At 42.3% G+C, this 286958-nt stretch overlaps 8 protein-coding genes and 3 long non-coding RNA genes across 44 annotated transcripts; 5 read left to right on the top strand and 6 right to left on the bottom strand.

The window, feature by feature from the left end:
* The first annotated feature begins 14660 nt into the window (after positions 1–14660).
* On the top strand, positions 14661–17118 carry LOC119715042 (ankyrin repeat domain-containing protein 42-like). 2 transcript variants are annotated; one of them, XM_038177581.2, is made up of 4 exons: positions 14661–15183; positions 15537–15642; positions 16264–16439; positions 16841–17118. In XM_038177581.2, exons 1-4 carry the CDS (start codon positions 15105–15107, stop codon positions 16969–16971), a joined length of 492 nt encoding a protein of 163 aa, XP_038033509.2. In that variant the 5' UTR covers positions 14661–15104; the 3' UTR covers positions 16972–17118. The 2 variants fall into 2 exon arrangements, 1 of the variants encoding a protein (XP_038033509.2); XR_011806575.1 differs by having other exon boundaries at positions 15000–15224; positions 16841–16984.
* A 1374-nt stretch (positions 17119–18492) lies between these two features.
* CCDC89 (coiled-coil domain containing 89) lies at positions 18493–21051 on the bottom strand. 5 transcript variants are annotated; one of them, XM_072032855.1, is made up of 3 exons: positions 20919–21051; positions 20353–20455; positions 18493–19712 (listed from the first exon to the last, which is right to left on the bottom strand). In XM_072032855.1, exon 3 carries the CDS (start codon positions 19703–19705, stop codon positions 18641–18643), a length of 1065 nt encoding a protein of 354 aa, XP_071888956.1. In that variant the 5' UTR covers positions 19706–19712; positions 20353–20455; positions 20919–21051; the 3' UTR covers positions 18493–18640. The 5 variants fall into 5 exon arrangements, with proteins under 5 accessions (XP_071888956.1, XP_071888953.1, XP_071888952.1 ...); XM_072032852.1 differs by having other exon boundaries at positions 18493–19716; XM_072032851.1 differs by having other exon boundaries at positions 18493–19716; positions 20344–20455.
* Positions 21052–21134: 83 nt separating this feature from the next.
* LOC140001382 (uncharacterized) lies at positions 21135–23066 on the top strand. Its single transcript, XR_011806576.1, has 2 exons — positions 21135–21274; positions 22816–23066. It is a non-coding gene; the product is annotated as an uncharacterized lncRNA (long non-coding RNA).
* Positions 23067–23733: 667 nt separating this feature from the next.
* On the bottom strand, positions 23734–80131 carry SYTL2 (synaptotagmin like 2). 19 transcript variants are annotated; one of them, XM_013108683.5, is made up of 21 exons: positions 79935–80124; positions 71477–71628; positions 66704–67125; positions 56019–56167; positions 52511–52646; positions 46743–46815; positions 46063–46162; positions 44181–45059; positions 43372–43443; positions 37634–37735; positions 36587–36640; positions 35358–35405; positions 33975–34069; positions 30591–30710; positions 29350–29519; positions 28874–28976; positions 28295–28465; positions 27952–28030; positions 26933–27032; positions 25957–26162; positions 23734–24952 (listed from the first exon to the last, which is right to left on the bottom strand). In XM_013108683.5, the coding sequence occupies exons 3-21, from the start codon at positions 66802–66804 to the stop codon at positions 24807–24809; spliced, it is 2904 nt and encodes a 967-aa protein (XP_012964137.4). In that variant the 5' UTR covers positions 66805–67125; positions 71477–71628; positions 79935–80124; the 3' UTR covers positions 23734–24806. The 19 variants fall into 19 exon arrangements, 18 of the variants coding, with proteins under 18 accessions (XP_012964137.4, XP_027322710.3, XP_071888941.1 ...); XM_027466909.3 differs by having other exon boundaries at positions 79974–80098; XM_072032840.1 differs by lacking the exon at positions 79935–80124 and adding an exon at positions 75000–75133.
* CCDC83 (coiled-coil domain containing 83) lies at positions 57805–103663 on the top strand. Of its 6 annotated transcripts, none has more exons than XM_072032847.1 (13): positions 82738–83312; positions 83925–83976; positions 85274–85396; positions 86602–86716; positions 90499–90583; positions 92462–92630; positions 93316–93483; positions 96204–96295; positions 97161–97229; positions 99175–99296; positions 100341–100426; positions 101862–102043; positions 103403–103663. In XM_072032847.1, exons 4-13 carry the CDS (start codon positions 86634–86636, stop codon positions 103586–103588), a joined length of 1242 nt encoding a protein of 413 aa, XP_071888948.1. In that variant the 5' UTR covers positions 82738–83312; positions 83925–83976; positions 85274–85396; positions 86602–86633; the 3' UTR covers positions 103589–103663. The 6 variants fall into 6 exon arrangements, with proteins under 6 accessions (XP_038033485.2, XP_071888948.1, XP_071888950.1 ...); XM_072032848.1 differs by lacking the exon at positions 82738–83312 and adding an exon at positions 83340–83395; XM_038177557.2 differs by lacking the exons at positions 82738–83312; positions 83925–83976 and adding an exon at positions 57805–58466.
* Positions 103664–109195: 5532 nt separating this feature from the next.
* On the bottom strand, positions 109196–173923 carry PICALM (phosphatidylinositol binding clathrin assembly protein). Of its 3 annotated transcripts, XM_027466931.3 has the most exons (21): positions 173499–173922; positions 145745–145887; positions 143556–143631; positions 142155–142257; positions 140009–140102; positions 139383–139494; positions 137959–138065; positions 136795–136836; positions 135991–136076; positions 134629–134752; positions 134154–134290; positions 131922–132022; positions 122314–122421; positions 121273–121404; positions 121152–121182; positions 120615–120714; positions 119150–119173; positions 116909–116968; positions 115119–115223; positions 111491–111593; positions 109196–110576 (listed from the first exon to the last, which is right to left on the bottom strand). In XM_027466931.3, the coding sequence occupies exons 1-20, from the start codon at positions 173626–173628 to the stop codon at positions 111501–111503; spliced, it is 1908 nt and encodes a 635-aa protein (XP_027322732.1). In that variant the 5' UTR covers positions 173629–173922; the 3' UTR covers positions 109196–110576; positions 111491–111500. The 3 variants fall into 3 exon arrangements, with proteins under 3 accessions (XP_027322732.1, XP_071888946.1, XP_071888947.1); XM_072032845.1 differs by lacking the exon at positions 119150–119173 and having other exon boundaries at positions 173499–173923; XM_072032846.1 differs by lacking the exon at positions 111491–111593 and having other exon boundaries at positions 173499–173920.
* Positions 150550–155453, top strand: LOC140001383 (uncharacterized). The gene is made up of 4 exons (XR_011806577.1): positions 150550–150730; positions 151410–151545; positions 154237–154415; positions 155335–155453. It is a non-coding gene; the product is annotated as an uncharacterized lncRNA (long non-coding RNA).
* Positions 173924–199654: 25731 nt separating the features above from the next.
* On the bottom strand, positions 199655–203669 carry LOC119716590 (uncharacterized). The gene is made up of 3 exons (XR_005264882.2): positions 203307–203669; positions 201849–202021; positions 199655–200462 (listed from the first exon to the last, which is right to left on the bottom strand). It is a non-coding gene; the product is annotated as an uncharacterized lncRNA (long non-coding RNA).
* Positions 203670–225285: 21616 nt separating this feature from the next.
* On the top strand, positions 225286–241587 carry EED (embryonic ectoderm development). The gene is made up of 12 exons (XM_005029748.6): positions 225286–225459; positions 228471–228623; positions 233056–233148; positions 234034–234099; positions 234823–234948; positions 235067–235148; positions 236625–236716; positions 237636–237769; positions 238868–238973; positions 239761–239919; positions 240286–240359; positions 241257–241587. Exons 1-12 carry the CDS (start codon positions 225337–225339, stop codon positions 241381–241383), a joined length of 1335 nt encoding a protein of 444 aa, XP_005029805.2. The 5' UTR covers positions 225286–225336; the 3' UTR covers positions 241384–241587.
* A 1073-nt stretch (positions 241588–242660) lies between these two features.
* CCDC81 (coiled-coil domain containing 81) lies at positions 242661–250372 on the bottom strand. Its single transcript, XM_072032856.1, has 7 exons — positions 250121–250372; positions 249580–249668; positions 248522–248640; positions 247727–247829; positions 246865–246979; positions 246360–246467; positions 242661–245761 (listed from the first exon to the last, which is right to left on the bottom strand). The coding sequence occupies exons 1-7, from the start codon at positions 250343–250345 to the stop codon at positions 245642–245644; spliced, it is 879 nt and encodes a 292-aa protein (XP_071888957.1). The 5' UTR covers positions 250346–250372; the 3' UTR covers positions 242661–245641.
* A 2818-nt stretch (positions 250373–253190) lies between these two features.
* On the bottom strand, positions 253191–261466 carry HIKESHI (heat shock protein nuclear import factor hikeshi). Of its 4 annotated transcripts, none has more exons than XM_072032859.1 (6): positions 261289–261440; positions 260669–260777; positions 260190–260427; positions 256201–256352; positions 255077–255266; positions 253191–253423 (listed from the first exon to the last, which is right to left on the bottom strand). In XM_072032859.1, exons 3-5 carry the CDS (start codon positions 260338–260340, stop codon positions 255084–255086), a joined length of 486 nt encoding a protein of 161 aa, XP_071888960.1. In that variant the 5' UTR covers positions 260341–260427; positions 260669–260777; positions 261289–261440; the 3' UTR covers positions 253191–253423; positions 255077–255083. The 4 variants fall into 4 exon arrangements, with proteins under 4 accessions (XP_071888960.1, XP_071888961.1, XP_071888958.1 ...); XM_072032860.1 differs by having other exon boundaries at positions 260646–260777; XM_072032857.1 differs by lacking the exon at positions 260669–260777 and having other exon boundaries at positions 261289–261466.
* Between the last annotated feature and the right edge of the window lie 25492 nt (positions 261467–286958).

Below are 286958 nucleotides of genomic sequence, written 5' to 3' on the forward strand. Positions count from 1 at the left end.
GGGGGTGGACCCCCTGCCCTGTCGCCGCTGACGGAGCCAACTAGGAAAGGTGCCCTCCTAGACCTGTTGCTAGAAAACAGAGAGGGTCTGGTGGGAGATGTGGTGATTGGTGGCCGCCTCGGTCATAGCGACCATGAAGTGGTTGAGTTCAAAATTTACGGTGACAGAAGGAAAAGTGCCACCAAAACCTCATCCCTAGATATGGGGAAGGCGGACTTCAGGCTGCTCAGGGAACTAGTCAGCAAGGTCCCCTGGGAAACTGCTCTTGAAGGCCTCGATGTCCACCAGTGCTGGTCATTCTTTAAGCGATGCCTCCTAGAAGCACAAGATCAGGCAATTCCTAAATATCGCAAGTCAGGCAGGCGGGGCAGGAGGCCGGCGTGGCTGACCAGGAACATTCTGATGGAGATTAGGCGGAAACAGAGAGTGTTTCGTTACTGGAAGGAGGGCCAGGTGTCCTGGAAAGAATACAGGGATGCTGTTCGTGTTTGTAGGGAGAAAATTGGTGTGGCTAAAGCACACCTAGAGTTGAAGCTGGCTGTGTCTGTGAGAGAAAATAAAAAGGGTTTTTTTAGATATGTGAATGGAAAAAGGAGAACTAAAGAATACATAGGGCCGCTCCTTGATAGGGAAGGTCTTCTCACAGACAATGACATAGGCAAAGCAGAGACGCTTAATGCCTTCTTTGCCTCTGTCTTCAATGCCGATGATGGGCTTCGGGACCCAGGGTGCCCTGAGCTGGAGGACCGGGACGGTGGGGATGACAAACTCCCAACCGACCCTGAACGTGTGCGGGATTTGCTACTCCACCTGGATCCCTACAAGTCCATGGGTCCGGATGGGATTCATCCCCGGGTGCTGAAAGAGCTGGTGGACGTCATCGCGGAACCTCTCTCAATTATTTTTCAATGATCCTGGGAATCTGGAGAGGTCCCGGTAGACTGGAAGCTGGCAAATGTTGTGCTGATTTTCAAGAAGGGTCAGAAAGAAGACCCTAGCAATTACAGGCCTGTCAGTCTCACGTCAGTGCCTGGTAAAATCATGGAGAAGATGGTTCTCGAACTTATTGAGGCGCACCTGGGGGACAAAGCAGTCATTGGTCCCAGCCAGCATGGGTTTGTGAAGGGTAGGTCCTGCCTAACTAACCTGATTTCCTTTTATGATAAGATCACCTGTATGGTGGACCAAGGGAAACCAGCTGATGTGATTTTTTTGGACTTCAGCAAGGCTTTTGACACGGTTTCCCATAGGATCCTACTGGACAAAATGTCCACCATACAGCTAAATAAAAACATCATACGATGGGTGAGCAATTGGCTAACGGGCAGGGCCCAAAGGGTTATGGTAAATGGGGCTGCGTCAGGCTGGCGGGCGGTCACCAGTGGGGTCCCTCAGGGCTCCATTTTAGGGCCGGTACTTTTCAATATTTTTATAAACGATCTGGATGAAGGAATAGAAGGTATTTTGAGCAAGTTTGCTGATGACACCAAACTTGGAGGAGTTGTGGACTCTGTTGAGGGTGGAAAGGCCTTGCAGAGGGATCTGGCTAGGTTGGAGAGCTGGGCGATCGCCAACCGCATGAAGTTCAATAAGAGCAAGTGCCGGGTCCTGCACCTGGGACGGGGAAACCCTGGCTGCACGTACAGACTGGGCGATGAGACGCTGGAGAGCAGCCTAGAAGAGAGGGATCTGGGGGTCGTGGTAGACAGCAAGTTGAATATGAGCCAGCAGTGTGCCCTGGCAGCCAGGAAGGCCAACCGTGTCCTGGGGTGCATCAAGCACGGCATCGCTAGTAGGTCGAGGGAGGTGATTGTCCCGCTCTACTCTGCGCTGGTGTGGCCTCGCCTCGAGTACTGTGTGCAGTTCTGGGCACCACAGTATAAAAAGGACATGAAACTGTTGGAGAGTGTCCAGAGGAGAGCTACGAAGATGGTGAAAGGCCTGGAGGGGAAGACGTACGAGGAACAGCTGAGGGCACTGGGCCTGTTCAGCCTGGAGAAGAGGAGGCTGAGGGGAGACCTCATCGCAGTCTACAACTTCCTCGTAAGGGGGTGTTGAGAGGCAGGAGACCTTTTCTCCATTAACACCAGTGACAGGACTCGCGGGAACGGGGTTAAGCTGAGGCAGGGGAAGTTTAGGCTTGACATCAGGAGGGGGTTCTTCACAGCGAGGGTGGTTGCACACTGGAACAGGCTCCCCAGGGAAGTGGTCACTGCACCGAGCCTGTCTGAATTTAAGAAGAGATTGGACTGTGCACTTAGTCACATGGTCTGAACTTTTGGGTAGACCTGTGCGGTGTCAAGAGTTGGACTTGATGATCCTTAAGGGTCCCTTCCAACTCAGGATATTCTATGATTCTATGCTCAAAACCCTGGGGCTGCCTCAATGTGTGGGAAGACGTCGCCATCTCGCGGTGGAGATGGTCATGCGCTGAGCACAGCTGATTTGTGGAGAAAGAAAAACAGTAGATTCTGAAGCTTTTGCAAAGGGTCTTTAATTAAAGCAAAATGCCTTAAGGATGTGGCCCAAAAAGTGTGCCTGTAGCTCCAGCACAAAGCTCCTGTTTCTCTTGTTCTGTGTGAGCCAGCACTGTATGCCATGGATTGGTCCAATCGACCCTGTGTGAGGTGTGGGAGCCCAGAGCCAGGAAAAGATGACAGCACTTTGCTGCAAATGGGTGAGATGCAGACCTCAAAGCAAGAGCATGCGAGGCAGCAGGTATTTGCGTGTCTTGTGCTCAATGCCTGAGACTGAGCAAGTTTAGTTTAGCTCCTCTCCAGCAAGAGTTGCAAGTAAATTTCCAGGACTAGGGGCAGGCACAAAAACACATTGCAGAATCTTCCCTAAAAATGGGCATGCCCATATGACTTGATCATCTAGAAACGCAGGCTTCTCTGAAACAGCATCTCACCTGTGGGGTCTTAATCAACCCACCCTCTGGCACATTGAACTGTGTCAAGAGGGGGATGTATGAGGTTTGAAACACTTCAGCTGAATACAACTGACTTGTGTGCACCTTCCTTTCCCCAGCTGCTGAACAGGGGCACGTCCATTGCTTACAGTGGTTACTTGAAAGGGGAGCTGACTGTTACATTACAGATGATGCTGGAGAGACTCCAAAGGATGTGGCCAAGAGGTAGCAATACATATCATGTAGCGCAGTCATTTATTTGCTTACTATTTATATATCAATCTCAAGTCAGCTTAGTTGTAATTACTTCTGATTTTCAGTGACGGAGGGAGGAAAAGGTCAAGTCCGTGAATTCCAGTTCTGAGTAACAAGCAAAGCAGTACTGTAGCTGTAAAAGGATTTATGTCTACCTTGTTTTTTCTGAACATGGCAAGACATAAAAGATGAAAAGTAACTGATTTGCAAAAGGAAGGTCGTAAGCCTGTATGCTCCAACTGCACGAAGTAAATGAGAACTAGAGAAAGCTGTCTGATTTTTTGCATTAATAAAAATAATGCAGTTGCTGATGAGATTCAGTTAAGAAATCCTACACAGGAAAAGATCTCTCTGATGTGGGAGTCATTGCCATAGGATTTCAGTGAGGCAGAGCTCATGCTGGGAGAATACTGCAGAAAGCAGATCAGCTGCTCGTAGTTTGTGTACCAATGCTTCCTGTAACCCTGAAACTCCCTCTTGTAAATGGGAACATGAAGAGTTTCAGAGAGTTTCCATCATATGTGGGGAGCATGGCTATGCTTTTACAGATTACGGGGATGTATCAGTGTAGGTTAACTGTTCTCTCTGCAGATTTGCCCAGCTGGCAGCTGTAGAACTTTTGACACGAAGAACTGGAGACAGTAACTCCAGTGATGAAGAGCTAGATGCAAACAATGCAAAATTTTTTGAAAGACATGGTGTGGAAGGGAGTACGGATAGCAAAGAAGATTTAATCCTGAGCAAAGCAGAGAAAAGGAACGCACGCAGTAAGCATTTTCATCACTCCTTATTCAAAAAGGTAGTCTCGAGACATTCTGTTCCTACTTGCACAGTTTCTGCTAACTGATGCGACTTTGTTGTAGGATGAGTTTGGTGACAGGGTATCTGTACTGATGAGTATTCAAACAAATTGTGGAAAATTAGGAAGCATAGTGCAGGACAGTCAGAACGTATCTGTTCCAGTGTTTTAATCTGTGTTGGTGAAACTGCATTGGATTGCTCCTTGTTTCTGGGAGCTGTCTGTTGTGTGGGTGTCAGATACATCTCAGTATCTGCTGAGCAGTGTGATTTCTGTCTTTGTGAGACTTTTCCAGACTATTGGATTTCAGCATGACTGTCTTCAGTTCTCTCTGTGCATTTTACCTACCTGGAGGTCTCTGTCTTACAGTAAGGGCCTATCGCAAGATTCAAGAACTTCAGCATCTTCTAGAAATTGCCTACGGCAACTACAGACAACTGGGAGGAATAACGGAGGAGGAGAAGAAGATGAAAAAAGAACAAAGGGATGTTGAGAAGTAAGGTTAACTTCCTCTGGTAATGTTTAACTCAGCAAGGCCCATTTTAAAGCCTTCTTTAAGGCTACCTTACACTCAAATTGCTTTGGCCATTTTGTCTTTTCCACTTACCAACTTTAGCCAGGCCAAAAAGAAAAGGACTTCAGTGATTTTCCTGGCCATTTCTGGACTTCTGTGACCAGGATCAGCCTTACAGTACAACACAAATTATTATGTGTATGTACTTCTTTTACTTGTGCAGGGCTACCTGTTCTGCCTTCAGGTTTTCCTGCAGTGTATGTGCAGTAGTCTCTACATAAATCCTGACTATGCTCTTTTTTTTTTTTTTTTTTTTTTCAAGGATGCTGAATACATGTATGCACTTTAATAAGTCTGAATAGAAGCATTAGTCTTAGCATGGCTTGCATGGAAGTGCATATACAGGAGGAGTTATTTAATGACCTGTTATATTTCTTTGTCAAGAGCAGTGTATTTCTGTGCTCATGAAGACATTAGGTCATTTTCAGACCACAAAAATAGAAATCTCAGCAAACCTCCCTTTGCATGTGAAGCACTTTACATAGTTTCTGCCTAATTCTCAGGGTCTCCATTAAATAAAAGGTTTCTGTTAGATGAGTTAGATGTTTAGATGGGCAGACTGTCTAAGTTTTAAAGAAATGCCTCTATTTCTCTTAAAGATTCAGACCTCAAACAAGAAAGCAACATCCTGTCCCTATTCTATCTGTCAAACATTTGGTTGCATTTTGTTCTTAATTCTTGTAGACAAGCATGTCCATGTCCACGTTTGGGCCACTGCAAACCAAACGTGTTACTAGAGCAACATGTTTGCAGCACTGGAAAAGTCACTGTTGGCTAACAGCAGAAATGAGAGCTCATTTTGGATACAGCAGCTACTGAAAAGCTGGCAGTGCCTGTTAGAGGGCTCTTGTAAGGGATTTTGCTTTCCATGGCATGTGGGGCTAAACTAGTAAAACAGTAATTGTGAGGGTCTCTGAGGGATGTCATCTGTGGAGGCTAGAGAGCATCCCTAGATCCTGTCTGGCCTTTTGAAACCGAAATACTGCTCCTCAGGATACTGACAGACACCTGTGTATAAACCCCAAGATGCTTGTGTCATATGCTAGAAAACCTCATTATTTAAAAATATTTATCAACAGCATCATTTTACTAGATGAAAAGCAGGAATTGCCACTTGGGAAAGTTGCTCTTTCAGATTTTGCTGTTAGAGGCCTGGTGGGAGCTGCTGTGCAGGGCCAGGCTGCATAGCATGGAAACAAATGCCACCGCATGTGTGCCACACCGTGCTGGAGCTGTGCCCCACAAATCCGGAGTGTGCAAGAAGTCACCTTGTTCCCCCAGGCACTGAGTTCCCTGCAAAAGCACAGGTCATTCTTTTAGTGTCAGTAAGGCTGACACAGGCCGGTCGCTTTGGACTGTGAGTCAGGAATGTTTTGGTCTGGGCAATGCAGTAGCTCTTCTGTCAGCTTTTTTTCCTGCCCTGCTATTTGAATCCACATGGCAGACATCTCCCTTTTCCTTTTACCAGTATTCTGTCTTTGTAGCTGTGCTAACTCATGCTACAGATGAGAGCCAGCTCAACTCCACATGACTCAGCTGTTGAGGTCAATTGTTGTTATAAGAATATATCTCAATTATGTCTCAGCTAACCAGTTCCAGGAATCTCAGTTAATTTAGTAGCCACTGTGGGGGTGACTGATGAGGACTTGTGCAACTGTTTATCAGCCAGTGCTTCCGCTTTCCTTTAGTCGGTGCCATGCAGGCTGTCATTTGATCATTCCTCATCTGTGGTTAACCCAATCACTTTAGGAAGGATGTGGAGGAACCAGCCATAAATGAAGAAACTGCCCCTGGCCTGTCCAGAAAACCAGTTTTATGCCTGTTCTCTGTTTCCTGCCAACTCTTCTACCTCTTGGGTATTTCTCCCTCTTCAGAAGCTGGAGAAAGACCTGGGTTGCAGCCTGCTCAAAACCCTGGGGCTGGCTCAATGTGTGGGAAGACGTCGCCATCTCGCGGTGAAGATGGTCATGCGCTGAGCACAGCTGATTTGTGGAGAAAGAAAAACAGTAGATTCTGAAGCTTTTGCAAAGGGTCTTAAGCCAGGAGCACACTGGAACTGCAGTTTTCTGCTGTGACTAACCTGCTCCTGAAAAAAAAAAACAACACGTGGAGTAGCCAGGACATGCTTGGATGTGCTTTATGCTCCGTTTGTCTCCTTTGCTTTTGGCAGGGCTGTGAAGGAGCTGGAGGCTCAGCTGGAATTCGAGCGAGTCAGGCGGGAGAAGCTGGAGAGCCAGCTGGATGACTACCGTGCTGAGATAAGCCACCTGAGAGAGAGACTGGAGGAAACCTGCAAGCCACCTGCAGCCCTGGTGCGTGCCACCTGAACGGCCCCTTTCCCAGAGTGTGGGACAGAGACTTGTCCCACTGCTTGTGCACATCCATTCTTGCTAAGATTCCACAGCATGGTGCTAGGAAATACCAGAGTAAATGTGTCAGCAGCTTTCAGCTTGGGACACTGAGGGAAGCAGCAGCCTTTGCTGCATCCTGACAGTGTCTCTGCTCTGAAAAGATAGCAGTTTCTCCTTGTGCCCTGGCAGAGAAACATCTGTATTCTTTCAGGATAGCTCTTCTCCTTGTCATTAGATTTGTTTTCCTTCCTTTTACTCCAGACTGGCAAGTGAATGGGCAGAGTGCTGTACTGCTGTGTGCAATGACTGATTTCAGCAAGTGGTCTCGTGTCATCTTAATTACCAAGTCCACTGACAGCAAAGCAGATACTGGCATGAACGATTGGTTGACTTAGCAGGCAAAGACAGAAAACGTATAGACACATTTTTCATCACATCTGAGGACAGATCAGAAGTTCACATGCTAAGTTTGGGGACAGGAGAGCTGGCTTTTCAGGTCTCCCTCTGCCACATATAATCTCCCACAAGACAATGTGATAAGTCAATGTCCTGTTTCTCAGATCTTTGCCATACAGTCCAGCCTTTGGTGAGGCACCTGGGCTCCTGCTGCTACGGCAGGTGGGAAGCGGTGTGCAGTGACACTGCTGGGTTGTCCAAAGATAGAGCCAGTGTGAAAGGTGCACGGCCTGGCTGTTCAATGCTGTTCTTGGACCTTTGTTTACTGGCTGTTTTGGCCATTGCACTGCCTTGGCCATGCAACTGGTTGCTGGTCCTGCTATAACCAGTCTAAAAGTCAGCTGAGGAGTCACTGACAACATGGGGCACTTGGATTTAGGGCCTTCCTCTGCCAAAGAGGGGCCTGAAGATGCGTCCCCAGGGGCTGCTTCAGCCAGCACAGTGTCAGCTCTACTGAGATGGTGCCATAGTCACCCTCCCTGCTTATGGTTGTGTGGCCACTGTAACTCAATATTCACAGATCCGGAGGGAGGGAGGGAGGGAAAACAGGTGTACAGGCTGTTGGGGCAGTCATATGGGATGGGGAAGCTGGTCTGTGCTTCACATGGAACATTTACTTATTTCTTGGAGGAGAAATTGGGTTGCTGGATAAGCACTGATATCTTCAGCCAGGTTTGAATGACAGCCTGGTATTTGGAGCATCTCTACTGGGCAAGGGTCCTTTTCCAAGCGTGATGGGAAAAAATGCTTAGTGAGTGCATTGGGCAGGAAACAGGCAGCTAGAGCTCAGTTTTCCTACTGTTTAAGCCACGTGTGGGTTTAGCCTTCGCTTGAGTAGTTAAATGTGGACTGTGGGACCCTTTGGCTGTACCAAGTCTCCTACTGGATGGCCAGTACAAATGGTGCTTTTGCAGATACCATCCTTCCAGCATGGCCTGCTTACCATCTGCTGAGTCAAATGGCTTTAAAGGACACTGAGACATTTCTAAGAAATTATGAATAGCTTCCAAAAATACCTTTTGTTGTTGTTGTTGTTGTTGTTGCTTTGAGGGCTTCTGAGCCACAGAGCAGTCAGGGAATTGCTGTTGTTTTCTTGCAGCTTTCCCTTGGAACTTGCATTACACAGCTTGTTCCATCTCTGTCTACCCCATTCCATGGTTTCTTCCTCCTGCCCTCCGTTGCAGGACTGTTTCTGCACCCCTCCTGCGTACAGTTTCCCCTCTCTGTTACCTGTCCCTGTTTTCCTTGCCACCACATACACACTGTGAAGCTCCCACAGCTGTTTGCTTTCTGTTATGTCCTCAGAGCTGAGCTCTTCCCTGCTGCTGCCACCCTCTGGCTGGCCAAGTGCTTTCTCCTTTTGAAAAAAAAAAAAAAAAAAAGTCACTTTCTGCTTCCACAGCACACTGTAGGATGTTACCCATTCTACTCACCTGGCAGGTTTAAAAATCTGAGATAACTACGACATAGTGCCCTCATTCCTGCGGTGGAGGAGTGGCTGTAGGTAGTTTGCTACCAGTAGCAGTCTGGGAAAGCCCCACTGGCCGTTAATGGTGATCAATCAGATTGACACGTGATTACGTGTCAATAGCTGAGGCAGGAGGCAACTTCTACTGAGGCAGATTTTCAAAAACTGCTGTGACTGCTGTAACCAAGGGACCTTCACATTTTGCCTTGCTGTGACTGCTATCTCATGCCCTGCCACTATATTCTACCCCGGCTTCAGCACAAATACAGTATTCTGTGGTTATTAAAGCCATGGATTTCTAAAGCCTGTCTTGGGAGGTAGCAAGTTTCAGTGATGGCTGTTTAATGGCTGTAGCATCCTTTGTTTCAGAAAACTGAAACTATCTCCAATCCTCACAAAGAGAAAAAGAAAGTAAAGAAGAAACCAGCCTGCAACTCTGGCAGAGTGTTTGTTTGTGAGACCGCGCTGAGGACTGAACATCAGACAAGGGGCTGGAAGACCTGAGGAGGTAGTGGCAATATTTTACACCGTGCAAAGTGTTTGCGAAGCCCAGTTCCACAGATGTGCTGTGGTTCACTGAATTTCATTGAACTACTCTCCTAGTTTTCTGGCATAGAATATACTGTTAGATCACTGCAGCAGCATAAAAAACAAACCAAAACAACAAAAATAAAAAAAAAATAAAATAATAAAAAAACCCTACACTGTCAGACTTCTGTTCCTGTCCAGGTAGTAGTTAACAGTTTTACAAACTGTAGCATTTGAGAGAAAACTGCAGCCATGTCATGGGACCTCAGTCAGACGCAGCAGCCATGTCATGAGAGAAAACTGCAGCCATGTCATGGGACCTCAGTCAGACGCAGCAACATGGTCCTGAAGCAGTGTCTGGGGCAAGTACTTGCTGAACTGCGGGGCCAGGTGCCAGGCCCCTCACTTTCCACCTTCAAGCCATTCCTAAATAAGCCCTGAAGCTATTCCTTTGTGAGGTGCCAGATAAACTGCAGCGGTGGGCCCCCGACTCTAAATCAAGGCTGAGGATGTCACTAGGTTACAGGGCATGTTGTGGTTAGAAATAGCAATCCTGACATCCCTGCCTAAAAAAACATTTAATGGCTTTACATATAATACAGATTTTTTTCTCTTATCTGCATGCTATTGTGAAGTTATTTTCCTTTGGAGCTCCCACCATGCATTAACATTTTGGCTGTCTCTGTTCCAATAAATCTTTGTATGATAGACGGTAATTTGCTAGTGCCTCGCCATTTGCCGAGGCGATCGGCTCCGGGGCAGACGCGTTCTGCAGCGGAGCGGGGGATCGGGCCAGGCAGGGCTCATTTTCCGGCATCGAGCCGACTTCAGGGAGCCGCCAGGAGCCGGCAGCCCTCGTGAGGGAGGCTGACGAGGCGAAGGCGGAGCCAGCAGCGACCCCTCCCCGGCCGTTCAAAAGCAGCCCCTAGGGAGCGCGGCGAACAGGGCGGGCAAACAGGGCGTGGCGCGGCAGAGGGGAGTGGCAGGGCGGAGAGCAACCCCCTGCCCACACGAACACCTCTTCACGACGATCGGGGGGGGAGGCGCTTTTGGTTTCTTTCCTTTGTTTCTCACTTCTCTAGCTTGTTAGTAATGAGCAATAAATCTTACTATCTATCTTCTTATGCTGAGTCTGGTTTGCCCGTTACACTAATTATTGCGTGATTTTCTCGTCCTTATCTCAATCCTTGAGCCCCTTTCACATATTTTCTCCCCATTCCTCTTTGAGGAGGGGGAGTGAGAGAGCGGCTGTGGTGGAGCTCGGCTGCCCACTCGAGCGGAACCACGACACAGACAAAATCTGTCCAGGTGCTTGCTTCCTTGCAGCTGTTGCCTCAGGAGAGGAACACTAGCTTTGCTTCTTCTCTCCTGCTGTTAGCACTGTAGAGCCCACCCTACTGAGAGACACAGGTGCTACTGGCATTCCTGTATTTCACAAAAATTAAGGTGTAGTGTAACTGCAAACAGTGGTGTTGCAACTAGCAGGAAAGCATTTACTAAACTTGATTCAAGACCTTGTGCTGTAGGGTTCCTTCTTCTCCCTAGCCTTAGCTGTACAATCCTGCTGCTGCCTCTAGGGAACTGTAGTGCGCATCTGCCTCTTCTGTAGCTGGTTCTCTCACTGTCCCAGCAGCAAAGCCTGCCTTTGTTTGTTTTGTTTCTTCCCCTTGAATTAGTTTGACTCACCTGAACTGAGTCAGAGGCCTAGAGAAGGCCAGAGCCAGCACAAACATGGTGCAAGCACCAAGCTGGACTTGGATCTCTCTCTTTTGGCAGTACTGAACTGTTGGATTCGTTTAATCCTTCTCACGGAACTAAACTTGGGAGCAGAATTTGGGCTGCAGAGAAAACATTATTGGTGAAAACACGCAGAAAAAGAGAGCAGCAGGGCTGCATCCTCCTAGGATCAGCTGGCCTGTAGATTAACCCACTGACACTGAAATTACTGAACACGGCAACCCCAGGACAACACTCGTGGAGTTGCTTTTAAGAGGAAAGATGCTGTTTGTTTTGTTTAGTTTGTTGTCGAAGAGCTGCCTCTTTTCTCTGCAACTGCAGAAAGATATTTTTTCTTCTTAAGGAATACTTAAAACTGGGTCCTCTGGAGTCAAAGCTAATGGGTGTGATTGGAAGAGCCATGCCTATTCACAAGGAGCCAGAAGAAATGCCAGGCAGGAGCCCCACGGAAGGTGGCTCTACGGCTAAATCCAACAGGCACATCACAGCTGAGATGATCAAAGCCTTGACTAAGGAACAGGTTGGTTAAAAAAAAAAAAGAGAAGCTGTGCTGTTAACAGACATGTAACACTCTCGGTTCATTAAATATTTGCTCTGTCGTTCAAAGAGTGTGTGGACTTTGTGGTTACTATTTTTGAGTGTCTGAATCATCCCCACATAGAAGTTTAATTAGGGACATGCCCAGATGGCGAACTGAATGGCTGTTTTCCTTCGACTTGGAGGTATCACTGGGGCATATCTTGGGCTTCTCGGTCCAAACAACTGCACGTGTGGCTAAGAAGTTCTTATGAGTTCTTGGCCATTTGCCGAGGCGATCGGCTCCGGGGCAGACGCGTTCTGCAGCGGAGCGGGGGATCGGGCCAGGCAGGGCTCATTTTCCGGCATCGAGCCGACTTCAGGGAGCCGCCAGGAGCCGGCAGCCCTCGTGAGGGAGGCTGACGAGGCGAAGGCGGAGCCAGCAGCGACCCCTCCCCGGCCGTTCAAAAGCAGCCCCTAGGGAGCGCGGCGACCAGGGCGGGCAAACAGGGCGTGGCCCGTCAGAGGGGAGTGGCAGGGCGGAGAGCAACCCCCTGCCCACACGAACACCTCTTAACGACAGCCGTTAGCTAGGTGATAATGGTCTCCACAAGGCACGGAGCGCTCTGCAGGAGGTCGGTACACACCCAGACCGACTGCCCGTTAAAGAATGCAGCGGTTCAGGTCACCGGATGCAGGGAGTGTCAGAGCCTGCTGCTGCCATCGGCGGGAGGCAGAGACGCTGCGTGCGTCAGGTGCCAGCAGGTGGATGACCTGATCCGCATGGTGGCGGAGCTCAAGGAGGAGGTGGAGAGGCTGAGGGCCATCAGGGAGTGTGAGCGGGAGATAGACTGGTGGAGTAACTCCCTGCAGGGCCTCAAGGAGAGGTACCGGGGTGAGACACCCCAAATGGGGGTGGACCCCCTGCCCTGTCGCCGCTGACGGAGCCAACTAGGAAAGGTGCCCTCCTAGACCTGTTGCTAGAAAACAGAGAGGGTCTGGTGGGAGATGTGGTGATTGGTGGCCGCCTCGGTCATAGCGACCATGAAGTGGTTGAGTTCAAAATTTACGGTGACAGAAGGAAAAGTGCCACCAAAACCTCATCCCTAGATATGGGGAAAGCGGACTTCAGGCTGCTCAGGGAACTAGTCAGCAAGGTCCCCTGGGAAGCTGCTCTTGAAGGCCTCGATGTCCACCAGTGCTGGTCATTCTTTAAGCGATGCCTCCTAGAAGCACAAGATCAGGCAATTCCTAAATATCGCAAGTCAGGCAGGCGGGGCAGGAGGCCGGCGTGGCTGACCAGGAACATTCTGATGGAGATTAGGCAGAAACAGAGAGTGTTTCGCTACTGGAAGGAGGGCCAGGTGTCCTGGAAAGAATACAGGGATGCTGTTCGTGTTTGTAGGGAGAAAATTGGTGTGGCTAAAGCACACCTAGAGTTGAAGCTGGCTGTGTCTGTGAGAGAAAATAAAAAGGGTTTTTTTAGATATGTGAATGGAAAAAGGAGAACTAAAGAATACATAGGGCCGCTCCTTGATAGGGAAGGTCTCCTCACAGACGATGACATAGGCAAAGCAGAGACGCTTAACGCCTTCTTTGCCTCTGTCTTCAATGCCGATGATGGGCTTCGGGACCCAGGGTGCCCTGAGCTGGAGGACCGGGACGGTGGGGATGACAAACTCCCAACCGACCCTGAACGTGTGCGGGATTTGCTACTCCGCCTGGATCCCTACAAGTCCATGGGTCCGGATGGGATTCATCCCCGGGTGCTGAAAGAGCTGGTGGACGTCATCGCGGAACCTCTCTCAATTATTTTTCAACGATCCTGGGAATCTGGAGAGGTCCCGGTAGACTGGAAGCTGGCAAATGTTGTGCCGATTTTCAAGAAGGGTCAGAAAGAAGACCCTAGCAATTACAGGCCTGTCAGTCTCACGTCAGTGCCTGGTAAAATCATGGAGAAGATGGTTCTTGAACTTATTGAGGCGTACCTGGGGGACAAAGCAGTCATTGGTCCCAGCCAGCATGGGTTTGTGAAGGGTAGGTCCTGCCTAACTAACCTGATTTCCTTTTATGATAAGATCACCCGTATGGTGGACCAAGGGAAACCAGCTGATGTGATTTTTTTGGACTTCAGCAAGGTTTTTAACACGGTTTCCCATAGGATCCTACTGGACAAAATGTCCACCATACAGCTAAATAAAAACATCATACGATGGGTGAGCAATTGGCTAACGGGCAGGGCCCAAAGGGTTATGGTGAATGGGGCTGCGTCAGGCTGGCGGGCGGTCGCTAGTGGGGTCCCTCAAGGCTCCATTTTAGGGCCGATACTTTTCAATATTTTTATAAATGATCTGGATATAGGAATAGAAGGTATTTTGAGCAAGTTTGCTGATGACACCAAACTTGGAGGAGTTGTGGACTCTGTTGAGGGTGGAAAGGCCTTGCAGAGGGATCTGGATAGGTTGGAGAGCTGGGCGATCACCAACCGCATGAAGTTCAATAAGAGCAAGTGCCGGGTCCTGCACCTGGGACGGGGAAACCCTGGCTGCACGTACAGACTGGGCGATGAGACGCTGGAGAGCAGCCTAGAAGAGAGGGATCTGGGGGTCGTGGTAGACAGCAAGCTGAATATGAGCCAGCAGTGTGCCCTGGCAGCCAGGAGGGCCAACCGTGTCCTGGGGTGCATCAAGCACGGCATCGCTAGTAGGTCGAGGGAGGTGATTGTCCCGCTATACTCTGCGCTGGTGCGGCCTCACCTCGAGTACTGTGTGCAGTTCTGGGCACCACAGTATAAAAAGGACACGAAACTGTTGGAGAGTGTCCAGAGGAGGGCTACGAAGATGGTGAAAGGCCTGGAGGGGAAGACGTACAAGGAACGGCTGAGGGCACTGGGCCTGTTCAGCCTGGAGAAGAGGAGGCTGAGGGGAGACCTCATTGCAGTCTACAACTTCCTCGTAAGGGGGTGTCGAGAGGCAGGAGACCTTTTCTCCATTAACACCAGTGACAGGACCCGCGGGAACGGGGTTAAGCTGAGGCAGGGGAAGTTTAGGCTGGACATCAGGAGGGGGTTCTTCACGGCGAGGGTGGTTGCACACTGGAACAGGCTCCCCAGGGAAGTGGTCACTGCACCGAGCCTGTCTGAATTTAAGAAGAGATTGGACTGTGCACTTAGTCACATGGTCTGAACTTTTGGGTAGACCTGTGCGGTGTCAAGAGTTGGACTTGATGATCCTTAAGGGTCCCTTCCAACTCAGGATATTCTATGATTCTATGCTCAAAACCCTGGGGCTGGCTCAATGTGTGGGAAGACGTCGCCATCTCGCGGTGGAGATGGTCATGCGCTGAGCACAGCTGATTTGTGGAGAAAGAAAAACAGTAGATTCTGAAGCTTTTGCAAAGGGTCTTTAATTAAAGCAAATTGCCTTAAGGATGTGGCCCAAAAAGTGTGCCTGTAGCTCCAGCACAAAGCTCCTGTTTCTCTTGTTCTGTGTGAGCCAGCACTGTATGCCATGGATTGGTCCAATCGACCCTGTGTGAGGTGTGGGAGCCCAGAGCCAGGAAAAGATGACAGCACTTTGCTGCAAATGGGTGAGATGCAGACCTCAAAGCAAGAGCATGCGAGGCAGCAGGTATTTGTGTGTCTTGTGCTCAATGCCTGAGACTGAGCAAGTTTAGTTTTGCTCCTCTCCAGCAAGAGTTGCAAGTAAATTTCCAGGACTAGGGGCAGGCACAAAAACACATTGCAGAATCTTCCCTAAAAATGGGCATGCCCATATGACTTGATCATCTAGAAACGCAGGCTTCTCTGAAACAGCATCTCACCTGTGGGGTCTTAATCAACCCACCCTCTGGCACATTGAACTGTGTCAAGAGGGGGATGTATGAGGTTTGAAACACTTCAGCTGAATACAACTGACTTGTGTGCACCTTCCTTTCCCCAGCTGCTGAACAGGGGCACGTCCATTGCTTACAGTGGTTACTTGAAAGGGGAGCTGACTGTTACATTACAGATGATGCTGGAGAGACTCCAAAGGATGTGGCCAAGAGGTAGCAATACATATCATGTAGCGCAGTCATTTATTTGCTTACTATTTATATATCAATCTCAAGTCAGCTTAGTTGTAATTACTTCTGATTTTCAGTGATGGAGGGAGGAAAAGGTCAAGTCCGTGAATTCCAGTTCTGAGTAACAAGCAAAGCAGTACTGTAGCTGTAAAAGGATTTATGTTTACCTTGTTTTTTCTGAACATGGCAAGACATAAAAGATGAAAAGTAACTGATTTGCAAAAGGAAGGTCGTAAGCCTGTATGCTCCAACTGCACGAAGTAAATGAGAACTAGAGAAAGCTGTCTGATTTTTTGCATTAATAAAAATAATGCAGTTGCTGATGAGATTCAGTTAAGAAATCCTACACAGGAAAAGATCTCTCTGATGTGGGAGTCATTGCCATAGGATTTCAGTGAGGCAGAGCTCATGCTGGGAGAATACTGCAGAAAGCAGATCAGCTGCTCGTAGTTTGTGTACCAATGCTTCCTGTAACCCTGAAACTCCCTCTTGTAAATGGGAACATGAAGAGTTTCAGAGAGTTTCCATCATATGTGGGGAGCATGGCTATGCTTTTACAGATTACGGGGATGTATCAGTGTAGGTTAACTGTTCTCTCTGCAGATTTGCCCAGCTGGCAGCTGTGGAACTTTTGACACGAAGAACTGGAGACAGTAACTCCAGTGATGAAGAACTAGATGCAAACAATGCAAAATTTTTTGAAAGACATGGTGTGGAAGGGAGTACGGATAGCAAAGAAGATTTAATCCTGAGCAAAGCAGAGAAAAGGAACGCACGCAGTAAGCATTTTCATCACTCCTTATTCAAAAAGGTAGTCTCGAGACATTCTGTTCCTACTTGCACAGTTTCTGCTAACTGATGCGACTTTGTTGTAGGATGAGTTTGGTGACAGGGTATCTGTACTGATGAGTATTCAAACAAATTGTGGAAAATTAGGAAGCATAGTGCAGGACAGTCAGAACGTATCTGTTCCAGTGTTTTAATCTGTGTTGGTGAAACTGCATTGGATTGCTCCTTGTTTCTGGGAGCTGTCTGTTGTGTGGGTGTCAGATACATCTCAGTATCTGCTGAGCAGTGTGATTTCTGTCTTTGTGAGACTTTTCCAGACTATTGGATTTCAGCATGACTGTCTTCAGTTCTCTCTGTGCATTTTACCTACCTGGAGGTCTCTGTCTTACAGTAAGGGCCTATCGCAAGATTCAAGAACTTCAGCATCTTCTAGAAATTGCCTACGGCAACTACAGACAACTGGGAGGAATAACGGAGGAGGAGAAGAAGATGAAAAAAGAACAAAGGGGTGTTGAGAAGTAAGGTTAACTTCCTCTGGTTAACTTCCTCTGGTAGTCTTTATTTAATTATTATAATTATTTCCCTTTAATTAAATTATCCTTATCTCAACCCGTGAGTTGTTCTTTGCTTTACTTCTCCCCCTCCTCATCTAAAGGAGGGGGAGTGAGAGAGCGGTTGTGGGGTTTAGCTGCCCAGCACGGTAAAACCACCACAAATGTTTAACTCAGCAAGGCCCATTTTAAAGCCTTCTTTAAGGCTACCTTAACAGGCTCCCCAGGGAAGTGGTCACTGCACCGAGCCTGTCTGAATTTAAGAAGAGATTGGACTGTGCACTTAGTCACATGGTCTGTACTTTTGGGTAGACCTGTGCGGTGTCAAGAGTTGGACTTGATGATCCTTAAGGGTCCCTTCCAACTCAGAATATTCTATGATTCTATAAGTGCTCTCACTGAATTCTGGAAAAATACTGATTCAATGCTCCGTTTCATACCTGGGACACAACATACCTTGTTCTCCAACTCAAGTCAAAGGAGGAGCTGTGGCTAGTTCCTGGCTTCCTGCCAGCCTGAACAAACTCCTTGCAAACACTGCCTCCCTCTTTGAAAAGCTCTGAGTTAAGATGGGTCTCGGTTGTACTCCTGCCACTATTCCAGCAGCAAGGAACCAGTCACAGCCTGTGCATCACAGGGCTGCCTTTTACTGCTTCCTTAACATACCTGCCTAATACATATACCCTATATACCAATATATATAATATGTATCAATATACAGATATATATTGGTATATGGGGTATATACCAATATATAATATATATCAATATATTAATATATATTTTGATATCAAATATATTGGTATATGATATCAATACCCTATATTGATGGACTTCAGACAACTAAAAGTCTGAACTGCTTCCCAAAGGATGCCAAGACTGGCTGTAGAGATTAAGATAAATTCTAAAAAACAAAACAAAACAAACAAACAAAAAAAAACCACTAAATTTATCTTCTCTGTTTACCATTTTTGATGGCAAACATCAATACTACATTCAGTTCCACAGACCCCTGCCAATGACCCCCTCCTCTCCCCATCACCCACCATGTACTCTTCCTGGCCTCCTGAGGCCATTGATCAGAGGCACTGTTACTTCTCCGCGTCTGTATATCCCATTTAAATTTAGTGAAAAAATGTAGAATCAGCTACTGCCAAGGTGCAGTTTTACACTGTTAATCCATGGGGACTTCTTTAAACTCTTTGTGGGTTTAAAAGTTTACTCTTTAAATACAGCCTAGTTGAATAGCCACCATAACTAAGAAATCTGAAGTATTTACAGGCTAACTGGTAGCAAATACAACCCTATAAATAGAAGATTGTTGATGCTCACAGAAAAACTTTACAAGCTTTTGTGAACAGTTTTAAAAACTTTTCCGTGCTAATCCTTCATGTTAAACATCTGACGTGGTTTGGTTAGTGTGACAACGCCTGCTCAGATTTAATGGTGTCGAGCTCTTACTTATGTAAAAGTATCAAAAAAATAACAGGCTACAGAACATTTTTTTTCAGAAGGATTTAAGCTGGAAAGTACATTACAGAGCGACCTGCTGGAAGATGGTTGCATGAAAAGGAACAAAAAGAAGCGCTGTGCTACACCAGAGGCACCTGCTGAGATGAGAAGAGAGCAGAAAGCTGAAGTCACACCTTAAAGTGACGGAGTTTGACGTTGAGCTCTTTCTCTTTGGCCAGTAAATCCATGCTGTGCTTTTTGTAGGCATCAAACTGCAGCGAGAGCTCGCTGTACGCTTGCTTGCTGCTCTCTAGCTCCTGCTGGAGCTCCTGGAGCATCCGATCATAGTTTGCTGCTGCGCCTTTCATAAAGCGCTTCTCTGCTCGCAGCCTGGCCCTCTCCGCGCTCTCCAGCCTCCTCCCCAGCTGCACGATCTCCTGCTGCTTGTCCTGCAGGGCTTTGCCCCTCTCCATGGCCAGGTTCAGCAGCTGCGCTTTCTCCTCGTTTGCCCTCTCCAGCTTGGCCTGCAGCTCGCTGTCCTGAGCCTTCTGCTGGTTCTCTCCGTCCTCTACCCGCGCAGCGACTTGTTGGTACTCCTCCTGGAGGCACTGCAGCTGCTGCTTCAGCAAATCAACCTCCGAGGCGTGGGCGTTCGCCTGCTGGCTCTGAGCTTCCAGCAGCTCCTTTTCACGCTCCTGGGCTCTGCGACTCTCGTAAGCACATTTCGCATGTAAGGAGTCCAACTGCTGCGAGAGATTTCGGGCCTGGGCAGCGAGCTGGAACACTTCGGCTTCCTTCTCCTGGATGGTTTGGCTGAAGAGAGCCTCGTTCTCCTGCCGCAGGCACTGATTCTCCTCCCGCAGCTGTGTGTTCTGCTTCTTGTGCTCGTTCTTGAAGTAGATCATTTTCTCGTGGTTGCTGGCCAGGTCCGTGAAGAGCCCCTCCAAGTGCCGGATGCGTTGGCTCTGCACCTTCAGTTTCACGGCGTCCTCCAGCCTCAGCTTCTCCAGCTCCATGTTGAGCTGCTCCAGGCCTTTGCAGCGCTTGCGTGCATCATCTGCTTTCTTCTTCAGCATGCAGATAAGGCAATGCTGTTCCTCCAGGCGCGCCCGCAGCAGAGCCTTCTCACTCTTCTCCTCTTCAGGGCCTTCGCAGAGCACCTCCAGGCCTTTTGTCAGATCTTCCTCGTCCCTGTCCAACTCTGGATCGCTTGCGGGGCTGCCCATCCCTGCTTCTCTCTCCTCCTGAGCCATGGAGCCACTGTCTGACACAAAGACGAAACATTTTATAGCCAGCAGTTCTCGTAGTGACATTCAGCAGGTTTAGAGTACCCCAAAACTGTGCGCCCAACACCACTGCACCACGCTGGGGGACTTTCTCTGCAAGTCCATCACACCACTGGCACAGCAGACGGGGACTTCCCAAACCAACAGCAGCCTGTGCGATCCCACAGACCCCAATTCAAAGTCAGGCAGACTGAAGAGAAGGGTGCCGGACTTTGCAAAAGCAAACAACTGTAGGCATAGTATTTATGCAAACCTCTTCATTTGCTGATTACTAGCCCTGGTAATTATTCCTCCTCAAAGCACTGTTGTAGCTCGAAGAAGTACTGTTATATTTAGGTAAAAAGCCAGTAAGTGATAAAGCTGTAAGTAATTCCTTAAGCAATCCTTTTCCTCTGCCTTTATTTTCTCCTACGGATGTGAATTTACATTACATCTGTATAATGCAGGTGCTATTATAGACACAAATAAAACATGGAGGATTAGAACAATCTTCTAATTAATAAGATTCTAATAGTATCTGGCCCATTAAATGTGACTGAATAGCCTTACCCTGAGCTTAGAGATTTAAGAATAAAAAAAGATCATTAAGGACTGGTAATATTTACTGAACGCACTGTGATATAAAGACGGTGCCTGGAGAAACGGTTCCGTGTTTGAGTTTTGATGCTGATTCGCTGGATTATTTTAGGCACTCAGGTTATAAGTCTGGCTCCTCATCTAAAAATAAAGGAAATAGTTGTTAGAGTAGCACCACCATTATTATCAGTGCCTTATCTCAGATACTACCCAGGCATATGAAAAGCTTGCCTAAAACTGAAGTACAGAGTTTGCGTTCAGACCCAGCCCTGAAGCCACACAGCACCTGGAATAGTGTGCTGATAATCTGGGTTTTGGCTGGAGATGAGGATAGGCCAGGGGCAAAAGTCCTAGAGAAGGGACTAGAGGAAGGATGACAGACAACGTAGAGCAAAAATGAAGGCAAGACAAGGACAGATTGAGAGCTTCATGGGGGTGACCCTCAGCGGGGTGCACTGTGCTGCGCTCCCCTGCTGCTGGTGCCACTTTGGCTCCTGCCAAAACACTCGGCAATACAGGAGAGAGGGAAGGACTAAAAGATTTAGGCCATCAGGTGGAAATGCACCAAAGAGAGGGGTTTAGGGGGAGAAAGGTTTTCTCTCACCAGATGTTTGTTTTCCTCAGCCCATTTGTTGACACTCCGAGTGCGTGGTTACCGTGTCCATGGCGATGCGGGGCTCGATCGCTCACGCCAAGGCTCGTGCCCTCCTCTGGGCTGCTCGGGGCAGTCCCTAAATCATGGAAATAGCTGAGAGTGTTTCTTAGCAAACAAATGCTGCTGATGTTCCCAAAGCCATTCACGTTCTGCAAAGTGAAGAGGATTTCCTCAGGCTTGAAGTCCTGTCTCGGCTTGCACCCAGAAAAGATCACAATGGCAGAACACGCGGAAGGGGCACGGGTTAGGAGAGAAGACACAGCCCTCACCCTAAACAACCTGCAATTTTATTCAGCAAGTAAAGGGTAAGGGATACAAAGCAAACAAGACATGGAGAGAACAGTACCAGGTCTTTCAAAATGGGTAAAGTCAGAGTGAAGCAGGTCTCAACACTGGCAAAGGCTTGCAGGCTTATTTGCAGAAAGGAGATGGTAGAAAAAGAAATGGGAATTTTCTGAATATAGAGCATGAAAGCAGAGCTGGGACTCTGAAACATCTGGTTTATAGGAAGTAAAGGTGGTGTCATGTAAAACACACAGGTATACTGACATAGGTGCACGTCCTGCTGCCACCCATCCAGGCTGAAATCAATTGTAAAATGAAAAAAATAAGAATAAAGGAAAGTGTTGCATTTCTCCCAAACATTTTTCTGGGCAAGGATGAATACACATGAAGACATCCTAGGAGTATAGACGCTTTGTTGTAAAGATAACTGGAATTAAGAATCAAAGCACAGCTATTCATTTATCAAACTGCCTTTTAACAACAGCGATGTCTTAATTGTATGCCTTGTTTGGGTTATGGATAACTTTAAAACCTCTGCTTCTGACAGTAAAGATAGAGGAAGTTAGTTTCCTAACATTTTTTTTTTGTAAGCAACTGCATAAAGTTTACATTTTTCAATCTGCATTTTATCAATCTGGAACATGCAACTATAATTAGGAATTACTATGAATTTGGTGTAAAGCTCTATTTTATTACAGAAACCATGTCCAGAGGAACATCCATATTGTTTGTTTGTTTTTTAAAGTGTACATTTTGCATGACTTTTATATTTCCAATCCAAAATCCCTCCTGGTTTACATGATTAGATCCAGCCCTTACCTTAATACATCAACATAATATTCTTTAGCTGGAGGTGAATTTGTAAAGTTTCTGCTCTGTAATTATATCCTATAGCATTCATAGGGTACTTGAAGTACGTTTTCCACTGATAAAGCAGCTTGGTTTGTAATTGTTCATGGCACTGAAGTTCAACTCAGTAAGACAGCTTTGGCTTTTCTTGCATGTTAGAATAAAAGTGAAACAGTAAAAAGCATGGATGCTAAAAATCCTTAAAGATCTTTAAGTTAAAGATTCGTAGCATGATGCAGACTCCATTGAGGGCTGACAGTGATAGCAGCACAACTTTAAATAGCTAGCATTGTTAAGTGTTAATATACTTTTCAGACACTTCTGTGACCATCTCCGCTGACCTCATGTAAATTTGGAAGTCTCACATTTCTGTGGTGTCAGCTATCTTTATATATTGGCCTATGATAGTCATCATTTCCACATATACTTAAAAAAAAATATTAAAAAGTTGGGGGAGGGCAAGCAAATTTTTGTACTAGAGGGCCTGTTTCAGTCATTTGGCTCTTTTTTTTTTTTTTAATCTAAACAAGCACGTAATGCTGCTGTGACATTTGCTTGCCATCATACAAATTAAATACAGGGGCAGTGCACAGGTACATCTAATGTTCATGTTCCCATAGTTTTTGGAAATTTAAACTAAGTTTTGATCTATTTAGTGTAGTGCTAAGCAGTGTCTTTAGTGAAAATAACAAAATTCTGCCTCTGTCTGCAGGATGGTGGAGGAATAGCAAGACAGAAGATACTTCACCTGACCAAAAGACAGGAGTGATACTGTCACAAACCAACCATTCTGACAGCAGTTAAGTTTTTAACTACTGAAAGCTTGTGCAGCGTGGAACACAGAAGACTACATACACTTGCCTGCAAATCTGGAGCGTCAGCCCCACCCCTTCAGTTGAAGATCCAAAACTTTTGACACAGCACTGCATTTAAGCTTCACAGGAAATAAAATTACAAATTATATATTTGTTAAATTGTAGGTCATGCTTACAGCAACCTACCTTTTAAGGTGAAAACGAAATCCTGTAGACAGTGAATACAAACAGGTGTCTCTGCCAGATGCTTACAAATCTTTTTGTATGAGTAGGGAGAGATGCACATACTTCACTTCAGAACTATCTATTTGGATTTAAATGGTGCAGCAGTGACTTTGCTTCTGTATTCTTAAATAGCCACCTCTGAGAGGGTGGTGTTTTGGAAAAGCAAAAGGGGGATCCATGCCAGCTCCCAATCTCATCCAAAACACCTGAAGCAGTAAGGGATGGAGACTGACAGCCACTTCTGGCGTTTGTAACCTCCGGACTGCCTGGCTGATAAAAGAGAACACAGGCTCCCAGCAGACTGATTAGCACCTTTTTTCCCCCACTCATGGTGTAAAATAAATACCAAGTAATGCAAGCATTTAAATTTTTATGATAAAATAAAGCAATCCAGTCGGAACTGTGAAGAGCCCTCTTTTCCTCTGTAAGCTTAGGTGCAGGACTTTACCAGCCTCTAGACCTCTGCAATTACAACAAATAAATGTACATTTATTTTCAGAAGCATTTTCTGCCTGCATTTCATTGTATTGCATACTCACACCGAGTAGCTAACACAAAACACTGATTTTTAATAAACATAAAATTCTTAATTAGCTTTAATAAGACTGCTTTTATTTAAAAAAAGTAATACATTTTGTATTGTATGCGTTTATCTTCCTTCAGTGGTACGCATTTCCACACATGACAAATTCCATTTCACATGCTGCAAAGCTACCTAAACCCAGCCCGCCATCACCCCGTGTTCTCCAAACGGTGGCGCTGAAGAACAGATAAATTACTTTTCGCAAAAATACAAGCTCATAATAGGTATAGGTACAGAAAACGAGTACACTTTACAAAAATAAATACCCAACATTCGTCCTCCATAAAACTGGCAAGTTTAGATCCTTTGGGATAGCATTTGAATGAAAACGTTTGACCTCTGTGACTTCAGCATTTAAAAAGAACATCAATATACTAGCAAGGTAATTAACAAACATAGAAGCAAACTTTATAACCCCAGCTTTCCATAGTACATCAGAATCAACAGTCCTCTACACCTTGCAGAGTAAGACATCAACAGTACCATTTCATGCAGTGCTTCTTTCATGACAGAAGCAACTTTCAGATCATAGAAATGTGTAACTACAGACAAAGGGACTTTAAAAAAAAAATCTGCACGCTCATATTCCTAGCTGGAGATCCAATATAGCATGATGAGGATTCAGCCAGAGAAACGTGCTAATGAGCATGAACAAAATGCAACCTGTTGCTACCTTACTAATAACAACATCTCACAAACAATCCAAGTATACAGAAATAATTTGCTTGCTTTTCCTTCCCCCCCCGGCAATTTAGCTTTAAGGAATCAGCAACACTTCAGTTTGGCAACACAAGCATTCAAGTATCACAGCTACCTCTACCTCTGAATTCTCTAAGTATGTTCTTACTTGAATACATTTTCAGTGAATAAGAAATAAAAGCAGCCCTTCAATTTACATAATCATCTTCGGGCTGGATTTTAGTTTGCAATATGAAGTGACATTTGACAGCACAAGAACAGAAGAGCAACAGAACAGAGACTATCAAAAGAGCTGCTGTGTGCCTCTTCCAAGTTTCACCCCCACACCTTTTAATTCCATTCCCAGGTCGTCTTTTTGACACTAGCAATTCAAAAGCCACCTTATTTTGTCAGTTTTGCAACCATTAGCATCCTCAGAGGTATCGTATCTTCTACCCATGTGTTTGGCAAGTTTATCATCTTCTCCCACAGGGCACTTTCATCTGAAGTGGAATCCATCCAGTCTACTGTAGTTCCATAGCTTCTGCCTAGAAAAATGTCAGGTTTGAAGAGAAACATTAGTAACTTAACATGCTGCAGAGCTGAGAGCTGACAATCAAATCTGCCCATCTTCTTAAACTGCTTCACCTTCTCAGGTACAGGAAACCTAAGTGCATTCAAGATCCAGTTCTATATTTTTATGCTTGAACTATTCTGTCAAATACAATTAATGACAATTTTCCCCACAAATTTCATCTTTTTCCCGTTTTTTTTTTCTTGTTATTCTTTTTGTCACTGTCCCAAAGGAAAAGATGTATGTTAATCAACACCCAAGAGGGCTTAAAAATAAAATGTCCACTGATTCTATATTGAAATACGATCTCAAGTACTTAAGTTTCAGTTTGTGATTTACTATCCTCACTTGTACTTTAGGTTATTTCGTAAACCATGCAAGTCATTTTTCCTTGCTTTTGCTTTAAAGGACTCTAAACACTTCCTCTCTCCTCAGACCAGAAAGGACAATGAAAGGGACAAAGCAGAATTCCTTGTTTTCCCCCTCATTACATCTACACATCTTCTACTGCCGTTATGCAAAAACATATTTAAATTTATACTTTTTCCTATCCAAAGTCTTCAAATCTTACCATGCATTCACAATCCATCCTTTTATCTCCACCCAATACTGTCTCTATTCCATATATTTAGTTTTTCCATGCATAAGTTTCTAAGACGTTATCAAGATTTTGGGTGCAGCAATAGCATACTCTCATATTGCAAACAGTGCCAGATACAGCATATAGACAGAAAGGTTTATCTCTAATGTTTCTTCTAACTTGATAATAATCCCTAACCCTCATATTACTTCTATTTACATTTTGGAATCTGTGACAATGAACAGATTATTTACTGAATCTACTCTTTAGTAGATAAATGGCTGAAAGGCTTTTCAGTTATCTTTGCAAAACGAGAATAAATAGAAAGGAAAATGGGAAAGAAAAAAAAAATAAATGTAGTTTGTAAATTAAGAATTCATCTGTTAATTGTCCAGTACCTGTTCCAAGGCCTATCCTGAGACCTCCCAGAAAGTGGTTGGCAAGTTTGTTGTGATCCCAGACTGTGAGTTCTATGCAGGCTTCTTTCAAATCTTCTGGCCTAAAGCCATCATAGACCATGGTATGGTTGAATACTGGGTTTGTAGTTTTTGCCACTGTTCTTGTTTTCTGGCGACTTTTTCTGCTAGTATCTGGAAGAATGGTACTTCAGAAAGAGAAAGCATTGTCAGTTTGCACTTCGACAGCATAACCTGCATTAAACAAACTCCTCAGACAAAAAAAGATTAATGTTCCTCTGCGCGTTACGAAACAACTGAGATTAAGATGCTTTAGTATCACAGAGATGAAATCAATCTTCATGTTCTCGGTCCCTTCCAACAAATGTATCCAGGACGTATCCACCCTTGTGCTTCAAAGAATGGATCGGAAGGGGAAGTCAGGTGGGGAAGAGAGGTACGACTGAGTTTGTTTGCTGGATTACCACTAATGATGCTGAAATCTTTTAGCTACTGCCAGAGATTTCCCAGCTATCTCGCTATCCTCATCACGTATTAAATCTTTTTGTAGAAAGGAAGGAGGAAGAAATACATCTATGCTTCTCACTTCTATCTCCTCCCATGATTTACTAGGCTAAAGCACGCTCTCGCACAAGCTTGTTTTGTTTAAACACAACTTACAGCAAACAAGATCTAACTTAAATTTGTCTAGCACTTCCACCAGGTAGCTAAGCAGACAAAATGAAAGGGTGGTGATTAGCAAGGAATTCCTCCCAGTACATCTTACTTGGTAGCATATAGTTAGCATCTGTAAGTTGCAAGCCCTGCAGGACAATTTGCATTACAGTAAAGGAGAATCAGAAAGTAATTAAGCGTTTTTGTTTTTAATTTAAATATAGAAAACTGAAGGTAAGATTAGAAAACACAGCAGTTGCATTATTAAGCCACCAGGTTTAATGATTTCAACTACAGTTTTTACCACTTGATAAAAGAGTTGAGCCTGTTGCCCCTCAGAGGAGGAAGGTCATGGCATTCCTTCACCCAGATGTGGACCTCACCAGTGGACAGAGTCTTCTTTCCTGTAAAAAGAAATAAAACATCCTGGCTCTGATTAAGCCTTGTAAATCCCCTTTGAAGGTATTTTCTATGTTGCAGCAGTTCCTTTCCATTTTCAGAGGTGATATTTCGCCTAGACTCTCATTATCTCACATTTTAATTGAACATCCCTCTCTACCTTTGAAGCTGCAATCTTCAGCCCATCAAAGTACTGCCAGGCCACCTCATGCATATATTCCAACCACGATTTCTCTTCTCTTACAAGTAAACAAATGCAGGCCACTGGTCTTCTCTTTCCCAGCCTTCTAGATGAAGAGATCAGTTTGTTGTCAGTCTATGCGATGCTGGCCTTTACTACCACTTACACTTTCAAATGAGCTCCTCTGTGCTCTTAATATATTTGATTCTTATTGACTGTCTGGCTGGATTAAAGACCTCGCTTGGCTTCATTGTCAGGCCAGCCAGTTATCAGTTCTCAGACAGGAGTAAATGAACAGGTCATAGAGCTAAGAAATACTGCTTTCTGGATACTTATTGTTATTTTGTACTTCTAATATTGCTTGAATTTAGTGTGTCGTCATTGTTTATTTAGCAAATCACAGCACCTGCCTGACAATTTCATAATTTCTAAAATTGTTAGAGGGAAAACAGAACCTTGTTCTGTATACAGAGTGGATTATAAATCTGAGATTATAACAATCAGGTAATTTCTTCTGTAGTAACATAAAAAGAACAGAAGATCCTAAATTGAACTTTGGATCCTCAACTGAATTAATGACCAGAATGGCCTAATCCTCTAGGAAAAAGTGTTCTATGTTAAAACAAGATGCCTGAATTTGTTGAAAAATGTTATACAGCTGCTTACCACCAATCTCCCCCCTAAACAAAAACAAAACCCCCAAAGGCCTAGCAAATTCAAACAAAGAAGCAATGAATAAATACCTCCAGTAGGCTGTGGAACATACTTGAGGGCTAGTTTCATCTCCCCTCTGTTTTCTAGTTCTAGAGCCATTGTTGAAGTCTGAAATTTAAGAAAAAAAACAAACAAGTCTCATACACTGCAGTTCACACACTGATTTTAAGGTGCAAAGTTTTTCGCAAGAACAAACTCAACTTCTACGTGAGATTTTATATATATATGTGTGTGTATATATATATATATATATATAATAAAATCAATATAAAACCCTCAAAGCACACAAGATAGGAGTAAATAAAAAATGACTTGGTTTTGCAGTTACACAGCAGAAAACACAGAACAGCTAACCCATCCCTAGTAACTTACCCTTGGCTTGAGTGGAAACCAGTTGATCTGCTTGTTGGATTTATCATTCCAGTCCCAAGTTCCTAAATCCAGCTCTACTTCACCAAGGAAGCTATTCCTCCCAAAGGTATCGTTGTGCCAGACAGAGATATTCAGGCTTTGGTTCTTCAGGAGATCCTTCTCAATTTTATACTGCCAGGAGAGAGAAACGGGGAGGAGGAACCAATAAAAAAAAGTTAAGTTAGGTTTTCATCGATGACTGAAAGTGACACAGTAAGAAAACATGTCTGGGTTTATGCAGTCATAACTACTCATTTCATTTCAAAACAAACCTCTTTATGCTTTAATATTTATTTTAAAATGTTTAAGTTCCTAAGTAGCCTGAGTTCGCTTGCAAGAATTATGTAACAATCAATGCTCTCAATGCTATATCCAGAGTAAACCACAGAGCTAACCCATCAGTGAAGGACACAGGCACTCCTATAGAGCAATCCACCTCATCTTAACACAGATGTCTCTTTTGAGATCATCCTGAAGAGTTCAAATTCCTCATACTTCATGCATGCAGTATTTCATGTCTAGTTAGTATTTGATAAATACCCGCAGTATTTCATTATAGACAGGATTAAAAGTTTTCTTTTTCACAGAGGTCTTCCGTTTGCCCAGCTTGTATTTCTCTGGAAGCAGGTAGGTCTTCACATACCTAGAATTTAAAACAGGCTGGTAAGAGGAGCAAGAAAACCCCCTTCCAACTTCTCTTCCACAATACACACACATTTACTTATGAATTAAAACAAATAGACTTAACTGAATTCTCCTTAGTCTGGGAAGTTAAAATTTAAAATAGAATTTCATACTCAAAGTCTGAGCTTCCCAGGTTAACACATGTACTGATTTATATGGCAGTTTCATGTTCAGTTCAGAGTGGAAGAACACGTAAAGCACGTTATAGCCTCCTTCAGTTATTTGGTTGTTCACCCCATCAGAAGGCAATGGTTGGAATGAAATACAGTCTTCATTTACGCATTAAAAGAGTAACTTCCACCAGAAAAAAAATATTCTGTATTTTTACTTACGGGTCTGAACGCTGTCTCTTGACATCTGCCACTGCCAAGTCTTTACACTGGCAAATAAAAATGTGGAGCTCGTTCAGCTGTTCTACATAATCAATAGCAAACTGAATGTTCCCCTTCACATCAACATTGCCAAAGTCTCCGCTATAGACGCTCATTAAGCTTCCGCTCACCTGCGTCATACAAGAGGAGAAAAACCTGCATCACACAAGGGAAGAAATTTTTTCCAGTCTTTACATTTCATCAAATACTTCCAAGATTAGGGCAGAAGTTATGCTCAGGATTCAGACAATTAAAAAAAAAATTGTGTCCCTTTAGATGCAATTATGAAATGTAACAGACAGTGTTAAACAAGCTCTTCAGCAAGCAGGTTAACAAAAAGAAAGAGCGTTATTTGTAAATCTGAAAGGTGTTAGGACAAGTTTTGAACAAAAAAAGAGATGTTTATTGCATTGAGACAGAATAAGTGAAATTACAGGATGCTATATATCTGGATATTGTGTGTGATCAGATCCTTGAAATATTACTTATATAACTCTTTAGCCAATCTTTGCAGAAAGCAGAGCCTAAAACTTTAGGACAAAATGCTTTCTGAAAATACCAACGAAGAAATCAACAATGAAGTCTTTACGTGGCTGAGTTGCTGTAAAAATAAAACATATTAGAAAATTAAACCCTGGACAGGCAGAAATAGAAGGATGAACAGGTTTTTTTGTTTTGTTTTGTTATTTATTAATTTTTTAATTTTGATTTATTTATGTATTTATTTTAAATTTCATCATTCATCCCCAAAGTTCTCCTTTCTCTAAGGGCCACGTAAACTAATGACTTCTGGTTAGCTAGATCACTGACTTCATCATACATCCCACATACCAATACCATCTCTTTCTTTCACTTATTTCTCCTGCTACCCCTTAATCCATTCCTAAGGATTTGTTCTGTATAAATTCTCTCCTACTGTCAGCTACAACTTTCATCTCTCAGGGTAAAAGCCTGTTTGTTTAGGGTTTATCAAGTATGCTGCACAGTGGAATCCCAAACACACTCCAGCATATGACTAGAAAACAAGTTTAAAAATCACTTTTTTTTTCTTCCAATTCCATGCAAGGATTCACATAACAGAGAGAGGGAAGGAGGCAGATACCAAGGAAAGAAAGAGGAGAGGAATAAGAAGGGAGCTGAAACAATACTGAAGAGATTAGCAAAAGCAAAGTGTCATTAAAACAAGGCTGTGGTTTACATACAGAGGATAAGGAGGCCATGCCAGAAGAACCGCTAAGATTGGTTAGAGAGCTGGGACTCTTCTTGATTCTGCCAAGGGAATAACTGCTTTCTGATGCTGTATCTGTCTCTCTGTCATCACTCTACAAAAACATCACAGAAAGAGAGCCTGTGTAGGTACTTTGTAGTCACAAGGAACGTTTAAAAAAAAAAAAAAAAAAGAAAAAAACAGTTTTAATAATGCAGATTGGAACTCAATGAAAACCTGAACTTAAATCCCCTCATATTACAACCTAAGTAATTAGTATTTCTTAGGTTAGGTTATGCATTTAAAGTAAAAACAAACTTGAAAGGGATTTTGTTTTATGGAAATCCTACACTGAAAAAATCAACCTTTTTTGTTTTTCTCTTTTTTTTTTCTTCTCTTAAATTTCAAATACCAATGGAAGGTGCAAAGGTAACTTTAGTCAACTTCTCTACTTTACTATGCAAGTGATAATTCTCAGGTTTTCCATTCATCCCTCTCTGTTACATAGAGAATACCATCAATACCATCAATCTCCATCTTTAAGGTAGAAGTTGGAAGTAGCATGCACAGTACAACAGCACTGGATAAAACAAATGCTTATTTTGCAAGTTAATTTGAAGTTAATTCAAAATCACAGAATTTCTAGGTTGGAAGAGACCTCAAGATCATCGAGTCCAACCTCTAACCTAACACTAACAGTCCCCACTAAACCATATCCCTAAGCTCTACATCTAAACGTCTTTTGAAGACTTCCAGGGATGGTGACTCCACCACCTCCCTGGGCAGCCCGTTCGTTCCAGTGCCTAACAACCCTTTCGGTAAAGAAATTCTTCCTAACATCTAACCTAAAACTCCCCTGGTGCAACTTAAGCCCATTCTCCCTCGTCCTGTCACCAGGCACGCGGGAGAACAGACCAACCCCCACCTCTCTACAGCCTCCTTTAAGGTATCTGTAGAGAGCAATAAGGTCGCCCCTGAGCCTCCTCTTCTCCAGGCTGAACAAGCCCAGCTCCTTCAGCCGCTCCTCATAGGACTTGTTCTCCAGGCCCCTCACCAGCTTCGTCGCCCTTCTCTGGACCCTCTCAAGCACCTCCATGTCCTTCTTGTAGCGAGGGGCCCAAAACTGAACACAGTACTCAAGGTGCAGCCTCACCAGAGCCGAGTACAGGGGGACGATCACCTCCCTAGCCCTGCTGGTCACACTGTTTCTGATACAAGCCAGGATGCCGTTGGCCTTCTTGGCCACCTGAGCACACTGCTGGCTCATATTCAGCCGACTGTCCACCACCACTCCCAGGTCCTTCTCTGCCTGGCAGCTCTCCAACCACTCATCTCCCAGCCTGTAGCTCTGCTTGGGGTTATTGCGCCCCAGGTGCAGGACCCGGCACTTGGCCTTGTTGAACTTCATGCAGTTGACCTCAGCCCATCGGTGCAGCCTATCCAGATCAAAATGTTAAAATGTTAAATAAGGATCCTGTTACTATTCAAAAGTAGAGAATCCTTTATTATTTAGAGTATCTCCTTAGTGTAGCAGGAGATGCACTATCTTCTGCTAAAAGAGATATACTTCTCCATATTGCCTTTTTAATTAAGAAGTGTTTATTATCAGAAGAAGTGACTATTTTAAAATAATGCCATAACTGAACAAGCATTTAGCAATGACTGTTAATTTTATGATTACATGGTAGCTCCAGTGCTTATTTCTAACCTGTTATTTCTATCAGGTTTATGTTATGCATTCATCAGTTCTATGCCCTTTACTGGCCCGATGTTACTCAGGTGATAACAAACCCAAAGGCAGTACCAGCATATTCAATATGTGCACACTAGTTTTATGCATATACATTTGATATTTTCATATATGTATATATTAGAAGCATGCAGGTGTGTGTGCCTGTGTGGTTCATCAAGCTCACCGCACAGGAGCTATTACAAGACAGTATTACAAGACAGTAGTATTAGGACTACTTACACACAATTTTAAAGATAAATTTGGGGGGCAGAACAAACAGATTTGGGTACTGACAATTTCTTAGACTATCAAAATGAACTATCCCCAAACTCTTTCCAGTGCAACAAATCAATTGCATCTAGTTTTTATATACTCATCAGATTGCTTCATTCAAAACTCACATGAACATGCTTAATTGGCTTCCTACAGTGGCTATAACTGGGAATTCAGATGCCCACCTACTCATTTCTGATTTCTTTGGTGTCCTAGCTCTAAGATTTTGAAATAGCAATCCTTTAACTGGTCTGTGGTGCATGCTAGTAACCTTAGAAAAGCTTCCTGTACATTTTTCTCAGCAGAAAGGGCATTGGGATGCTGTAATGTTAGAGAATCTTTAAATAAAGAGGTAAAATTCATGGACAATGAATGGTTTCAAGTTCTGCACTTAAGGTAAGATTAAATCTGTATCACCATATTTCAGCTATTTTATATTTTAGAAGGGTGTAGGTGAAGACAGGACACAGCATATTCCTGATCTTGACCCTTCAGTCATGTCTTTAGAAAAATGTAACAGCATAAGCATAATATTTTGTAACCTCAGCCACGGCAATAAGGGCTGAAGTTCATCACTGTTGATTTTAAGAAAAAAAAGAATATTTCCAGTTCTCCTGTTACCTGTGACCAATGCAGATATCTATTTTAGACATTTATATTAGGAGACTGGTGTTTGGTTTAAACACCCCTCTTTGACTGTCTGGGGAGTCACAGACCAGGTGGTTCAGACAGTTTATCACTTCTGAACTTCAGTGTCATTTTAGGGGTCTGGAATGTGGCCTCAGAGCTTATCCCAAGGCCCACATCATGCTCTTAGAAAAACGTAAATATAATAATAATAATAATAATAATAATAATAATAATAATAATAGATTTACAAAGGCTGGAAATTCTGAGACTTCACTAAGAGAATATCATACCTGAGCCTAGATCCTCAAGCAGAACTCCAAGCTAAGCCCCTCTGATCTCAGAGGGTCACCAGATGGCGCTAGCACTTACAATACAAAGTGATCCTGTAGGACTGTAGGCTCTGAACAAAATGAATGTACACATGTACGTTCAGAAGATAAAAGACCTGTTAAAGGGCAGAGTCTGCCTTTGGGAATAACAGCAAGCGTTCACTATGCTTCAGTCTCCTCGATAAAACAGTCTGTATGGCTGTGCAGTAGGAATAAAAGTTACTAGAGCTTCTGAAAGGTTAGTCAGCCACAGGTTGTAACAATCAAGATGATCACAAACACTACAAACAACTAAGTCCATGCCGTGATCCAGCAGTAGGCTGACTTGGCAGACCCTGGAAAGCAATATTTGGTAAACGCATAATGCCACAACAATCCGAAGTTTTAGCTACAATACATCAGAGGTGGAACTTGCCTCTTCCTGCAGGAACGATGGTACCGACTTGCTCAGTCCTTTGAGTTTTTCAGGATTGGAAAACAGCTGATCAGGCTGTGGAGGCACTGTGGAGACTCAAGAGCAGCAATTCAAAAGTTTCAAAAGAGTTTGGTACATCAAAAGAGTGCGATTCCGTAGCAGGGCACACGTAGAAACAAACAACTTCAGATGAAATACATGCACATGCAGTTTACACCTTGGATGCAAGGGTTTATTTTTCTCCATGGGACTCAGAGATGCTACTATTAGGAAGGATAATTTAGCTCAACATCTCCTGTAACATGGCCCACAAAACTTTGTCTGGCAGAAGAAAGTGTTCATGTTGCTTGACAGCATGTGACAACAGGGTGCTGAAAGCAAATCCTGATCAAATGTGATAGAACATTTTCGTTTTACCTTCTATCTTTTCTTCCTAGAACAAGGATAAGTGCACTCATGTACTAACCTTATTGTAAAGTTCTTGGTAAGAAGATAGTCTACAAGCCAAATTCTGTTATTTCCTAGTCCAATTAATGGCAATAAGAATATTTATGCAAATAAAGCAATGTTTAGATATGAACATGGAAGTTTCAAGTATTCCTAGTTAATTTCAAGATGTGTATTGCATTAACAGTGCAGATTCTTGCAGCACATCTCTTCAAGTTTCATAGAGTATCCCAAGTTGGAAGGAACTGACCCACAAGGATCAGCAAGTCCAACTCCTAGCTCCACACAGGACCACCCAAAAATCAGACCCTATGTCTGAGAGCGTTGTCCAAACACTTCTTGAACTCCAGCAGTTCAGAGCCGTAACTGCTGCCCTGGGGAGCCTGTCCCAGTGCCTGAACTTTGCTATACCTTTACTGAAATTCACTATCTATGTTCTTCACTGATTTCATTCTACAAAGCTTAACTGCACAAGCTAAAACAAAAAACCAGTTTGCTGTAAGAGCATGGAAAATTGAGAATCATGGGTTAACACCACTCATATTTAATACTCTACATGCTAAAGGTCTTAACACTGGATACACATTGTGAAATGCACCAACACTGAATAACTTATGACACAGAATTATTGGGTGACAAACAGCCAGCCAAAGAAGCACGTATCTGTTGCATAAAATTAAACACTGCACACAAGCTGGGGTTGTTTGCAAGGTGTTAAGTGAAGCTTTTCCAAAGCTTTTGCAGCTGAAGCTCAAATAATAGTTAACATATAAATTATTGTCAGTATGCAGTTAGGTGCAGCTTCCTCATTCAGCAGCTATCTAGTCCAGATGTATAACTTGTCAGCCATTAAATTAAAAAGGAATTTTAATGTATTAGTTTAAATATCAGTGGAGAAACCTCTCCACTGTCTGTTGGAAGAATCCTATTACTCACTTCCTGGTGCATTTTCATTCCTCTCTTGATCCTGATCAGTTTTCAGACCTGCTCAGTGCAGTATTGACAACAGTCATTCAGTAGCACAAACAGCTGTACAATTTTATAACTAACATCATTATCCTTCACATGCGGCAAGTCTTGAATTCTCTAGACCCCATACATTTTTATGTTCTGCATCATTCTCCTCTTTTGAGGAGCTGAATCATAACAAGGGGAACATGAATCTTCAGCAAAACAAAAACACAGGTGATATTTTCAAGAGAATTTGCCTTGTTCTGTCTGTACAGTTATCAATTTGGCTGGATCCATAACTTTTTCCACAACTTCACTCACTAAATTTAACTAGAAAAAGCTGCCCCTTTCAGACAAGTGTCTGCATAATCTATATTGAATGTACAACATATTTCCAAAAAGGCTGTCCATCTGAAGGTAAAATTAAGAATTATATTTAAGATTTGTTAATATATCGGACATGGCATGTATTCTCTTGTTATAGACCACTAACTCTCAAAATACTTTGAAAGCATCTAGAACACAACAAATGCAACTTTACAGAACTATTTTTTTAAACTGTAGTGCCACAATGCAGTAAACAGGAAAGAATTGTGTTATGTTCAATCACATTCAGTGTTACTTGGTGACTTTCCAGCATGTTTATCTTGACACGTCCTTGGAGCATGTTTGCTTTTGTTTTGATTAGGTTTATAATTTCTGAAGGAATATGGAAAAATTTGGCAGTAAGGCACCTGTAATGCACTAACAGATCGATGTTCATCTATTGCCTAAAGTAATTATACTTTGCTGGATTGAAATTTCCTTTTCAACTGATGTATTCTGAAAGGTGTTTTACATGAGCAAAAAATCGTCGTGCATCTTATAATGCAACAGCAGAACAGACAAATATTTAATATTTAATTACACACAGTTTTTCAACTGTGCTAGCGTTCAAAGCTCTCAGTGATTTCAGAAGCTGTTTTATAGACTGAATGACCAAAGATCAAAATAGTACACTGCTGGGTGGCACACAGTTTCTACAGATGCAACAGGTCATAAAAGAAGACTAGTGCTTGAGATAACAAATGCTTTTGTAAAGTTTTCTTATAAGTCACGATGAAGTTAGTCAAATTTGAAAGAGTAACACAATTCCTGGTTTCTAAAATCTTTCACTAGCGAACACAGAACGTTAAAAAACAATAGATTTGCATGCAAACACAGAAGATATTTACCATCTTCAGCACTAAGAGCTAATTCCTCCTTTGGAATTTTTATTTTTCCTTTATCTGTGCAGGAAAAAAGTAACACGTGGTTAGAAAGCTTGCTGTTCGGAATGATAAAACGGATGGCAGTGGTAATCACAGAATTAAGGACAAAAAAAAAAACAAACAACCAAACAACAACAAACACCAGCAGAGCCACAGGAATGGTTAAATTCAGGAGATGCTTTCAACTTGGACCATTACTTCAATTCTGCATCCAAGCAGCAGTCTCATCTTGACACAGTTTCTACCAGCGTGCTGTTACAACAAGGTTAGTGCATACCTAAAATGTGGGAACTAGTTAGAAGGGAGCAATAGCATAAGTAATATTAGAGGAGTAATTTGCCAACGATAGCCAACATCTTTCAAAATCTACACCTCCACGCTTCAGTTCTCAAACATCAACTCAGTTCATGCTTTCCCCATTAGAAATGAAATAAATATGAAAACAGTGAGGAGCAGCATGAACGGAGACAGGAATAATAACAATAATAAATCATAATCTTAGGATGCTACAGAGGGAGCTCAGGAATGAATGCCAAGTACAATCCTGTCTCATTGCATCCTCAAAGCGAGTTGGGTTATATTAACTGCTAGAATACACAAGTGAAACCACTACATTAAGTCAACTTTTTCATACTTCCACTGTCTACTAATTTGAGCCACGTAAGCAGCCAGAAATGACCAGCAATGGTAGCTCATCACTATTTGAGTGGTTCCAACCAAATATTTTCACTATTGAAAACATTTTAACAACCCAAAACCAGATCATCCCTGACAGTGCATTTTTGGAAGATGTCTGCTTGTTATACCAGTGCTGTTTCAAAAGGAGCACTAAGAACTGAAAACTAATCCATATGAGATGAGAATTCAGTTTTACAATACAAACTCCATACTGCTTAGTGAGAAGCAATGTAAGGCAAAAACACTGCTTGGCAAAGCTGTATGGAAACACAGCATAAGCATGTTTAAGCCAAACTGGGGGTCATGGTAGACACACACAAGCTTTGTGCTCACTTGAGGTGGCTGATGGAATGTCCTCTAGACTTTTGGAAGGCATTTTCCTATCTGCACTCCTTTTCAAAGCCATCAAAACAGGATTTAATTCTTCTTCTGAACCTGTTACGAGACAAAACACATGAACACTGCACACACAGACATGTTTTTTAAACAAGTCACTTAAAAAATACAACATGGATTTCCTTTGGAAATCTTCTGACCTTTAACAAAGACCATGAGTATTCACTCAAAATGCTAAGTAAATCCTAAGGATCAGAGCCAGAAACACATTGTGTTCAGTTATTCCAAAATCAGACGTGAGAACAAGACCATAGCCTGGATTTTTAAGAAACTACTAAAACTGACACCTGACCATCTTATCTTAAATTAAAATGGAAATTGGAGTAAAGCCGACCAATTTCAACATTTGAGTTTAGAATCTTTTCTCTCTAAATTTCCTAGGGTATCAATAGAAACACAGAGGTTGGTTGACCTGACCTGTGTTTGTACTGACTAATGACAGAGTTTAAGGCAAATATGGTACTTAATTGTCTAAGAACTAGGTAGGATAAACTCAGATTTAACCATTTTGTTATGAATTAGCACGAATACAAGTTAATAGCTTTGTTCCCCCCCCAAACCCTGTAAATTTGTTCATAACATTTTTTTCTGCCCACTGAAAGTCACCTTCTGTTCAATATTAAGTAACACCCACAAATAAAAAAACAAACAAACAAACAAACAAACTGTGGAAGGATTTTGATCCTTGAAATTATCATGCAATTGTCTCCATGAGCAGTTTCAGGACAGACATAGCTCCTTCAGAGTACTCTAAGACCCTCTCTCCTCCCTATCCCATTTTGCTCTCACTGCAGCCAGCCAACCAGGCCTTACAAACAGCAATAGCGTAATCATGGGTAAAAACAAGTTGTTTCATTTTTCCTCATTTGTCTTGCAGAACAGACTTCCAAGCTGATTTCCATCGGAACCTCACTTTCAAAATAAGCTCCAGAGTTTCTTAGCATATGCCAGAAACATCAGATTGCTCAGGTGAGCAAGATCTCAGAAAATTCCCAGTCTCTCATAGACACGGACTAGAGCTTCCAGCTTAACCAAGTAATGAGTCTTGGTAAATAGATTGCTTCATTTATAGGGCCATTTTCTCGTGTAACAGGCAGCAATACTAAATTAAATAGCACAGGGTATTGGTAGTGTCTTTATATGCAGCCATTCCACTGATAAGTATTTATCTTTGAAGACTAGCTGGTCAAGCTGAAGAATGAACTCAGTCAGCCACTGATTATTTTTTCCCCCTCTTTTAATCCGGGGTATTTAAAAGAAATACCAGAATTTGAGTGTTATAATGTTATTGATTTGAAAGAGATGACTCAGAGGAAGAAGAAAAGGGCAAGGCATGAAGACTGATGTGATTCATTCATGCTGCTACTCTCCCATGACCTTACCCAAATCTAGTTGATGTTTGTCAAAAAAATCCAATTAAATTTCAATTAATTAGTTCTTCATACCTTTCCAAAACAAATATCCAAAGTATTCAATTAAGCATCAGAGTTTTGTTTAATATATTTCAAGTTAGCTACTAGAAAAGCTGTAGCTTTTTTGTTTAACAACCCATCACCATTAATTTTAGAAATTAGATGGCTCACGAGTTGAACTTTCGGTTCCAGAATGGGAATCAGAGTTTTCGTCTGAAAACCTGGATCCCAAGTTTGAGCTGTAACCATCTTCTTCGTCAGTAACTTCATGCTGAAAGGCCAGGCAGAGTTGAGCTCCTCCCGGCTGGGGGGAATTGCTCTCATCTTTAAGAGGTGTGCTTGTTCTTCTCAATCGCAACAGTTCTTTTGATTCTAAATTGTTTTCAGAGGCATCTGAGGATGTACTTTCATCTGTCCTTCCTCTGGCATTTACCTTGAATGGCTTGTTCACAGCTGTATTAGTCTCTCCTTCCAGGGGAAGAAGATCTATTGGAGGCATGTTTCTTTGTTCTTTTTGATTAAGAGCCCCATTTCTTTTAAGTTTATCAGAAGCTTCAGTATCTACTGAAGCCTCAATGTTTTGTTCTGGAGTTCCACTTTTGATAGTTGTCTTCATCCCTGTGTAAGTAGTTAATGCATTATGATAAGGCTGTGACATTGTTGTGAACAGAGACTCTTTTTGTAATGGAAACATACAAAAATCCCCAGACTTCTCTTGTTTGTGTACCTCTCGTGATACCTGAGACGAAGCTTCAGATGCTTCTTGAAGGAGTCTTTCTACCGAGCTACTGAAATCTCTGAATTTTGCAATATCTGAAACTGAAGTTCTTTCTATTGTTTCTTCTATTTCTCGAGGGTGATCTCTCTCTTCTTGAGAAGGAGGACACATACTTTGACTGGTTGACATTTTACCATGCATCTTTTCATCCGTGCTCTCCAGCATAGGACCTGGTGTTTCAGAGACCCCTTTCAGTAGCTTTTGCAAGTTAACATCAAGTAGCCTGTATTCAGCCTTGGACAGCGCAGATGTTTCTGTGGTCTCACCACTCTTCTCCTGCAGTGATGCTCCATTGTGTTGGTAGGTCACACTTTTAACTTGCATCTCAGCAGTCCTCTGTAACGTCCTGTCCACACGTTTTGGTTTAGGAGGTGGTGTTTCAGAGGCCTCTTTCAGCAGCTTCTCTAAAGCTGAACTCAAGCCACTAACCTTGGGTGGGGCTACAGACTTTTCTACAGACTCACTGATTTCCTGTAGTGAATCTCCATCACACTGATAGTTGGTGTTTTTAACTTGCATCTCAGCAGTCCCATGTAATGTGTTGTCCACATCTTTTGGTTTAGGAGGTGGCGTTTCAGAGGCCTCTTTCAGCAGCTTCTCTAAAGCTGAACTCAAGCCACTGACCTTGGATGGGGCAACAGACCTCTCTATGAACTCACTGACTTCTCGTGGTGACTCTCCATCATGCAGATATGCAGTTCTTTCAACTTGCATCTCAGCAGTCCTTCGTTCTGTGTTGTACACACGTTTTGGTTTAGGAGGTGGTGTTTCAGAGGCCTCTTTCAGCAGCTTTTCTAAAGCTGAACTCAAGCCACTGACCTTGGATGGGGCTACAGACTTCTCTATGTACTCATTGATTTCCTGCAGTGACTCTCCATCATGCTGATAGGTTGTGCTTTTAACTTGCATCTCAGCAGTCCCATGTAATGTGTTGTCCACATCTTTTGGTTTAGGAGGTGGTGTTTCAGAGGCCTCTTTCAGCAGCTTCTCTAAAGCTGAACTCAAGCCACTGACCTTGGGTGGGGCTACAGACTTTTCTACGGACTCACTGATTTCCTGTAGTGAATCTCCATCACACTGATAGTTGGTGTTTTTAACTTGCATCTCAGCAGTCCCATGTAATGTGTTGTCCACATCTTTTGGTTTAGGAGGTGGGGTTTCAGAGGCCTCCTTTAGCAATTTCTCTAAAGCTGAACTCAAGCCACTGACCTTGGATGGGGCAACAGACCTCTCTATGAACTCACTGACTTCTCGTGGTGACTCTCCATCATGCAGATATGCAGTTCTTTCAACTTGCATCTCAGCTGTCCTTCGTTCTGTGTTGTACACTCGTTTTGGTTTAGGAGGTGGTGTTTCAGAGGCCTCCTTCAGCAGCTTCTCTAAAGCTGAGCTCAAACCACTGACTTTAGATGGGGCAACAGACTTCTCTATGGACTCACTGATTTCCTGCTGTGATTCTCCATCATGCTGATAGGCAGTGCTTTTAACTTGCATCTCAGCAGTCCCATTTAATGCGCTGTACACACGTTTTGGTTTAGGAGGTGGTGTTTCAGAGGCCTCCTTCTGCAGTTTCTCTAAAGCTGAACTCAAGCCACTGACTTTAGATGGGGCTACAGACTTCTCTATGGACTCACTGATTTCCTGCTGTGATTCTCCACCATGCTGATAGGTCGTGCTTTTAGCTTGCATCTCAGCAGTCCTCTGCAATGTCCTGTCCACACGCCTTGGTTTAGGAGATGGTGTTTCAGAAGCCTCCTTCATCAGTTTCTCTAAAGCTGAACTCAAACCACTGACCTTGGGTGGGGCAACAGACCTCTCTGCGGTCTCATTGACCTCTTCAGACTGACTGATATCTTGTTGGCTCATTGATTCTCCAGTACAACTAGTTTGTGATATATTATTCATTGTTTCAGATGCTTTCATCCCTACCCTTAATTCAGGAGGCTGACATACAGAGGTTTCTCTGAGCAGGTTCTGCAAACCAGCCTGCATCTTCTGAGATCCTCTGGGAGGATGTTCTTTTGTTGAAACAATACTCTTTTCTATAGGTTCTTTAACTTCATGCTTGTGAAGACCCATCTGTTCTTGGGGTTGAGAGATAACTGGTTTTTTGACTGGCTGGACAGAGTCTGTGTTTTGTGCATGTGTTACCTTCAAACCTTTTAAGGTAAGCGATCCTAGAGGCAGTTCACATATCACAGAATCTAATTTCTCTGGTTTTTCTCTCTCAGAGGCTTGTGTTTGATGTTGGATTAACACTTGGTTGCTCACATTATCTCTGCCCTTATCTTCCTTTGATTTTCTTTCATGGGTTACTGAAGTATTATTACGAACAGTATTATTTGGCAAAGAAACATCTCCCCTGTCAATGCTACTCTGTAATTTAACTCCAGCATCCCAGAAGTTTCTCAAACTCTGAAACTGTGAAGGATTTGAAATTTGATTTTTGGACTTCTCATTCATTTTTTCTTTTAAAGAAAAAACCTGGAAGTTGGGCTTCTGTTGGGAAGAAGCACCAACTTTTCCTTTAAATGTTTCTTTCCTATCTTTAATTTCTGGGGAAGTTGAAGTGGCAGAGACTCTAGGCTTTATGTTACTAGCTTTTGCCAATTTCGTGGGTTCATGAATTTCACTATCAGCTGGAAGCGTTCTTTCTGTTTTTCTAACATCACAGGCTGGTCCAAACTCAAAAGAGTTTTCACGTTCATTTTTTGAAGCCACAATTGCACATCTCATTTCAGCACTTCTTAATGTATTCTTGCTCTGATCATCCAATCCATAAGGTAGGCGTTCTGCAGTTGGCTTTATTTTGTCACTTTCTCTGAGACCTTTCAATGCACCACTACCTGATGCACTAGTATTGATACCAACTTCTTTCTCTTTGTGACTGGGGATAGTTTTATCCCTTTCCCAAAATGCTCTGATCTCTCTTATTCTTCTTTTTTCTCTTATTGCCTTCTCCAATTCATATTTCTGAGCTGGTAGCTTGTGTTCATGATGCTCCAAGACACGTGATTTTTGATTTTGTTGCTTGATTTCTTGACCTGATTCTTTATCTTTGATTCTTGTACAGTCAGACTCGGTTAGTGATTTGTCATTTTGCTCCTCACTGTCTTTCCCCTGCTTAGGTTTCCTCCTCTCTTTTATTATCTGTTTATCTTCTGAAATTGTTGTGGGTGAAATAGCATTCAGTTGTTTATCCCTTCCAGATGGTAATTCTTCTATAACTTCTGGTTTTCCATCCATGCTAGTTCTGCTGTATTCTGTAGGAAGTACTGCTGCTCCAGTTGCAGAGCCAACTTCTTCAAGCTCTCTGCCTTGTGATCTGGCTGATACAGATTTCCTATCTTCAGTACCAGAACTTCTTTTAAACCAGTCTAAGACTTTTGATACAGATTCATCGGCCACTTTCACAAATTCATCAGCATGTCTGTCAGGCTCGAAAGTCTGTTTAGAAACTCGTTCCTCAACAAGATCGGGCTTACCTTGTTGAAGAGCTGCAGAATTGGTATTTGATACGTCATGTGCTTTTGTCTCAGCAGAAAGCAAATGTTCATCTACAAACATAAACAAACTTATCAGAGTTAGGAATCAGACACAAGACTAAAAATTTTTCAATCTTGAAAAAAATCGCTCAGTTTCTGGTTTTGCGTTTGTTTGAACTCTTAGCAAAAGAAAGAGTTCTCTGTTTGTGTGGTCTTGGAAAGAACCATACTACAGACATGAGTGTGAAAAATAAATTCCTTATCACTAAGATATCCTACTGAAAAGTGATCTCTTCCTAGAAGGTTAGCCCTAATACTTTTGGGAGTGGGAGCAGGTAAGATTGGTTATTCCTATTCTAAAGGAAATGGCTCCAATGAAGTGGGAGAGAGGAAAGAAATAGCATATTTGTGTTTAGTCACATCAGCAAATCAAGTCACAACTGGATTACTACTGAGGACAATCAACTGCAGTACACCAAGAAATCTTCAGTTCCCATCCAGACACATCTATCAGGCTTTATTACAGGAATTTTATCCAAGTGCCACCATGTCACCTTTATCATCCACATTAAAGATGAATAGCCAGGCTCAAATCTGATTAATTCTTAAGAATGCCAATAGGAGATCATCTAAGAATATGTAGCATGTTAGAGAATTAGAATCCAAGTGTTTTAAAAATTCTGCAATATACAGCATGTTACTGTTATTTGTTTCTTAATCGTTAATTTTTAGATACTAACAATTTGAGCATTAATGAACATGGGCTATATGCTATTGCATTCTCTTCTTCACTCCTATTAGTCTCTTACCAGTAGAGTTTTTGAGCAACTTTGATTCACGGCTCAAGGACTGGTTGGATTTATTTTCACACGTCTCATCAACACTCAGTTCTTTATTGCTATTTGATAAGATATTGGTGGAGGTCTTCTGTGGAGTTTCAAGTTTCTTAGGAGTAATGATCTTTGTTTGGACTGTTTCATTAACCAGGAAGACTGACCCATTAGCATCACAAGGACTGGATGCAGGCTTATCTTCCTGTAAACTGTGTGTTTTCACATGTACACCTGATGAATGGGTTCCCAAAGACTTTACAGTGGAAGTTTGCTTATTCCCAAGTGAATCTGTTCCAATAGGATCATTCTCACTAGTCTTTATTTCACCAGATTCTAACAAATCAAGTTCTCCCGTTTCTTTGCTATGATGTATCCGTGGGCTTTGCAGAGATTCTCTTTTTCCTATGCTAGATGAAAACCTCACTTGTTTTAATTTTTCCAGTGAAATTTGTGTGGACTCTTCCGCTTCTTCTGTAAGAGTGTTCTTCTCAACTTCTCCTTCAAAAATAGTTGTAGTAGGAATACTACTCTTACTCTGAACATCTAACATCTGATTGACACGAACTTCTGAGTCAGTGGAACTGGAACTTGAACTGCGTTTCAGAATGCCCCTGGGAAGTATACCAGTGCCATTAACCCCCTGGGTCCGTTTGGCTGGTTTTGGAACAACGTCTTCTCTTTGTGGCACAGAATCTGTTATTTTGTGAACTAATTTTCTAGCTTTTGGGATGGGACGCTTAACTGGTCCTTTCTGTGATTCATCCGTAGGTTCTACAGAAGGCTTCTTAGGTATCTCAGTTTCATCATTCAGTACGTTTGTTTTAGGTTGGCTCTCTATTGAAGGTGACAAAATTTCTGCAAGATGTATACAGAGAAGAAATCATGAGTTTACATGACATTCATCTGCATAAACTCGGGGGTATGACATGCTCCCTACAGATCTAGAATGCAGTGATAATATTGGTTCATTAAAAACGCAGCAAAACACAGAAGGAAAATGAACATAAAGTTTGGGTTTGTGTATGACAGGAAGCTTTAACAGATGAAATTCTTCTAGTTGGTTAATATTTCTAGAGTAAGAAAAATTTGATGATACCAAAGATAGGAAGTGCACCGAATTTTTGGTTAGTATAAATCCTGCAAGGGACAAACTTTGCAGGGAAGGGGAGCTTTTGAATACATAAGCATCTCTTCAGGTTCAGAAGACAAACAGCAAGCTACAGAAAATCTATTTTCATTTGTATGTAGGACAGGCTAAAAAGCAGGAATGATCTCTCAGTGGGGATATAAAGATTATTTTTATTTCTAATGTGTAAGCCTCCCTTTTTTCTGTTAAGAAGCTTCATACAGGAGAGTAATTTCCACACATAAACCTGTAAATTAGTCTCAACTGCCTATACTGTGATATATTATCACTTATCTACTTGCAGAGAATACTGGGGAAAAGGCAGGATTTATTTTTATTCTAAAATAAACAGGACTGAGGAAAAAAAAATTAAAGACAGTTAGGCTTGACCCTTCTGTTGAGTTCATAGCACCAATTACTGGAAGGTCATGTAGATAGCAATGCCCAACTCCAGGAAGTTTTTATGTTCTCTACTAGTGATTCAGGACAAAACAGTCTTTTCAGATAGAGTGCTTAATGCTGACAAAAATGCAGGTGAAAAAAGAATCAAAACCCATTTACATGTGTGAAACAGCTGTTTTCTCAAATATATTCATGTTTTATCTTAGGTTTGAAATGAACTCAAATAGAACAGTTATCAAAATCCGTTTTATCCTACAATGAGAAGCAACAAAAGTAAAAATTTCCATATCCACCACCAAGAAATTCAGTCATGTTAAACATAATATTTACCCTTCTTTGATAGCTGAGGTAGAATGTCTGGTCTGTTTTCTGATTCTCCACTGCTCAAGTTATCACCTGATACAGTGGAATTAAATGGATTTCTCCTTTGCTAAAAAAAGGAATGAACATTATAATTGGAGTCAAGTTACTTATCAGTACAGTTTTGGCAGAATACATGATAGTGCAGTGATTTCCTCTGCCTCACTACCCTGTTGGTTGAGTCTAAAAGCATGCTTCCTAAGCTGGAGACATGACAAGACACCTAAACAGCATGAACCACGGAACTATCAGAAATGCTAGTGACAGCCTAATCCTGTTCCTCCTAAAGTCACCAACAACAGGGAGAAACCGCCACTTAAAGACATTTGACAATCCCAAATTGTTGCAAGTTACAAGAAATTCTCTCTACTTCTGTACTTTAGAGATAGTAGAAGATAGCAAGACATTTCTTTTCAGTGGCTAAAGGAGATGGAAATAATGTCAAGCACAGAAAACCAATGATTATAGCCATAAAAGCATATCAGCACTGAACTTTTACTGGTTTCCAGTATCTCCCTCCAGAATAAAAAATACTATTTTTTTTTCCAACTTATCTTTCTTCCTCAAATATCTAATTATCTTGATCATTCAAGCAAAGAAACACAAAAATATAAAGAGATAACATCTGCTGTGTTCAATACCAATCATACCTTTACTGGCGAGACTGCTGCCTTCACAGATCTTTCCTCTGTTTTGTCTAATCCTGAAGTTACTGTTTTAGAACTGCAAGGAAACAACATATAACAACTTCAGCAAACTGGATGTCATTTTAAGCCTTTTTAAAAATGCAAAACAGATATTCAGTTGCACATACTCAAATACGACCTCTTGGCACCTAGCTTTCTCTTCAGTGTTCTCATCAGATTTAGAATCAATCCTTCTCCTTCCCATATCAAGGGGATGACCTTGGTGATTTATTTCCTTGCAACAATTTCTTTGCTTGTTAAAGAATTCAGTGCAACTTCTACTTGCCAGGACAGGAACAGCGTTTTTGATATCTTTTATACTTTTGAGCAAGCTTTTTAAGTAAATATAACCATTCTCCAAAGAGTACCAGTATTACCACTATTCTTGTCCTACATTTGTACTTCTAGGACTGAAACCAAAGTGGATAAAATTGCTAAGTAAAAGAGAACTTTGCAAAGTGTCCAAGCCAGAAAAATCAGGGGAACTCCATGAGCACTATAGCAAAGATCTGACATGCCACAGACAAGAGCAGATTCCCTCAGAGGGAGGCCTTACAAGCTATTCCTTCAATTAAGATGTTATCAAACCACAGATTTTGCAAATAAATTAAGTTATTAATTGTCATCCTGACTAAGTATACCCCAAGGAAGAAGAACTTAAACAGCCAGAAGAAACCGTTCCTATATTATATCAAAAATTAGTTCGTGACTATTTGCAAAAGGATTTTTTTCCCCACAAAACAATCAGATTTTGTTTATATTTTCAGTCTAAAAGATCTCTCTGATCACGTAACTGGCGACAGTCTGCCCTGCTGGGTAGAGAGCAACATTCCCAGGTTCTCCAGGTTTCAGCACTGTTAACCTCAAAACTGAAGAAAAAATGGCTCGTGTGCACCTGGACAGCTAAGAACATCTGAAAAGTGACATCACTCCTATTGTAGAGAAACATCATTAAAAGGAATGTAATTAATGGGCAGCCTGAGCGCAAGGTATTGGTAACAAACATACAAAAACAAAAACAGTTATCTGAGCTATAACCTCCTCCATCTCTTCCTTGTTCTTCTGGTTCCACACTACCTTTAAGAAATACGCTTGTGTGCATAGTGATACAAACTTCAGGGATGCACTGAACTCATGGGTGAGCAAAATAAATTGTTCTTGTATTTCAGCACTAACCACAGCAGCCTCTCACATGCACATGCCAGCTCTAAAGATTTTTTTTTTCTAATCCCAGCTCCTAAATAAGAAAAAGTATAGTTCTCAAAGAGCTTAATACTGAAACTTTTAATTTGTTGTCAAAAACATCATTTCACATTACAGTTTTGATCCTTAGTTCTAAGGCTTTAAAAAGAAATGAAAATACGTGTATTTAAAGAGTCTTTATTCCATTAGGCTGGAGTTTGGGTTCTTGTTTTTATGAGCACTTGAGTTTGTGCTTTTGCTTTTACGAGCTCCTGTACTTTATGTCTCATCTTGACCATCTACTGACCAACAGCACAAACATGATTTTTATTATTTATTTTTTTTTAAGGTCTAGGTCATGAATGCTTCAACCCTTCCCTTATTTTAAACAAGGGCAATGCTCTTATGTACTCTGGGTGTAGGAAACTTATCAGACATTCTTCTGATTAGTTCTTTTTTTTTTTTAAACAGGTGGAGAGAGAATATTCAAAATGGTTGTGGAACATGGACAATCCCGCAATATTTCAATGCAGTGCTACTTCAGATATACCACAGAAGAATCAAAGAGTTGTTACTTTGGCGTTATATACTGAAAATCCTGAAGGGGAAAAGTGGAAAAAGTGGGCAACAAAAAACCAAGACCCTACAACTGAGTTTCTAGACACAGGGTCTAAACATGGGAATTTACCCACAACCTATACAGATGAGAAAGCCAAAGGGACCCGTGCATTTACAAGGATAATCTAAGAGTGCCTGAAGCCAAGCTAATAAATACTGCCCGGCTAAAAAAAGCTGCAGCACTGCAATTCTGCAAAACAAAGTGCTGAAAAACACAGTGCAGACCCAAACCTGTGCAGGCACTGGTAGCACTGGACAGGAACCAAGAGGCAATGAGGTCAAAGCAGGAGCAAAGGCAGAGGAAGGGGTTAGAGATTTCTGTACACTGCCTGACATGTCTGCTCAGAAGTGGCCTCACATTCAGGCAAATAATCTTCCTGAGCTCGTTCTAAAGGGTTAGGAATCTGGTGCAGAAGTTCCTGTCTGGAAGGAGTAAAGCCAGTGCAATTTAACAGCACTGCATAAATGGCCTTATCTAGGTATCTCAGCACCCCTACTATTCCAGAAAAGTTACATGGATCTTAAGACTTAAGGGTTTTATTTAATTTTTCACCTTGCAGAACTTTAGGACCCACACTTGTCACCTGTTCAGTATAGTGGACTGAGTACTTTCTACCCCGGGGAAGAAAAATCCCTACAAATTTTAATTTGAAAGAGAAAACCCCTTTAACAGTGCCCTTTTTCAAGAATCAGCATACAGACAGATGGTTATCACTGAGCAGAGGTAATATTGACAGTCTGAGTCACACTATCCAAACTCATTCCGTACAAGGTTACACCTGCAAAAGACATTTCACACAACTGGCCTGGTATGCGAGACAGGCACCTTGGGATGCAACGCCCACAAAAAAAACAAGTGGTCATAGCTTTGTTACAGGAGTTTGACATTTAGGGCCTGGGCTTGGAGCTCACCGTGCTAGTTTTAAGATTATTATTGTGGGCTGATTACATCTAATATCGCAGCACCCTGACAAAACAGCAACTGAGCTGGCCCCAGGGATGAATTTGAGCCTCAGAAGCATGCAAATGTAGATCTACTAGAACTGAGCTAACATTCAGTTAGAAGCTGTTTGCTTTAATAGGATCCAGAACAAAAGGGATCTATCACATATTTTCTGGTCCCAGTCCTGAGGTTAGCAGCTGCTTACTTTGTACAAAGTCTGCAAAGCCAGCGATGGCCTGAAGCCCATTCTTTTAAGGGGAAGGAAAGGGAGGGAAGAAAAGCAAAAACAAACCTAAAAATAAAATTCCCACAAACATACCCTTAATGTAGCACTTGAAAAACATATTAAAGGCCCAAGTGCTTGAACCACAGGTAGCATTTGAACACTAGAAGCTGGTAACTCACTTCAGGCAATACCAACATCTAAAGTAATACTTGATTTCGTTCCCTTCTTTCCAGCCATTTTGAGACTATTGTGCTGCAAGAGCAAGAGTCAACAGAAATTGTGGCTCTGCTATTCTGAAGTCTGAATCAAATACCCCTTCTTCCCACCAACAGGTAGGGCCACTGCTTTCCTAGGATCGTTCTTCCCTCTCAATTTCAGTCAGCTGCTGCCATTAGATGCAGGTACAGCCAGGTCAGACCAGGCTCTTCAAAAGTCCAGGATCAAGAGAACAGAAAGGAGGAATTATTTAGGAACGTATGGCACCTCCTGCAATTTCCCAGCTGTACCATTGCATAGACTAACCTCAGCTGCAGTGAAATAAGCCTCTATTGAAATCATAAGCACTGAATTACACATAGACTTGCCACATTGGCTTACCAAATGTGAAATGCTGGAGCAAGCAAATAATCTGAGACATCTAATTGAGTATGCATGCAAAGTGAGGGCAAGTAAGTGCCCAGCCCACATGTTACAGATCCCTTCTTCAGGTCTGCTTCCAGCTGCATCATGAAGCCTAGACTACAGGAGCTTGCTTTAGGGGGAACATCCTGAGCAGACATAAATAAGGCACACAGGTTGGCAGTCAGCACAACTGGGAGCAGAGGGCAGGAGAGGGTCCTGGATAATAGCTATCGCAATTCACGTGGGTGTGACCTGAAATAAGTCACTAAAGCACCTTAAGTTAAAGATCACAATCAAGTTGGTCACATTCTGAACAGTCTACACGCTCTTAAACCTCACTATGCTTTTTGTTTTTGTTTTTTTGAAGAAGCTGCCCTAGCAGTTTATGAAGTTTATTACTCTCTGATCAGTCACAAAATCTGTGAAGTCTTAATGGTACAAATATGAAGCTGGACTTCTTTTACAGTTTCATCTCCTTTCCCTGATGTGGAAGATGACACGCAAAATATTGTAAAAATGTACTGAACAGCAGCATGCCTTCTGCTGTTCATAAAGAAATAATTCCATAGTCTTGTGAAGGTAAAAGCCACTGTAAATAACCTACACTGGGTAAAAACTAACACTGCCAGCATTATCAGTCAACTTGGAAGGGGACGCTAAGCTCTTTCTTATGCTACACAAACTTAATTATCATTACCATACAACTCCACTTTTTGGGAAGTCTATAGACAAAGCAATTTAGTTGATATTTCAGGACAATTTCAGACACAGGTAGGGCAGATACCCCTCTGAGTTCACTGATAATGAAATGTAAAGGATAAGAAAGACCAGCAAAGCAAGCCAGAGTTGTTAAGATTTACACCAACCTTTGGTGCCATTCATCATGAACGTGTATGCCCAGTTTGCAGACCACGAAAGTGAAAGATGGAACTGCTACTAGATACTGTGCAAGTGCATAGGAGGAGAGAAGCCTTGCTGCAAAGAAAAAACAAAGGACGTACAGAGAAGGATGAAGACGACAGACAAAAAGGTGAAAGCTTACAGAACCAATCAATGGCACAGAAGTAAAACTAGAAGTAAAAGGAGTCATCCTAAAAGGAACTCTTGCTCTTACCTCACTGTGTTCACTGGAAGCATAAACGATAGCTGTATTTGTTACACCCTAGTTCTTGTTTCCTCAATAGGGTTGAGGACCTGGCTGTTTAAAGACATTGATTTCCATGTGCTAGGAGACTCCCTAACTAGGAAATCGCCATTTGTTTTCAAACGCAACCTTTTTGAAAGCTTTCCACACAGCAAATTACCATATAGGCATTCTAGAGAGGAAATGTTTCTTTCAGAAGTCAATTCAGGATATTTCTAAGCAATATGAAGCTGTTCGGAATGTTTATGGACTTGAGCTAGAGTGATTAAATACCAAATCCTCCTTAGCTCAGAAACAACTCATCCAGCTTTACTGCAACAGCTGTAGACATTAAGTCATACGCAAGCTGTCTTGCCTTACTCTGAATGGAAGACTACCTTGCAGAGAGACATTCCTTGGTAGAATCACATTTATTTGCCTCAAAATTATATATATAGTTCTCATTCTTTCCACCTGAAGTACATTTGGCCTCCTTACAAAATTGTAAGAGGTCTTAAAACACACACCAGGGAAAATTCCATCCCAAAGCAATTTTTCAATCTGATTCTTTGTATGGTCCAAGTTTAAAATTCAGGCTGAATCAATAGTCTGGTCTCCCTGAGTGAATAGATGCAGAGGTTTCTGTCCCCATATTAGTAAGGGGACTGTGGAGGACTGATCACAGCCTGCTGCTAGTCTAACCTGAAAATCCTGGTCTCACTTCTGGAGCAAGACAGAATTGTGACATGAGGAACATGCGTGGGACCATTCCACACAGCACTGGCAGCTTTCTCCTTGCAGAAGTAACCTACAGAGAGCTGCATTCGAATACAGACCATCTAACAGTGCACAACTACGATCTGTCAGCCTTCCGTACATATTGATTCCTTGGGCCACTCTGAGGAAATAGTTGAGGATCTCTGAAATAAGAGGGAAGGACAATGTTTTGGGAGGAAGTTACAGCTCAGGCATTTCACCAGTCCTGATGTACACATTCTGTGATTGAACAGACAGCTTACCTTGAACTAGACTTCAGTTCTTCTTCTTCCTGATGTTCCACGATGCCATGGAGTTCTGGTTGCACAAAGACTTCTTTATTCACATTGCTCACCCAGCTGTTCTTTGCTTTGTTTGATTTGCTCTGACTCACTTCAGCTACAACATGGAAGAAGAAGATTGTTATTTCCCACGCGTTCATACAGTATTTCACAACAAGCAAAGAGAAGTAGTTACACGGGGTCTTACATCTCTCTCAGAAGTCCACTACACTTGAATTATGTACAGAATTAGATCTGGTGCCTTCTCAAGAATATGTATTTTAATACCACTATAAATCCCACATAGTACAGTTGGCACTACGGGGGAAGGGATGCCAGCCAGAGGGACCTGGATATCCTTGAGAGGTGGACCCATGCAAACCTCATGAAGTTCAAAAAGGCCAAGTGCAAGGCACCAAACACGAATACGGGCTGGGTGGAGATTGGATTGAAAGCAGCCATGAGGAGAAGGACTTGAAGGGGTTGGTGGACGAAAAGCTTGTCATGAGCTAGCAACATGCACTCAGAAAGCCATCTGCATCCTGGACCACACCAAATACAGGTTAAGGGAGGTGATTCTCCCTGCTCTGCTGAGACCCCCCAGGGAGTCCTGCATTCAGCCCTGGGGCCTGCTGCACAAGAAGTACAGGGACCTGTTAGAGCAAGTCCAGAGGAGGGCCACGAGGATGATCAGAGGGCTGGAGCACCTCTCCTGTGAAGACAGGCTGAGGGAGCTGGAGGTGTTCAGCCTGGAGAGGAGAAGGCTCCAGGGAGACCTCACAGTGTCCTAAAGGGACCTACAGGAAAGCTGGGCAGGGACTCTTTGTCAGGAGTTGCAGTGATAGGACAAGGGGGAATGGTTTAAACTACAAGAGGGTAGGTTTAGATTAGATGTAAGGAAGAAATTCTTTACTCAGAGGGTGGTGAGGCGCTGGCACAGGCTGCCCAGAGAAGCTGTGGATGCCCCATCCCTGGAGGTGTTCAAGGCCAGGCTGGATGGGGCTTTGGGCAACCTGGTCTGGTGGGAGGTGTCCCTGCCCATGGCAGGGGGGTGGAACTGGGTGGGCTTTAAGGTCCCTTCCAACCCAAACCATTCTACAATTTTAAGTTTCCTACAACAACCCTGGTAAAGACTGACCCCATACTTCTTGCAGCTAGATAAACGTTAAAAATTCAACCTCTGTAAGCTGAAGAAACACAAACCAACTACGCCACAGGAAATTGAAAATAAAGTTGAGGTTCAGTAAATCAAGTCAAGTATTCCTTTTCTACAGCAGTAAACTGGAAACTGGTCATAATTTTAATTTAAGCAGGTGGCTAATCTTTTATGGTTTAGATATTAATAATTTTGCAGTATGAAAAATTAAGCAAGATTTCCATTCTTTTTTTTCGTCATCCATAGCTACAAGCAAAAATATCTTGGTATGTGACTGAGTCAGTGAAGCCAAGCATTGCACATAGCTCTGAATGTAACACTGTGCCTTTGTTCAAGTAATAAGATTGGGAGTAGTTAACTTTCCTTCAAGATATGGCTTTGAGTGCTTTCCTTTAAGCTATATGTAAGGGTTACTGTAAACTGTAGCTGGAGTTTTACAGCTGATTTTCATAACCTTCAGAAGTCCACACTAGGCAAAACCACAGAAAAACTCTGCACTGACCTCCTATGAATTTGTGCCTTCTGTTTCAGGCCTTTCCTTGTTAAGGTAAAGTCCCAAATCTGCCAGATAGTAATCACAGCTGACTACACTGCTGCTATCCAAACTTATCTCTAGGAATATAGGTATTGAGAAGGTGTAATAGAGCATTATTTTCTTTTGTCTAATCTGGCTAAGTTTTAGTTAAAAAAACTATAGAAAGTAGTAAACCGTAGTCCTCCACCACTATTGAGAAGCATCATACTTGCCTCATTAGCACACACAAATCCCTTAATAGAGCTTAAAATTACACATTTCAGTACAACTGAATGAATGTATGTATGTAAAATCCTTTTAGTCAAAAGGATTTGGTAGAACAACAGGAGGGCAAGAGGGGACATGTGCCTCAGAAATAAAATTGCTTCCTGTACAAAGAACAACAAAAGAGATCAGTACTCTTTAGGCTAAAAAAAAAAAAGCCAGGTGCTGGAGATATTTATAAGACAACTATAAAATCCCATATACTATTTTACCTATGCTTCTGTGAACACAGGTTGACTACTTGCTTTCTTTCCCAGGCATAACATTAATGGTGATTAGCTCAAATCCTGAAAAATCCCACTTATGTGGGAAATCTTCATTCCAAAAGGCCTCGAGACAGGACATGGTGAGTGTAAAAGAGGCACAACTTTAAAGAACTTCTTAGACAAGTTAATAAGAAAAAAAAAATCTAGAAATACCTCCTCTGATTCAAAATTTCTTTGGTGCAAGTGGCTGCAGGCTGGTCTTGGAGGCTACACATGCCGCCAGGCACTCAGAGGAAGGATGCAGGTAAGAAAAGCTTTTGGCTTAGTCCAGTGGAGCAGCTCTTATGTTCTCTTTGTTTTGTTTCTCCTGAAACACTGTACTGCATTTACTTTTGATGTTACATACATTATATCCCCAAATTTGATTGATTTCTTTTTTTTAAAAGGTTTAGAAGTACAAAATTAAATCTCTGAGGTCTCAAGCAAACCATCCAAAAATCTGGAAAATCTATACTGAAGTGGGAACACCCTCAGTCTGATTCTTCACCTGTTCTAGGGTAACTCACAGGGCCTCAAGAATGCAATCCAGGACTGCAAAAGGCTTTTAGTCCTATGCATAAAGACAAGCCTGTCCTTCCTGATAGCAGTCATCACATCCTGCTTCCTATTGGAGAGTCCAACAATGTGCCAGCAAGATGACTAAGGGACTGGAACATCTTTTTTTTAAATCAGGAAAGACTGGAAGAGCTGGGGCTTTCTAGCCTGGAGAAGAGATGGCTTAGGGGAACCTTATTGACATCTGTAAATACCTGAAGGGAAGGTATAAAGACAGAGCCAGGCTCGTCTCAGTGGTGCCCAGTGCCAGGACAATAGGCAGTGGGCACAAACTGGAGCACAGGAGGTTCTGTCTAAACATCAGGAAGCATTTCTGTGCTGGGTGGGTGATGGAGCACAGGCACAGGTTGCCCAGAGGGGCTGTGGGGTCTCCTCTTTGGAGAGAGGATCTTCAAAAGCCACCTGGACACAGCCCTGGGCAGCCTGCTCTGAGTGTCACTGCTTGAGCAGTGGCTGGACCAGGTGGACCAGAGGTGCCTTCCGACCTCAACCATTCTGTGATCACACTGAATTCTCTCTTTGTACATAGCATTGCTTGAGTGGAAAACTCCCACTGTAAAATTACATACAAAACCCCCCATTTGAATCATTTTCTGTTCATAACATTTACACACTCTTCTTGTATTTTAAATACAACAGTGTCAGAAGTTAATTAACTAAGAGATTCATCTCCGTGCCAGCCTTTCCACAACCAAACATAAGCCAGATGCTTACCAACAGCGGCAGGCTTCCTTCGCATGGAAGCTCGGATAATATCTGCTCCATGGATCTTATCTCTGTGCCTCTTTGACTTGGCTTCATAAAACCACTGTCCGCTCATGTTCTTTAGCTGAACATCGTCTTTGATTTTCTCTGGTAAATGCCTGGAGGGAAGAAAAGATTGAAAAATGACAGAGACATGCACAGACTACTTATCTGTATGAAAAGAAGGGAAATACGAAATATGATGTAGATACATGTATACAGGTTCCCACCAGTACTGAATGCAAGATAACAGGTGGGGGAAGGAAGTGGCAAAAAGTACTAAGTAATAAAATATTTTTCTGCTGCTTTGTCTTTCTGCCTTTTAAGACTCAAAACACCTCTTGCAGAAATCAGGAGATGACAAGGAGATGAAATAATCAAAGCCTGGATGGATCTGTTCCAGTGCAGTGCTCTGGAAGTGCTTAGGTGTGGGTTTTTTTGTTTATGGATTTGGATTGTTTGTTGTTGCTTTTGCTTGTTTGATTGTTTTCAAGCTGTCTCAGCATGCTATTTCCCTCTTCTAACCAGTTACTTCCCTTGTTTGATTACGAGTTATGATTATGAGAGATGACAATGAGCTGGGGAGGGAAAAGCCTCAGCCCCGCTATCCTCAGAGCATCCGTTAAAGGAGCTCTTCAAGAAGATGTTTTGCTCTGATCAACTTACAAGCTGAGCCAGCTCTGGAAAAGCCTCCAGTAACTGCAGATTGTGACTTCTGCCTCCGAAGGCCCGTTGTCCCAAGGTTAAGGCTGAGATAAGCTATCAGGGCAGCACAGGACATCTGTGCCAAAGGCGAGTTCAGGGCTGTTTTGAGGCTCAGATGCTTTGTCAAGCTGTTCATGCGGTATTGCCACCTCTACACACACCCTCCAGAAGTGTACTGGACAGACAGTTCCAGTTTTTGTTAAGTTTTATGTGAATGCAAGAAGTTACAGAGGAAGGCAGCAGGGTCACCCTGCTTTTTCAGGTCATACTTTTAACGGATTTGCAGTTTCAGAGATCATTTCCTTTCCTTGTTAGGTACATAACACGTGAGTCATTTGTCTTATATGTGGCCTGGAGACCAACCCACAGACCAGGAAAGTTGCTATGCAGATTTAGAGGGTACTTTCTCAAGAGAGGAAAAATAATAAAAATAAAATCGGGATTCACATGCTTTCTCCATTCGTGACGCTTCAGGAAATAAGCTAAAAACAAAGCTGAAGAGAAAACAATTCTGCAAGTTCTCATTAAGGCTAAACACGTGACACGTTACTATGGGATGGTGTTATCCTTTGCAGGTCTGATGGCCAAGGTCACTGCCAGCTTTGTAGTGCTGGTGTGTTTAGGTCACGAAACTTCCTGTCCACTCACCCAGCTACAATCACAGTCCTTTTACTGGATGTCACAGATCAGACTGCCAAGCACAGACAGGGATTCCGAACAGAAAAAGGGCACTGAGCCAGTCCCAACCCTGACACGAAGAGGCCCTTCTCACCTGCTGCTCAGCCCCTCCTTCAGCCTACTAGGGCAAGAAATCAGTGTTTATTTGAATGCCAAGCTATAGCAGGATTTGAATACTTGAACTTCTCTTGGAAAGCAGCTGTCAACAGTCAGTCCCTCCTCTGCAGATGTAAGAGCAGCTTCTCTGCCTTGAATCACCTACATCCCACTGAGGTTGCCAGCAGCCAAGGCCACCATTGGCTTTTTCAGTGCCAGGATTCAGCATTACTGGGCAATGTAAAATTTGGCCTTCCCTCTTGCCTATAACTGTGCTTCATCCAAGCCAGAACATGCTTTTCTCATCCACTGCAAGTCTTCCACGTTGGAAAAGGAGCCCAGCTGTAGCTTCCCCCTGTCCTCAGGCAGACGTTGCTCAGCTGTGAGGCAACTCCTCGCTGCTCAGCCTGTCTGGGTTCACAAACATCAGGAGGAATGGAGGAACTTGTACACAGATGATCGCTTCCCCCTTTCACCTTCTTTCCCAAGTGTGTTATTCACCTTCTCAGAACAGATGCTCCTTTAGGCTAGGGCCTGGCTTTTCAGCTATTTGCACAGCCCGCAGGCCAGCAGAGCCCTGACCCCAGCTGGCACTGCGGGGCTGGATGAGAACACGTTCCAAGTGAGGTTCTCGAGTGGAAAGGGACTGAGTCACAGGAGAAGCATTCAACGGCCTCCCTCTGCTTGATTCAGCCCTTCTAGCCTGGGCATTGCTCACTTTTCACCTCTGCGTGCAACCACTGGAACCAGGGTGTGGCAGGAAGCCTATACGAGCCCAGCAGATCCCTACAGAAGCAGGGTTTGCACCATTTCAGCTGGCAGGGAATGGAGGATGCTGTGCTCCCACCCCTGCTTGCTGCCCACAGAAGTCAGCATGCCTGAACTCCACCAGCTCAGCCGGCCTCCCGGACCTTGGGAGGTAACTGTGCTAGCACAGAGGTAAGCGTGGCCTCAATTTACCCTGCACTTTCTGTACAAGTTACATGTCTGGCTGGCAGAGCTTGCATTTTTAAGATGTGATGGAAGCTGACCACAACAGACTTAGGAATTTATTTCTTTTGCCTTCTCACCTGCATAGTCTGAGCACTTTTGACCTTGGTTAGACTGTCTTATCCCTCCTCTCACCAAGAAAAGCATACAGCCTCTCAGTCTCACCTTCTGGGGAATTAAAGCAACAAATACTAGCTATTCCCAGCCATTTACCAGCCACAAATAAAAAGGCAGACTTCCAATAAGAGAAATACAATTAGTTTTAGCTCTTGGCAGGAAAAAAAAAAGAGCTTTGGGAAATCTACGTTCACCAACACATCACAGACTCATTGCAAAAACAAATGCTGAGGTTACAAGTGACAATTTTTACAACACAATTTGAGTTCTCAAGCTCTGCTGTGAGCAAGCCTCAGCAGTTAAAAAAATCTGATTGTACTGTGTGTGCCTGTTTCACTGCTGCGCACAGGATTTAGGTTGTGGTTTACCTTTAAAGGAATTGTGCAGAAGCCAGACTGCAACCACGGTTTTCCACGGCTACGTAACTGGAAGCCACAGAACTGGAAGCCAAGGGCTGATCCTGCGCCAGCTCCTCTGTCAAGAGAAAGGCTGACCAACGTGGCATTACCTCGTTTTCCTCCTGGTGAGGAAAGGACTAGCTGGAACCCAGATTAGGATTCAGATTGCAGGCTCCATCTGCCAAGTTTGCAATTAGGAAAAAACGCAGTAATGACTTCACATAACGTATGCATTTGTTGTAGAGCTCCTCGGTGGTCTCTCAACGTGCCAGGTACCCTGTGCTGCAGTTTTCAGAGTGAAACAGCCTGAAGATATTATAAAGCTAGCTCCTGTCTCTACTACAGAGAGGTTAAACTCGAGAGTGAAGGTATGCAAGTCAAAAAGAATTCACTCTAACACCCTCTTTTAAAACAAGACTTGAGTTTACCCATTACTTAGCAGGCTTTTCCCACTGTGTCTTGGCAAAACATTTTTGATGGCAAGACAACAAATTCCTCTTCCCACCTGGGCATGAAGTGTGTGCAGAATTACTCTGATTTTTGCATGCAAAGCAACTGTCAGGCACTCTGCAGGCAAAGCCTACCCATCATGTATAAAATGGGTTGTCTCTCCCCACCTCTGGAACATCTGATAGCAGGCTAAACCACATGGTACCACCACTGCAAGGCAGGAAATCTGCTCTGATACAATCAGCCCGCGTCAACCCTGCTATCAGCAAATCCACACCATTTATCTTGCGCTTTGTAGGCTGGTGTGAGAGCTTACTGCCTGGTAAAGCAAAGCGATAATGACCTCGGGGGTTTTGTTTGTTTGTTTTTTTGCCATTATTGTTGTTTGTTTGTTTTTGTTTGTGTTTTTTTTTTTTTTTTTTAAATAACAATATCCAACAATACGTACCTGATATCTACGTACCATATCTAATACTGCTCAGCTAGACCTCCTCAGCATCTCTTCACTCCTTCCCCTTTTCCCTCTTGGTGGTTACAAACCACCAGAGAAATTGCAAGAGGTGACAACTCAGAAGAAATCAGGGTCTGTGTTTGGCTCTAAGCAACAGATTTGGTTACTATTAATTAGTATTTAGTTATATTATTTATTACTAGTGTCTCACACACTCTATTCTGAACTTATGATAAAAGCACCCCAGTGCCCAGTGGCAAAACAAATGTTTTTTAAAGCCTGACACCACCAACTTGTCTATAAATCCACTTCAAAAGCCTTCCTCTTACAAACGAAATACCAAATGAGTAGAGAAAAAGGAAGGAGAGAGACTTTTCAGGAATTTACCCTCACTTCTATTTGCTGCAATTATAACCAAAAACCCTAAACCAACAAAAAGAAAAGGGATTTAGGTTCTGTGTTTGGAAGCTGATCCAAACAACCCATTTTTATGCTTTTTGCAGGACCACTCATGCAGCGACAGGAGTAAAAGAATATTAGACAAGACACCCTGTCAGGCCTGGTGATTTTTTTTTTCCTTCTTCTATGAGAAGGCTAAACAGCCATAAAAGGCTTACAAGTCGAAAGGAGTAACTGTACACACCACAATCTGCACAAACATGCCACTCTGCCCATATCTCAATAAGGCACAGAGATAGAGAACTCTGGCATTTGGTAGAGAACTACACCCAGAACTTTTATAACGGCCAAGCCTGAGTGAGGAATAGGGATTTTTCTTTTTGCATAGCAGCTACATGTGTATAATTTTCAAAAAAATAAATCCTTATTTGATTGGTATAAATAATGCAATGTAATTTTAAACTGGTTGAAGGCCGCAGTAAGAAAACACAGGAAACCAGTGAGGTTAGATCACCTTTCCCCATCCCTGTGATGATACCTCATCAGCAACACCTCCTCAATTCTTGCTTTTGGGGTTTCCCTGTGTGGCAATGTTCTGGGTAATTTGAAGTAGGCAGGGACATGAGGAGAAGGCAGCCTAGTTCTGTTCATGGCACGCACGTTCTTCTGTTTTAATACAGCCAGACTTTTGGATAGGCACAAGTCTACTGGTGATACCCTGATGAAAATCTCAGCCACCTTCTTGCTGTGGGATCCTTGGAGGAGTAAATTGGCTGTAGTCAGCACAGATCCTTGTGGCTAAAGAGACAAACTTATTCTGAAGTAGGAGAGGAAAACAAATTCAGACCTGGAGCATCAGAATGGCTGAACTACACACTTGTGAGACAAGCCTGATTTTGAAGAGAAAGGAGTGAAAGCTGGCAACTCTGGAGTCACTCACTGAAATGTGTTTTGGAACCGAAACAACAATCCCAGCTTCTATGCTAAACATCTTTTTGTGAAACTTACAGGCCAGATTAACCCTGCTACGCAGCATTTCCCTCCTAAAAGGTGCCAACGCCTGGGACACCAAACTAACATCTTGTCCCTGTATTTCATTTAAATTATATATACGTTATGCACTGAACGCCAAGTCCTTTATTCTTGTATGCTTTTCTACCACATCTCCTTCAGTCAACACATTTATTCTCCTACTATCAGTAGCACTGTTAAGCTCAAAATAAGCTTCATTACACAAGTAATACACGATAAATCATGTAGATACTGACTAAGCAGACAAACAAAGACAATTTTCTCGGGCATTCCTGACTTTATACAAGCCTGACTTCATTCCATTCGGGAAATCTGTAGCAGGACTGTTGAGGTTGCAGAGCAGAGGACAGGTGTTTAAGGTCTGCCAGCCCTCGTGGTTTCTGTTAGCTTCCACCTGCCTCATTTCTCTTACAGTCTTCCACTGTTTGGTCAGCCTGTTTGCTTTCAAGGATTTGCATTGAAGCTTGCAGTGGCCTCGCCTCCCTCTTCATACACAACCCAAATAAACCTGCCAGGGAAAACAAACCTTGAACCCTTCTCAAGAAAGGAGCAGCTGTCCTGTGACAAGATATCTGTGACAAGAGCCAGCCTGGGACAGCAGTACATGATGACCTGAATCTGAGGAGGAGAGGTTGCTCTATGTACCTGTATTCTCTCACAGGATTTGTCCAAACACCACATTCTTAGTATGTCACAGGCATTAAGAACAGATGTATAAAGCCTAAAAAACAACCCTGACCAAATGACAGATGACAGGACTTACACAGCAACTGTAAATGAGCAACGAACCTGCATTATTGGAATTGATGCTGTGTTGAAGACTGGATTTCAGACCAGATACAGCATCAAGACCATTTAATCTAAAGACAAAAGTTTCAGTTTGGCACTCATTTGGTCACATCTGATGCGAAAAAAGTCACATTTTGGGTTAAAAAATGCCCACAAGGCAAGATAATTCCAGAAGAGAGGAACTTGTACTCTTTCCCCAGACAGATGCATCTTGTAGCTCCAGCAGGAACTTGCTCACGTCACTTTATTCAGGTACTTACGTACTCAAGAAAGCAGCAACTGTCGGTACTGCTTGAGAGCTTTAATAACAGCAAAAGGTCTCAGAATCATGCTCACTAATGAGTAAGGCTGTTAAAAGTAATTGGAGGTCCCTAGTAGAACCAACAGATCCAGATATATGATTTCAGTACAAATTAGAAAAATAGCATGAATTTCAATTAATAACTATTATTATCTTCCATTTTTTCTCTACTATGTCTGAGAAGTGAGAGCAAATTCTGTCTGACAATTCTGTCTCTCTGTATTTTCAGAGAAAGAGTGCACGCAACCTATCCGTTAGTATCTTACAATAGGTCAATATATGGAGGTTTTTTTTATCACTAACACTGGAATTACTCACATAATAAAAAATCTCCTTGTTGGCACAAGATTACGTCCTAAGAAATGCAATAATTAAATTCACTGCGAAGCAAGTTTGGTTTTGTTTCGTATGTTTTTAAAATCAGCTCCACGAGAACTGTAGGCTTTATTTTCTTATTAGTTGCACTTATTATTACTAGATTAGTTTGAATCAAAATCCACTGAGGCCTAGGGTGACATCAGTCCCCTGAGAGAAACCCCCGTGTTACGTTACTAGACAGGACGCCTCTGGCAGGATCCTAACACATCCTTAGATATAAATGTAGAGAAACTGAAGGCACGTACAGGTGACAGCATCGATCCAGAACCCAAGAAGGCTTTCCAAAAACCTTAGTGTGGATGATGACCAGCCTAAGATACCTCGAACATACAAGGTGTCACCCTGTCCACTCATCAGGACAGAACGGAAAGCATGTACAAACACACTGCGCTCTTGCCTCACCTGTGAGCCACATGGCTCTTCCAAATGTTATTTTTCCAATAATTTACAGATACCCAAGCTTTTATCATGAAGTAGTCCAAATATAATGTAAAGGGATTTATAAGAAAAAAGGTAGTGAGATGAACATCTTTTGCAGAGACTTAACTTTAAAAATAACCCCTAGCTATTCTTAAAACATTTGGAAAACACACCCTGGAGGCAGAGCAGCAAAAACAGGTAATTCTTTTCAGAAGACAGATGATTAGTTTTGACAGCACCTGAAAAACATCATCTCCAGGTTCTTTTGTCTCTAACCAGCTCTTTAAACTTGAACTGGTCCTCATGTTCAAAATCATCTCCACCGAGAACTGTCCCTGGAGGTCTTTAAAAGACGTTTAGACGGTTTAGTGGAGGACTTGTTAGTGTTAGGTCAGAGGTTGGACTCGGTGATCTTGGAGGTCTCTTCCAACCTAGATGATTCTGTGATTCTCTGTTAAGCACACCCTCAAAATTCGTTATACCGATCAGAAAAGCACTTCTGAAACTTTTCAGAATGAGTCCTGATGACAGTCACTGAAAGTCACTTTCACGTTCGTCTGGTTCCACCAAGGCTAACAGCTCGTGCTAATACCTTACATACCTCCCAATCTTCAAAACAAATATACAGAGAAAATCCACTTCCTTCTGACAGCCTGCAACACAAGGAGCGTTGCCTTGCAAAGCAACTGAGTAAGAGGTCTGCTAAGGCTGAACAGGAACAAAAACCAACTTCTACAAGGGTTTCCACATTCCCACTGACCTGTAGGAGAAAGCAAGGGCACGTAATGCCCAACAGAACCAGAGATCTGGAGGTTTCTTTCAGTGACAGCCAGTGCCATACCCCCTGATGCATTACAGGGCGCTCTGCAGTCACCACCCTCCTCACAAACAGCTCCTCATCAGCATTTCCCTATTGTGAACCTCCCTCATTTACACAAGGAGCAAATAACCCCAACCACAGCCCACAACAGTGCTTCCAGGAGCTTCTGGGGGAAAGGAGAAAGAAAGAAAGAAGGGGGGAAAGGAGAAGTGCAAGGCTGGCAGCGCCTCTTGGGGTAATGGAGCAAAGAGAGGCTTCTCATCCTAGGCAACAAAGAGGATGAAGAATCCACTGATTTCTTTGCATCACACCTCTTGTAGTCAGATTTCTCCATCAGCCTTTTGTCCATGAGAAGCATCAATATCTGTTTTCTTTTGGGAGAGACCTTGGCAGAGGTAAAAGGGAAGCAGGGATGCTGCTCCCCAAACCACCAGCATAACTCTGAGCACCACAGAAGAAGCTGCAGGATGGGGTGAGCATCCGTTACAGCACACGACAAGCCAGGAATTAAAGCTGACGGCCTGAAGAGGCTGCGTGGGCAACTTTGACTTTCAGCCACACAGCAGCAGGAGCTGCGAGGAGGGAAAGGGCTCATCAGGCGTTTTGTAAAATTCCACTAAGGTGGTGCTCAAAGAGGATTTTGTCATGTTACCGGTTTGTCAACACTCCAGAAAGACAGCACACAGGCTCCATAGATGGAACGGGTTATTACAACACCCTTCGAGCCTCAGAATTTCTTTCTAGAGGGGAAAAAGATCACATGAAAAGGCTTCCATTATACATACATACAAACAGCACTTTGTCAGGCTGTGATACTTGGATAACGACATTCGATCCCAGCTCTTAGAGTCCTCCAGGTGTGCAAGGCTGTAGAATTCAAACCAAAATATTACATCTCCTTGGCTGGAGAGCTAACTGACGGAGCGTTTTAACATATACCATATATAAAAAACAAGCTCCGTGTGCCACATCTACGCAGGAAAATCGGTTTCAGATGTAAGCTTCCAGAAGTTATAATATTCAGAAACCAGAGGAGACACTCAGTTGTAGAAACATGCTGATTACAGGCTACTGCAACCTGCAGGCCTTTGCATTTTCCACCACACCCTCTCAAGCTACAAGTAACAAATGGCACAAGCCAAGTTCCACAGACAAAAATAGTCGTTGACAGTGTTTTTGCAGACCACAACTAAGAGCGTCCTTTTAGATTTGCTGCTCCAGGAGGATTCCTTTTCCCAGATATTTTCAAACTCATGGCTGCAATTACTTCTGAGAGCTTTCAGACCTGGCACCGTGGTGCCATTCCAACAGTAAAGCCGGTATTTTCCTGCCTGGAATAAAGAAACGAAAATACCCCTTCTGCTACAATTAAGTCCCTTCTCTGCTTTTTGAAATAGGAGACAAGTCTATGTGGCAAAACCATCTCCCTCTCAAGTTGCATTAAAAAAAATTGGGAAAATAGGAACATTGCTAGTAAGGATTTGACCTCCAGCCTCCAGTGAAGCACATGCCTTGAGCAAAGATGCCTTTCTAACCAGAAGCTACTTGTTTCCCCTGAGAACATTAAAGGAGAAGAACAGGAGGAGGAATAAGCTAATAACTTCGCTGCGTGCAGCTGACCAAAAGCCACCAAGACTGTACAAGCATACGTAGCTTGTACACTGCTTTTGGAGCAAGTGGCTGGCTGCTGTTTCATTTCCTTTTGGGATATACCTATACAGATGCCAATCGTCAAAAAATATTTCTCTGCAGACAAGCAGCATCATGGTTAAGAGTAACTTCAAAAGATTTAATTAGGGAATACATATCTCCATCAAGAAAATCACAATGCAGAAGAATCCTAGAGAAGATTCCTGAATCGATAAAGAGAAAATCCAGCCTCAGAATAAAGCTGTGTAAACATCAGCCTGTGTTACGGCACCTTGACCGGTCAGCATGTAAGGTTCCTTCTTTGTTGTTGGGCCTTTTTGCATTTTGGGTACTGAGTCTGACTGGAGAAAAAAAGAAAATTAAAAAGACTAACTGCTAAAATCCTCATTCGTGAGCAGTTATCTGCCTGTGTTAGCTGAAACCATCATTAAGCTGCTGTTTGTACCAGCGTGGGTGACTTTCCCAAAGTCCAGCCATCGAGGCAATGCTGCTTTCAACAAATGCATCTCTATTCGTGGCAATTACCCTGCCAGTAGCTCCAGGAAAACCTCCCAGCACACAAAACACTCTGCAGTACACGCAGTACAGCTTCCCAAACAATCCATTGCTCCTTCTGTGACACCACAACACAAACAGGGAGCAATTTTCTACATGAACCATGGCCTGCAAGGACTTCTTTTGGCAACGAAGCGTAGTGTCAGTACCTCCTCTGGACTGTTACACCAACGCTCCAGGTATTTGAAGTGTAACTCCTTCACTCAGGCATTTTGCTGACTACACCTACCCTGACTTCTTTTGTTTGGGGCTCTAGTGCTCTTTTTATTTGGCAAATACCCCCACTTATTACACACTGGCTCAGGTCGCAGGTTTTGATACTTGCAAACTAAATTCTTTCCAAGGAAACCAACACAGGAGTTCTGTTCAGGTGCATACCAACTGTGTAGGACACCCCAGGATGTCCTGGGAAGACAAGTCCCTTACCTGACTCTCTCCTCTTCAGCTTTTTTTAGCTCTGCGTCCCGTTGCAGCACCTTCATTATTGCCTCTTGCTCCTCCTCTGTTAGGAAGCTCAGGTCAATCATCTTGGTGGGCGTAGGTAGGGTTAAGCCTCCAGAACGATCTTAAATCCTGCTGAGGCTAGTCTTGGAGTCCCTTTTAAGGGTATAGAAAAGTCTTTTTCAGCAGGTCCTGAGAAAACTGGACCCCGTTACAGTCTGTGATTTAAAAAGCCACAGTTTTGGTTTTGTTGCTGTGGAGTAAGCACATGCTTCCCTAGATGAGATATTTTTGGGAAGGTGCCTCATTGCTGCTTGCCATTGCAACGATGTCTTCTCAGCTCTGCTTGCTGCAGTAAGAGGTCATTGATCCAGCACATCCAGTGTTTAGGAGCAGCCTAATCATTCCTAAAAGAGAGACAAGGAAGAACAAGCTGTAAACATCAGGGAAGTTGTTTACGTATGTTTTTTTTAATTAAAAGAAACGAGTTTTTCAGTGTGATTAAACCACTTTGTGAAGTTCAAATGGTCACTTCAAGTCAAACTCGTTTCACAGGCCTCCTGAACAAGGTGGTCACAACAATATATTCCTCTTCAATATACTGACTCACGCTGAAACGCAGAACCAAGCAAAATTTACAAATAGGTGCATTTTAAGCTGTCCTTTCAGTCAGCAGAACAACTCAGAAGGAAGGAGAAAAAAAATAAAAAAAGAACACTGAGGGCTAGAAGTTGAGGGTTTGTATAAAGAGACTGCCCAAATTCCAGGAACAGAAACCAAGTAAACAAAAACCACTAACAAAGCAACAACAACACAACCAACAACACCCTAACACTTGAGCTAAAACTCCCAAGCTTGCCATGCTGGTTTCCTTATCGTTAGCACATTTCTAGGACACCATTTTTGGCAGGTCACCAACCTAAGATAGCAGAAGAACCATCCCATAAGGACAAGCCATTGAACTTTTGGACCCTACTCCACTCCTACCACGCTGTGCGCGCCTTGCCCTCCACACCTATCTTCCCACTCCGAGTCTTCAAAGACTCCTTCCTCCTTCCAGGAGATCAGAAAGGCAGCAGTCATCACAAGCCCCGGAGGAAAAATCCTGAGGAAGTCATCAGAAGGCTGCCAAACACAACATGTTGCAGCAGCGAGATGGGAGGAGGCTGGGAATGCATCAGAGGAATTTGTGTGCTCCAATTCAAGTCATAGGGAGCGTGTTCTCCAGCGACTGCAACGCCTCTTTCTGTGGGATTTTGTCTTGTCTGTAACAGAAGTGTTTATCACAAACGTTTCTCACTTCTACTCAGAACAACAAGCAGCAGTTTTAAGAGATTCATTCTTTAAATTCCTCCCAAACGGGAATTCTACGACAGATTTTTGACCAAAATACACTTTCTCTCAAAACAAACACTCCTCCTGCAGGGTCAGATACCACATTTACAAAGTCAGGATCCTTACAGCACCACTTGAAAACTTCTGGAAGCTGTTGTGAGTTGCTGGAGAACAGCTGTCATCCTGACCTGCCACCTGAGGCTCAGGAGGAATGGATGCATTTCCAGAAGATGTGTATTGAAGTTTGAATCACTTCCCTTTCCTTTGTACCAGCCCCCGCCTTGGGAAGGAAAGTCAGGGTATCTACGGATGCTACAGGCTGCAACACGGCTGAATTTACAAGATTTGACTTTTACTCACAACATCTTACTACTGAAAGTGTATAATTCTGTTAGGAATGTGATCACATGAAGGCCACCGTGCTGCAGAACATCTGTAATAAAAGCAAAATAGTTTCTACATAAACATCCTGACTATGTGGAATCAGGAATCATGCAGTAACACGGACCTCACTGCTTTGCCCAAACCAAACCATGTCCTTGAGCAGGAATTTCAAATGCTGCTTTGACTGTGCCTGCTCCTGAGTCTGTGAATGTTCAACCAAGAGGTCAGAACAAGGTATCAGCGCTGGCACCACACAAAGGGAAACATCATCTCTAAAGGCAACAGCATTTTGTACAGATGCAGAATGAAACTGTGAGTAGGTTGATGGTCATGCCCCACTTGCCCTGAAAAAGCCCCACAGCTTTCTGCCTGTGGTTGTGTTTGACTGCTATGTGAATCTTCTCCATGATTCTCATTGGGATTTTGTTCCGTGAAGTCAACGTAACAGTATCTCAAACACCCTGCCATCAGCAACTCTGGCCTTTCTGAAGCAGATTCAGAAAATAGTGATTTATCCCCTAATTAGGCAGAAGTAAGAAGTGCTCGCTACAGAGCCACAAACACGCACAACTCTGACTTTGTTCAGAACCCACAACAGGTACGGCTGTCAGCCTTGACCGTCGCGTGCAAGCTTTCCACAGCAGCTGATAAAACATTCAGCATCTGCAGGGCTGCACAAAAACCCTGCTGCCTGGCTGGCATGTGCACACCTGTCACAGGCCCAGAAACCCACGTTGCAACCACAACCTGGGCAGCTCTGACTTGGAATCACAAAGGATCTCTTTTCCTTGTCAGTCAGGCAAGCTGCTTGCAGCAAGTCCATGAAGCCTGTAAGGAAGCTGCCGCAGAAGTAGCACCTTTGTCTTCAAAGGAAGCTGATAGAGGAGAGTTACATCTATCAGTTTAACCCAAAACTCTAAAAGAAACAGCAGGGCAGCCTTTACAAACCAGGCCTGGGGGAGATCAAAGCAAGGCCCGCTGCTACGAACCCTCCCACATACCATCATTCTGCAGAGCAGTTTCCACAACTAGCTTCATGTTCCCACTTCATTTTCGGGATGTCCTTCAAACAATTCACCTCTCACCCAGTAAAGGGAATGGGATAAAGCTCCTGGACTAAACACAAGCTTCACAGTGCCATGTTTTGCTAAGTTTAACACATCGTGCCTGACTTTATCGGGTCATGATCTCCTCCCAGCTCTGCGGAGGAGAGCCCTGTATGAATTCCGTTCCACATACCCACTTGCATTCATCCTGTACGTAGATTTGCATGGCATTGCATGAGTTGGTTTTGCTCCTATACTAGGTTAGGACAAAAAGCTTCCCAAGTCTTAAACTGCAGCCCAGATCCTTTAGGTTCCTTTGCAAAGATAACAACATGATGCTTCAGTTAAGGCATGTCTGAGTAGCTGAAAAACTGGCCCCTAATCTCTCCAGATAACCAGCTGGTAAAAAAAAAAAAAAAAAAAAAAACATTATTTTTTTCCCCCCTTTTAATGTGCATCATCCATACAGCGCAAACTGTATCACATTTCACCGTGATAACAAGTCTTTAGTCACTGGAAGCAGGCCAGTCACAAACTGAAGGCAGGATGGATTTCAGTTTAAACAAGACAAAACCCTCTTTCTGTGCGGGGCGTACCTGGGCAGCCTCGGGAGAACCACTGCTTACACAGCAAGGCTGGCTTTCTGCAGAGGGCTGTAAGCACTGCTTCCAAGCACAGAGAGTAAAAAAGCAAAACAAACAAAAAAACCACACAATTGCTGGCTTTGAATGGAGTACCTGTTATAGGTCAAAGGCCAAATCTCAAATTCAATGCCTCTCTCCACTCCAAGTCATCCACCACCACCCCGAGCTTAATTCTTCTGCTTTCCTTTTTCTTCTTCTTCCCCTCTTTTTCCACAAACTTTTTCTTAAATCCCCTGTACGTGCTGAAAAGATTTGAGAGGTCTCAGCATTTTCTTCGGAGCCACTGTTATGGGAAGTTCTCCTTTGGCTGGAAAGCTTTCAGAATCAAGTTCCACATACGACTGAAACATCCCACGGCAGACTGATTAAATCATAGAAATCAACAAACACCACAGTGACTGATTTCTGGAGAAAAGCAGTCATCTTACATTGTAGACTAGCATTTATGAGTCTTGATATATTTAGCTTTTTTTCCCCCTCAAATCCAAGTGAAACCACACCAAACTGCTCCCTTTCATAAAAGTTTTCTACTCCCTGTAATAAACGGGAATCTGAAATCATGTTTTCTGTAACTCCTGCATGAAAGCTTTTGTTTTGACAATTAAAAAAAAAAAAAAAAAAAAAAAAAGGCCTGAGATGCAGTGTTTTTCTCCCCACCCTCAACTCTTAAGTTGCTCACAACTTCCAAGTGCTCTAGCCCTGGCAACCATCCAGAAATTGTCTTCTAAATGTTTCCCAGAACCTCCTGAAGTGGTTTTGTGTCTCGATGCCTTTAAGTTAGGCTTTACATTTTTCTTGTACACAAGTCATAAGAGACCGACAACCTCGTTTGCCCTGCACCGAGCCTTATTTTTTCCCCTACTTTCTCCCCAGTAGGAAAAAGGGAATCTGAATTCAAATACTGTTTATGAGCTACCATATTAAGAGGTACCACAATTATAGCCCTGTTGTTAAGTCTTTACTCTGTGCATACATATGGGATGAAATGAGGGAGAGGCAAGGAAGAAGCCGGAGTAGTTTGCCACGACTGACATTAAGTCATCGCCAGGATCAGAAACCAACCAGCGCAGCCCCAGTCAGCCATTCCATCCAAATCAACAACACTTCATTTTGCGTGCAGCAGCCTCATAACATCTTACATTTACATTGCAAAGTTGCTTTTCAAGGGCTCCTCAAGCTGCTAACGCTTTGCTTGGGAGAAGCTGTCTTGCATCCAGCACCTTCTCACACGAGGAAGGCGGTGACAGCCAACCCTACGCTTTCTGCTGCTTTTTGCACCCTGGTTTGTGCCAGCTCCTTCAGGTGAAGGCACAATTACCCCGCAGGCCTGGCTGACCAACAACTCTCACCTTCATCATCTTCACGCCATAAGAAATTCAGTTTCAAGCATCCTACTGGCTCTTAACTGTAAGCGGATTTGGTTTCCTGACTAATTCTTCTCCAACACACCAGCGCTGGCAGCTTGGGGGAGCTGGAAGTCCAGACACAAGGCAACAGGAAGCTGAGGAAGACAGATAAACAGAATCGTGCAGCCCAATTTGCATCTGCAGACAAACTCCTTATTCTCAGAAATGGGGTGACTGTATTTGTCCTCAACACACATGCTCAGGAAATAATTCATCCTTTATTTTTGGAACGAGGAAGCCCACAACACTAGGAGAAACAAGAGCTTTGCAGGACTGGCTGCCATCACCCTGGGGAGTAACATCAGGCAGTAATGGGAAAGAGTTTTTTACTTTAAGGAAAAAAAAAAAATCACACTTTCCTGAACAACTTTATTCTCCACTAACTTTTATCCAACACAGTCACAAGTAACACAGCACCATCCTGGGTTCAGGGAGTATAATTTCTCTAAATACATGATGCAAATTCCTTGGAAGGAGAACAACTCATTAAGCTAAACGCCAGCGCTGGCACAAGCACAAGTAGTTTAAGACAGTCATGAAGATACTTGTGCAGGAGGTCAGAACACTACAGAGTTAACTTTGGGTAACGGAGAAAGAAAACCTTCTAACTTTTAAAAGGGACTTAAGTTTTCATTCAAGACTTTAAAACATGGTTGGCTGTACTGGAATAAGCCTGAACTTCAGCACGCAGGAGGAGGCCTGTTGCCATTTTCATTCTTGAGGGGGCAGAAGAGAAGAGATCTCCCAGTCAGATATGCATATCTGCAGCCAATCCAACTGCTCTTTCAGGAGGTGCTATCGGAGTGTTTAAGATGATAACAGCCACATGTACAACATAGATCAGATTTCCAGCAGACCCAGAGATTAACTTAAAGGGCTGTGTTTGCCAACATGTATGTTTAGTCAGTGGGAGGCAGGGAGGCTTTTATCTAGCTGGTTGTGAAGCAGGTGGTGGCAGTGGTATGGGGAGCTTTGCAGAAATAGGGAGTATCTGCAATAAAAAATTGCCCTTACAAACACAGAAATGATTTATTTTACTCCAATAATAAACCTACATGCTCCCCTGTAGGATACTCATTACTATACAGTTAAGGGACTTATCTGCAGTTATAGTACCAGGCAACTACTCAAAATAGCACAACAGGAAGCCAAAAAAAAGACACAGCACAAACCTTGCTCACACCTTACCCTCGCTCACCAGTATCAAGATGACTCCAGTTGGTTTTAACCTGCAAACTAGCTGCAATCCTGAAGTATTCTCTCCGATGGCCTTATAATAATTATATAATAATTTTCCAGAACATTTAGCATTACTCATTGCTGGGTTTATAGCAAATACAACTGGAGTAATGCAAGCACTTGAGAGAAGCTCCACTTTTCTCCAGTAATACCTGCATTGGTGGTCCACGCTGCTCTGCCTGTGATTTACTTTTTTGGGGGTAAGATGTCAAGGCCACCATTGCGTTGATATTACACGGGCAATTGTTCTGGTTTACGTAAAATTTACTCCGAACAAAAGAGCAAAGCATTAACAACATGAATTAAAAAAAGCTAACAACTGAAAATTGGAAGAGGAAAGAACAATTTGTTTTGGTTGTGGCCTAATCCCTTTATTAAGGCATGGCAGCTTGCCACTTCTTTTCATAGGGCTCGGATATTGGCAGCAGCGCCTAGGAAAGAGAATCTCTCTACCTACCACGGCATACAGTCATTAGGCCAGTGGTTTCAAAAAGATGTGGTCTCTGGAACAGGAGGTTCATAAATTAAAGAGGAACCCAAGAGAAACACACCTAAATTGTTCTTTTCCCTGTGACCATAGTTCAGCAGATTAACCAGAGATGCCAAGCCGTTCACTGTAAACTGTCAAAGTTATAAAACTACGCAAAGAACTTGAGTTCTTTACTGAGCAGCTTCAGAATTACAGGTATTCCTGCAAGCTAACATCAACAACCTCAGTATCTCTCATTATATATTGAGGTTCTCCAATTCTGGTTGTATTTCCTTACATGTTATACCATTGACACTGGCATAATATATTGTTTGAACTAATAATTCCTTTGTAAGACATTGTGTTGTGTGTTTATCTAGCTTTATGTGCAGAAGGATGTTGTGAGAAACAGTACCAAAAGCTCTGCTGAAATCCAGAAGGATTACATCAGCAGTCTTCCCTTAGTCAGCTAGGTGAGTAACTCTGTCATAAAAAGCAATTAAGTTCATTAAGCAGGACTTTCCCCTTGAGAACCCATGCTGGCTCTGACCAACAACTGCGTTGTCTTTCAGGTGTTTTTCAACAACCCCCAAAATAATCGCCATAATTTTACCAGGCAGTGATGTGAGACTGACAGGCCTGTAACTACCCAGGTCTTCTTTCTTGCCCTTATTGAGAAATGGGACAAGGTTTGACAGCTTCCAGTTGACTGAGATTTCTCCAGATTCCCCAAAACCTTGAAAAATAATTGAGAGGGGTCTCGTGACAGCATCAGCCAGCTCTCTGAGCACCCTGGGAGGAATCTGATGGGGCTCCATAGACTTATCTGTGTCCAGCTGGAGCAGCAAATCCTGCACAAGTTCAGAGTCAGCTGGAAAGTTATTCTCACACTCAGTTGTCCAACTTGGGGCTCTGGGGGTCCCAGGGCCCACCATCAGTGCTGAAAAGAGGTAAAGAAGGGATTAAACGTCTCTGCTTTGTCTATGTCCCTGATTGTGAGGTGACCAACCTCACCAAGTAACAGAATGATGTTATTATGGGACCTCATGGGTCAGTATCTGTTGCAGCTCAGCGAGCAGGGGCTCTTTGCCTACCCTCACTCCTCATTCAAGTCGAGTTTACCAGCTGTGGAAGTCCATAGTTGCACAAGGACTGCGACCACCACTGATGCACTGATTTTTCTCCACTATGTTTCTAAAACCAGGAACTTCAGGCTGCCTCTTTTATGCATCACAGAATTGCTCTAAAGTGCTCTCAGCTGCTAAGGTCACCAGTGGTGTAGCACATCTCCTGTTCGGGAGGACACACCATAGAGCCTTGTGGTACAGCTGGAACACAAAGCTGCCAAATCATGAGGGCAACTTTTTCACCATCTTTGCCTGCCCCAAGGCAGGCTACTGACCTCACAGCTTCACCAGCGCAGCTCTGCCAGTAGCCCAGCTCAAGCCTGAGATCACGCAGAACTCTGCAACAGATGCTCTGCTCTCAGACACCATTAACCATATAAAGAAGCAGCTGCAGAAGGCCAAGTCAGCCCTGACTCACCCAAAACTCCCCATTTCATTTGTCACTCTAGCCCCCCTACTTTTCAGGCACCAGCCTTGTTACTGTAACTACGGCTTGGTTTAATTGATGACTACTGTGTGCGAACAGCCAGCAAACAAACCAAGCCCTTTGGCTGTCCTTCTCAGGAGCTGGCGGACTAACCACAAACCTCGGACACTGCTCAGGCACATTTCTAAGCTTAAAATTACCTACCTAACAACTGATGTAATCTGAAGGCTACTGAGAAAGCTTGCGTCAGTTAATCCAGTCCTCGCTGGAAGACACCCATGTGCCTAAAAACAGGCTTTTACACAGAATCCAGTTACCAGGAGAAATCAGGTGCCAGCAGAAAAAGAATGGTCTTTAGGAGTCCTGCAGCCATAGAAGCAAAAAGCGAGCTAAGGAAAGAGGTGGCAGAGAAGAAACATGTTAGAGACATTTTCAGATAAGATAGAAATGTAATTGATTAAAGAAAAGTTAGCCTACAGTCCGCAAACTGTGTACAGCCAGAATCAGGTCTCACCCCAATCACAAAAAATAACTCAAGCTTTGCAATGAAATTTTTAATAGAAGCACAGAATGGTTTGAGTGGAATAAATCTTAAAGATCATCTAGTTCCAACCTCCCTGTCACAGGTACAGATACCTTCCACTAGGGTGGAAGATTACTGGGTTTTTGCCATTTGTTTTTAAATAGATGCATAAAAAAGCTTGCTGTAGCTCCCTGTTAAGAGGAAAAAAGTCACTCATCAGCCAGCTAGAACATCATCGTGCACTGGAAATCAGCATAACATAAATATTCCACCTGCTCCCTCAATCCTTCTGGCTAAGGATTTGAAACCAGCCAGCAGCATTGTCAGCCCTCCTTAATAGAGATATTAAATTGCCGGAATAACAGGAAGTCTATCAGCCATGAAAGCTTCACTCATAAGACAGCCCAGCCCAGCAGTGCAAACAATCACGTGCAAAACCCTGTCTTTTCCCGAGCTGGTACGAGTTTCACAGAGTGCCTGCAGGCAGCCCCAAACTGAGCACTCAGGAGGATGGCTCTGGGCAGCTGGCACTGTGATACGAGAAGCCTGGAAGGGCAGAGCAGGAGCTGAACTGCTCAAGTTGCTGCACATGGGAGGTGAGGAGCAGGGAAGAACTTCTGCAGCAGCCTGCCATAGCAGTGGATGGGGCACAATGTCAAACTGCGCCGCCTGAATGGGATTTGTCACAGAAAGGCTGCTGAACAGCACATGGATGGGAAAGAGGGAGACAAAGGCTGTGATGGAAACCGTTTCACAGGTAGAGTTAGAAAAATCCAGGGTTTAGTTTTTGAGTATAAAGCCTGCCCCTGAACAACAGGATTCAGTTTTGCAGGAGTGGCTCATTCTTGAAGAGGAGAGCAATGCAAGGCATGAACTTTCTCCTGCCCGATGCCTACAGCACACTCCCAAGAAGCCCAAAACCCAAATCCAAGAGGATTCAAATTCACATCCCCTTGTTTAGGAAGATATGACAGTCTATGATTTCCTTTACTTCACTTCTAACCCTCCCTGGGGCTGCGCTACTGAGGATTAAGCTGAATGATTACTGAAGTTCTGTTGCAACCTTGCGAGCAGGAACAAGCACCCAAGTCTATTTCCCTGCAGTTGGGCCACCACGTCACAGACTGAGCTGTCCCTCCTGACTGCCATCCTCACGCTGCCAGCCCTGCCCCGTTCTGCTGGGAGATTCATTTCCAATCCAGGTCTCTCCATCTCCAGAGAAGTCCTCTATTCACTACGAAACAAGAAAAACATAATGACATTTCCACTGACAAATTATTACATGCTACAAAAAAAAAAAAAAAAAAACAACCAACAAAACCCCAAACAGCAAAACCCACAGCAGAGAAAATGGGATGAGTATTCCTAGGTGGAGCACAGGCAACCTGCAAATTCAGCAAAGACCATGGCAAATTTGTGTGGGCAGGAGCACAATAGAGGGCCAAGGGCTCACTGATTCAGGTTGTTTGTTAGGTTTCTGCCTATGACTTCAACACACACCTTTTGCTTAAGGAGCCCAAAGTGCAATCACACACCTTTCCGGACCTCACCCTTAATTCTTCATAACTGATGTCCCATTTTTAATGCTATTTCTGAAGGACATAAATTGTTTAAACTTGATAGATAAGAAAAGCATGGGGGGGGGAAGTTTTAAGATTTAAAAAGCTGATTGTTTCAGCCATTTCTAACACAGAAACCTTTGAATATTCTGATCTGCTTCTGGAGCTCCAGTTACACAGCTGAGATTACATTGTCTAACTGTAGTTCCCCCAGCCTGCACAGGAGTAAGTCACCGACAGCTTATCAGTCAGAATCAGGCTGTTGGTAACACTGGGCAATTCCACGTTGAGTTTATCGATATTCAGTTTGGTCCTTTCACAGAACAAAAGCACCTGGTAGCACGTCTAGAGCATTGTTCTGGCTACTCTGCAAATCTCCTTTGTTCTTACTTTTATTTATATACATAAATGCACACAGACAGAGAAGTAGAAACGTAAGATTTCCTTGAGTGGGGGAGAGAAAAGAAGAAAAATTTTCTTTGTAGTATAAGTCTTAAAAAGTATAAGGAATACAGCAAGGTGGAAGAAGCCTTGCTCCCCCCAAAGTTGTGCATGTATGGTATATATGCACAGAACACCAAGCAGAATTTAATTCAAAATTAGTCTGGTATTTCCCAGATAAAGAGCCATAAAATAAGAAGGGATGAAAAAGGAGTTTCATTTCCCCCTCACCACTCTCTCCCCGTTGTCACTCTGCAATAAGCAGTCAGGTTACGTGTGGCCCAGCAGCTTTACACCATGAGGTAAGAATCTAGCACAGCCAGTTGCTGTACCCAAGTGAATTTGAATGACTCCCAACCACAAGAACGAAGCATGAATAAGTCTGTTGAAACGAGCTGTCAGTCATTTCATGCCCCCAAAAGCTAAAGAACTAGAGGCTGCTCAAACAGCAAATGCCACAGCATTGGTTTGACATACAGGAAAGCATAAGTGTTTGAGCACTGGGAGACAAAACAATTTAAGGAACCTCCTTAAATTGACTTTTAGCAACCGAAATCTAACTTTAAATACGAAGAACTGCTGGACTTGGAGCACCAGAAAATTACCTTCTCCTTTTAACATTTTTTTAATTTAAGTCAGTCATATTGAATTAAGAGCACTTACTGTACAGAGAAAAATTCTTTACAATGGTGCAAAACAAGTCGCTACTGAATGAACTAAAGACTGACTTCCGCAGGCAGAACCCTCTTTTAATTAAAGAAAAATACAATTAAACATTTTTCCTGCTGAGTGACTAAGACTTACTTTTCAGTTTCCCTGCAAATAGTGTTTTATTGGTAGGATTTTGTCTGATGTTTCTCATCACCGTTGGCAAAGCAGATACCTTTCTGTCACGAGCACATTATGATAGTATAGAAAACAAGCAACTCCTTGGACTTCTCCCACTGGTTAGCTTCCTGGTTAATCTTTCTTTCTAGATGTAACAGCTAATACCTGTCTTTCTGTGAAAGCATCAGAGGGTTCCTCCAAGTGCTAAACTGGAGCAGTTCTTCCACCTGGGAATCCAGCAAGTGCTGCCTGCAGAATAAGAGCTTATTCCAGAAAATGTAACTGTTCATGGTCCCTACCTAGTACTTCAGCAAAGAGACAAATTCACGTTCCTGTCATTCATCTTTGAAGGAAAAGGAGTGTCATTTATTTTGGTCTTCATCAGCGTTGGTAAATAATGATGATCTGTTTCACTGAATTTTAAAAGCCTGACAGCGAAACCGATGCTACATTATTCTGGGCTGCAAGAGGAAGTAAGTTTCCTTCACATGGGACTGGTCCAATGCCAGGTTTGGAAAATTCCAAGACATGCTGTGTAGCCAAAGCAGAGGCCTGATGCACCCATAAAGAAGAAGCAGACTAAGCAAGATGCCTTAGCGTTGCCTTGCTTTAAACCCAAACATAAGCACATTAAAACATGGTAATGGGTAACATCATACATGCATCTTATAACACTGTAACACCACTAGCAGTATTTTATAACACAGGTATGCATAAATATACAAAAGCACGTAACTGCAAACAGAGGAACAGGGATTTGGGATATATTTGCCCAAGAAGTGCACAGGAAAATATGTTCAAATAGAATTTGCAAGATAAGAGCAAAGGATGTAGAGCAAGCAGGAAAGATGTGTGGTGAGAGCAAAACAGACCTGCAGAACAGAGAGGAGATAGGTCTGATAGAACCAGAACAAGCCTGCAAAATGAATAAGATGCCAGCAAAATCAAGGTAAGCCTTACTTCCCAAAATAATATGAACTATGTCAAAAGCAGATGAGCTCACACCCTTTTCTTCCAGGGAGGAAGCAAGGTGCGTAAGACATTAAGCAAAAAAGATGGTAATTAATGAAAATCACAAAATTCTCACTTTGATTCCAGCGCCTCCTGTCAAAGAGCTTTCAAGCACCTTACATTGACCTCAGCAACTAAAACCATCGAGACCTGTAATTACCAGCTTTAAATACAGGGCAACAGTTCCAGAGCGCTGGATATTCATCACTTCACAGTTTTAAATCTCCTCTCCTTACAGCTCTGAGAAAGCTCAGAAATAATCACAAGGGTATTTGACGATCTGCCCCCAGATTTACGCGACCTTCATCCTGCTGCGATGATCCTATAAAAGAGATCCATAACCAAGATCCTTCTACTCACGGAACCGAGTGCCTCAGATTTTAGGGCCAGGTCAATCCCTGCAAGTCCCTCTAGAGAGGGACAAGATGCAATGAACTGTTTCAAAGGGAAAGAGTTTATTATTTCCACAGAGGCCACTAGCATCCCTCCAGGAGGACCTGAGAGCCCTCTCTGAGCGAAGAAAGCCCTCTATTTAGGAAAGCGGGCTCCTACAGAGCTAGGTCCGGGGAAGTTGGCACAGTTACTCACCGCCCACGGCCACAAGGAGGTCTCAGCACACAGGGACAAGGTTTCCCTTCTCCACACCGGCCCTCAGCCACAACCCTCGCCACCCAAACCCCTCAGGCAAAGCTCTGACTCCGGACCCCACCGGGCGCCCACAAAATCCCTCCGGGCAGCCCCAACGGGGCACCCCAGCGCCTTTTTCCCGTAGTTTACCCCAAGCTCTCCGGTTAGGAGCTGCCCGGTTTCCCTCACCCCTGCCAGCAGCTGCTTTCCCCGCTTGTCTGAGGTGAGGGAGGCGGCGGCGAGAGGCGAGGCAGCCCCGGCCGGCAGCCGCCGCGCCAATGGCGGCGCCGAGTCCCCTCAGAGCAGGGCGGCTCCGCCGGCTCCGGCCCGCCCTCACGGGGCTGGGCTCGGCTTTGGGGCACCTGTGGGCACCGCAAGGGCGGCTGGAGGAAGCGGGGAGGGTGTCAGGGCTGTGGGGAAACCGTCACGGGTGTGGGGAGGGTGTTCTGGGTGCGGGGACTGCGCCGGGTGCAGGAGGTGGGAAGGAGTTTTGGGAGTGGGTTTGAGAGGGCACTGCTGAGGGTTGTGGCTGTGCAGCTGGAAAGAGGGTATTTCTCATCGAGTCCACACAAATCACATCGAGTTTGGCTCGACTGGCTGCCTGGAGGGAAAATGATCTGCATTTCACTTTATCTGGTAGTGGGTAAGCTGAGAGGCGACAAGATACGCCTGTTTGCAGTAGATATATGCAGCGATAATGAAGGTTTCAGTCATCTGTTTGTCCAGGAAGCCACTCTAAGTGGTTTTCTGTTTAATTGGTGGCACAAAATACACACGCCACCATTTGGTAGGATGATCCAGCAGGACTTTTCCTCTGAACTGAGCCTTGTTTGGCTATCGAAGTGCCAAGATGAAGCTGGAGTCCCTCTGGGATCAGGCCGACAGCACCAACTCCCTGTCTTTCAGACAGCCCTCGAGGTGCTGCTTTTGCCTTACATACGATCTTCCCAAGCCATTTGTTTTATATTTTTAATCCTGTTTGGGGACACCTGGAAAATTTCAGTCCCTGGAGTGCTGAAAGTAGAGCCTGGACTGCCAAGCCTGCAAGGTTGCTCAGGGTGTGCTCTGGCCATGCTCACAGGACCCCACTTTTCAATGACTTCCCTCTTGCGGCCACAGTTTGCATCGATTCACTCCCCAAATCCTCCGTAATCAACACTGTGTTCCTAGTCATCATAAAGCCTTGAATTTCACCTGCTACTCTAAGTTAGGTATGGTGAAAAAATTTAATGCTTATTAGAAAAAAAAAAAAAAAAGGCAGCATTTTTATCACAAGTCAGTAAATTACATGTATTTTCAATTTCAGCTGTTTTATGTGGGGCTTTCTGTCAACAAAAATAGGGAATAGAGCATGCTTTATGCATTATCTGATAATACCCTGGATTTTAAATGGGGCTTCCTTTCAGTTCACATGGATCAGAGTGAACTGGAGACCTTGTGAAAGCTTAAAACTCAGTTACTCCCTCTAATAATCTCCATTCAAGTGCCTCTTAACCACACACCCTGTTTATTTAGATAAATGCAGTGTACTAAGCTGCATTTCTTCAAACCCACGCTGAACTCCAGCTCTGCACACATCGAGAAACACAGCTTGGTACATTCACTAGAAGTGGGGGCCCTTTTGACATTCTCGGTACGTGTAATGCATTTGTCTATTGTGTTGAATATCTTTTTTTACCCCTCTGATCGCCGTCCCAAAGTGGAAAGAGGAAGGCAGTGGTGAGTCTGAGCCTTTTCAGAGCAGACACACTTGTTTCAGCCTGCAGCTGTGGGTACGCCTGGCCCCTGCCGGATGGAGCTGGAACTGATGGGTCTGGTGCACCCAGCATCCCAAGCAATCCCCCTTTAATCAAAAGGTTTTGACACAGGGTTCACGGAAAACCATAAATCAATGGGATTATATATGCAAGGGCTGTCCCAGCTCAGGCCAGTTGCATGTTTATATGTTTTCAATAAAGAGAAAACAGAAAATACCTGAATGACATGTGAGGCCCCTCAGACTGATTCCTGAGTAACCTAAAACGGTAAGAGCCTGCAACCAGTACACAGCCTTTCCCCACAGTTTTTCTGCCCTGGGGTAGTAGATCTGAAAAGTCTGCTTTTTGTATAAATGTTGAGTGGCTGTTTTTCATGTGAATTGAGCCTGAGCACTCTCAAGGTGGCAGTGAGAAGATGAAAACTAGTGCTGGAATGACATGCTCTACCAATGCTCCTTTCAATCTTAGCCAGACTTATTCTCAGCACAAAGAAAAGATATACGCATGCTTTTGATTGCAGTATAATACAAAGTGTTATGACCTCTTTAGGGAAAAACAACAACAAAACTGCGGGTATTTTTGTGCCTTGATGTTCCTATCAGATTCAGAAAGTGGATCGTTCTTCTGTTACCCCCTTCAATTCAACAAATCTTTTTCTCTAGCCATTTTCCAAAGCAGAAAGGAAGGTATCTCCTCTGAATGAAACATAAAGAAGTGCTGTGGTGTGGTTACAGAACAGCAGGTATTAGTTGAAGAGCCATAACATCCAGTGAAGCAAAGCATCTAACTGATGGAGCTTTTCTTCCTCCAGCTTCATCCAGAGAGAATCTGTCTCCTTTGCACACTCAGCTGCAAAAAAGTGAACTAATGTGAATCACACCTAACTCGGGTCATAAAATCCTAGAATCTTTAAGGTTGGAAAAGATCTCTGAGATCATCTTACCTCTGTCATCTTACTGACAGAAGGCATTGCTTTACATCTTTAAAAGCAAAGTCTTCAAAAACTTTTTTAAAACCTTAAAAAAAAAATCCTTTAAAATGTAACAATAAAATGTACACACTAAGTGTAAACTGTGAAAGGAAACAGGTAGTGTGGGTAAATTGACTGTATATGGTGCTCTCTGTGGTAAGGAAGAGATTGGCTTGATAATCATGATCATAAAATAGATGTCTTTAGCAATCAAGTGCATACAGCTAGGGCCTTAAAGTTTTGCTGTTCTTTTGCTCTGAGATGAAACAAGCACAAGGCTTGCTGCCATGAACGAGGGTGTCTTTGAACTGGAGCTGTGATGCAGCATCGCTCTGAAATACCCAGTCCAGCTGATGATGGGACGCTTCATGTGCTGCTTGATTCCTAGGAGCTGAGAAGGAGGCTTTCCTCAGGGACTGAAGACAAACTTCTTTTCCGTCCCAACACTTTCACTCCCCTGTTTTCAGCCCTGGTGCTTATTTCTAGCATCCACGCTGGCTTCTTAACCATGCCTCCCCCATCCACCGCCCTCCCTCAGCTCCAGGGGGGACGGCCAGGGGGACCATCCCCGATGGCGGGGTAGGGGCAGGAGAACGGCTGCCCTCCACTTTCAAGCCCTAAAGAAGCCCCTACAAGCCATCCTGCCCCGGGACGAGCCAGGAGAGCTTTCCTCCCGTCAGGATTTTGGCCGCTTTCTTTCCCCGTGTGCCCGCTCCCCGCCAGGGGACGCCGCCGCTCCTCAGAACTCCCTCATGACGCGGGGGCCTCCGTTGTCCCAGCAACCGCCGGTGGCGCCGCGGGGTAGGCGCTGCCCGACCGCCGCCGGGTTTGGGGACACCGGGGGGCTTGGAGGGGACTTTGGGGACCGGCAGCCGTCCGAAAAGGTGGCTGAGGCGTTGTGTGGGTGCCGCCGAGCCCCTGGGGCTGAGCGGGTGCCGGGGCTGGGGGAGCGGTGGTGGTTTGCACAGCCCCGCGGGGCGGCCGCGGGCCGTGAGGGGGTTTTGGGGTGAGGGGGGTGTGAGGGAAGGGGCTGAGGGCGCTGGGATGGTTTTGGGGGGCCGGGGAGGGGATTGTGGTAGTTGGTGGTGGGGTCTGCTGGGAATGCAGCTGTTTGGGGTAGAATCCTAGAGTCATAACGGTTGGAAAAGCCCTCCCAGATCATCTGGCCCCACCACCCCCTACCACCAATGTCACCCACTAAACCATGTCCCCAAGCTCCACATCCAACCTCTCCTTGACCACCCCCAGGGACGGTGACCCCACCCCCTCCCAATGCCTAACCGCTCTTTCTGAGAAGAAATGTCTCCTCATTTCCAACCCGAACCTCCCCTGGCACAATTTGAGGCCATTCCCTCTGGTCCAAGTCACCTGGGAGAACAGGCTGACCGCAAGCTCCCCACACCTTCCTTTCAGGTAGTTGTACAGAGCAATAAGATCTTTCCTGAGCCTCCTCCAGATACATACAGTGAGTACAAATGCCGCTGCGAGCGGTGGTGATGACTGAGTTTGTATCAGTGGTGAGCTTACATGTAGGTGGTCACTGCAATGAGCATCTGGGAGCCATGGCACTTGGGTGGCAGTGTATGGGACCTGCTTCCTTCGAAGAATGAAGTGGCAGCATTAGTTGGTGATCGAAAACACGCTGCTGACAACAGTTTGGGTCTACCAAGAGCCCTGATTTATTTGCTTGGGAGAAGAAAAATAGATCTTGCCTTCTCCAAATGGTTTCCTGCTGGTTTAAAGTCTGTGGTCCATTCTCTGTCCCCCTAAACACGTTTTCTTCTCTCTCATCTGTGTGTATTTTCTGTGGCTTGCAAAATAGAGAAAATCTGTCATTATCGTATGTTTTTCACCTTATTCTACAGCTTGGAGGCTTGCTGCTCCCTCCACAGGAAGAAGTTCATAAAAACTTTGTTTGAGCTCACCTAGGTCTTGAGTTCCAGAAACCAAACCTTTCCAAAGTACTGCTGCTCTGTTTTCAGTTTGCATCCAATTTTAAGCAAGGGATTCGATTATCCCTTTAGTAGAAGAGACAGAGATCATTTTAAAAAATAAAGTTAGGAATTTCTGCAATGATCTTCCATTTCTGAGGAAAACCCACAAAATTTATGTTCAAAGTAGAATCAATACCACCCAGTTAATTCTGCACTGGAGATGGCTGCTAGATTATTTTTTATAAGTAAATACATATCCTACACTTGTGGATCTGATCTGGAAATTTTAAAGAGCTTCGGGGGAGTTAAGCACCTAACTCCTTGTCTCAGTGAGATTTTTTCTTAGTTCACTTTGTTTCTTGAAAATCTCAGTCTGAATGTTCTAACTTGAATGTTGTAACAATTTTTAAAGGTTTCATAAAAATATTGTATTGAATAAACCAAAGCCAAATGAATCAATATCTGTAAAAGTCGCATTTGAATGTTGAAGAATTATATGGCTTCAGACTTGAGTGGCTGCTCAGATACAAAAGGATTTTTTCTTGGATAATAAATGTTAATAGTTTTTACCCCAGTTATGGTGATACTGTGATGCAGGCATGATTGTAATGAAGTTCAACAATAGAAATCTTTTACTCATATGTAGCAACCATTAAAACTTTGAGCTGGGACACTTTGGAAATTCAAGGTATTGCTGGTGGGAGTACGATTTTTCCAGGTTTCTATGAATGGAATTAGCTCTGTTTGTGACTTAAATAATCAGGTGTTGCAGAGACTGTGATGGACTGCTTTACACAATTGTCCCTAAGAGTGTGAATTTGTCTTCAGCAGCGGAACAGACAGAATCTGCACAAAATTTCCAACAGAGTAGGAATAAAATTCTTCTGGATAAAACATTATGAAGAAGATATTCCACGGTCTGGGGAGCTGCATATTGACCTAGACCCCAAGGTATGTTTTCCCTTTCTTTCACTTGTAGAGCTGCCCCTCAGTGAACATTTCTATTACAGGCCTTTCTGCTGTATACACTGCAGCAAAGCGGCTGTTCTCAGCACGCTCACTTGTTTCACCAGCAGGCATCAGCTACTCATCTAGGTTAGAAAGCAATTTTGTATGCAGCAAGCTGACCTTGCCTTGCTTCAGGGTATGGTGAATGTATTGAGAAGGCATGTGCTGGTGTATGGATTCGAGTGCATGTGTCAATAGTTGGTTTAACTTCATTCCCTTGATTTTCGATCAATTTGGCAAGCTTGCTGTGTTACTTTCCACTATTTTTTTTCCTGTTTCCTTGTGCTCATTGTAATGAGCTGGACCATCCTGCTGCATCCACCCTGCTGCGTATTTACTTCCCATAAAAAATTGTTTCAATCTTGTCTATCTGAGTGATAACAGAGAGTTCAGAACTTGAGCAGAAAAGCAGTTTAAAATAAAAACAGGTTATGTATTATGTTTCTATTCATTTGGTATAAAATTTTGTACATTATATGAACTAAACTGAATTTAACATTTGATGATGTGACTGCTAAAAGTGAGAAATCTTTGTAAGTGCCCTTTTCTTACAACTTTTTATTTTATATAATATATGCTACCAGTTCCATTACAGAACTATTCATTGTCAGTTGAATTCTGAGGCCGGTAGTTGTGACAACATACCCAGGGAATACTGCTGACACAGATATCCCTTCAGAGAGTGGTTTTGTTCCAGCTCTGACAATGAAAACTGATATCAGAGTTGCAGTGAATGGCAAATATTCATAGTGCTAGGAGAACAGAAGGAGAGGGAAAGAGATGCATATTAACAAGTGAACTTGATAAAACAAGCCTGACAAAGAAACAGAGACAAAGGACTGTAAAAGAAACAACTGCTTGTTTGATTTGCAAGAATGTAAAACAACCCACAGTGAGGGATGCAGTAAGTAACTAGTGACAGAGGCCCCTGTTCCCAAACATCTCTGTGCAGGACAGCACTTCAGGATGTCCCCAGAACAGGGACCTGAGTTCTGACACGGGCAGGATTGTTGCTGTCAACAGAGCATCTTTTTTTGTTTATGTTAGAATCGTTCAGCAGCCTTTGACATTTGTAAAATAAGACATTTTCTGGATCGTTTTTTTCTCATTTTGTTTCTTCCTTTCTGCTTGCCCTGTCCTCCTTTTAGATCTAGCTTCCAGCAGAAATACAGCAAAAAACATGGAAGAGAAGAAGAAAGAGGAGAAACCAGAAGAGCAACTTTTAGAAGAATACACTTTCCAGAAAGCCTTACTGGAATTTCAGTAGGTTTAATATATTTAACTTTTCATTTACATAGAATATATGATATGAAAGCAGACAGCAAAGAGAAGTATCCAATTCAGAACTTGAACTGATCACCATATTGGCTATGGCAATTTTGCACTGTACTTTTTTTTCTTATTTTGAGTTTTCAGGGCTATTTTAGAAATCTGCACTTTTTCAAGTGCTATACTATTCCTGTAAGAAATCTTTTAAGTGGATCAGAAATAATTTTGTGTCGTTAGGATAAAACTTAGGACAACGAGTTTTAATAAAAGCTAAAAATGTTTTTGTCTGTTAGTAGCAGATGGTTTGATCTGCATGCTCTGAGAGTGCAAGATCACATTTGATTGTATTTTCTGGAATTCCCTGGTGCTCACAGAGGTATGTAGTTACTAGCCACAACCTCAAGACCTCCGGTTTGTTCCTCTGGTGCAGCTGAGAGTGGAGCACAAAGGAAAGTGCTATGTGCAGTCGACCTTCAGAATAAAATCCTGTCTTTATGCAGAGGTTCTGAGCTGCTCCAGACTGTTCCAAAATCTCTAAAATGACCCTCACTGTAGGGAATCGTCCGAAGAAAAGCCATCACCATTTTTCAGTCCCACGTCTTGTATGAAAAGTTCTTGCCAGTAAGTTACCTGTATAGCAGGAAAAGAAAACCCTGCTACAACCAGTATCTGATGCAATGTCTTATTTCACTGAACTCAGGCTCCTCTGCTGCACCAATACATATTTCCAAGTCATGTTCTCATTGTGCTCTACCTAACGCAAGAGTTTTTTTAACAATACTGAAGAGCATTATTAAAATTAGCTTGGAGCAAGCTTTTTATCAGGAACAACCAGTCACTGCTTTCTGTTATTTACTTATGTTGATCCAAAGGAAACAGGATCAGTCATGATAGAACTATAAAATTATAACAAAACAAACCATGGACCTTATTAGTTCTCAGAGTCCCCACACAGCCAAATAACCTAGAAATTATTTTCCAAACAGTAGTTGTCAGAAGCACAGCTGAGCAAAGCACTGTCCTCAGCTTCTAACGGCGGATGTAGGTGCTTAGTGCCAGGACAGACTCCATATACATTGCACAAACTAAGTGATAAAACTGTGGACCCAAAACAGGAACCTTACTCACGTAATAGTAACTCTACCCTCAACTTCTTACCTCAGTGTTTAAAATCATGGTTTTATAGAGGATCACAGGAAAAATCTCATTGTAAGCTTACACAGGGAGGAAAAATTGATTTTGACCAACTTTTTGACTTTGAAAATAATGGAGAAGAACTTTAAAGCTTTTCTAAAATCAAGCAGAGAACAGAAAGAGGTAAGGGGAATATTCCAGGAAGTTATGTAATAGTCCAGTTGATTTGATCTCCAATCTCTTGGGAAGATGATTGAAAGGACTAAAATTAAGCTCTGTGATTTTTATCAGAGAAAGAATTTGAAAGGGAAAAACCTCAGCATACAACAATTACAATCAGTTTTTAAGGAGCAAGGAGCCCTACCTCAGTGTAGGAATGAAAAGCAGGGTGAGCAAATGGAAGAGCAACCACGTGCAGTTCTGGTGACACCTATAGGAGTTTACAGGATGTGGGGTTTTCTGTTTCAGTTTGTAACTGAAATACAAATTCAGTTTATAACAGAATACAAACTTCCACAGTGAAACAGACCAAGTTTAGCTGAATCCTATCACAAACAATATCTTCCAAAAAAATGCCAAGAAAAATATTTTGCTTAGAAATAAGCAAACTGTATTACTAGGCTGAGGGGAAAAACTGGTTTCTGGTAAAGTTATTGTTGTGCTTATTCAGATATCCAAGCAAACAACTCATTTATCTGAAGAGTCTTCCTCTGCAATGTGTTGTACTGACACATGATGTTTAGTTTCTGAAACAATAGTAGAGGAAAAAGGAAAAAAAAATAGTTTTCTTTCTGTCTTTCTCCTTCCCTCTCTCCCCCTCCTACTTTGCTCTCTCCTTACCTCTCTTTCTCTGATACTTTCCTTGTCTCTGTCATCTATAACTTCTCTGTACTGCTGTATTGTGCAAAGCAGCCTAATAATACAAGCAAATGTCCTTCACATTCTTCCTTAGGAATTTTCAAGCATAGAATATTTATTTAACTTCCACTCCCGCATTTTATTTTGCACATTGAAGAAAGAATGGCTGCTGTTAACAGTGAGTTTATTATTTTGTATTTTCAGTACTGTTCTCTAGTTTGGGATTGGATTGGAACAGCAGTCCTGTGAATTACTTACCCTAGTAACATCGTATAGATGACTGACAAAACTATTATGATACCAGAGAGGAGAGGCTTTGTTGTTTTTTTTTTTGGTAGAGGATGAAATATTTCAACTAGCATGCAGAGCTGAGAAAAATAGTACCAAAGGAATCATCAATCTAGCTGTTCTGTGGCTTCCTGAATCTGACAAATACCATGGAAATAATCTTCAGAGGAAAGTTCCAACGTGTAGTAGACAAAATAGCATATATTTGTTCTTCTCATAGGTATTTTTGACATTAACAAAGTGACATATATAATTCCACTTCATGGAAAATCTTAAAGTAGCAGAAATTAAGATCTGCATCAGTATTCAAAACACGAAAATTGTTTAATGTGGCAGGTGATTTAGGAGATCACAGTGTGTGGCTGTTCTTGGTCTTGTTCAAGCTGTCACCTTTGTCTGATAAGTAATGTATTTTTGCCGTAGCCATCACCTCCATGTCCCTCCATGTAGCCCCTCTAACTAATATCCTTGTACTTAGTGGGAAACCTGAAGCACACCTTGGAGCACACTGAGAGCAGAGCAGGCAAATCTAGTAACCTCCAACTTACATGACTCACTCCCAGAGTGATCCAATTTTAGCCAGGAAAATGTGACATTCTTTTAAATATATATATTTTGGTAGAGACAAAACAAAACTAAACAAACAAACAAAAAAGAAACAATAACAGTTGAAACAGTAAAAGATACTGTGATAATTGTACCACGTCTATTGTGCTGCATGGTGAATGAATTTCAGGAAGATGTAGGAAGATTACAGAGAACTTTGCAAAAAGACACCATTTCCAGTCCAACATTTCTCATTCTAGAAGAGAGATCATTAGAAAAAAACATTTCTTCAGCATCTGGGGCAAAGAGAATCACAAGTGGTCTATGAAAATTGTGAAAGCAGTGTGCTAGTTCTTTGGAAAAAATGTGTAGATTTACTTACAGAACTACTGCATTCCCCATTCCCTTAGCACTTCTTAGAGTTATTTAACAAGTTCTTACAGTAAACTTAAGTTCTTGGTGAAAAAAGCAGTTGAAGGCTCACCAAATCAAAATTTTGGAAGAACTGGATGCCATTTAAGGCTCCAGTTTGGGATTCACCTGGCCTATCTCTTAGTGAGCTGTCTAGGCTTCCTATATAGTGAGTGATGAGTAATAATTATTTATAGAGCACAAATTATCTTATCTTAAAAGAGATGTGGACAATAGGTTATCTGAGCCACAGTCAGAAAGGAAAGAACCTGCTTCTTCCTCTCTAGTAGCCACTCTGGTAGCCAAAGGGATGGAGTAAGCAGGGAGTCTGCTTCTCACTATCAGCACAAGATCCAAACTGACACGAAGGTCCAGATCTATATGGGAAGGCATTTCTTTCTGTGCCGTGAGTAGCCCCAAATTAATGAATCAATATCATACAAAAAATACATCCAAGTCACACTGATGTCTCATCTAGCTTAAACATTCCTTTTTCTTGCTTTTGAAAGGATTTCTCTTTCTTTATTCTTTCCCCACAGAATTGAAACCAAAGAAGCAGCAATTGATCAGGTTTTGTGTAACCTGAAACAAGTGGAAGAGAAGAACAAAGAATATCATGAAAGAGTAAGTGACTGTACATCCTTCTCCTACCATATTTCTTCCTCCCACCACATTTTATACATGGTATTTTAACTCACAGATTCAATTTTGTTTTTTTTTTTTTTTAATCCAAGTACTACATTTACTATGACTAGACATTGCAGTGAGTCTGTTGGAGTCAGTTAAACTAGAGTTAGTGAATCACTTCATAAGGTGAGAAGTTAAAAGTTGTTCTAAACGTAGGTGTTGTAAATACAACCATGCAAAAAAAAAAAAAAGAGATGCAGGAATAGAAATGCAGATTTGGGCACAGGAGTTTAGTTAAAGTGAGTTCAGTGAAGGTGATTTCCAATCTATATGAAGTACTCAGTAACTACCTACGTATTTACTATTACTCTGCCCACCTTTCACTAGGTAACTTTACTGTAATATGTTCAGATTTGCTTTCTCAAACAATCCTGCAAATATTCCTCAAGGAGGTAAAGAATACAGCTTCAGCATAAAGAAGAAGAAACAGCATTATCTGATTTTCGTTGGTAGTATTAGCAGATCTGACTACGTATACAGGTTTGCTGACCTTCTGTGGTTCACTTCCGAGGTAATGAAATTGCAGTTTCAGATTGTCACAAATTGTGAGAGTTTAATTATTCTTTCAAATTTAATTGCAATCAAAAATGAACAAAAAAAAAGAGCGTCACACTGTTGTCTAGCTTTAATTTTTGGCACTGCTTGATGAAGAGACCCTTTCTTGTTGGTTAACATTGCGTTACCGAGGATTATTTTTTAAACAAAGTTAAATAACCTTGTTAAGATAAAGGTTATAATCCCACCTGAGTGACACGTATACATAACGGTCTAAGTATGGCACCTGAGAAATGAGACCAGTGGGCTTTGAAATATATATATTTGACTATATATATAAAGTCATTTAATGAAAGGAATTAAAATCTCTCAAAAATGCTTAAACTGGATCAGGTGATCAAATAATGCTGCCTCTTGCACTTCCCAGAGCAGTTAAACATTAAACAACCAACCTCTCTATGTCCTTCCCATGCCTGGTTGTTCCTTTGCTTTAAAAAATACCCATCTGTTTGGTGTTCGTTTCAGACTTGAAGACTTCATGGTCCCTCAAGGACTTCTTCATACTTTAGACGGTACAAAGTACTTCAGGGCATTCTCGTAGTGCTATTTGGGGTCCCTTCTCTTTGGGCTGCAGCTCTTCGGGCTCCCTTCTTTGTTTCCTGCTTAATGTTTCCAAGCAGTTTACAGTTAATCCTTTTGAAAGTGGGGAATGTTTGAGACTCTCTACTGCATTATTATTGTTGCAGTTTGGTTGGTGTGGTTGTTTGCTCCTCCTTGGTGTTCTTTGGGAGCAAACATACACAGTCAGTAATTTCATTTGAGTGTCACTTACAAGGTTGATGGCAAGGGGACACAATCACAGTTGTGGAATTGGTAGGTATAACTAATTCCAGCTTTGGCAACTCTCTCTGCTGTGGTTATAGGCAAGTGACTTGATTGATGACATTTCCACATGAAGGTGGTAAATTGTCATGAAGAATGTTGAAGTGAAGAACTAAATAACTTGTGAATGGGAACAATGTTATTTACCCACCAGGAGCTTTCTTTCCAGGCAATGGAAGGCTATTCATGTGCTGCACCGAGTAGGGCAGTCATTTGTTTCTCATTTCCTTGTGGTAATGGACTTGAAGTTATTGAGAAACTTCTGAGACTTGCGGATCTCCTCTCCCCTCCGTCCTTTTCAAAACATGAAGAATAGCTGAGTGGTTTTGCAGTGTGTCCTGGCACCGGTACAGATCTGACTTTTCTTCGTTGCTTAAATTTGTAACTTTGAGAACCAATTTGAAAATATTTCAATATAAGCCCTTCCAACTCTCATAGAACAACCGTCTGAAGGAAGAACAGCAGGCACACATCAGGCATATACTCAGAAAAATAGAAGAAAAGGAGAAAGAGCAAGATGAAAAGGCGGTTGTAACTAGGGATGACGTGGAAGAGTCACTGCAAGCCATATGGCAGTACACTAAGGACAAAGAACAGCTTCTGAAAGGTACCTTGTGAGTTGCAGAAGCATGGTTTGTACTTTACATGCTTGGAATTAAATACTTCTTTGCAATTTAAATAGAGATTCAGTGTCTTTGTTACATAAAAAGCATACAGCTTTTCCTCCCTGAATTTAATTGTGGAGAACCTATAAGTAAATCTGTTATTTAAGTCAAATTAAAATTCAAAAGAAGTGGGTCTTTTATAGAAACAGACCTGGTATATTAGACTGTTTTATTCCTTCCACGTGACATGTATTACTGTGCAAGTACAGAGGCTTCATATTTTCCATTCTATTGAAATTCATGGAAGCTTTATACACTGGCTCCACTGGAAGATAAAAAAAATTAAAAATGATGGCAGCCAAAATGACTGGGTTTGGTTGTAGAAAGCTGCGGCTGCCATCCCCGTGATTCTCAATCAGAGTGAAATCACGTGTCTTTACTTGCAAAATGCCAGTGAGCACTGTTGTCTCCTTGGCAGAATAAGATCTGGCTGTTTTCAGCAATGATGGTGGCCCTTGACACTGTGTCATCATGTTGTAGTGTGCTGTAATGCAGAAGAGTCCCCTCTCTTTCCCTAATCTCACAGAAAGTGCCTTTTTAAAGAAATTGAAGAACTCATAAGAATTATGAACTATCAGCTCAAGAAATTGGTAACAAACTTGTCTTCTGGTGCCCTCATTTCACTAGACCTGCGCTCCCGAATGGAAGAAACTGACCAACGACTTTCAGCAAAGCAGAGTGAGAGGGATTACTGGTTGGAGTACAAAAACGTGGGAAGTAAAATACACGCCAACAAGATTAAGAATCTGGAAAAAAACATCCAGGAAGTCAAAGATGACCTTCACAGGGCTACAGGTCAGTTTACAGCTAGTGTAATGCACATTACTTGCATTAATTAATTAAATTATAAACTTAGTTTGAGGCCAAGTTATAGTCATTGCTGACAACTTTTCAAAACTGTGTGCCTAAGCAGGGCTGCGTAATCCTCCTATAAGACAGAACGCTATCTCCATGAAAGTCACTTTGTTAACAAAATTAATAAAGTTACAGAAATGATGAGCATTTAAAGAAATTGATAACCTTCTCTTCTGACTATTTTCTTGTAAAACACAGGCAACCTGTTTTTTAAAAATGTTGCTGTGACGGCCAGAAGTTTGGTTTTTTTTAATAGGTTTATGCGTGTTTAGATCTCCTACACACATGGCTCCCTTAGCACTCCTATTTGAAAATGTTGACTCTGCTCTCGTTGCTTCTCGTCACGCTTGAAGCACTTTGCATGTTGAAAACTTCTTTGACAGGCTCGTGGTATGAGCTCATTCTTGGAACACCATCCTTTGAATCGAGCACGCTGGTTTAAATTCAGGACTAGAGGGAGCTGTACAGCCAGTGGTTTGAACTTGGCCTCCTGGTTGCATAGTCTCATGCGTGAGGCCCTGCAAAACTGCCAGCACAGACATACACAGATCCTGGGAACCGTTTCAACACTGACACAACAGGGGAATTAATTTAAGAGCTCATGTATTCTGGTGCCGAGTGCTTTACGAACCCATTAGATCTCTTTACTACTGCACTATTTTAAAATCATGTAAATGTTTTGCTGGTATGTAACCCGTGCCGCTAACAGGAGAAGGATGTCCTGGTTTTCTCCCTTTACGACCCTCTCAGTATGCATGACTCCAGCCAAGCAGCTGGTAGTAACAGGCAGTGACACTGCTCTGACAGTCTCCCTATATTCCGTGCCAACCATTACCAGGCACCAGCTACTGCGGATACGAGCCAGCCAGCTATCTTTTTTTGTCTTGTGAAACATATTTTATCACGATTAAGATCTGCATTACACTTTCTGCGTTGCCAGATAGCCAGCCCATCAGAGATCAAGATCTGTATTCAAAGAGAGGTCGGTGTTTTGCATTGTGTGCTTTCCCTGTTCTCAATCAGTTGAAAACTTTTGCTATACAGCTGCTGGTATACGGAAAGAGAATAGGCTCTTATATAGAATGCCAGAACGATCCAATAGCAACATTCAGTCTGACCTCCTGCATAGCAGGGGCTACAGAGCCAAAAATGTGTGACTAAACAGAAGTGTGTTTGTAGAGAGGCTGTCACAGAGGTACCTACAGCAGTTGCCTAATTAACATCCTGCAAAATGATGCTGCCAGCACGGGATGTTAGCATACTTTTTACCCAGCTTCCTGAAATCAAACTTGTGGCTGGGGAGTACTGTCTATACAGAATTTACATCCAACAAATTCTCAGTGTGATGCTGCAGCAAATTGGGCTTGTTCAGCTCTCACCCTTCTAACAGGCTCAGGGAATAAGCACAGGTAGGGAGGTTCCTGTTTTTTTTAGGTACCTGACACTGGCATAGCTTTTGTGGTGTGGACATTTTAAACAAAATCACTGGAGGGTAGAGGCAGCAAAAGAAAGCCTAACATTTACATGAGGTCTGCGGAAAACAATGCTGCAGTGAGACTGAGGGTAAATATCCTCCCTAGAAAAAAACGAGCATGTCTGAACAGTTCCTCCTTTGCTTAGTCTCCCAATACATCTCAGATTGTTTTGCTGTCTGAAAGAATGAAGAGGTGATTTAATTACAGTATGTAAGCACTTCCCACTTCATTCTGCCAAGTCCAGATGGCGGATTGATTAAGGTAGGCCAGGTTCCACCATGCTAAATTAGGAACTAATGCACAACTAATGCACCTTTCTTATTTGACTGCCTTTGATTCCACAGCGGGTCCATGACCAGACACTCATTTACAGCCAGGTCAGCAGCAGACTGTCTGCAACACAAGTGCAGAGCTAGGCAGAATTTCAAGCTTCTGGAACAAGTGTGAATTGCCTTCCTTCAAAGAAATTTGCTACAATCTCATTAATTCTTTCACAAGGAGAACATACCAAGCAGCGCCGGGCTATTTAGTACAGCACAAAAACAACTGAAGGGAAGGATGAAATAATTAAACAGCAAGAGAACAGAACTTGAAGTCAAAGCCATTCAGTTAGATACAAGACATACTTTCTAAATAAGGACCACAATGAAAGCAAATAACTGAGGCAATTGCCACCTTCTCTGTTTTGTCCTGTTGTCAAGTTGGAACCCTCCTGGAAAGCTTAGATAAGTCAGAAAATTTATTAGGTCCAGTATAATGATAACTGAAAAAATGCTGCCATAAAATGATCTAATATGCTTCTATATCTAAAGCCTAAGCTTTCTAAGCACATCTCTTGCATAACTCCGGGAGCAGTGCTATTAAGAGAGTCAAAATGTAGTGGTAAGATACAAATATCTTAGCGGAGAACTACTCAGTTTAGTAGCTGTTGTAGTTACCAGCAGAAAATTGCAAGCTACTTCAGATTTCTAGTTTTTTAGTTAACTCTACTGTCCTTTGGGTTTAGGAGGACATTTTCTATGGACAAGTTAGATGCTCCATGGGACAGGATTCAGTGCATGTGGGGGGGGTGGCTGACAAGTTCCTCCTTAGGAACAACGTGTCATGTATCTAATTGGTGTCAGAAGACATTGATGTTACATAATGATGTCTGTTTTTTGTTTTTTGTTTTTTTTTTCTTTGAAGAATATTATAGAAAGGCTTTGAAAGCAGTGAAAGAAGAAAATGACAGACTAGTTGAGCTGTACACGAAGAAAAGTAAGGAACAGGCGCAAGAGGTATCCCTTCTGTCTTTTTTCAAAATACCAACTGCATCATAGCTATGATTTACGTACTCTGCATTAATCTTAACTGGAATTAAGACGTGGAACTTTTCTAACAAAGTGAGAGCAAAATAATCCGGTAGTACTCTTACTGAATATGGCTTAGCTTATTACTAATGACATAACCTTTTTTTTTTAGTATAAGACCATCAGTGAGTAGATATGGGGCATTTTAGAAGAGGAGTTGTGGGAAACAGGGGCACAGGTAGTACTTGTTCAAAAACATGTCACCTTTGCTGTCATTTTAATTTTTATGTTTACATAGAGATCAAAAAAACATGTCGTGTGAGAACCTAATCTAAAGGACTTCATGATTACAGTGATCTGCGTTGGTATCTTCCCTCCCAGTTGTTCCTTTCCTCTCACTGACATCAATAATTAAATAGCAGTGATGGCTCATTAGCACAGAGCTCTCCGTGTTTCTGTCACTTGTCATAGATCAGTGCTGCCTCAGTTGTGATTTGGCTTGTCTTTTTTTTTAATAGCAAAAGATTTGATACCTTGCAAACAGGAAAATTTGAACAGTAGTGGGAACTCAGCAGAAATTGATAGACAAAAAAGAAAATTTGCTAACTCAAATATAGGAAACTATAAAATACTGGTAAATTGCTTGTTGTATATAAAGCACACTGGGCTGGGTGATGGAGAAGAAACAGCTGGCGCTGTGGGCTAAATCTGCTCGTAATCCCTCAGGGGATGTTACAGGCTGTCTTGTGGATGTTTCTTAATTATTTCCTGCTAAAGAGCAGAAGGTTCTTTTTAGTATACAGCACTGTCAAAGTCCTGCTTTCAGAGATGGTCTTAAATTGTGTTTTCCCAGAGTGCTGTAAGATACTTAGACAAAAGCAGCATCAGAGAAATTGAAGAGAACGAGTGGCTGAAAGAAAAGGTAAGAGGATCACTTGCTCTCAGTTTATCATGGCAGCTCAGGTTTGAAATGCAGTGGCCTAAAATCATGGCTGTCTCCAGTGACCAGATTCCGAAGACTTTAATGGGAGAGATGAAAAGAGTTTTGGAGAAGGGGGCTTTGGGCATTTTTAAATGGGAGATAATAAAGAAACCCTGGAGATTAGGACACCAAAGAGAGGAAAATCAAAATTGCAGAAAGTTGTAATTGGTTCCTTGATAGCTCTTATATTGTTCTTTAATGGCAACTTAGAGTTAAATATTGGATATATGTAACTTTTTGTGTCCAGGAAAACCCTTTTTGTGAGACAAATTAATGAAATTGATTTTTCCATGGTTAAAGTTTGATATTGTGTTATTCCAGTCAATGCAGATTCTTCGTTGCAATCAAATCTAAACAAGAGACTGGAGGAAGGAAATGCCCTTCCCCATCACTGCAAGCTCACAGTTTAGAACTGAGCAGGATTTTGGGGGAAATTAATAAATGGATTTACAGTTTTTCAGTGCCAGATCAACAAACCCGACAGTTTCTCCCTTCTACCTACTAGTTTGAGGCACCACAGCTTTTGAGGCAATGAGGTAGTGGTCAGCAGAAGGGAACGAGTGTTTTAATCTGTATATGAACATGCAGGAGCTTGAATTTAATCGTCCTATCACGGAATGCATATATAAAGCTGGAGGACTCCCTTCCCTTCTTCTGTCTCACAAATTTTACACATTATTAGGCAGTGTCAACAGAGGAGATCCAATCTGGAGTAGTCTTTCGTGCTGACAGGCCCTCTTCTCAGACTTGAGGGCTGTGGGTTTCTTTCCTCTCAGCTAGAAGTTTGCAGTGTTATGCATTAGCTTCTTTTGTTATTAGTTTCCTATGGTACGAGTTAGTGCTCTGAATTATTGTGGAAAACAAAACTATTATCACTGACTTCTCCAATCCTCTGAATTCATCCATTCATTTCCTTGGCTTTTCTTACACAGATGGAATGTTTTCCTCCAGGCTGATGTTTATATGGAGCTGACAGACTCTTCCAGTATATTGTTTTAGGGAGATAAAGATTTCAGTTTTGTCCCAGTCCAAATTTTTTTTTTTCCAGTTTCGACACTGAACTGAAAAATGAGTTACCAACACAGACCTAAAATAATTACCTCAACATTTGAATGAATTTGAAGAATACAGTCACAATTTTCCAAGGTTACTGTGTCACACCAACAGGATACAAAGCTGCATCACCTTATTATGCCAAGACACATTCCCTTACTGGTTAATGACTTGCCATTTTCACCTTTTTTAACCCCTGGGAGAAACGGGAAGTAGCTTTTCACTGCATATTTGGATGATTATAGCTGGGTGAATTTGGCCTAGGTGACAACAGAAGCATTCAGGTCACTGAGTACTGTTTTCATACATGTGTTTAAAGCTATGATTTTGGGGGAGGTTTCCATCCCATAGTGCTTTCCACTTCACAGTGGAGGAGGTAAGAACTTGCTTGTTCTTCAGGAAAATGAAGAGAAACTGTGGGAACTGAGTAGCTGGTATCCTGTTGTTAATATAACTTTATTGCAATACGGGGTGACTACCAGTCCAAGAGAAAGTAAAACCTGGGGTTTAGACAATGTTGTGGCTAACCTGGACTGAAAGCATCACTAATTCCGGGTAAGAAGGTTTTATGGAATTAGAAAAGGAACACTTGCTCAGCAAGAGCCCGAATTTGTCTCTGCAAAGGTTTTTCTCTCTTAACGGTCTGGTGTGAAACTGAAAAAAATGCAAGATCCAGAGTTTCTCTCTCCCAGAACTGTTTGGCCACACGAGAAGAGTCTGCTGTCAGGGCTTTTTTCCTAGGAATACATTATTGACTATTTTACTAGGAAAGCTTTCCAATCTGTGTATAGTCCCACTAAAATTACTTTTTTTTTTTTTTTATTGCCAAAAGGTTAAAGTGTACCGAAAGGAAGTGAGAGATTTGAAAGCCTCTATTCAGCTTCTAGAAGAAGAAAATATAAATTTAGTGACAAATCTGATTGATGGCAAACTTCGGAATCTGAAAGTACCCAGGTAAAATTATGCCTTTGCAGACTCAGAAATGATTATGACTTTTAAAAACAATGCCTACTCCTGCCTCTAAAGCTATTGGGGCTCTCAAACAACAAAAACAAAGTAATTTTCTAGTTGTGGGGAGGCAGAATTTGGCTACATGGGGGACTTGTATCTTTGAAGGATGACGGTGACATGTAACGTCCTAAATACCAAAATTCAGGGAAGAAGCTGTTTGGTTTTTTTTTAGTAACCTACAAAGACCCAGCCACACTCTCTTTCTTCTGATGGAGACACAACTGGGGCCTGGAAATAATTTCTTTCTGTCGTAATTGTCTCAGACCAAGTGCTGAGTAATAGATTTTTCCTTTATTGTTAGCAAATTTTTAAAGGATGTGAGGATTAATATGCAAATATATGGGGTTTTGCAACCTCCAGTGAAACAGATGGCATGTAGTACTGAGCTGAAGTAAGGAAGAGGCCTTGGGATGTGTCTCTTTGTAGAGGTGTCTATAGTATTAGTTCCTTTTGTATTGAAATAATTGAACTTGTTTCCCAGAGAATGATTAATTTAGCTGCAAAATGTCATCACCAATGATATCAAAAGCACAGAGTAACAATGGGAATGCCTCCTCTTCTTTCCCTAGTGCCAGCTCAGTGATTTCAGCCCTATTGCACAAAAAAGTTCAGTGTCTTAAGTCAGAAGTGAACATTTTTCTCTCCTCTCCAAACTTTGGACTGCTTTTAAGAAAGAGCTGCCAGCTGCGGTTTGAATCTTGGCCTGACTGGAGACTATAACATTTGTTTTCTTTTAGTCTCATGGACATAGTTGAACTAAAGCTCTGAGAACAAAAAAGAGCAGCATAGAGCCACTAAGCTACCTGGCTGCCTCCGTTGCATTTTTGAACCATTGCACCATCCTGCCTTTGTGGTTAAGCAGCAAATGGCTTTCAGAAAAGGCACTCTCTCCCCACCCCAAAAGATTGCACAGGGTGATTTAGAGAGAAAAGTCAGACCTCTAATGTGAGTTTCACTTTTGGTGTTGTTGTTTTCTTAATTTTATAGGCATTTGTGTCTTACTCAGGCGGCTGGCTTGCAAGGTGAATTCTCCCAGGATGAAATTAAAGCAGTAGAGCCCAGAGAGTACTCAGGTAATGCACGTGGCAGCAGCTTGTAAGAACTGATCAGTCACTGAACGTTGAAAAACTTTTTATTGCTTAAGGTTTTCCTGAACTGCCTGTTTTACATGGTGAGCACTTAATTTCCCACTACAATAATGACAAACTGGAGTTTGGGTTAGGAGGAGACAACACCGTCTGTAATAGTTTGAAAATTGAAATCAGTGTTGAGGTTGTTAAATGCAGTTACCTTTATACAGCTAGCCAGGAGCGTGGTCAGTAGGATCAGCCACCTTTCACAAAGATGCTTCATATCTTAATCAGTTCTTACCTGATCCGTGTCATCATGACTTTGTTATCATATCGTGTCCCAGAGAGGACACGCTGGCTTTTACTTCACATGTGCACACACCTTGCAGTCATTCAGCACATTGAGGCACCCCAAAATTAATTTTAAATGAATCCCTAGTGACAGCAGATGAAGATGCGTGGAGCTCAGCCTGAACTGAAAATCTTGGTCAGCAGCACTGAACTCTGGGCCGAATATACCCTGGTAGGCATGCCCAGGAATAATATATCCTGTTAGGAAAGAAAGAACCACGTTGGTGTGTTTACCACTCAGAGTGGTTTGTATGGATACCTTAGTATCACATTTTCATTTGCATCTTTTTGTGAGCAGAAGGAAGAGAGAAAAAAAGAGAGACTAAATTAAATTGAAAAGGTAAGTTGCAGAAATTGAAGTTGTGAATATGTGAAAAAGTCTGTTGAAATTGTGAATCTGAGAAGTTCTGATCAGTTCCAGCCATGTATGGACCTTTGGGGAACCACCAGGCACCAGCAAACATTGACTAAGAGTTTGGAATTATATTCGTGTTTGAACAGTTCGGCTGTTACCTGTGCTGTACCTTCACCTAGTTAAGTATCTCTTGTTCCAGTAAGCTGGGATCGAGTCACTGTCCCAGACCAACATAAAACTTGACAGCCCATGTCCAGAACTGTCTACCATCACAAGAATTGTTCAACAGCAAATGTGAGCAGTGCAGGGGAGTTACAGGTAGACTAGCTGTGTCTCAGAAACTTGCATATGTGTGCATAGAGATACATACGCTGATATAGAAATAAAAGTTTTTGCTGTTTTCCTGTTTTTAGCTATTCATGGCTATGCAGGATATAAGCTGAACTAATAAAAGCTATTTTTTCCCTGTCCCATAGGCCCATCACTTCTTAATTCCAGTCAATTTCAGTCCCTGCTCTTGATCAGAAGTTGTGAGCAGAAATAAACATAGAAAACTCAGTGAGAAAAACCAACATTTGGCTTGGATTGCCAATTAAAAATCCTGCCAAGCTTTTATGGCATGGCACTGGCCAAGCCACAGTAAAGATTGCAGGCACTGCTCATACTGAGTACTAATTCTGATCTTCGTAAAGTTTTAACAGTTACATGCACATTATTATTCTCTTTTAAAAGCAAAGACAGATGGAGAGGAAAGCCTCAAAAGTGCTGCAGTGCCCTGTCAAAAGAGAAAATCCTCTCCAAAGATTCAGTCTGAAACAGAGGACGGGAAGCCTCAAGACAGCGATGAGGAGCTGCAGGAAAAATCATTGACTCCACTTCTTAACAGCTTGTATGAAGTTGAACAAGATTTCCAGGTATGAGTTCAAGTAATCGGGTCTTTCACTGACACAAATGGATTTCAGTATGGAGCGTGAACTGCCAGGAGTGTTTTTATTCCTGGTGTTGTTACAGAAAAAAAACCAAAAACAACTGGACAGGGTTTAGTCCTCAAAAGAGGTGATGGTACCTGCTCCAGGAGATCCTCGATTGCAAAAAGCTGCTTTCTGCTTCCATCCAATATCGCACACTTGAGTTATGAGAACTTGAACACGTTTGTAAATAAGACAATTACTTTTGGAAAATATATTGTTATTCCACGTCACGGATTTCTACTGCAAATTCAAGAAGTGATGTGGAAGTGATACAGACTGCAAGGCTTGCTGTGTAGAGATAAATCTCCATGTTTCCTTTCCCTTGAATATTGTATTTAAACACAATAATGATACTTTTTGCTTTTTTTAAACAAACAACTATTTCTAGAAATTTGGCATTAATTTAATAACCTGCAACTTGCGTTCAGAGAAGTCATCCGGTTGCTTTGATCAGAGACTGCCTTAGGGAACAGCTCTGTCCTGAAGAGTCATTGCATGGAAAAGCTGAACGTTTCACAAACAAACAAAATCTGTCCAGGTGCTTGCTTCCTTGCAGCTGTTGCCTCAGGAGAGGAACACTAGCTTTGCTTCTCTCCTGCTGTTAGCACTGTAGAGCCCACCCTACTGAGAGACACAGGTGCTACTGGCATTCCTGTTTTTCACAAAAATTAAGGTGTAACTGCAAACAGTGGTGTTGCAACTAGCAGGAAAGCATTTACTAAACTTGATTCAAGACCTTGTGCTGTAGGGTTCCTTCTTCTCCCTAGCCTTAGCTGTACAATCCTGCTGCTGCCTCTAGGGAACTGTAGTGCGCATCTGCCTCTTCTGTAGCTGGTTCTCTCACTGTCCCAGCAGCAAAGCCTGCCTTTGTTTGTTTTGTTTCTTCCCCTTGAATTAGTTTGACTCACCTGAACTGAGTCAGAGGCCTAGAGAAGGCCAGAGCCAGCACAAACATGGTGCAAGCACCAAGCTGGACTTGGATCTCTCTCTTTTGGCAGTACTGAACTGTTGGATTCGTTTAATCCTTCTCACGGAACTAAACTTGGGAGCAGAATTTGGGCTGCAGAGAAAACATTATTGGTGAAAACACGCAGAAAAAGAGAGCAGCAGGACTGCATCCTCCTAGGATCAGCTGGCCTGTAGATTAACCCACTAACACTGAAATTACTGAACACGGCAACCCCAGGACAACACTCGTGGAGTTGCTTTTAAGAGGAAAGATGCTGTTTGTTTTGTTTAGTTTGTTGTCGAAGAGCTGCCTCTTTTCTCTGCAACTGCAGAAAGATATTTTTTCTTCTTAAGGAATACTTAAAACTGGGTCCTCTGGAGTCAAAGCTAATGTGTGTGATCGGAAGAGCCATGCCTATTCACAAGGAGCCAGAAGAAATGCCAGGCAGGAGCCCCACGGAAGGTGGCTCTACGGCTAAATCCAACAGGCACATCACAGCTGAGATGATCAAAGCCTTGACTAAGGAACAGGTTGGTTAAAAAAAAAAAAGAGAAGCTGTGCTGTTAACAGACATGTAACACTCTCGGTTCATTAAATATTTGCTCTGTCGTTCAGAGTGTGTGGACTTTGTGGTTACTATTTTTGAGTGTCTGAATCATCCCCACATAGAAGTTTAATTAGGGACATGCCCAGATGGCGAACTGAATGGCTGTTTTCCTTCGACTTGGAGGTATCGCTGGGGCATATCTTGGGCTTCTCAGTCCAAACAACTGCACGTGTGGCTAAGAAGTTCTTATGAGAAGTTATATCTGAGGTATTATGAGCTGAGCTTTTGTGATCCCTACTTGCTGTGTGTCAAATGTGGAATTCCAGCTCAAGCTGACACTGAACGCAGGCTGCCATAAAATACTGAACTGCTACAGAACACTTAATTCTTTGCTAAATCAGAACCCAGTTTACCCAAACACAATTCAGATATTGCTGGAAATTCAATGTTTGAATGCATTTTATCTGTCTGCGTGAAAAACTCCACTGAAACATATTGCAATTACTACAAGTTAATTTTCAAATTTCAAAGGCATAATTTCAAAGCATAAAAATCATTGAAATCTTTCAATTTGTTACAGAATTGGCCAAGTATGTGGGGTAAGCCTTTATTTTTGTTCTGTGGCTGGTCTCTCTGGACATGTATCTCAGCACACTGAGTCAGGGATTTTTTTCCCATTCTCATTGCACATCGTGGACGCCCTGTCTGGAGCAGACAATGCAGTTACTTCCCCAAAGGCACACATAGGAAATGCACGGGTCTAAAACCTCTTTAGAAACTTGTGCCAGCATTAAATAGTCCAATTTAAACTCTTGAGGGGTTAATCAGGTACTTGGAAAAAAGCTTTTTTGGAATAAATAACCGACCAACCTATAGCCATGCAGTGTCTCTGTTTATCCCACACTTCAGCACAAACATTTGGCATTCTCCAGGTGAGCTCAGCCGTTCCTGCCCAGCAGGTGTCTCCCTGAGCTGGAGGTGAGAGGAGCTGGCTGCAGCTCTTTGCAGACACAGAACGGAGGAGTCTTCATCTCAAACCCAACCTCACGTTGGGTGGGCATGTGGTGAGCCACGTAGTGAGCAATTAATGGAGTTTGGCCGTGTCTCTGCTGTAACCCAGCTGAGTTACAGCACTGGCTGAGGTGGCTCCTAACACTGATGAGCCCAAAGTGGATCCTGACTCACGAGGTGCCAACGTTTTAAGCACAGCAGCAGCCCCTCCGTGGCTACGCCGCCTCTCTTTGAGCGCAAGCTGCATGAGACGGCGTGCTTGAAAGCGGGATTAGTTCTGCTCAGGGGTTAGTCTGGCTTTTTGTATAGTCACGGAATTAGAATATGGCTTTGCTGTTCGAGAAAAGCCTCGCCTTCTTCCCACCACTCCCCCGAGGGCATTTACACGCTTCTCCAGGCGTCTCCGTGCTTATGCCCATCATCCACACCACAGCGTAGGGCAACATAAACACGTACCTCAGAAAAAAAAAATGGCTTTGCAGCTCAAAATCACCATTTAGATTTTAACCGTAAGTGCCTGCGTGGGCGAGAGGGAGTTAAAAAGAAATGTGAAACATGTTAATTAGGGTGCAAGCCGCGGGGAGCCTGCACAGGCCAGAAGCAACAGCCCGTAGCAAAACCTAGTCAAGTGTCTCAAATCCCCTTGGCTTCTATGGGCTTAGCATTAGGGCAAGTGGGAGGCTTTTATGGGGGAACAGCAAGGTCCTCAGCATCTGGATTTGATAATTTGTTAGTGCCAAAAATCCTCAGAAATGAGCAAGGTGTTGTAAAACAGAGGAGCTGATCAGCACACTCTGGCAGCACGGCTACCACCTCCAACTCCTGCTTAAACAACGGGAGATGGGGTTCACTGTACCAGCTGGTGCAACACTTACACAGGACCATCCTGAAATTCCCTGCGTGCTGAAATATTTTCCTTTTACTGTGGTTACAAGCATAGGACACCAGTTGGACTATGCGATGCAACGTTTTTTTTTTTATTAAAACTGCAATTTTCTTAGCATTGTGTGCTTGGGGAGAGTTGGGACAGATGGACACATTTCTGCAAGTGAATTTGAATTTTAAAATTCAAGAGCTGTGAGCAGCACCCAGCTGCAGGTAGTCACGTGGAGATCAAAGCAGGTTTGATAGAAATGAAGTCTGTGTGCTTGAACTACCAAACATCATCCACCAAATGGCTGAAAACACGAAGTAGAGTGGTGTGTGCTGCTAAGCTGTGCTCATGGAAGTGATTTCAGATGCTTACCTCAGCGTATGGCTGGTTTGAACCCTCTCTGAGCAATTTCCCTGTCGGGGCAAGCAACTGGAGCACCGTGCTTTGCAGCCCGAGCTGCGGGGAACGTGGGTGTTCGGAGAGGCTCGCAGCCTCCCGTGCAGCCGGGTTATATAACGCGGTGATCCCTCCGCAGGTGCAGACCTGCAGGTTTGGAGAAACGAGGGCAGGAGACTTGTTCTGCAGCATTTGTTCTCGTTTGCCTGCTTTCCGAGAGAGAAGGTATTCAACGGAAAGGATTCTGCGGGCAGCAAGGAGCCAGCCAGAGTAAGGGCAGAAACTGATGGGCCGAAAAATTTCGCTGTAGTGACAGACCAGGACCAGAGAACCGAGTATCATCAGCACCTAACACCACCGATGTTTTAAAGCTGGTTGTTCCTCTGAAAAAGGCTTTCCCTTGGCTTTTGAGCCACTGTAGGGATAAAGATGTGTCTTTGTACCCCCACACATCAGAGCTCGTGCTCTGCAGACGACTGCACCGCATGTTGTTTTAGGACACAGCACAGTAACGAGATGCCAGCAGCTGTTCCCATGCTCAGCCCACAGAACAGCTCCATAAAATAACTGGGATTTGACATGCGCTGGTCTTTTCCCCACCTTTAGTGGTAAAAGAGCAACAAGAAGCTAAAATGGTATCAAGTATCGCTTCTTGGGAAAACAATACTTGGGGAATTGCTGGGGCTGGCACGGGGACGTTCAGCAGTTATCGCTGAGCAGAGCAGAGGTCTGTGCTATGGAAATAAGCCGGAGACCTCACTCTGCTCGTACGCTGCAGGAGACAGAGCAAGGGGTTTGCACCCAACCCATTTTCACTGCCACCATCAGCAGAACAGCTCAGGAAGTTGCCTTTTCCAAGGCTTTTCCGTCTTCGCCTCAGGAAACTTCATCAGCAGAGAAGCAAGAAAAGCAGCAAGCGCTTTTTACTCAGCTAATAGAGTGATTTATTATCTCGGGCAAAGCATCTCCCCCAAGTGAAATGGAAGGAGTTGTTTGCTCAGCCTTTGGACACAAAAGGGCAATGCTGCTGCCACCCTGCTCGGCGCCGGGGGAACCCCTTGAGACATCTCCCGGCACTCGCTCTGAGGGAGGCAGGACACAGGACCAGCCCCTTCCCTTCGTTCTCCTGTTTTAACACAGAAAACATCGAGAACTCACAGATTTGTCTTGTTGGGCAAGTTCAGTGAGGGAAGCCAAGGCCGTTTGTGCTCTCCTCGCTGCAGCACGCGGGAGCTGCAAGGGTCAAGCCAGAGGCCTGCCAACAGACCAAGGAGAAAGCTCTTATTTACATATGCTCTCATTAACATACTTTTTTCTTCCATATTCAGCACATTTCTAAACCACCCATCGCATTCCCTAGTCAATCTCCAGCTCCCATCAGCATTTACAATCTCTCTATCATCTCTCCCAGTGCTTTGGCACCTGATTCTCACTTTTCTGCCACAATCTCAATAACATCACAGCCTTCAAGCTAAAATTCGCTCGCATCTCTCCCAGGCTTCCTCCAGGCTCTGCAAACACGTCCTGTTCATCTACCAGAGGCAGGATTTCACCCCATACTCCCTTTTTTTGCTGAAGGGCTGTCATGTTCAGGAGGCATTTGAACAGTGCCCTCAGGAGCGTGCCTGAGCTTTTGGTTAGCTCTGAAGGGGTCAGGCGGTTGGGCTCGATGTCTCCCAAGGTCCTTCCGACTGAACGGTTCCATTTAACAGAAGCAGAATTGAGGTTGCCAGCTGAACAAGCTGCATCCGCGCTTTTAGAAAAGCTGTGAGGTTACAGCTGTTCAGGTTCTTGTTGTGGCAACAATAAAAGTCTCAGGAACCAAGTCCAACAGTTCTAATTATACAAATCTCTGATGAAAAATGTTGATTTTTCATCCTAGTTTTCTTCACAAAGTTCTAAAAAGAGCTCCAGCCCTCAAATCAAGCCCTGCTTCCTCCACTGCTTGCTAAGCACAGGAAGCTTTCTCAGACAGTTTGCTCTTCTAGATTATACAACCTTTGAACTCAGTTTTGAAGAGAATCAGGTTTTCACATTCCCCTGTTAATGAAAATGTGCAGTAATTCAAAAAGAAACATGTCTGAGCTGTGATTTTTCAATTAAGATACAACTGAGTGTTATTCCAGCAATAATGAAAGCAAACATACTTATTAGGAACAACTTAAATGGGAAAATAATCCTCAGAAAATTCTCAAGCCTTTTTTTTTTCTCCTTCCCTGAAGAGTAAAACTAAAATCAAAGTTTATTAGCAAGGCCTCCAACAAGAAGTTTTTGCCTGGACAGCATCTGTGTTCTATAATGCAACAGCTGTGAGTTACCAGCAGAGGATAACAGTCAGCCCTACAGAAGAGCCTTTTTTGGGACCAGGAGTTTGCAACCTCAGGCTCACAGCCCCCCAGAGGGGCTCTAAGGAATCAAAAAGGTCTAAATTCAACAAAACACACCGAAAATACTGCATAGAGCATCGGTCCTAAAAAGAAGGTTGGTGTTTATCAGACCCCAGCACACTGGGATATGGAGTTAGGAATAATGCCTCTGAATGATTCTTTCCCTGGTTAGCCAGGACACAAACATCCACCTTTTTTTCTTTTCCATCTAACCTCGACTCAGATATAATCCACATTTCTGATGTTCTAACTGCAAGCAAAAACTGAAAAGAAATTGTTCTTAGGTGCCATGCTCCCAGACTGAAAGCCTCATTGTAGGGAGGTGAGGATTTAAGTAAGTTGTGTACGAAACTCACCAGATCTAAGCTTGTACATTACATACTCTGAAACGGGTTCAATGGTTTTATTTGTGCTTTTAGAAAGAAATACTAAATTACTGATCATTTTAAGACGTACAGTTATACACCTTCAGGACAAGTTTCAGGTAGTTGAGAAGAAGTTCCACTTCTATCAGAACCCCATGATGAAAACCAGCATCTAAAGCAGACAGTGGCACAAGCAGCTGCTCAAACCTTCTCCAGCATTAGCTATCTTGGAGTAGATACCTAAATAATTTTGGGTGTATTTCTGTTTCTTGCCTGGTTATAAACAGCATGAGTTTACTGCCATAGTATTTTGAAAGACTAGAAGATGGGGAAACATCTTCTTAAGGAATCAGCTGTTGCTGCGACAACTCCTTACGATGAACCCAGGCCCTCTGCTACGGCACCACCGGGAAGACGTCGCACAGATCGTGGCATTCACGGCGTGGTGCACGGCCTGCAATAGAAGCTGCACGTGTGAAATACGTTTGGTATTTTATTAAGTAAACAATGCAAGTATCAGTGCACATTTGTAAGCAGCAAAAAAAGAAAAGCACCTCAGACGTTCATACCGTAACAAAATTCTGTGGAAGCTGCATTTTATTTGAAAATCCACCCATCTTTGCTAACATACATTTTAATATTTTAAACAAAAATAGAATCTGCAGAGACAATGCAGCAAGAATGCTTTAATTCATGTACAGAATTGCTTTCATATCACTGACTATCCTTCTGAAGGCCCCTCTGCACCCAGAAGTAATGATGTATTTACACAACGCACCGATCAACAGTGCTGCTTTAATTCTTCATTATCTAAATTCCCACTAGACGTACATAAGGAAGCTACCTCCCGCTTTTAACTCTTAAAAGGTACGTGATCAGAAACATGGCACTTGCCAACTGAAAAGGCTTCCCCCCCACCTCACGATACCTCAATTTTTTAGTTTTTATTTTATTTTGTACAGAAAAGAAGGAAAGTCTTAAAGTGAAAGCAATTCCTCACATTCATTTTGGAAAGGCCTTATAATGTCAAATGTAAAAATAATGACATGCCAAGCACAAAGCAATAAAGTTCCTTCCCAATGCACTAATGCTGAATTAAAAATGTAGTGCTTCTTCTAGTCAGTTAACTGTTCCCTTGCAAAATCCTAGGCACAGAATTGACTATAAGGATTAATGCATTTTACAGCTCTTCCCTAATTCCCATATATACTGAGAATTCATTAGATTCAGACCTTTAAAATATTTAGTGCTCTGTATGTCAGCTGAAAAGCATTCTGAATCAGATTCATTCTTTGTGGATAAAAATCAGACATACTGTATACATCCATACTCATTTCCATAAGGAGTTTTTTTTTTGATACAATATTAATGTTAAATTGATAATCATAAATAAATACAAACAATAATACATAAGGAATGTCTACTGCAAACTGAATATATAATTTTTTTAAAAAAAGTTAATTTCCATTACTGCTGTGCCTACATTTGTGAGGACTGAAGAAAAGGTAACTGCAGAATTAAGAGTTAGGATTTGACCCTCCCCTCCCCGGAGTCTTGTTTCGAGTTCCGGTAAAGGACACATCTCCATTCCCGACAGCATTTCCAAACACCAATCTCAATTTCCCGAATAAAGGCTTCTCTTTGTACGTTACCGATTATGGATATTATTAGAAGCTGAAAGTATTGACATGTTAGTCACCAGGACAAAAGAACAGATCTCAGTCTTTATTGATGTCAATTCTTGGCTTTGTGTTGTGTGTTGATGCTTTCCGATGGAGCTGTCCCAGGTTCCTTCATTGGTCTTCATCGTGTCACGGCATCACTTAGTGGAAGAGGAGAGTTTGACAGACTGAAGTTCAGTTTTTCCTGGAGTGGGGGCTTACTGGTGAGCACATCTTTTTGGAAACGTTCTTTCTCTTCCATCTAACCCAGTTACATAAACTGAATCTGGAAAGATGAAAAACCTTTGCATTAACATCCAGCATCCCCAGAAGCGGGATTTTACTACAAGCTTGTGTTTTTTTCAAAAGTTTCCATTCCCCATATGCCCAAGATAGCCACAGTTCTGAAGTTAGAATAGAAGTTCACCAAGAAATAAGAACAGATGAGGACATTGTCCAACTATACCAGCCTTCAGAACACCTGCTTGCATTGAGTTGTTCCGTCCAACAACACCACACCCGATTTATCCACAGGACCTCGCCACCAGCAGCACGGTGACACGGATCAGCGCGGCCGCACAGCGAGCTCAAGGCCAAGTTTGCTTTGCTCCAGAGGAAGCACCCAAGGATGAACACACCACGCCGTGCACTACCAGCCTACTCTTTGCACCGTGTGTTCTTACATTATTTTAAGTTTTCACTCATTCTTGCTCCCACCCACCCCAATAACAACAAGAACACAAGAATCCCATGGCACGTCCCTACCGAAACGCAGCCCCTGCACACTTGGAGCCCAGCACCTGGCTGAGCAGTCGGCGAAGGGCATGAGCAGACCGTCAGAAGCAGTCAGGTGCGTGCTGCTAACCCTGAGCCCTCAACATCTTCCTGCTGTTTGTGTACCTGTGAACAGGGGGCAGAACCAGGCTGGTCTCCCTAGCAAGTGCTGCATGCCCTGGCTCCCGCAGTGCAGAAGGGAACTAGCAAACTATTTCCAGTGGGCTGAAGCAAAAAAACACTGCTCTGCTTGATGGGGCCCTTGAACTGCCAAGGATACTGAGATTCCCAGCCACTTCCACAATGCTTCCAACTCGACTGGTTTTTATTAGCGTTTTCTTAAACCACTTCTAGCCATAAAGCATGGATTAGAGCTTTCATTTCTACGTCACAAAACCAGCATCTCCCCAGAATAATGGACAATACCTAAGTTGTTCTACAAGAAATCCTGGAGAGAGAGCTCTGCAAAGGGGTCCTTTCCTGAGGCTCTGTGAGGACTCTGACTGGAAGGGCTGGATGCTGCAGACAGCTAGTAGGAAAGACGACAGAGAAAGGGAAAGAAAAAGAAAAAAAGGTCTCAGAATGACAGAATATGAAAGCTGAACGTGTAATGAAAGGACAAGGGGAGGTTAAGAGGCAAACCTGGTAGAAACCAACTACTAAACCAAGGTTTTGGTCACATGGAAAACAGAAAGCCTCGGCATGGTTGGAGTAATGCGGAAACGAGCCAGAGGTGTCCCTCCAGAAAGGAAACTTGAAGGGGTATTTTCCAAACAAGCAGATAACCTTGCACCCTCCCAGTTTTCTTTGAAAGAAGATACAAAACCTGACACTGCTGGGGAACGTCAGCGCCCTGCCTGCTTCCCAGGGAAAGCTGTTGAACCGTGCCCAGCAGTCACCTGGGTATCTTTCTCCTGAAGAAATAGCTCTCAACATCTTTTCCCCTTAAAGTATGAGGCACGATGGAAAGCACCTAACAGATCATTCTTAACTTGGGGCCTAAAAGGAGAACATGGGATATATTCTTGGGAAATAGGGAAGAGTTTCTCAACTGCTGCTGTTTAAGTGCAAACCAAAGACCACAAGTCCATGCCCTGACAAAAATCCCACCGGACAGCCACGTATTTAAAGCACCCCACTACCAACTCAGCCATACAAAGTGCAGAACTGACAGGTAGGGATGCTGTCTTTTCAGCAGCCACTGCTGGAAGGAGCCAATAATCCCCAAGCTGCAATGGCAGGAGTATTTGTTATTTGTTTTCTTGATTTTTTTAAGCTCTTTTTCCCTTTCTTAGCGCTTTCCCAGTTAAAAATGGTGCTTTTTAACACTATGCTTACAGAGCTTGCCTGTTTTTGCTGTTACAAATTAACAGCCAGCTTTCTCCACTTCCAACTCCACCACTTCACTCATAACCAAGTCACAAGTGACCAGCACACACCCACACTCTGTACCCAGTGCAGAATCCCCTGTATGGAGGCGTATTTCCTTCGGAGCCCCTGAGGGTCTTCACAACTACGTGTAACAGGGAACACGCTTACAGGAACTGCTTGTAGCAGTGCCTGGAGTGTAAATTTTGCCATTGCAAAATCACATTTTTCACATAATTTTTTCAGAAACCACCTAGGGAGAAGTTCTTTTAGGATCGATATGCTCTACCAGGACTGAAACCTACCTCCTTCCTGAAAGCCTGCTACCAATGTGGCACCCTGACCCACAGGTTATGAAAGAGCCATGAGACAGGATGGGAAATGCTCAAGAAGCAGTTTCAGGGTGTCAGAAGCTCTCCTTTCCAACACGGTTCTTACCTCTGGAAAGCTGCAGCTCCCACCCACCCCAACACCACTCTCCAGGATTTGAAGCAGGCTAATGATACCAATGACAAGTCTATCAGTCCTAACTCCAGCAGGGGATGCCCACTGCAACTCCATTTCATGTCACATCCTTTCTTTTCGTGATCAAATGACTTGAAGCTGCATAATAAAAATCCCGTTAAATTGGTATGAATTGGAAATTTACCAAATTATGTCCAAAGAAATGGCCCAGTTTGAAAGCAGTGTGGAAGACTGGTAGGTTTAGAGCTCTGCCATTTGTGTAACATCAGCATGGAACCAGAAATAGAGGTGCAATTTCAAGAAGTCTGTTCACATCAAATACTTACTAGATGGCCCAGCTAAATTCAGACAAGAAAGTAACTCAGAATTATTTTAACAAGACTCTAATTATTAAAAAGGAAGCCCAAAACCAGTGTAAAATATAGTCAGACAAAGTTTTCTACATGTATTGCCTCTATCTAGAATACTGCTTATAAATATAACTAAAACCAGAATGTACCACAGCAGTTTTTTAGCAAAAGCATTTAAGAACAACAGCACTGGCCATTGGTTCCTCTAGCACTAACAGGTCTAGAGCTGGATTTCCCCTCCTTACTGCCTCGTGTTCGTGCCATTTGAAATGCAAGGCTCTGTGTGGGACCAGACCCAAAGCCTCACCTCCATCACCTTCTGCTTTACTGAAGTCAAATTTCTGAAAACTCAGCACCTGCAAGTAACACACACTGTCTGAATGAAAATCCTTCCTGGTCATTTGGTAAGTGCTGAGTCAAAGGGCGTGTTTTCAACCAAATTCATTTCTGCAGGAACCAAGCATGCTGTCAGATAAGCACAATAAACATAACTCTACACACCTCACTTGTGATTAATTCCTCCTTTTCCTGTTATGACAGCCAGCTGGGATTCAACCTAGACCAAGCCCTGCAATGTCAAATGAGGCAGGAAGGCTCAACCCACCTATTTAGACCCACCTACCTGTTTATAAGTGAATTAGGCCTGCCTAATTAGGCAGGTCAAACATTTTTTCCATGAAATACATAAAACCCCAAGCAAAAGTTGCTGAACCACTTGCCTGAAGTGACAATGAATGTACAAATCTGCTTTCAGAAGTCCAAAAGAAAGTGGATTGCAAACACCATTTCTAGATGAAGAAACCTAACAGTGGCTCTTTCACAGAAAGCCTGTAAAAAAATAAATCTACCCACATAACTCTAAAATGAGAAGAGGTTGGATACTGTCCACTGGAAGCATAAAACAGCTTTTCCTGTTAAGGATCAGACTAAGGCACTGGAGAAAATTGAGGCTTTTTTTTTTTTCTGTTGAGTCTGTTCCCTCCACACTCCAGAGGCCCCAAAACACACACCCACCCACAAGTATGAGTGCTTCACCTAAATGAAGAAATACCTGCATGTTTCTGAACCTACAAAGACAAAGCTTTGATCTTACTTTATAGTAAGATCAAAATACAATTCCAATATATTACATATTTTTTAAAAATAGAATCATGAAGTACAGCGTGAACTTTAAGAAGCATGTGACTGGCAAGTAAAAACATGCAGCATTAATACCGGAGTTCCAATCTTCCAACTAAACTTGGCTCCACCTTACTACACTTATTAAATATAAGTATTTTCAATAAATTCTCAATGATCTCACTATTTTCTGAAAATAGTATGGAATTATCCAACATTTGTTCCCCCCCACGTTCTTCCCTCTTCCCCTATTTCTTGGTCCAAGTCCAGGCAATCTTCCCAGTGACAGAAGTTTGCAAAACAAACAAGAAAAGGGAAGAATTCAGGAGCAGCAAGGATAGTCTGCTACTGTCAGTGTTTAGAGTATCCCTTCATCACATCATTTATTGCAGTTTGTTAGGTAATGGATCTATACAGAACATTACATGAGAACCTAAAAAAACAGGAACACTTAGCATCTCACTTACAGGGAAATACCAGAGTGGTTTGCAGCTATTGAATATCTTTACTATACTGTAAACAAAGGAAAACCTCAGTCATGCTTCCAGAAGAACAATGGCGTTAAGACATCACCTGCTTTGTTTTTGTAAAACAAACTTGATGCCATCACCCTGGACAGAAGACTCAATCCTCACATGAACTAACATGCTTGTGCAATGCATTTGTCCAACACGAGATACTGAAATACCTTTAAAGAAACTGACCCAGCTATAATTTGTTCCTTTTGAGTTTGGAATTTTGAATATACACACCTGTGCTCCTGGTACAGGGCCGAAAGGGTTTGGTGGTCTCATGACGGGCTGACTATATATTAAAGTTGGCTGTGTCATTACTGGAATACCTCCCATCTGTGATGGCTGAAAAAAAATCAGGACAATATTAAGTCATACGTAGCATTAACATATTTCAACTAATTAAGAAGAGAAAGGAAGATGGTAAGTGCATGAAAAGCCTTGGTCATATTTGATATGTGCAGTCATATAAAACATTTCTACATTATTCCACAAATACAGGTTACTAGTAAGAAACAGCATTGTTAAGGAATATTCACAGTAACAACAAAGCCCATTTAATCTCTTGCTGCACAGGTCTGAAACACTGAAATACTTGTTTAAACACAGCATTTGTGCTGCTTGTCTTGCCCCTAAAGCTGAAGTCTGACAACACTTCCTAGTACATGCCTCCAAAAGTGTAAGAGTGATTTTACAGAGCTGGTGGAGTTCAGGAAAAATTAAAAACTGAGATCTATGCATAAAGTTAACAGTAAGTCATTTTGTAATCAAAGTCTAAAGTGTTCCGAGAGTCTGGCTGAGTCAAATTAAGAATTTAACCTATAATAATGGTTTTAGGAGCATATTAATGCTCTTAAGAAAAACTAAAGACTAGCTTGTAAAACAGGTCAACATTTATGAGATTTCTCACAGTAAATGTCTTGAGTCAAGCATGAATGAGCCCGAGTGACTTTTGGGATGTGTCCTAAGGCCGATCAGTCATTCTGTAACAGCCCATCTCATCCATCTGCTCAGATGTTGCATGTTTTTAAATAAGTAACAGCAACTCAGAACAACAGAGCTACGACTACTATTAATTCTAGTTGCCATTTCCTACTGGCATTTAAAGCTGCTTTATGCAAGATTACTTTCTAAAGATGATACCTTCCCCAGCTGCTCAATCAGAATCACCAAGAAAATGCTTCTTGTACCTGCAGTGCGAGCTTGTGTTGACCAAGTTTGAAGGGGATGGGTAATGGAGAACACAAGACCCTCCAGAACACCATTTGTCACATTGGCTGTTTACTTACTGAAGGCATAGGAATTATAAATCATGAATCAAATTTGAATATATGATGAAGCATTACAGCTTTTTCTATTGTACAAATCAGGGAGCCACTGAGCAAAATAATTGTTCCAGGAAAACTCCCTCAGAACTGTGCTATATCAGTACAAGCACACTAATAAAGAAGAGTTAAAGCACATCATTTCAGAAGTGTTCTTCATTCCAACTTGAAAATAACACTGAACAACTTTGCAGAGCAACAAGCAGCGAAGTCAGGTCTGTATCAAAAGACTTGTGGTACACAGCAGCAAGAGCTGCAATTCTCAAGCAACACCATGACACAGTGCCACAACCTCACAGGTTTATAGCATCATCCATACAGATACCTTTTGCTGAGGTTGGGAGCACGGACCTGGGGATGGTTTCAGTTCAGTAATAAAACACTCCTGTTGCGAGTGTGGCTATACTTACATGATATATCTATTCCTACACCAACAGAGCCCAACAAGAACACAGTGTCTTAATTTAAACAAAAAACAACCAAGTAAAGTAAGAAAGGCCTGAATTTCATGTAAAAAGACACTATGCTCACGCAGAAAACCAGGTTTTTAATGATCTGGTGAAGAATAAGGGGCTGAAATTCAGTCTTCAGGGAAGTAGTTCACAAAAAAATCACCGCTACTGCAATAAGCTGTTAAACTGCAATAAGCAATGAAATCCTAACAGAGTGCCTGACTTCTGCTGGAGTTACAGCAGCTGTACTTACCATCCCATAGCCCATCATTCCTGTCGGTGTTGTGGCAGGGTATGCCATGACGGGTGGTGCCTGAAGGGACAAACAGGAGTGAAATTAGAGGAGGAGCCCAGCTGCACGCTGCTAATGCTGCAGCGCTTGGCATGTCATGAATATAGCAAAGAGCAATTGTGCACTTATTAGAAGTTGCAGTCTTGCGTTAAAATGTACCCAAACTATTGGAGATAGAGTATCTAAGCTAAAGCTTCTAGATGACCTTGATAATTTTATAATTAAATATTTGCTTTCGAACTGTTTGAATTCTGGCTGACTAAACTGCAAGCTACCATTCTCCTGGCTTTCTTCGTTTTCTCTTTAAAGAACAAAGTATGATAAACAGAAATTTTAGAGGGAAGATTCAGAATTTTTTTTTGAATCCCATGAAGTAAACGTTTATATTTCAAAATCAGAAGTAACAGTGCACAGAGGATCGTAAGAGAGAATTTTAAGGATCAAAAGGCCAAATTCCCATTGCTTTTGCAGACATTACAGGAATTCTCCTCTTTTTAGCCAAGGGATTTTCCTACCATGTTCCAGTATAAATTCAATTTTAACATCTAAGGATTGGGATGGTAACTTAACTGGCTTTTCTTGTCTCTTGCTCAGTCTCGAAGTAAATCTAGGCAACAGGGTGATTAGTTCTAAAGCTACAGTGGGATCATTCACTAAAGCAGACAGAACTCCAAAAATAATTTGATTTACGTCTATGTAGAAGATGTGAGTCTGCACCTTACATTCCCTCTCACTCACCCACTTAGTGCACTCGATTTGAATAGGTTAAAAATCCCCTTAATACTTTATAGATGTGCTTATATTACCCGTAACCCACTCGTAACTTTTGTGAAGTTACAAGAATGCTGTCAACAGGAAAAAATTGGGATGAAGCTACTGTTTATAAACAACTTGGCAACATATACAGAAAAACAGCTGACAACTCTTAGAAAGTAGAAAAATATTTTAAAGACAGCTCTTCATATCAGAACCACTTTGTTTTTTCAGTTTCATGGGCCACTTTTGAAATTAGTATAAACTCTTACAAGGACTAAAAATGTTTTGTTGTTTTTCTGGACTACAAATTGTGCTTATAAGTATTCAGATAGCTTGCTGTCTAACCTCTCCACCTCCTGTCAGCTTCTCTTAAGAAAAAGTTTAATTTCCGTGTCCTGTGCTGTGGGGAGTACTGTTCATGATGAGACAAAGACCATACACATCTCAGTGCACAGGAGATTGTTAATACAGAAAAAAGGGAATCAGCAAAATATCCATAATTCTGCACTAATTACAGCAGACAAGCGGTAACCTAACAAATAAGGCATCAGCAATGCTGCTTCTGGAGTCAGTTCTGAAGTATCAGCTGCCTGCTCACGTACAGTGGCTGGTGTCACTCGCATTTCAATCGTCACCAGGACAGATTTCCCCAATCAAGAATCATCTACACTGCCTACTACCCAGGTACTCCACACAGCAGGAAAGGCTGCCCTGAAGGGTTTTGTTTGCCTGTTTTTTTGTTTGTTTTATTGCTTCCTTTTTTTTTTTTTTTTTTTTTTTTTTTGCTTACGCACTTACAAACATGCTGACTAAATTTGTTTTGTGAGTGCTCAAGTATAGACCTACCACCTTTTATTAGTTACCCTGCAATGAAAACAGGATACAGGGAAAGACCAATATTTACATTAAAAAACCTCTGAAAGGAAAAGAAACTGCATTCCTCAGACAGCAAGCACAGGTTACTGCTTGCCCACTGTAAACTGTCAGCGTGGATGTTCTTTTTTTATAGGAGCATTGATGGCATATTGGTCTCTCCCCACTAAAAAAAAATTCAAGATCTACCATAAACGTGGATAAAGTGCCAAGTATAACAGAAGCCCGTGAGATTTCATGCAGTTATTCAAACACAAACACCTTATCTTCATTCAAAAGTCACCAAGTGCATTAAAGGCAGCACAGACACACACCCCAGCTCTCTGGCAGCAAATGGTACAGTTTAAAGCAAGGAAAAAAATCTCGGTACTTCCCATGCCATCATTCGAGTCAAGAGCCTGCAGAACACCTATGAAGTTTGTGTATGCTAGGAGAAGCTCAATTTTTTGGCACACCAAGGATTTTAAAATGAGAAATGTGTAAATAGCAAGAAGGTTATGAGATTCTGCAACAGCAGTGGTTAATATCAGCATGCCAGTTGATTGCAAAAAGGCTGTGGGTTGTTTCACTTACGTATTGTGGAAAATGCATGCCATTCTGTATTTCCCAGGGAGAACAATTACATAATGCAATAACACTGGATTAGAAGCAAATACTTACACAACGGAATATACACAGATAGCATTTTAGTTCACAAATACATTAAATGTCTACCCCAACACATTCTTGTAATTCAAGTCATTTAATGAGACAACGTACATCTGTGATACTGTCACCAGTAGGTTCGTCACTAGTTTGCATAGTCCATTTATTTGATATATGCCTTTTTTCTGAAGGCAAGAAAGCCTTATTTTCAAAAGCATATTTATTTAGCAAGCAGCAGCAACTCCACAATAAATAGACCAGCACTGGAAGACAAACTTTCTTCTAGATTATTTCTAGTTTCCTCTTTTTTTTTTTTTTTAATGTTAACAGAACAGTTTCACAGGATAAGTGTCTCAAAAGTGTCTCTAAGGAATAAAAGCCGTTAAGTTTAATGACTTATCACAAGAAGATGTACACACAGGACACAAGTTATTCAACAGATCCAAGCACACACGTAAACTTAAACCACCAGTCGTTAAAGCAGGTGAGGAGTCCCAGTTTCTTCAATCCCTACAGTAAGGCCCACAAATATTTCTGTCTACGTGACTGAGCTGGAAATGGGCACCCACTAGGGAAGATCTGGTGGATCCAGAGAGAGACTCTTTCCTAATCCACGATGTTTTATTATTATCCTGTGGCTTCAACCTCCCCCAGTCAGTTACAGCTGCAATAAATCCTCAGGGACTTTTTGCTACCTGTTCTGTCAGTTCTCCAGGTCATTCGTGAAGGGTGAGTAGGATTCACATACAAAAATGTTCATTAGCATATAAACTTGGTTTTGGACACATTAGTCAAGAAACCTTGCCCTACACGCTATCCAACCCCCTTGCCAACACTACATGCTACAATAAACACTAAAAAATAGACGTCACCAAAACTGACATGCATTAAAAACGATTGCACACATCAGGGCAGGAAAGCACTAGTTACATACATTGAGAAAGCTATAGCCTGCGTTGCTGCACAGACACCTGTGCAAGTACCCCAGGATTAATCTTCCAGCCTATTCTCACTCCCAGAGCACGCTACATGTTGTAACATTAGACATGCTTGACGTATGGATGCACCTAAGAACACACTTTCCACACTTCTACTTACCCAGACTGTAAAGTGCCCTCCCACATCACCTCAATTCACAGCTTTATGTCAGTTTAGTGAAACACGAAGCCACGAGACAGACTGGTCAAATACTAATTAATGATGAACTTGCATGTCACACTGCAACTCATTTACTAGAACTGCACAGCTGACAAAAACAAAATCCAAAACACACACCTCAAACTGACTTCTTCAATTTTCTACTGCAACTACAGGTCACTTCCAAATTTCAGTTATTTATCAGTCCACATACCTAATTACACAGAACTCTATTTTAAAATGAGCGTTTGCTTACCAACGTCGGAGCGTTCCACGCAGTTGTAGGTGCAATCTTGGGTTGCCAGTTGGAACCACCTGTTAGTTTCTTTTCACCTGGCTGAGTCCAGTTTACATCACTTCAAATAAATTTGTAAATGGTTAGAAAACAATGGATTTGCTTACAGAATTTCCTCAGGCAAGTACCATTTCCTCTTTGAAATGTGACTTTCATTCAGCAAAGGAGTTGAAGAAAGGTCTCACAACAACTTGCTTTTGGTAGGCAAAGCAAAGTAAGGTGTCTAGCTTGAGCCACTTCAGCTTTATCTAAGCTCAGTCAAGTTCCCTTGTTGACACCTTGCCTGATATTATCACTGCCATTACTACTCCACCTACAATCACCTTCAACCAGCTTTCAACAATTCATTGCATCTCATATGAGAAATGCAGCCCTATCATCCCAAGCATGCTCTGAAGGTTAACACAATATTGTTATAGAAAGATTTGAACCTGTACTTCCATAAAATATCGCTACCAAGAAAATCAAAATGTTCAACTTTTGATTAGGCATACTCACTTTTTAGCAGTTCCATTTCCAATGCCCAAATCTGTCACAAAGTAGGAAAAAAACACTACTGAAATTCCATTCACTTAGAAGAATTAAATAAGCATTTATATGCAAGTCATTCAATACTTACTGCCTACAAGGTTGGCTAAAGATGAATCCAGATCATCTGATACTAACTTGTTCGGTGGTACTTTGGCAACTGGAAGACTCTGGTTTTGGGAGGCCACTGTTGGTTTTAGGAGACCACCTAATTCATCAAAGCCTATGAATGATAAGCAAAATAAGCAATTTGAGTCACAGGCCTCCTGTGAACGTTCAGTTAAGTAGACAGCAAGTTCAACACAAAAGCTAAAATACAAACTTTAACCTAGTGATACTACAAAGTATAAGAAGTAGAAGACTACTATGCCTATGGACAAAGGAGATATTTAGTACAGGAAGGAGATTTTACTCTACTAGTTTTACTTATGTGACATCTATTTTACATGAAATGGATTCACAATGACTAAAGCAATGGAAATGTAAAACAAAATTAAGAATATCTAAAAGATTACAATCTTATCAAAATATGTATTTTTGTTTTTAAGCAGATCACTGGTTTGGCCAAAACTAATCCAATACCAAAAGAATCCAATGTCAAAAGACCAGAAAGTATTTACTTTCCAGATGCTCAAAAGAACATATGATTACAATCCAAATTAACTGTTTTGATTATTTTCAGGAAATGATCATAGAAGATAAATCATCTCCACATCCAAATATAATACATCAGTAAATAAGTGTTAAGAAATGTGTTGCACGAAAAGAAGCAACATTAACTCTACTTCTTATGACTGTGGTCTCCAAGTGCAATCTTACGTTGACAACACAAATGAAAAAGGCTGTTCACTGTGTGAAGTTTTAATGCACAAAAGCTTTAAGTGCAGGAAATAAATGTAAACATTTCATCAGAATGCATGCAGAAATAGCATGTAAGGAACAAGTTTTTTGATCGTCCAAGAAAGAGCTGGATGAAAAATGCTGTTATTGACCTTTTAAAGCCCGCTTTTTTTTTTTTTTCAGCTGGAACATTGTCACAGCAGTATGAGTAAAAACAGATTAAGAGATTTATACTTCACCAATAAATAAAATGTTAAAGGACATATGCCATCTATTTTAGTACATGTCTTACCACCAGAATCTAGGACAACATTAGAAGATTTGTTTCCAAACACAGACTCAAAGTCAACATTAAGGCCAGCTGATGGCTGTGGTTGAGCAACAGGGGACGGAGTGAACCCTGTGGGGAAAAAGAAGGAAGTTTAATGTTTTTGTGAAGTATATTTCCCATAAATTTACCTTCTTATGCAAGATAAGCCAAACAAAGACGTAGATTATTTAAGTACTGCAGAAAGATTAGGAATACCTCAAATACCCAGATTATACCCTGACATCAAGAAGCATATAGGGAAAGAGCTAAAAGCAGTTTAAAGATATTCCTAAAAAAAAAAAAAAAAGCTTCTCTCAAAATATAGGGCACATAGGCCATGGCAGACCTTCGCCCCATTGCTAAATCTCTGCCCTATTTGTAACATCTTTCCTTTTTTACAAACTACTTACAATAGATGTATTAAGAAATAATCATTGTGCTTTTGCAGGCAATGCAAGTGGCTGGATACAGAATCTGTTTCAAAATCAGCTGCCTGCAGAATGCTCTCTTCATCTTTTGTGTTAGTTGAGCTCCTCTCAGATACAACCAGAGCAAAATCCATACTATCCCAAGATGCCTGACTTGTAACCTCTCAGTTAGAGGCTCCTAATACTAACATTTTTATAACGCTTGCTTTGTTATATTTGAGAACACGTTAATTACTTCATTTGTCTCCTCTCGTGTACCTGTAAAGCAGATACAGTTTGCTTGTTAAGTGTTCTCCAAATACATATATTTTTTTCAATGCTTAGAAAGTTTATCACAGCACAAAGTATTGAGATTTTGGGGCAGTATTACATAAAGTTGATGGCTCAATAATATGAAAGTGAGTGCTGAGCTGTTTCTAAACTCACATTTCTGATGTTACATATACCACACATGCAAGCCCGTGCATACATGTGTGCCTCTACATCTCGACATTCAGGCAGTTACAGAAGTAGTTATTCCTTTTGTGTGAGAAGCACCAAGGGATGCAATGCCAGCGTGAAAACCAACTTTTCTGTTAGAGAACAGAAAATTTGATGATACAGAGAAATAAAAGGAAAGGGTGACAAATAATTTAGTAATAAAACATCTCCATGAACTGATGTGTCAGATTTCATGTTGTTTGCTGTGACAGCTCATTTCAATCTTACTGTTCTCCTGAAATAAGTGAGCTTTCACCTAACTATTAGTAACTATGTGGTGCTATCCTTGTACAGAAACTTCACAGACTAGACTGATTTGGATCACCTTTTCTTCTTATTTGTTTTAAAGGAACATACAAGTCAAAGGCATCCACTGCTAAGAAATTATACAGCTTATATTAAAAACAAACCAAAGGAAAAGTTTGACCAGCATACAGCAACACAAGGGCAGCAGTAATGTGGGAGAGGATAGAGGGTAAATAACAAACCAAAATGAGTATCTTTGTGACAAGTATACCGTCAGGTTGTAACAAGCCATTTCAGAGACTCTGAACTGCAGATAGGAATTCCTTTGATGGGATGTCCTGCAACTCTTAAAATCGTGCCTGTACCAATAAAAAATGTGACTTCAAATAGCTCTGATTTTTCTTTAAGAAAATGGGCTTAGCTGGTACAAGCTAAACCTCCTGCTCTCACGTTTTAGGATGTTTCAAGCTACGTAAAGCTAAGCAAGAAGACAAAACGTTACATGGGACTCCTTTGAGTCAGGCTCTGAGAAGATCTAATCCTACTCTTGGTAGGAACCATCAGTCCAGGGCACGTTGTCTAACCTACACACTGGGAAAGGTACAAAGGCCAGACAGAGCTCCTTTAAGAGAGTAAAACAAGACTTGACAGGAACTAATTATTCTATTTTTTGGATATGGAACAAAGGAAACAGTGACATGGAGGATTTAACCTTTCATTAAATGACTCCAGTTGGTTTCTATTTAAAGACAGTAAAACAAAACGTAACTTTATGTGCTTAAGAATTAACTCTCCCACAAAACATTCACTGAAGGTATTCCTAAACCTGGCATTGCAGCAATGTGAACACTCTTTCTGCCTGGTTTAGATGGATTATCTGTCAAAGTCCACAGCCTGGTTAACAACTGTCAGCAAGGTATTCCTGAAATAGCATCAGTGCCAAGTCACTATGCTGACACTACACAGCTGCCCAAGTGATTAGACCGTAATTTAATGCAGCAAAGACCTCTTGCATGTTTTGTTGCAAACCTTTGTTCTAGTTTAGTGCACTGCTTATGAGCAGGATATCAACCGAAGTGGCAGAAGCAGCAACATCCCAGTCTCTTTGTCTTCAAAACAGTGAGGCTGAGTTAGATGAGAAGGTATTTAAAATGTGGAAGCCTTTCATGTGGTGTGCGACACCATGGGAACTACAGGAAATCCTGAAATGGGGAGATACTCATTTCTCATACTAAATACTTAGCACGAGCTGAAAATAGATAAATCACTTGTGACAACACATCTAGCATAAGCACTACTACATGAATCAAAGTTGGAGGCAAAGTAATAACACACTTCTGTAGCCAATGATATACCTACTAGCTCTAGGCACACAACACATTCACATTTCCGTGCTCGTGGTAAGGCTGAATCCCATTACCTACCTCCAAATAGACCAGCTACAGAAGAAGGCTCATTGCGGAAATGAGAAGCATTAGGGTAAGCTTGAGGACCACAAAAAGAGTCTGATAAGGCATGGCACACAAAAGAGAGAAAGCCAGGAAAGGAGAAGAAGGAGAGTTACAGAAAGAGAACCAAGATATACTCAATTTGCTATTCAGAAGTTTAATTTCAGGTTAGCCTATAAACCCACATATAATCTAATAACATAGAAATAACACAATGAAATTAATACACACAAGACATACAAGAAACAAGTTTTCATTGTCTATAATACTAAAGGGAAGAACTGTTTCAACACCACAGCTATGTTAGGATAAACACATTTTTCTTTTCTTTTCAAGCAAATGCCATGTTTTACACCCTTGGGAAAAAAAACAAGTGTAAAAGCTTCAAGGCATTTTTTTAATATACCTGACGTATAATGATACAGCCCAACAGTGGATTCATATTTGGTTGCCACAAAGGGATTTAGTTCAGTAAATGGATTGTAATGATCTAAAGAATCAGAAAGAATTATTTTAAATCCACGTTCACATTAATGTAGCACCTTGCCTGTGCTACCACTAAAGCTGCATCTACATTTCACTGAGCAATCTGCCAGGAAGTCACACTTTGGATCGAGACATGACTTTACAGAATGAGATGCAGGAAGGGAAAGCAGGGTCACAAGGCCATCCATCTCCGGTGACTTCAGGGCTGGAGTGTGATGAATGTGACACCAAACCATCCCCAAGGCCCACCCAGCTGCTCGCTGACAGCCCTGCACTGACACAGCTTTTTGTATTGCTGCAGAACAAATGCACAGGATGTGGTGGAATAACATCCCTAGTGAAAAAGGTGTATTTCAAACAGTCATTCTCCATCCGCCTGCAGCCATACACATTGTCTTGGAAGCATGGGAAAGAGAGATTAGAGAAAGACCAGGTTATTATGCAGGAGTAACAGCTTGAAGTATTTGTAAGCTCCTGCCTTAGCCAGCTAATCTGCCCTGGGAATTCTGGACAGGAGTTTCACAGCACAAGTTCTGCTCTGGAGACTTGCTTCTCTTTCTCTCCCCCCATCAAGAAAAGACAAGACAGAAAACTAGTCAAAATATAGGTGGTATGCCTATCTCTGAAGCGATCCTTTGTTTTATCCCTGTTAACAAATGTCAGAGCTACCAAATCTCTCTTATAAGGCAGTCGGGATTCTTCTGAGATCTATTCTAGTGGGGTTCAACCTGCAAAAAGAAAGCCCTGTTGGTTCGGTAAGGCTGTCTTTAAACCAAACTTTGCTTAGGAACAGAACTAACATATAATTAACTGATTTTTACTAAGAAAGCTAAAATTCGAAACGTAATCAATTAGTAAGTACCTGCACCAACAGAAATGGCAGAGGGATTTCTAGTATGACAGCACATTGAATCACCTCTGAACTAAGTTATTCATAGCTTTTAAAAGGTGAGCTCTTAGTCAATTGCCTGGTAGGTAGAGTTTGAGCACAGTATGTACCGAAATGCCCACGGCTTTATCAGTTTTGTTAATGCCAACACAACTGGGGAAAAAACACAGGAGCTTACTTTTTTTTTCAGGGATATTTATAAAGAATATTTCAACATGAGGAACAGAAAGTAGCATTTCCTTTCAATTCTTAGACATATAATTTTACCTTAAAATTCCCAAGCACAAAAAACTGGGTTGAAAGGTACTGAAATGCAACTGCTTTAACTGTAAGTAAGTTTCTTTACATCAAAAAGAAAACCACTTAGGCAGTTAAGCAAGGATACTAACGCTATTTTCATGGCATGGCTATAAAATCAAGTTCTAACATAGCACAAAAGCCCCAAATGACCAGCTTCCAGTTCCTCTAAAGCCCCACAAATATACTTTAGAAACCAGAATACTATTAAAATTTTAGGAAACAGGTAATTAGTTTAAAACGGTACTTTACCAACAAACATTTCATGTGTGGGTGTCCTACTGGTGAAAGTAGAAACATCAGAAGACACAGACAGATGAGCAGCATCGTTAGTTTTTGTAAGGAAAGGATTTAGGTTTGGAATGGCATCATCAACATTATCAACAGTAGCAGAAAAAGGATCTGTCCAATTCCAGAGAGCAAGAGAAAGAAGAAAAGGGAGATGGATTTAGTTATATGTTACTTCCTAGGGATAGGAGAGTAAGAATTCAGAGTAGTCCAGGAAGTATAGTCTTCTCCTGGACATCTCTAAATTTGGGATGACCTAACTAGTATTACCTAATTTTCAAGTTGTCCAGAGCTATCTACTCCCTGCTTGAGAGAAAGACTACAGGTATTAGCCACTCATGTAATTTTAAAATGAATGAATACCATCTTGGTCTTATACCGTGTGCTTCTTCCATAGTTTTATATGGAGAATTAGTACGTTACTTCTCTTTAAACACAACCAGCTTTTGCCTGCCTCAGACATGCCCTCCTGATGCTTCCAAAAAATTCTCCAGAGCAGTGACTGCCTCCTACCACAACAGAGCCCAGATGGGAAGAAAGGAGTCAATTCTACGGCTGGATTCAACAAAATAAATAAAGAACGTCTCCCAGACCCCAACACTGGAGCTGTTAACCTGCACTTTTGCATCTCCTGATCTTTAAACTTTGTTTATGGATTTCTTGTTACTGGGCATCATGTAATTCTCGAGAGCTTTACCTGCACTGAGGTAGGCACACGGGGCAGAAGCCTATTCCTTACTGCCAACAGCCATTAGCTGCGAGCAACCAAAAACCTGCTCTGCTTCAAGGGACAACAGCCAGGAGCAGTGTCAAAGAGACAGCTCCTTACTAAAAACCAACAGACAGCAGTGGGAATAAGGGAAATATAGATCCGTGTGAGTGACTTCCTAGACACAGAAGGGTTTTGAGGTTTCTTCAGGATGCATACAGCATTCCAGGATCCAGCATATAAAAAGAAAAGGGAACACAGCTAGAATGAAATAACTTACTGGCAAAAAGAAGTGAGGCTTAGCTGTCTGGCTTCAAAGTACACGAATCCTTGGTGGAAAACTCAAGAACTCCCTGGTGAGATCAGCAAGAACTGCATCTAGCCCTGTGTATGACTGTTTTATCACATTACCTAGAACTGCAGCTTGCTCTTCTAGACAAAATCACATACAGAAATGTTGGAGTAATAGTTGTAAGAGATTTCTTGAGTGATTCACTGTTTTGGCACATTTTTCTTTTAAACCTAGTTAGACTACAGCTTACCCACAACTCTTGCAAATGCTACAGTGATGTGGGCAGCAGCTTTAAGCTAAGTTATTTTCTCTGCCCAAATCTGACCTTCACGATTCTTAACAATAAATCCTAAATAGCCTGGTATCATGTAGCTTTCAGTCATGTAGGTGCTAAAGAAAATGAAGTCTTTGAATCATTGAATTATTTTTTGCAGGCTTAATACACACTTTCATTTTCTGTAAGCTTGACAACTTAGTAAGACTTGACTTCTCTCCTGGAGTGCCTGGCTACATCACAAGAACAAGCACCTTCAAAGGCCTTTTTATAAATCATTGTTATCAAAAACACAGTGCCCAACAGTGAGTAAAGGATAAGCACCATAAGCTAATATTGTATTTGTTATATACACCAACAATACAAAGCCTTCAAATGTCTTACACCTGTTTTAGACAACCATATTACCACCTAAAGTACTTGTGGATGTGCCAGTCACCTGAAACTGCAGCCTTGCTTGCAGATACTTATAACTGCTGTCTGTTATGAATGCTATTTCGGAATGTGCAGAACAAACAGATCTGACAATAAAACAGATGAGATTATTCTGTAATCAATGCCTGCTTGCTTGTTCTGTTGCTGCTTCACATTGTTCTGATTCTATTGTTTCTCCTTGCAACTGGAAAAATTCCCATTAGATAGAGCAAACTGATTATTTCCACACTGATACATTTGTTGTGCTTCTTAAATTTAGGTACAAATTGGTAACTGGCAAGTATACCAGAACAAATACTGCTGGAGTGGTCTCTGGACAATCCCAATAAACATCTTTGATAAAAACTTCCTTTACTCTTTTTAGCTTTTTTTTTTAAAATATTGGTTTACAATATTTGTTTGTATCTGCTATCCACTGAAATTAAACATATACTAAATAGGGAAACTGTTAAATACCACCTTCTGTTCCCAAGTGCCAAGACTGCATAAAAACTCGTGTTTTGGCTAGGAAGACCACGCAATGCAATTTTATATTATCAGGATTTTGTCAGAAATGTAACCTGGTTTTAGACTCTCTGCTGGTCTGTCTCATTCTAGCTCTAGCTGGCGTGTTCAAGTCTCAAAACCTGCCAATGCTGTGACACAGGTGACAAAGGTAATTGAAAATTAATTAGGTTGGGGTAATTCACATCCCAGCATATTCAAATTAAAAAAAAAAATTGCTGTCTCTCCTGACAGCAACACCTAAACATTTCTAGAGCCTAATTTCATCCTTGAATACACATGGCATCTGCTTGTGTCAAGGGAACCGCTCTGCGCCTTCAGGCTATCTGAAGGCATTAGTGATTCAAGAACATTTAAAAAAAAAAAAAAAAAGTAATCTAAATTTGGCCAACTTCTGTCTTTAAGTTATCTGTCAAGAAGTATCTTACCTGACATTAAGAATGACAAAGGTTTTCCAGGGGTATCTCTCACAATTTGAAAAAAATAAAACTGAAAACATGCGATTCAGAACCTATTCTTTGGGAGTTTTTAACCTTGTTATTAGCTTTAACATTTTTTCAGGACGACAATGAAAGGCAGCAACCCAAATATAATGCCTCTGTAACAGTTTATCTTTTTATTACAAATCTAAGAGTTGCTGCATGGAAGTCACAATCTTTACCTGACTCTTGTCCATCTGCATCTGGTTCCATACTCTTCTCAAAGTCACCACATACACCAAATACAAACATCATCATGTCAGAAAATTACCTAAGGGAGGGATGCTGTGCAGTGGTTAGAGCACAGGACTGGAAATAGCTCAGGTCCCATTCTTGGCTCTGCCACTGACTGGCCGTATGACTTCAGGCAAGTCAGTTAATTGCTCAGATTTCCCCATCTGTAAAACGTGGAAAGCACTTCTTATCTACCTCACCTATGTGAAGTGAGTGTTCATGTCTGTAAAGCCACATAGATTCATTTTCTTTTAATGAAAGCTAACAAAAAAACCCTGGTGATTTCAGAGCTTTGACCTAAAACTTCAGCAGAACATCTGTAATTTAATCTTCTAAGTATTTAGAAATGTGCCATTAGTAAGCAGATTATCCATGACTATTACTGAAGACCTTACCAGGAGTAAGGCACAACATTAAACAAACAGACTTCCAGGCTCAATTTCAGGTTATTAATACCAAAAATAATAAATATAATAATAAAAAAAAACTAGATTGTGAATGACATTCATGAGGAAGGTAACTTCCTTGTCTAATTCCCACCCCTGAGATAATTAGGACAAGCTGAAACAGAAAGTACTACCAAAAGCAAACAAGATGAGCCAAAACATTTCTCTCCATTTCTAAACTTTAAGCCTAATAAGCATTGAAATTTGTAGGCATAGCTTGATATGCTCCCCACCGCATCTTTCTCAAAAGATGCTCTGCTCAGCCAAACTGAAGGACAAGTAAGCTGTGAGGTTTTTTTAAGCTAGCACATATATTACTAGTGCTTCCATCACCCAAAACTGTGTGTTATTTCCCTACAGATGAATACAAAAAGATACAAGACACAAAGCACACAACAGAAGTAAACAGGAAAGTAGAATACATATGCTGTTTGTTACGAAAATAAGTTAGTTAACTGGAAAGATGTTTCGGAAAAGCTATAGCTCAAATAGAAATTGTGATGTAAAGTTTCAGAATAGTATTTTCCAATGCCTATAAAGCTTTTTGACGTAGCACCTCCTACTTTTTTTTTCCACACCATAAAAGAAATTTGTTACAAATCAGATGCTTGTTAAAATGCTTATCTGGAAATAGCCACAGAATAAAATAGTAAGCTATGGAACTAAGTGTCATTTATATAGAAAGCTAAAAAGAAACATTCTGTAAGAGATTTTTAATCCTCCACCAGTATAACCAACAACACAAGCCACCAGCATGTGTTACCTACACAAGAAGTATTCTGTAACATTGAAAAGCAGAAAAGAGAAGAACGGCAACAGCTTTGACCATAACCTTTAAGATTAACTGATCTTGAAGTACCACTCATGATGTACTGGAACACTCCTGCCCTGCGTCCCTGGTTTAAGGGCATGCCTAAATCAGTAATATCATCTAACTTCCCAGTCAGTCCGTCATAGTAATGGGGCAGAATAACAATGTGCATATTCTGAAATAAATTGAAGAGGTTCCCTTCCACAATTTAGCTCTTCAGTTAAAAAAAAAAAGCTTCGGCTGGATCTCTTTCTTTGATTTAGCCACAGTTAATTTGCTTTTGTAGTTAAATACAAGTTTTCTGCTGCATTTCAAAGAGGTGCTTTGTTTTGTTTTCAAAAACTAGCTTTGGACTGTCTTGCTCTTTAGACACATTTGTCTCACAATTGCCTCATCTAAATTTTTCTGTTATCACTTGTAAAACTGATTTTAACTTCACACCATTTAAAACTTATTTGAAAACTTGCATATTCGAGTTCAGTACATGATACGGTTCAGTATCTGGCACGCATCTTCACAGAAATGACTTCTCACAGCTAAGCTTCTGTAGCTTGCTATGTGACCCTTGAAGACAGCAGTTATAAGACTGACTCAGCTGGAACTAAAGGAACATTTTTATTAACAACTCTTATGTCAAGACTGCTTGTGATCACCACATGCTCCTATATTACTTTAATCTGTACCTGGATCTGACTTTTCCCCTGCTCCTTTAATCCATTTCTAGCTTGTCTTTGCAAGTTCTCTTCACAAGTTTTTCCTGAAGAAACAGCCCACAGACTAGGGAAACATTTCACAGGAATCTTGCCACAGCAATTAGAACCTTAATCTGAGTCAGGATTCTTACCTCCCCAGGTACTTCCTACTTGCGGAGCAGCAGATATTGGATGTACAGATGGATGAAACGTTGGCTGCAAATCAAGCAGATCATTTGGCAGTTTTGAAGTGCTACAACGACAAATTAATACAACTGTTTGAACTGCACACCATGGTTTTCAATACAAGGCAAACACTAATCATTGCCAACAGTAAAGAAAGCTTTGTTACAAATTGGCTGTTACAACACCGATGCAACAAAGCCATAATCATAAAGCCTGCTGTATTTCATGTTTTCAGTTTTGCAGAAAAGTGTTAATATAGTAAGCAAGTTCTGTTATATCAAATGACTTTTGCCATAGCCAAGACAAAAATAAACAGCTTTTCCATCTTCCTTGCAGTCTAACACCATGGCTAAAACTCTTAAATTCAGTAATCTTCAGCAAAATAAGCTCGTGAAAACCCCACAGTGTGAGATCAGCCTGATGGAACTTACTTTAATGGGTTACACCATCAAAACGTTACACCTGAAACTCCACAATCTATCAGATCTATCTGCTCAGATCTAAACCAAACTGAGATCCAAGAACATCCTACAGAAATGAAAAGTGAAGTCTAAAATACAACTGTTGCAATGACTTCAAGAGTAAACAGGCACAATAAAAGGCATCCTCCAGCAAAGAGTTAATTTCTAAATTAAATTCCTCCTAAAAAAAATGGAGCACTGGTGTTCACCTGGGACTTTTCAGCATGTGAGATGATCCAACATCTGCACACTTGGCTATGGACTGCAGCAGAGTAACTGTGGCGTTCAAGGTTCTTTTGAAATGAGACAGGCAGAGTTTAAGGGTAGAAGGGGCATCCTAGACCTTCATCTCTTCCTGCTGACCCAATTCCTTGTGTCATTCTTACTATTTCACTTCAACAGTGATCAAAATCACATTTTGCCACCACTGTCTCTATTAAAAAGTAGCATGGGCTGGCACAGCACTGTTAAGTGAGCATGAGAGTCAAAGTCATTTTCAAGTAAAGCTTGTTCAGGTCATCAATTCAATGGAAACATTCCATCTAATAGCAAGCAACTGAACTTACAATCCAACAAACCCACTTCATGGCAGCTTCTGTTGTAAAATCTGTTCTTTGCTCATCAGTCATACTGCCAGCAACTGAATTTAGAAATATGAAGCATGTCTAGCCAGATATTTCTATATTTCAGACCTTGTAAGAAGGAAAATCAGGCACTCAAAGTTCCTATTTCAAAGCATGCTGCCATTTCAAATAGTTTGGCCTCGAAAAAGTAATTTAAAAAAAAAAAAATCAAGGAAACCTTTCAGTTACGAACACTGACAGATTCTCAAGCTCCTTATACATGATTCAGCTATTTGCTACATATGTGGTGTCAAGTAACTTCCTACAATAGCTTTCTAGTGGGACAGAAGGCTGTAGAAGTGCTGACTCCTTCTAAAGAACTGCAAAGAGCAAAAGGGGGCAAGTAGATTCTTGCATGAGTTCTAATGAAACTAAGCAATTCTTCTTCAGGTTTAGGTTCAAATCCAAAGCAAAAATATGCCTTAGGAGAGTTATTTCCTTCTTCCACACTCATAGCAGCACTGCACCTTCTGATATTATTCGATTTGACAAGTATTTAACAGAATAAAGCTCACAAACTTACTCATACCAGCAGTTCCTGCTAGTCAAAGAGCAGGATTAGCAGGCACTGAGTACTCCTGCACTATCTTTGCAAGTCCTTGCAGACAGATGTTCCAGAGACAACTCAAGACTGTAAAAACCAGCTTCTCTTTTTTCAAACCCTGTTTCAGGCTGTCCTTTTTGTGAAAATCTACCCAGAACATTTGTTACAATTCAACTTCTGAAGATTTAGAAATGCAACATATAAATCCTGTGTTATCTTTAAGACCTCCCATTCTGAACTTTTATTTGACTTTTCCCAAAATAATCTGTAAGGTTCTCTGAGGGCAGAGCATGTGCATTTTACAGTTTCAACTGTCTTGCTTGCCTGACAACAGATACAAGAGCTGTCAGCAGATGGTTCTTATCAAAAATAATTCTGCAAACAGAGGATGAAAAACATTTCTACATTGTTATTTTTAGTGACAGGTCATTTTCCCATCAACTTTACACAAAACATTTCAGTCACTAACGCGCTCTACACCCAAACAACCTTCTCCAACATACGCTCCTCCAAAGTTTAGAGGAAACCCTGGCTGCACGTCATCTCACAGTTAACATCATTGAAGCATACCTGTTTGAAGAGCTAGGGGTAGAAAAAATATCAATGGCTGGTGTAGTCATTATGCTTCCTGCTGCAGTCGACACGGGAGAAGCTGCAGTTGTTAAAGAGGTATGAGGTTTCTTTGCAAGTTCTTTTAGACGTTGCTCCTGTTGGGAAAGTGAGCTGGCATAAGAAATCCAGAAACAACATTTGTGTATATGAATTTAGAGGCAAGCAGAACAAAATCTATAGATTGTTTTTTTTAATTATTCCACACAGTAGCGTGTCAGTTACTTAAGATAGTTACAAGAGTCAAATCCTTCAGAAATTGCTTTAACAAACCCTTCACAAGTTGTACAGCATATGTAAGAATCTACTTCCAGTGCTTTGCCACCAGCACCCATTCAGTATCAACAACGCTGGCTTTTCATTCTGCTCCCTCAAGAATCTTAAGCTATCAAATAGAGCACAGAAGTCTTTTCAGTTAAAAGATCTGTATGCTTACCTTTAAAGCTTTCAAGCGAGCCTGTTCCTCCTCTAATGCAGCTTGTTTTTCCCTTTCATCAACTTTTGTCAGAGACAGGCCGGTGCTTGCAAGGGAAGAAACTGCATTGGAAAGGGTGGTAGCCCTGAAGTAATTGGACCGGAGAAAAGCTGGCTGTTAATAGGTGACACGTGATAGAAATATCTGAAGAACACTTTGCCTGTATCCACCCTCCTGCTCAGTCTCCCTTCGAACTCTTTAAAACGCTAGTTATATCACTATACAACACAACGTGGTAAGTTTCAATAAGATACACTGTATGAACTTGCAAAATAAAAATAAAAATAGAAATCAATCTATTCTCACATGTTGGATCATGGGTTTAGCTCCCTTAAATGTTTCCCCTCCTAACTCTGTCAGAGAAAGCTTTATTTGAAGCTTTTGCTCTTTCTCTATTGACTTAAAACAGCATTATGTGTAGATACACAGAAATCTCTGATGAACTAGGTTGCAATTCAAACTGTTGCTAATTTAACAGATTTAGTTAAGAAACTATCAGTGCAACTAGTAAAACCCAGATGAAAAGTCTGCAATTTACCATGCTTAACTGTGCGCAAAAAGATTCAAGTTAAATACTAAACTTCTAAAACACACTAAAGTAACGCTACAAAAGCTAATAAGACGGTGCTGAAGTCCTAAAATTGTCACCACCATAAACAAGAAGCAAAATGTGCCTTATTATTTGAACACGAAAAACTAAATGCTATTTAATTTTGCAAGTCTTTTCCCCCATCCTCCAGTATCAAGGATTTTATTTAATCAAGTTAGTCGCCTAGAGGATTTCTCTAGATTGTACTTTGTCTTTTAGCAAGCATTCAAAAACCAATGAATACTGTAATCCCCAATTACTTTGAGCATCCATTTTTAATCTAAGGACTTCTGGAAGCATTTTTTCGCTTCTGACAAAAAAAAAAAAAAGATTCTCTCTCATCTCGAATCTTAAGCACATTCGTAAATAAATGCTCCGTAACTTATATAAGTCTTAGTTGTTAACAAAATGAGGATTACTGACAGTAATTTTTTTTTAAAAGTTTCTTCAATAGCTCAAGATGAGATGTTAGAAATTTAACTACTACACATGCGATTCTACAGCAAGGTTTTTCAGCTCCTTAGATGCTATTTCTGTTGACCTGGAAGAAACTGTCTGAAGAGCAAGACATCTGATAACTTGCTATACCATGATAACTAATACAACACAATCTTCACTTCAGCAGAACCTATACAAACTTTAGTTCATAATGGAGTCCCAAAATAATGGGCTTAACATTTGATTAAATGTTAAAAAACATTATTATGTTTTTTAAAGGACAAGGGCATAAGCACCTGCTTGCAGCTGTGGAGTCTTTGATTTTCTTTCCTTCTAGAGAAGCTAAATGCTGCTCCAAAGCATCAAGAAGGCTACTTGGTGCCTGGAAAGAGACACAACAGGTAAGAGATAGGAAAAACCTAAGGACAAAGCAAGTCAGTAGTTAAAAGACTTTCAGAGAGTACAGCTCTAAGGCAGCTTGTAACAACTCAAAATACTTATATCACATCTTGGCATCCATTTGATATTTAATTACTTTAAACATCAGGTGATTTAGTCTCTTCACTACATTATTCTGTGTCATAATGACTCACCCGTAAGGTACTGAAATATGTCAAGAGATGTAAAAATTAACAGCTAGGAAACAGTAAACAGAATCAGAAGCAGCCTGTATTTCTGGAGACTTTAAGAGGGAAATTGTTCCTAAAGTCATTTCTATGTGCATGCTCTGCAAACCTTCACAAATTATTTCAACGGGCACGTTGCCAAAAACAAGCTTGCTAAAAATTGTAGCCTCGTAATATCATGTAAGAACTTCATTACGTGAACTCCGAGACAAATTGTGTTATCAAGCATGATGAAAATTACATTGTCTCAAAACTCAATTAGAGTGTGAAATAAACAGCCTATAACATTTTAAAATAGGATCACTGCATATGAAAGCCAGGCTCCGACAGGATTTGGATTTAATCACAAACTTTGAAATAACTCGGTGACAACATATGCAAGAAAGCATAAGTGAATGTTATAATGCCAAATTCTTCTGATTATGCAACCCCAAAACAGACATGTACTGACAAATGCATAATAGCTTTATCTACCTGTGAAAGATCTGGTATGTCTCCTCTGTCAATTCCAACTTGCTGTAATAAAACAAACGAGCTTTAGAATCTGTTTGCATTTGTGACAGGCAGAGACGTTCAAAAAGCAAACAATGTTAAGATGGAATCACGTAAAAAGCATAAATCTGTCCAGATACATTGTAAATATTGACAATCTGAACTCTATAATGGTTGGTTATAGTAAATTCTTTTGCTAAATTCACACAAATTACAGAGATTTTAAACAGATGTGACCTTATAAACAAAACAGAATGAGAATCAAGTGTTTCAAAATTGTAAGGCTGGCGAGTTTTGCCTATCCCACAACTTATGGACCAAGTTGAAACCTACTGATACAGAAATGTAAGTGCTAAAATAAAATAAAGCACCTTCAAAGCTTTTTAAAGAAGCTTTACTTAACTATTGCTGTTTTATAAAATGCACAAACAAAACATTCTGCAGCAGCATGTACACTGTTACAGTAGGAAGATTAGTACTCTATCAACTGAAAGGACAAACAGAACAAAAACAAGCATTACTGCCTAGATTTTTTGCAAAAAAAAATAAATTATGAATAATAAAGAAAAGTAAAGCAAGCACAGCAGCATTCTCAACTGAGAAATTTCCTAATACTAGGACATACAGGAATGCTTCAAAATGCAACAGAATAAATACATTAAATACACATTTTGCAAGGTAACTGATTTTTCTTCAGTGAGCATGCCCATAGGAGTTAGTCAAAAGATCTTAAAAAAAATAAAAATCACAGGTTCACCTACTTATCTCAATTTCTTATTTGTTGAGCTGTTATTTCATCTAAAACTTAGCATGACAGAATTTTGGGTTTCAAACTAGAATACATAGAAAGTAGCAGATCACCTTGCTTACAGCAAGGCTCTTTTCAAGGACTGCTAACAATGTTACGTGACAACGGAAGTTTTAAAATACTGGTTTATCTTTTGCTTAAGGAGGATATATAAATATAAAAGCATTTTGTCGTCAGGTTTTTCAACACAGTCCTCAAATGAACTGATCACAAGGAAAGAGACTGACAAGATGACAGTTGATGGAAATGAAACTAGACAGGCTGAAAGGAAGCAGTATCTGCTTTACAAGAAAATAAGCACTTTATTTCAACTAGAGGACTCAGTCACTGGGGTTTACCTCTGCAACTTTGAGGAACTCCGAAATCCGTGTCATTCTAGTGAGAAACTTCTTATATATATCAAGACCTTCTTTGCACTGGTTCTTTTTCATATCAAAGTATTTTTCTATAAACAGCAAGAATAGTTGCATTAAATAAAATCAAGCATCCTGCAATGTTCCTGTGTGTATTTCAAAAGTAAAAGCAAATAAAAGAAGGCAAACAGAAAATGCCTGCAGATTTGTTTTGCCAAATTAACTGCTGAAGTTGCTACGCCTAAGTCGCATCAAATGACAAAAGCTCCACTGAACACGAGCTAATGATCACCTGGATGCAGTTACACTTTGCTTTGCAGGTACTAGATCTCTCAAACATAAGCACCCTGAAGAGGATCATCAGCACTAAGAATAGGTTATCCAAAGAAATATAAATTCATCCTCCTCATTAAAAAAAAAAGTTTATGAACTGACAGTCACAAGTCTACACTAATCCAGAAGCCACCTATCAGGCAAGATTGTGGTATTTTCTGCAAGACTGATGTCTCTTTTTATAGCATGGCCTACAACGAGATGCAACAGATTGCAAAACACTGGTGCTGAAAGTGGGAGGTTCTACCCCACCTTCTTGAAATAGTGCTTTCAGGCCTGTTTCTATACTGGGCTTCATTCAAAACATCAATCAAAGCAACTTTATCCAAGTTCTTATCACTGAGGGAAAACAACTTGACAGGGACTCTAAATATATCAGTCCTTCATTGACTAATTCTAGAGTTTACTTTCCATTTTGCCAGCACTAGTAATAGCAGCAATCAGATAGCTTGATCCAATCATAGAATACAACTCGAAGAGGCATATCATCAGGCTACTTTAAACTTAGTTATTTCTAGACTTCGTTTCCCTTTTATCTACAGCGTGTGAGTGAAAGGACCTGAAGTGGGGAATTATAATTTCCCTTAAAACGTAAGATATGCTTTAGAAACATAACTAACCAATTACTCTAAACAGCCAACATTAAAGCTTCAAAAGCCACTCAATCAATCACTAATACTGTGGCTGTAAACTGGTAACTGACAGCAACCTACTCCATTTAACAATAAACAAAATGTGATTGTTTTCTTCACTCTTCAAAAAAAAATATCAGTACTTTGGCTCATATTTACAAAGCAGTTTAATGAGACAAGCAAAACACTACAAGAAAAAAGAAAATCTTGAATCAGCTTTGCTTTCAAAAATGTACTGATCCCTATATACAGTGCAGTGAAAAATGCAACCAGACAGAAAATCCGTGGAAATAAATCTGACTTGGGAAAAATAGTATTGCTGTAAAACCAGTAATATTACCATTTCTATTTCTCAAAAAAAAAAAAAAAAAAGAGCAGATGTTTGCAATTGTATACTGGGCTCCCTCCCCAAAATGTAGCATTGCAGAAAGCAGTTATATTTACCCAAGAGGTTAATAATCCCTTCGTTATACGCAGCAAACAGTCTAATGGCATCTTTGAAGAGAAGCATGAAGGCAGCGTTAATTACACCATTTGTAAGTTCATTGCTATTGACCTAGGAAGATCAGAAAAAAGTTAATTTAACTGAATTGATCCCTTATTGGGAAACTCAGAGCTGAACTTCAGTAGTCTGTCCCAATGCATGCTTTCTGATCATATCATTGGCTGTTACTGGAAGGTAAGCAGTAAATCAACATCTCTCAGCAGGGAACAAATTCAATCATTTTGATAAACATCTGTGTTAACTAATGTTAACGTTAATTAACAGAACTGAAGAGAGCACAGAAATAATCAACTTTTACATGAATAAAATTATTATACAATGTGCACAATTAGCACTGATTTAGTATGAAGCATTCTCTCCAGTTAGCATCACTTTTTTTTTTCCAGTTTCTTGAGGTATATCAGTGAACAAAATGCATTTTGCTTTTCAAACTCTGTGGATAAGATGAACAAAAAATAAAAACATGTAATCAGGTTCAAGACCTTTAATCTTAACCTATTTTACAAGCTTGTAGAGGTTGTACAACAATCAATAGTGTTTGATGTGTACACACTGCTAAACTTACATTGAAATCAAGAAGTGCATCCATTTGATTTTGTATAATCGGTACAGTTTTTAGGAGTTTTTCTGTGCTCATTGTTCTCATCACTCCATCAGCCCTGTTTGTACAAAACAAAAGAAAATCCTTTGAGTGAATTTTGAAAGCAACTGTTAGCGAGAAACAGAATGTGGAAAATAAAACAGGTCAGTGAAAACATTTAAATTCATACGGCCATACAAAGCAGGCATTTTGATGTTTAAAAATGCTGTCTAGCCAATACAGCTGTAATAACTGCAGTGCACAAAAGCTCCAATTTTTATTTGGCCAAAACATGACTCCAAAATGAATATTTATTCTGAGGGAATGAAACTGATATTGCTTAGAAATATAGCAGTTATGACGCATCAGGTAACCAAAAAAACACTCCCAAGGTTTTTTTTTTTTTTTTTTCATGAAGCATATTTTTACCTATGCTTTTCCCAGTACCTTGATTGTTTCATGTCACTCTAGATTATTTTCTTTCCAACTGAAAGCAGTAAGAATGAAAAAACAAGCTCGGTAGTATGCTTTTCAAGCTTTTCCAGAAAGATCCAGAGATTACATGACAATTCCTTTTAATGGTGAACCACCAATGTCTGGTTGTTTAATTGCTCAGAATAGACTAAGTGTTATTTTGCTGTCTGTTTGAAAAAAATGCATGAAGTTACTACTAAATATCCAAGAAAAGCAACAGCCAAGGAAGAGGTCGAATCACCTCAGTGACAAGAAACAACTGCTGCCTGTAAGACAAATCAGCCAGCCTTACAGCCCATCTGCATGCACACAGCAAACCAAAGGGTTCCTGGAAGTGCAAGTCTGTGCATCTGCACAGAAAAGGCTGTGGCTGTTCTCCAACCTGGAAGGCAACAGGCAGCTGGCTGTGGTCAGCTTTCTGCTCGAGCAATTTATTCCCTCCTAACAGCCAACAGCAACTGCAACAAGCCCAGTGTGAAAGGGCACGGGTGCAGTGCCATGGAAAAAAATGAGGTGTGGAACCAACAGATTGCTGTCCCCAAAACAGGTATTTCTCCTAGCTCACAGAAGTACCTCCAGGCACAAGCTAGGGGCTTAATAATTATGCTCTTTAGGCCTAAATAATTCACCTCTTTAGGCCTTAAACATCCCGACTATGAAAAAGAGTGTGCATCTCTAGCAGATCTTCAGCCACCTGACCCCCTCCCACACCTGCTGTGAGGCTAAGAGTTGGTGCTGTTGGGACTCCAATCATCTCTGAAGGCAGAAAGAGTAAAATGAATCCAGGGATTCCCCTTTTACTTTATCATTAGAGTTTAAAACAAAATGGGCTCTACAGTATTAGCAATGATACCTAAGGGATTTGGACAGTGTTCTCAGGCCACTTCCACTGCTGCAAGGCAGTGGCAGATGGTATAATGCTATGGTCAACCCCCACTTAATTTTAAGTTAAATTTTGTGAGTGAATTAAGATTTTTTGCAACACTAAATTATCCTGTTTATGGATGATAAAGGATGTTCATGTAAAACTATGTTTTTTGAACTTTAAAAAACACTGCTTACAGAGGTAACGTACAAAGAAGAAAAGTCTTTTAGCCATGATTAGTACACTTTCTCTGGCCTCTCATGAAGGTGATCTCCTGATAAGTAACATGATGGTTATCCAATTACCGGTGCTTTACATTGTTATTTTGCATGCAAAACAGGTACCTAGTCTCAAATAACCGATTTCTCTTGAAGGAGCTCACTTTCAAGGGAAGTTTTTAATTCAGGTAGAGAAAAAGCAACTGCCACAATATCTTCTCAAAAGTATGAGCTGCACTACCTTTACAAAGGCAATCAACTTGCCCCCAAATTTATTAGTTTTTCTTAATATACTTTGATGCATACCATTTTTCATTTCTATATATTAAACTCAAAGTTTACAAGAAGTACAATTACAATAATTGAAGTAAAATATTCTGGCAATATATATTACTAGAAAGTTGATAGTGTGTGTTATGGGGCATATCTAAGCGAGGAAAACAGACATTACTGTGTAATTTCACAAATATTTTTATGCACACAGCACTAAGCTACAACCAACATATTTCAGCTTTAATTACAGATGTATGTAAGACAAAACCTCAAGACAAGCAAACCAAAAAGCAGTTCTTACCCTCTTTTTACTTTTGTGAAGTCAAAAGCCACCTGTCTATAGGAAACTGCCTTTTCATTCAGATACCTGCTATACCGCCTGATAAATGTTGACATGTCATACCCTGAAAAAAGACGTTTCAGAAGCTTATTACTTGCCCAGTCAATTAATAAACAAAAACCTTACTCTGAAAGTTCAAGATACTAACACAAGACAGCTTCGTTATATTTTTGCCTGGTATTCATTAAATTTTTGCCTGGCTTTGCGAGATTAGTTTGTGCTACCAAGAATTGAGTACATCCTTGTATTCAGCAAGTAAATCCAACAGATAATACTGCAAATAGGTAGAAGAACTAAACTATGTAGAAGTTTACACTTCACTTCCTAAGAGAATAACTTTCAAAAGCAAAACAGGATTTTTATGCAAATTTCCTAAATTTAGGAGTGAAATTGCTATAAAAAAAAAACTGTATGATGCACTTATGAAGATGTTTGCATCAGCTCCACAAAAGTGGATTGAAGAAAACAAAAGAAGGCATTGAAGGAAACATTAGAACGTGATAGAAATTTTACAAAAATTAAGACAGTGTTGACAGATTAACAGTTATCAAAATATTTCAAAAGGATGCAGGCCAAAAAAAATCTGTTCATAATTTATGCTGGGAGCATGGAAATTGAGACTCAGTAAAATGAGGCAATTTGGTAGACCCTTGGCTATGCCTGAGAAGGCAGCTGTCCCTAGGCAATCACCCAACATAGCAGGGTCAGTACACTCCTAGCAAAAATTACAACCAGCAATGCAGAAAGCAAAAAACACCTCATGGAAAAAGAAAAAGTGAAGCTACATGCACGATCAGAACTGCATTGAACTGTAGTGTAGCAGTTTGGAAGAATATTCCAGTTAATAAATCTGAACCAAGTAAAAACTCATTTACCCACAGAATTTAAAGAATTCAAAGGTTTTTTCATTCATCTCAAAAATGGATGAAATAGTCTTTAAGCAATTCTGAAATACATTAGGTTGGGTTTTTGTTTTATTGTTTTTGTTTTAACACAGCAGTTTGTGTCTCACTCACATACTGAATCCAATGCACGTATGATGCATTTTGAAATTTAATTTACTAATCAAAATACACCTCTCCAAATGGAGAAGTCTTCTGAGAAATAGCAAGAATACTAATTCAGATCTATGTAACTAAAGATATTAGAAACTTTTACAGGAATTATTTTGAAAAGATGCACCAAATTCCACCAGCATGTAACTTCTGCCATGCCACAACAGCACTCTAAATTAAGAAATGCACTCTGGGGTAAAATACACAGAAAAATTACTTCTTCAATGACAAGGGTCCACCAAAATTACTGAGTTGCACTTACTGCCTGCCAGCACACTACTAATTTTTAATGAAAGAGGTATCTTACCTTGTAATCCACTTTTGTCTAGGAAATTGCTCAAATTAAACAATGTGTTTCTGGACGCCAGATACTGGATAAAACGCTAGATGAAAGGGAAAAAAATAAATTATTTTACTATATTACCAGTGAGCTGGAACTGAGGTAACAGTAGTAGAAACTCTTGTTATCCAGGTTATATAAAATTTAGCTTTTAGGCTTTAGAATTGATTTCAAATCTGGAAATCATTACAAAAACTCAGCTGAATTTTCATATGAAGTTATTTCAGTAAAAATAGTAAAAATCTGTGAGTAAATTAAAGTCACAGATACTGCATGAAGGACTGACTGAAAGACTGTTTATTTTAAGCCAGAATACCGTACAGGAAGCTTCTAAAAAACAAACACACAAGTCCTCATTCTGTATGCTCAAAGTTGTTTCACTAACTTCAATTTTAAAACGGTGAATTTAATTTTACCAGTCTGCCATGGAATCTTTACTCAGCACATAATTTTAATAAGTACTTAGCTTAAGTATGTAAATAAGGTAACAGAGGTTTATTTGCTTGTAAATTAAGCATTAACTAAACATAATAACCCATATAAAACATTACAGTACCATGCTTAGTACATCTCAGGTTAGTTGCACATAATTCCAAACTGTTTCACAAAATAAATGATGTGATTTTCATCTTTTAAAGACATTTCAGATCACTGGCAGCACATCTTCAGTTAGCAGGAAAAATAATTTTATGAAACACTCTCTAGAGAGTGGCTACAAATATAATCCAGACAATCATTCACTTGTAATAACATTTTCACTGAAGAAAAACAGTTCTGATTAGTGTAACACGTACTAAATTATTTTCATTAGCATAAATAGATAATAGACTAGAGGAGGGTAATGCACTCAGTACTCAGCCATAAATGAATTCACTTCATAAATGAAGTGAAAGCTGGAGGACCAAATGCTTCTGAACTTTTACAGAGGGATTTACAGATTCTTTATCACCTTCCAGACATTTTCATCAGCACTCAATGATTTCCTTGTTTATTGCTCAAGTAATATTTCTAGCTGTGAAAAGTTTAATCTCGAGAAGCACTCATGCTCATAATTTCTGTAACACACTTGTCAAGTAAAATTTGTTTGGCAGCTTTATTCTTAAAATTTTAAGAACTTCAGACAATGGTTCTGTGAATATCTTTAATTACTGTAAAGTGTATCAGTATCAGTTTAAAATTTGTACCAAGAAGTGCAAGCACAGCAAAAGCATAGAGGCGATTTTGGAAAGTATCAATTAGCCCAACAATGATGCTTAGTGTCAACATGAAAAGTTTGCCCTCTTGTGGCTTACTTAGCTTCAAAGGATAGATCCAGTGTATTTGATCAAGACCAAAAATGCTCTCTCTGCAGCTAACCTGCAAGAGAAACCTGTGCGTGTATGTCAATGTTTGTATTTTTTGCGCATATGTATGCAGGCATGCATTTTTTATTTATTTTTAATTTAAACCTCACAACCCAGCCACAGGAAATACAAGAACGCTGAATGCAAACAAATTAAAAGTTTTGGTCCTCTCTACAGAATTCTACTTGTAATTTTCTAAAGCTATCCCTCAACTCCAAAATTCACACAGCTTATATTGTACTGCTTGCAGTAACAAGCAATGTTTACAAATACTTCCTAATAAAACCTGACAAGTATAGAAAAGCTTTGCTGTTTTTTAAACATAGAAAATCCAAGCAGCTGCTATGCTTTGAAAATAAAGCCCCATAGGAATTCATGTTGTGGAGCAAACCAAACTTACTGCTTTTTGTTTAAATTGGGGTTTTATTCATTTGTTTAATTGTTCAACAGGATTTGGTGTTACTGTGATGTTCACACTCAAAACCAGCTCCCAAACATGCAGCTCCCTTCACTGCAAAAGGCTGGAAAATGATAGTAGAAATCAGTTGGGAGCTGAGTTTTAAATAACTAAAATAACACCACAGGAAAAGGTACCTCCAGCATTCAAATCTGCATACGGGACAAGCACTACAAACTTCGAATCAGAAAAAAAATAAGTAAGCAAATACAATAAATCTTATGTTCCTGCAAAGTTGGACATAAAACAGGCTGAAATAAAGATTTTCTTTCAAAGATTAGTGGAAGAATTTAGCTGAAATTTATAGGAATGAAGTCTTGTAACCGTTCTCAGAAAAATATCATTTGCTGTATTACCTCATTTCCATACACCATTAGATGATGGGTTGTGATGAGAGATTTGAAGACCACTACCCAGCTACTGTTGGTCGTTCTTTCAAACAAACTGTCCGCCAGCTGTGGGATGTTCACATTCATCTCATTTGTGCACTGGATTAAATCTGCAAAACAGACATTTTTAATTATTATTGCATCTTCTGTGACAGAAGATCAATAACATACTAAAAAATCAGTATGCTAATTTTATAAATGAATATTTGCAACGAAAATGGTGGGACTTTCCAGGGAAATGAATAATTTCTTGAAAAGCACGGTGTCTTTGGTCCACCAGAACCTCATAATACAAGCTCCACTTTCCTCACTGCCAAGATTCCTGGTCCTCCTTTGTTTTTTTTTTTTTGTTTTTTTTTTTTTTTTTGCAGTTGCCTTAGAAAGTCCTGGAACAGAAGCACCAAAGTAATTTACACTACCTCTAACAACTCCCAGCTTCAAATATCCAACACTTTAATGACAAATGAATTCTTACTTGCTACTACTTAATGAAGCTTTGCTGGAAGACTAGAATTAATTTTAAGTATGAAACCTCCGATTTTTGGCTTCTAAATGGTCTGGTAAACTCTTGTAGCCATTGGTACAGTGTGAGCAATATGAAATTCAAATTGCTTAAGTCTTGATACAATACAATCAACACCTTCAAAAGTGTAACAGAGGAAGTGTCAAATGAAAGAACACACCTCTAGCTATAATCCCAGAAGCTGACAGGTTAACTTAGTTAAAACATGGTTGGTTCTTCTTAACAAATCATGGTTAGGAGCACAGCAGAGGCCACGTTTGGCTAGCTGAAAGAGGATTATCCAATTTTTATTCTGCCTGGATAGACAAGACCTAGTGACTCTTCAAATGGGCATTTAAAAATGTTACCCTGCCTACCTTCCTTCTAGCTTTGCTAGTGTCAGGACTGTCACCAGGAGAAGACAAGGTTGAAAAACCACTGAAATAATAAATAGCAGTCCAGTCACTTAGTTTCAAACACTGATGAATGAAGAGGTGATTTAAGAGCATGATGTTACAGTAACACACACAGAAGCAACTGTTAAGATCCAAGGGTGACATAACACCACTTGCTAGTGCTGAATATGAAGCTTTAACTTTGCTCTCCACAGTTATCAATGACATTTAACTATTATTATCACCCCAAAAATCAGTCACTGGCACTCAGATAGCCTTACGAGTGAGCATCACTCAATAAGGATCAGAAATCAAGCCCCATGCCTGTGTGTGGTCTACTGGAAATTGAACTGGAGACTTTCACCTGAAAGGTTTCATTCACCCTTGAAGGCAAAGCTCTGTCCTGCCATAATCAATCTCTCATTGCAAAGGACAGGAGACAGGCGGGAAGCTTTCTTCAGACACACGAAGCAGACAGCACAGCCACCATAAACTCGGAACCGGTGCTGTCAGGACTGGAAGAGCTGCCATTTACAAGTGTAATTAGTAAAGGAAGCATGCAGGAAATGACTTCCCCATCCAAAACATTTTGAGATGGCGAGATTAGCCCTTCCTTTATCTACAAGTCAAACCAGGATGACTCCAGGCACTCATGACCTCATCTTGAAGTCACGGTTATCTATTACTGGGTGATGACTTTTGGTGTTAAGACAATGCGAGGATATTACTCAGCAAGAGAAGTGCTCTGAACCGGATCATTAAAACCAAGCCCTGCAGCCTCGTCTCCAGGCCCTGCCACCGAAGGAACAACCCGAGCTGTTCTGTGCGAGGCTACCTGGCAGCACCACACATCAAACACACAGGCAGGCATCGCGGGATGGCACATTTTGCTCTAAGAGGTGCAACAAATGAGAAATGGAGAACTTCTATGATTAAATTCAACATTTGCAAACTAATTGATAATCCCAAAGAGGTGTCACTTGAAAATCCACTACCTAAAGTTACCAGAGAAATCCCATCCCTTCAGGATGGGATCTTCTGCTGAAAGATGTGCTTAAAAAAAGACTTTGGGATCAGGCTTTGGGATCTGCTGCTGTGTGTAAGAGAAAATGGGCTCTGTGACAGCAGCAGCAGATCATCCCTCACAGGACTGATGAGTGTTTGTGTGAAAAGCATATGAATGAACTTGGGGGTGGGGGAAGAGAGGGCAGGCACGTTAGGGAAGAAGAAACATCAGCCAACTGGGAGAAAACGGGCGAGAAGAGAAGTAAACAGGCAAGTCTGGCCTTGAATGGAAGGAAATGCATTTGCAAATGCAAACAGGGGGAAGAGTGACTGAGAAATAAGTTACCACAAAATAAGTTTAGCAAGATAAGAAGCTTCTTCTTATATAAAATGCAGGTTGAACAGATGCACAAGTGTGTTCAACAGAAGATATTTTCATCAGCACAGATGCTTAATAGCCTTGTAGGTCCTTCTACACTAAAGTGCCTACGTCAGACGTATTCTGGAAAAGTTAAATCTACCCAAAAGCTTCTTTGGAAGTGTTTGCATGAGGAATGCTCATCGGGTAAAGAAATACACCAGTGATTTGTGTGCTAGGCAGGGCAGGAGAAGCAAGCAGCGAGGTAGCAGGAGGGACACGGCGCCCCGCATCCTGCTGGCTCACCAGGACGAGCGTCACACGTGGTGTTATTTATCCTACCCCACAGAGAGCCCTCATTAAGGGAGGGAACAAATGTATAATTAGTTTCACCGTCCTACGTCTCACACGAGGTGTCTCACACCCGCCCATCAAAACACCAGCTGCGTGTTTGGAAACCCAAGTGCCCAGAGCAGCGGATCTCGGGCCCCAGTACCCAACCCCATGGGCAAGGCACTGAAAGGAAGAGATTTCACCTCGGAAAAGGCCAAAAAAATATAAAACAACCCTTGGTGAAAGAGCGGTGACTTTCAGGGTGATGTTTTGGCTGTGATCTCGTTGTGCAAGGGGTGGACAAGGAGGGTTGATTCCTTACCCCCACCTTTCCAGCTCCAAAAGCATCTCCAACTTCCACGGTGCATGACAGACAGCACGGAAATGTGAAATAACCAGCAGGGATCGTCGCTGCAAGGAGAGCAGCGCTCAGCAACAAGAACTTCAAGTTCAGCTTGTCGCTGGCTGGGACGGGCGTACACAGGAGGCTCAAGCTGCAATTAATGCACGGCCACGGATGCGGCTGGGGACAGACAGGCCACGGGGATGGCCAGGGCTGAAGGAGGTGGCTTGTTCATCTGCACGATGTAAGGTTAAAGGGGTGGGAGCACAGGGAGGGAACATGAAAGCTGTCTTTGGTTCACAGCAGGTCCCTGGAAGCAGCAGATGTCACAGCAAAGGAAATCCACAGCACAAAAAGGGGAAAATCCATGCAGCGGAAGCAGTCAGGTACCAGAACCTGTAAGAAACCATGTTTTTAAGCTTACTGCGGTCAAATAGCGGGATGGTTTGTGGACCTTCTGAAGACTTTGTGATTTTCTGCCCAGTCAGTGTAAAGAGAATGAGAAAATGGGCACACAGAACAAAGAAGTGATGTACAAAGTGAGGGGTAGAGTCTGGAAGAGTAGCCCAACATACATGTATTTCAAATAAAGGTTTCAAAGCCTTAAACCTCTACGTAATAAGAGGGTTTGCAGAATTGTTTCACCTACCTACATTCAATCACACACCAAACTTCAGCAAAGCTTTCAAAATTACACAATTTTCTTAGAAGAGGCTTTTTTAACTAGAAAATACCAAATCATTTTTATTACATCAGGTGGAAGTCATCTAGCAGTAAAAACTTGATGTAATTTTTTTTTTTTTTCCTTTTTCAGCAAAGCAAGACCTTTCTAGGGAATCATGACAAAGCTCTGGCCTGCAGACTTTCTACCGACACTGAGGATGTGCAATTGCACCCACACCGAAGCAATTCTATTACTTAAAGCTGCTGAGGTCAGCTGGCACAGCCTGTGCAGCATCGTATTGTAGAGTACCCTGGGTGGAAAAAAGGACGTATTTGCTCTCCCAACCCAGATATCTATAATCTTTACAGCTGCTCGGCCTTCCTTACAGGCCTGAACCCAATGATTCATTGTTTTTACTGAAGCATTACACACCGATAGCTGGTTGTGCACAGCAGTACAAAGGTGAGAGGCACAGCAAGACCGAGGACTCACACCCAAGGAGCAAGCAGCTGTCTGTGCACAAGGCTGCTCTGCTGCAGCATCTCCAGCACACCAGGCGTGCAGCTGAGGATTAGCCAACACATGGCAAGAGATGGCATGGACCCAACGAGGCAGCCAGGATACACGGTTAAGCATCAAAGGCGGTGCCACAAATTATCCTAGAGAGCACGTGGGCTGTCAAGATGTGCCTCTGACCCAACTAGAGCTGGAGGAGCAGCTGAGGGAATTATTGGGGGTGATTGGCCTGGAGAAGAGGCTCAGGGGAGACCTTATTGCTCTCTACAGCTACCTGAAAGGAAATAGTGGGGAGCTGGGGCAGCCTCTTCTCATAGTTAACTAGTGATAGGACCAGAGGGAATGGCCTCAAGTTGTGTCAGGGGAGGTTCAGGTTGGAAACGAGGAGACGTTTCTGCTCAGAAAGAGCAGTCAGGCACTGGGACAGGTTGCCCAGGGAGGTGGTGGGGTCACTGTCCCTGGGGGTGTTCAAGGAAAGGTTGGACGTGGTGCTTGGGGACATGATTTAGTGGGTGACACTGGTGGCAGGGGGATGGTTGAACCAGATGATCTTGGAGGGCTTTTCCTACCTTAATGATTCTACATTCCTATGACCTCATCTTGCACAAAGCATCCTCAGAAGACAGAGCCATGAACAACTACTTTGCTTCCCCACATAAAGCAGCCCCAGGTTACCTAGGCAAGTTTTTATGAATTTCTTCGTAGAATCTAGCTCATATTAACTCAGTGAGATTAACAACATTTGGCTTGAAAACAGACTTCACTACCTCCGACCATCAGCTGCAGCAACCTGAACAAGACGACTTGAGGCAAGCCAAAATTACATCACCAGCCACTGTATGTACTCGAGGTATTTCCAGAGGTTTCACTGCACCTCTCATTTTTAATGTTTCTAGGTATTAACATGAAAATATTTCCAAGAATCGGCCCTGCCAGGCCAAAAAGCATGCCCTACACTTCCAGGTACTCCAAAATAGCTCAAGGAACTGTGACAAAAGCTTATTTTGATATCTTCTGCTTTTTCATCTTTGGTATAATGAAAGGTGCTATCTAGAGTTAAACACCAAACGCAAATATGCTTGAACATGCTGAATTATTTTGATCAACAATTACTTGCTCAGTTTCTACATCTATAGCTGATTGAATCTGAAATCATGATTGACTGAAAGACTGAAAGCCCCATGACTACTCTGGTGAAAGAATTCATCAACTGAGCTTGCTTACAACAAGCTCCTACAAAATACCATTTTTAACTTTTTTTTTTTTTAAATCACGTGGAGATAACTTGGGAAGCTACATCTGAACGAGTGATTTATGGAGCAATACTTCCAGGAACAGTTGTGATGAAGGACCTCATTATCCCAGTGTTAATAAGAGAAGTGAAAATATGGCAATACATGCTTTTTTTTTAAAAAAAAAAGATTAGCTAAATTTAGCTTATTTTTTTTTTGGCTTATATTTTTTTTTCTGAATAAGAGTGCTTTGCTCTTCATTGATGTATATGTGTATATTGCAGTTTTATGAAGCTGACTGGGAAACAACCAGGAACCAGGTGCCTCAGCCTTGGAGAGCTGCTCACCCACAGCAGTCAAACCAGCTGCTACTGGGAAAAAAAAAAAAAAAGCAAGTTGCAAGCCCGGCTAGAAATTCAGGTAGTTTGCACTGCAAGAATTGGCCAACTTCTTTATTTTTTAAAAGCCTGTGAGAAAACAAAGCTCCAAAAGTGCGTTTCAGAAGATGAGCAGGTCAGTTGCCTGTTGCTCCTGTTTAAAGGATCCAAGTTTCCTCCTGAAGCCATCCAGTATGCGAGGGGCATCGCCTGGCTGGCGGATTTCCTCTTGCCCCCTAGGTGGTAGTGCTGTGAAGTCTCCGTGTTCCCCTGCACAGCTTCTCACGGGAGTCAAGCTTGTGTTTGACGCTGCCCGCTGGCACAGAAATTGGTGTCACCAGCACAGCATCGCAGCTATGTACGAGATTTAGTACAGAAATGGCCATCTAAACAATGAAAGGGGGAAAAAAAACATCCTGCTGCACATTTTAACATTGAAAACTATTTGATTAAACTATAAACTTTTTAAACCATTTGATTTCTGCCTATCCACCAGAAAAGCAACACACAAAAAGCACCAGTGAGGACCAGTCAAGCACAGGGCATGCTAACACCTGAGCTTACACGTCCAGGATACACACACAGCTTCGGGTCCCATAGGAGGTTCCAATCTCCTCCCATTTCTTCTGTGATCTTCCACAAGCACACACTTAATACAGATGTGCCCAATAACAAGTGCTACAGATGATTAGTTTTCTGATTCTTAATTAAAAGTCCAATAATTTTAAATAGTTTTGAAATTATTGAAGCACCACCCTGGTGATCAAATAGCTCACTTCTTGGTATCATTCTTCTGGGGCAGATGTACGTGTCATACCTGTACTCTACCACAACCCATTGCCAAAGTTTAAAGGTCATTTTGAAGAGATTGCACGCTTTCCAGATAGCATATGCTTCTTTCGTTCAGGTAACTCAGTGACCAGACAAGGAAAGTACAGTGCCAGGAGGGATACACCTATCATCTCCCACGCATTCAAACTTTCACTAAGAATTCTGAACACCCTGCTCTTCCAAAATAGTGAGGATCTCTTATTCTAAAACACAAACCACCACAAGTTGTAGCACCCCAGGGTAGAAAAAGTGAAATTATCCAACTCCATCAAGTTGTCAGGAAGTTCTCTCCTTTGCCTTCGCACTTCATCTTTAAGGGCAGGAGAGCCAAAAGATACTATTTGGATCCATCACCATATAGGAAATTTAAGCACAAGCCAACTATGCATCAGATCAAGTTTATCTAACTCAAACTTACAGCTACAGCCAAAACACATAGCGAAGGCATATATTCATTTTTTAGATATAAAAGGAAATCGAAAACATTCCTTGAATGGATTTAGTGATTATTCCTTTGAAATTATGTCAACATTGAGGAACTGAACAGAACACGATCTATTTAGCATATGGATTAGCCTTCAAACCGAAGAGATAACGCACGGGTGACTGACATTCCACTTGCATGAGGAAATGCTCGTGGCTAATCATTAAAGGCAGAGATTGGGACAATGTCTCTGCTTGAAATAATCCTACCCAAGAGCACTCGTTTGCTTAAGATCAATCTTCCTTTTCACCTCCAGCTGTACCAGAGGATTTTAGTTAAACTCTTGAACTAAAGGTTTGAACAGCTATTGATTAAAGATCCCCACCATGGGAGCAGTTTCTCCCAAAACCAAACATCCAAAGCTAAACCATTTGCATTTTATTAGTTTTTAAAATCATATACAATGGGGAAAATTTTGGTGTCTGTACTTAGCCCAACAGTTAAAACAGCAGAGTACAAACTATAGTTTTATAGGACTTCAGTTCAATTCCCTTCTCTAGCTGTCTAGATTTCCATTTTTACAGCTCCCAGGTTATAACCCTTGCTGCTGTGCTGAGCTCTCGTTTTCTTATGTTAATATTTTTCACTCTAGGCAAATATTTGATCACTGGAAAAGAGTAAGAAATGTGAAACGTTCCATCAGTTGGTCATCAATCTTAAATGTGATGCAAATGCTGAATATGAGCAGTTATGAAATGGTTTCACAGCTAGGGAATTACAGAGGGCTGGACGAGAATCTCAGCAGAGATGTGACTCCTCCCTTCTGACCATGCACAGCATCGCAGCAGCTAACGGTGTCAACTTTCTAGGAATTTGGTGAAAGAAATCAGAAGTCAGCAAGCTTGCCTTAAAATGGTCTCTAATCTGGAATGACCGGATTTATGCTGTTACTAAGTATGCCACTAGACAAAAAAATATTTCCTTTGATTGTGTTAAGAATACAGCTAAAGCAAGCACTAGTGGTGGTGTAAAATTTATCTTCTATTATTTCTAAACAAATGTTGTATGTTTTGGATTAACACTGCCAGTCCCCTCAGAACAGCTAACATTATCTACAAATATATATATATCCACGTTGATTTTAAATATCCCCATCACAGGCTCTGGCAGGGTGCACAAGCCTGCCAGATCTTTCCTTTCCAGAAGGACATTATGCAGTAGAGAAAATTGAGGGGAAAAAAAAAACAAATGCAGACTGCAGGTACATTAAGGTAGCATTTTGCAGCAAATTTCAAATGAAGTAGAAACCAAATTCAGCCACACAGCATCAATAGTTTCCGTAAGTCAGTTTTTATTTTGTCACTTCCTGATCTAAAACTTTCCTTTTAACCCAAGTTTTCACACTTTGTGCAACATTTAATGTAAGACTTCAATTTCTTCACCTCCTATATTTTTTCTAGTTGCTTTGTTTTCTTCAAGTTTCCGTAACAGATCATCGTGCTACCTTGAACAGAAGGTGAGTCAAGATGGCCCCTCGATTTCAAACATCCAGTCCGAAGTATCAACAAGAGTCACTGTCATCAGGGGCTGCTGCTGATAATAACTATTTTGGATCATCGAGGTGTTTTTTAGCTCATCTTGACAAGCTGATTATGAAGGTAAACAATCACTTCCATAGTTCTTAAAGTTCATTCCAATTTTATGCAGGTACAAAAAAATATTTCCCCAAAATTAAGACAAAATGAATAAACAAACTTGAAAAGGCTTCACAAATACATACCAGTTTGCCCGAACACATCATGAATCCCAGCAGAACCCCTCAAAAACAGAACATTTAGCACATACTATTCTTCAATATTTAAACACTAGAGGATTTAACAGTGCCATAAAAGGATTCTGGACACTTATAGAACACTGGAAACCAGAAATACTAAAGTAAGAACAAAATATGGAGGTCGGCTGATCATTAAGATCTCCTTTGACAGGGTAACAGTTGTGCTGACAGCAAACTCTGCACATTCCAATCTGTCTTAAACCCAGACAATTTAATGTATACATATGGTAAATTTCTAACTCATTTCCCAACTCTTCCATAGCTGATGCCCTTACTTAGTTACAGGAAACAGGGTTAGAAAGTTGCTGGATGTAAATAAATAATTCTCATCAGATAACCAATTTGTCTAAAAGCAATAATCAAAGTAGCTCTTCTGAATGAGAATTAATTCAAGCATGCCATTCTGACAATTCTTTGAAATTGATTTCTTCCTCAACGAGATACATTTGGTAAAAGCAAATGAAGCCTGTGCCAAAACAAGGAAACCCCAAATGACACACTTAAGTGGTCAAGAGAGGAAGAATGAGCCAGTGAGAGAGATTGTTATCTGCCAGAAGGATATTCTATAATCCAGTGTCTTTAATAACTGAGTGAATTCCTCATTTTCACAATTACCAGAAAATATCTGCATTTGCAGTTGAAAACAAACTATTCCGTAAACTGCATTTTTTCTCAACTTAGTTATGGTTCTTCTTTTCCCCGCTATTCTGAATTAATATACTTGTACCAAACTTCTTTACTAGATGGAGTTTTCTACAGCAGACCTTCCAGTGCCTTCATCCAAGTCCCCTCAAGAGCTGGTTAAGGAAATCTAGATGATACATTTCTCCTAACAACAAAAATTCCAGCTGATGACTCTTCTTCTGCACATCATGTGTTTCTAAGAGCTAGATACGCTGACTCAGGAAACAATCTGTGGAAAAGTTAAAGAAATCTGAGAAGAATGACTCTTCTGGGCTTTCCACACTTACAAGGAGCGTGATTAATCTTATTCATATTAGATAAGCAAAATAAAAAAAGGCAGAAGGCAAGTCTAATATAATGTAGAATAACTTGTTCTACAGCCAACAATTTCTATTTTCATTTCATCAAGTTGTATCTTGCCTTTTTTTTTTTTCCCCTCTTTCCAGTTCAAATAGAACTAAACTATTCCCTCTCTAACTAAAACTGTAATTTTCATCTGCAATTCTTGGAAACTGTTTTTTGGAAACTGTTTTGTGTTTCTATCAGGAAGCCTGCGAACTCAGCATTACTGCCTCAGTATCTGTAACAGTCCAGATTTACTCCTATGGCAGGTCTTGGACTAACCTTTACTTCTTGTGTTTGAGCACTGCAAAAGCTGCCCAAGATACTTTGTGTGAAAGTGGAGTAGAGTAGGAGCAGGTTCAGCTGGGTAATTGCTTCCACCAGGACTTCTGAGAAAGATCAGGAGCTTCTACCAGCAAACAAGCATCAATAGATAAAATACAGGAAACAGCTTAAAAAACACTAGGTAAGTCACACTAAAAAAAAAGAGGGAAACTTTTCCCATTAATTCCCATGTACAGGGAGGTTGCGAATTACCATTTTAATCTGATATTTCTTATGTTTTTGTAAAGTTCCCCACAGTTACAAACACTGGAAATGGCAAGCCCGACTGAAGACCTACCAGAATATTGCTTCCTCTATCAATTCTTACCTTTAGACTTACTGAACATCCCGTCACATTACCAAGGCTCACACCAAAACACTGCTTCAGCCACACATGTAAATACAATTGTCTAGCTTCAGGTTTTTTTGTCTCATTAATTGAGAAGCAGTTACAGGCACAATTACACATGATTAACTGTACCATGATGGCACATAAACAAGCTAGAGCAATTTAGAAACTGAATATACCAACACCATGATTCTTCCCTGCTCATCTAACCGGATACATTTCTCCTAGAAAAAACAACATCGATTTTAAGCTGTTCCATTTATCCTGCAAGCATCATCACATTACACTTTTGGACGAGAGATGCTGCTGGTATTCTTTCAAATTCAACCAGAACTACCTGAATCGCCAGAGCATTAGAGCACAATAAAGGAAACAAGTTACACATCATTAGGCTCAGAGAGTTGAAAAGTAACCCAAGTTGGGCAGCACCTCCAGAGGTCATCCACACCAACCCCCCCCACAAAAAAGCAGGTCCATTTTGACCAGTTTTATGACTCCACCCCTCTTTTTTTTACACGAGGAAAAGGCAATCAAGCTCATCCTAAGCAGTCTTCAAATTAATAGATCCAGCTGAGGTGGCTGCTGCTGCAAGGCAACTCACTCCTCCGCTTCCCCTGCATCACTACCCTGCAAGTGAAGCACAAGCCACAGCTTGATTTACCTAGATCTCAATCCAAGATTAACACCTCATGTAAGTTAAAGGTTTTTTTTTGGGGGGAACACAAAACAATTTCATAGCAACAGGTTAAGTTACACACAGTAGAAAAACCAACAGGGAAGCAGGGGTGAGATTTAAAGTACATTTTGCTTCTGACTCCCTTACCTCACTACCCTTTACATCACTTCACACACTAGCTTCTTTATTTACAAAGCCCCTCATAACCTAGCCTATGACACCAACAAGGGCTGGAAAGTACCTCTGTTAACACACGATTTCCCTTATTCACCCAAGGGACAGTTATCCACAGGATATTTCACGGGACAGCTCTCTGACCTGGAACAGTGGTCCCATTCCTGTCTGTACCTGCAAGCCAGGCAAAGCAATGCTAAGAAAATGGACGACAGAGAATAGCAAGTATTTTCCTTCCAGTGCTTCCTAACTTTCCAGTTATCTTCTTCCTAACTATCCAACCTAACCAGCTGAACTCTTAATTCTCTCCAATTTCACTTTTCCCCTCCAAAATATAGTGCCCCAAACGGTGTACAGCTCCCCAACTGAAGCTTCACAACACCAAAACATAAAGGAAAGCTTCTTGCCCCATACTACACCCCTCTAGGGTCACCCACTTTTACTGCAGCCTAACATTGGTGCTTTACAATGAAAGTGAAAAGAGCCAAAGCCTTTCATAGTGCTCCAGCACTGTCAGATAACCCTTATTTTATACTCAACCTTGACTTCTTCTTCACCCATTTAGGACTCTGTACTTGCAAGCATTTGTGGAGTACTGCTACGATTCCTCAGCATAACTTTGCCTTCTAATCTTGTCCTGAAGAGCAGCTGCAACAACGCCACCGCATACTGTATGCCAACATACCACTTAGAAGTATCATCTAGCACAAAAGAAACACGTAAGGACATATTCTCCTCTTTAAATGTCTTCCAACTTGATGGCAAACTACACTGTTGTTCCTCAGACATGCAGAAAAACATTGTCAAAAACCACTCTTGTTACGTGTACCCATCGAGAACAATTTTTCTAACAGGAAAGAACTAAGAGTCTATGGGAAAAATCAATAAATTATGTAAAAGGTAATGGTCACCTTCCTGTAATCAATTTTCCAGGTCCTGTCCCTACAATCCCTTTTTGTCTGCTGTTCGCAGGTACTCAAAGTTTCATAGAGAAAGCTGCCAAAGATTTCTGAGATTACTTGAGCTGGAATCAAGAAGTTTGTTTCAGGGGATGTTTACCAGGTCCTGCTAATCTGAATTCAACTAGCTTAAGTATTCCTTAACATGGCTGTGGGTAGGGATCTCTGGAGTGGATGTGCGTACTGACAAAATGTTACTTCAGATGAAGAACCATTAGTGATAAGACATTTTTCCACAAAAACTGTTCTGATGGCATAAACTACATCTCTGTGAGGGATTTTTGGTGGTGTCCAACATGGTCTTGGGTACTTCCAGGGATGGGGCATCCACAATTTCTCTGGGCAGCCTGTGCCAGGGCCTCACCACCCTCTGAGTGAAGGATTTACTCCTAACATCTGGTCTAAATCACCCCTCTTTTAGTTTAAAACCATTTCCCCTTGTCGTGTCACTGTCTGCCCAAGCAAAAAGACACCCTCCATCCTTTCTATAAGCCCCCTTTAAGTACTGAAAAGCTGCAATGAGCTCACCCCAGAGCCTTCTCTTCTCCAGCCTGCACAGCCCCAGCTCTCTCAGCCTTCTTCAGACGAGAGGTGCTCCAGTCCTCCAAATAAACATCCCAGATCTGCTAAAACAACTGAACACTTTTGCTCCATGTTCAATTGCGACAGTACCTCTTAAAAGCATTTTATCACAAAATTAGTCCTAAATAACTATTGGTTTCCCCTGCCAAACACCAACACATTATTCCCACTGAAAGCATTCGTAAACTTAGAGCCTTGATCCTATCTTTACAAAAATGTGTAATAATGAGCTTGCGGAACATATTTTAAAGGTGATTCTTGATTACAAGATGAAAACTGTCTGCATCTGCCAGCTCACATGACAACTGCCGCATAAGCAGAACGCTCAAACCCAGCATTTAACCCAAGGTCATCTTTAAACCAAGGAAGAAAAAAATATATTCTTGCGCAGTGATCACATGCACAGTTTTAATGGAGAATAAAATTATGAAGTTATTTGTTCAATGCTGAGGTGGTATTTTCAGAGGGCTGAACTGCAGTTGAGGATGCGCCCAGTTCTTTAGGCTCCCATAAGGTAGCCACCTGCTTTCTAGTGTCCTACTGTTTGAGGATACATTAGGTCTGCCATCAGAGGAGTTCTTTTGGATGGGCAGGCTTTGATTCTGAGTAACAGCCATCCACCTCAATACTGGAATATTAAGTGTACACTACAAAATTTACAGTGTGGACAGTTATACAGTGGTTGGAGGGAAGTGGATTGGAGCTGGAACACTCCTATCTTCCTGAAGACCAATTACTTTGAGCACTGTATAGCTTTAACTACTTCCATCTCCTACTGGTAACAGGGAGCTATTCCAAGCCGGCAGACTTTATACACCCAAGTTCATCCTGCAGTTTACCGTAAGGTGCTCAGAGAGGGCAGGACTTTACATTGACAGCATGCCCTTACCTGGTAGCGTGCTATCAGCAGTACACCACTGGAGTCCAACCTACGGGGCCAGAGAAACCGTTTTGTACACAGAAGACACACAGCAGGGAAAAAAAGTCCTCACCATGCAGTGCTTCTGCAGCAAGAAGGTAGGATTTAAATATACCTACTGTTTCCTCTGATATTTATGACTCCCGTAATCCTACATTAGAGGAAAGCACACAGAACTCACCTGACTTAGAGCCCAGACACATTTTGTCAGTAAACACCTCCTCCAGCAGTGTTTCTAAGCTTTAAGGATTTTTTTTTTTTTTATATATACAAAGCATTCACACAATTGCAGTTTTGGTGGGTTTTGCTGCAATTTAGGTGTTTGGCTACCTTCCGCATCGTTTTGTTCTGAAGGATGCACCAGGAAACAGTTCTGTAGTGACGATACACCATTGTTTTCTAGCATAGTGTAACTTAAACCACTGAATGCCAGCCTGATTTCCTACCACATCTCATTGAAGTGATTTTCAAGCCATAAAATTCTCCCTTTATTTCAGAACCAACCATTCTCATGCAATTAACTTGTTTTTCTTCGTTTTGAAAAGTGTTGCATCCTTTAATTAATTTAATAGGCAAAACCAAAGATGAGAAATAATCAAAGCCATCTGATCTGAGGCTTTCCTCCTTCAATACTTGTCTCATTTCATGGCCTCAAAAGCCTGATTTGCTCCAGCAGAGTCGTTTGGGATCTCTCTCATTCTCCTCCCATTCTTAGAACAGACTTTGGAAATTGGATTTCCTTCTAAACAGAATCTAATTCAGAATATCCCATTTCACCTACATGCCTTTGAGACAAAAAGAAACACACATCTGAGTGAAAGGAGCCATGCCCTGCGTTGGCCTGCCTCCATCAGTGCTGAAGCTGCAGATTGAGATGCACAGATCCACCTCCCGATAGCAGAAAGGTTCAGCCTCACCGTGACCTTTCTCTACATCAAAATCTCCCTGTTTCTGGGAAGCACTCGTCCACAGCACATCCTCCCAGACTAGATGATGCCTGCAGAACACCAAGTAGTAGCATACCGATGTCCTCAGCAAAGCAGTAATTACACAGCCAAGTAAATTCAGTGTAATTAAAGCTGTGCATTGTAATTGTACAAATATTTCAATGCACGATAGGATGTCTTTCTTGGCAGCTGTCATCCTCTACAGAGTCCCCAACAGTAAAGAAAGGGTTGTCCAGTTAATTACTAGGGGGAAAAAACAACAAAGCAAACCTCAGACACGATTTTGAGCAAACATGTCTGCTTCTGTCAAGAGTTCATACTAGTTTGTTGCACTAAATAAGCTGGACTATCAGGAGACTCCGATGGTGCAGCACCATCTATTTAGGGCCGTTTGGCACTGCAGAGTATCAGTTAAATGATGCTCTTAACCACTATTAGTGAAACAACAAGAGGCAAATGAACATAATCCATACCAGTGGTCTGTATGTGCTACCAAATCAAGCTCCAGAGCTCAGGACCAATTTTTCCATGTCTTTAAGGAACTTTATCACGGATTGCATCAACCAAGACCACACTTCTGAAAACCTACTGAGGAAAGACACTGCAGCAGAGCTGTTCAATGTGACAAGCGTTATGAAGAACACACAGAAGTGTTCTATACACGAAGAGCAATACTCTTCATGTACCAACCTCGCAGTTGAACACGCTCTCTGCTGTAGAAATGCCAAAATGGCTTTAGGTAATTTGGGTTCATTTGAACACTGGAAGCACCAGCAGCTGAAAACTTACTGAGCCACCACAAACTTACCGAAGTGGGTGCATTTTCTGTAAGAAACAAAAGCAAGTCAAAGCTATTTAGAAATGTTCTTATTAGTCCTGCTTATTACAAGACCATGCTACACGTTTTTCCTTATAAATAGCACGACTCTTGGAGCAGAACTGCTGAGATGTTCGGCTTCAGCCCAGACTCTCGCTATGAATAAACTTCACACACGTTGTGCCACCCTCCAGATATGCTCCTTTTCCTATTTTAGGTGCAAAGTCTGTATATCCTACTTTTCTGTCGCTCTCACAAAGTACCTACGGCATGCCTCCATGGTGCCCACCTCACTGGCTTAGCTGTTGAAACAGACCTTAAGGGGTCTCGATGAAATCCACAGCTCCAAGTTAAGCACCCCGCAGTGACTCCTCATTAATAGTTTGTAAAAAAAAAAAAAAAAAGGACAGAAGCATCTCGTCAAATGCACTCTATTTTTTCTAATGGATATTTGATTAACAGAACTCAGTTGATGACTGAGGAGGAAAGCAATTTCAATTATTTGCCAATCACATAATCCTTTTCCTAAAGGAAAAGTTCTGACAGCTGATTTCATGTGAACATGCAAAGCTGCTAATAATCAAACTTCAAATATTTGTCCTTCAATGAAAACCAAACACCGAGCTTCAATTTGCTGATGACAAAGCTGGGGGGAGTGGCTGACCTACCAGAGGGACACGCTGATCCAGAGGAACCTCATCAAGCTGGCAGGAACCTTGTGAGGTTCATCAAGAAGTACAGAGCAGGGTCTTGCCCCTAGGGAAGAACAGCCCCAGGCCATCCTGGGAGCCACCTGGCTGGGCAGCAGCTCTCAGAAAAAGTGCCTGGGGGTCCTGGTGGGCACCGGGCTGAATGTGAGCCAGCAATGCTGCTAAGAAGGCCACAGGAGGTTCGGTCTGGACCTCAGGAAGCACTTCTGTGCTGGGTGGGTGATGGAGCATGACTGTGAGGTGGCACAGAGAGGTTGTGCAACTCCTCCTTGGAGAAAGGATCTTCAGGACTCCAAAGCCAACCTGGATGCAGTGCTGGGCAGCCTGCTCTGGGTGTCCCTGCTCGAACAGGAGCTGGACCAGGTGGACAGAGAAGAAAAATAGTGAAGAAAACTAGTTGGCTTCATAACAAAGCATGGGGACCAAGAGGATAGCATGAAGCCTGAAATGACTTCTAGACGTGAAATTAAGGAATAGTTTGCCTTCCTTCTATTCCTTGTTCTTTCCCCTCAGTCTCACAAGTGATTTCTTCATGTGAAAGGCCATCTACATACCAGTTCTGTATGTATGCCTTCTGTCTACACTCCTAAGAGGGACTAATCTTCAGTACTGCCATCAGGAATAGGATAAAAATACTTAAAACGTGTACCTGCTCCTTGCATGTCAAGGTATTTGGTGACTTGTGCTACATTCTAGCAATTGTCTATTGGTTAAAATAAGTCTCTACTATCCAAATTACCTATTTCATTTTTAAGCAGCTAAAATTCAAGACATTCAGATCCAGAGGAGTTCTTGCAGCCATTTTAACACAAGCTCCAGCAATTCTACAGCACGTTTCACACTTTGCACATAAAGGAGGTGAACTCATTAAATGAGATTTACCATTGACAGCCACTTTCATACCTTTATTCTTGGGCAGTGCATGATCAGTTTTTGACATGAATTGTTAAGCTGAATGGAGTACGGCAGTTTAAAAGAAAAAAGTCACCTCTCCCCCCATCAATGCACATGTATCTTCATAAAACTGTTTCAAATGAAACTCATGTACTCTAAGTGCCCAGCTCTCCTCTGAAGAGAGGCAGTCAAGGAAAGGAGCAGATAAAATCCTTCAGTCTTTTAATAGAAATGTTGGAAATGCCTGCCTAATTTAGCTTTTACTTCCTTCTTCAATTTAGACTAACATCTCCCATGAGGTATGTGGAGCTCCCTGAGCAAACAAAACTCATTTTGGCTCATCCCAGCACAGCTTCAATGCACATTTAAATAGCACCATTCTACAAGGATGCAACAGCTAAAAGATCAAAACCATCCTTTAAAGCCCATGCCGAAGCTCTTCAGAGTAAAATCACAAAATATATTGTGATATAGGTCAGGGTGGAGCAAAAATAGTTTCAATTGAGACCACAGAATAAAAGTGAAATTGTGTTTTTCTAGCAGTGTACACTAAGCTGTACCGATTTCAATAGATAAAGCAAGGGCCCATACAAAGGGGAGCCCTGCTACAATAGCAGTGTTATATTTGGGCTCCATAAAACCAGACCAGTTCTGCCTTTATCCCCGAATTTCAGAGATTTTTCATGAGCACTTTATTAATGATCATGTGGTTATCGAGTTTCACAGAGTTTCAGAGCAAACCTGGAGCTCCAAACCCTCTAAGCTTGAAACCAGAGCAGTAACGGAAGTTGTAAAGTGAAAGAATTCCTCCGGATCCCACAGCTTCCAGACGGGAATTTCTGTATTTACCGTGCACAGAGACGAGTCCGGGTCACAAACAGCCCCTAATATAAACTAAAGCCAAGAGTAGAAGTAAATACCATCTGCCTTTTGGTCCTCAGTAAAAGGGGAGATGACTTCAGATGTCCTATCTTTAAAACAGAGCTGTTTTCTGAAGAAAAGCTCTAATAACGAAATAGCTGGTTAGTTATTTCATCTGCTTCAAAGTAAGAGTCACACTTTGGTTAGAACCTCAGAGGACTAAAAGGACATGGGGCCATAGTGAAACTAGGTGTTATGGTGCCTTGTGTGTGCCCTGCTACATACCAAGAGGCTGAACACATTCCTATCTACAAAGGCTCCTCATTAACAGTTGTTTTTTTTATAAAAAGGACAAAAGCACCTCCTCAAACGCATTCCTTTATACTTACAGATAATGACATCTGAAGAAAGTCTCCTTGTAAAATAGCAGAGTGTAAACAAAAAGTAAAAAAAGCAACAAAACAGAAGAATCAACCCCTAAGAAATGTAAGCTTCAAGTTCATAACAATGCCATTCCCAGCATCCCAAGTTCAATTAAGCACGCTGTTCCCTGGCATCTGAGCACAAACACAAAGGCTTCTCTGGATTTCCATCTGCTTACATGCCAAATTAAGCACTGAAACAAACTGCACATATTCCATATTTTTAATGCAAAGTAATCTGCTAGGAAACTGCGTTAGCTTTAATTACGTTTGATAGGCTTAATGACGGTGGTGTTTGTGGCAAAGCATTTTGACTGATCAGATCTGGAAGGAAGTTTCAGCTAGTTCCCTATTAACCATCCAGAACTTGAAAAAAAAGTCTGTGTTCAGCCATCATTTTTCCACAAAGCCCAACGCAGTGTGCTAGTCCTGTGCTTCCAACAGCTTACAGCTGGCAGTTGTGCATCTTGAGCTTTTCCATCAGACAGCTAATCAAAAGCAGCAGCTTACGACGCGTTTCATAGCCTCGTTAGAAACAACTACAGCCCAGTCATGCAAAAGTGCTCATATTTGGTTTCCATCGACTTTTCTTTCATTGCTATGATTAAAATCCTCCTCACATACTTTTGATGCTCTAGATTTCATTCTGCAATGTTGTACAGTGACGCTCCTGGCTGAAATGCAAGCACTCTGGGGAGAAATAGCTCCTAGTGATTTTAACAGAGACTAGTGATATAGTAGACACAATTTTATTGAAGGTTAATAAATTCAGATACAGTAATTTGAATAAAAACAGCTAAGTAGAACATATCTGTGTCAATGAAAGCAAGGCAACATGGAGTGTTACCCTAAGAAGTAATTCAAAATTAAAAACATACCTATGGATTCCAGAACGTGTCTAAACAGTAAACAAACTTTGCTTGTCAAGAGAAAAAGAGAACACAAAGATATTGTTCAGAACGGCATTTTTTCCTGACTGCAACTATTATGATTTTAGCAGTGCTACTTTTAGTTCATGAGTAAACATTAACTGCAGGTAAAATAGCCCAAAGCATGCAAACTGACATCATCACTATTATGTGAATATTAAATGTAAATATTCCTTGTAAGACAGGAGAAAAGGGCAAGGCATTTCATGAGGAAGCTAGACTGAATAGGCTGAATTTCTCTATGTAAAGAAAAGAATTGCTTAGAGATCTACAGATCTATTCTCAGTACGGTGGCTTACCCACCACAATAGTTTAAACAACTTTTAACATTTTACATCAAAAATGAGGTCAGGTCAGGAATACAGAGAGTTGTGGATCAGAGAAATTCATAAAGTTTGAAATAGGTTGCAGTGATGGCTGCAATTATTACAGCAATACAGTAGGGGGAGGAGGGGATGGGGATTTAAAAAAAAAAATCGAATTCAAACTCAAGTGTGACCCAATTTCCAATGAAACATCAACCCATTTGTCATCAGAAGAGGAGATACCAGCCAAATAAGCCACATCCAACTGCAGGCAAATTTAGGTGAAATGCTGAGGAGATTTCTGAACATAAGCATTATGGGAAGGGAAGCACTCTATAAAATAAAACTAAACCCAAAATATGCAACTGAAAAGCAAGAGATGCGTACAGAAACTCTCATATCCCCTTCCAGCTGTTCGTTATCCGTACCAGAAGAACCCAAATACAGCCAAGAGCAAAGCAAGTCACAAGCAGCCCTTAAGAAAGCCAAATAGCATGAAAGCACCTTTTCCTCCTGTACGGCTACAATGCTACTCCACCTCCTGATATGGCAGCTGCTACCAAAACCATTAAATTATGGATATCTATGAGAGGATTTGCTGCCAGATTAAAGGTACAGACAATCTATAGCACTTTGCATTTGTATGGCCTCACCCCAGTTGCCTGCGGAGGGGCAGGCGCTGAGCTCTGCTCTCTGGGGACAGCAACAGGACCCGAGGGAACGGCATGGAGCTGGGACAGGGGAGGGTCAAGCTGAGTGTTAGGGGAAGGTTCTGCACCCAGAGGGAGGTCAGGCACTTGGACAGGCTGCCCAAGGGCAGTGGTCACAGCACTGAGCTGCTGGAGTTCAAGGAGCCTATGGACAATGCTCTCAGACATAAGGTCTGATTTTTGGGTGGTCCTGTGCGGAGCCAGGAGTTGGACTCTGTGATCCCTGTAGGTCCCTTCCAGCTTGGGACAGTCTATGTTTCTAACAAATCTTTAAAAACATGTTTACTTCCACTGGTAACCTGAGTTTAGCTTAAAACTTGGTATTTTGTCCATATGGGGTCCTGAAAACCAGTTGACTACTGTAACTGTGGGAAGTTACACATCTAACTTGCTGGTATCCTTGTGCACGGCATTTTTTTGGTTTGGGTTTTTGATCGAAACTAATTGAGGAATGATATGAATGTCATTACTACCCATTTCAAATGGGTAAAACACAGTTTTGGAAGATATTAACATGAAAAAAAGTATGTTACATGTTTACTAGGAAACCGTTAACGGAATTCACAGTTCATGGTTTAAATGTATTAGCTATTATAATCAAAGGTTGCAAACAATAGGAATGGGTTTTGATGTCATAGTACCAAGTTGGCAACTAAAACAGCTGAGCTACGTGCCACTGCAAGTACCATATTTAGAGTAAATATGCGCAATAGCAGAGCACAGTTTCAACCAGTACAAACTTATCACTTCCTACATAAGCAAAGGAATTGCTGCTTCTAGGATGACACCGGTGCTACAGCATGCAGCCTTGGGACCTGAAGGACTGCTTGCTTGGGGGAAGTAATAAAGAATATTAACTGAGGATTTCAAAAGTGTGTTTTCAGGAACATGAGTGGAACGAAAAAAATAAGAACTTGATGTGGAGAGCTCTTCCTCAGGAAACTAACACAGGTGTCAAAGAAACCGCAGAGAAGGGCTCAGAATTAGAATAAAACTCACCTTTGTCTATTTATACACAGCATATACAAACATATTGCATGACATGAATTAAAATAAAACCAGAGGATCCCTCCTGGTGCCACTACTATTCCCTCCAGTATGTTTACTTGTGCCTCATACTAAGAGCTGAGGCTCCACATTCATCTTTTGGTGTAGATCTCATTGTTTTACACCTTCTGTTTTGGGGTAGAACTAAAAACAAAAAAACACCACTAATTTACTCACGTATAACATTGCAAATGATCCAGATAAGCATTACTTTAATAAAGCTCCTTTAGAAAAATAGCATAGGGATGTTTAGTCAACCTGAAAATCCAGCGCATTTGTAAAGTCCTTATGAAACGCTTAACTTAATGAAGTTCTTTTCAGACACTTAAATACAGCTTAGTTCCCCGATTTCTCAAATCTCAATACCCGATTTGTCACATATTACTCATAACTTGGATTTGCCACTCATAGCCATGAGAGTTGCTCAAGTTAACACCGAATTTACTAGCATTATTTTGAGGTTTACAAACTGCCAGCCCATTAATAAAGCTCTATGTGAAGCTAAATTTACTGAGTTTAAGAGTATATCAGTTATTAAAAGTCCATGTTGTTGTGCCTGATCAGAAGCATATTTCATAATGGACATAACTTCTGGAAGGGAAAAAAAAATATTAAAGCAACATTTTTTAAATCAACATCAATTTCTTCCCTTTCTGCTTGGTTGTTTCTTGTTCATTTCTACTCCAGCACAGACCTAATCAGCAACACGATCTCTCTCCTACCTAAACCTTTACAGGATAACATTCAGCTCCAAATTACACTTACTTTTAAGGTTAAGACTTCACCCAGCAGGAAACCTGAAAGGTTAAGCTCACATACTGATGGATGTAAGAGCAGGGTTTTGACAAAATGAGGTTTTATCAAAGAACTTCTGTAAAGTTGCCACTGCTGCAGCATAAGAGTTTGCTAAGATACTAAGAAGCAAAATCACTTACTTCAGATTATTGCTTTAAACTTGTATTATGAACTACTTGAAAATCTTTAATCACATCCCACTACAGGGCTTCAAGCCTGTATGAAGGAGTCATTTACAATACTCACTTGATTTCTTCTAAAATGCTTTAGGAACTGCAAGGTTTACCAAGGTTTAAGGGCGCGCATATCTGATCAGCAGTAACTGGGCTATGTTTGAAAAAGCAATTGATGTTTGAGTATTAAAAGAGTGAAAAGACTTTAAAGATACCAAGAAGCTTAAACCTAAGAGGGCTGTTAAAAAAATACTGAGCATTCAAATACAAACCATCTCTCTACCTCAGAAAATAGGTGAGTTTTTCAGGGAGGGCAAGATGTCAGGAACATTTTAAAAGTGAATTTTCCCAGCATTCTACCAGCATCATCTGCTACTGTAGTTTAGCATTCCTATATTTCACATAAAACAGTGTACACAAAGATTTAAATAAAAAAAGCTTTAAGTCCCGGGTTGGATAAGTCACCTCTTTTGTATTATGCAAAAAGAGTGTTACTTTGTCAACTTTTTGTCACTAAGAACAGCTTCAGACTTCCACATCTAGAGACTGAAAGCTGATCTTCAAATTACAAACGAAAGACTGAAATAGATCATTAGATCACAGTCTGAACGGCAGAAGAATGTCTTTCTTGAGCACATCGCTTTTAGAAGATGCAAGAGACAACTGCACCATCAAAAATCGTAGCAAGAGCTATAGCCAAAGTTAGGTGACACCTGAATAACCGCTGCCAACGCAGAGCAGTGGCAGCACGAAGATTCCCGGTAAGCTGATTGCAGGTGTCCTACAGCTTCTCCTTCTTAGTCCCTGCCTCTTACTTCATCTGAAGTAGAATACCGCTTCGGGCTAAGTAAAATAAAACAACAGCTGCAGAACTAAATGGCTATTCTTTCTGCAAATGAGCAGCTGTGGTAGAAAATCGGCCCTCTGGCAATCTAGAGGAGTATGATAGCTCTCGTATGCTACTAAAAGGCATAAATATTGCAAAGGAATTCTAGTAAAAAGTTCGGAAAAGTTGGCCAGGGAAGTAACGCTAAAGGGATCACGGAGGAACTTAGAGAAAAACAAATACTTCAAAAGAAAGTTGTAATAATGTAATTATCTGCATTTGACATAATTATGGTTAGACAGAGCAGTTCTAAGCAAAAATAACCATGGACTGCCTCCAGAAATTTAAGTCAGATAGAAAATGGGAAGCAAAGCCATGAGAAACTTCAGGTAATCCTGGCAAAAATAAATAAATAAAATGGATTTGGTAAACTTATACAATGCCATAAAGGGAACATGGATACCTATCTCCACTAGAAAATGCAGCAGTATTTGGAGACCCCAGGAGTTAAGTCGACACCACTGAAATAGCCCACTTAAGTTTCACTATTCAAATGAGCAGATGAGCACTTAAAACAGTGATTTTCCCAGCTTTACCACAAATCTGTGATAGAGGAAAAAGCAGTGACTTCTGGCCCTCAGCTCTGCAAGATCCCCTCTCTTACCCTCATTCAAGAGCAGAAGCTGTCCCCAACACAGGCATAAAGCAAAACTTTAGATGGACTTGTTATTTTTTTGTTCTTGTATCAACCTCTAAGCAAAATCAAACCAGCTGACATAAGGGCCTTGGGAAATAAGTTCCAAACAAGCTCAATTAAGTTTACTTTCACTCACAAAGCTTCTCACAAACACCTGCACAACACAGAGCAGGGCGCTCCTTTACTGCCTTCCTTAAAAATACTCATTTGCTTCCCACTAAGAAGTCAAGGAAGCAGCACTCTGGCATGACTATAGAGAGATTTCCTGTTAAGAATGGATAATTACAGCACTGCAACTTCCTTCCAAGCCATCCAGCCACATTCTCCTTTAAAGAGCGCTACTCCAGTAGCCACAAGCAGACAGGGCTACAACACCGGGCTCGCTCAAAAACCCAGCCCTAACCAGGTTTCACATCAAAGCTGCTGCAACTACACACACACCTCTGTGCTACCGGGATATCACAGCCCTACAGGTTTTTACTAAATTGACCCAGCAAAAACTCCTAGTTTGTACCAAATGTGTTATCCTGTGGCTTTCCTAACAATTACACACTGCATGTATGGGCACAACTCCCCCCCCTCCCCCCCAACCTGACATGACAGTAGGATTGTAAGAAATCTGGGAACAATTTTTCCAGCACCATTTACATACAGAAAATTTACAGCACTTGTTCTTGGCATCACTGTTCAGCACTGAAGACAACAGACAGCTAGGTATGAAAGAAGCGGCTGTGTAGATCTCCAAGTTAAACTCACAAACTAGTTTTGAGCTATCATTGCTCAGAGAGGTGCAAAAACTGGGACAAAGCGCTAGTGAAACTAGGTTTGCTGTTAAACTAATTTCAGGGACTAAGCTTTGAGAGGTTTCATGACTATGAAACCTGATTGCTATAAAACAAGTAGTCCATGGTTACCAAAGCAGCACCTAGATTACAAAACGGAGAATCCTTACCCCAGTTAGAAGACTGGACCAAACCAGGAGGATATCCAGAGCATATATGGCCATAAGATGATCAGTGCTACCATACCATAGACTAAATCCACTTGTAAATTCAGATTTGATTCTTCATCCCTCAAATTAAACAAGCAACTAAATCTGTAATTGGAGAGGAGGAATGTTCTTTGGAATAGCTTGTCTTTTTTATCATTATGGGCCAAGATTTTTATTTTTTATTTTTTTAAATTGTTCAATTATTGTGGCAGTGGTCACTGAGGTAAATACAGAGGCAATAAACAAATACAGAATAGGAGCCATTTAGTTTTGGAACTCCACAGGAGTCAAGATAAATAAAAATAGGAATGGTCCTGAGTACAGGTTCTTATTTTGTATTTCCCCCAGTCATATGAGTTAGTAGTGCAAGGCTGAGCTTCTTAAACGTGCTCATGATGGCTCAAAGCCTAATAAATGAAGTTTCAGAAACAGACCAGTCAGAGACTTTATAATGTGTTTAAGCAATGCATTACACCACATGAAGAAAAACATGCTGTGACCTCAGAAAATGCTAAGACATAAAAAACTAAGACATAATTCCAGGAGTCTTCAAAAACTCAGCTCATCAACTTGTTTAGGAGACAGCCTTTAACGAAGTTAAAGCTTAACTGCCATTACTGCAATAAACATTAATTAGAAAAAAGACTTAAGCAGCATGCTGCCTATGGAAAGCTAGTATATTAATTGTTATTCACAATGAGAGGTCAGTATTTTGGATTTATTTAGTGGTAAGGAATTAAACTGTTTATAAAAGGAAAATATGTGCAAATAACAGAGAGGTGGGGCTTGAGTCACAGCTTCTGAAAAAAGCATTCCTTTTTAAGCATACAACCATAAACAGTACGAACAAAGAAAATTTTCAAAATATGGAATTGTGTCATTTCCTGAAGCCAGGACCAGAGACTCCTGACGAACTTATTAAGGGCTGCATGCAAAACCTGACCTATCCAGGAGCTATTTTTATTGTTTGGAAAAAAAGTGACAGCAGCAAAACTAATGAAAAACAAGTTCACATTACTCTGATAAAAGAATTATCTGAGAAAGAGGCTGAATGGGGACTTTTCCCAGTCAAGAGCAAACAGGTCAAGAGCAGACAGGGGAAATACAGAAGTGGGCATCTCACCCAGCAGCTACCAGATGGCTTTCCAAGTAAGCTCAAAGCTTGTCAAGCACCCTTCCATGACAGTATCCTAAATGTCTTGATTAGGATGTCCCCCAGCAACCATGTTCTGGACACTGTGGAGTCAACTGGTCAGGTTGATGCTCCTTTTTAAAAGGTTTACGTGGTGCAGTCGTTCACAGCTGCTCAGTGCCCTGTTATGAACGTGTGCTTTTTGTACTATTCCAAGCTAAAGCTGACAAAGGTTTCTCCAGAAAGCCTCCCTTCTGCTGTGCAGAATCTAGCAACACTGTCTTCATACATCAGCCATATGACAAGGTGCTTCCTCTATCTCAGACTGTTACACAGAGGCCAAGGATCTCCTCAGCCTTCTGCTCCCATGAACTGGCAAAAAAAAAAAAAAAGCCACTCAGTTAACAATCAGTCTAAAGGCAAGAGGTGAAATGAAAGAGGGAATCCCAGCAATAAAGTGCTGCAGCTGTTCCACTGATATCCTACAAAATGGATCACGTTCCTCTCAGGTACTCACATCAAGTGAGTACCTTTACCCTTCAAGTCAGTCACGTTCTGGTGGAAAAAAAAAGAATTAACTACAGTGTCCCAGTGTCCCATCTGGTCTTGTCATTTGGACAGAGCAGGGACTCAGAATGCACAAATTCAAGACACACGGAGACTCAGCCTTTTCTTCATACACATGGGTGGTAAGGAAGGGCAGAGCATTCATGCAAAGGACATGTATATCCACAGGACTCTCTCCAGTATCCTCCTTTATAGGTGGGGGGTGAGGGAGAGTCCCTAAAGGGCCTAGAATAAACAGATGTGATGCAGTCAAGTATTCAAGCCATAGTCCCATGACTACAGATGACTTCCAGCTCAGCGGAAGACCCACTAATAAGAACCTCAGTGCTCATCATTCTCTTCCCTATCACCTGGATGGCACAGAATTGAGAGGATACCTTTTAAGCCTTCCCACTCTGGAAGCATTTTACTAGAAGCTGAAAAACAGCCTATCCCTGTATGGGATGTTCAGCCCAGGTACTGAAGGTCTGAAGTCCTCTTAGGCCCATCTTCCCCTGAGAAAGAGATGGGCTGGAAAGGATAAGGCTAAGAGGAACAGCCTTACAGAGACAGATTAGTCCCTCAAGCACTCATTTCACATCGCAGAATACAGAGAATGGTTGTAAGAACGGCAGAAAAGCAGGGTTTTTTTTTCCACTAACAGACTATTTTGGAAAGAATTAAGATCAGCTATTCCTTCTTGAAACTCCCGCATCTCCTCCACAGAACAGGGGAAGCAGAAGACGAATGAGACCAAATAGCAGGGAAACCACAGCCCATTCCCCCGCTCGGTTCTCCAAGGGGTACGGGGCAAAGCTCGCATTGCCCGGGGTCCTGTGCACGAAGAAAAGCCAACAGGGCCCCTCGATCAGAGCACACACACCCTGAGAAACCTCTCTCTGGCACTCCATCGCCACGTCCTCGCTCCTAACCCCCCCGGGGCACGTCCTATAGCGAAATACACTGGGCTCCTCCACCCAGCGAGGCTGCCCGTCCCCGTGAGGCCGGGGGAAGGAGGGAGGCAGCCCCACAGCGGTCTCCCCGTGCCCGAGGAGGCCGGGCAGCCCCTCAGCCCCCCCCCCCAGCGGATACTCACAGTCCAGGTGCTTCTTCTTGGGCCCCATCACCTCGTGGGTCGTGGCCTTGCAGACGGTTTTCGAGACGGCCGAGCCGGTCACGCTGTGCTGAGCCGCCGTGATGCGGTCGGTGAGGCTTTGGCCGGACATGGTGGAGGGAACGGGGTGGGGGGGGGAGCTGGCGGCGCTGGGACCGAGCGGCGGCTCCGCTGCCTCCCCTCACAGGGGCCGAGCCGGGGGGGAAGGGGGGGGGGAAACGGAGCTGCGCCGGGGAGCCCTCACCCCGCCGCTCCGCCCTCAGGGACGGGCCTGTCACCCGAGCACGGAGCCCTCCTCCTCCTCCCTCCTCTTCCTCCTCCTCTTCCCGCCCCCCTCCCCCTGCCGCCTTCCGCCGTGCCCGGGGCCAGGACAAGGGGGGGACGCGGGCCGGGCGCCGCAGCAAAATGGCGGCGGCTCCTCCTCAGGGCCTCAAGGCGGGAACCGCCCCCGGCACGTGACGCGGCGCCCCGCCCACGTGACACGCCCTCCCCTCAGCCCCCCCTCCCCTCCCCTCACCTCCCGCCCTCCCGCTTCCAAGCGCGGTAACGGGGAGGGGGCGGGGTCACGTGGTACAACACCCCCCCCATCCTCTGAGGGGACCCCCTCAGCCCCCCCCCTCCCCAATTTCCCCCCTCAGCCCATAGGGACGGCCACAGACCCCCCATTTGTGGGGCACAATCCCCCCCCTCAAACTCTATAGGGACGTCTCTGCCCCCCTTCCCGTTCCCATCAGACGGGTGGGCTCGCTTTTGGGCTCCCTTTCCCCATTAGACCTCCCCCACCCTACCCTTTTAGGGGAGTTTAAAATGTGAGGCAAGTTGCCCAAAATAAAGTTTTCGCGTCCGTCAGCTCAGTAGAAAGTCCTTCGGTGTCACCTTGGGCAATGAAAAACGCAAGAAAAAAAAAATAAAAAAAATAAAACCTTTCAGCAGCTGCGAGGAGTTGGGAGCTGCCTTTACCTCTCTCCTCGGAGCTACCTGAAAGCCTGCCAAAAAGTTCTCAGATGTACATCGTGGCAAATGTTAATAAATAAATAAATAAATAAACAACATTCTCAAACGCACACCATTTTAATAATTAAAAATATGGTTTTCAGATCTTTCGTGATCAACCTCCCCCTGGTTTACTACTCAGCTCATGCTTCTCAGGGCTCTTGGATTTACTCTGTGGCTTGTTGGGGGTGCAAAGCTGTGTGGTGATTTCCTTCATAAAGTTTGCTACCTGTCCCTTAAGGTGCTTCCTGTAGGCCTGGAACCTATGTGACCCTTATAGATGGGTGGACGATCAGAGAATCATTAGGGTTGGAAAAGACCTCCAAGGTCATCTGGTCCAACCATGCCCCTACTACCAACGTCACCCACTAAGCCATGTCCCTAAGCACCACGTCCAGCAGCTACTCCAGTTGTTACCCTGTGCGTTGCCAAATTGCCATCACAGCCACCCAAGTGTCTGCAGCATTCATTACGTGTCCCGACAGCGTGCTCCTCTCCTTCCCAAGCATCCTGCAGCGAATAACACAGCAAAACCACAGGATTCCGGCAGGCAAATGTTCTTCCTCTCCTACAAGTGCCTCCCGATGAGCCTTCTTGGAACTGTCACTGCTCCGTGAAGCCACTGAAGTATTTATGAGGCAACTTAAACAGAAGCAGTATACAAACGATGCTCAGCTCCGTCTGCCTGACAGGGCATATAAGTAGGATTATCTCTTTATAATGCGTAATGAAAATCAGTGTCAGATGAAGGACATCTGGTGAAAGCTGGACCCAAATAATGTCATTGCTGTCTATGTGGAAAGCGTGCTTGCATGCATAGGGCTTTCTTCCGTGGTAATGCCAGGCTCTTTGAAGATACTGTCATGTTTGTATCTGAAGATATTGTCATGTCTGCACTTTTTGGCTCCTTCTGAACTGTTTCTGGAGTCCCAAATACCCATGCTGGGGAAAAAAAATCACTGATGTGTATATGACAGCAGACTCTGAGATAAGACTGCTGTAACAAAGCTTCGCACAATGAAAATACTAAGACTGCTATGGGCTATTGATACAGCAACACATATCGCTGTGAACACATCATCTTTTTGTATTGTTTTCAAATTATATTGTAAATCAGAGATTACAATAATGTTGACACTGTTTAAATTTTTCATGCTAACTTCAGCTAGGACCAGGATTTCAACAACCCCCCCTTCAAGAGCTCTGCTTGCTACTTGGGAGAGTTCCACGGAATTGGCCTAAGAAATTTGGGCTCCATCAGTTCTTGTCTGATTATGCCCGTTGCTTTCTCCAGGAACAGTGAAACTATCCAAACAGAGGATGCTTGTGACTGTGGGAGTTACTGAGACCAGATTTGGACAAAATATCTCATTCCTAAGGGGACAAAAAGTGACCTCGGTCTTAAAGGTCCAAAACCAAAAATAAATTTAGCCTGACTTTCAGCAGCTCTTCGCTTGCACTGAAATCTCACAGTTTAACCCCACTCAGTTAAAAATTCTACTCTTTTTGTTGTTGTTGTTGTTGTTGTTGTTCTTAAGAAGAAACAAGAGACAGAAGTGTTGGGAGGACTTTTTTTTAAATTTGTTTGTTGCTTTTTATTTGCTTAGGAGGCACTTGATACCATTATAGCAAGGAGCTTGAAGCACTGTGTTAGATAATATCTGAGCACCTCCCAAAGACTTGGAAATTAAAATCAAAATACTAATCTCTTTTCCTTTCCAACCTGAAGAAAACAAGTTTGATTAGTTTATAACTCATTTGTTTTTGTTTGTGTGTCTGGGTGTGCTTGAGAATGAAAGAAGAAAGGAGTACACATTTGAAGAGAAACTAATCCAAAGATATGAGTCCTATATTTAGTGAAGTGGCAAACCTAAACAACATTCTTTTCTCTTGTGAAGAGGTCTTCTAGTGTCTGCATCCAGCTCCTGCGAAAATGCTGTATCTTGCATTCACAAGCTCCCCAAAGTGTCAGTAATTCACTGGCATCCAGCTACCCTGAAAGGACGGGCAAGCTGACAGGGCTGTTTCTCCCAGTGTGTACTGTGCAGTGCTGAAACTCTTGCCTCAGTGTGACCTCTGTAATTTATTATGTATATCACTTTCTTGCAACAGTGTCGTTTCTGCTCTGTGTGGTGCCTGCCACGCTGTAATGTCTGCAGTCCAACTGCGTGCTTTAATGCTCACAGAGCTGCTGGCATCCACGCTTTCCTCCACACTTCATACTCTTGCAAATGCTCGGCAAGCTATTAGGAAAGCTGTGGTTTGAGGGGCATTATTAATTGGGTGTAGCTTCAGATTTAAAAGAGGTGTTTTGGCTGAATTTCAGATCTTAGAAATCAGCCCTTCTTGCGTACAAAACTTGTAAGGCACAGAGCTGTGAACGTACTTATAAACTGTAGCAGGTTCATGCTAAGACTTTGAGGGCGTATCATCAGCAGCAACAACAAAAATCAACAACCATAATCTGGGAAGTGAAAGGGGCTGATGAATAAAACTTGCAGAGGCAAAAAAAAAAACAACAATGAAATGGGGCTGGTTCAATGGAGCTGGGTTGGAACGGCTGAGGGAGAAGGTTAAGAGTGACAGTGAAGGGTTGAGGAAGCAATAGGGAGGAAAACCAGAGGCAGTGAAGCCACCTAAATACAATCAGGAAATGCTGTTTCAGTGTTTTATAAATTATTTGGAAACATGCTACAATCTAAACATTTCCTATGACCCATTTCAAGGGTCACAATAGATTCATCTGCTGTTAAGGATTGCAGTATTTTCCCCAACTTTTAAGGAAAGGGAGATGCCAGCCCAGTAATTTAGCATGTTTGAGTTAGAGGTAGAAGATAATGGGAAAGAACAGACTGTAGAAAATGGAAAATACCAGCTCTTTTGCTTCTCAAATGTAGCTAGGTGTGACATATACCTATCATGGTTCATTTCTAGCACACCTCTGGGAAGCTCCAGAGCAGCTGATCATCTAGAACCAGACAACTTTATAACAGCCTTCCCTAATGGAGGTGGTTTATTAATACAGCCTAAGGTTATTGATGCACTTTCAAACAGCCTGATTTTGCCTGACCTAGCAGAGTGCTGCTCATTTAACTACAGCATAATAATCTCGAAACCATTTTCAAAGAGTTTGGCAAAGATTTCCCAATGTTGCTTTTCTGTGAAAGACATCTAGAGTAACACTCCGTCTCGACTATAATAAAAATTCAATATAATTTGTGTCACCATAGCAACTTCATCGAAGAGTTTTATGGACAATAATTAACTCGCATTTGTAACACCTCTCAGAGGAAGATAAACATATTTCTGAGAAACTGTGATGTAGAAAGGTTATGGTCAAAGTGACACTTCTTAATGGCAAAATGAAATGGAGTAGCCCAGGCATGTGGTTCTCGTTACTCATTCGTGCTGCCAACATGATCAGGCAGCCAGCAGAGGTATGCAAAGTGGCCAGATCACATTCAGGGGGAGGAGGAGGCATGGCCATTGAGGACTGCTCGAATGGTGTGAAATTTATACCCTTTCCACTGCTCCAAATGTGACAGTTTACACCCACAACATTTCTGTTGTCCACACATAACGTGACGGCCCACCAGCTTTTATTTTTGTTTCTCTTATATCCAGTTCATATGAAATTGTGTTTCTGATCCCTCAGATTTTAAGTACTCGGCTCCTTCCTTTCAGTCTTAGTGATTGTTATTCCATGCTCCATTCATTCCTGCTTCAAATACATCATTCTCTGCTATCTCAATACCACCCTTGAGCCTATCCAAAATGTTCCTGCTGAAATTACCCATTACTCTGCATTCCTCTCACAGCACCTCACATCTAGTTCAAACCTCTTGTCCTTGCAGACAAAGCCAACTTCGTCAAGTCCGTGTTGAATCTGACAACTCTTTTTTGCTTCTCTTCCGTCCTTCTGGAAATGGTGCCAGCTTTGATATTTCTTTCATTGCTCTCACATTTCCTCTTTTGTGCCTCTCTGTGTAAGACCAAGAGCCAGCATCCTTCCTCATACATGCTTTTTGGAGCTCTGGAGCTGGTGCCACCTCCTTGTGCAGCTCCAGCTAACTAGTCATCAATGTCCTTTGCTATTCTATTCCCCAAAAGGAAGATTTTGTTAAGGAAGAAAGCAGCTGCCCAAGAGCTAACATAACTTTGACATGGGAAAAGCAGGTAGAAAGGGAGAAAAGCGAGTCAGTATTGGATCACAGGAGGGGAGTGATCAGAACTAATTTTACCTTGTTCACTTAGGAGCAGGATATCTGAGCCAGAGCTCCCATGTAATGTGCAAATCTAGAGCTGAAAAACAAATACGATGTTTCTGAACTCTGTTGTGTGTTACAACACCCTGCTCTCCTTGCCATGGCATCAGCCTTAACACATTGCAAAACCAATCGTGTCATTAACACTCTAAGCAAATGCCTTCAAAACCAGGATGGCTACCTGCAAGACAAATGCATGTAGCAAATGCCTTTCGGAGTGTGAGATAGAGAGGAAACAAGCTGCCCTACATTTTGTTCGCACTCTCCAGTGGAAGTGTCAAACACTGACACCTCTGAATACTGAGAGGTGTGCTGTCCTCTGTGTCTGCAATGCGCTGCCCAGCAGCAAGCATTCCTAATGCACTCCTGCTGCTCTTTCCTGAAGTCTTTTTTTTTGTTTCACACATCCCTTCTGGGCAGTGGGCATTTCACAGCAACTCACTTGGATGCTCCCAGGGGAAAACAAGCCTTGCAACACAGCCTTACCAGAGTGATAGGTGCACTGATAAACTTCCCTAAATTTATGGGGACTTCTTTCATACAGGAAAAACAAGTGGCCTGGTCCCAGCTAGTGACATTGTCTCCATCCCTTCCCTGTAATTTCGTGTTGAAAAGCTGAGGCCATGCTGCCAAATACTCTTCTCATCATCATTCCAGGCTGGCAGTGTTCATGAGACTTGGCAGGAGATAGCATTTGATAAGAATCCTTCCCTGGGCACTTCTGAGAGGGCACTGTCATTCATTTCACTCCCCTGCCAGTTCACAAGCCCCAAGCCAGCAGGGCAAGTGCAGGAGGAGCCGCATTCCTTTCAGGCTCATGTAACTCGGAAGCGGCTCCTATCATTTTCTTCAGTCACCTCTGAGCCAAAAGCAAGCATAAGGCTCTTCAGCCCCAAAGGAATAGTTTTAAGGAAAGTTATAAGGAAACGAAAATGCAGGGTATGAATGGAACAGCCACTTCAACCTGCTGCCAAGCTATAATTAGTACTTATGGTCACACTCTTGCACACACATACGTGCAGCAGCACTTAATAGATTCCCTCATTAATTTTGAGGCTCATGTGCTCGTGCTCTATGTCTGGGAAAGCTTTACACCCACATGAATTTTGATGCGGAGCTGAAACAAAAATGTTGATGCTGGCAATGCCAACGCTGCAGAGTAAATAGCTGGGTCCAGCCCTGCCAATGCCGACTTGAATGGGGCTTCTCACCCAGAAGAAAACCTATGTGTGAAAGTATTCTCAGGTCCAGGCCTGCACAGCAAAAGTAAATCCTGGTTGTCTTCCTCAAATGAATAAGCCCATTTATGCCAACAAGTTGGTTTTGAGCCTTGTCTAGGTAGGTTCCACCACCTGGTCTTTGTGTGAGATCTGCGTCTTGCCTACTGGGGTGAGGCAAGCTATCAGCATTTGGCTCTATGCTTCTGGAGTCAGTGGCTGCATTTCCACATGGGCAGGCTTCACGCTGATTAAATCAAAGTGCTGTACTGAAAAGGACACGAACTAAATGCCTCCCGACATCCTGATGGGGTATAAGCTATTCAGAATCATAAAATCGATAGAGGGTTTGTCCTAATTCATTCCAGTACACACAAGCACATAAATGGGAGTGCTTTCCATTCAGTGGAATGAAGGAAATGCATAAAGGAAGAAATGAACTGGATGTTTAAGTTGCTTTGTTTTTTATGATCTGAGAAGCAAAGAATTACAAGTTAATACAGGGGTGACTGTTCTTGCCTTCTCTGTCATCCTGCGTTTCCTAGTTTTATTTCTCAAAGCCCAAAAAGCAATACTTCCTGAGCAGCAGCAGTGCAAGCTTGTCTTGATAATGTGCTTCAGCCATGACCCCTGTCCAGAAGTAATCGGATTATATGTTCTGCTTGTTTCCTCCACCGAGGCCAGGGACAGATGCAGGCCAGATGTGAACGAATTATAGAAACACAGAACAACCATCATGTTGTTTTGGTTGGAAAAGACCTTCAAGATCAACCATCAACCTGGCCTACTGCATCCCATCACTAAACCATGTTCCTAGTGCCATTATAAGCACTATGATGTTCCTAGTGCTCTTATAAGACATCCAAGGATGGGGACTCCACCACTTCCCTTGGCCGCCTGCTCCAATGCTTGACTATGCTCTCCATGAAGAAATTCTTCCTAATATCCAATCTAAAACTCCCCTGGCATAACCTGAGGCTGTTTCATTGCACTCAATCCCTTGGTGCCTGAGAAAAGAGACCGACAGCCTCCTTGCTGCAGCCTCCTCTCAGGTAACTGTAGAGAACAGTTACCTGATCATCCTTTTCTCCAGACTGAACAGCCCCAGTTCCTTCAGCAGCTCCTCATAACTCTCATTTTTCAGTCCCTTCACCAGCTTCATTGAACTTCCCTGCACACGCTTGATCAACTCCACGTCCTTCTTGAGGTGAGGGGCCCAAACCTGAAAGCAGCGCTCAAGGTGCAGTCCCACCGGTGCTGCATATGAAGGGACAACCACGTTTCTTGTGCTGCTGGCCACACCACTTCTGACGTAGGCCAGGATGGCATTGACCTTCTTGGCCTTTGGCCAATGGTGGAAACCCCACAATTCCTTCACAAACCCATAACAGGCAGCCACCTTTCTGTAGGCCTCAGGAGAATGATACGGTGGAGGGAGAAACTCAGAAGAATGCATACTCCTGGTTCTGCCTCAAGTTGTGCCTTCCCTTCTGCTCCCCACAGCTTGAGGTACCAGAGAGAAGATGAGGGCTTATGCTGGGAACAAGCGAGTTGCCAACACTGCAACAGAGAAGTGGGATCGGGGCAGCAGCGAAACTAAAATTCCCTGGGTAATCAACCAGTAAATCCGTATCAGTTTGAGGCCATGAGTGAATCTGGCAGCAGTCTTCTGTGACTTCAAATCAGAAGATGCCTACTGTGTTGGAAGCTGTGTGATGTGAACCTCTGGCTGGCTGCCGGTGGCAGGCCAGCAAATTCAGTTCCCACAGATCACAAAATCACAGGAATCTTTACTGGTCATTTTTATCATTTTTATCTGAACACAAGAGCAAGGAGGATCCCTATCTCATTAACACATCCACCTATCCAGCTCCTCTCTTTGGACCATTTTGTGCTTTTGGTTATCAATTAAGCCCTCCCTTGTCTTTTCATACAGTGTCCCTTTTCTTTGGAAAGCCAGACATGTTGGCAGTGCTTGCTACTGTAGCAATAAAGAAGGAATAATGATCCAAAAGAAAGGATTATAGCCTCTCAAATTGCCCTGGGATACTCTCAAGTTCAAGAGTAGCCCTGCATGTGTCAGTGTTCACTTTTAACATTCTCCAGGAGCCTGTTCATTACTAAAGATTTCATGCATTGCAGCAGCAACCGAGATTTAGGAAGAACTACAAAAGCAATACTGCTGAACATTCTGTGTACCTGTGTTTTTCAGCCCTCATAACCCCCAAAAAAACAGCAAAAGAGAAAGGGCAAAAATGAATATCAGATCCATCGAACCGATTCAGGTTATGTAACCCACTTGGAGGAAATGGGAGAAGATAAGTTGTTTTGTGCAACATTTTGTTGATCTGAAAGATCGGATGCATAAAAGAACATTTAACTAAGAACAGCTGTAAGGAAAGCAGAGCAGTGTAGGCAGGTAAAACCACAAATCAAATACTTCGCAGGTCCATATTTCATCACATGCAGTTATGCTTTCAGATGCCAGATTCTGTTCCTATTGAATCCATGGCAAAATGCCCACAGACTTCAAACAGAATAGGTTTTGTTCCTGTAAGCTAAGAGTATGGTCAGCAATACCAATGCGGTGTAAAAATAAACCGTGTAGGTGAGAAGTAAGGAGTGGGTACTGCAAATTTAGTGCCTGCCTGACCTTAATGCTTTTATTTTCAAATTAAGAAAACCATTTCACGCTCGGGACATTATATCACTCGTATTTTAAGGTCTGGAATATTTCAAAGTCTGACGACTGGAGTGCTGAATGCTAACAAACTTTATTTAGTGAGTAATTTAAAAAATGGTTAAACAAAGTGTAAACATCAGAATCATTCTTTTCAAAACAGATTTTTTGGGTACAGTGGTAAGTTTTGTCCAGAAAAGGTTTTTAAACCTTGGTGTTGTTTTTATTTATTTATTTTACTCTCTCCTCTGTTCCATCACATTCTGTTTACTGACATTTATGCAAACCTATATCCTTAAGTCTTATCCTGAAACTGGATTTGATAGATCTTTGTACTTGTTTGGCACATCCTAGCTTTATGTGTGGGTCCGTGCAGGGATGCTAAAGTGAATGACAGAAAACAAACTGCTGAACTTTTTGCACAATTAACTAATTTTGCATCAAAACAAGTGAAGTTGCCAGCAGTGTATCTGTAGTATTGTAAAATTAGTTAAAAATAGGACAGCTGTATTCTTTAATTAGCGTAGCTGAAAGTTGGCCAAATCGGCTTCGGACACAGCAGGAGCCGTACAGTTTGTCCTGATTTTGTGGGGAACAAAAAATGTAATACTTGGCAGATGAACTAACTACACTAACCCAAAATGTTTTTAAAACATATTCAACTAAATCAAATATGTTGGTTTACCAAAGATTAGACCACATATTTTCACAGAACAGAAGAGCACAGTTTCAAAGCTTGTGGGCTACTGAAAGAAACAAAATCTAGAGAAAGTGATTAGCAGTGATATGAAAAACTTGAGGAAAACTACTTATGTACTGAAATCAGTAAGCGACTTTTGCCACATCCTGGCATTCTTACCGACACAGAGGGACACCATCCACTGGGAACAGTTCTGTTGGTTTGGGAATCGGGTCTTTTATCGCAGACTGAAATCACAGAGTGTTTCAACTGGAATGAGCAATTTCAAATGTTTGGATGTTAAAAGCCACTGCTTTTGATTTCTGCATGCCCAGTTTCTTCAGACAGGTTTCCATGAGGTTAGCTGTATAATATTAACAGGGGATAAGTTGTTTATTAAACAGGAGCAAATATCAATGGAGTAAACACTTATTAGTGTTTACAATGTCTGGCCTAAGATGTAGTCCCGGCCTTTGCATGATGGAACTGCAGAGTCTAACTAAGCAGCTACTTTCTTGTGCAAATTTAAGGGCAGATTTCTAAGGGATGCAAAGCCTTTGCAACTTTGTCATTCTCAAAGCCAAGTCCTTAAATGGAGATACTCTCAAGAGTCATGAAAAACTATGAAGAGCTCTTATGTTGAAAGTTCAGTAAGAAAACCCTTGATGAAATTGGGTGTGGGCTTCAAACAAGCCCTGTTACAGAAAGGTAAAACCGATTCTTCGTGAAGATGTAAGGACTGAATCCAAAGAAATTACCCTTTAGAAGGGGCATTGTTATCCTCTCTGTGAAGGTTTACTTTTTTCAAGCTTTTAATTTAAATTCCTGCCAGGAAGGTTATGAAGGATACGCAATAAATTAGTGCATGTGGCAGCTACTCTCATCATTCACTTCTCCACAGAGAGCCCAATTCAATTTGGAACAACTCTGGCCCCTATACTAGAAGGCAATATGCAGACAGCCCGCTAAGAAAGGTACAATTTACTGGCCTTTTCTGCCTTTAGAAATGCTTACCATTTTTTTTCAGGAATGTAACGGTGAAGACTGCCTCATTCCCAGATGTGACATTTCACAGTTTTGGAAGAAACAGTTACCTGAAGAACTTTTACAGATTGCATCACGGAGACATATTTTTCTGTGCTTCTCTAATCCACGGTATTTCGTTTCCTAGAAAGGACAGCTCATCATTTCACGGGATTGACTTTCCCCTGCACAGATGGTTTGCTTCTTAAAAATTGGCCTTCAGAAACTGCAGTAGAACATGAGCGCTCTTAGGCAACAGTTCCCAAATTCACTTTTCTGATCCTCCATGAGGCTGTAGCAGTCCTGAGTGAGGTTGTGATAGTGGCTGAAATTAATTCATGTAGGCAGCTCTGGGGCTGTGAGCCAGACTGGGGAGAACCTGGAATCAGAAGCCAACTGGACCACATCAAATTCATGTATTAGCTTCCACATTTTAAGACTTTGGTGATTATACACGTCACACAGACTAGAAGATGTATCTGATAGTCTCAGTGGGTGAAGATTGTTGTAGCCCATTTTACAGACAAGGAACACCAAGATGGGAAGCACAAAGACAAGAGGGGCCCCGAAGACCTGAGGATGGGGCAGAAATCCTACCCTTCCTCAAGACAGATCCATTGATTCAGTTTGCAACCCAGTCCACAGAGCTGCTTAGCTGACAGACACTTGTGAGGTACCCTTCATCGAAGGTCCTCAGACTGCTTTTCTACCCCAATCCCATATCCCATTGGTGACAGGTGGTAGGATGGCTCATCACCCCAAAGGTGATCACCCCTCCCTGATGTACATGCTCAACAAAATGCATCCAGGTTCTTCTGTAGGCAAAGGGATGTGTAGGAGCATTTGTCCCCTTAGAGGCTTACGAAACATCTCGTGGGTATAAGGAGCAGAGCTGAAAACACAGACCTATTTCCAGCACGCCACAAAAACCTCTGGCCAGCCCCGTCTCTTAAAAAAAAAACACAGTGGAGGAATGTAAACATGTGTTTGGCCAGTAAACGAGTCGTTATATAAATGTTAATTATGAAAAGGATTTCCCATGAGCACAGGGCTTTCGACACAACTTTGATCTCACGCAGGACACAAGTCTCAGGAGTCACATGCTGTGCCTTGGAACTGCGCTGCCACTTCTCCCGGCCCCAAGAGGCTGCAAGGGCATTTGCTGTAGCACAGAAACAGAAGAAGCTTTGATGACTGCAACCGAAGCTTGCCCAGCATCATGCTGAAGCAACCCTCTGTTTAATTAAAAAATCCCATTGGGTGGAACGTGTGAGTTTCTTGCTGTAATCCCTGAGTGGCCGACGCATAAGAAATTCAGTAAAAACAAATTCTCTTGAGCCACTCCAGCTCTCTCCTCTTCCCCACGATCTAGGTAAACCAGCCATAAAATCCTTCTCTCTTATCTGCTCAGCCAGCTATTTTCTTCTCGCCAGCTTTAAGTGGCTTCCTTTGCTCTCCCCTCTCCTCCTGCACCTTGTTGTAGGTCTTTGTTTTCCTTTGCGAGGCCAATGGCATTCGGGTTACACCTACGGAGCACACCATAGCAGCCTGCTAAGCGGGTAGGTGGGGTAATGGGATGGATTGCTGAGCTGGAGCACTCGAGGTGTTTACAGCAACTGTCTGGTATAAATGCACCCTTAGGTCTTGTCTGTCTCCATCCTGACATTTCTTCCACCTCATCCTCACTCCCTGAGCCTTCCTCTTCCTCCCCTCTCCCCTTCTTACCCTCCTACCAAAATTTCTTGCTCCTTGGTCTTCATGTGCTCCTAATCCTGATCTCCAATCTGCTGCTCTCCTCTTGAGACATCTTTCTTAAAGTAACTTCCACTGAAAGCTGCTTTTCCCTTAACGAACTGCAAACAACTATAGCTAATAATAATAATAATGATAGAATAAATTAAAGCAACACATTTGGCATAGCAAGGATGGAACAGCCCGTTTCTGTCACTTAGTTGCCAAATCCTACCCATCCTTCTGTCTCCATCCCGTGCAACCCTGTCAGAGCCCTGGTGTGATATCCGTGCTCAGAAATCTGCTCGTGCTGAGCTCTTTGTGTTTTGAGCAGAGCCAGGAGGCTGGGTCCTTAGTCACGTATGTGGTAGCATGCTCTGTATCCCAAACCTCCAGCGAGAAACCAGATCTGGGAAAAAATTCAACAAAGAGGCTAAGGAGTCATTGCATTTTTGCTGCTAGGGGCGTGAGATTCCCTTTGCTTTCAGCTTTTTGAGCTGTTGGTCTCTGACTTTCATGCTTGCCTCTACAACCAGGAGGGTTTCAAGCTAAGTTGACCTTTCCAAGCGGATGCTGAGGTTCTCACATGGGTAACATGATTCCCACAAGCATCACAAGGACGGGGGACAACCTTAGGCTTTCTTCGCCATGAATAGTTCCATTTAGCGAAGGGAATGACTCACCGTGTCCAAAGGGAAGCTTGCCCTCACATCACCGGGGTGAGGACATCAGAGGACGAGCTGAATAATCAGCCTGTCGGTGCTGCTGGTGGGTTAAGCAGACACTGTGACATTCCTCATTCCACCACGGCCACCCCTTCCTCCCACCACAGCCCTTGTGCGCATAAATCTTGTGCCTCTGAATCAGACCTGGGAACATATCTAGCCGAAAAATACCCCCGGTGTTCATTTTTCAGTGGGATCAGAGTTCTCTAATCCAATTTGTGTGGCTCCAAAGCATGCCGGCATGGAGCAAGGTGACGAGGGTGGGAAGGTGCAGGCAGGATGAGCTCAGGGATGCAAAAACCATGCAAGAGGGCTTCAGCCGTCTGCTCACTGAATATTGAACCATGCTTTGGGACCGAAGCCTGCTGTCTGCCTTGCTTGTTAAACTCTTATTACATGTGGTGCTCTATAAATAATGCCTTTTGAAACTATTGGGAGGCTATTTTAAAAGAGAAATGCTATTACTGAATTTCCACTGCGATTTATCTTCCAACCCTCCTCCCTTCCCAGTCCCTTGTGGCCGATCATCTCATTTATGTATTTAACAAATGGGAAGCAGAGTGCCCCACTGCTTTTCTCCCCTCACAACTTTTTTTTAAAAAAAAAAAAAAAAAAGATGGTGACAATTCAACCCTTCAAATGGACAAAGCAAGACAACAGGACCTCTGCTAAGGACGAAAGACAGAAATTTTCTTTTGAAGCTCTCGAGGGTTTCAAATAGCAAGAAAAATTTGGAACATTATGAAAAAATACAAAACACAGAACTCTTAAGCAACCTTTTAACAGAGGGAATGTTTTATACATCAGAGTTTCTACTGCATAGGAGTCCTGAACTTGCAGCAGAGAGTTTGTAGTCACAGGGTAAATGCAGCTAAGATGTTAGAGTTGAAAACAGCATTTTTATGACAAACAGCAAAATGTGAGTTACAGTTCTGGAGATGACAGAACTTGAAGCATGTTTATTTGCAGTAGAAATCTGTCCCTGAAGGAGGGAATAATGGTTTGTTGATAATATTGGTCCTGAAATAAAAAATAAAAAAGCTGTGATGTCAGAGGGCCAGCTTTTCCAACTAAACGGTTCTTTGAGCACCTTTGGTACCCACGGAGACAATCCATCCTTGAGCTATGGATTCTCACCAGGCTACTTTTTCTTCTACTGTTGTAGTAACATGCTCCAAAGGGGAGTCAAAACCTCAGCTGTCTTTTAAATTGACCCACAAGCTTTTGGCACAGGTGAGCCTGATTTCCCAATGTCATTGACACCTAGGAAAGAAGGATGGGTGTGAGAACTGTAAATCTCAAAGTCCCCTGTTGGGCATAGCGGAGCGAAGGAGAGAAAATGATGACAACGTAGTGTTTACATGGTCAAAGTGCTGCAGCTGTAATAACATCCCCTTGTAAAGTTAAGGAGTAAACACTATTATCTCTGTACAGAAGCTCACCTAAGGTGATACGCTGTGGAATTTGTTTTAAGTAAGACTGAACTCTGCAGTTCCTCTTGAGAAACTAATGAAGAGTTGCAGAGCAAGCCTTAACAGGAGCAAGAACAGATCCTGAGACTTGCTGGGTTTCAAGTCCCCTCCATCTCACAGCCTTCAAAATCTCCTGTACAAGAGGCAGCTGGAAGCTTTGTTCAAAGCTGGAGTTTGTTGTTGCTGCAGTGTGGACCAGTTCTTTGGAATTTGGCTCCTTCAGATTGTCCTTCACTTGTCATGTCCGTGAAGAGAAGCAATCCTTGTTTCCACCTCAGATGATGAACCGCAAGTTAAAACAAGCAACCTTTCTCTTGAATGCCGAGCAGCTCTCATTATACAATTTGTTATCAGATCGAAGCAAACATGACCTTAGCCCTGGGTCGGCGCATCACAGAGCCATACCTTTCACAAGGGAAGGAGGAGGAGGGGAGAGGAAAACACACGCCCTGCCTTGCTTCCCAGATGTGACTGCAAGTATTTTAAAACATAATTATGGAACAGACTAAGCTCTCTGGCTCTCAGGCTGATTGGGTGCCTCTCCTCCTCAGTCTATTTCTGGGCACTGTAAATATTGCTGTTCAGCTAGCAGGAAAGCAACCGAGCCACAGCGTTGACTCAAAAACGTGCGGACAGATAGAAGCCATATCTATTTCTGAAGCCACCAGCTCAGCAAATCGATATGGATCTCTGCTGGCTTTAGACCTGAGCAGCAGTCCTTGCTGCATAGAGGTGATTTCGTGCGTGTGGGGTCGTGCTGTGGCAGGTATCCTTCCCTCCATCAGAAGGGGACAGACCCGAGCCCAAACCTGCCACCTGGAGGAAACCTTTGCCAGGAGCAGAGGGTACCTCACTGAGCTGCTAGCTCTGCTGTTGGCATTTATAATTCTCCGCACTTTACATTAAAGCTTCTGGCCTTGGGTGGTTGTGGGAGAAATCCAGCTTTTGTTTATTTCTCTGGAAGGCATTCAGGTTTGCGAAGAAAGGACTTACAAAGCCAGGCCTCGGAAGTCAGAAGGCAGGGGGAACCCCTCGCCGCAATTGCTGCCTGTAGGAAATGTAGAGACTTCTAAGCAAATTTCATGGTAATGAAACCTGAGTCATGATGTTTTAAGATCTGGGCCGCTGATAGTGCCTTTTTTAATGTCCTTTGCATAGTCCCACAGACTCATGCGCAGCCGGTGGCAGACCAGGCACAGCGTTTGTGCTGTGTAATAGCAGCGCAGCAGGTTTCCTGCTACCTGCCTGCCTCTCAGAAGTCGTGTCAGCTGGGCTCTGCTTGCATCTCCGCAGCCAGCTATTTCCCTCCTGAGCAAAGAAAAAGCTCTAGGCCAGCGTGCATGGCACTTCCCGCAGCTGGTGGCTTTCCCCTGCTTTCCTCAACATAACATTTTTATCAGTGATAAGACTGAGCTCCAAACAGAGCGCTGCTTCTCTTAAAATGGCTCTTATCATAAGGCTCAGCAGTGCTTTGCCTCTGTGATCCCTTTTCCCTGTGCTGCTCCCACTTTTCGTTATAACATTCAGAGCCATTACCAAATGCTTTGTTAACTAATTAATCCCCCACAGCACCCCTCAGAGGTGTGCAAACGTGTGTTCATCCCTCCTTTATTGGTGGGGGACCCAAGACACGGAGACTGAAGGTGGTATTCTCTCCTTTGTTTCCATGCTTGGAAAGGAGCCAGATTTATTAAATTGAGGAAGGAACATCAGCATGTGGGGGCAGGTCTGGGATAAACCCTACCATAGCTGGAAAGTGCTGAAAACAGCTCTGCTACGGCCTTTGCAGGTCAGGTCTCTGTGAGGTCCTGGGGAGGATGAAAAAAGGCAAGAGGGATTCATGACGGTATGAATTTTCCATCAGTCTGAGAGAATAACATTGCTACAAGAAGGTTGCAGCTGGTCACTGCAGGGACGGGAAGCAGGCAGTAAATGACACCGGGTTTATAAGGCAGAATATTCTGTATTTACAAAAGCAGTGAAGTGGCTGTAAGAAGTGATGTGGCCTCCTGCAAGCTTCAGTGAGTTGAAGTGGACCTTGAGATGAGGAGCCCCAGCCAAGGAGTGGGGAGCAAACGCCTTGAAGAGCAGGACTGGGGAGCCAAAACCTTGAGGAGCAGGACTGGGGAAGCTTTGCTGTGACACCAGTGAGCCCTCCTGGCTCTTGCTGCAGTTGGAGTGTTCCTGGCTCCCAGAGGGAAAAGCCAATCCATTAAGAAAGAGAAAATGATGCTGATTAAATCAAGCAGAATTTGGAATGCATTTGTGAAGACGGACTCCCGGTGAACAAGATGTGTAATCTAAGTACAGGAGGCCAAAACGGGGCCCCTAACTTAATAGAAAGAATATACCCTAACAGGCGAATGTCACAGTGATAGATAGCTATCTGCCTCTTACCCCTAGGATGTGGCATTCCTCAGGGGAGCTGAATAGGCTGCCCCTAGAGAATTATGAATCCTATGCTAGATAAACAACTCCTATACTTAAAATCATCCGACTGAGTCTCCAAAACAGCTGGTACCTAGCAAAAAAAAATGTGTTCTTGTACTTAAATTTATGCCACAAACCAGCCTTTCTCCAGCCAGCTTTGTCTCGGTAATGACTCCAGTTTCCGGAAAAGGAGGAAGATGCCTCTATCCATCATCCGTTTAAGACTCGGTTCACCCACCACTGTCATTCCAGAGGAGCAGAGAGAAATATGTGGTTCTTCTGAACTCGAGGACATTCTGTAATTTGCTTAGAGTTTAGAAAACAAGGTGATTGATGTCTTCTAAATGTCACCGATAAGACAGATAGGTGTTCCCTCCTTAACCTACCATTTTCTCTCAAAGTCTCCCTGTCTTTTTTATTGTCTCTTTTTCTTTCCTGCGTTCACTGTGAACACAAGGGCTAAGGCCTGCTGGTCTATACAGCACTGACAGTCCTGTGGTCATGATCTCTGACTGCTCACACTACCAAAACTGTAATGATAGCAGTGCTAAGCTGTGCTGAAAAGTCAAATAAAGAGCATCCATCATCATTCTTGTGTCCCAGGGCCTTTAATTCCTATATCCAGGGGAATCATCAGCCAAGATGTTACGTCCTGAGACTGAGATTTCTTCTTCTCCTCAGGATCATACATTCTGATCTAATTCCCGTCAGCACTGTGGACACAAAGTGGAAAATTAAGCCACATGCAGTGTACACAGCTATGTTCATAGAGGAGTTTTACATGTTTCTTGACATATCCCCCTTTTTTTTTTTTTTTTTTTTTTTTTTTTTTTTTGCAAGATGAGGCCTAGCACAAACGTATGTCAAGTTTTCCAGGCTGCATTCCCTCTTTCAGCTCCTCCAGGATCTCTTTCTAAGGCTGCACTTTTTCCCTCACCTTTTTATTTTCACTCATCCCAACTAAGACCCCACCACATTGTGGGACCCCCTCATCTACCTCCTTCTGGCCTTGGCTGGGTTAACTGGAGGAATAAACTTGATGGACCCCCAAGGCCATGGGGTTTGTTTCTGTTCTTCCTTCTGCCATTCTCCTGGACAGAGTAGCAGGCCTGTTCCAGTAGCTTAGGAGAGTTACGAGTGCTGTCTTTTGCTTTTTCCCCTGCTCCAGGTCCTTACTTTTACATTTTTAACCTTATATTGCCTTCTGTTTGCCTTTTATCCATTCACTCTCCCCAGGATTTTTCTCCTTTTCTCCCCCTCTAGTTCTCCCTCTTTCATTTCTTAGGGACGGCTTTCAAGTTGTTTCAGAGATGGGCTAATCCCTGTCCCTAAAACAGACAAAAGGGGCATGAACCATGTCCTCTCATACCTCACATGGCCTCTCCTACCTTCATCTTATGCCCCCCATGCTCTCGCACTGGAACAGGCAGTGAAGAGTGGCCTAAAGAGCTAGTCTGGTGTTCTGTGTCTGGTAGGAATGGTAGGAAGGCTTTGGGGAGCTCTCAGCCCTTGTGTGATTTAGGCTGGATATTCAGCACAGCTCCTCCTGGGGGTACAGTGATGAGAAGTTTTTGTGGGATGAAGGACAGGAGGTAAAGACAATACTCAAATAAAAGCCAGCAGTGACATGAAGACATTTTCTTCACCTCTGCTCTCCTTTCTCAGCTTTGTCCTTCCCTCCTCCAGCTCTCTCCACTAGAGACTAGGGCAGCCAACATGAACTGCTGCATCCGTGTAGCTGAAAGAGAATTTACTGTTATAGGTTTACTTAGGGTATTATTAATATGTGCAGTTCTCCATATGAAATAGTTACATATATGTAATGGGCCAATCTTATGCCATTTAAACAACTCTTCAGACAAAAGCCCCCAGCCTAACATCACTTAATTTGGGCTGCTTACATTTAATATCCACCTTCAGTCACTGTTGCAAACCTATCGACTGACTAATGCTAATGACTAATGAGGTGCCCAGGATGAGCTATTCCCAGGATCCTATACCCCACACACTGATACTGATCTTGTTAATATACCAAGCTGGCAAATGCACTTGCATTTGCTGAGGCGCCCAAGATGCAGCTTTTGACTGATGTTAATCCTGAGCTACCAAAAACCCCATAGGTACAGGAAAGGCAGCTCGTGTTCTGCAAACCGTATGCTGGGATCTCGCCAAGTACAAAAGAAACTAAACAAAAGCCACAGCCAGGCCTTTGAAAGTTAAACTATGTGAAATATTTGCTTCTGTTAAAAATACTCCAAACTGCTTTTTGTGTCAATCCTCCTGCAAAATCATTTGCCTCTATGGCCTTTTTTTCCCCCAGCTTTGGACAGAAAATGCACAATGTGGACGGCTGCCAAAAGGGTGAGGTAGCTTTTCTTAGGTCACTCAAAGAGGAGATCTGAGCATTATTTGTTGGATTTTGTTGCACAGTGAGGGGAATATAAGATTTTTCTGCTTCCCTCTTCAGCCACTCTTGCGATAGTTGAAGCAAACTGTGTTTTCATTGCTTTTCTCAGAAGAGGCTGTGAGATGAGCTAGCCAGAAAAGTAAAGCCAATCTGGTTATCTCACACAGCTTGGAACATTATTAAGAAGCCGGTTCCCTTGTGACTAAGATTTTCCAAAGATATTGATGATTTGAATGTGCTAACATCTTTAAAAGCCGGGTGACCTCCTCGAAATACCCCAGAAAGCCTGGTCTGGGAAAAACTGTGCTCTTCTGCTGTGAAAATGAGCCCTTCTCAGTTGTCCCAAAGTAAATTGGTAGTACCAAAATCATAGAGAGTTTTGAAAATCTTGGCAACATTAATATTTCCCTCTGTAGTTACCCTCCTCAGATCTGTCTTATTTAGAGGTGGACTTAAAAAATCCTGTAAGATCCCATTTCACAGAACCCAGAGCAGGTTGCACAGGATGATGTCCAGGTGGGTTTTGAAGATCTCCAGGGAAGGAGACTCCACAGCCTCTCTGGGCAGCCTGTGCCCATGCTTGATCACCCTAAAGAAGTGTTACACCATAAAGAAGTGTTTTCTCATATTCATCTGGAGCCTGCTGTGTTTCTTTTTGTGCCCATCACCTCTTGTCCTGTCATTGGGCACCACTGAAAAGAGCCTGGCCCCATCCTCTTGACACTGCCCCTCCAGATATTTATACACATTGATAAGACCTCCTCTCAGTCTTCCCTTCTCCAAACCAAAGAGGCACAGCTCTCTCAGCCTCTCCTTGTACGACAGATTTTCCAGTCCCCAATTTAGTATAAGACATGGGAGTACTTCTGGAGGATTATCAGTGATGGCTTTAGCCTCTTTCTTGGGGCAGACCTGAGCAGAACTCTCCCATTAACTTCCCAGCTCCTCAATAAAACACTAGAGAATTAGATTCTCTGTTGCCTGTTTGAACAGGAAGCATTTAGTGCTGCTGCATACTATTTCCCATGTGCAAATTTGCTTATTTGCTGCCCGTAACTTCATGTTACGGGAAGGGGTCATTTATTTTGCTTAAAGCTTTCCCTAGGAGTTATTCAAATTAACAAGATGATTAGTGCTTTACTGAGGAGGGTCTTTAATTTCCTCATCTGGTACAGCTGGAAAATCCATGTATATTTATTCTGTGCTCAGAACCGACTGGGACAGATACATACATTTGCTATGTAAAGTATATTGTTAGTTTCTCAGCATGTTTCATCATGCTGGGTCAGAGTTAGGAAGGCTAATGAAACGTTTAAAGTGAATTTTCGCATATAATATTTTTGGTGTTGTAATGGATGAACCACAAATCCAAGAGCATGTTTGTGTAGGGTAGCCCATCAGTTGTTTTAATCCCATTTAATGCACAGAACATTATTGAGATGTTCTCACACAAGTTGGAAAAGATTAGGCTCTTTATAAATAGTCTTTTAAATGCAACTTTGAGATTTTCTTGTAAGGGTCTATTGCTGGAGTAGATCAGTACAATTTATGTCTCCCTGTGGTTGCTTTATTTTCTGCTGGAGGCCAGATTGGTTCAAGTTGTTTTTAGGACTGCGAGTTTTGTGTCACCCCTGTTGGTTCCAAAATCAGTGGAGCTCAAGGGATATTAATCTGGCATGTATGGCAAGCCCATAGCAGTCACTGTAGCAGGAGACACAGATAGAAAATACAGTATTTCTGCCTAGCTTCCCCCATTTGAGACATCCAGATCGATGCACTATGTAATGGGGATTTTGTCTCCACGCATTTCTTTGCAGAACTCCATGAGCAAAGGAATTCCTCGAATTTCATCAACAGGACCCAAACCCAGATGTGGGCTGCTCCTGCTTGAGACGCCACAAGTGAAAACAGCTTTCTGCAGCTTCACAGACTGCGGCGAGAGAAGGGTTGAAACCTGAGTTATTTGAATGCCATGAAATTACCCCCAAATGGAGCGGTGGATATGTTCACAAGGCCTTTTGCAAATAAACAAATAAAAATGTCACCACTTTCGCACAGCGTGGCTGGAGAGGAGCATGCCAAGATCAAATAGCATCTGTACCCTCTGGAGCTGGAACTGAAGCAATCTGATCCACTTCATTTGCTACTTAACAAACAAGAAGCTTGATTGATAAAAATGCTCTTGAGCCTTTCTAGCCCTGTGGTAGTTGCAAGATTGCTCCGAAGTAGCTTTGCAGGAGCAGGCTTTACTGGCGGAGCGTGGAGACCATTTGACTTTTTCTAAGCAGTGGGTTTGGCATCTGCTGAACAGATCAGAGTGTGCAGACACGAGGAATGGGACCAGCACTACAAGCCAAACACACAGTCCGAAAAAAACCTTGTGAGGCTGGATTTCTGTTTTATTTCTGTCCTGCATTTAGAAGAAGCTGCCATTGTCACTGGGCTTGTCATTAGCATGGATGAGAATGATATGGGGCAAGTCTTGGACCTCACTTCTGCTATGGCAATGCTAAAGTAATTCTGACTGTAGGGATGCTTTTCCATGGATGAGCACTTTTAGGCATTTGCCCATTTATTTAGTGCCTTCAATATCAACAGCAGCAAATTGTGGCCTCAGTTGGCCAGAAATTATCTAAAGCAGACATGACTGCAGTTTCAGGGGAATTTGCCCCATGCACCATCCCTGATCTCCCCACAGCAGAGCAATGTAGAAAGGCAAATTGCCCTGGTATTAGCATTGTAAGAACTGGGGATCTGAGTTAGAGATGGTTTCACTTGTGTATTTCTACAGGCATTTCAATCCATTTACTTGGGAATTTGTTTGATACTATCTTAAAAATCTGGAAATCAGCTTTTTCCTTTCTTTGTTTCAGCAGAGAATTTTGCAGCAGTTTCAGCTAAGTAAGTATAAGGTATGGCATCTTGAATGCTTTTCTTCAGAGCGCATGTCAGAAGCTGGAGGCAATGGATAGCAACAACAGAAACAAATGATAATTCTGTGCTTTAAGGAGTGGTCAAAATACTGGGTCTTGTTAAGTCTCTCTATTTTTGTTTTTTATTTTGGTTACTTATATAAGGATTTTGCAAGTTTTCCAATCTCTTTCCCAGGATAAATGTAAAACAGACAAAGAGACAAACAACTCTCCTTTTATGTCTTCTGTGTTCATCACAAGGAACCAAAGAATGACATAAGCCTCAACAATATCCAGGTGACCTAGATTATCAGCTGAGAAACACGTTGCTCAAGGACCAAAACTTTCACCAGCAAACTTGACCATTTGTAATTGCAAATAACCCAGCAACGCTAGTAGGCAGAGCACTCGATATTATTATTTTTTAACATTATAACTGGATATGCACAACAAGGCAGTGTGTGCCTTAGCAAAATGAAGGAATCCACTAACTTAGAAGGAAGATTGCGTTACACGTGAAGGGAAAAACCTGTTCAACTAAACGGTTTCATTTGTACCTCGCAGCAAACTGGATTCCTTCAAAATCTCCTCAAGGGAGTGTGGCATCACGGAGCCTTTCATCAGGGGCCCCAGCCTGGGCTCTGCTTCAGACTCCTTCAGAAGAACAGAGCAAACATCCTCCTTCCACCCAGCCGGATGTTTTCTGAAGGTGGAACAAGGTATCCACTGTACCTCAAAGGGGAGGAAGGATCACATAACGCCAGCCGTAAAAGTGGAGTTCCCAGTTTTCACAAGTTTTATTATTGCTACTTTTTTAAACCAGGAAGCTTTTCCACATCCCTGTTGGAGCAGTGAAGTCTCCGGGTTTCCTCTGCTTTGCATCTACTTACATTCAAGCTCCGGGCTCTCCAACACAGTCATTATGTGCTGGGCATCTTGACAGAGAGAGTGGCTGGTAGAACGTTTCACTCTCACAGCACCCCTGTGACAAGCACAGAAATGGTGTGCATGGAAAAATATTTATCAGGAAGCATTTGGTGTATTTTTAGGTCCTCATTTAAAGCAATTTAGTGGATGGAAAGCAAGGGAGAGGAGAGCTAGTTCCCTACACAGTGCCAGTAACTCCTCCAGAGACTCCGGTTTTGGAAGTCAGTGCTGACCAACAGCACAAAAACTTCTTGGGAGCTGTCAGCAGCTCCGATCAGGGCTGAAGCACCTCTATTACGGCACCATGCTGCTGCTGCTGTTTGCTTCCCTCAACTCACTGTCTTCTTGTTAGGGAATAGAGAATAAGCCATTTTATGAACTTCAAATCACTTTTGATCGATTGCTTTTGATCACGCTTTAAACAGCTTTGTATTCCCATCATGGGCTTCTATAGGATGATGGAACAAACCATAGAAAGGGTCTTTTTCTCAAGTAGACTTCATCCATTTCAAGAAGGAATCTCTGTAACACTCTGTCCCTTTTAAATAGCTCACATTCCTCCGGACTTTTCTGTCAGTGCTCTAAGGGTTTTGCATATTTTGCCTGTACATGCAGAAACATTTAGATGGAGATGTTGTTCCAAGCATTCTGGAAAATCTAATTTTTTTCACTCGTGCCCAAGAGAGGAAAGGGCCTGATCAGCCCAAGGGATTAGTCAATGTGATTTGAAGTTTTTCACCTCCTGGTGACTCACTTCGAGACTGCAAGTTGTAATGAGTTCATGGCTGGCCAGAAGCACGCTAAAGAAATGTTTCACACTTGCGGTCCCATTTCCCTAGCTGGGAACATGTCACAAAGCTCACACTGCCTTGCGTTTTGGGGCACTTACATGCATTTCCAAGCTAATAGACTGAAAACTAAAGGGTAGGGAGTTGACCTACCTCTTCACCTTTAGAGGATGTGTCTCAAGGACAGGAGAAACTCACCCTGCAGTCCTCTGTGCTCAGTCTATTATGTTGATAATGAAAGGTGTTTTCTCTTTTACATAGTCAGGTTGCTCTTCCCATAAACTCATGTTTACAGAATAATGTGTCTTTCTGGGCATGATTAAAAACAAGAACTGCACAGGCAGCAACAATGCAAGTTTTAGCATCTCCTCCATCCCACATGCGCCAGTCTTTATCTGGAGGGACAAGCTCTCAGGGAGAGAAGGTAATTTCCTTAATACACTGGCTGAATATTGGCTTCTCTGCTAAGATGCTAATGTGTCCTGGAATAATGATAACATTACCTAACTGCTAGCAGTGAGACATGATTCCCTTTGTAGAAGCTGAAAATGTTAATTAAATTTTTTAAAGTAAGTGCCTACTTTAAACTTCTGCTATCTACTGTAGAGGGAATGTAAGGACCAAACTCAGCACTGTGAATTATGTTCCCCGAACTAAGCACTTATTTCTTAAGCTATGAGGAGTATCATAACATGAAAATACCTTCCTAGACATGGACCATAACCCAGAGACGCTCAAGTCAATATGGATCTTCCCATGGAATTCAGTGTGAGTTATACTAGAACAAAATGGTGAAGTTTGGTTCTTTTGGAAGAGTAACCAAGTGGACCAGTAGATGGGAAAGATACTCAATAATAACTGTGATTATTAGTAGTCTGTTAAGAACTTGAGTCCTTTTTCTCAGAAGGTGATGATCAGGGTTCCTACATCTGCACAAGACGTCTGCGGCAACAAAATGAAGCTACAAAAAGAACAGAAGTGATGTCCTGAACCAAATTAGGGCAGTTTCCCAAGCAGACCCAATCATCAGCTTGAAATGCTCTGCAGAACTGGTATGAAAAGGAGAGAACAGACCAAGAAACACTGAGAAAGAACAGACTCTTGGCTCAGCTGGCTTCAGAAGATAATCATGAGCTTTCTGGAAGCCAATTTAAGTGCCATGCCAGAGCACAGCCTAATTTCTCTGTTAAGCCCTTTGCCAGGAAATAAACTATTTCATTCAAGTGGTTATTGCATTAAGCAGAAATGACTAAGGCTGAGATTCTGAGATCCAGCTCACTGCTGAATGCTACCTCACTTGACAAGCAGACCTTAAATAACTAGAAAAACATTTTGAAAGTGAGCTTTTAATTCACATATATTTTTAGCTGGGCCTCCTGCTAACCCCTAGATATCTTGTTTCCTATCAGAATTAGTTAAAGCTTCATGTAGCATAAGATAGAGGAAAGCTGAACTGCTACAGCACATGGCTTTATTTACTGAGTAGGATCAAATGGGTGAGAAACTGGTGATGCTGGCTGGGAAGTGGCTTCCCTTCTCTGCACACAGCAATGCCCAAGTGTGGTAGTAGGTAGAATCTATTGAAAAATACAAAATGTCAAATGTACTCACAAATACTTTAATGAGTTTGTCTTACTCTGGCTTCTGCAATCAGAATTATTTGCAAATAGCTGGATGACAACCAGATTATTTTTTTTTCAGAAGAATGGCATTTCATTGTTCTGCTTTAAAAATTTCCGTCATTCAATTAGGGAGCTGAAACAATGTCTTGGACAAAAATGACATGTTCGCTGCAAAGCAAACAAAAAACAAACACAAGCCCAGTGGTTTTTTCCATTAAAATAGCTATCTTTCTCCAGCTGGCTATCCCAGTATAAATCCTAATAGAGGCAAGACACGGCAGTTTCTAACTTGAAACCCAAGGATAAATGAAGCTGGGGGAGGAAAACTGATCCAGGTACCTCCAAGTGGAGAATAGACCCCTTCTGCAGTGAAAACAAAGCCCCAAGCAATCAACCGCACAACATGAGTAATCCATAGGAAAGTATGTAAACAAATGATTCACAAATAAGCCATAGGCTGAGAATTATTCATTGATTTCCTCACTGGATTCTGACACACGCCACATTTTTGTGAAGACTTTCTAACCAAAAAAGGTATCCTCTTTGTGGCACGTTTTTACCCAGAACTTTTGTGTGCCTGGAAAGAAGGGGATTTCTCTGAATACCTTCTTTTGAATGAAACACGAGGCCTTGACCATTTTTGTTAATCATTGTGTCTACGGCACTTTTCACCAAAGTAGGGTGTTAACCTCTGAGACATGGCTCTGTTCCAGCTCAGATGTTTTTCTTTCTTCCTGCATTTTCTCTGTAGTTTCAGTGGGATGACGTATTCCTCACTTCCCTTCCTTTGTGTAACCCTGGTGGCACAGAATGGGAAAGGCTGCTGTGTTTCCCACCACAGACATTGCCTGCTGCTGAAATGCAAGTAGAGCGGGCTGGCTGTGCAAAAAGAACCACATCCATACTCTTTAATGCATTCAAGAGGACCTGCATGTCTCTGAGGCAGACTTTGCCCAAGGTATTAAGCATGCTGGTGTTCTTGTTAGTAGTATTGCAGAAATGGGGAGCGTTGTTATCCTAAGAGTTGTGAGCTGTCCATTCCTCATCTGGAAAACAAGGGTTCTTTGCTTCATGCCTAGAAAGTCAGAGAGGAGACCATGATTAGCTATTAAATTCCATTTATTTATTTATTTATTTATTTATTAAAAAAAGAAAACTCCAAAACAAACAATTTGACTTGTAGGTGGTCTCTCTATACGACATGTGAAAGAAAGCTCAACGCATTAAAAAGCAGTCTGCTCTGCTTCTCTTTTTTACATTAAAACTTCTGCTGGAGTATGAAAATCTTTAAAGCCTTTTTCTACCATGATATCATGTCATTAAGTGGTTGCCTTTCTCAAGTAAAGACATATTTCTCACATATTCACACAGCGCTATTCTAAGATGGAAGGGTACTTCTCTTTCTCTAGGCAGGTATCTGAGACATGGGCAAATTAAAGGCTTCCCCAAAAAGTCTCTGAAAGGTCTGGGCTAGCAATCTTCCACCATACCACCAGCAACTGCCTAACACGGCTACATATCTTGGTCTGGAATGAGCTTACCTGATATTTCGGCCACTGTCAGCTTAGAGGGGAAGGATGAAGAAGCACTCAAGGTACTTTTCAGAGCCTAGGAAGCCTTTCAGTAAAACCGGGGCAAAGTCAGGCTTGATATTGCTAATATTTCACAGGAAATCCACCTCATCCCAAGATCTTATTTCTTCACTTGATTTTTATAACCTGTAAGGATTTCTCTGTGTACTATAAAGAGAGACACAGCCCTCGCTCCCTTGAGGACAACTTCTAAATCTGCTCCAAAGAGGTACCAAGGCAATACCCCTGGGTCCAAAGGCTTCAAACTTTTGAACAACCCAGATCAGACATTTGTGGCTCAGGTCCATCCCTGCTCCAAAGGCCAGAAAGCCATTCCCCTTCCACCGGTGTGATTTTAATTTTAAAAGCAGTTTCTCCTGGCAGGCTGCTCTACCCTCAGCCGATTACGCAAAGTAAACTATTGACATATGCAGACCAGTTGAGGCCATTTTCTCCGTTAAATTCAAACCTTGTTTTAAAAGTGCAGTTTTAACATGTTGTTCTTTCTGAAATATTCCACAATATGTGCTTTCACATTGGGTTATATAACATTACATTCTTTTACAATAATAAAGCACAGTGTATTTTGGAATTGTTCGCAGACTGAAGCTGTTTAGCAAATGGGACACATCCAGATGTGAAAACGTTCTGTGGCTTGGCTAGACATGTTACTAAACCTTTGAGTCAGACGTCCAAATGACGCTCAGGATGAATTTAGATTTCCTTTCTGAAAGGGACCTAGTGCTTTCCTAGTATGCACAAGGGGAATTGGGGGTTCCTGTTTCTGATGCTGGGGCTCTGCACTTTAACACAACTTATCATGAATTCTGACCTGAATGTTAATTCAGTAATATCTTAAAAGTGTTCGTGAGCTTCATCTGGGTACTTACATAGTCTGCTAACAGCCTCAATGCAGGACAACACATCATGAAATAATAATGTCGCGTTGAACCCGATGTCTTCAAGCTTCAGACTAGGGTAGAGGTGACGGGTGAGAACGTGGAAAGAAAACTCTGCTCAGCAGTTTTAGATGTATGGGCAAATTCCTCTGACTTTTCCACATCTGTAGGTGGGTAACACAAGCAATAAGGGAATCCGCTGTTCTAACAGAATAAATAAAAACATTTCTAAGTGCATAGGGTTCTTCTATTTCAAGAAGCTCCTGAGAGGATGTGACCTAGGCAGCGTCCCCTGTTGGGTGAAGATGGGCAACCAGCAAGAAGAGATTTTAGCAGGGGACACCTTAGACCTTAGGAAGATATTTTAATGCTCCTGGGGAAACAGAAGACAACTCAGGCCAAAACTGTGGTCTGCATCTCTAAACAGCCATCTGAGAGTACTTACAGAGCTTTGCCAAGGGTGTGAGATCATTGGCAGAAGCCTTGGCACGGAGGATCGCTTGTCCAGACGCCACCCCTGTTCTGCATTTTTGCATGTGGCTGTTCCTTGTACAGCTATGTTACCTGCATGTTTGGTTATTAGGATATTCATTCACTTTGGCCTCGAGTTATCTGCAAATTTAGGCTTAAGGCATTACAGGATAGACTCCACAGGACTTGTATATATTGGTTCTGGATTGTCTTTGCATAAAGAGATATTCTGTGGACTTCAGGAGTTTCACGCCAGCTTCATGCTCTGAGTCCCAGCCCTCATTGCTCCTGTTCTTCCCTGAATCACCTTCCTGGCACTTAATTTATCTATTGCCTGCAGAAATGAGAACTAAAAGATCTCCACTAGGACCGAATAATCTGCTTCACTTGGCTTTCTCCAACCTCAGATTCTGGTCTGAATCAGTCAGGACCCGTCCCATTAATTCAGCAGCGTTTCTGCTGGTATGAAACAATGGGTCTATGTCAACAGTGTGCTGGTCTGGGTTTCCATCACACTGAAATCAGAGCAGTCACAATGTCATCGCCCTGGAGAAGCACAGTGGTGAGTTCATCCACAATAGTTATTTTAAATTTGACTTTTTTTTTCCTTTTTTTTTTTTTTTTTTCTGGGCTGACTGATGGAAAACTCTGGGCTGACTGCCTCTGAGATCGTTATTTTTTTGTTGTTGTTTGTTGTTCTGCTTCCTGGTTGTTATTAATGATATCCCATCATTATCCAAATACTTTCTAACCACAGGAATTAGCACAGCTACAAACTCTCTCTCTCCTTTTTGTATTTCTCCCCTTCCCCAGCAAATAAAGAATTGCTGTTTATTTGTGGGGGCCAAAAGTCACAAACTGCTTTCATCCTTTCCCTGCAAATAGGCACAATTCAGTGATTTACCACACAACCGAAAACTTTAGGTTTATTACCTTACACTATTTATTGTTTCATGTATTCACACAATTCTTACTTACTCGTTCAGAGGATTAATCCTGGTACTATTCAGTTTATTGCACTGGTGAGGTTCTAATGCAAGTGTTTAGCTTTGTCTTTCTTTATCAAAGGTACCGCTTTAAAAACATGCTTATCTTCAACTAGCCTTCATCCACAGCTGCGAGATATCTGGGTGGGAAATGAGAGACAACTTAAAATTGCTTGCCAGATCTGCCTTATTTGCAGATGTGCAATGTGCACAGAACGGCCACCTGTCCTTACTAGCCTTAAAGGAAATATATATTAACGTCTGGACTGAGCTTTACAATGATTAAAGTTTTCTTTTTGAAGAAAAAAAAAAATAAAAAACCTGAACATTTCATGCACTTATATGGTATTTTGTGGACTTGGTACTTTAGAGCCAAAGGAAATGTCCATGTCCAAGAGAGCTTGCTGGATGTGCAGGCAGTATTCTTGGAATTGGGTTAAACTGTAATCATCAGGGAAATTGCTGTTGCTTTCCTTATGCTAGCATATTCAATGTGAAATGCAGAGCAAGCTTCCATCCAGTGTAGGAACTTTTCCGTTCTTTCTGGAAGCAACAATTTCATTCCTGGTGGATAGGTGAGCAGCACACACACACACAAACATGCAGGGCTTTGTTCTCTTCACACCTTATCTCTGGGAAGTCTCACACTCACTTGGATATTAAGCCTGGTTTGACATCCTCTCTGGATGTGCAGTGGGTTTATACTCCATCAGGCTAAGGGAGACATGTCAGCCCTCACTCAAACCTGCTTATCCCTTTCTCAGTCACTGTGTCCTGCACCAAGATCGTGCTTGTCGGTCAGACCCATATGCTAGGCACCAGTTTTGACCACTCTGACCTCTTTTGAATTCATTTAAATACAGACTGTCACAACTGTTCAGGTTCCTCTAGGATAAAGCCTTTCCTATGCATCTCGATGGACAAAAATTCTGTGCAAGCCTTGGGTCTTTTCCATGAGCAAGTTGTAGAAATTGTCTACAAACTACTTATGAATAGAAAACTCATTGATGACTTTAACCAGCATATGGGTACCTAATTACACAGTTATGTGCAATCCGTATGTGTATGGCCACACCTACACTATTTTACTGTCTTCCCCTTTGGTGTTCCTCAGACCTCAGCTGTATTCCTTCATCTTCACTGATGTCCACAGCTTTTCTTTCCCATCTCTTCCTATCATCCGCCTTAAGAGAGCAGTTCTTGCTTCTGTCTCTCACCCCTTCTGCCACATTTTCAGAACTCTTCCCATTAAATATCTATCAGCCAAGTTCATTGTTCTCCTTCAGATTCCTCCTCTAAGCTCGCCTTGGCCCTGATGCCTAGAAATACTTGGCAATACACGCTGCCTTGCTGACTAATGCACTTGCATTGTTTCCTCTCTCTTCGTATAGGTCTGTTGTCTTCTGCCTTGGATTTAGGTTGGAAAACTATTTATCCATGTATACATAGCACCAACCTCAACTGCTCCTGAGCCACCATAGTACAATGAGTAAATAACAATTAGATACACAAATTTTGAAAACACAGGGGTAAGTAACTTTTCACAAAAATCTTTCCAGCGGAGCTTTTCCCCATCCTTTTTCATGAGCACTAACACTGTGCTCCTTTTGTTACACATTCTTCGTTCTTCTGGTTTTGATTCCTTCATGCTTCAAGTTGAAAAACTTCAGCTAGGTTCTGAAGCCAACATACGGTTGCAAGCATGTGCTTTTCTTTTTAAAATTCTTTCATTTTCTTTGTGTCAGTAAATGGCCATGTTTTAGGGAAAAAAAAGGTCACCACCTTTTAAATTGTGCTCAGGGGAGGCAGAAAACTTCCAGGCTGTAACAGGTTTCTGCCATCTGTTGCTCTGACAGAATGGGTTATACTGCAAGCAGGTATTAGTGAGACGAGGTTTACTGGTAAGGTCTTTTATTAGACCAGCTGGTGTAACTTGAAAAATTAAGCAGCTTTCCAAAATATAAGCCCTTCTTATGTCCCGAATATGTCCAAAATAGAATGTATATAAAATGCATAGTCTAATATAGCTTATGCTGCATTAATAAGTAAACAAACAAACAAAAACCACAAAACAACCCCAAAAAAACTCCAACAGATGAAATACACCAAAAAAGAGGAAATATACAGCCAAACCCTGAGATACATTTGATCTAGAAAGAACACAGTCAGTGAATGCTACATCAATAATCTAAGGATTATTTTTACCAAAAGATGCTCTTCTACTAAAGTAGATAAAGCTATTTGAATAGGTATTTAAACTTCTCCTAAGGAATTGATTCAAATCAGAAAGAAAACCTCCTCTGATTATGGATTAGTGAGAATCCTAGCCTGGAAGCCATGCAGAGCAGTTACAGCTATGATTACAGCCTAAATAAATATTCTAGTTTGAAGAAATCCTTCCAGACCTCTTATCCTACCCCAAAACAAACCTCCACTTCTCTTCGTTTGAAGTTAGGGTGATCTCTACAGCGATGCAGTTTCTTCAGGTCTTCTGTTTTGTCTGGTGTCTTCTATTTTTATCTCCGGTGAAATCTAGGTGAGGGCATCATATGTGTAAAACTCAAACCTCTGCAAGGCAGTAATTAATAATAATGCAAATTTTAAGGCCACAAAGATGATACGGGGCCTGGAGCATCTTCCCTATGAGGAAAGGCTGAGAGACCTGCGTCTGTTCAGCCTTGAGAAGACTGAGAGCGGATCTCATAAATGTTTATAAATACCTGAGGTGTGGAAGACAGGGGGACTTGGCCACCCTCTTTTCAGCGGTTCATGGGGACAGGACAAGGGGCAATGGCCACAAAACTGAGCCCAGGAAGTTCTGCACCAACGTGCAAAAGGAATTCTTCACAGTGAGGCTGACGGAACACTGGGACAGGCTGCCCAGGGAGGTTGTGGAGTCTCCTTCTCTGGAGATAGTCAAGGCCTGTCTGGATGCCTACCTGGGCAGCTTGCTCTAAGGAACCTGCTTTGACAGGGGGGGTGGACCCGATGATCTCTCGAGGTCCTTTCCAACCCCTACAATTCTGTGACTCTGTGAAATAGCTTTGTTTGAGAGGCATGATCTAAGAGCTTGTTCTTCCCCAAATGTTTGAAAAATGAACATGGTTAGGAGGCAAAAACAGTCAATTAAGGAACCAGCTCAGGTGCCTGTCACCATTAAACGCCTATCTGGACCTGCTCTAGGATTAAAGTATATGTTGGTGCGCACAGAATTAGGCCATGGTTGAACAGGGCTGCTCAGAAGCAAATATAGATGGCTGCAGAGGTTTCATCAGGAGCACAAATCCTAATAGGCTGCATCTCCAGCGAAGTGAAATCAGTCAGCATTCCTGCTGGCCTCTGCCAAGCCTTTTGGAGGCCACCCCAACAGCGCTGCCTCAACAGCTCTTGCGCGCCCGGTTCCTCTGGATAACTGCTCTCTGCTCTCCGCTGGGGAATGCTGTTGGTCTGGCACGATGCCCGAAAGCTGTTGCAGATGGTCGGGAATGTTTTATTCTGATAAAGAAAGGACTCCAGATGTAAGAATGTCAGTTCTCAGCGCTAAAAGAAAAAAGGGAGGGGAATACATTTTGGAATGGAAATAGCCATCCTTTTCTCGAGGACAGAGGATGTGAGCGACAGTTTTTCTAACTTTCTCTACAGCTATGTAGCAGCAAATTGTGCTGTACCCAATTTTTTTTTTCCATGGAGGAAGACCTCATCTTCAGCTTGGTGTTTTACCATCCACACAAACAACTTTTATCCAATCGGTAATCTTTTCATTGCAGCGATTGCTCCTGCTTCAGATCTGTTGATCCTGCCATTCTGGTAACATCTGCATAAGGCCTCCTTTATTACTGTTCCAGGCACTGTCGCTTCCCTTCTCTTCACTAATGTTTTGGTATGATGATGCAGTGTCTGAGCAGCACTTTGAAACTGGTCACTTTTATATAACACAGCACTGGTCCAAAACCCAAATCTTTTTAAATTTATGCTTGAAAATTTCAGACCTTACTCAACAGGAGCCACTCAACAAGACCCTATTCACCTCAGATCTGAATGTGGTCTAAGAGGAACTAAAGGCTGTAATACTAAGCCATGAGTTAACCTACCCTTTTTAAAAAACTGTAAGATTAATAGCACTTCAGTCTTGCATTGCATTACATCCCTGTACTACACTCTTAGAGAGACACATAGGGCAGAATCACCCCATCCTAAAGTAAATGTCTAAAGTAGAGGAGATGAATGGTGCTGGCTCCTCCACTGACTGCACTTAGACACCAAGATGATCAGCTGAGGCAGTCACCTCTGCTATAGACACTGGACAATGGGGGAAATGAATCCCACCTAAATGGCCTGAAAATCCTGAGTTGTTAAAAACTAGACTTTTTTTTTGTATGTGTGAGTGAAATTCTGTGTTCCAGCACAGATTACATATGCTGGTCATTGCTATGGGACACTTACCTCTTTGTATTGTTTTGTACTATATAAAGCAATATAAATATATTATATTTATATATAATACAACCGTATCAAGTAGCCTGAGCAATCAAGTCCATGGATCAACATTCATGGTTCTACATCTGCAATATTTGTTTCTTTCTCCAATCCCCAACAACTGAGGAAAAAATAGTATTAATTGTTCCCATAGAGTATCTATGTTAGGATTCCACCCTTATCTACATAACCACATGCTGTTTTGTCCCACAGGAACAGGGCACAGAATGATTTCACAGGAGGAGAGATTTAGGACAACCTTCCATCTGGCATCTGCTTAGTTTTCCAACCTATATACATGATGTTTTGCATAGGCTATATAGAAAATGTAATGGAGTACTGCCTGTGAATGCTGTTCATAGTGTAGTCAGGGTTTAAGGGGAACAATAAAGGAGAAGATAGTGCAGAGAAATGAGGTTATTTCTTAGCATCACAAATGATACTAGGAAAGTGCCAAGAATGGGAGAAAGAAATGAGGTTATTAGCAAAGATTGAGGAAGAACGTAATGGCAGTGTAACATAAATTGTAACATGACTCAAAAATTGGAGATACTCAATGCAGAGCTTTGGAAGAGTCTAAGATTCAATGAAATGCCAATAAAACTATAGAGCAAGCCTGAAAAAGATCATTCAGTGATTTAGTGCTGAGACAAGGGAACTCATGCTAATTTTCTCTCTGGGAACTCTGATACCGGTCCCTAGAAAGTAACATCATCAATATGTGTTTCATCTGACCTTCCAGTGCATTCTTAGGTGTAGACCAGAGGCACTGCCAGCTCCATGGTTGCTCCAGGCCTCCTGGATGGACTTGGGCCAATTACAGCCTCCTCCTGAATATTTGTCTCTATTGTGCAGACAAGCACAGTGCAGAGCATCCCCCAGTAAGTGCTGGCCCATACTTGCAAATCCATTTAGTAGAGATGTTCTTGATCTTATACACTGTTGTTTATGACAATTGCCTTTTCCTGGTGATTCAGAAGAGGATTCCTTGCAGAAAGCAAGTGTAGGAAAATGTGCCTGATATGAAAGTCATATTGATAGACCCATTATTAGGGTTAAAATTGAAGTGTGATGTTTTACATTTTTTCCCAAAACTTATTTTGTCCTTGCCCATGGTAAGTACTGATAACCCTGGAACGCATGTACAAGTCAAATTTTTCATGAAATCATCTTTAACTACTGGCCACAGTGATTTGTTGTGGCTATAAGTGTTCAACCCAGTAATGTGCAAAATTAGCATTTCTTTTGCCCAGTAGATGTTCTGCCAGGCTACATTCTCCCAGCTGAGAACTGTCCTTGTGCCTGACCAGTAAGGCAATCCAAAAACAGTGTCTCCCCTAGATCATTCCTGTTAACAACAAAAGGAGCAGCTTATCAAAGGGCTCTAAGCCCCTGAACTGTTTCTCTGAAATTTCTGAAGATTTTCACCACCCCAAAAAGCAAACATCCAGCTGAATTGCTGCTCATAATGACCCAAGGGCCACTGACCTTGGGTCCTGTAAACCTACAGTTAACTCTAGCCAACCACTAGACAGTCTGTAGACAGATGTCCTATTCCAGAGCCAGCTGTTGGTGGAAGACACTTCTGCCTGATGCCCCTACCCCATAAGTTACTACTCTTTACACCCTTCTAAAATGCCAGTTCCATAGGTTACTTCTTGTGAAGCAATGGGAATGCCTCCTAAACAATTTGAGTGACAAACAGACAACTTAGCTTAGAGACTTTAAATCATTTTCACAATCTAGGTCACTTTGCTTGGGATGGGTTTAGAAGTGTTTACATGAGCAACTCAGCTGACAGATACGAGAGGTCAGGCATCTGTGGAAGAGTGGTAATGAAGAACATTTGGGAGCGATAACTCCTTCCAGTGTCACAGCTGAATGCGGAGGGAGATGGCAGGTCACAGACTGAAAGTGCCTGCTGCTCAGGAAGGACGTGGGCAGCTGATGTACACAGCTAGTAGCAAAGCCATGCTTTTTTTGCCTAGGGTAGTGACTGGGCTGCAATTAAAAACAGAAAGATAAACTAAAAAGATGATAAAATAGGACAAATCCTCACATATATTTTAAAACAGAAACTTATGTCTCACCTTTATATTATAGCAGTCTGAATCCATCAATAAAATACGAAGTGAAGAATTATAGAATAGAGTCACAGGATGATTTGGGTTGGAAGGGACCTTAAAGCCCACCCAGTTCCAACCCCTGCCATGGGCAGGGACACCTCCCACCAGACCAGGTTGCTCAAAGCCCCATCCAGCCTGGCCTTGAACACCTCCAGGGATGGGGCATCCACAGCTTCTCTGGCCAACCTGTGCCAGGTGACAAGAGAGTTGGACTTGAAGGAGCCTCAGAATAAGTTCTTCACAAGGAATCACAAGGGAACTAAGCTGTCTGAGAGACACAAGATGCCACCACAGTCCAGAGAGCGGAGAAATCAGTAGCTCCTCCACCCACATCCATCATGGCCAAGGATTAACACCAAGTAGGCCGCAAGTCTTGTCAAGGCCTTGCCACTCAGCTGAACATCAGAAAACATCCTGGGCCTCCCAGCCTGGTGTCTTGGTGCAGCTTTTGTTGTACTAACATGTATGGTGCACAGGCTTGGGAGTGATGGTGGTGACAGAAGGCTCACAGACTGTCACCTCCTCTGTCACAAATGCCAGAAGCAGTCCCAAGGCCTATTCTGGTGAGAGGGACTAGATGAGAGAACAAATACTCTTTCTACTTGTCATGACTGTTCTAAAGGAAAAGCATCATAAAACAGACACCAATAAAACATTTTCTACCCAAACTAAACTCTTGCTTGCATAATAAGAAAACCAACTTCTATTATTATCCCTCCAAGTGCCACCTGGGGGCTACTCAAATTATATTCCTTCTTTGGAGTGGTGTCCATGGATTCATTTGTGAGCATTCATAAACTGGGAAAGAGATGAGAAATGAGGAAAACCTGCAGACTAGTCAGTATTATTTAAGGAAGGAGACTCCTGGAGAGCCTGCAAAGATTTTCTGAAGGTTTTATGCTGGACTAATGTGCTCAGCTTGGCTACTGTTTCTGAAAAAGAATATAGCTGAAAGAAAAAGTTTGAAAGATGGGCAGTAAAAATCATGTAAGAATGGAAAACTGTGAGTATTAGAGGAAAAATGCTGAAATCATTAATTTTAGAAACAGAACAAGGAAGGGAGACTATGATGAAGTGCGTAAAATAAATGCTCAAAAGAGGCACATTGGGAATCTTCCATGCATGTTCTTTTCACAAGAAAATATTCACTGAAATAGAATAGCGGTCAGCATTAAAGGGATGGAGGGATATATTTCAAACCCTATTCAACCACCACTAATTTATGGGGTGCTGGATAAGAGATTAGCTGGGCTGAAGAAAGGACCAAGTATTTTCATGAAAAATGTGAATTGAGATCAAACATGTATGGGAGAGAGATAAACCCTAAAATTCTGTGGCATTCATGTAGCCAAACTATAACGATATTGTTAGGGAGAAATCACTTACCCCAAGTATTTAATGCACCTAGTTTAGGATCTGGTCATTACCAAGGACAGGATATTTAACTAAACAGATTAAAATTCAGATCCAGTAAGATCATTCCTATGCAAGCACCAACACTTTGGTGGGCATCCTGATTAAAGATGGTGACATCATTGCCAGAAAAATTTAGACATCTATGTTGAATCACCTTGTTTGGCTTTGAGTGCCAACAGCATGAGGTAGCAAGATCTGCTCAGTCGTGACACGATGTCTGCAAATCCTTTGAAAAAGAACTCCTTCAGATACTCCCTCTCACTAAGTGACACTCAAAGCATCTCGTGCTAGTGAGTGGGTATTACATGGGAAGATGCTGTAGTAAAAGTTTTGTCCTCAGATGTCTCTGAAATTGTACACGCTCAATGAAACAAAACAAAAAAAAGGCTCACACTTAAGGCAGAATTTGATGGATGGTTTTAGTACTGCCCACCCATCTCTTATTTCTCAGTCTAGATTGAGAAAGGTAGATAACTGGTCTGATTGTTGGTGGCAGCTGGCTCTATTCCAGCATAAGGGATAACGCCAGGCCAACATGAGGCATAATAATTCTTGGGATCATATCAAAGGCAGAGATATTCAAGTTGTCTTCTTTACTCAGAAGCTTTTAAGACTTCGGCAGGATGTGTCATAAGCTTTTGGTAAGGAATTTATTACTTTAAAAATTGCTATGAATCAGTGCTACAGTGCATGTGAACTGAACATGCGAAAGGGGAAGAAAGACAGTCGTGCCCAGCAGCCTGACAGCCAGTGCCTGTTTAGCTGCTGTGGGACTGCACATGAGCGTGAGCATCATTAAGAAATTATATCTGCTTTTACCATGAAGTGCCGTTCCCTGGATAAAACAAAGCAAAAGCTAGATCAAGCGATCACAATCTTTTCAAATCTTAAGCCAAAGCAAAGCAGTCTTTCTCTGCTTTTCCAGTACTTAAACATCTCATTGTTGAGCCAAGAGTAGAAGAAGGCTGTTCTGCTGAAGCTTGTACATTGTCCTGATATGCAGCAGCTGAAGTCAAGGTTGCTAACTGGGACCTTCTCCTGAAAACTCTGGCCTCCACTTCTTTAACAAAATGGCTGCATTCCAGTAGGTTTCTTCAGGGATCTCTGGAATATGCTGATCTCCAGTTTTCCTTTCTAGTTTGCAGTCCAAGATGTAGCACTCCTCTGAGAGAAATATGAAAATACATTCCTAATATTACCTCTTCCATGTGTCTGTGTTGTCCTGAAACTTGACTTTATAACTAAAAAGGTCACTTTAGCGGTGGTTTTAGCTCTATGGATGAGTGGTGAGAATAGTGTTGAACTGTGGTGTTTTGCTGTGAGCTCAGAGAAATTGAGGGTTGTGACTCATGGTCACAGGCAGATTAGGAATGGCTGTAGGGGCTGACACCTACAATATGGACACAGATTTCGTTGTCCTTTGTGCTGACACCGGAACTTGTCCAGCCCCTTGATGAGTTGGTTCAGGACACCAAAGTGGCAGGAAACTACTTCAGGAAGAAATAAAATAAAATAAAGGAAGTGAAAGGTTTTTGGTGAGTTAGTGACATGGACTGGGTGATTGAGGATCATATGAGCATGAGAGCTGGCATCAAGAACAGGGTGGCATCATGAGGCCAGGGATTGATCAGGGCTGTATTAACCTGACTGGCTTCAATTGTCACAGAACAGGGAGCAGGGAGTTGGACTGCCACTGTGGGTCAGAGCTACGTGGGTTGTGGATGGACACCCTTGGCTCAGCTCTGCCAACTGCTTCTTCCGACCTCCTCTTCCCACCTAATGGGGATGTTCACAGAATTACAGAATGGTTAAATCGGGTAATGTTGCCCAAAGGCTGCCAGCAGATCTGCGTTGTTCAACAGCGGTGAGACAAGTTACTGTTAAAAAGAATAAGCTAACCAAGCTATTTGGGACTGAAGTGGGCTGGGAGACAGCTCTACCAGCAGACAGGACAGTAAACTCCAGAGGAAGGACGGGGCAAGAGGCTTGATGGGCTGGGTGCACAGGGTACACATAGCAAGAACTCCTCAGTCACAGCTGCTTACAGTATGCACACTAGTTTGTACCCTTAAAGAAGGCGTATATTTTAACATTAAATAAATAAATAAATAAAGAGACAGACCACTAGGTTACTTGATAAAAAATTATTCTTACAGGAAAGAAATAACAAGTCTCTTAAGTCTGGTGGAGAGACGTAACAAGAAGAGATGGCTAAGAGCTGGAGCCAGGCAAAATGCACAGGAGAAATAAGGCACAAGTGTTGAGCTGTGACAGTGATTAACCAGTGGAACAGACGAGCAGGGGAAGCAGCAGATTTTCCATTTCTTCAAGTCTTCAGCTCAGGACTGGACGCCTTTGTGGAAAATCCTTCCAATAAACATGAGATTTTGGGCTCAGCACTAACTAGCTCAGTAAAATGCTGTTGTGCTTGTTAAACAGGAGGTCAAGCTAGATGATATAAAACCTCTCCTCATCTTAAAAATCCCTGAAGTAGATGAAACAGCTATTGAGCTCCACTATGGAAATGTTTAGGGGATGCATTCGTACTCTTTCCTTGTCGGTGTCTCATGGCAGTGTTTTGGAATACTGCAGCTGCTGATGACCCAATATCCAGGCCATCATCCCACTCCTGCTGAGCCCTCCTTTGGGTTCAGTCTGTCTGTCTGAAGCCCCTGAGCTGTAATTACCTCCAACTCAACAATCTTTGTGTCTAATTCTGACTGTGCTATATAAAAGCAGAACTACAATAAAAAAAAAAAAAAGGTACACTTTAGTACCAAGTGGAAGGAAAGTAGAAAGAAGTATATTTACTTAGATGCAACAGATGCTACGTGTGAATGAAGGCTGAGTAAGAAGTTTTTCATGCAGTCTTCAATCTGCAATTTGCTCAGCAAGCCATGTCAAAAGCTTTCTGAGTCTCTAAAATGCATGCGCAGAGCCCGATTCCTGTGTGCAATCTGAGTATTTGCATGAGACCATCATTTGGAAGAGTTGGCGTGTATGAATTCAGACTGTTTGTTCACTCAGCTACACAACTTAAAAGAAGGCCTTCATTTTGAAGCTGAATTAAAAAAAAAAAAAAAAAGGCTATACCTATCATTACAATATTACAACACTGTTTTCATTCAAGAAAGAGCCACAGCAAACAGCCAAGCGTAACCCATAGCTCATGGACAGGATGTGAAGGCTCCACAGTTTTCAATATATATTATTGTTTTCTGCCAGTCAACTCTGTAAACCACTACCCAGCAGCAAGCCTGCATACTCACAGTAATTCTTCAGTTTCTCAAAGATTTATCAGAAATATGTAGCTACCCAGAGCCCATATCTTACCTTGGCTATGAAGGTAAACGAAACAGGCCAATGAGACTTTCCCCTAATTCTGATGCTACGTAATCTACTAGATTACTGTATTTTACTCTTAACTAATCCTGGTTAATTCTGTGCTTCCCCCATGTTGTCTGCCCTGCACCTGTAACACCCTTGTGTAGAAGAGAATTCAAGGTGCCATTGGCCTCATTGGTCCTATATAGGATCGGTTCTGCCTCAAATGTCCCTGTCTTACTTTTCTCTAGCCTTAAAGGTCTCCGTACACAATCCTTCCCAGCAATCTTTTCCTATTCATTATCTGTTTCTATAGTTTTCCTATATGTACACTAAATCTTCTTTACTGTAAAGTCCATTGCTTTTTGTCCCATAGAAAAAATAAAATTATTCTTTTCAAAGGTCTTTCATTTCTTTCATGTCTATTACCACATTCTTCTCAGTTTCCTGTTGTTGAGGCTGAGAAGTTCCAGTTTGTTCCATTTTTCCATTGCAGGTCATGGTTTCAACCCTCTCACCATTTCTGCTGCTGCTTCTCTGGGCGCTCTTCGATTGACTCATATTGTTCTTGAGCTGTATTGCCTGAAACTGGATACACAGATGAGACCTTAGCTGCAGCAGATGACATTATTATTCAACTTTTCATCTGTTTTAATGCCTTTGATGTCCTTCCTGAAACCTGGTCTTTATATGTGTATTTTCTGTCCTGTGCTTTCACAGTTGAACATGTCTGCTTAAGTGTATTATCTCAAATTTATCTCCACTAAAACTCTATTTTCAGACCCTTTTAGAAATATGTGAAAAGCTTTTCAAATCCTAATCCTATGCCTTAATGTATTTTTGGTCCCCTCCTACCTCTGTCATTTCCATGTGGAATGTGCCCTTCTTCCATTCTAGCAGCTAAGTTATTAACTAATAGATTAAAAAGGACTTCAAGCATGGGGAGTCCAGCGAGCAAGGAATGGTACAAAGCAACTGTGACAGCACTAGTCTGGCAGTACTCTACACAGAGATGCACTGAATTTGTCATCTCCATACCTTTTAAGGTCTTCATGTAGAAAAATGGCACGAATTAATGTTGGGCCATGGTTTAACCCACTATTTTTGAAAGAATCATTAGTTAACATGGTATTTTCCATTTGACGCCTGCCTATATCAGCACAGCCTCAGCCCAACACAACTATTTGTGTAGTGAAGTGGTAAACCAGGCTTGGGGAAAACTAAAAGAGCACAGAGAGAAGTGTAGTCCAAGGCTAGGTGCATGCTCTGTGCTGGTTCACAGCGTGAGCTTGTGCTGACATGAGGAAAAGGACAGGAACATATGGCTGGGAGTGTTTAAGAAAAATTAAGCCCTTGTTGCTGCTCAGAGGAATGACCCCACGCGCATTTCTGCTCGTCTTCTCTCTGATGCTGGGTGTAGTGCTTAACGCTACTTTGTTCTTTTTGGCTTGGTTAGCTCTTAATCTGATCGGATCTGGCTGATCACACATCTAAATGGTCACTGATATTGGCTCAAGACCAGTATTGGATATGAAGGGTCCTAGAAAGTGGTTTCAAGATTGGTTTTCATCTACCTAGAACGATGTTTTGTCCCAGAAAAGTGTCTCCTTTCCCAGGCCTTCCATCACCTTGCTGTGCTGCTGTGTGACTGATAAAAAGGACACACCAGCAGCAGTTACAGGGATGTTACCCCAGCGCCTCGCCTCCCTTAGCCAGCTATATCGCTAAGGGCCTTCCACCTGCAGCCCTGCTTTCCACCCCCAGCTCTCTATCTGCTCACCCGAGATATCTTGGCAATGTTTCCCAGAGCCTCTGGGGCTCTTTTCCTTGTTTTTCTCGTGCCGTTGTTCTTGTGCTCTGATTCTCATGACCTTGCACCTGCAAACCTCGATAGTTTTCTTTGCAGGTTCTCATGGGAAGCAAGTGCCACCAGCATGAGAATCACCCCCTTTCCTCCCTTTCCTCCCCTTTCCTAGCCGTTGGTTACAGCTTTTAGTTTACATTATATGGGCACAAAGCTTCACAACCCACCAGAATGCATCTCCTGTGATATGAGCAGCTACAAGCAATAGGGTTTGAGTGGGTCCCGATTAAAACAACTCCGTTATTATGGGAAAAGCATTATGCTGGGCAGGGGGCAGTATAGAAAGGAGTCCAGGAGAGGACACTGATCTGAGGACTCTCCCCACCCTTTTTTTCCCAGCTGCCCACTTGGAAGAGCTCTCCTTTCCCTTCTCTTCCTCTCTCTCTCCTATTTATTTTCACTGTTAGATTCATTGTATGCACTGCTACCAAATCTTTGTGCATCCACACCCTATGTGCAACAGGGGAATGGCAGAGGGGGCAGGAATTCCCCAAGAGCCTCCTTGCTTTAGCAGCAACACTGTCTTAGACTGGCTTTGTGCATCCTACAGGTGCAGGCAGTTTAAATAAACAGAAATTGGGTTTGCAGAATCAGGATGGGGAGTGACAGTGGAACGGGAATATGTTTTCTGGTGGCAGTCTGCATCTGCATTGGGTTGGAATAGGGTGAAGCCATACTCCAAGTGGGAAGGAAAACCACTAATACCCAAGACTTTGTGAAGAGTTAAGAGTTTACATGAACTGGTGTGAGCAGATTACTCTTGATCTTACTGGTGTGACCAGAGGAACAGTTCAGGAACAGAAAGCTGCCAAGTAGATCCCTGGCCTGTGGGATGGGGTTTTGGGGAGAAGAAGGAGCAAGAACAAAGCCATGAGGTGATAGGATACAGGTGCTGCCCCAGCAGCTGCTGCTATGGCCTGCATGTCCTTCACACTGCTGGTAAATCTGTGCTTGTGACCTGTTACAAGGCTTCGTGGTTACTTTGGAGTTTTTCCAGTGCAACTACTGAAAAATTAAATTGAAATACGAGCTGAGAGAATAACTCATTTCTTTACATACAGATTAACCTTAGGTGTCAGGCCACTTTTTCCAAGCAAACAATCCCTGCCCCATGCGGCTAAAGAAAGCCTGATGTAGAAAGAATAATAAATGTGCCTCTGAGGCATTTCTAAATCGCCCGGTTTTGTTGCAGCTGAGCATTGCGCGGATATTTTAGCACTGCAAGTAGCTCCTGAGGATGATGCCAACACAGTCATCATGACTGAGTGCATTTCAGTGGAAAATAATTTGGGTTAAGTTTTGGGCGTGGCTATCTGAATAGAAAAATATTTAAGGGAAAGTGGATTGTCATGGTAAAGTGCACCAACAAACAGGGTGGGGCATGGGAGAAAAAGGCAAAAGTTACGTATTAATGGGAAAAGGCAAAAGTCACATTTTGCAAAATTTTCTTCAATTATCCTGATATTTTTCACATCAGCTGCTCCTTTGCCAAGTGTGGCTTACACAGAACAGATAGTGCAGCACAAACCCTGGGTCTGTACTGCCTTCCCATGGACCGGCTGTGTAACGGGGATGCTTTTTAGGACAATTCCTTGGTGTTATGGACAGAGCCAGGCCATAAGTACCCGACCCAAAAGGCACCAGGAGGGAATGGAAACATGGGGCTTCCCTGGATGGTGGTGACCTGTTGCGTCTTTCCCAAGTTGAGTGGAAATCTTGGTGGGGAGCATCCTTGTAGTGTTTTTTTGGGAAGATGTGGAAAAAATTTTAGGGAGGTAGCTCCACATATGTTCACTATGTAGACAGGGAAAGTGAAATGCAATTTATCTAAACTGTTTCCTATATTGGCCTTTCAGATTTTTTGTTGCTTTGGTGTTAGATTTATTATTTTACCATTTATGCTTATAGGAACAAGTTCTTGGATGGCCAAAAGGATGGACGCTAGCTCGTAGCATTTAGGACATTTTTAATTCTGATACAAAAGTACCATGCCAAACCAGCAGCTGAATTCCTGTTGCTGGAGGTTGTATCGCTACTGGACCTTGACATGGAGCCAGTGCGGGCTGTAGATCCCCCCCATTCCTTCCACAAACTGGGGTCTCAAATACCTTTATAAATATTCTTCATATTCATATTCAGTTGAGAAGTGCCTTGCTGTCTGAGTGAGAGCTCCTTCACACAGAGAACAAGTTATTCTGGAAGAAAGGTTATTTTAAACTAGACTAAAGGCTCTGGTCACATGAGCTGTGGGTCCGTGAGGATTTATTTGGTGACGATACTGGCTTAAGCAATCCTGGCTTTTTTCCTCCCATTTTCCTCTCTTCCCACCAGTCGTCCTTGTGCCACTCCCCGCGCTGTGCCAGCAGAACTGTTTGTGTAGCTACACGGTGAAAAAACAAGGGGACCAATCCAATACATCTAGACAAAATGGAGAAATACTCTTTGTTTTCTTGAGCCCGACTGCTCGGCCTGTGTGATTCATTGCACAACTACACAGATTGCTCAGCGGCGCAGACGAGGAGGGCAGGTGGAAGCAGAAGAAATTCGCTGGGTGGGCAGAGATGGGATGCTCAGTGCTCCGAGATGCTCAGTGCCTGAGCAGCACCGGTGCTGGCGGTGAAACCCCAGATTGTTTAGGATTTACTGTTGCTTACTGCTTGCTGGATTTACTGCCAGCATGGCAGCAGAGTTGTTAAAGTAGCACAGATAGTCTTGGGTCAAACGTTTCAGCCTCGAGTAAACCACGAGCACACAGTGAGGTTTTGGGAGACTGCTGAGCTGTAGCTCCCCACCACCATCAGGAGGGGATCTTCTTTCTCTGCTGTCTTTCATCCCTGCCTGCAGCTTCCAGCCTTCCCTTGCACCACTTCAGGTGGTCAGCAGAGACTTTGCACAAGTCTGATCTTCATTAGCTAAGCAGAAAGATCGAGTTACTTCGTGCTTGAGCAGTTTTCTCCTGGGTTAGCAAGCTGAACTGCCTCATTGAAAGCCTTTTGAAAAAGCAAATACCAGGGAAGAAAAATGGTGGAAAACCAGAGCTAGGAGCACAGAGACAGTTTAGAAATGGGGGTGGGTGAGACAGCCTTCTTTTAGCGGCGCTGAGCTGTTAGATCAAGTCGGCTGTCTCATCGTCTGATTCAGATACACCTTCCACTTTCACGCAGGTCGTTAGCTCGAGCAGAAGAATAAAATACATGGCTTCTATCCATACCATCCGAAACTTCTGCCGCAAGATTTAAGCGTGTGAGCTGTACCCTGCTTGCAGAGCATGAGTCAGCTGAAGGTTTGACCCATTAATCTTTCAGAAGTGAGAGGGGAAAAACACCACAGCCTTTGCTGGCCGTTGCGTTTCCATTATGCAAAGGGGACGCTATGGGTTTCTGGGCGAATGTGTTTTCATTCCTCTCCAAATATGCTGTTTTCATAAGGCATGAAATATGACTTTAGCTGTCAGATGTACAAACTCCACTGGTGTTTGAAAATCCAGCTGTGTTTTCAGATTCTTAACAAAAAAATAGCAGTAAAACGACCTCTGTAATTGGAGCTTAACTGACAGGGCTCTTGACAATACGTGAGGCAGAACAGAATCCACCTCAGTTGCCATGGCTATGTTTTCCCATCGAGCTAACAAAATTAAAAATTTACTTTTGCCAGTTAATTCAGCCATTCTTACCAATAAGCCCATGAAAACCTGTTAATATCAGAAAGAAGGAACGCTTTCGCACAGCAGATGGACAATTCAGAAGCAAGGTTATCTCTGCACATAGGTAAAGTAACTGTGACCGAGGGCAGCACAATATTTGTGGCAGCACAAAGGCCAGGGCCCACTGTCAATTCCAGAGCTCCAAAAAGCCAGGCCCACAGCTGCTCCACTGAGCAATGGTGGAGGTTTGGAGGCCAGGTACAGCCTGGGGAAAATACCTCCGCAAGAGGCATGAGCAAGAAAATTAGTAGAAACAGGAGTGAAGCTGTACCCAGCACAGGGAGCACAAAAGCAAACTGGATGTACAGAAGTCCACAAGATCAGATGGGATGCAACAAAGCTGCTGGAGGAGCTGGCCAGCATCGTTGCAAGGCCACTCCCTATCACCTTTGAAAGGTTAGGGTGATCTGGGGAGGTTGATGATGAAATGGTTAAGGATCACTCCTATCTTTAAGGATGGCAAGAAGAAATACTCAGGGAGCAATAGGCCAGTCTGCCTAACTTTAGTCCTTGGGAAGGTGGTGGAGCAAATCCTCCTGAAGGATTTGCCCCAGGACCCTTCGGGTCCTGCACCTGGGGCACAATAACCCCACACAGAGCTACAGGCTGGGAGACGAGTGGTTGGAGAGCTGCCAGGCAGAGAAGGACCTGGGAGTGATGGTGGACAGTCGGCTGAATATGAGCCAGCAGTGTGCTCAGGTGGCCAAGAAGGCCAACGGCATCCTGGCTTGTATCAGAAACAGTGTGACCAGCAGGGCTAGGGAGGTGATCGTCCCCCTGTACTCGGCTCTGGTGAGGCCGCACCTCGAGTACTGTGTTCAGTTTTGGGCCCCTCGCTACAAGAAGGACATCGAGGTGCTTGAGCGGGTCCAAAGAAGGGCGACGAAGCTGGTGAGGGGCCTGGAGAACAAGTCCTATGAGGAGCGGCTGAGGGAGCTGGGCTTGTTCAGCCTGGAGAAGAGGAGGCTCAGGGGCGACCTTATCGCTCTCTACAGATACCTTAAAGGAGGCTGTAGTGAGGTGGGGCTTGGCCTGTTCTCCCACGTGCCTGGTGACAGGACAAGGGGGAATGGGCTTAAGTTGTGCCAGGGGAGTTTTAGGTTAGATGTTAGGAAGAACTTCTTTACCAAAAGGGTTGTTAGGCATTGGGATGGGCTGCCCAGGGAAGTGGTGGAGTCATCATCCCTGGAAGTCTTCAAAAGACGTTTAGATGTAGAGCTTAGGGATATGGTTTAGTGGGGACTGTTAGCGTTAGGTCAGAGGTTGGACTCCATGATCTTGAGGTCTCTTCCAACCTAGAAATTCTGTGATTCTGTGAAATTCTGTGGATGCCATGCCCAAGCCCAGGAAGGACAAGAAGGTAATTGTGAGCAGCCAGCATGGATTTACCAGGGCAAATTGATTGCTTTCTAAGATGGGATGATAAATAAAAGACCATTTAATGTCTTTTATTGATGACCTGGATAATGGGATCATAGAATCCTAAAATCATTAAGGTTGGAAAAGACCCCATGTCCCTAAGCACCATGTCCAACCTTTCCTTGAACACCCCAAGTGATGGGGGACAATAACAGTAAATTTGTGGGCAATACTAAACTGGGGATGAATGACTTGAGGTCAGGGCTTGAGGTCAGGGCTTCTCTGAAGAGGGTCCTAGACAGGTTGGAGAAATGGATTCACAGGAATCTAATGCAGTTCATCAAAGGCACCCCAATAATATTCTGCACCAGGGGAGGAATAGCCTTATGCAAGAGTAAAGGTTAGGGGCCATCAAAGGAGCTCAGCAGAGAAAGACTGGGAGGTCCTGGTGGACAGCAAGCGGAACGTGAATCAGCAGCGTGCCCTTGCAGCAGAGAAGGTTAACCAAAACCTGTTATTAGCAAAAGTGGAGCCAGCAAGTTGAAGGAAGTGGTTCTTCTGTGTTTGGTATTTGGAGACTACATCTTAGAAATGTCTAGTGTTGAACTCCCTAACAAGAGCTTGAGTACAAGAAAGATACTGATATAATGGGTTGAGCCCTGTGGAGATCCACCAAGCTGGCTAGAGGACTGGAGATCATGATGTATGTAGAGAAACTGAAAGAACTGGGTCTGTTCAGCCTTAAAACAAAGGTAAAGAGACAGCTTATTGCTTCCTACAGCTAACATAATGACACGAAGAATAGATGTGCACAGGAAAAGGAAGAGGCAAGAGACACAAACTGGGATATGGGAATTTGTAAATGGACTCGTTGAGGCCTTCAGCAACCTGCTTAATTGGCCCCACTTTGACCAAAGGCTGGACTACATGACCTTTGGAGGTCCCTGCTGACCCACATGGTCCTGTGATTCTGTGAAGAAATACAGCTTGAAGAGGATGAATGAAAGGAGTGAGTCTGATTTACTTTCTCCCACACATATAGAAAGTATTTCAGTGTCCCTGTATGATCCAGAAATATTCTGGTATGTTGAAAAAAAAACACCACCTTCCAATCTGTTGAACACCCCATGACTAGGATTTTTTTTTTTTAACATTTACTATTGCAGTCCTTTTAGAAGTCACATTTGGCAAAATCCTCTTATACATATCAAATCTATTCCTCCCCAGTACACACTGTGTGCTCATAAAACACCACTAAATCATCATTAATTGAAACAGACTGCAGATTTCTTTTTAATATAATTGTTCTCCCATTTTCCTCTATACGCTATTTCAAGGGCCCTATTACTTCTTAGTTAATCAATGTATGTTATATAAAAGAGTCACAGTACCACAGTAATTAAACAAATCAAGAAACATAGTGCATATATTTTCATAATCCCCCCCATCACTTGCCATGATATGCGAAAGTCTACTTCCATCACACAGCTGAGAAACTGAGGTACAGAAAAGCTCAGAGGATTTCCAAAGAGAATCCTAACAGAGCACACATTTAAGCATGTTCTGTGATCTTTCAAGCCAGTGTTTAACCACAAGATAATTCTTTAAATAGATGCCTGATGAAGTGTACTATGACTTTTGGAAACTCATCTCCCCTGGTGTACTGGCTCTTCATGCCTTCTGAAATAGTAAAAAACAGAAAAAAAGGCAAGTGGTTTGGGCTAAGAACCAGGCAGAGAGGCCAGCAGGACTGTAACTAGTAAAAGAAGTCCTCTAGCACCCAGATGGGAGAAGGCAGAGACCAGTTTCGGCCCAGCGAGTTGGCGATGGAGACGGAATGGTTTTACTGGCTGATTCTGGGTGTGGGTGGAGAAGTTTCCTGTGTGCAGACCAAGAATCATAGGTTGGCTGGGGCTTTCGCTCCCCTTATGTTTTGGATGAGCCACTGCAAGGTGGCGGAGCTGGGTGTGTGGCCATCTGGAGGATGTCGGTTGACAGCTGCAAAATGCAGAGGAGTTGTCTTCTCTCCATTAGCTCAAGGGCACCCATGGTGAGAAGCTGAAACCCTCCACTGCTGAAAACTTAGTGTCTTTTTTCCACAGGTCTGCAGCACAGTCGTGATTTAGTCTTAATTAAGATGCCAATCTAAAAATATCCTGTCATATTCGTTTTTTTTTTTTTTAAATTATGGCAGGATATTTTTAGATTGGCATCTCAAGTCTGCTCATTCTTCGTATATGTCCCCACAAAGGTATAAACCACTTTTATCACAACCTTGATCTTGGAGCACAAATCTGAGCAGTTGTGAGCTCCCAGAGCTTTTATTAGTTGCGATCTACAACCTTTTGCTATATATTATGCACTGCTTCGGCAGAGCCTACGGTTCTGCAGCAGAAAAGAGAGGCTATTGCTAAAAACAGCATAGCATACACATCAGTTTAAGCTTCCTCTCTTCCTTCTTATCTCTGAAGTTTATGCCAGATTAAAGTTTAGATAAGGCAGGCTCACCTCTGTCACTGCCCTCCAAGAAACCACTTTGCGAGACTGGAATGTCTCCCCCAGGGAGGAAAGACTTGTTTCTGCCCACACAAGAAAAGCAGATAAGACTTTGTGCCTGTGGGCAGAATACTTTCCCCCTTTGGTAGTGATTTTTTAATTTTTATTTTATTTTTTATTTTTTTTACAGTTCATAATTATCATGACTCAGGGACCTGCAGTTTTAGAGATTAATAAATTAAAATCTGGCAACTGCAGCATTTTATCTACAGCCGTGGTAGAAGTTTGCTGGAGAGCAGAGGGCCGGGTGGGTTTTGGACAGGATTTTATTGCTGTATTTCAGCTCTGCCTGAGGTGACAAGGCAGGTGCCAGGGCTTGCCAGCTGCCTCATATGCTCACTTTGTGGGGCTCTTTGGAGAGCAAAAGAAGCAAAAAAAAAACACGCTTCATGCACATTAAAAGGCACTCAAGGGCAGCACAAGGATGGACAGAGGGATCGCTGACTTGGCACACAAGTCCTGTGAGGAGCGGCTGAGGGAACTGGGGGTGTTTGGTCTGGAGAAGAGGAGGCTCAGGGCAGACAACATTGCTTTCTGCAACTGCCTGAAAATAAGGTGTGGGGAGCTGGGCTCCTCTGCTTATAGGTAATCAGTGATAGGACCAGAGGAAATGGCCTCAAGTTGCATCAGGGGAGGTTCAGGTTGGAAATGAGGAGACATTTCTGCTCAGAAAGAGCAGTCAGACATTGGGACAGGTTGCCCCGGGGAGATGGTGGGGTCACCATCCCTGGGGGTGTTCAAGGAAAAGCTGGATGTGGTGTTTAGGGACATGGTTTAGTGGGTGATATTGGTGGTAGGGGGCTGGTTGGACCAGATGATCTTGGAGGGCTTTTCCAACCCTGATGATTCTGGGATTGTGTGACAGAGGGACTGTAGGAGAACACCTCACACACAAACACACTCACACACACACTCAGACAGCCAAGCTTGCCACGGGGCCTCACAGCCCACTTACACCATCTGACAAGCAACAATATAAAACACCAGCACGCCTCTGTACAGTTAAAACCGCCTTTATTTAACCCCGACCTCCACCAACTCCCCCATCCCCTCAGCGCCGCGCGGGAAAGGCCCTTTTACGGCAGTGTGGCACCCGCCCCGGCTTTCCCTACGGAGCCGGGCGCGGCGCTGCTTTACGGCAGCGTCCCGCCGACCTTCCCCGGGCGCGCTTTACGGCAGCGCGGCGGGGGCGGGGAAGATGTCTGAGCGGGGAGAAGCCCCGGCGGCGGCGGCGGGAGTCGGGCCCGAGATGCCGGCCAAGAAGCAGAAGCTGAGCAGCGACGAGAACAGCAACCCCGGGGACCTGTCCGGAGACGAGAACGTGAGCTCCGAGCTGGGAACTAAGCGCTGGGGTTGAGGCGAAGGGGCCGCGGCCAGGCCCGGCCCCGCTCTGAGGGGGCAGCGCCGCGATCGTTCCTGAGGCAGGGCCCCGGCCTCGGACCCCCCGGCCGGGCCCTCAGGGGGTCGGGGATCCCCTGTGGGGGCTGTTGAGGGGGATCCCCGGCTGTGGGGAGCCCTGTGGGGCTGAGGGAGCGCCCCTGCTTTGCCTCCACGTGGGTGAGGGGGAACTGGGGGCCCACGGTGGGCTCCGGCCCCGACCAAAGTGGGCTCAGGCCCCGAGTGGTGCTCAGGAGCTGCGTTAAAATGTCGCTTTTAATTTGTGTTTTTACACGTGAAACAGCAAAAAGAGCCTGTGGTCTTTCTCCCCGTGTCGTTCGGCTTCACGACCACGTTGTAGAGTAAAAGTTGGTGTAAGTGTACGCGTGCGGCCCCGCGGTGGAGGAGGAGTAGGGGATAGTGCTCAGGCGCTGGCAGCAGAAGGCAGCTGTGAGGGGTGAGGATGTGAGCTCCAAGCTTTTCTTTGTGACATTTCTTCTCAGAAAGAGCAGTCAGGCACTGGGATGTGTTGCCCAGGGAGGTGGTGGTGTCACCATCCCTGGGGGTGTTCAAGGAAAGGTTGGATGTGGTGCTTGAGGACAGGGTTTAGTGGGTGACATTGGTAGTAGGCAGATGGTTGGAGCTGATGAGCTTGATGGTCTTTTTGAACCTTAATGATTCTAGGGTTCTAAGCTGTGCTAAAATCCAGTGCTCAGGACTTGAAGGAGCTAGGTTGGTACAGAATAGCTCTGTACCCAAAAAGCAATCTCAGGTATTTAGCACTCACACAGTTGCTGAAGTGGGGGAGTTACTCTGGTGTTATCCCTGCACAACCCTTCCCTTGGCTAGATCATTTATCCAGAAAGTGAGGGATCTACGCCACGTCCCCAGTACCCTGTGGAAGTGCTGTTCGTGGGGGAACAGTTCCGAGGTGCTGTGTCCTGCTGCTGCTGAGCCTCTTTAGGTGCTCATCACCATCTGGCAGCTGGTTGTGCAGACCTGCAAACATCTGTTTGCCCTGCAGACACATGCGTTTGTGAATCTGAGTGAGGCATGATGCCAGATTTCGGGCTTGCGTTAGCATTTGTTGTAGGTTAGCATGTGGGCTGTGTGGGTACTGAAGATGTGGCCAGTCTCAAAAGGGAAAGCAGTCTGTTTCCGAGGGTTTGTTACTGAATCCCACTAGTCCAGAGAGGTCTGGATTCTGCTCACATTTGTCATAACATAACTGATTCAGAGGAAATCTGCCTTTTTGTTCCATAGGCATCCCAAAGGCAAGCTCATTGCTGATGTAGTTACAGGTTCTGTGAAGTGCTGTGGCTCTTGCTAGTGAGTACTCTGGGGAGACCAGAGTTTGGACAGCTCAGAAGTTTCTTAGGGTATAAGAGAAGAAATTGGAAGACCCAACTATGCTTGTTGGGAGAGGCTTGGCTCCAGGCTTGGGCAGTTCCCTTACCGCCTTCACGGTGTGTTGTCTTCCTTCCTTTTCCTCCTGTTGATGTCCTGGTTTTCAAAGTTGTTGGGCAACCAAAGACCCGTACGTCTGTGCCTCTTCTGGCTGATGGTACAGGTGTGAAACTGGGACAGAGCATAAATGTTTGGTGGGGATCGATGTGCTAATGTTTACAGCTGCCCTTCTTCCACATTCCTAGTGGAGTTCTTGGTGCAGCTTGGTGTTACACTGAGCATCTTCCAGTGGAAGGCTGCGTCTGTCTCCCCAAGCTCAGCTGTACTCATCATATGGCTTCATTTGAGATGTTTTCTCCCAAATTTCTGGTGGAAGATGACCAGGCTAACTTGCCAAGGGGGAAACAAAGAAAAGTGGTTGTTGTTTGAACAAGATGAAGTTTCTCGTGTGGACCTGCAGGGACTGCTTGTTGTGGTTGTGGTGCAGGTGGAATGTGCGGAAATGGGTGATGCAGGGAATGGGGAAGTGTTTGTGAGTGATGTCCTGCAGTTGGGCTGTACGTGGAATTGTAAAATCACAGGATAGCTCGAGTTGGAAGGGGCACACAAGGATCATGGAGTCCAACTCCTGGCTCCATATAGCACCACCCCAAAATCAGACCCTGTGTCTGAGAGCGCTGTCCAAACACTTCTTGAACTCCAGCAGCTCAGTGCCATGACCACTGCCCTGGGCAGCCTGTCCCAGTGCCCAACCTCCTTCTGGGTGCAGACCCTTTCCCTAATACCCAGCCTGACCCTCCCCTGTCCCAGCTCCATGCTTGCTGCACCCCAGGATATGATAGGCCCCTTTTGGCTGCCAGGGCAAACCATGTTTTCTGTTAATTGTCCCAAATTGATCTAAAACTCCCAAGTAACTTTAAGGGTGGTTTTGCCCACCCCTTATTTCAGCTTTCCCCCTTCTTACCTTGGCTCTGCCTGCTGATGGTTGGAGGGGCCGGTTGAATCAGACAGGAAACTATTGTTGTGATGCCTTTTTTTTTTTTTTTTTTTTTTAATGTAGCTTTAAGTTGAAGCAGGAATCTGTAGAAAAGAGCAGGAGGGAGGGGTTAGACTTCCTCTTCTAGTGGCGGTGCTGACTTACTGCAGAAGTGTGTTACTGCGGGGCTGTGCTTTTTGTAGCTGCCGAGGGTGGCCAGAAATCTCCCAGAAGGGCTAAATTCCTGACGTGGCATAACCTAATGTTTTTCCACAAACACCCTCTTCATTCCTTACTTCAGAAGCACTTATTCCATCTACGTCAGAGATGCTTTCCAGGGAAACCAACCACTGTATCTTGAGACCTTTCCTAAGGGCAGTTTCCTGTATTCCAAGGAAGCTTCACTAGATCACAGTGCATGAATGTCCCTTTTGGATCAGCCCTCGGGTGACTCACGCTCCGTATCTGGAGAGAAATGCCATTACGTTAGTGATGGATTTAAGTACGTGAATCTAAATGAATAAATAAATAAGAAGCCCTCATTATAGTCTGTATAATTTGAATGTTTTCAGGATGATGCTGTTAGCATCGAAAGTGGTACTAACACGGAGCGCCCAGACACCCCGACAAACACTCCTAACGCCCCGGGAAGAAAAAGCTGGGGGAAAGGAAAATGGAAGTCAAAGAAGTGCAAATACTCCTTCAAATGTGTAAATAGCCTAAAGGTAGGTGTTTGTAAGCTTCAGCGTGGGGATGCTGGTACCGTTTGCTGGCAGTGACACAAACTATGTGACAGCATCAAAATAATTACACACAGAGCAGAGACTATTTCAAAATATCTATGTTCCATGCTTATCTGATGAAAGTACCTTCCTTATTTGGAATACCCAAAGTTCTGAATAAAAAGAATACTGGGAAATAGGAATCAGTAGGTAATGCTGCAATTAATCCAATTTTTTATGTTTTTGCAAAGACTTATACATGATATTTTATAATTATTTCATCAAAGCTGTAGTTATTGAGTTAAGATGCTGGATAAACACGTTGATATCAAGCAAAATGTGACAACTTGATGCAGAGCACAGAATTCATGCAGAGTTTTCTACCTGATGAAATGTATTTTAAAAAGAAATTAAAACATTCTTAAAAAAATAAATTATGACATTTGTCTTAAATTTCAGCATTCTTCTCACACTTTTGATATAATTTCTTTCTGTCATCAGGGAATTGACATAAAAGATCTGCTGTGTGCTGTGGTTAATTTAGCAGGAGTGTTGTGGCTGTGTGGTCACACCTGCTCACATTTCTATTCCCACATAATCTAGAGGCATTAAGGGACAGGGATTCATGATCTTTACTCCTCGTTCATGTGTTTTAGGGTATTTTCTTCTGCACTGGTCACAGACTATGGTGAACTGAATCGATTGTTTTCATTTGGATTCTTGTGCGCTGTCAGGGTGTCCTTTCCTTCCCCAGCCTTGTGGGGGATATCTGTGTTATACACTGTCTGATCCAGTTTTTCTAAAACTTTGAAATAAAGGGAAGTTAGACCTGGAAGAAGATGGGAGTTCTGTTCAACCTTATATTTGGCTAACAAGAAGTTCACGTAAAGCATCTGTGTTTTCTGCAGAATTCCTGTAGGAGGTTTATCACTCTCCCACATTCTCAACAACTGTTGAGCTTTGCTGAGGACGCTGTTTCTGAACTTAGGTTTCAGACTGCCTCACGGAAATAACTGGGTAGCTGAGCAGGAGGGGCTGAGACGTTTGGAGCGTGGAAACCTCCTAAATGAGCTTTGCCACTGGAGAAGTTCTGGTACGACATTAAGCTGACAAAAGTGTCTGGGAAGCAAGTCAGTCTTAACTTTTATGCTTCAAAAACCACGTTTTCCCTTTCAGGGCAGCGGAGGAAGAGTAGTTCTTTCACTTTGACCTAGGTAGGCAGCTGCTCCTGTGATTCACAGGCATCGCCCCCGCAGACGGTGCTTTCTGTGGCTTAAAGTCTTGCTTCAGCCACTGGCGTGGGCCGTCCAGCACCCAGACATTTAGCAAGTTTTGAGTTCTGCTGAGCGTATTTGTTTTCTTTCCATGGACCAGATATCCCAAAGTGGTTAGTATTTACCGAGTTCTTTTGGCAAAACAGAGCATCCCCTCCTCCCTGCTCTGGGGTGACCCAAAGGACCACCCCACGTGGTTAAGCAATCCCCAGCTTCCTGTGCAAGTGGAATCAAACGTAGCTGAAATGCTGCATTCACTCTAAGCAGGATATTTTTTATGTCTTCCCATTTCTCTTTGAACTGGTTTAAAGACCAGGTAGCAGCCAAATTTGGTCAGTCTTTTTTACTTTATTTTTGGGGAAGTCTCTCTTCTTTTCTTTTCCCTGTTCCTCCGTACTAATCTTGGAAATACTGTGAAGATAAAATGTAGCGATTGGATGTTGTATATGGGTTCAGAAATACATGGCTCTTGGGATATCACGTCATATATATATCCCATTCTGCCTTTGAACTATGCTGTAAGATGTATGTGCTGAAATTAATGAGGAGTCAACATGACTTAAAGACATGGAAATTTATTGTAATGTTCTTTAGAGGTGTACAATTTATGGTTTGTTTGCTTTTTTCAATTTCCTACTCTTATTTTTTCCTCTTCCCCCCCCCCCCCCCTAGGAAAACATGACCGTTGCCCGCTGCTTTGAATGTTAAATGGTTATGATTCAGCCTGAAAAACACACTGCTGGCTAAATATGCTTTTTTAAACACTAGTGTGAAAGTTATTTTGGCTGAAATTTAAGCATCAGGAAAACAAATATATAACTTGGAAAATGACAGGAAATCAGAAAGTGTTTTATTTTTATTGCTTTTTACAGTACTGAGTTACTGTGGTACGTCCTGAAAAAAAACCAACTTTGCTCTCTGAGTGGAAATGTAGTTTATAAATGAGAATACACAGCGAGCAGAAGGATATCCTCACATACATCTATGTGTAGTTTTTTTTATAGATCTTCCAGCAAAGAATTCTGCTTTGATGTGCTCCCTTCAGAACAATGCCATCATCTGCCCCGACCCTTTGCTCTTGTTTGGGGTGTGCCTCAGTAGCTGTTAGCAGGTTGATGTCTCTCAGCCTCTACTCGCTGTCCCCTGAGCTGGGAATCAGGAACCAGCCACACACAGGGTCCTGGTTTGTTACCTTGGTAGGGAAAGCTAACTCAAACCACTGCCAGGAAGGTTTGCTTCCACTTGAGGGAACTGGGAGTGCGCGTGTGGTCCCTTGGTGCCTCACTAGCACCGTGGTGCCAGCGCTGGACAACGTGCTCGTGTAGTTGCAGGTGGTTATTTTTGGCTGCGTTGGCCTGGTGGTTATTTCCCTGCGTTCTGTCTAAAGGCAGCTCTAGGCTTACTTTGCCTGCCTGAACCTGCGTTGGCGTTGGGTGAGTAAGGGCAGAACTAACCACTGATTATCTGCTTTTGTAGCAGCTGGAGGTCTGTTTGTTTCTGCGCCTTCTGTCTGGTGCACGAAGAACCTGAGTACTTTGGGTTTTGTGCCCTTTATTTATATCGGGGTCAAGATGGCATTTCTCAATTCCTCTCTTGAACCAGCACATAGGTCAAACCCTTCTGTCTGGTTGTCTCATGATAACCAGAATGTGCAGCACCTAACAGGGTAATTTGTTAAAAACCTGGCTCATCGTTAGCAGCTGGAACAAAGATTAGAGCAGATAAATATTATCAAAACAGTGTGTACTCTCTCTGACCAGTGAGGATGATGGTAGGTTAGACAAGGAAAGTAGAACTTCTTCATATAGATACCCCAGTTCTTTCCTCATTCTACATCTCTAATTAAGCTGTAATGCTTTATTAGTGCCAAATACCTGCTTTTTTCTTCTGTCCTGGGGTCACTAATGACCTTGCTGCTTTTCCCCTGTTCTTCCATCCCACAAACACACTAGTTTGGCCTTTCATATTATGATGGGTAGTACTTTGAGTTGAACCGTGAACAATTCTTCTTAATCTGTATTCAGCTTTGAAAATTACAGCCTTTCTTTAAGACATGCAGGAGGGCCTTCACTCAGAGGTTTTCTTCTGTCTCTTTCTAGCTTTGCCTGTCGAGGTAATAACAGATGCTGCCTTTCTCAGTAAATACTGCCTACTTTAAATTCTTCTGGCCCTCCTTACTTCTTAGTAAGCTTCTTTCTGAGAAGCGTTGAACTCCCCACCCCCTCCTCAAATTCATTCTTTGGTTCTTGCATAGGTCAGAGCTGCCAGGGCTAATATTTCTCTGAAGCCCTACCATTTGAAGGCTGCTTAACAGCCATCATGAGACACTTCCTTCCTGCCTTTACTGTCCCAGACAGTCCCCTGTGGGGAGGCACTCTAATGAACATTATTCTTTCTGAAAACATCCTGTCAGGACAGGCCAAAATACTGTTATCAATTAATAACAAGCACCACCATATTCATCGCGATTTATAAACATATCTGCTTTTTTTCTTCTCTTAAACTGATGTAAGCTCTTTAAAAATAAGTCTTCAATTCTTCTGGTGACTGTTCTTGAAGGAGATCTGAAAACACTTTGTAGACGTGAACTTTACAGCAGCTTTGTGACATGCTGGAGTTAGTTCGTCGAATCTGTGAGAAAGCTGCGAGACTTAACTGTGCTGTAATAGCTAAATGTAACCCTTCTCCACTGTTACACCAGCATTATTCTTCTTAGTCCTTGTAGGTCTCCTCTGTGAAGTTGTAAATCCGTGTGTGAAAGTAATATAAAATGCACATAGACCTGGCCTTAGATGCAGAGCTTTCCTTGTTGGTAGTGGCAAAACAAAAAGTAGAGCTGCAAATGTAACTCAGGAGTTCTGGCAACTTCTGGCCGTAACTGTGAGACAACACTTATTTCCCTTCACTGTTTAAAACGTTTCTTTGGGGGCAGACAGAGGAGAAGTATTTCTTTAGCCTCCCATAAGAGAGCTCAGTAAAAATGTGACACTACAAAACTGTTCTTTTTAACTGTTTGCTATCTGAAATTATCCTGGATACAAAGCTAGTAGTTGGAGGAAAACATAACAATTAAACTGTTTACCACCACAGCTGAGTTTCATGAAAATAATGTGTCTGTGGGTTTTATTTATTTTGTCTCTAATCTTACTTTGCATCTACAGGAGGACCATGGTCAGCCTTTGTTTGGAGTCCAGTTTAACTGGCACAGTAAAGAAGGTGATCCTCTCGTTTTTGCCACTGTGGGCAGCAACAGAGTGAGTAATCTGTTCTTAACCATAAGCCCTTCCGTGTGCTTTTGTTTGCTTTCCTGGTTTCAACCAAACCCTTTACCTGTGTTTAGCACTGACACAAGATCCTTCGCATAGCAAGCTTTGCTTCTGAGGTACGTAGCGTCTGTTATCTGGGAGAGGTGCAGCCTCTGACTTGTTGTGTGAGGTCATGCTCTAGCTATTTGGGAGTGAGCCTCTGTGTGGTAATGGAAATTCTTCTGGCAAGGTAAACAGGGAGGAAGGAAGACAGGTGCATAAATGTATCTTGTCACTAAAATTACTCTTTGTATGTGTTACTGTTTCCAAACAGTTGCATACTCTAAAATGGGATGAGAAGTGTCTGTGAGGATGCCAGGTAGCTCAGTAGCTAAATTAATGGCCTGTGGGGAGCATCTTTATGGGCTTTTTATGGAGAAGGATCTGTCATTTCAGTCTTGAAAATAACTCCTGAAGTGTGTTCTATGGAAGTGTTGTGCATAAACAAGAAGCCTTTCATTTCCTGCCTTCTTCCACCTGATAGTTACCAAAAGTGCTAAACTAAGATTAAGCTGTGTATCAAATACTCCTGTAAAAAGACTGCCTGAGGTTGGACGTGGTTGCAGTGTAACGAGTTACAAAGAGAGCTTAACCTTACTGAGACAAGTCAAGAAGTATCTGGGAGTGGTGTTAAACTGAAACTGCTGTGAGCATCTTGTATCAAACCATTCCCACCTGTGAGGAACGAACAGGTAATAGATGAGAGCTAAGCCATAAAAACACTCTACCTCTCTCAGTAAGGAAGTTAATATACGAGTGCACATGATTTGCTCTTGAAATACCACAAGAAAGCATCAATTTCTCTCTTTTTTTTTTTTTTTTTTTTTCTAACAGGTTACCTTATATGAATGTCATTCCCAAGGAGAAATCCGTCTGTTGCAGTCCTACGTGGATGCTGACGTATCCTTTTAAGTTAAAAAGGCACTAGTTTGGTTCCTCTTTATCAGATTAAGAGGCTTTGTAGGAAAAATAACACAAAGGTTTTGTCTGTGATTTCATACTTCGCTCATGTGGCACATTCCTCATGTTAGGTCCAAGTTGTCTTAGTTCTTTTCCACATCCTAGAGTCCCTCCTATTGAAATAATATTAGAAACACAGGCTCATGGAACGTGCTGTGTTAAAATACTTGAAAAACAATTCTTTGTTGGTTTAATCTTCCTAACTCTTAATATTTGTGCTGTGTCTCACATTCACTGTTTTACCATGGTCTTGGCTTCTCTTTTGACTGGAACTGGATTTAAAGCCTAAGAATGATATTTCATGCTCAGAGTAATAACGTGTGTTGGTCAGTTAGGTCTTGATTCATCCTCATTTTTATTCCCAGCATTTCAGTGTTTTGGAGAAAGGGATTGAAAAGTGATGCCAAGAGAGAGGTATTCCTTATGTGTTATAGAACAGAAGTGAGGAAACATCTGGGGAAAAGTCAATGTTGCTGATATTTGCAGATGTATAATCAAATATTTATCTTTTTGTTATTGGACCAGCATGGACTCCTTGGCACTTTAATAAAATAGCAACAAGTTTCTTTTAAAAAGTCAATTGTTTTTAAAAGAAAGTTTCTTTGGCTCAAAACCAACCAAAAGTCTGTGTTCTTCTGTGTTCCTTAACACGAGGTGTTGTAGGCAGATGAAAATTTCTATACCTGTGCGTGGACGTACGATAGCAATACAAGCCATCCTCTTCTTGCTGTGGCGGGGTCCAGGGGTATTATTAGGATAATTAACCCTATTACAATGCAGTGCATAAAGGTGAGTGTGCAGAACTTTAGGTTATAGCTTGTGTTTCAGTAAGGCATGAAATGTAGGTCTTCTAAGTATGTCTAAACATGAAGGGAAATGATAACTTGGTCTCTGAATTCTATCCCAGCACTACGTGGGCCATGGAAATGCAATCAATGAACTGAAATTCCATCCAAGAGATCCAAATCTCCTTTTATCTGTAAGCAAAGGTGAGGAAAAAAACCAACAACCTCTTTTGTTTCTGTATAAATCAGGATACTTTGGATTGGATTTTTGGTCTTGAAAATGGCCAAAATCTCTCAAGTCTTTGAGAATTTTGTTGATGGCACTGAACAAGTTTACCTTAGAAGTCTAGAGCAAATCTTGCTCTTCACGGCTGTACATCATGCACATATTTAAATCCATGGCCTGCACTAAAAATAACTCCACTTGTGGTGCAACAGGATTGTGAATAGTGCTGCTTTTTTAGAGAAGAAATGTGAGAATTGGAGTTGCTCTTTCCTTTGTTGAAGTTGGTTTGTTTTCAACTGTTGAAGCATGTTGCCATCTAGTGGGAATGTTGTAAAGTTGCAGATGGCATTCACCACTGTACTCATAGGCAAAAAACTTTGATTCCCTCTTGAGAGCAGCTATGACTTTAATTGGGCTTTGTGTAAAAAGGATATTAGGGAAGGGAGAAGTGTTTTTTGGTATGGTTTCTCATGGGCTCGACTAGTCTAAACAGTCACAGCTTCCTAATCTTGACTGTTTTGTTAGGGGATACTTGATCTGCCTCAAGAGTTAAGCCTTCAGGAACACTAGGGCTGGTAACATAAGGGGACTTTTGACCTCAGTGTTATTGAGAATTAGGGTTGGGAACCTCAAGTTTGTGCTTTTGAATTTCTCGAGTGCTTTATATTGTCTTTTTGATGCCATTTTGACATCAGCTGTAGTGCTGTGAAATGTAATGTGTAATCTTGGACAGGGTGCTACCTACAATTGGGTGTGAGGTGAGAGAGTCCTGGGGTCTCAGAACTGCTTGGCCGAGAGATGAGTAGAAAAAGGGGACAATGTCTGGGCCTGTGTGGCCTTCCAGTTGGCATTGTTGTAATTCAGTGTAGTGTACTTGTGGTACCAAATGGGAAATACAGTAGAGGTTCTTCATTAGAAATTGTTTAAACTTCCTTTAAACAAGTGGATTAGTCTGACTTTGAAATGTGTATTGTTTATGGAAACAGTAACTCCCATCCCTACAGTCTGTGATTCATAAAGAATAACTGTTTTATTCTTTTAATAAAAAAAGGAAAATAAAAGATTTATGAATGCTGATGTAAGAATGACTTAAAAGAAAATTAACATTTTCTTTTTTGAAATACAAAATTGCTTTTGAAATAAGACTAAATAAAGGCATACTTGTCCAAGATCAGACTCTTTCAGAAGACCTAAAGACCTAAGTGTATTCTGGTTGAAGGTATCCCTAGGGGAGGGGGAAGGGCACGCGTTCTCAATTACAGAATTACTCAAACAGTAGCTTAGTTTTAATGGCAATTTAGTTAATGCAGTTCCATTGCTTCTAACAACTGAAGAAGAATTAAGTGCCTTTTAAATGTTTACTTGAACACCTTTTATTGAAAGTGGTGAAGCTGAAATATATTATTCATGTGTACATGTAAAAAGCAGCATGTAATTTTATTTGTTCTTTATAGATCATGCATTGAGACTGTGGAACATCCAGACAGACACGCTGGTTGCAATATTTGGAGGAGTAGAAGGGCACAGGGATGAGGTGTTAAGTGCAGTAAGTGGAAGACTGTGGGGCAGTGATTTAGATTTACAAAGGGTAGTAAGCCTGTAATATGCAACTCTTTATCCTCCTGTGCACTGTTTTCATACTATACCTACTGGAAAACAAAAACCCTGACGTGCATCAATGCTGTTTAAGGGGTAGATAAGTTTAAATCTGGTGGTTTGATCTGGCCACCTCTCAATAAGCAGGACAGGTGTTCACTTGCTGTATCTATTTCAGTAGCCAATTCACTCAGTGCAGCCTAGATGCAAACGAAGTAGAGCTCAGTGGGGCTAGAAGGAGTAATAAATTTTCATTATGGTCCCACTTTTAAAGTTCTTGAGGTCTTATCAAGCTGAAGCAGCAAATAAACCTTCATGGTAGTGAAGGAAAGAAGTTACTTCAGGTGAGTTATGCTGCTTTCCAGCGGCTGCAGAGGCAGATGCTGCTACCCGGCAAATACCGAATAGAATCTTTGACTTTTAACACACTTATTAACAACTGTTTCCTTTGCTGTTGTGTGACCCGAAAGGTGAGGTGTGTACCTACATGAAACCTGATGCTGTGTTCTCTGGGAGTTGTAAATACTCATCACCCAAGTAGTAGCCCTAGAGTTCTGCCAAGGTTGCTCCATGAAATGAAACCTAGGGAATTTACTGAGGGAGAGCACGAGCAGTAGGTTCATTCATTGTCTGTCAGTGCTGTTGAATATGCCACTTTTTCATTGAGGGAGAGTAACTATAGTTAGTAAGCTACTATGCTTCTGTGCAGTGAGCAGGATTAAGTTAGTATTTTTTTTCTATTTGAAATATGCAGTTTTATTGCATTCTCTACGCAGAAGATGCTGTTTTGATGGAAATGATGGAATAAAATCTGAATTGATATAATGCAGCTTAGGCTGGGGGTGCTCAAAATTATTTCATATATGTAGGATTATGATCTTCTGGGTGAAAAAATCATGTCCTGTGGGATGGATCACTCTCTAAAACTCTGGAGAATCAATTCCAAGAGAATGATAAATGCCATCAAAGAGTCTTATGAGTACAATCCAAATAAAACTAACAGGTACGTAGTCTTCATCTTCTTGGCTGTCTTTGCAAAATAAATATGCTCATCAACAGCCCAGATTAATTCCTTTAGAAATTGGGAGTTCTTGGAGATAGTGAGTGACCTGGGGATTGTGGGGGATACTGAATATCCATGGAAGATGTCTTCCTGGTGTTTGCTTCAGTAGAATTTTATTGGATTGAAAGTTCTGACACTTATTTAAAAATATCTTAATTATTTTTTAATTATCTGCTTGACTAGGAAATATGTGGGATTATCATCATCATTCTTAATTAAAGCTTGTATTTCATTTTGTTTTAAATGGCTTTTCTTCCTTTTGCCTCAAAATTTCTAGGAGGGAATCAAATCTGTAATTAAGCATAGTAAATGATTCATATTGTGTATTTATCACTAATTATTGTATCTGTTATCTGTCTTTGGGGCTGGGACAAAACTATTTATGCAGTAATACCTTTAATTTTCATCACTTTTTCTTATCTGACCTCAAATCTGAGCAAATTGTCAAGTAAACATAACTACTAGTTACATGATAGATAAAGCCTCCTTTATGAAGTTCATCAATTTTTTAATCTTAACTTCCAGTTAAACCATTGAGAGAATTGAAGAGTCTAAAACACACTGAACATGTTCAGCAATGAGACTAGCTGTGAAAATGCTCTCGCTTTTTTTGGTAATGTTACCAAATATTAAATGATGCTTTAAAAAAATGCTTTTTTTTTAGTGTGTTGTTCTATTTGACGATTTAGATGTTGCAGAAGAAGCATCAGGAAAACTGGGATTTAACCAGTTCTTGAGGTATTTAGCAATGGGAGCTGTGTGCAGCATCTGAAGGTTTTGCTTAGCACTGTCTCTGTACAGTCTTTTACAGTTAAACATTTTGGGGAACAATTTGTTTCAATAGGAATGAGGATGAAAACGGACTGTTCCAATTTTATTTAAAAAAAAAAAAACAACATACAAAATCTACTTTGTTAGAAAATTTTTAAAACAACAAAAAGACAAGACTTGTCCTTTTTACATTGAAATGTGTTAAAACTGGCAATTACAAGTTGGACTTGTATTTCCCCGAACCTCACTTGGCTATTTTCTCCATAGGCCTTTTATTTCTCAGAAAATTCACTTTCCTGACTTTTCTACGAGAGACATACATAGGAACTATGTTGACTGTGTACGATGGTTGGGAGATCTAATCCTTTCCAAGGTAAAGTAGCAGCTTTTTCAGATATCGTACTCCTGTTTGCTTATTCTGAGGTTCTTAAACAGTAGAAGTTTTACTGGGATTTGGGTTGTTGGTTAACTCACTGTGCTGTGTTAAATGATATTATGGAGTGTATCGTGAATTTTGTCAACTGTTGGGATGTGTGGATAAGTAACTTTTACCTAAAAAGCAGAATTAGATCTGCTAAAAGTACAGTGATGCCAACTAACCAGGATCTGCATGAAATGTCCAGAGAGAGGCTGTGCAGCTACTTAAATCAGGTGTCCTGCAGCTAAAGGGAGAAACAAGGGTTCATGTAATGGAATTACTTTGATCTGTGTGATAGCACTAGTAATGTTTGCTTGCAGGTATTAAACTCGGTAGCGTCATTGCCTCTTTGCCAGAAATTGGTGCAGGCACAATCCTGTTGGTTGAAGGGACTGGGTGAACAAACCTCAAATGTAGGTTAATTTAAGCTGCTTGTGAAAGTGTGTTTGAGTACCTGTGGTTGATTTCTTCTGAAGTGGGTGAGGTAGGGCTCCTGCAATCTGGTTTTCTGGCAGAGCTGTGAGGGCAGTGGGCTCCCAGCAAAGGGCAGTGATATATTGTTAGTGATTTATTTAGCTGTGACCTAAGGGCAGAGGTGAGATTTTTTGGTTTTATTTTTTTTAGTGTTGTTGGGGAAGCTATGACAGGAAATGTTAGATTTAATTATAACTAGGCTGAATGTTTTACAATATAAGTTGTAAATATAGGTAACTTTTGTGTGTGTTCACTATTTCCCTTCTAGTCATGTGAAAATGCCATTGTGTGCTGGAAACCTGGCAAAATGGAAGATGATATAGATAAAATCAAGCCCAGTGAGTCAAATGTGACCATACTTGGGAGATTTGATTACAGCCAGTGCGATATATGGTACATGAGGTTTTCGATGGATTTCTGGCAAAAGGTATGTGTGAGCTTTGACCTTGCTGCATCTGAAGGTGTGTAGCTTTTCAGTGATTTCGTATTTATGTGTATCACAAAAGTCCTGGCTCATGTGATGTGCTGTTTGAGGAGAGAGTTTGTCTGCTGCAGGTGGCTTTATATGAAACTGGTATCTTCTCACCCCATCTGCAGAGAGGGGTAATAAAATGGGAGAAAGAAGGCAAATTATGTAGCAGTTCTAATTCCTTCCATAAATTCATTAAGCCATTCATGTTCAAATACTTGGATACCAGGATACCACTTTGCTAAAGAGCCTTCATAAAATTCTGACTTTCAGTTCTTTCAGATAACATTGTAGAACTTGTATGTTTTCTGCTTTCTTTCACAGATGCTTGCTCTGGGCAATCAGGTTGGCAAACTTTACGTTTGGGATTTAGAAATAGAGGATCCTCATAAAGCCAAGTGAGTACTTCATGTTTAATTGTAGTTTTGCTGAGAAAGGGAGTTGGGGCGCTTCCCTTTTTCCTTTACTGATAATTACAGAAATTCTTGAACAGTGGTAACCACTTTCCATTCTAACTACTAGGTAAATAAAGGTTCTGAGTCCCTGAAGGTTAACATTATTCATTTATTTAAACTATTTTGTTACTTACATTATAGCAGTGCCAAGAGGTCCCAATCAAATTGTGCAGGGCACTGTGTGAAGATACAGTAAAAGAATGTGTTTTCCTCAAAGAGCTCACACACTAATTAGGTGGAAAATTTACAAAGCAATTAGGAGATGGTAGGAGGGTGTAGCTCGTGACAAAGGAGAAATAGATGAAAGGACTAAAGTAGTGAGAATATAAAGGTTAGCTATGAGTGTGATGTGAAGAAAACAATATGGCTTTTCAGTTCCTTGCCTGTGTGGCCAGGTGATTTTATTGCGTGTTTTTGTGTGTATGCACACAAACCTGCAATATATATTCATGCAAACATGCATTAATTTGTGTTTGTAAAAATACATATATGAATGCCTATACAAAATTCCCCCAAATGCTGCAGTCTTCAGTCACCCAATTACCATATTTTATTCCTAACAATTGGAAAAGAACATTGATTGCAAAGTTGTAAATAATGTGATTCAATAAGGTTTCAGTCCATGCTTCCATGAAAATTGATGAGAAATGTCAATGGGTAAAGAGGAAATCACTACTTTCCCATCTCCAGGTTCAGAATACAAAATACATCACAGAGGGTGCAATCCTGTTGCCCTACAAATTCTTCCTAGGTCACATAAGTCAGATGGTGGTGAAACAGCACTTGTAGTAGCAAGTGCAGATTTAACATTGCAGCTGAATAATTTTCTTTCATTTATAGGTGTACGACTCTTACTCATCCTAAATGTGTTGCTGCCATTCGACAAACCAGTTTTAGCAGGGACAGTAGTATCCTTATAGCTGTGTGTGATGATGCCAGTATCTGGCGCTGGGACAGACTACGATAAGTAACTTTTTCTTAATTCAAAGTAGAAAATATATTTTCAAATTATAATATAGTCTGTTAACTCGCTAGTGTGGTAGACGCATTTAGTGTAGACTTCCTCGAAGGTTCAGCAGGCTGGAGCTGAACTTAGTGATGTTTACATTCTGTGTATTGTTCTGCTTGAACTTTGCTGCTTTTAATAAAAAGAAGTATTTTTGTAAAGTTTTCTGAATTGTCCATTTTAATTATTTCCCACAATGAATTTTCAGGTATGGCTTATGAAATACCTTTTTGGCTTGTAGCTGTATTCATCCCTTTTTATGCTAAAAACTTAATGAAGCCACTGAATATTATCCAGGCACCAGACAAAGGAAGTACTACACTTAGGAATATAGCATAAATAAATGTTAAATCGCTACTAGAAATATTTTGAACTCCTTAAATTCATTGCACTTTAAGTTTTAATAATCTCAAACTGGGATGTGCTTTTCACCATTTCTGTTACTGATTTGGGGAAAAACTCTACCAACTTTTTTTTTGTGGCTCACATTGCTGTACTCTGGATTTTGTCTGTTTGGTTACTGGGATTACTTTATATCAAGGTTAGGCAATTAAAAATATTGATGTTGTCAGAATTTCCAAACACCATCATCAATGCTCTACTTGGTCTAGGAATAACTGATTCTAAAATGAATATATTATTTCTTATGGGTTTAAAATACGTACAGCTAATAAAAATGAAAGGGGAATAATTAGTATGACAGCAGATAACATTAACAGTTATAATCTGTAGCTGAAACACTTAAGCTGTATGTATAGTTGAAGTGTTAGTCTGTGTTCTGTGTAAGTGGTCCTAGATGCAGCTGTGTGTACACGTGAAGAGGAGGAATATTGATTGAAGATGAACAATTGAAGGGAGGTGGATGAAATATCTGCAGGGTTGAACACAAGTTAGCTGAAGAGGGAGAGGAAGGTAGTTGAGACTGGAGTTTTTAGCCTCTACTTTAAATTGCAAGCACAGTATAACCTAACATGCAACTGCAACAGGCCTCTGTTATCTCATGTATAGGGAGCTGGCAGAGTCTGAAAAGTTGTTGGGGTGGAGAAGTGATTGGGAGAGCACTGAAAAGGCAGTGAGAATGCTAAAGTTTTGTTTGGATGAGCTAAAGTACGTCCAGAACACGTGGGCTGGAGACTGATACCATTTCACGCTGGGAAGTGCTTTGCAGTAGTATGCCACTAAACTCGTCGGCTTTGTTTTTCCATGTTCAGGGCCGAGAGTGAAATGGGACACACAAGCAGTAAGGATTTTCAGCCAAGGTTGTTTTTTAGGTTGTAAATGCCAAGTTCTCAAAACTGAGCTGCTCTGCTTCTGAGAGGAAGGAAGGGTGGTGGCTGCCTAGAGGCCTAACACAATTAAGGTCAGCTTTAATTTCTGTATTAACTTGTGAATACCATGACCATTGTTCTATTAAACTGTAGAGAAATATTCCAACTGGTTTGCCCTGAGAACATGGAAGGAGATGAAATCACATTCGAGGTGTGGATACTGTTAACATGGGGAAGAACTGGAAAACTGGCAAATGCAGATCTGGAGCAAGACCTGGGGAAGAAATTCTGCTTTACCCAGCCAGCCCCATCTGCTTTGAGGATATAAATCAAAATAGTAACTTGAATACACACCATAAGGGAACAAACTCTTCCCTTTTATGTTCACTTGGGCTTTATGCATCTGAATGCAGAGAAGTGATGTGTTTGATTTGTTCTTTTCTTTTCTGGACTTTCCTATTTCTAGAGTCAGAATGCAGATAATCATTATTTTTGACAACGAAATACCTCTTCTGGAAAGTACAGAGCTAGTAGAATGATAGTAATTGAAAAAGAAGTTAAGAAGAGTTGGAGTCTTTAAGAATTACAGAAGAGTTTAAGCTCTAAAGCCTTTAATCTCTTAATAAAAACTTTTAGTCTGTTCTTTGTCAAATTCTGTCATCAGCTCCTTCTACTTCCTGTCCTTACTGCTCTCATCTGCGTTTTGTTAAATCAGACTTTGCCTGGGCTGCCTGCCTCTGTGGCAGGTTCTGTGTAGCTAGGAACCTGTTTCAGGAGGCTGCAAGGGTCAGAGAGGTCTTTTCTTTCTAAAAATACAGTGAAGTTTGGAAGCTAATGTTTCCTTCAACTGTTGCACACTGAGCATTTCCAAAGAGATTTTTTTTTCTTTTATGAAGGGATGAAAGGAGTATGTTTAGCCTCAATGTCTAATGATAGCAGACTTTCTTTGTTTTAAAAGGTTTTCCATGTAGTGGGCCTGAACTCCTAGTGGCAAAATAGATTTGTATATGTATTGTATCTGTTTCTCCTGTGGCTTGTCCCCAGACAATTTCTATATACTCTGTTCTCTCATGTGAACACACCCTGTAGAGGTTAAAAAAAAGTGTTGTTGGGAGATGAGCATCTAATCTATAGATACATACACCATAAATATAGTTTATATTGAACGAGCATTTGACTGTTTATCATGAAGACAGTACAAAGTCTAATTCCATCTACAGGATCTTCCTTCCCTCTGGAAGGCACAAAGCAGACACTACACCACAATTCAGCCTGACAGGGGAAAATGCAGTAAGAGGTTTATTCTGTTCCTCATTTAGGCTACAGAAATGTGTCTCTGTTGTACTGTAAACCCTACCTTATTATCTCTCTTGAAAACAAAATGTAAATCTGTTGGGATAGTTTCTGACACTGCACTTCAAAGAACAGAGATCCCCCGTGAAAGGGGACAGACGGGGTTGGGAGTGTCCCACACCTACATCAGACTTCAAAGGAGGACAACAGTCCTTTTTTACTCACCTGCAGTGTTCATGCCGAACTTAGGATGCATACACAGGCTTTCAGCAGGAACAAGAATGATAAAGATTCCCTGAGCATCCTAAACTAGTCATAGCTTCAGATCTTGGACAGCCAGTGAAATGCAGGAGTACCTCTCCCTACCCCTACTCATTTGAGTAGGGAAAAAGCATTTATGCTCCAGCAGCTTGGCAGTCCAAATATGCAACCCCTAGCCACAAATGAGCTTGTACTTTCACAGGTGTTTTGAAGGCCACCTCTGTGATACAGTTTGAAAGGGGGTAGAGTATTTCTTCTGCAAGTTTCTATTCTTCAGCAGTTTGGAAAGAAAAGTAATTTACAGTGATGGTCTCACGTGTGTACTGCCTTCTCTAAGCTCAGAGATGAGATCTGGCTGAATGTACGAGGGTGAGAGTGCTTTAATACACATTGATGCATTATCCAAAATGCCCATAGGTCCATTTACAGCCTTGAAGACTGGAGCCAGGGCAAGAGAAATATACTTGGAAACTACAGTGGTCATAAAGCTCATGAGGGATGGATTTGGCTATCCTGCCCACTTGGTCTAGCCTGGCTTTCCAAAGCCCAAATGATAAAAAGCCCCCCTGTCATGGAATGACCAGAAAGCAGCGCTTAACTGGTCAGAACAGAAGCAGCTTGTTACTCCAGCTGCAGGAGAAGACAGAACACCACCGTGATCTCCTCTGATGCTACAAACTGCCAAAATGAGGCTGCTCCAGTTGGTGTCCCTTTAGGTTCCACAACTCATTCTTCACTAAACCACATGAGTAGGACTATAGAAAATTACATGAGGGAGCGGTAACACAGAGTACAACATACAGGAAGGCTCTGGACAATCAGCTGGATCTAGGCAGTATCCCTTGAAAAAAAACAGAAATCCTCCACACAAATTCTCCTGTGCTTTTGTTAGTTAAATTGTGCTGGGCCAGAGGGCTGTTAGGTCATGCTGGCATGCATTTCTTAACTAGTGAGGCCTGCAGAAGCCTGTGAGGTGTTAATTATTTTATTTCCACACCAGGCAGACACTTCCCTGTAAGGTGAGAACCTGAGAAGCCACCACCATGCAGCTTTCAGTGCTGTCACAACTTAATGACGCTCCAGTTCCGATTTGGCCTCTCCATCTTCCAAAACTGCCTGTGACATTGTCAGCTATATGTGGCATCTGCACAACAAAGCCTGTGAAATCCTACAGCAGGATTAGATAGGTCCCCCAGCTGACCCACTCTGACAGACAGCTCAGCCTGGACCTTGTTAACTGCCTTTATTGCCGCTTCCCAGATGGGCAGCCCAGAAATGAGTCTTCAGACTACCTCTCTGGTTGAGCAGAGATGTATCTGAGGGTTTGGGTCTCTCACAAGGCTTTTGGGAAACAGCTCTGAGCTTTGCCAGCTAGGTTACCTGGGATGGAATTGGTTTTACTTCTCAAAAGCAGCTCTTCCACTGCCTTCCTGGGACTTGTCTGTCTTCTGTCTTCCTCTTGTGGCCCCCAGGTTCAGCTCATGCCCTTTCTTGTGAGTCTCTGGTTGGGTTTTCAGCTATTATGGAAAGAGAGAAAAAGCCCATTTCAGGTGAGATGAACACAGGAAATATCACTGAGCATTCTCATTGGCATTAACACTGTGTTTCTTAGAAGAGTCAGCCCCAAGGCTGACTTGATAAAGAAGTCCTTAGGGCTTTGTTCTTCAGCCACTGAAGCCCAAAGAAACTTTTATTTTCATGTCAGGGGCTTCGGGATCAAGTCCTAATTCTTAGTCATGTAAATGAATTTGCAAAAACATGGCAGGCTGCACAGCAGCATTTCTCACCAAGCTAATTTAAATCTGGTGAACGTGACCTGGAGCTCTCCCCCTACAGGATGGCTGGGCACAACTGGCTGAAGCCATCTCTGGGGCTGAATTTATGTTCCTAATAAAGACATCCCATTTAATCCAGGATGATCAGCGTGTCCTCAGCCCAGCAAGGTGCTCTTCCCATCCCCTGGTTTGGGTTGAGAACTTCTCTCTCCTGGTTGGGAGTTGCCAAGCTGAGAGACAACGGTCACCTCCTAGCCACTGCTGGTAACTGATAGTATCAAAATTCAGCTTTCCTGCAAAGACAGCTACTTTCCAGCACATTTTGAAATACCTGCAGTACCTGGGTCCTGCGTGTATTATTCTCTGCCTCTGCTTTCTTCTCCTTCCCCGGGGCAGAAGCTGTCAGGACTCTTTGTGAATGCCACACCACAGCGAGCTTCTCCATCTCCTGGGGGAGCACAGAAAGGCAGCAGCCCACAGGATTGCCCTCCTCTTTGGGGAGGTGGGGGAAACATTTCACCTCCCCTCACCTCTGTCCTTTCTGTCAGTGCTGTTTACCTCAACCAGTAGAAGGGAAAAGCCCTCCTGTGTTACAACTGATTGAAAAAACCCTGCATTTCTCCCCCATAACAGCTTATCAGTTATCTGGGTACAGATATCGTGTATTTCATGAGTGCATGGACATGAACACAGTGTAAAAACAGTGACTTGTAGCTCTGTGTATGGGTCCTTTACAAATCCTTTATTTGGATTTAAAAGGATTTGTAAAGGACTGACATCCACCTTACTAAACGTTTTCACAATTAAAGGTGACACTATAAGGACAAAGATCCCATGCAGCATACCTCTAGTGCTTCGATGTAACGGTCAGGAACAGGGCGGGCAGTTTGGGCTTTGGCTTCGAGCATCTCTTTGCTTCCTGCTTCCTCCTGGGAGCTTCTCCAAACTCCAGACAGCCTCCTGAAAATGCAAGCCAGGAGGAGCCTGAGTGAGGCCTAGTTAGTCCTACATGGTGTTCATGGCAGAGGACACGATTCTGCCACACATGGAAGATCTCCTGCCCTATGTGTTGTTTCTTACTTCTCTCCAACAAAGAGAGGGCAGAAAGCTGGAGCTGTACAAGCCAGCTCTGGTTCCAGACTCCAAGTCGAGGTCAGGAGGCCCAGGCCTAGGCCCCTTCAGTACCAAAGTGACCCCAGAAAATGAGGCCAGCTGTGGTTCTGGGGAGCATGGGCTGACAGATTATTTTTATGTCAAGTAATGGTCTTTCAACTGAAGCGAGAGCTCCTTCGTGGTTAGTCACCTCTGAGCTTTGCTGGCCTCTAGGCACAATCCGAGTGTTGAATGGAGCTGAGACACGCAGAGACCATGAAGAAGTGGTTCAGAGGGCATTTGGACCTCTCCTCCCTCTCACAAAACATTGCTAGACCCTGAACATTGCTCTCACAAGACAAAAAGAGCAAGTTCATTCAAATAAAAGGGAGTAAGAAGGTAATCCTCGATTTCTGGAACATTTTTTTCCGTTCAGTTACTAAACAGAGCTGTGCACTGGAAGAAGGCTCAGAGTAAAATGAAGCAGATCCCAAGGGTTTTAAAGGAGGTCTGCTACATGCACATCCTCTGGTCGCTTCTTGTAACACCTCAGAGCTCACACACATGTTATGGCCAAGGGAAACTCCCCTCCCACCATTTCCTCCAGAGGCTCACCTCACCGAGGACTCTCTTCTCTTCACCTTCTCCCCCGGTCCTTCCTCCAGGCTGACTGCCTTCACTTTCACAGGGCAATTGTGAGGAAGAGCTGACAGAACCCCTGCGGGCACAAAACACCACCACTCGTAAAACAGCACCTTGGTGAGGAGTCACACAGGAATGTCACCCAGACACACTCAGCCAGGCCATAAACACCACTGACACCATTAATTCCTCATTCCTCTAGTCCTAGGCTCTTTCGAATGCTGGAACTTGTCCAACACTTCCTGCAGATCAGTATTACTCCTGGATAATATTTTTCCCACTTCTTCATCTTTTCTCTGTTGTGAAAGGTTGGTTGGGAGATGCCAGAGACCTAACAGACTCTTTTGGAGCCACGTTGTTTTATAGTCTAGGGGCTTTGTATTGGCCCTGTCTGCACATCCAGCCCACAGACCTTCTCAGAAAAAGTTAATATTAAGCAAAGTGAAGATCTGTTTTGGCACAGGTAAGGAGCCTTCTGTAATCATCTCCAGATGTTTCTACTCAGAAGATAACGAGCTCCATGAGAAACACCATGACTATGGCCAGTTTGAGACAGAATTTGGCATTCAGAAACCTGGGAGGCCTCCCTAAATGTTTACTCCTTAGTGCACAAACCAGTTTAGGAAAGGAAAGGACATTTTGCACCTGGCATTCACCAGAAAGGCACAGTAAAGCCACACCAGCCTTTCAACATTCACATTGAGCACCTGGAAAGCAAGACAGAAGAAGAACACACAGAGTGCTATCACGAGTCTGCTCTGACATTACCTTTCCTGTTAGGCTTTTTCTTAAAAAAATCTTTCATCTTCTTCTCCTGCAGGGGTTTAGTGGGTCTTTCACAGAGGGATTTAAGAAAGAATTCTCCATATTCAGTCTTGCCCTGCAAGCTGCAAACAAGAGCATGTGTATGCAGTGCATGAAGGGCACCACTTTCCTCTGCAGCTTACATGGATGATTCCATTCTGCCAGAGATATCTTACAAGTAGCCCACCTGCAGACCATCATTTTTAAAATGCAGCACCCTCAAAGACTTCAGTAGAAAACCAAGCTACACAGGAAGGGACTACAGTGCCTGGAGAGGAAGGAGGACCCTGTCCATGTCTTCTAAGGTCTTGTTCGAGTCGTCTTGCTAACAGTGAGGATTAATGGAAACCACTCTTGCTCCAAGGGGGGACCATCTCTCATCTCTTATCCCAAGAGGACCCGGAGGACATGCAGGTCTCTTGCTCTCCAACCTACTCAGAGCATTCTGGATTTTAATTTTACCCTCCCATTCACTTGGACACCCTTCCTGACTAGCATCATAGCATCTGGAAAGAGAGACTCCGGCACTTGGGTCACGAAGGGAGCTACTGTGCAGCATTAAACTCCAGACACATCCTGCTGCCTTGCTGTTTGCCAAAAAATAACTTCTATACACTTGCAAAAGGCATTTAAGATACACTTTGCTTGCTTAAATCTCACAAAAGGCATGGGAATTTTGCAAACGTTTGAATGCTGATTTCCATCATGTAGAATCCTATAGAAGGTAGAATGTATGAAACATTTTAAAGTTTGCCTACACTCTTTGCTATGCTCCACAAATTCTGTCTAATGACTGATTATTTTGCATGACTGATGGCAATGTAAAAAGCAATCACTTCTCTACATTACTTCAAGCGAAGACATATGTCTCTCAACCCAACCAGCAGTAAGCATGGAGTGTACTGAGTTACTCTTTCTCAATAACCTCATGAGCAGCAGAAAAATCCTAGTCATGCAGTGCTGCCTGTCATGAGTTGAGAGGCTGCTCACATCATCAGTCAAAGGTGACAGAAAATCCTCACCTGGGAAACAGGATGTCAGGTTTGGTGAGGATGTCAGGAACTCCAGGTTCTTCCTGGGAAATGACCCAACTCATTATCCCTTTCTTCCTCTGCAACAGGGACAGAGAGGTGAGATGATTCCAAGGCAATGACCACGTTGCTAACCACAGCTACCACCATTAACTTGTCAGGTTCTCGTACCCTTTCCCCTAAGCCTTCAGGGATGGGACGCGGGGCCACCTGGATGTGGTTCTGGGCAACCTGCTGTAGGTGCTCCTCCTTGAGCAGGGAGCTCAGACCAGATGACCTCCAGATGTCCCTTCCAACCTCAGCCACCCTGTGATCCTTGGTGTGATCCAACACAGCCATCTTTTGTGCCTTGTATTTCATCAAGACAACTGATTATATAAGAAGAAATCTGAAGAGCACCCTTTATGTTGTACACAATGTCTAAGCCAAGTGGCCAGACAGCTCATGGCACACCAGGGGACATCAGTTTGACAGGGCCTTGAGTCTCAGCCTGAAATCCCACACATAGCACTGCCAGAACAGTAAGACTTACATTGCCAAGAACTTCCTTAATGTTTCCCGTTGTGTCCAGGCTGAGAAGAAATTTTTCATAAAACCTCATTTGGACTTCCATGTGCTTGAAAGAAAGGATGCCCATGTCCCGGAAAACAAAATCAATATTCAGTTCACTCGCGATGCAGCGAGAGAGATACATCACGGTCTCGTTTAGACAGTTCCTCACAGCATCCGGGGGTTTTGATGTCTCCAGGGCTATCATGGTGTAGTCCAGTGGGACAACTGGTGCAGAATCTGCTGTGCAACACAAGAGGAACACAATCATGTAGAGCTAGGTTGCTAATTGCAATCAGCTCCCAGGCCCTCAGGCAATGCAGTGGGCTTCTGGACTCCAGGTGCCATGCTAAGGCCACTGACACTGCCCACCCTCAGTTGCCATGCCCATCAAATGCTTCCAATGAAGAAGGAAAACAGAAAAACTGCTCAGATGTTCTGAAAATTAATCAGACCACCCTAAAATAGCATAGATTTATGAGCAAGTGTGGCAGGTTTTGGGACCAGCAGCCACTGCATTGGAGGACATCCCACATCTATTTCAGAGGGAAAGAAGATTTTACCTGATCTTCTTACCAGGAATAATTCTTTTGGCATAGGTCAGGTTAAGAATCTTTCTGGCAGTGTTGGACAGCTGAAATACAGGCCTGCGAATGAGCAAACAGTCATTCCTTCCCACACACAGCTCTTGCATAAGAACAGCAAATGTCCCCAGTCCAACTATTCTGACATGCTAAAAAGCAAAAGAGGGAAAAAAAAATAATAAAAAAAAAAAGAAGACAGATAAGGATTTGAAGCAAAAGTAGTGTGAACATCATTCAGTTAGAGAGTTTCCAACCCTTGAGCAAGGGTTTCTGACATTTCTGGTAAGTCCTGAATGGATCGGGTCATCGGGGTGGTCTTTCCACTCCAGAAGTGTAGAGCAGAGACTGACAGTATGGATCAGCAGAATCTGCTGGACTTTATTTTTCCTGTAAATATACAGAAAAAATTGATTTTGGGGCAGAATTGTGAACTGCATTTTAAAGCAGAAAAACAACGTCAAAGAATTTAAAGGGAGTGCAATTAGATACGTTAATTCAGTGACTTTGGCAGGGGAGGGGAAATCAGGGTACAAAAACCATCAGAGTATGAGGGGAGAGAGCAGGCATAAAGATCACCTTGCCCGCTGCCAGCTGCCGCTGAACGTCAAGAGATGCCTGATCCCAAATTTGCACGATCTCTGCAGAGAAAATGAAAGCCAAGATTTAAGCCTAGAAAACTCCTGGAGGACCCAAAGGCAGGCCTGGTGTTAAAATAAAACTGCAAGTGCTTGGCACGCAGGGACACACACACGCCCTGCCCTCTGAGCTGTGGATGCCCAGGTTTCTTGTGTGCTATGGCCACTTTTAATCCCTTGTCAGACAGCCCCTAGGCTTCCACCCACACAGTTCCAATTCCTTTAACCAAACAGGAGCCCAGGTCAGCCAGAACCTGTGCTCAGCATCTTCAAAGCCTGCTAGAAACCAGGCCCAGAGCTTGGGGCAGAAGGCAGACACCAGGGCTGCCCTAGTGTCCACATGGGACGAGATCTGCCACCAGACCTGCACACCACTCGGCCCTGAGGCTGACCACAGTTGTTGTACTTGAACATTGCAATAAAAACTCTTAGGGAACAGCTCCAGATGCTCCTACCTTTGGTTGTGAGATATGAGAGCGTTGGAAACAAGGCTCTTTCAGACGCCTTCCAGTCAGATGCCTTCTTCTCCCCTTTCCAGGACCAGGAGAACGAAGCCATGGCTGCCATACCCTCAGTCCAGGTTAACACCTGGACCTGAAAACTTGAAGATACTTCTCTTGTGCTGTTACACCCTAGAGAGAGCAGCCATTTGATGCTACTCCACTGCCTCCCACCTCCTTCAGGCCACAAAGCGGACCAAGAGAAAAGCTCTCACAAGAGCAGCAGGGTTGGGCAGCACAAACCCTTAGGTCACAACCGCCCCCGCTGTCACCTGTCATAAGAGGGCTGCCACCTCCCCTGCCGGGGTCCTGGCTGGCTTTGACTTGAACTGGTCATTTTGGGGAGCTGCTCTATCCCCAAAGCCCCCTCCAAGGAGTGCTGTAAGCCACAGGGAACCACGGAGGGGAACCACAACACGCTGATCCCAGGCTGAGTGAGGATCAGCCCACGTGCTGACCCCAGGACCGTGTCAAGGGCTACAACAACTGACAGGGAAGGAACATGTTTTTACCTTTCCCGACTGATTAAAGCAAGAAGGTTGGTTCTAGTGTCAAGGAAAGAGTAGCTGAGTGTTATTTGGTGAGGCCCTGGCACAGGTTGCCCAGAGAAGCTGTGAATGCCCAATCCCTGGAGGTGTTCAAGGCCAGGCTGGATGGGGCTTTGGGCAGCCTGGTCTGGTGGGAGGTGTCCCTGCCCATGGTAAGGGGTTGGAATTGTGATCTTTATAGTCCCTTCCACCTGAAAGCATTCAGAGAATCTGTAATTCCCTTCCTTAGAGGTTGGAGAAAAAGCACAGACTGCTCAATGAGCATAGGTTTCCTCTCACCCACAGAGGCATTTACTTCAATCACCATTGGTATCTCCAAGGACTGGTATATGAGTCCATCATGAACATCCACCACCCGAGGGTCTCATAGTAAGGTAGAAACCTACAACAGGGTATTGGAAAATTGAATCCCACACCTCTGTGCTATGATATTTCCACACAATAAAGCATTTGTGGAACTTGTGTAGGCTGTGAGACTCAGCTGCAAGCCTGGAATGAGACTGTGAGCTCCAGCCCAGCAGTATGAATGTTTTCCCTCAGAAAGCTCTACAGTGGCTTCTCCTCGAAGAAGGGGACGATGCACACAAAGGCAGTACCGAGAACCCACTATAAGGAATTATGACCATCTCCAGTCACCCATTGATTGTAGTTTGTCATTTCAAAAGCCCTGTGGTGTTTACTACAAAAGACAACAGTGTCCCCTCTTACACCTTGGCAGTTGTGTGGAGGAAGAAATATGTTCTACATTTTCCTCTCAGTGCTTCCATTAAAAAACTCACAGGCGAGTAGTTTTCACAGATTTTAATTTTAAATAATTTTCAAGAGTAATATAAAAGTTACAAGTTTGTCTATTCAGACTAATCGTTTTTTTTTTCCTCCCCTCAGAATTCTTCAGTGAAGTTAACTGCTGTATATTTCTGATAGCACTGGTTAGAGAGCACTTCAAATGACATGATTTATAAGCTTATGTTTTCCAGAAGAGGGGGTTCTGTGTCAGGCGTCTCTGGAAGTTCTCATACCTAGAAAAAAAATAATCAAAAAAGTGTTTTAAAATGCCTTCAAAAATGACACAAATAATGTAACTGATTTGCCTTACAATTCTAACAGAAATCTTGAGAGGAAGCAGTCCCCATTATTTTTCCTCTTGCCAAATAATTCCAGCTTCCACATTCATTATACACAGTAACTGTAGAGCAAAATCTAATGAAGAAAAATAACTAACGCATGGTAGAATCAATCATGCACATATCCTTTCCAAATTTCACTTTCCTTACCAGGAAAAACATGCAAATGACAACTGATGTTCGAATCCACAATTAACTTAGAGCAGTGAAAAACATGGAAAGCACACAATTTTTGTGACTTCCTCAAAACAACAACAACAAAAAAACAACAAAACAAACAAACAAACAAAAAAACCAGCAAAAACAGCAACCTGCAGTCTTTGAGCTGCAAAAGCTAGAAACCCCTTTCAATCTTCACAAATGCAAGCTAAAAGATATCCCAAGCTACAACCAATGAAATAAAGCCAACAAAAACTTCTACATCTGAAAATTCTTAACCCAATTCAAATGAGAGAAGAAACTCTGGAATGTTTTAAACCCACTCAAATTAAAAAACAAAGAAAAAGGCTTATCAATATATATTTCTAAGCTAAACGAATTGATTTCCATTGCAGCCAGTCCACTGCAGACCTAAGATGCTCTCCATTTTAGAAGCTATAATTAAATGCATTATGACAACAAACATATGAACAGAACCAATTCCCCACTTGATTGTAATCAAGTTAGCAGATAAATGTGTTTGCTTTATCAGAGTTATGCCTCACTTCACTTTGCTGTTTGGAACAAACAAAACTAAATTCAGTGTTACCCAGGGCACGACCAGCCATAACCCTCTTTCTTTAGCCTCTCTTCCCTGTGGTTTCTCCCACCTTACACCCACGTATGTTCACAGAGTGCCAAGTTACCTTCTATTTAGGAGAGATCTGCATCAAATTACACTCCCAAAGGAAACGTAATGCTTACAGTAACTGCTCACAGACTCGTACTGACCTGTACTAATGATCAAACTGTCCAGAAAGCTCAAAATACTGTTTAGAAAAAGGGCTTGGGTTAATACTGTTGAGGCTAAAGAGGGCTAACGGAGAAAATATTAGAAAGAATTTTTCAAACATCCTACAGGGCTGTCTGCAGTTCGCAGTTTACCTCCAGACCACGTGGGCTATTCCTGCTAAAAACCCTCTCTTAAACCAGTCCCTGGGAAACAACTCAAACTTTTTCATCCTGGTGGCAGAAGCAGGTCAACTAGGAATATGATTTCTCCATCCCTTCCATATTCTTAAGCAATGTAACTATGCTGGAGCTATGTCCAAGATAACAAGCATAAAAAAAGCCCTAAAGAACAAACTGACAGGCATCAGCGTTCTGTCTCCCCAAGACTCAAGAAACACTTGCAGAATCAGCAACATCCTGTGACCCCACATACATCAAGGGTGATATTTCTAGAAACAACTAAGCTCACAGGGGAAAAAAAAAAATGAAAAAAGTATATGAAGACACTGACAAATAAATATAAACAGTGGACAGAATGCCTGTGTACTTCAGGTAACCAACAGTAAATCAGTAACAGACTTTTCTGCATCATCTCCCTGGATGGCTTGGCAGTAATACCTGGGAATCAGCTGTTTTGGTGCCTAGAAAAAAAAATAAAAAACACTGGACACTGCAGATCATTTCCATACCATTTCAGAACTACATTTGCAGGAATGAAAGCTTCAGAAGGATTTGGCGTCATCTGTGCCTGAGTAACGGCAAAAGAGGAAGCAAAATTATAGAAGTTATCCAACATCTTCTGAGTGAACTGAAACAGAAAAGAGACATCCTAAGTAAGTTTTTTTTGTTCAGTTTGAATCACAGAATCACAGAATTTCTAGGTTGGAAGAGACCTCAAGATCATCGAGTCCAACCTCTAACCTAACACTAACAGTCCCCACTAAACCATATCCCTAAGCTATTTTGAATATCCCTAAGCTATTTTGAATTTTTGTGCAAAATTTTAGCAGATATGCAACTCCACATGAAGTAGAACTAGCATTGCCATCTAAAATGCAGCAGGAAGGTCCATACATTAAGGCCAGGTGATCAGTTTTAAAAAGATCACAACATCCTAACTCTCAGTTTTGCCCTCAGATCCACCTAGTGTTCAGAAATCATTTTGAAAATCTTCACTAGAGTCCTCCCTAGACAATTTTGTCCAGCTGGATAAGGAGCTCCAGGAAGAACATTTTCTTTTTGTGACAAATAAGTGATGCAGTGCTGGCCTCCTCCTTCAAATTAAACCATCAGAACTGCAAACCACATTAAAGCTGGAAAGTCCAGCTCATGGCAAGCCACTGGTTGCTGCAGGCTTTTCAGGTGGTTTAACAATCAGCCTCATTACGTTACAACTCACTGCCAGACTCAGCAACAGGGAAACTTCCTTCAGCTTCCACCAGGAAGGCTTCTACGATTCTATGATGTTTTTTACAATAGTACATGTATACTATAGCCTGTTGGCTCAGTTCCACTAAGCATACAAAACCTGATCCTCTGCAGCAGAGGAGTACTAGAAGATGTCTTCTAGCACAAGAAAAAGTCACCTCAAAAATTCCAGATGATCTGACAACAATTCGGTGGGTTGCAGTCCCATAACCACCCACAGCAGCTTCATATTTTTAAATAATTATTTCTTCAGAAGATCAATTTTGAAGGCTTCGCTACCACAGAGGATTTTGAAAGCAGGATGTCCACCATACCTCTGTGAACGAGTCTACCGATGACACAGCAGCACTTGCAACAGGAGTCTGCTGCGCCAGGTTTTCCAGGAGTTCCACCGAGATTCCAATCTGGGCCACAGTTGGCGTCTGCGGGAGGTTCATGGCACCAAAGGGGTGTTGGCTTCCCTTCCCTGAAAGGGCCACAAACAGCACGGGTTACACTTGACACACATTTGAAGACAGTGTTACTTAAATCACCACGTTTCTTCTGTATGAGATCTCTGGTAGGGGGTGTGGGATCCATCTCCCTGTCACAGGGATACAGAAAGCACAGCCCGAACACTTGCACAAGCACATATACGCACAACAGATGAAAAGGTGTGACAGATACATTTGTAAGAAACCAGCAGATCTTAAGGAAGCCTCTAAAAAAATAAATATTTTTAAAGCTACTTGTGAAGGAAATCGCTTAAACAGAAATTATGATCTGTGAGTAAAAGACAGTAGCACCTTTCTTTGTAGGAACCAGTCCTTTAATGCACATCATAATGATTACATAAAAATAGGAACACACAGCAGTGCTGAAGAGCTGTTTGATTCACTCCTTCAAACCAGGTGCTTGTGAACCTGCCTGTGCACTGAAAAGCCTTCAGCATCAGTGACTTGGAGCTATCCCTGTGGAGAGCTGGGCAGCCCCATGCCTCATCAGACCACCAACGGCAGCAAAGTTCGAAGAAATAACCACGGAACACCTCTGACTTTGCAAAAGATACATAAAAAAAACATGAACCAGGTAGAAGAACACCCCCAAATTGCATTCCGCTCACACAAGCACCATCCAAGCTCCTACTATCACTCCTGACCCTTCTCACTTTGCTGTTAATCAGCACTTTCAGCCCCAGCTCCACCTAGGGGCTCTGCAAACAATGACAGGCAGCTAGAGACAAGGGACTCTGATCACCCGTCCCTCTTCAGCAGCATCCGTACATGAAAATACAGGGAAAAGGTCTGGGGGCTCACAATTCTATTAGGTGGAGTATTGATTTTTTATTTATTTTCACTCAGTTAGAGTAGCCCCAGTGGGAAAAGTATCCTTTTAACACTTAAGTGATGTTTCAGCAGCCCTCTCTGCTGAAGGCAACAAGGCACTGCCAGGAAGAAGCCGACACAGCCAGAGCCCAGCACCTCTTTCAGCTCAGCCAGGTGTGTGTCACTCCTCACCCTGACCCCAGGACTGGGATCCAACGTGATGTTCACAAGCAAAGCACTCCCTCTTCTCTTCAAATGTGACTTTAACACAAGGCTGGTAAGAACAGAGTTTGTCTTCTTAAGTGCTATTAATTTGCTCCTCTGGGAAATGCCACTGCTGTATGAGCTCAACCCCTGCTGTGGGCAGCTGCTTGCTTGTAAAATGTATAGAAGTTTCAAGAATATAATAGAAAAGCTATCAAATAAACAAACATCATGCTCAAGTTCATTATTAAAGAATCCCCACAGCAATAAAGCTGGTAGAAATTTAACACCTTGTAACATCTTCAACTGAGAAGCTTACAATAAACAGATAAAACCCTCAAGTAGCAAGCAGCTCACGCAGAATGTATCACTACTTTAGGAAGACACCCCTGATCTAAATAATACAATATATCCATATATTTTGTCCATTTTGGAGAGAAAAGCATCCTCTGCCACCCTTTACACTCCACATTTTGAATGCCTGGCCCTTGCAGTTAGCCTTCCAACCCTTACAGATGCAGAGAACACTGTGTTAATGGGAACTGAAATACTAACCCAGTTTTCACATTCACATTCTCTACTCCCCAACAAACTACATCATAGCAGAGAAACTGCAACCTGTTAAATTATTTTTTGATCCTTTATTTCCCTTTATCTGACCTTGAGTCAAGATGCTGAGCCCCTGATACCTTTCAGCACAAGGATGTCAAAAACCTCACCCATCTGCAGGCCTCAGACGTGGACAGTGTGTGAGATGTCACGTCTATGAGCAGAAAACAGAACTGCATACATCACTACACGATGCACAGTACATAAGGTCTGTAATAGAAATGGTTTCCTGGAACTTTTATCCCCCTTGTTAATATAATTCCCATATAAGGGGAAGCATTTTATCCACAGCAGAGGCTGGAGATGCTCCTGCTCTTTATACCTCAACACTTCCAGAAGTTCAAGGTGACAAAGAGCCAGCGACCAGCGGTGGTATTCCCAAACAGGTTTCCAGAGCAACCTGAATACAACTTCTGAGGCAAAACCCAGCAGAACCTACAATGGCTCTGAAGGCATGCTGTGCAAGGGCAGCAGGATCCCAAGAAAAAAGCTTGCTCTCTCTACTCACAGCTTGAGAACTGAGCACAATTCCTTGTGTCAAGTGATAAAGCTCACAGCAATTTCACTAGGAATGCCAGAGACGTTAGTGAATGAAAAAGTACTACTGCTGCAGCTCAAACTGAAGCTCTCCAGGCTGAACAGATGCAAATGCCTGGCGAGGAAACAACAACATCGGTGATCAAACAACGCTGGACCCAGTACTGGCCATTTGGGGACACAATCAGGGACACAAATTTGTTCCACCCACACTCAACAATGGATTAAGTTGGAGCCCAAATGACCAAGCTACAAACATAATCCCTTGACAAGCCTTATGGAGAGGATAAAACTCCAGTTCACCTTCTTTATTCAGCCTCTCTGTGGAACAGCTCCACTACCTACCAGTAAAAAAAAAAAGGCACGCTGAATCAGGAGACGTGCAGGCACGCTGCCTGCGTGCTGAAGGGCATGCCGTTGACATTTGGCCTCCTCCCCCATTTCACAGACACACACTGGCTATCGCCACCAGGCTCAGGAAGTCAGCCTCAGACAGCCAAATGCAGATTTCAGCAGGCAGCAATGCCTCTCTGACTCCTCTCTCTCTAATCACTCACTCTGGTTTCCCCTTTCCAGTCCATTGCACAACCCTTCATTATCATGGAAATTAAGGCTGTGCAGCTCAGGCTGCCTCTGTGGTCCAAGATGAGCCACAGGCAACACCAGGACAGGTGGGCACAGCAAGCACAGCCACCATCACCCCACACCATGGAGATCATCCTCACGCCTGGTCCTATGCTGACTGATGCAACTGAGATGCTGAGACAGAGAAAAAACAGTTCAGAGAACAAGCAAGGTCACAAGGAGACAGGTCTCCTGTTCCCTCTTTCTTGGAAATTAGGGCAAAAAGGCACTGGTCTGCAAGAGCATCTGGAAACATCTTTACGTTAAAGCTGTGAACTACAACGGAACTGACAAAAGATGGGTAGGCCTTTGCCACTGAAAAGCTTTAAGCTGCTTGACTGCCATCCAGCTTTCCTTTAGGGAGAGGAAGCTATGCCATGGGAGTGCCTCATTACTTCTACAATATGCATGACAATAATCCCACTCTTATTTAGGAAAAAAATAATATAAACACGATTCAAGTAGCACCAGTCTTCTCTGACTCTTAAGAGTCAGACTTCTCTGTCTCAGCTATACTTCAGAACCACGAAAACGTTTGGGAGCCTAATTGCCACTGCCGATACCCTCTGTCGGGCAATTACGCGGTACACAGCACCTGAAGCAAACAGCTTTCTAAAGTCACCGTGTCACACCTGGCTCTTTACTACACCTTCCCCTGTGCTACAAAGAATACAGCTGCTAAACAGTAGTAGCAAAAAGAAAGTATTCCAATAATATCTAACCCAATGCCTAAACACCATGCTAACGAAAGTCTGGGCTCATTTTTATTCAGGTTATGCAGAAGCAGTGGAAGACATTGCAATTGCATCCAAGATAAAACAAGCGAGAAATCTCACTAGGAACATAAACATACAGCCAGACTTCCACAAAACTCATCAAATGCTTCTAGTACCACATCTGCTAGACACTACCTGGAAACAGTCCACCTTTTCGAGCAACAGTTTGATAAAAAACAGCCTAACATTTACCCCCTCATGCACACAGTAACACTCCCATTTCACTGACTCCTGGTTTTCTCTACTTACCAGACTTCAGGCCAGAAATTTTGAAGATTGCACTTGGCTTCTCGTTAGTGACAAAGCCCAGCAGTTGCCACACTGCCATCCCACTCTGGTCCGGGTAACAAAAATAGACAGATCCACCCATGCCTTCCGGAAAAGGTATAGTTCCCAGCATGAACACTACTACATGGTTGATGTTTTCATAGTCTGGTAAATCAAATACAAATTTGTCTTCGGCCACTTGTTGAGGAGCTGCTTGTACCTATAAGGAACAAAACTGTTGTCAGCATTGCTGTGTTTTCCATCTTTGAGTATAACTATGAATTTCCCTTTACAGAAATATGCCTAGGGTGGAATACAACAAAAAAAAACGAGGAACCTAAATAGCCAGATAAAAGTCAAACACATCAGTAGAACTGAAAAAAAATAAATACTAAAAAGGGACAAGTCTTGTTCCACCTACACTGAACACAATCCTACCCAGGCCTACAGGATCCGAATACCTTCGCTCCCCATGCGCGTAGGCGGAAAATAGGGTGCAGGAGAGGCTGCCAAGGCTATGAGCAGTGGCTGCTGAGCACCAGGCTGGCACAACCCCAGCAGCACGGAAACCTGTTCACACAGGAATCACAGAACCATAGGATTATTAAGGTTGGAAAAGCCCTCCAAGATCATCTGGTCCAACCAGCCCCCTACCACCAATGTCACCCACTAAACCATATCCCCAAGCACCACATCCAAGCTTTCCTTGAACACCCCCAGGGATGGTGACTCCACCGCCTCCCTGGGCAACCCGCCCCAGTGTTTGACTGCTCTTTCTGAGCAGAAATGTCTCCTCATTTCCAACCTGAACCTCCCCTGGCACAACTTGAGGCCATTCCCTCTACCCCCATCCCTAGTTACCTGCAAGAAGCGCCCCCCCCCAGCTCCCCACACTTCCTTTCAGACACAATAAACCTTCAGCACCCTGCTGGCTCAATGCCAGAGCACAACACCCACCCTCCTCATCCCCCCTCCCAGGAGCCCCAAGCTTTGGGACCAGCGCTCTCCCTGGCCTTAAAACACTTCTTTCACGCCCCCAACTCGGCTCTGAGGAACCCGGGGCCCAGCTGCAGCTCCTCACCAGCCTGCCCGCCACCAGGCAGCCGAACATGGCGGCGGCGGCCCCCAGCCCCCCTCAGGCTCTCGTCAGCTCCCCAGCCTCCATCGGCGGCTGCCCCCGGAAATCTCCGCGCCCCCTCAGCAGCCCCCGATCGCTTCCGGAGCGCGGTGGTGGCGGAGGTGGGGTGTGAGGGGCGGGGAGAGGACTACAAGTCCCAGGGTGCCCCGCGCGCGCAGGGCGCTAAGGCGCAGGGTAGGGCGGCGCGGGGCATGATGGGAGATGTAGTTCGCACTGCTGCACCAAGGGGATTTTTTGGCGTTGGAAAAGGGGATTATTTCTACACATCGCCTTGATGTTACCTGCCCCAGTGCTCAAAAACCAGTTACACGATTACCTACGCTCAAGAAAGTCACACAAATTCAAAGAAAAATGCATCCTGAAGACACCCAAAATCACAACTTCTTGCCCACAAACACTACCATGTCCTCTGAACCTTCTGAGGGTGCCACCCCAAATCACACAGTGCTCACCCTGTGCCTCTGCTCCTTCACATAACTTCTGCAGGCCAGCAATGAGGGGCTTGGGTTAGTGAAGAACCCTGTTTCTGCTTCTGGGTGAAAATGTGAAGAGCTGAGGGACCTTTGCAGGTTGTTTCTGTATCTGGAGATTGAAGTCAGCATTGCTGTTGAAGTAAAAGGCAATATCCAAGGTGTTTAGTCTGGATAAAACTGGCCAAAGTATTTAGGAGCAAATAAAAAGTGTTAAAAATAAAGAGAAAAAAATGAAAAGTTATTCAGAAACAAAACAAAACAAAACACACACACACACCTGGTTAACCATGCCAACAAACTCCAAGAAGCACCACAAGACTACTCACAGAGCAGCATATGGTGCTGCATTGCCAAGAAACTGAATTTTTCCTCACAGTTCAGATGCTGGAAGTTTACACTGAGGAAGTGTTAACACTGCATATATTTACTGTATAAACTGATCTTTGGTGCCATTTCAGAGCATCTGCTGTTATTCTGCACTTGGTCAGAGCACAGCCCTCCTTGACATCAGTTTCAGCTTCCACCAGTGCAATTTCTAAGCCTGTATGAAATCTTCCATAGACACCTGCAAGAGAGTTAAAAAAAAAGGTTAACATCAAGCATCAGCTCAGTAGAATGGTTATGAATAATTCTAGTTCTCCCTGGGCAGACTCAAAGACTCTTTTCTATTCCATCATCCCTTGCTTCTTGCTGATGCCTCTCAATGTCTTCCAACTGTATGCTAAAAAAAAAAAAAAAAAAGGGAAAGGTCGTGACAGCAATAGGATAAACTTCAATGCCATGTGTCAGCAGGAAGGGACAGGGAAGCTATGTCTGCCTTTCACAGACATTTATATATCTAGGATAACAACAGAGCTCGAGTTCTGTGCCAAAATAAAAGGACCTCCTTGTGGGTGGAAGCATCTGCTCACTCCTCTTGGGCTCTGTCCCCTCCTCTGATTCTGTCCCAAGTTCCCCTTTTGGAGCTGCCTGCAGTCCTGAGAAGTCTCAGACCACTTACAGTTTGTCCACAACCATTTCCAGAACAGAGAAACAACAGAACAGAACAGAAAACAGAGCAGTTACAAAAAAAATTTTAAAGCTAGATCTAACCAAATTAACTGAAGGAGGCTAATGCATCTTTAAATATTCTGAAATCAATCCTTCCTCAACTTTCACATGAACTTCCATTTTAAAGGTAAAAGTATACCACCTCTACCCCAGGTCTTTCACCCAGTTCTGAAAAATGAAGGCAAGTCTTCATAGGTTTCATTTCTTCATTAGGTTTGGTTTGATTTTACACTTTAGAATATGCAGTATTATCAGAGTTAACGAGCAAATCCCAGAAATAGCAAATACATTTCTTCTTGATCAGAAAATATTTTGAAAACATTGTACTTGGGAGAATAGGTGTTGAAATTTCTTCAATATCATGTAGTCATTCACTACCCTTACCTTCAGAACATAGGCAGGTAATCCACAGCAATAAGGCACCCCTGGCACATTTTCCAATTAATAAACGCCTTGGCTAAACACTGAAACTAAGCAGCAAATCATTAAAGTAGGGCATCAGCTGGAAGTGGTGAAATGGTGGTTATTATATCTAAGCAGTGTCCTCTGGCCTCATTTTCACACCAGTGGGAAAAATCTCCAAGAAAATAGAAGTTAAAATATCGTCTCCTCCTGGTTGGAACGTATGAGAAATATTCATGTAATCCAGAAGGAACCTAGCAGAAAAATACTAATGCCTAAACAGAATGAGCAGAGACAAGTTAATGCTGGGTGCAAGGTGCAGTCAGTACCTGCTGTAGGTAGCTGGCCTGGTTTTACAGTGCTTAGGTAGGAGGCATCTGGCCCACCAGTGATTCAGAGCCTGAAGCTGATCTCCAGGCTCTTTAGGCAGCACAGAGAGGTGAATGACTCTGCTGGTATTTACACAATCCTTCTAGGAAGATTTGATGCCCTGACTTGAGCCCTATGAACAAAAAATGCTATGTGCAAGGATGAGTCTGATTGGCCCTATGCAATTGTAATTCCTTTATCTGCATGGGATCCAACTTGCTGAGGGCACTTCTCAGGCTAAAGGTCCTTACTGAGGAAGGGAGGGAGTGAGCAAGAGAAGAAAGGATGTCCAGCAGAAGTAGGAGATATGGTTTCCTGTCTCTTCTCAGTCTGACATGATTTGAAGCCATTCCTCCCATTCCCCAGGAACAGGGCCCTACCAGAAGGTGATTCTGTATGGTTCTCAACATCCCTCTTGCAGTATCTGGGTCACAATATACAATGGGGAGATGCTTGTGAGGACTTCTAAAAAATACAGCCTGTAGTTCTGGTTTCTGCACTTTATCATTCTTTTCAGAACAGGATTTATTGAAGCAGAGAAGCCCAGAGCTCCCACAAGAATATGGCTGGCAATGACTTGGTCACTCCAGAATACCAGAAAAGAAATTAATGTGAAGTAACAGTCCATAACATTCAGTATAATTCTTTAAAACTTTGTCCACTAATCATCAAACTAATCAATTGTGCATGGGCACTTCAAAAGCACTATCCACAGAGACTAATCTCCACAAAAAGGAAGTGCCATACAGCCTTCTCCTTCATTTAAGTAAGCCATTCATCAAAGTTTAAAAGCCCAAATTAGCAGCATCACTGCAAATAATTGTTAATGACAAGCTTTTCAAAGAGATATTACTGCTCTAATGCATTTTTTTTTTCTCTATGTAAAAGATGCCCGCTACTTGCTTTGTACCTTCAAGTCTTGTTAACACTGAAAGCAACCCATCAGCTATTCAGCTTTTGAGGAATGTCCACTGCTTGCAGCACTGTCCTCACTAGATGCCCTGGGAGAAGGGCACTCATGAGCACTAACACCACTGGACATTTTGCTCCAGAAAGATTTAGATGACTTGGACAAATCCAGGTTGGCAGTTGAGACTCAAGCAGAGAGGTACTCCCCAGAATTTGGGAGCTCTTTAATATGTGTATTTTTAAACTTGTGGTTAAGCAGAACCTTCACTTGAGCCTGGACCACACCATGGACAAGATCGTGTGATGACAGAATCACAGAATGGTTTGGGTTGGAAGGGACCTTAAAGATCATCTAATTCCACCCCCCTGCCATGGGCAGGGACACCTCCCACCAGACCATGTTGCTAAAAGCCCCTTCCAGCCTGGCCTTGAACACCTCCAGGGATGGGGCATCCACAGCTTCTCTGGGCAACGTCTTCCAGTGCCTAATCACCCTCTGAGTAAAGAATTTTTTCCTTACATCTAATCTAAACCTATTCTCTTTTAGCTTAAAGCCATTCCCCCTTGTCCTATCACTACACCCCTTGACAGAGTCCCTCCCCAGCTTTCCTGTAGGCCCCTGTAGGTACTGAAAAGTTGCTGTAAGGTCCCCCTGGAGCCTTCTCTTCTCCAGGCTGAACAACCCCAACTCCCTCAGCCTGTCTTCTCAGAAGAGGTGCTCCAGCCCCTTGATCATCCTCGTGGTCCTCCTCTGGACTTCCACATCCTCCTTGTGTTGGAGGGCCCAGAGCTGAATGCAGGGCTCCAGGTGGGGTCTCACGAGAGCAGAGCAGAGGGGGACAACCCCCTCCCTCACCCTGCTGGCCACACTGCTTTTGGTGCAGCCCAGGGTATGGCTGGCTTTCTGGGTTGCAAGCACACGTTTCTGGCTCATGTCGAGCTTCTCATCCACCAGCATCCCCAGGTGCATCTCCTCAGGGCTACTCTCAATCCATTCTCTACCCAGCCTGGATTTGTGCTTGGGATTGCTCAAGGTGCAGGACCTTGCACTTGGCCTTGTTGAACCTCATGAGGTTTGCACAGGCCCACCTCTCATGCCTCTCTCAATAAATACAGGCAAGCCCCTGTTCTGAACCCAAGAGACCTGTTCTTCCTCCTGTAAGCCAATGTACCAGCTGAAATCTGGTGCCTGGAAGCAAAAAGGGGTTAATCTCTCCTCAAGTCTCACCTTTACAGCAAGAACTGAGCATTTCCACAAACAAAGCTCAGCAAGCAAGTGCGTAGATGATGCCCTGGAGAAGAGGAGAAAGGTGTCTCCCAAAATTATGTGTGCCTGCTCCAGGGACAGCAGGTGCAGCAGTTTATTTTTGCCTGTGTTGTTACCAGGTATAATGCTGAATATTTAATAGGACAGGCTAGTTTAAGCCAACCGGTCATGGATATGAGCATCTAAGTGACTGAAAGGGCATATTTATGTAAAACAACAACTGAATAGCTGTGGCAACAAGTGCTTCATGCATCATCATTGCCTATTTTCCTCAGGGTTGCATCTGACATGTTCCTTCAGGGAAATTAAAAGCTGAGCACTTTTTCCTCAGCCTACTCAAGCTCTATAAAATTAATTTTAATATTGAATGACTAAGAATTCTTGAGGAGTGGCAGAAGGAAACAAATACTGCAGCTTAAAGAGAAAAAAGTGCCACTGAGACCTGCCCCTTCCCCGCCCACACTGGGCGAAGCCCGAGCGCCGAGAACTACATCTCCCGTCAGCCCTCGCTCCGCCCGCTGCAGGGCGCCCTTTCAGGCCTCATCGCCCTCGCGGCGCGGTGCACGCTGGGAGTTGTAGTCTGTTCCCCGCGAGTGTGTGGGGCGACTGCGGCATGTCTGGGTGGAGAGGGGTTTCTTTGCATTTGGAGGGGGAAAGCGAGGGCCTGGATAGAGTGGTTGGAGTCGTGGGGTGGTGTCAGACAAGGGGAAGTCATTTGAGTAATGTGACTAAGTGATTTCATTTATTTATTTATTTTGTTGCCACATGTGCTGTATAAATGGTGGCTCACCCCATGGCATGCACCAAGGAAGTTGGGTATCAGCTAAGCAGCTTAAAGCGTTTCACTGATTAAGGCATACACATCTTTTATTCTGTGTAGTTTACAGCCTTAAACGTGAATCTTTGTTTTGATAAGTGTGGAGAAACGCTTGAGAAATGCTTGAGAAACGCTCATCAAGTGTTGGAACAGGATGGGCTTTAAGGTCCCTTCCAACCCAAACCATGCTGTGATTCTATGAATTCTACCTTACCATTAGCTTGGACACGAGGGGCCTGTACTGTGTGACAGAGACCACTGAAACGTCATCCTAAGCAGAACCAAGAATGTATGGGTTGAAATTAGCATGTGGTAATTCTCTGCCTTTCTCCCAGTACCTAACACTTAACACCTGTCTTCATTCTTCAGCGCTCTGGAGAAGATTTGCCCACAGGACAAGAGCAAGATGGTATAGCTATTGCAAGCTACACAAATGCGATATGAACAAGACTGAAGTGAAGAATATCATCAGACACTAGATACACTCCTAGATCTTGCTTGTCACCTCTTATATTTTTCCTAGCAAGGAAATTAGTTCATTCTTTGAATTTGTAAAGCTGTACTAATATGATCACTAATATGCCTTATTACTATTTATCACTGTTGACTGACAATTAATTTTTTGTCTAGGCATATTTTCTTTAGGATTATCATGATAATTGTGTTTAAATAAAATATATTTCAAATTTTGGATTGATATCCACGGTCTCTTGACAGGAAATTAAATATTGAATGAACAGAGTGTAAGTTTGGAAGGGTGAGAAGGGACACCTCAAGACACATGGCACTTCAATTATGGGGGCACTTCTCTCCCAAATTAATGCAGTAATTATTAAACTGCAACACGTTCTTCTTCATCCAGAGAAGCTCTTAAGCTTTGTTGCTTGCCCTCTCCTAGGCATCAGAGCACAGGCTTGTCTGGGCTAGATGGAAACAAATCATTCTTCAGTTTGACTGGGAAAAATGCTCTGCATTTTGTGTAGAAGCTGTTCTTTTAAATCTTGTTCTATGGTTTCATCTGGTGTTAATGCAGATATTATCATTCATTCTTAATGCAGATATTCTCATTCATGCCTCAATCTTAATCATAACTGTTTTGGTGTTTCTGTTGTAAGTCAACCTCAAACATACTTGTTTTAACCTTTCTGTTGCAAGTAATTCTTAATTGCACCTGGTTTAGTATTTATGTTGCAAACATCTACAAAATCTTATCCTTTTTGTTGTGCCAGTGTGCTGTTCTGGTCTCTGAAATCTGTGATTAGACCCAACCCTTAAGGAAATGTTGGGGTCCTTCCTGCAGCCAGGCTTAGCACTGATAGACAGCTTCTGTGCAGCAGCAGGGTTGTTAGCAAAGGGTTATGTTGCCATTCAAATGCAAGAAACATAAAAAATGTGAAATATCAAAAAGCCTTGGTGCCTGCTGCCAGATGGAGTGACCAACGGGTGCCTTGCGATGTGTTTATGCGTGGGAATTGCAAACACAAGATCTATTAAAAGTCTTGGTGCTAGCCCCCTGTTATTTCTATGGGCAAAATGGAATAAATATTTCTGCCTGATTCACCTCTTGGATTCAGCAAGAAGCCCAGGTGTGAGAGGTGTTGAGGCACTGGTGCAGAACTGCTCCAGTCCCAGGCCTCATTTTGGATGTGAACCTTTGCAAGTGAATTCTTCCATTTGGCAGGTGCTCCTCCAGCTGGCCCTGCTGAACTGGAATGTAAGAAAGTGTTTTAAAGCTTGAGATGCTGCAAATTAGTGGAGGGTGGCCAAGCTCTGGTGTGCAGTCACTGAGGCACAAGAAGAAATCTGCTAATTAGGCAAGAGCTCATCTCACATTGCCAATTTACTGCAGACCTCTGAGATTACACCATGTCTAAAAGGCACAGGGTAGCCCCATCTTGCAGGCCTGAGCTCAGCAGGGCTCTCGTGTGCTCTTGCTGAGGCAGGAGTTTACTTTCTTTTTAAATTTAAACTTAATTCTGCAGTACTTGCCTAAAACTTGTTGCACTTTCTGTGCAACAATTTGATTTCCTCTTCAGCCTGTGGTGTTGAGGCAAAATGAGATCATATGGAGCAAGCACGTGCAATAAGTATTTTCCAGCCAGTATTAACATAGCAGCTCAACATAAGAGACAACACTTCACTGCAGAGAAACCCTGGGCATGTTGGGTCCTGATTGACCCATACGATGGTGCCTGGTGTGTCAAAGCACATCCCTCTGACCACACAGACCCACAGCATCTACAGGTTTTGGAATGGGGTTGCAGTGAGTTGGTGAGAAAGAGCTGTGGGCAGGAACCATTTTCCAGAATAAAGAGTAATTTCTGTGTACCATGGGCTCAGTGTCTTCAAATTAGTCATGATTGTAAAAACATCTTCTCCATCCCGAGGAGTCCTAGCCAGAGGACTGGTTATAACTGGAATAACTCTGAATAACAGAGTTATTCATTTTGCAGTTATTCCAGTTCTTTGTTCTTGTCACTAGACCTTTGCATCTCTTTTTTCAGAGACAAATATTTTTTCCCTTTCTGCTACACCACACCTAAGCTCTTTTTGTCATCCCTGTGCGATCAGATGATACTGAAAAGTGGGCTCTTGACCTCTTCCCCTGACTTGCCAGGTTTGGGACATTTCCAGAATTGATTCTTCTACATAGCTGAGATATCTCAGAGCTCTGCTTCTTGAGAGACTGAATGAGATTGCGTGGAGACACCCAGGTGCCAGCAGGTAATAGGGCTGAGGGCATTTGGGGTCATGAAAATATGTGGTGGGTGGGATGTGGTAATGTAATGGAGAAGAAGCGGCTGCCTCATAGCATGGAGGAGGAACAAAACTAAATGGAGCACGCAGAAACACCATGTTGAGTGGTTTGGGGTCAGTGGCTCTAAGGCTCATTCCAGAAAGAGATTTTAATTGTCTTTCTGCTGGGGAATGGCCCGCAGTAGTTGTGTTGCTACTTTCTTGGTGCCCTTGGTGAAGTGATACTGATCTTAGCCCTTTTGGAGCCAGTGAGCATTTTTTTGACAGAGGTAGTGATCAGGAAAGAATTACCAGATACATCTACAAAGGTTGGATATTTGCTTGGAGACTGGAAAAAGAGAGACAAAGTGCCCAATTTAACTGCAAACTAGCTGTGCTCTTTTGGGCCCATTAAAATAGCAGTGCAATGCAATCAAAATCCAGAGGCAGCAAATGCAGTTAGAGGTATGACTGGTGGCACTCTTAAAACTCCCTAATTCCCACGTGTTGAAAAAGACAGACTTGCAATTTGGTAGCCTTGGGCCAGAAATAATGATGTGAAAATAAGCTCCCTTCTATCTGTGTGTGAAGTGTTTGACAAATCCCAGTTTGTACTTACTCAGGAGAAATTTAGAGAGTGTCCTGGCTCTGTCTCCTGTAGGCTCCATCCCCACTGAACAGATCTCATGGGGGGCTGCAGAATTTCCCCAGGGGTTGCATCTATGTTGAGCATCAAACCAAGGGAGTATGAGGCCTTCCCACCTAAATCAACAAAATCAACAACCTGAAGTGTCTGAATTAAAAGAATAGTTTTTTTCTCATCTTTCTGGATCTAGTGGCGCCTTTAAGACAGAAATTGTCCTGTACAAGGCCATCTTTGCTGCCAGTAACTACAGAAGATGCCTTGATAGTACTGCCTTCCAATTGAGAAGCCACACGTATGGTGAAAGTTAAGCAGGATAAGTCCAGGCATTTCTTGAGCTCTCAGTGCTGCTGTTTAGGTGTGACAGGAGGTACAAGAAAGAGAAAGAAGTTATGATGAGACTGGAGGGAAGCTGTAAGGACATTAGGTTGCAGCAAGGGGCAGAAAGGAGAAGGAGAATAACATTTATTTTCTAGTCATTCATTGGAAAAGGTTGTGTATTTTTTCAGGTTTAAGAAGCAATTTTAAGACCCTCTGAGCAAGTGAGAGAAAGGATCACTTCTCTGATAGTGGTGAAAAACTGCCTGGCTTCCTGCCCTTGCATGATGTTTTTATTTATTTTTATTTTCTTTTCTCCAGTGCTAGGAAACCAGTGTCTGTACTGCAAATTTTATTTCACCTGTCAACGCCCTTGAAGCCTTTGCCATGACAGTGATATGTGACAGCACCCGACTACACATCGGTGGAAGATTTAGCAACGATAAAGGGATTCATTGCAGGAGAATATAGGAGCTCTTGTAATTTCTGGCTGTTCCTTACATGACTTTTTGGGACCTGTGTACCGTGGAGGCCACACTAGTCTGTGCTGCCTTTAAGATTTTTGAATCTTTATGGACAGGTATGGAACATTTTGTCCATGAAGTCAAAAGTTTTAAGGCTGAGATTAAATTGCCATTTTTAAGTGAATGACGTTTTGTCTCCAGCAGATGGTGATAAAATACCACTATTTGGCCTACTGAGTACCAGCTGTTCATGACAAAAGTTGAGACCAGCTCTTGTTGTCTCAGGGAAAAACTGCTCAGTTTAAACAGTTTGAATCACAAATGGGATGAAGTAGTTCATAAATGTATTAATGGGATGTAATTAACTGGCAACCAGTGAACTATACCCTCAAGATCAAAACCAGTAATGCAGCAGATAAACTGTAGTGCTAGGCCCTTACAGAATGTTACCAAAGCTGCAGCCACTTTTCTGCAACTAATCCCAAGAAGCTTTGAGCCCTCCTCTTGCTACACATACAGGCACAGAGATATTTGTGTCATTTCCCTGCCACCCCATGGGTTTGGGTTACAAGCAAGCTACCCTCTTCTGGAGGGTTATCCCAGTTCTTAACTCCCCATCTGCAATTAGAGTTTAAAATCGGCTTCACAACAATATCCTTTTTCGTAATCACTGTATAATGATTATTATTTTTTAAGGCATCTCTATTTGATTATAAAAAAAACTTTAAGTTATACAACCTCATTTCAGACCTTTACCGTCTGGGTGTCTCTCCAAGCATGGGTGTTTCTTAAACACTTCAGGTGGCTACGTCTGACTTTACTGAAGTTATTAGCATCAGTTTATTTCTATTTCATCTAAAATTGCATGGCCTCCTTCCTGTATACATGAATAAAAATAAAGTAGTGTGCAGCTGCTTGAGGAATAAATTTGAATTCAGTCACAGTTAAGCAAGTCACATTCTCTGGATTTATTGGATGGGTAACAACCAAAGGTATTGTCCAAACATACTTTTCAAGGTCCAGCTGTTCTGACTCCACAGGTTTGCGTCTTCTGCGCAGACTTAGATGTTCATCACTCCACCTGTTAAAGGTTTCTGCTTCTTCAGTTTACTTGCTAAGTGTTCCCGAAGCTGTTTTGGGCAAAATAAATTGGATTAGTTTTAAACAGATAAAATACTGTATAGAATCATAGAATCATAGAATGACTTGGGTTGGAAGGGACCTTAAAGATCATCTGACTCCAGCTCCCATGCCATAGACAGGGATGCCACCCACTAGATCATGTTGGCCAAGGTCCCATCCAGCCTGGCCTTGAACACCTCCAGGGATGGGGCATCCACAGCTTCTTCTGGGCAACCTGTGCCAGTGCCTCACCACCCTCATTGTGATTAATTTCCTCCTAATGCCAATCTAAATCTATCCTCTTTTAGTTTAAGACAATTCTCCCTCATCCTATCATCTACCTGAGAGAAGAGTTCTTCTCCATCATTTTGTAAGATCCCTTTAGGTACTGAAATGAGTAAAGGGATCAAAAGGAGCCAATTCCTTATCCACCAGATGGTCCACCCTTTAAATCCATTTCTTTCCAATTTAGAGATTAGGATGTTATGTGGGACCACGTCTAAGGCCTTACAGAAGTCCAAGTAGATGACAAGGTCTTCCCTTGTTGACTGTTGCAGTCACTCCATCACAGAAGGCCACCAGATTGGTCAGGCATGATTTGCCCTTGGTGAAGCCATGCTGGCTGTCTCAGATCACCTCCTTGTCCTGCATGTGTCTTAACATTGCGTCCAGGAGGATTTTTTCCATGATCTTCTCAGGCACAGAGGTGAGGCTCACTGGTCTGTAGTTTCCTGGCTCCTCCTTTCTACCCTTTTTAAAATGGGAGTGATGTTTCCCTTCTTCCAGTCACCGGGGACTTCATCTGACTGCCATGATTTTTCAAATATGATGGAGAGAGGCTTGGCAACTCCATCAGCCAATTCCCTCAGGGCCCTGGGATGCATGGCACCAGGCCCATAGATTTGTAGTTGTTAAGTTGCATCAGGAGGTCTTGAAGATGCTCTTCGCTTACAGTGGGAGGGACTCTGATCTCCCAGACCCTACTCAGAGGTATGGGGACTCAAGAGATATGGGAAGTCTGATCACTAGTGAAGACTGAGACTCAGGTGAGTGATCTCCCTGTCCTCATCTCAACCCTTGAGCCCTTTTCCATCATGTTTTCTCCCACTCTTCCTTTGAGGAGGGGGAGTGGGAGAGTGGATGGGTGGAGTTTAGCTGCCCAGCTGGGTTGAAACCACCACAGTTTATCTGCCAAATAGGACTGTGCATTAAGAAAGCCATCAGCCTGGGCTTCCAGGATTTGGAAAAACATATTGAGATACAGGGCCAATCCTGAGATGTGCTGAGCTCATTTTCTGGTAAGATCAAAGGCTCTGATGGTACCCATCAGCTGTTGGATGGAAGTCTAGGAAAACACTGAAAAATACAAATCCTTCTTCCTTTGAGGTACACAACCTCCAATCCAGCTCACTAAGGGGATGGTGCATTAGCAACCTGAAAAGTAATGCTTCCTACCCAGTGCTGGAGAAAGGGCACAAGGCTGAAGGATGGGTAGGAGGTGTTACAAGTCTCTAGACATTTACTTCAGCGACGTACAGCACTTTCCATCAGAGGAGGTTATTGTCCATGTGTTCCCAAGTTTCCTTCAGAAAAGCAGCACTTGTGGTTCTGGGGAGCTTTATAATTTACAATCTGTACTATCAGAGTGCCTCTAAAATGGTTGTGGTTCGTATTTGTGTACCAGAAAAGTCACAGTCCAAGTTCAGAATTGCTTTCAGTTTGCAGCCAAATTGCGGATCTCTCCCTTGAAGTGACTTTTTTTTTTTTTTTTCTTCTTAATTTATTGTACTTCAGCCAATCCTGCCAAGCAATCCCTCAGAGGGCTCACTGTAGTTTAGCCCTGTTTTAAACTCCTTTTAAATGCCGGGTCTGTATTTCAAATACAACTGTTATTATTTAAGCATTCACGTACATCAGTCCACTGGAAGAGATGGACAGGCCCAACCAGCCAGCATTTATAAGCTTCCTGAGGAAGAAGTGATGATTTTCCTCCCCATCTGACAAATCCCTGTCATGTCAGAGATGTTGTAATTGATCTTCGTCATTAAATTCAATAATGTCCAAATTTACAGATCTACCTTGTTTCAGGCTAATGTAGATAAATGAGGTTCACGGTAAAATATTGACTTTTACTTGGCACCTATGCACCTCAGCACTTTATGCGTTTGATTAACATACAAGCAAGGCAGTAAAATCAAATAAATGAATGCAAGGAGTAATGTTTTATTCTCCTTAAATGATATATGAGACTCGGCTATTTATAGCAAGGGGTTGGGAGAGAAATGTAAAGCTAAGCCAATTCTAGGAATGCTGATACAGGAGATTCAGTGAAAAATTGATATTCTTATGAAGAAACTTCTGTAGGGCAAGTCAGAACACCATGTAGCGGCGTAAAGCTCATTTGTGCCTTGATCATGGTCTCTACCTAATGCGGTCAAACATTACATAAGCAGCGTTTTGGAGAAATAAGGCACATGTTTTTAATGCTTAGCTACCGGAATACCTTGCTAGGGGCTGTATTAGGTCATTTGTATGTCTTTAAAGCACGATTTTATTTCTCTCTGCAGGCAGTTACAGCTCAGCCATGAATACTACACTTAATAGAGGAAACTTCTACAGGAGATGATCATTATGCAGGACCCCAGGCCGGATGATCACGCTGATCCCTGCATGGACGTGACACATTCAAATCAGAGAAGGTTTGTGCAAATGCTGTGATGGGGCCGAGCTATTAAGAATGGACAGAACTGAATTAAGGAAAGATCCCCTTGGAAACGTGATTCCTTTGAAAGAGTCCATTGCAGGGAGAACTGCTCAGATCTCGCTGGTTTATGGCCGGGGGAGTTTTCTAAGTACGTCACTTAATCACAGGAAAAATACTGACTCATTTCACACTTATTCTCTCACTATTTTGACCCACGCAAAATGCAAACAGGCAAATTCTTAAGTGCTGCAAGTTGTTAAAGCTCTAGTGGCTTCAAAGGAAAAACTTTAAGAAATTAGCATAATGCTGTGTCCCTGAGAAGAGTGTGTGTGAATTGTTTTTCTCCACAAATAATGAGGACAGGTACAAAAATATGAAAAACATGACCGGTGCAATCACAGACCATTTGTTTCCCATACCAGTGGAATCGCTGTGTAAAGAGCTGTAATACAGCCATCAGAAAATCCCATTCAGCTTTCATTAGAAGTGGGAAAGTTTTTTCAGTGCACAAATCTGATGGGAAATGACCGAGTGGGGTACCTCAGCAGAACAGCTCTCCTAAAGAATTAATCCTGGAGTAGGTCAGTGTGGGGATACTCCTGTTTCAGAGTGAAATTACTTTGGTTCAGAGACTTAGTTCGCTTGCAGAACAGACTGTTTTCAGGAACAGAGACTCTTATTTTAGAATAGGAAGTTTGCAAGGGAAGATCGTGTAGAAGAGCAATCATCCACCTGGGTATTTTGGGTGGCCTGTATTTACAGAGGGTCAGCAAATGCTGCAACAAAATGCAGTAGTGGCACTGCTTCTTCCCACCTCCTTAGTCATGTACCTGCCTGGGTCCTGTACTCCAGAGTAGCTGTCCTGGACATTTTTTTTTCATAAAGCAAAGCTTTAAAGTGTTAAAATCCCTCTAAGACAACAGACTGCAGAGGGAGAGGGGGAAAAAAAAAGTATTTGAAAGGACTGGATCTCCTTCAACACTCACTCTGTAGATGGGTATCTCTGTAATGTGTCTCCAAAAGAGGTTTCTTTCTGTCATGCTGTTTCTTCTTCAGAATTTTCTGCCTGTTGGATTCCCCAGCAATTTCAAATGAGAAGAGACTTTGCTTCAATAGGAAAGCCCAGGAGTCTGTAGCATTTTCTCTTCTGAAGTTAGTAATGGGATAACATCACGTAAGTGAGTCCTGGGAGGGCTGAGTTCATTGCCAGGTCCGTGAGAGATGTTTGTGAATCCTGGGGCAACTGCATGGGGTGGGATCCATCAGCACTATCAAATGTAGACATCTACTGAGTCATTTGAGAGTAAATGGATGAAAATAGTTGCTTTAATCTGAGCTATTCTAGATATTTGCTATACACCACAAAGATAAAGTGCCTGTTTGCTTCTGCCTCTCACAAAGGGGATGTGGGATGACTAGCTGCAGTATAAACATCTAAACAGTAGACTTCTACGGGTAAGTGAATTCGACTGAAACCCTGGTATCATTTAATGCCTTTTATAAACGGAACCAATACATTTTGAGGGGAATAAAAGGGTATGAACATGGATCACATTTTCTCCTAAACAAACGGATTTCAGATGATGAGATCTGAAGGCTCTGTGAAGAATTATCTCCTCTTCTATCACAAGAAAATACTTAACAAGTCTTGAGAACTTTTAAAAACTTACCTGTGGGGATAAAAAAAGAAAGAGAGTCTGACTACTTCACAGCTTCTTTGTTTCAAGGTCATCATGAATTAATTTTGGAGAACCATGGACTCAGTTGTCTATGTCCAATAAATTATGGCAGGTAATTAAGCTACTCATTTTAACTTCACTCCTTCACTCCAGTGTCCTTGTGGATCTGATATATTGGGTGTTTTCTTTGCAGTAGAAAACTTGGATAAGTAGTTTCCCATTATTTTGATAAGGGTGATGGTAGAATGGTGTCCCATGATTTTTTTTTTTATTTTTTTTTGTGTGTGTGTGTGTGAAAAGTTATTGATTTGTTCACTGAGCAGAAATGTTTCTTTTTCTTTACTTGGGAAAATTGCTCCTCTTCTATCCAGCTTTTGATTCACTGGATCTATGGAATAGTGTGAATAAGCATATAGTTATAACTAGTTTTATTTTTGCATTTGTAGCTCCATCATCTTTGACAAGTTTCCACTGATAAGACTATCAGTGATGCTCAATGCAGTTCTGTGCCCTTTGCTACAAGAAGGATGTTGAGGTGCTGGAGCATGTCCAAAGAAGGGCAATGAAGCTGGTGAAGGGTCTGGAGAGCAAGTCTTATGAGGAGTGGCTGAGGGAGCTGAGGTTGTTCAGCCTGGAGAAAAGGAGGCTCAGGGGAGACCTTATAGTGCTCTAAAAATAGCTTAAAGAAGGCTATAGTGAGGCAGGGATCGGTCTCTTTTACCAAGCACTAAGTGATACGACAAGAGAAAAAGTCCTTAAATTGCACCAGGGGAGGTTTAGGTTGGATATTAGGAAAAATTTCTTCACTGAGAGGGTTGTGAGGCATTGGACTCTGCCCAGGGAAGTGTTTGACTCACCATCCCTGGAGGTCTTCAACAAATGTGTAGATGTAGAGCTTAGTGATATGGTTTATTGAAGGACTTGGCAGTGCTTAAAGGTTAAAGTTTGGACCTGATGATCTTACAGGTCTTTTCCAACTTGAATGATTCTATGATATATCTGAGCTATCACCTTCATTTTATGAATGCAGAAATGAGACACTGTGCTGGTTTCACCCATCTGGGTAGCTAAACTCCACTACAATCACTTCCACTTTCCCTCTTCAAAGGAAGGAAAGAAAATATGATGGAACAGGGCTCAAGGGTTGAGATGAGGACAGGGAGATCACTCAGCAGTTATTGTCACGGGCAAAAAAGACTCAGCATAGGGAGACTAATATAATTTATTACCTATCACTAGCAGACTAGAGCAGTGAACACTAAAAGAAAACCAGAAACAACTTCCACCCATCCACCCTCTTCCACCTCCTCCCCCTGAGAGGTGCTGGGGAATGGGGAATGGGGGCTGTGGTCAGTCCCTGACACTTCATCTCTGCCGCTCCTTCACGGTCACTCTCTGCTCCTGCTCCCCGTGGGGTCCCTCCCACAGGATGCCGTCCTTCCCAAACTGAGCCCCTGGGGGCTGCCCACAGGCTGCAGCTGTTCAGGAACTGCTCCCACATGGCTCTGTACCACAGGGTCCATCTCCTAGGAGCAAACTGCTCCAGCACGGGTCCCCCATGGGTGGGTGGCAGCTCCCCCCAGACCCCCTGCTCCTGCATGGGCTCCTCTCCACAGGCTGCAGCTCTGGCCCGGGGCCTGCTCCTGCGGGGGCTCTCCATGGGTCGCAGCCTCCTCCAGGCCACATCCACCTGCTCCACTGGGGGCTCCTCCACGGGCTGCAGCATGGAGATCTGCTCCATGTGGGACCCATGGGCTGCAGGGGGACAACCTGCTCCACCAGGGACCTCTCCACGGGCCGCAGGGGAACTTGTGCTGCGTGCCTGGAGCACCTCCTGCCTAGAGAGAACCTTTCTCTGGTCCAGCCCCAAGCCTCCCATAATAAGTCTTGGCCTCTCTAGGAAACAATGCCTTTCAGTTTGCTCAGCTTTCCAGGGAGAGTTTTCTTTGGCTACCTGCTCTTGCAGGGTTTCACACCAGGTCTAACTCTTCTCTGGAAGGCACAGGAGTAGGTGATTCAGTGCTCTGTTGGGTTACTGTGACTCTTCAAACTCCCAGTGGTCCTCTGGTCCTCCCCAGGTCTTTGTTTAATGTGATTTGCCATTAGTCAAAAAAAAAAAACAACTAACAGATGCTTGACATTTGACTTCAGCTTATGAATTTCCTTTTATTTCTCACTCTGAAGTTTCACCAACCATTTGTAAGAACTTTAGAGAGTGGCTTAACCAACAACATGCTGAGAGATTTGGAGCCAGGTCCTTCATGATGCCAAGGGGCATAGGTCAGCTGGAGTCAATAGAGTTATGTGGTTTCCGTCGCATGAGATTGTTTTCTGATGCCTGATGCTTCTAGTGTTTGCTTTTTCTATAGATGCGGCCAACAAATGCAAATTTGGGGGGAACTAGCAAATTGACATAAAGTTCTGGATTTGTAAATTGTTTATTTTCCAATGAAAATAACTAGGAAAAATGGCATCTTAAATTTTTAGTATTCGAGGCTTCAGAGACCTGCAGAGACATACAAATCTATCTAAATGGAGGTCCAATCCCACAGAGGAGCCAACTAACATATTTTTACTGAGCATAGCAGAATTACTGCTCACATTAAGTTCCTTGAAGATCTTGAGAAGCTGGTCCAAATCTAACCATATGAAGTGTGAGAATAAATAAAGGAAGTAAATACAGAACTGTGTGTGGAAGTTCAGCAATACAAGGTAAAGTCCTTTAATGCATGGTAGGTTTTTCAGTTATTGCAGTAATGAAGTTGTGTGGAAATAACATTGCTAGACAGTGGGTCAGTGGTAGAAGGCATTGTCCACAGGAAGAGACTGGAAAGGATGTGAAGCTTCTAAGCAAAATGTTTTGTGTTGACTTCGTGTGTTTCACAGAATCACAGAATTGTCTAGGTTGGAAGAGACCTCATGATCATCAAGTCCAACCTCTGACCTAACACTAACAAGTCCTCCACTAAACCATATCATTAAGCTCAACATCTAAACATCTTTTAAAGACCTCCAGGGATGGTGACTCCACCACTTCCCTGGGCAGCCCATTCCAATGTCTCACAACCCTCTCGGTAAACAAGTTCTTCCTAATATCCAACCTAAAAAAACCCTGGAACAACTTTAGCCCATTCCCCCTCGTCCTGCCACATGGGAGAATTTTTGTTTGTCAAAAAATATAGAACTTTGGTTTCCATGTCTATACTGTGTGTATTGTCATGGGAATGAGGATGGGAACAGCGAGAAAGAGGGCTCCTCCCTGTTATGTCCATATTTGCAGCTTTTCAATAAAGACCAAACTCAACAGATCTCACAATCCACGTTTCCCGAACAGAAGGGCTGGTTTTACATCTTGCCTAGACTCCCAATAAAATCACTGCCCTGAGGCCTGGCTTGTCTCCACTCTAAATTTCATCTGTCATGGGCAGTCCCATTGACCTCAACACTGTTATACCTGGCGCACAAATGCGAGCTTGTGACAGATTGGGTCCTTAGGATATAACAATCTGCACAAAGTGATTCATACGTGTGTTTCACCAGGTTTTGTACATACTCTGTCAATATTTGTGATCTCTGAAAATGTTGCTCTCTGGAAGGAAATTGGTTTTTGATACAAAGAAGATGTTTCCTCACCTTAAAGCTGGAGCACACCTGAAAACGCCCAAGATGGTAGTATGTAATTGTCTTCCCAGCTCGTTGGATGTGCAAATGAAACACTGTTCAGAGAGAAGTGGAAAAGTGAGTAACTGCTATTCTATTGTATCTGCTATTATTCTGGAAAAAGAAAACAAAGAAAGAAAGAAAGAAAAAAAAGGTTCAGTTCCTTGAGGGTCTGATTCTAAACAATGGCATAAAGCAAGCATTTTTCATGCAAACCTGATTACAGCTTAGGTGAAAGCTAGTAAAAGGTATTTTTCTCACAAATCCACAAATCTCTGTCAATGCTCTGGACTAGCCAAATTCTTCCAAATGCAGGTGTACTCATTCTGGAAATCTTTTTCTCTAGTTCTTCCAGCCCCTTTCTGCAGATGATGCCTTAAGTTCTTCAGGGCTAAGCAGCTATATTCACTTTTTCAGTGTCTTTAATTTTTTTTAAATATATATATATTTTATTTCATAAACCGTTATCATACCGTAATTATCTTTTTTTTTTTTTTTTTATTATTTTTTTTTTATACCCCAAGGTGAAGTCCTAGTACATAGTTTACATAGTACATAGTAATAGTTTATATAGTACATAGTAATAGTTTCCTTATACAGAAACTATTCTACACCTCTCATTGTCTCTGCATTACCTAGATTGTCTCTAATCTAGCTGCGATGGGGTGAAGGTGCAGTACTGACAATGAAATTTCAGCATAGTTCAAATAAAGGAGAGCAAAGGGCCTTGCATCTCCCCGGGCTGGGCTTTGGCTGCCCTGGTTTGGGCAGAATAAGTTCACTTTAAACTAAAAGAGAAAAACAGAGATGAAAAAAAAAGGATGAAAAGATCCAAGCAAATAACACCATCTTCATCATGACCCCATTAAGGTTAATAAAATGTTAAAATGAGACAGTGCTCACCCACTGTTTTATCTTTACTTCATTGCTTTTTCCTACTAGTAGTGCATCAATAACCTGCAGTATATTCTAACTGATTGAATAAAAAGTTATATTTAATTGGGAAATCAATGAGCAGGAATAGGGCACTGAGGTCATATAGATTGTATCATCCTGACCAATCTAACTCACTTGCCCTTTGAGCTGGTCTTTCATCATTATATTTCACTTGCCAATTCCTCAACGGTCTTAATTATAGGCACAGCAATTTGTCTTCAAATATCACACTACAGTGAAATCTATGCATCAATAAATACAGCTCAAAAGCTGTTTTCCACACTGCTGGAGAGTTAATTGCTTCTATGGTTAAAGCAAATGCTGTAATTCTTTACGTTTCTGGTGCTTTTCAATGTCTTCAAGTGACTGGAGGCCATTCAGAATGGCTAAATTAAAGGAAAATATGTCTTTGAATATGAAGATTGGTTCTGAGCAATTTTTGACACTTTATCTGTACAGAACATTCTGTCCTTACCCTGCAGTCTGACCATGGCTAATAGCAGAGAACACTTTAGAAAGCATGGCTAGTTTAGTGGGAAGGATCTGCTGGCTGTTCATTTTCTTCCTGCCTCTTTTTAAGCACCAGTTGTATGTAGAGGAAATAGTAAGTACCACATATTAAAATTTTGTCCAGCCTAAGAAAAACAACTTTTTCTGTTCAGGAAAGTGCAGTTCTATTGCTGTCCTTGTGTTCGTCCTCTCCAAAGCAGGAATATTCTCTGATGTGTTTAAGCCACTTGGAAAGCACGGAGTGCAAGGGAGCCTTCAAAAATCCAACTGTGAGTGAGAGCAGTGGAGAAGTCCAAAGCTGAAGACATTGGTTGGGTTGGTTGACTTCCTTGCAGGCTTTTACACAGGCATATAAAGCATCTGTGCTTTCATGGTACTATGCTTTTTGCATGCAATAGTTGTGCTCCCTGACTCCTAAGCTGATTATGAGCTGCAACAGTGGTTTCTGTACTGGCAGCTTGCCTCAGCTTGGTTTCTGAGTGGCTGTCAATATTTTCTGCCCTTGTAATAGGCAACTCAAAGCTCTCCAAGGAATGTTGCTGGCATCTCTAAAAGGAAAAAAAATCCCTTCTTTCTAATGTTATCTCGGTAAGGGTGGATGGGACAACAGCAGGCCCGGGACCACTGATGCTGTATCACAAAAGTGCTGTAGGCACTGGGCTCTTTGGAGCTTCTCTACCAGCAATAGCTGCTGAACTGCTTGAAAAAACATTGCAAGTGAAGCTGTGTCCATGGGTGCTTCATTTAACCTGCAGCCCATACGAGCTTCCAGTCCATGTTGGATTGTGGATGCAAACAGAGAAATAATTTGGAGGCAAAGAACTCCCCAGTGTGCTCAAGAGTGAAGAATAAGATCTGGGTATTCTTGCCACCTCAGCTCCTTGTCTGTAGACAGAGGTGGCAGTGTTTCCTTCTCTGAATCTCTGAGGCACCCGTTTGAGGAACCCACATGAGGAATTTCTCATGGGGGCTTCGACTACTCCAATACCTGTTGGAAGAGCAACATTGCAAAGCACAAGCCATCCAAGACATTCCTGGAAGGCACTGATGATAACTTTCTGACACAGGTGACGGAGGTGGCAATGAGGAAAGGTGTGCTGCTGGACCTTATGCTAGTGAACATGTAAGGACTGGTTGGAGATGTGAAGGATTTGGGCAACCTTGGCTACAGTAATGTGAGATTTGTGATGTTTAGGATCCATGCAAGTGGATGGTGTTACTTTCCAATATCTGTAAAATGTGTTTGACATTTAAGTGAGTCAAGGTCAAACTCCAAGTCTGAATTAAGTTGTAGGGAAAGAGGCTGAAGCCTGGGTCTTCACCATACTAATAATATATAAATACTCTGTAATATATATATTGTCAGACAGAAGACCTTTCACTTTGCCTATTCTTCATCTAAAAGATCAATTGATCAGCTGAAGAACCTCTCTTGAGCAAATGTTTCATGAAAACATGTAGATTACTGTGAAAACTTTTGATCTTGATACTTCAGACTTTTCTGACAAACTCCCTTTCTGCGGAGACCTTTCCAAAAAGCTGTAAACTTATTTTCTGAAATACCTGGATAAATGTATTATTTCTTGGGGAGTATTTTCTGTACAGAGTATGTAGCATGCTCTGAGCTGATTTTAGAAGAGCACCAGGAGTACTTAGTTCTAAAAAACACATGTAGAAATAATGTCTGTCTACTTAGAAATATTTATTCAAATAAAGGGCATGTCCAAGGCATGTATTGCAAGAAGCTTATTCACTGAGCCAAGCAGAGTGGAACTATTGAGCAACAGTGCCGTTGAATGCAAAAATAGCCAGAAGACAAATCAATTATATCTACATTAGACATTAGCCATAATGGAAATAAAGGTACTATAATTGAACATTATCACAGATCTTGACATTCTTGGCTTGTATCTCAGCCTCTGCTTGGAAGGTCATCTTAGAAAGCTATCAGCCCACACAAGGGTACTGACAAGACAAGTGTGCTTTAATAAAAACCACAGCACACTGTCTTGTCATCAGGCTTTATCAGCCCACAAAACCTGTCACAAAAAGTGACAGCCTCAGGAGAGGTTTGTTCTTCTGCCTTGACTGTGTATTTCCAACCTTGGAAATCCTTTTCATTGATTTTTTGTGTGTAAAAACAATGTGCTGGATGTACGTCACATTGTGATCATATGCATCTCTAGAAAGCTTATTAAAACTAAGTTATTGCTAGAGACACTAGTAGTGTTGGTTTTTTTCTCTGTTGTGTTCACAAGGCTTTGTCAAGGATGTTAGCACCAATACGTGCATCCTCACAGATAGCTTTGAAAGCTCTGAGGGCTGAGCATTGCCTCCAAAAAAACCACCCAGAACAAACATTAAGCCCATCACAAAGTAAGTATGTATGATCTAGTCACTGTACTTGCAAAAAAGCTTCATGGAGCTTGACATGAAAAGCATCAGAATCCACACAAAACTAGGCAGCTGGGTCAGAACATGCAGGACTAATATTTGCAGAATATTAAATATAGACTTTCACCTACAATTTTAAATGCCTGCCAAAGTTTTTTTGTTGTTGTTGTTATTCTTGTTGGTTTGTTTTCTGAGTATTTACACCAATGGTTTTCACCTTTGCTGTATAAAAGACAACAACACTGAACCGACAACATGCTGTGTGCAGCCTTCTATTTTGAGCAAGGTGTTCTTGTGGTCCTCAAGAAGCTGGGGATCCTACAGCCATTGGTAGATTTTGTGGAAAACTGCAGAAATGCTGCCTCAGCAGATATGTTTCTTTATCTTCTTTGTCAGAAGAAAACGTTCATACCCTGGTTTTCTTCTTCCTTTAGCCACAGGATCTTGTTATACAGAGCTCTGATAAGCCATTGGGTTTGTAGGCTTTGTGAAGATATTGAAGATATTATCTGGTTTTGTTTTGTTTTGCTGATGGGGATTTGGCTAAATTACCTGCCCTCAGCACATAAACCCAAACTGTACATTTTCTATGCACATGACTGATGTGGTGTTGATATATCATCCTACAAAAGCTGGAAAAGATTGTCTTGTGACTTTGCCCAGAGCAAACTGACCTTACTAAAAATGAAGCTTTGCCTTTGTGAATGCTGCTTTAGTGCTTCCTTTGTAAGATAATTCCTTTCATGAGTAACAACCTATATAGCAGTGTATTGGAACAATTTCTGCCTACAAAGAATTCTATCTTCTTGAGGAAATAGCCATGGTTAAATGTCCATTTCTTTTACACAGTGTAGATCTGATTATTCTCCAGTAAATTCACTGTTTTTCTTGAGGTCTTCTCTGCTAGTCTCAGGCAGTGAAATAGAACAAAGTTATGAACAATATCGCTGTAGACAGCAAAAGGAGAAATTACATTAGGAAGAGGTCACATTTATACTCAGGCACTGTATCCAGATACAGTAAGAATTATGCAGATTTCTATGGAATGCTCTTTAATTAAAGATACTGCTAAAATGTAATGGTTGGTACACATACAAACAAACTGAAGTCATTTATTTTTCCTCTTTCAGAGCACAGAATAAGCAGGGTTACTGCTTTGCTGGAATATTGTTGAGACCATTACCCAGTTCTGGTGCAATTCACTTGTTTCATGTTTGGTCATCCTTTATTCACATCAAAATGGATGTACTCGTGCAGTAGGTCCAAATGATGTCAATAATACTGACAAGACTTGCCTGCAGTACACAGTAAAAGAGAAATTAGAGTAGCACAAAAAAGCTATGGCAGGACAGAGAGAAAAGAGTCTTTAAATATGATTAAATAGATCATGGATTGATCCTGAGCTTCCTGAGCTGGTGCATATACAAAGACCACCGTTATTTTAAAGCAAGTGCATTCTTTTCACACATCTGAATGGAAACGAAGTTTCAGGTTGAGTAATTTTTCATGCAGCTGAATCCAAGACTAGGCGGAACCATTCTTCATCTTAAGAAAATGAACTGAGCAGAAAATGATGTCCACTCGTAAAATGGAAAAGAGAAGCTTTTGCGAATGGCAGGGTTTGTACTGTGAGGACGTTTTTATGCTCTTTTTCATGAAATGGCCATATGAATGTAAAAAGGAGTCACATGACTTTAAATCAGCAGGAATTTTCAAAGAAAGTCAGGTTGGAAACTGAGCGAGGAGGTGGTTGTGGTGAAAAGGAGTAAAAATTTTTCTGGTGCTGTCTTCAGTGAAAGGAGTAGTTGTAATAAATGCATGAAGTTTTGATTCTTGATTCTGCAGATTCTGCTGAAATCCTTCTCTAGTTTCTCCACATCCAAAATAGGAATACACTCAAATTGCCAGTAGATGACTCCCATAAAAATCTTGGTAATGCACTCCATCTGGAACAGTGCCAGGTCCCTCATGTGTCTTTAATACACTGAAAGTTTCCATGATTAGCCAAATTCGTGCCAACATACCTACCTGCGTGCTATTTGGAAAACTGGAAATGCAGCAATTGCTATTATTAAAAGGATATATGATGGAAAAGTTTATGTTCAGTACCAGTCTTGTCCTAAAGGTATTGAAAGATGTTGCTGTTGCTGAAACACTTTCACCAGTATTTAATTGTTGCTCTGGTCTCATAGTCCACTTGACTCAGAGACATTAAGTATAAAAATCTTTGGGCAAGGGTAGATGGTATGCCATTCTAAATTTGAGTAATCAGTTTTGGAGTTGCTCTGCTCCTTGACATCTAAAGTTATTTATTTTTATTTCTCAGAAGTCCCATAGGTGTAGCAATGGAATTCAGCTCAGGCCTTTCTTTGGGTCATTTAAAGGAAATTGATTTCTGTAAATGTGGTGGTTTTACCACCAGACCCAGTACAGTAAGGAAGAAGCTGTTTTTTTTTTTTTTTTTTTTTTTTTTTTTTTTTTTTTTTGTGAGGGCATGGGAATCTTGATACTGTACTCAAGCACACGGCTGGAAGAATAATGGTAAATGTACTGCTTTCTAATGACATGGCTTATAATAGTTTAAAGCCAAGTCTACCCACACACAGGACTGCTGAGTGGAGAGGGTCAACAGAGGTTCCAATGATGTTCACAGTCCCTTAGGATCATCCTCTGCTGTTGTTCCTCCTCTCACAGGGCCAGATACACAAGTGGTAACCATACACTGAAGCTTGAGAGATTAGTGGCCAGGTTTTCCCTCAAGTGGCTCAAGAACAAGGGAAAGCAACAGGGAACTGAAGAAAAATGATATTTTGGAGATTTTTCACTTTTTGTTGCATCAGAGAATGAAACGTTGTCCTGGAAGGAACTTAGGTGCAGTTGAGATATGTCCTGACCTTGGAAAACTGCTGTCTGGCTTGTTTGCAAGAAATTGGGAAGAAAGGATGCAGAATACTGTATCAGAGAAGTAATCTGCTCCTCAGCTCTATATAAAGCCTTTAAGATGGTTTGTGTTAAATTTACAGGTCCTTTTTTTTTTTTTCTTTTTTTTTTTCTTTTTTTTCCCTACAAAGGTGATCTCTCCCTTGTGAAGCAATTAGCTATTAAGAATCAGTTTCATCATTGTCCTCATGATTCATGCCACACATTTGTGTTCATTGCA

Source organism: Anas platyrhynchos, chromosome 1 (genome assembly GCF_047663525.1).
Source record: "Anas platyrhynchos isolate ZD024472 breed Pekin duck chromosome 1, IASCAAS_PekinDuck_T2T, whole genome shotgun sequence".
NCBI lineage: Eukaryota > Metazoa > Chordata > Aves > Anseriformes > Anatidae > Anas > Anas platyrhynchos.

Excerpts from the sequence above, each read along its gene's own strand:
- LOC119715042 (XM_038177581.2), top strand. The coding sequence starts at position 15,105 with ATGGATTGGTCCAATCGACCCTGTGTGAGGTGTGGGAGCCCAGAGCCA. Across the intron at positions 15,184-15,536 it reads CAGCACTTTGCTGCAAATGG|CTGCTGAACAGGGGCACGTC; the intron begins GTGAGATGCAGA and ends TCCTTTCCCCAG. Across the intron at positions 15,643-16,263 it reads CCAAAGGATGTGGCCAAGAG|ATTTGCCCAGCTGGCAGCTG; the intron begins GTAGCAATACAT and ends TTCTCTCTGCAG.
- CCDC89 (XM_072032855.1), bottom strand. The coding sequence starts at position 19,705 with ATGGCTCAGGAGGAGAGAGAAGCAGGGATGGGCAGCCCCGCAAGCGAT.
- SYTL2 (XM_005029734.6), bottom strand. The coding sequence starts at position 43,132 with ATGGATGGAAAACCAGAAGTTATAGAAGAATTACCATCTGGAAGGGAT. Across the intron at positions 34,070-35,357 it reads GAATGAAAATGCACCAGGAA|TCTCCACAGTGCCTCCACAG; the intron begins GTGAGTAATAGG and ends GCTGCTCTTGAG. Across the intron at positions 28,466-28,873 it reads TCTATAATGAAATACTGCGG|TATAAAATTGAGAAGGATCT; the intron begins GTATTTATCAAA and ends CTCTCCTGGCAG.
- CCDC83 (XM_038177557.2), top strand. The coding sequence starts at position 86,634 with ATGGAAGAGAAGAAGAAAGAGGAGAAACCAGAAGAGCAACTTTTAGAA. Across the intron at positions 99,297-100,340 it reads CGGAATCTGAAAGTACCCAG|GCATTTGTGTCTTACTCAGG; the intron begins GTAAAATTATGC and ends TTAATTTTATAG. Across the intron at positions 100,427-101,861 it reads AGAGCCCAGAGAGTACTCAG|CAAAGACAGATGGAGAGGAA; the intron begins GTAATGCACGTG and ends CTCTTTTAAAAG.
- PICALM (XM_027466931.3), bottom strand. The coding sequence starts at position 173,628 with ATGTCCGGCCAAAGCCTCACCGACCGCATCACGGCGGCTCAGCACAGC. Across the intron at positions 134,753-135,990 it reads GACTCCACAGCTGCAAGCAG|GGCTACCACCCTTTCCAATG; the intron begins GTGCTTATGCCC and ends CAATTACTTCAG. Across the intron at positions 120,715-121,151 it reads GGAAATGGAACTGCTAAAAA|TGATGTAAACTGGACTCAGC; the intron begins GTGAGTATGCCT and ends ATTTATTTGAAG.
- EED (XM_005029748.6), top strand. The coding sequence starts at position 225,337 with ATGTCTGAGCGGGGAGAAGCCCCGGCGGCGGCGGCGGGAGTCGGGCCC. Across the intron at positions 234,100-234,822 it reads AGTCCTACGTGGATGCTGAC|GCAGATGAAAATTTCTATAC; the intron begins GTATCCTTTTAA and ends GAGGTGTTGTAG. Across the intron at positions 240,360-241,256 it reads GAGGATCCTCATAAAGCCAA|GTGTACGACTCTTACTCATC; the intron begins GTGAGTACTTCA and ends TTTCATTTATAG.
- CCDC81 (XM_072032856.1), bottom strand. The coding sequence starts at position 250,345 with ATGATAGCCCTGGAGACATCAAAACCCCCGGATGCTGTGAGGAACTGT. Across the intron at positions 249,669-250,120 it reads TTAAGGAAGTTCTTGGCAAT|AGGAAGAAAGGGATAATGAG; the intron begins GTAAGTCTTACT and ends TCCCTGTTGCAG. Across the intron at positions 246,980-247,726 it reads AGAAGAGAGTCCTCGGTGAG|GAGGCTGTCTGGAGTTTGGA; the intron begins GTGAGCCTCTGG and ends TTGCATTTTCAG.
- HIKESHI (XM_072032857.1), bottom strand. The coding sequence starts at position 261,318 with ATGTTCGGCTGCCTGGTGGCGGGCAGGCTG. Across the intron at positions 260,428-261,288 it reads GCCTGGTGGCGGGCAGGCTG|GTACAAGCAGCTCCTCAACA; the intron begins GTGAGGAGCTGC and ends TGTTCCTTATAG. Across the intron at positions 256,353-260,189 it reads AATTTCTGGCCTGAAGTCTG|GGAAGGGAAGCCAACACCCC; the intron begins GTAAGTAGAGAA and ends TGGCCCTTTCAG.